Source organism: Petromyzon marinus, chromosome 49 (assembly GCF_048934315.1).
Source record: "Petromyzon marinus isolate PM22_M1 ecotype Great Lakes invasive population chromosome 49, UKy_Petmar_22M1.pri1.0, whole genome shotgun sequence".
NCBI classification, from domain to species: Eukaryota; Metazoa; Chordata; class Hyperoartia; order Petromyzontiformes; family Petromyzontidae; genus Petromyzon; species Petromyzon marinus.
In genome coordinates this window covers 1,768,133-2,027,935 of record NC_133715.1, presented here as the reverse complement: position 1 = coordinate 2,027,935, position 259,803 = coordinate 1,768,133, and the positions used below count along the sequence as shown (strand labels likewise).

Sequence of the window (259,803 nt, the reverse complement as noted above, 5' to 3'; positions counted from 1 at the left end):
CACTATGTGAGTCTATGGGATCTCTATAGTAATGGGTCACTTTGTGAGTCGATGGGGTCTCTATAGTAATGGGTCCCTTTGTGAGTCTATGGGGTCTCTATAGTAATGGGTCACTATGTGAGTCTATGGGGTCTCTATAGTAATGGGTCGCTTTGTGAGTCTATGGAGTCTCTATAGTAATGGGTCACTATGTGAGTCTATAGGGTCTCTATAGTAATGGGTCACTTTGTGAGTCTATGGGGTCTCTATAGTAATGGGTCCCTTTGTGAGTCTATGGGGTCTCTATAGTAATGGGTCACTATGTGAGTCTATGGGGTCTCTATAGTAATGGGTCGCTTTGTGAGTCTATGGGGTCTCTATAGTAATGGGTCACTATGTGAGTCTATAGGGTCTCCATAGTAATGGGTCACTTTGTGAGTCTATTGGGTCTCTATAGTAATGGGTCACTAGGTGAGTCTATGGAGTCTCTATAGTAATGGGTCACTCGGTGAGTCTATGGAGTCTCTATAGTAATGGGTCACTATGTGAGTCTATGGGGTCTCTATGGTAATGGGTCACTATGTGAGTCTATGGGGTCTCTATAGTAATGGGTCACTATGTGAGTCTATGGGGTCTCTATAGTAATGGGTCACTATGTGAGTCTATGGGGACTCTATAGTAATGGGTCACTATGTGAGTCTATGGGGACTCTATGGTAATGGGTCACTATGTGAGTCTATGGGGTCTCTATGGTAATGGGTCACTATGTGAGTCTATGGGATCTCTATAGTAATGGGTCACACTATGTGAGTCTATGGAGTCTCTATAGTAATGGGTCACTATGTGAGTCTATGGAGTGTATTTGTCAGTGATACGTGACCGGGCTGAGACAGTCCACTCGCTCAACTTGAAAAAACAGGTTAAGTTTCATCATCGCCGTGAAGCGTGTTCGATCCACTGCTGGACGTTGGCCTCACCACCTCGTCACAATCTCTCACGGTCGGTTTGCATCGCGACGGATCCATCGAGCAGCATCCCGGAGCTCATCATCGACTCGCCCCACGTCGCCTCCGTGTGAACTCGCACGACCTTAAAGAAGTTCAACGTACGTATGTTGAACTTCTTTCAACGTATGTGTATGTACGTTGAACTTATTTTGCACCGTGCTAGTCGGAGTGTTCGGGCGAAGGACAACAAACTAAACACAGCAAGCAGTTCTGAAGACCTAAAATTGTCACAACTCCCGATGGCTTCCTAACATCGTGAGGGAAGAGAGCGTTCCAGACGGCCGCAGAAGCGCCTCTGAAAGCGCGCGATACGGTGACCGCCGTCTTTGTTCGAGATGTTTGGGAAGAAGTGTCAAGACATGGACGGAGACACGCAGATGGAGGGAAAGCTGACGCAGACAAAAGGGAAAACTCGACGCACGAAATCCGCAGCTGAATGGGAGGGGGTCCACACCCGACTCCCTCCTCCGCCACAACCAGGCGGGGGCTCGGCACCATCCGCTGGCCGACTCTCCATCACTCGCTCGCACCTCCGACGAGCACGGTTGGCTACATACGGCACGAAAGAAGTTCAACATATAAATCCAGTCGCTTGTACGGAACAAACTCTACAGCGTCGCCTTCCACCACCAGGACATCTCTCTCGGCTGGCACGGGCAACCCCCGGATATTAATTCCCCCCTCCCCACCTCAGGGCCGCCCCAGAGGGCGCGACGAATCAGGGCGACCGCCCCGGGCCGGATCTCACGCTCTTGGGGGGCGGCCCACACCGCACCCCCAAGAGACGTCACGGTGTCAGAGGTGACACTTCGCGTTGTGTTTAAAGGCGTCGGCTGTAATTTGCCCCGCACCGCCCGCTGAGGAGGGCCCAGCCCCCACCCTTCGCTCTCCTCCCTCTCACTCGTCCACACCCCAAACGACCCTAACCCACTGCCCTGGACCTGTCACCGGCCAGCGCCCTCCAGCACTGCGCTGACGAATTCGCAACAAGGCCTCCCTTGTGTTTCAACGCGACATTCCAGTCCGGTGTGTCCAGCTCCCCTCCCCCCGTCACTTAATATTGGGCCGAGTGACCCCCTGGGCTTAAGGAACCCGACTCTGACCCCCGATGACCCTGCAAGCTGCAGGCCCATTGCAGACTTATCAACGATCTCCACGCTCTTGGAGCACTTTGCCGGAATCAGATATGAACATCAACTTCTGGCCCCTCCGGTCTGTCCACCGCCCAGCCCACTCTACCAAGACGCCACTCCTTAAGGTCGCTAAGTGCTCAACTCTAGTTGGTCCACTGCAGGCGTCCCTTAGGGATCCATGCTGGGTCCTTTACTTCTGGCGCCACGATGATGAGATGTTGACTACCTCGCCTGGTATACAGGAGGTCGTGGGTTCGATCCCGAACTTGACGCCTGCTGTATATTTGGAGTTTTTGTGTGTTTCTCCCTGTGGACGCGTGGATTTTTCTCCTGGTCCTCCGGGTTTTCCCTCCGCATTTAGAATCAACATCACGCGTTTAGAATATTTGGCCATTTCGTTGAGATATCATTTGTGGCCTAGTCACTTCTGTATAAAGAGCTATATAGCTCAGTGGGCCTTACCTGGAATAATTAAATTGTTTAGTTTCAGTTTAGCTTAAAGGAGAATTGGTCGCCTTAAGTCGCCACTCTGGAGAGCGGCAGATCGTTCATTGATGGGTTGATGATGTCGATGATGACGACGACAACGGCATCGTTCGTGGTTTGTCACTGAACTGAGAGGGCCGCCTGAATGTTCCTGCTGCTGCTGCTGCTGTCACCTTCCAACTTTTGAAGCCATGCGCTAAACCCTCAACAATGCGACCTCAGCCCTGACGATGTCGATGCTTGGAAGCCGAATGGAGTTACGAACACCAAACGCCTCCTCGTGAGAGACAAGGCGACGCAGAAGATCCCTGGCTGAGATCTCTCGCCCTGAAGCTTTTGGACCGCAACGCCTGAATCGCAGTGGTCAAATAAAAATACGGTAGTAAAAAAATGTTCAGTTCGTTTCTCAATCCACATCTCCCCCAACTGGTCACCTCGTCGACAGTCACGGCATTATCTCTCAAACCTACGCCGACGACACTCGCCTCAGGGCCCACTTAACCTTGCCAACTCTACCTCAACTTTTACAGCACTGTTTTTTTATAATCAAACCCTCATACATCCCTGGCCCTGTCCCCGTGACAGCAGCTCACCACGGAGTCGCTCCCTCATACCCTCCTCATCGATCGCCGGCTCCACCATCGGTCTCTCAAATCATCGGAAAATTCCACGGCATCACCTTGGACTCCGCATCATTCTCACTCGACAACCACGTGAACAACACAACAGAGTTATTGCGACCACCATTCCAGCAGGTGACGGAAACGGTGTGTGTGTCTTTTTTTATTGATGAAACCCAACTTAATATATTCTTAGCTCACAGGGTACTTCAAAAGAAACTGAAGTCATGGCTACAGAATCGTGTTTATCAGAATCTTCAGTTAGTCACGTAGATCGGTTCAAATTAATAAAAATAAAAAAAACATTTAATATTAATTTGAACCCATCTACGTGACTTTACCGAAAGACACCAAAGAATAAGTTACTCCAAGTTTACTCGGCACTGTATCTATCTTGGTTTGTTCTGGAAATTAGGTAAATTTCGAAATATCACTGTCTTGGTCGTAAAAGCAAAGTTTGTGGGGAATAATAGGCATGTTCTGTACTTTTGAGGCATAAGTAATTAGTAAATAACAATTACTACCCAGGAACAAAAAAATAATTGTTACACAGTGTTATTATTATTACTTGATTTATCACCACCACCACCATCATCACCACTATCATCATTATCATTGCACCATCATCACCACCATCATCTCAAGATGTCCCAAGGCTCGCTGCTGCTCTCTCTGCTCAGAGCTCCCCGCTACTCGAGCCGCTCCCTCCTCGTCACTGGGGACTCGTCACTGGGGACTCGTCACTGGGGACTCGTCACTGGGGACTCGCTCTGGGGACTCGCTCTGGGGACTCGTCACTGGGGACTCGTCACTGGGGACTCGCTCTGGGGACTCGTCACTGGGGACTCGTCTCTGGGGACTCGTCACTGGGGACTCGCCCTGGGGACTCGTCGCTGGGGACTCGCTCTGGGGACTCGTCACTGGGGACTCGTCACTGGGGACTCGTCACTGGGGACTCGTCACTGGGGACTCGCCCTGGGGACTCGTCACTGGGGACTCGCTCTGGGGACTCGTCACTGGGGACTCGTCACTGGGGACTCGCTCTGGGGACTCGTCACTGGGGACTCGTCACTGGGGACTCGATCTGGGGACTCGTCACTGGGGACTCGTTACTGGGGACTCTCTCTGGGGACTCACCACTGGGGACTCGTCACTGGGGACTCGCTCTGGGGACTCGTCACAGGGGACTCGTCACTGGGGACTCTCTCTGGGGACTCACCACTGGGGACTCGTCACTGGGGACTCGCTCTGGGGACTCGTCACTGGGGACTCTCTCTGGGGACTCGTCACTGGGGACTCGCTCTGGGGACTCGCTCTGGGGACTCGTCACTGGGGACTCTCTCTGGGGACTCGTCACTGGGAACTCGTCACTGGGGACTCGCTCTGGGGACTCGTCACTGGGGACTCGTCACTGGGGACTCGTCACTGGGGACTCGCTCTGGGGACTCGTCTCTGGGGACTCGTCACTGGGGACTCGTCACTGGGGACTCGCTCTGGGGACTCGTCACTGGGGACTCGTCACTGGGGACTCGTCACTGGGGACTCGCTCTGGGGACTCGTCACTGGGGACTCGTCACTGGGGACTCGCTCTGGGGACTCGTCACTGGGGACTCGTCACTGGGGACTCGCTCTGGGGACTCGTCACTGGGGACTCGTTACTGGGGACTCTCTCTGGGGACTCACCACTGGGGACTCGTCACTGGGGACTCGCTCTGGGGACTCGTCACAGGGGACTCGTCACTGGGGACTCTCTCTGGGGACTCACCACTGGGGACTCGTCACTGGGGACTCGCTCTGGGGACTCGTCACTGGGGACTCTCTCTGGGGACTCGTCACTGGGGACTCGCTCTGGGGACTCGCTCTGGGGACTCGTCACTGGGGACTCTCTCTGGGGACTCGTCACTGGGGACTCTCTCTGGGGACTCGTCACTGGGGACTCGTCACTGGGGACTCGTCACTGGGGACTCGCTCTGGGGACTCGCTCTGGGGACTCGTCACTGGGGACTCGCTCTGGGGACTCGCTCTGGGGACTCGTCACTGGGGACTCGCTCTGGGGACTCGTCACTGGGGACTCGTCACTGGGGGCTCTCTCTGGGGACTCACCACTGGGGACTCGTCACTGGGGACTCGCTCTGGGGACTCGCTCTGGGGACTCGTCACTGGGGACTCGCCCTGGGGACTCGTCACTGGGGACTCGCTCTGGGGACTCGCTCTGGGGACTCGTCACTGGGGACTCTCTCTGGGGACTCGTCACTGGGGACTCGTCACTGGGGACTCGCTCTGGGGACTCGTCACTGGGGACTCGCTCTGGGGACTCGTCACTGGGGACTCGTCACTGGGGACTCGTCACTGGGGACTCGCTCTGGGGACTCGCCCTGGGGACTCGTCACTGGGGACTCGTCACTGGGGACTCGCTCTGGGGACTCGTCACTGGGGACTCGCTTTGGGGACTCGCTCTGGGGACTCGTCACTGGGGACTCGTCACTGGGAACTCGTCACTGGGGACTCGCTCTGGGGACTCGTCACTGGGGACTCGTCACTGGGGACTCGCTCTGGGGACTCGCTCTGGGGACTCGCTCTGGGGACTCGTCACTGGGGACTCTCTCTGGGGACTCGTCACTGGGGACTCGTCACTGGGGACTCGCTCTGGGGACTCGTCACTGGGGACTCGTCACTGGGGACTCGCTCTGGGGACTCGCTCTGGGGACTCGCTCTGGGGACTCGTCACTGGGGACTCGTCACTGGGGACTCGCTCTGAGGACTCGTCACTGGGGACTGGTCACTGGGGACTCGCTCTGGGGACTCGTCACTGGGGACTCGCTCTGGGGACTCGTCACTGGGGACTCGTCACTGGGGACTCGTCACTGGGGACTCGCTCTGGGGACTCGTCACTGGGGACTCGCTCTGGGGACTCGTCACTGGGGACTCGTCACTGGGGACTCGCTCTGGGGACTCGTCACTGGGGACTCGTCACTGGGGACTCGTCACTGGGGACTCGCTCTGGGGACTCGCTCTGGGGACTCGTCACTGGGGACTCGCCCTGGGGACTCGTCACTGGGGACTCGCTCTGGGGACTCGCTCTGGGGACTCGTCACTGGGGACTCGCTCTGGGGACTCGTCACTGGGGACTCGCTCTGGGGACTCGTCACTGGGGACTCGCTCTGGGGACTCGTCACTGGGGACTCGTCACTGGGGACTCGTCACTGGGGACTCGCTCTGGGGACTCGCCCTGGGGACTCGTCACTGGGGACTCGTCACTGGGGACTCGCTCTGGGGACTCGTCACTGGGGACTCGCTTTGGGGACTCGCTCTGGGGACTCGTCACTGGGGACTCGTCACTGGGAACTCGTCACTGGGGACTCGCTCTGGGGACTCGTCACTGGGGACTCGTCACTGGGGACTCGCTCTGGGGACTCGCTCTGGGGACTCGCTCTGGGGACTCGTCACTGGGGACTCTCTCTGGGGACTCGTCACTGGGGACTCGTCACTGGGGACTCGCTCTGGGGACTCGTCACTGGGGACTCGTCACTGGGGACTCGCTCTGGGGACTCGCTCTGGGGACTCGCTCTGGGGACTCGCTCTGGGGACTCGTCACTGGGGACTCGTCACTGGGGACTCGCTCTGAGGACTCGTCACTGGGGACTCGTCACTGGGGACTCGCTCTGGGGACTCGTCACTGGGGACTCGCTCTGGGGACTCGTCACTGGGGACTCGTCACTGGGGACTCGTCACTGGGGACTCGCTCTGGGGACTCGTCACTGGGGACTCGCTCTGGGGACTCGTCACTGGGGACTCGTCACTGGGGACTCGCTCTGGGGACTCGTCACTGGGGACTCGTCACTCGGGACTCGTCACTGGGGACTCGCTCTGGGGACTCGTCACTGGGGACTCGTCACTGGGGACTCGTCACTGGGGACTCGTCACTGGGGACTCGCTCTGGACTCGCTTTGGGGACTCGTCACTGGGGACTCGCTCTGGGGACTCGTCACTGGGGACTCGTCACTGGGGACTCGCTCTGGGGACTCGCTCTGGGGACTCGCTCTGGGGACTCGTCACTGGGGACTCTCTCTGGGGACTCGTCACTGGGGACTCGTCACTGGGGACTCGCTCTGGGGACTCGTCACTGGGGACTCGTCACTGGGGACTCGCTCTGGGGACTCGCTCTGGGGACTCGCTCTGGGGACTCGCTCTGGGGACTCGTCACTGGGGACTCGTCACTGGGGACTCGCTCTGAGGACTCGTCACTGGGGACTCGTCACTGGGGACTCGCTCTGGGGACTCGTCACTGGGGACTCGCTCTGGGGACTCGTCACTGGGGACTCGTCACTGGGGACTCGTCACTGGGGACTCGCTCTGGGGACTCGTCACTGGGGACTCGCTCTGGGGACTCGTCACTGGGGACTCGTCACTGGGGACTCGCTCTGGGGACTCGTCACTGGGGACTCGTCACTGGGGACTCGTCACTGGGGACTCGCTCTGGGGACTCGCTCTGGGGACTCGTCACTGGGGACTCGCCCTGGGGACTCGTCACTGGGGACTCGCTCTGGGGACTCGCTCTGGGGACTCGTCACTGGGGACTCGCTCTGGGGACTCGTCACTGGGGACTCGCTCTGGGGACTCGTCACTGGGGACTCGCTCTGGGGACTCGTCACTGGGGACTCGTCACTGGGGACTCGTCACTGGGGACTCGCTCTGGGGACTCGCCCTGGGGACTCGTCACTGGGGACTCGTCACTGGGGACTCGCTCTGGGGACTCGTCACTGGGGACTCGCTTTGGGGACTCGCTCTGGGGACTCGTCACTGGGGACTCGTCACTGGGAACTCGTCACTGGGGACTCGCTCTGGGGACTCGTCACTGGGGACTCGTCACTGGGGACTCGCTCTGGGGACTCGCTCTGGGGACTCGCTCTGGGGACTCGTCACTGGGGACTCTCTCTGGGGACTCGTCACTGGGGACTCGTCACTGGGGACTCGCTCTGGGGACTCGTCACTGGGGACTCGTCACTGGGGACTCGCTCTGGGGACTCGCTCTGGGGACTCGCTCTGGGGACTCGCTCTGGGGACTCGTCACTGGGGACTCGTCACTGGGGACTCGCTCTGAGGACTCGTCACTGGGGACTCGTCACTGGGGACTCGCTCTGGGGACTCGTCACTGGGGACTCGCTCTGGGGACTCGTCACTGGGGACTCGTCACTGGGGACTCGTCACTGGGGACTCGCTCTGGGGACTCGTCACTGGGGACTCGCTCTGGGGACTCGTCACTGGGGACTCGTCACTGGGGACTCGCTCTGGGGACTCGTCACTGGGGACTCGTCACTCGGGACTCGTCACTGGGGACTCGCTCTGGGGACTCGTCACTGGGGACTCGTCACTGGGGACTCGTCACTGGGGACTCGTCACTGGGGACTCGCTCTGGGGACTCGCTTTGGGGACTCGTCACTGGGGACTCGCTCTGCTCTCCCCCGCGAGGGAGCCTCTCGCTTGGAGCCACGTGGGGAGCACTGGGAACCAGGATTATTTGCATTTCCCTGAAACTAGCACACAGACAAGATGACTTCACACGCTGATTTAAAACATCTTTTAGTATAAAAACGCGGTTTGACTCCGAATATTAAAACCGAATTAATTATGATTCCTTCACCCATCGATCTCTCCAAATAAAACCAAATCTGAGTGCAGTAGTGTTTTTTTACGCATCCCATCAGCCACACGGACTTACTTCTGATAGTGCATCTGATCAGCAACATTGGTTAAATACTTAGCAAATTTAGTTTTGACATTCAGTCACTCATCAGCAGGGTCAGGCTGCTTGAATCAACAGCTGGTGAACTTCCAGATGTTGATCGGCACGGATCCTCTCTGTTAGATACGACGCACATCTCGCCTGTACACATCACGAATAATAACTAAACATGAAGGGTGGCCCCAAAAGTCAGGACACATGCAGGGTTTTTCCATATATTTTAACTGGCATTAAAAACATTTACATTGTTTATTTTCTTTAATTCAATATTTTATCTATCACATTTATTAAAATCTAATTTTCTTCTTCCAAATCCATCGCATTACAAAACTCGACCAAGAATCCTCAATGAATGGAGACGACAAAGCATCATTGATCATTAATGTTTAAGGTTGCCACCGTGTCATCTTAACAACCACACTGACGAAACAAACTCCAACATTAATAATTCATGCATCACGCATTAATGTAAATGTAAGTCAGTCTGTTTGATCATTTGTTAAAATAAACTAAATAACCCGATACACAGTATGTGTGAATATTTAAAACAAATATTTAATAACGCTATGCGTCGTGACTTGGGGGCCACGCCGTATAACGATCGCGACTTTGTAACCGACCGTCCCACCCCGTGGACCTTGGTCCCGTTCGCTGTCTGCCTGTGCCAACCAACGTTGGTGACCGAGTGTCGCGTGGATAGACAGGTCGAGTGTCACGTGGGGATAGAGACAGGTAGAGTGTCGCGTGGATAGACAGGTCGAGTGTCACGTGGATAGACAGGTCAAGTGTCACGTGGGGATAGAGACAGGTCGAGTGTCACGTGGATAGACAGGTCGAGTGTCATGTGGATAGACAGGTCGAGTGTCACGTGGGGATAGACAAGTAGAGTGTCACGTGGGGATAGAGACAGGTAGAGTGTCACGTGGATAGACAGATCGAGTGTCACGTGGATAGACAGGTCGAGTGTCACGTGGGGATAGACAGGTAGAGTGTCACGTGGATAGAAAGGTCGAGTGTCACGTGGGGATAGACAGGTCGAGTGTCACGTGGATAGACAGGTAGAGTGTCACGTGGATAGACAGATCGAGTGTCACGTGGATAGACAGGTCGAGTGTCACGTGGGGATAGACAGGTAGAGTGTCACGTGGATAGAAAGGTCGAGTGTCACGTGGGGATAGACAGGTCGAGTGTCACGGGGCCACGGAATGTGGCCCGGGTGGGGTTTGTGGGTGCGGCGGGCAACACCTCTGCGCCAGCGGAGCGCGAGGCTGCTGTTGGTGGACCTTGCATGGATTAAGTCGCCACGGTGGCAAATAAGATGTTAACTACCTCGCCTGGTCTACAGGAGGTCGTGGGTTCGATCCTGAACCTGCCGCCTGCTGCTGTGTATTTTGAGTTTGCGTGCCTCTCTCTCTCCCCGCGTGCTCGCGTGTATTTTTCTCCGGTTTTCCCATTCACATTGAGAATCAACATCACGCGTTTAGAGTATTTGGCTGCGATACATTTCCACACAATGATGAGTTATCATTTGTGGTCAGTTTGTTTCTGAAAAAGAGCTACATAGCTTTTAGTTTGGCAGTGGTAACATGAAAATAGTTACATCGTTACATCCTAAATGTCAGCCGTGCGTTTACACACATGGCCAGGACGGCAAGTGGGTGGGTACTCGCCGCCAACCTGATGGGTCGGAGTGATTTCCTCCTCTCGTGCTGCAGGAGTTCTCCGGGCACTCCGGGTTTCTCACGCATGCGAAAAAACGTCCCAGGCGGGCAGAGGGCTGAGCCAGAGGTGTGTGGAAGGGAGGCAGATTGTCAATGGGAAGGTCACTCGGCCCATCATTATTTCGGGGTCAGTCAACTTAGAACCACTTCTTGGAGGGAATTCAACGCCGTTTTTCCCGTCCGGGAACCGACCGATTGCCGAGCCACGGGAATGTGGAACTTCGAACACTAACGCTCGTTTGGCAGGAACACGCTTGGGAGTGGTGGCGCAGCAGTTCGCGCGCTGCACTCTGAACCCATAACTCCCGAGTTCGATACCGGGGCACGGATAACGTCAGTGGTGAGCGACATCCGACCTGGAGCCGTCACCACCACCCTCGCACTGCACCACGCGCCTGCCGTTGTGCGCACTGCCAAACTAAATGTGTTGGAGAGAAAACTCGGAGGGTAGAGGAGCGACGCTCACATGGAGAGATTGTAAATGTCGTGGATTTGCTCTCCAACACACCGGTGTGCTGTACTAGTAACGAACTGGAATGCTGTTTACTTGACAAACCTTATTGATTGGCTGTGTCGGGTGGTGGCGGGTTTAACGACACCACGTTCATATTTACGCGATCTAACCCAAAACAAGCTCTACTATGGATGATATGGGTCGCAAAAGCCTACTACATATTAAACTGTTGTTATTATTATTACGTCTTAAATTGTATCTCTCACGAGGACCCGGCGGCTGCTATGCTGGGAGCCTTTCTTTTGTGTGTAGGGGGCCCAGTTTGTAACCACTGAGCACATATTGACACGCGACCGCCTCCATTGCAGATGACTCAGAGCTGTAACCCTACACCCTGGGGGGGAGGGGCGGGGCATGGGGGCGGGGGGCAAGGGGAGAGTCGAGGGGGGGGACGCGACTGGGCAGTTGGAGGCAGTCGCCCTCCAGCAACAACGGAGGGCAAGAGGAGCGACGCTCACAACAACGAGCGGAGCCACGGGTTGATAAAATACAGCAATTCGGTACAGTAGGTTGTAACAGCTGGTGGTGCATCTACCGGTCATCTCAGTCAGCCATGACACCTGCTGGGTCTGTCCCGAGACCTCCTGCACCTAGCCTGGCACAGTAGGGGACAGCTGGTGGTCATCTACCGGTCATCTCAGTCAGCCAATGGCACCTGCTGGGTCTGTCCCGTGACCTCCTGCACCTAGCCTGGCACAGTAGGGGTACACAACTAGTGGTGCATCTACCGGTCATCTCAGTCAGCCAATGGCACCTGCTGGGTCTGTCCCGTGACCTCCTGCACCTAGCCTGGCACAGTAGGGGACAGCTGGTGGTGCATCTACCGGTCATCTCAGTCAGCCATGGCACCTGCTGGGTCTGTCCCGTGACCTCCTGCACCTAGCCTGGCACAGTAGGGGACAGCTGGTGGTGCATCTACCGGTCATCTCAGTCAGCCATGGCACCTGCTGGGTCTGTCCCGTGACCTCCTGCACCGAGCCTGGCATAGTAGAGGGTCCAGCTGGTGGTACATCTACCGGTCATCTCAGCCAACCCAAGGCACCTGCTGGGTCTGTCCCGTGACCTCCTGTCAGCAGCGAGCCTTCGACACGCTACGTGGCCTCAAAGTGCACCTGGCCGGGCACAGGCACCGCGGTGACGTCACCGTGGCGAATGGCGGGGGTATTGGGGGGTGGGGACAGGTGCGGGATTCTTCTCGAGGCATCCAAACTCCCCCACCCCCTCCCCCAAGATAAATAAACGGACAAGACGCCTCCCTCCCTCTCATATCGGTCCCTCCGCGTGACAAAAATGAAAAAAAAAATGTGTTTACACATCCCATCAGCGAGTGCGTCCATTCAACAGCGGCATGAATTTTCTACATAAGCGGAAACTCCCGGGGTTGATTCGGCATGCAGTGTCTCATCGGCAGTGCCAGGCTTGCTTGGAACTAATGCTTGAAGGCCGTGGAGCAACGGCTGTATAGACAGCACATTGAGACGGCTGAGCCAGTTGATTGCGTCGTAAGCGAAGTGGTGAATCGTCGCTGTGGTGATGCGCCCTCCTCCGTGTTTGTGAATCGGCCTTTGGGTCGTCACACGCTCCGTGGTTCTGTTCTGGGTTGGCGACCACAGCCTCTGCACACTGGCCGGAGATATTTTAAAATGTCCCATCTGTGCATCATCATCATCATCAGGTGTTCGCATCAGCTGCTGCTGCTGCCATGGTTTGTGTGCGGCAGATGTAGTTTGATGTTGTGGCCCAGAAGCTTCCCCTCTACGCACTCTCCTACCTCGCCCCTCTCACCTCATTCCACTCCCCATTGTGCACTCGGCTCCAGCAACCCAGGCTCTCTTTGGAAACCCCGGCCAAGCTTTGCTCAGTGGAAGGCCGCTCCTTCTCCCTCCGCTGCCTCCAAGGTCTGGAACTCCCTCCCCCAGTGGTCCGTGCCGTTGGCTCCCTGCCCCCGTTCAAGCCCAGGCTCAAGACCTTTCCCGTCTCCGAGACTACGGTGGTCGACTGTACAAAGAAACGAGAGTAGATTGGTCATGGGAATGTGGAGTTTCTCAATGGAGGTGGGTGCAGTCCAACGGCTCGGTCCTGCCCCATCTCGAGGTGCCACACCTGGGCGCAGCGGGGAGCATCCACGTCATCCGTGACAACACCCGTGACAACAACCGTGAAAAGACCCGTGACAACACAGCAAGAAGCGCCTGGGTACCGTTCACGACTTGGGAACTGTTCTGTGTTGTGGTTTGTATGTCACCCTTGCCCGCCCCTGTTCTGTCTTTGTGTGTGTATTTGTGTGTTCTTGTCTGTGTGTGTGTCTTTGTGTGTGTGTGTCTTTGTGTCTGTTAAGGCTATATGGGGGATCTTTGTGGGGAGCGATAGTGTAGCGGTTAGCGCGCTGCGCTATGAACCTGGCGACCCGGGTTCGATTCCCGCTCACGGCCAACACCAGTGACGATTATCTGAACCGGTCCCGGGCCTCCCCTAGGTCGACTCAGCCTCAAATGAGTACCTGGTGCGGTGTGTAAACATTGCCACTAGGGAGACAAAGGCGGTCGGGCGTGGTGCTGGCCACCCACCCCCTCGTGTACCGTTCCGGCCTTCATAGGTGCTCGCTAACAGCACTTGCCCCTACAGTCTGTTAAGGCTATATGGGGGATCTTTGTGAGGATGACCCTGCTGAGGCTGCCTCTAATATTGGAAGAAGTCACCCCCTGTGAGTGGCTGGCTGAAGTGCCATCTGTTGAGAAAGTACTGAAGGCGATCCGGAGTCTGAGACCAGGAAAGGCAGCGGGCAGAGATGATCTCCCAAGCGAAATGCTGAGGGAGGGTGGCGTTTGTGCACAGACTGCTCTATATGACATCATAACAACAGTCTGGACCACTGGACGGGTTCTGCAGGATTGGAAGGATGCCCTGGTGGTCCCCCTCTTTAAGAAGTGGGACCGCACAGACTGTAACAACTACAGGGGCATCTCACTCCTCAGTGTGCCGGGAAAGGTCCTGGCAAGGATTATTCAACATCGCCTTGCCAGGCACGCTGAGGAGAGGCTTGCAGAGCCCCAATGTGGTTTCAGGAAAGGGCGGTCCTGCACAGATGCCATATTTTCTGTCCGTCTGCTACAGCAGAGGTGTAGGGAATTCCAGCAAGACCTACATCTATGATTTATTAACCTGGTCAAGGCCTATGATACCATCAGTAGGAGTGGGCTCTGGGTTGTTCTTCGTGCTTTTGGAGTACCTGACCCTCTGCTCACGATCATTAAGGACCTTCATGATGGTGAGCAGGCCTGGGTAAAACTACGTGGCCGGGAGTCAGAGCCATTCCCTGTACACCTTGGGGTGCGACAAGGATGTCCTCTGGCTCGCACATTATTTGACATCTATTTTGACCACGTAGTTCGTGAAGCCTTCAATAGCTGTACCGGGGGAATCTCAATATGGTACACATATAATGGGAGGCTGATCGATGCCCGGGTGCGGTCAAGGGATGGCTCCCTATTGCTCAACCACATTATGTATGCCGATGATTTGTTAATAGCTGCTCATTCAGAGGAGGAGTTGGAGACGCTGCTGCTGAGACCGAAGCGTGCCACTAAGAGATGGGGCCTTACCATCAGCCCCACCAAAACTAAGCACCTGCCTGGGTATTTTGTACCATCGGACACTCCACCCCCACAACTCCCAATCGGTGATGGGGCAGTTGTGGAGAGAGTGGAGAGTTTCCCATACCTGGGCAGTGTGCTTATGACCGGCTCCAGTTTAACAGCAGAGGTCTCACTCCGAATCAGTCGAGCGGCAACATCTTTTCATCGGTTGCGTAACGCTGTGTGGAAGCTACCTGGTCTGTCGCTCCGCACTAAGCTTCAGGTCTTCTCGGCCACGGTCATTCCCTCCCTTCTCTACGCTTGCGAAACGTGGACCCCCCTAATGGAACATCTTCGCCGGTTAGAAACATTTAGGCTAGCCTGCCTACGATCCATTCTGGGTTTAACCAGGCTGGATTGTGTGAGGAGCTCACAAATATTTGAAAGATCTGGGCAAGGTCCCATCGGTGAGCTCCTCCGGCAGGCAAGGCTGCGTTGGCTGGGTCATGTAGCCCGCATGTCCAGCCACCGCACACCGAAAAAGCTTTTGTTCGGCCGGATCGAGGGGGCTAAACGGGCGCGGCACGGGCTAGAGAAGAGATGGTACAGGAGGATGTGGAGCTGATTCGACTTGCCGATGACTGGTACCAGCGGTGTCAAGATCGGCCTCTGTGGAGGAGGCTCATGAAGGACGCTAATGGGCAGTTGGAGGTAGTCGCCCTCCAACAACAACGGAGGGCGGAGGAGCGACGCTCACAACAACGAGTGGAGAGGTGGCTAAAGCACAGCAGGTTGGCACAGTAGGGGGCACAGGTGGTGCATCAGCCAGTCATCTCAGTAATCTTAGTCAGTCGACCCGTGGCACTTAGGTCTGCCCCGTGACCTCCTGCCCAAGGGCGTTCGACACTTCACGTGGCCTCAAGGTGCACATGGCCTGGCACAAGCGTCGTGGTGACGTCACCGCCACTTAGTGGCGAATGGCAGTTGTTGTTGTGTTCTTGTCTGTGTGTGTCTTTGTGTGTGTGTCTTTGTGTGTGGGTGTCTTTGTGTGTGTGTGTCTTTGTGCGGTTGTATAGCAGTTAGTGTTGTGCTAAGAAACCCGGCAACACAATAATTATCTGAACTGGTCCTGGGCCTCCCCTAGATCGACTCAGCCTCAAATGAGTACCTGGTGTGGTGTGTAAACATCGCCACGACGGAGACAAAGGCGGTCCGGCGTGGTGCTGGCCACCCAGTCGCTCGTATGCCGTTCCGGCCTTCATATGTGCTCGCTAACAGCACTTTCCCCAACAGTCTGTTAAGGCTATGCAGGGGGTTTTTGTCTTTGTTTTTTTGCGTGTGGCAACGTGTCATGTTCGAACGCTCACTGCGGAGAGGCTGCCACTGGATCTTTGCGGTATTCAGGAGGTCCGGTGGACTGGCTCTGGCTACAGTCACCATGAGGGGTGGGACAGTCCTCTACTCGGAGCACGAGACTGCCAAAGAACAGGGAGTGGCTCTTATTATGAAAAACATAATGATGGGGCGTCGGAGCCTGGCGGTGATGTCTGCAAATCTGTAAGCCCGAAGCATGGTGGTGATTGCTTATGCCCCCGGCAAAGATTAACTTCAATGGAGAGGGATGCAGGCAAGCCTGATGAGTCAGGTGCCTTCGATGACCTCCTGTCACAGCTGTTAGCTAAAGTGGCCCCTCTGGATAGAGTTATCCTGTTGGGTGACTTTAATGCCCGAACGGGTCATGACGCTCGCACCTAGGCTACAGTGACTTGAAGGCATGGTCAACTCAATAACAACGGTAGGAGGCTGCTAAATTTCTGTGTAGCCCATGGGCTTGTAATTACCAACACTGTTCTGGCATCGGCACATCCACGCAACATCATGGATGTACGCCGGGTCCAAGCAAGAACATCTGCTGATCTATATAATGATGGAACAGCGGATGCAGGTCCTTGTGCTTGACACAAGGACCTACCGTGGAGCTCATCCGCCCACTGACCATCGGCTTGTTATCTGTAAGATGCCCCTGCCATTCTTTCACTCCAGTGGTGCGTGTCCATCTAGGATTCCATTCAAACCCCATGGTGGCATGGTCTCAACTAGCTGATGAAAGTAGCAAGCGAGAATTTCATCATCGCTTGCAACTGGGGTTGGCATCGTCCCCCACTCCTCCTGATGCCGAGGGGAAATAGGCGAGGTTTAGCACCGTGGCTCATGCAGCTGCAATGGCTGTTTTGGGTACACGGTCCAAACCTCCCCAGAGACCCTGGCTGACGGATGAGGGGTTCCAGCTGGCTGAGAAAAAAAAACAGGCCCACTCTCATCATCTACAGCATCCCACGTCGGAGAATGAGGAGGCTTACCGCAGCCTCGCTCGGAGGTTCAGGGAGCCATGAGGCACTGCAAGGATACGTGGTGGTTGCAGGTTTCTGAGGAGATGGAATCTGCCTCAGTAGCTGGCGATCACAAATCACTCTTTAATTCCATCAAAAAAGTAACCTGCAGCGCCACACTTATCACCATGCTTCGGGGAAAGAAAGGTGATCCGATATCTAGTCCCGAGGAATATATTTGCAGGTTTGCTGAGCACATCTGTGAGGTCTTTGGGGAAGGGAAATCCCTCAGCCCAGAAAAGATAATGGGGCAAAGTGGGGCTGACCTTGCTGATGATGCCGCGTCTCAAATATTGGAAGAAGAAGTCACCCCCTGTGAGTGGCTGGCTGAGGTGCCATCTGTTGAGGAAGCATGGAAGGCGATCCAGAGTCTAAGACGAGGAAAAGCACCAGGCAGAGATCATCTCCCAAGCGAACTACTGAGGGAGGGCGGCGTTTGTGTGCAGTGCCCTATATTACATCATCATTATAACAGTCTGGACCACTTTACGGGTTCCATAGGATTGGAAGGATGCCCTGGTGGTCCCCCTCTTTAAGAAGGGGGACCTCTTTAAGAAGGGGGACCGCACTGATTGCAACAACTACAGGGGCATCTACCTCATCAGTGAACCAGGGAAGGTCCTGGCAAGGATTATTTACATCGCCTTGCCTTGCACGATGAGAAGCTTATGGAGCCCCAATGTGGTTTCAGGCCAGGACAGTCTTGCACAGATGCCATATTCTCTGTCCATCTGCAACAGCAGAGGTGTAGGGAATTCCAAAAAGACCTACATCTCTGCGTTATTTACCTGCTCAACGCCTTTGATGCCATCAAAAGGCCTGGGCTCTGGGTTGTTCTTCATGCTTTCGGAGTCCCTGACTCTCTTCTCCCAATCATTAAGAACCTTCATGATGGTGGGCAGGGCCGAGTAAAGCTATGTGGCTGGAAGTCAGATCCATTCCCTGTTCACCTTGGGGTGCGACAGGGATATCCTCTGGCACCTAGATTATTTAACATATTTTTGGACTATGTAGTTCAAAAAGCCTTCCATAGCTGTACCGGAGTAATCTCCATCTGGTACAGATACAATGGGAGGCTGATCGATGGCTGGGTGCAGTCCTGGGATGGCTCCCAATTGGTCAATCACGTTATGTATGCTGATGATTTAGTGATTACTGCTCACTCAGAGGAGTTGGAGCCACTGCTGCTTGACCTGGAGCGTGCCACCTAAGAGGTGGGGCCTTACTATCAGCCCCTCCAAAACTATGCACCTTCTCTACCACAGTAATGCGCTCCCTTCTCTACGCTTGCGAAACATAAACCCCCCTAATGGAACATCTTCACCAGTTAGAAACATTCAGGCTGGCCTGTCTACGATTCATCATGGGGTTATCCAGGTTGAATTGTGTGAGCTCACAAATCCTTGAAAGATCTGGACACATTCCATTGGTGAGCTCCTTCGGCAGGCAAGGCTGCATTGGCTGGGTAATGTAGCCCGCATGCCCAAGCAGCTTGTTTGGCTCGATAGATGGGGCTAAATGGGCATTGCACGAGCGAGAGAAGAGATACAATTAAGTGGTACGAGAGGATATACAGCTGAATGGACTTGCCAATGACTGGTACCAGCGGTGTCAAGATCAGCCTTTACTGGGCAGTTGGAGGCCCAGTAGAGGCCAATCGTTACTGGGCAGTTGGGAGGCAGTCGCCCTCCAATAACAATGGAGCACAGAGGAGTGACGCTCACAACAACGAGCGGAGCGCCGGGCGACTAAAACACAGCAAGTTGGCACAGTAGGGGGCACAGGTGGTCCATTTGCCAGTCACCTCATTCAGTCAACCCATGGCACCTGGGTATGTCTCGTGACCTCCTGCCAGCAGTGAGCCTTCGACACTTCACTTGGCCTCAACGTGCACCTAGCCTGGCACAAGAGCTGTTGTGGCGACACCGCCACTTCGTGGCGAATGGCGGCTATTGTTGTTGTTGAAGTTTGTATGTTCTTTCTCTGTTCTGCATGGAGTTTATCCGGTTTCATCGCATAGCTCGATCAGAAAAAAACACACACTAATAATAACGCAAGTTAAGGCACGGAGCCAAGTTCAGTGTCACTCCAATCGTGGCCCTTTTAGGTGGCTCTGAATAGTTTGTAACTGTAATGGTATCAGCCAAACTTTATCTTTCTTATTCTTGATTCTTTCGGTAAAGTCACGTAGAAGGGAAACAATACAATTTAAAAAAATGTGTTTTATATTTGTATTATTTTATTGTTTCCCTTCTACGTGACTTTACCGAAAGAACCAAGAATATGAATCCCTGCAGTCATGAAAGCTTTAAATCAAAATTTTATCTTTCTTATTTATGTTTTTTTTCTGGAGAAATCCGATGAGCTGTGAAGCTCTTTATCACAGATGTCCAGTAGGGCCGGGTTAGCAAGTTACACTCTGCAGTGTGCAACTGTGGTCATCCAGAACAGACCGTTCAACGTATAACGACGCAATTCCCCAATGCACAAATACGAAGAAGACATCGCAGCGATAATGCACCACTCCACTGCTCCTGGCGCGGTTGTCTGGGCTTGACCATCTGAACGTGAAATGTTTAGCTGTTGCTCTTCACCTACATCAGCAGCCATACGGAAAAAAAGAAAGAGGAAAGTTACAACAACAAACAATACAAAACAGCGATTGTAGAGTTCAGCAAGTCACTAAAAAATAAATCAATAAAATTAAGTAAACACGTATCGCCATGCTGAAAAATCAGCAGCACGTTACTCAGTCGAGATCACTCACGGCAGCAACACCGGCCCCTCCTGCAACAGACTTGGCAACACCCTCCTCAAAAGGAGGCTTGAGACTCAGGCGAGACTCTCCTCGCAGGGTTATGACGAGCGCAGTTGTAACACGACGTCGTGCCGTGCACGTCAGCAGAGAGGGGACTTCAACGGTGATAGGAAGTCGATCGACGCTTTTGCCAAATCCTGGCCATTGACAGCACGGGGGGACTGGTGGATGGGGCGAGTGTAGTTCGAGACTACTCTGGGGGGGGGCTGTGGGATGGGGCGAGTGTAGTTCGAGACTATTCTGGGGGGGGATGGGCGGGGCGGTTCGAGACTATTCTGGGTGACCAGCTCTCGTGTCGTGAACCCAGGTTACCCGACCTCGCGCAGCTTCAACAACACAAACCAGAGAAATCCAGTTCAGCCAGGTGAATGAATCAGGTGACACGCCTTGACGCCCACGCACACCTGAGTGTTTCCACCTGTCGGGCCGTCATTACCCTGACCCCACCCCACCCGCCCGACACCCCCCGGCCCCCTCCCTCCAACCCCACCCCAAACGCCCCCTCCGCCACCGCACTCTATAAATCTCCCCGGAGCGCGACCTCTGGCAGACTCGGCGACGACGCGTTACCCAGCAGGTGAGTGCCGTTGGGCGGGTGGTGGGGTCCACGCTGGGTGGGTGGTGCCTTTTGAACGCGCGCTGTCACTGCCGTCTGTCTCGTGCAATGCGTGCTCGAAATAACGTGGACGGATATAGCGGGTTTTACATATGACGATGGGGGGGGCATCGCATTATTTTTAAAAGATATAGAATTGCGCTAGCGAAGCTCAAAGACTCCACAGCGCGCAGAGCAATGCCGCCGCTGCTGTTGAAGCTGCGTTCCCACGCTGCTAATGCGGGAGCGACCCGTGCCGTGCAGGCCCGGTTGGGCTCTCCCCTGCACGGCGACCCGGGTAGCGGTAGATCGTGCGGTTTCACAATTGTACCGTGATCTTGGATGGTAGTCATCGGTGTGTGTTTATTTAATCAAATATTTAAATTTGATTGATTCTGATATCTGTATTATATATAAAACCAAGAAGACAAAAATAAGCGTATAACATTACACGTTGTGAACGAGATATTTTTCCTGATGGAAATAGCGGAGTCTTGTTACGACAACGGATATATAATGGGTATTATATATAATTAAATGGATAGGTGTAGATAATACAATGGGTATAAGCATTATATATAATAAAATGGATAGGTGTAGATAATACAATGGGTATAAGCATTATATATAATGAAATGGATAGGTGTAGATAATACAATGGGTATACGCATTATATATAATGAAATGGATAGGTGTAGATAATACAATGGGTATAAGCATTATATAATGCAATGGATAGGTGTAGATAATGCAATGGGTATAAGCATTATTGATAATGCAATGGATAGGTGTAGTAGATAGCGCAATGGGTATAAGCATTATATATAATGCAATGGATAGGTGCATATAATGCAATGGGTATAAGCATTATATATAATGCAATGGATAGGTATATATAATGCAATGGGTATAAGCATTATATAATGCAATGGATAGGTGTAGTAGATAATGCAATGGGTATAAGCATTATATATAATGCAATGGATAGGTGTAGTAGATAATGCAATGGGTATAAGCATTATATATAATGCAATGGATAGGTGTAGTAGATAATGCAATGGGTATAAGCATTATATAATGCAATGGATAGGTGTAGTAGATAATGCAATGGGTAGGCGTATATAATTAAATGTATGTTGAACTTCTATACAATGGGTACGCATTATATGTAACGCAATGGGTAGGCACGACAGTTAATGCAATGGATGGGCAAAGATAATACAATGGGGAGATATAGATATTACAATGGGTATGAATTATAGACAATGCATGGGTAGGCACCATAGATAATACAATGGATAGCAATGATAGATAATACAATGGATAGCAATGATAGATAATACAATGGTATACATTATTGATGATACCGCGGGCAGTATTAATACTCGAGGTAATACTGTGGGGGGTGGCACTGACCGTACGCGCCGTCGGCTTCTCGGTGAACGTTAAAGATCCTGTGACGTCATTCTAAATGTCTCGGCCATTTGTGGGGCCGGTCACTGTTAAAATTTACCGTAAAAAAATGTCTATAAATGACCCGGTTGGAATCACAGCGACGCATTCCTTGCAAAGTATTATCATCATCATCATCATCCTGATTATTATTGTTAAGGCTGAGTCGACCTATGGGAGTGGCTCAAAACCGGTTCATATCGCAATTGCCACTGCGCCCACCACTGCGCCACCGCTCTCCGTAAGATGAAAGAACAGCCGCCATCCACCACTTGTCGAGGCGGTGGTGATGTTGTCACGTGTGCCATGTTCGGTGCACTTGAATGTCGATCGCGTGAGGCATGGAATGCTCGCTGCTGGTAGGAAGTCACGAGTCGGACCCGGGTGTTGTGGCAATATCAAAGCAGATCCCCCCCCCCCCTATAGCCTCAGCAGGCTTGTGGGCCAAGTGCTGTTAGCGAGTAGCACCGATGCAGGCTGGCACGGCACACGAGGGGGTGGGTGTCCAGCTCCACACCCGGCCGCCTTTGTCTCCCCAGTGGCGATGTTTACATACTGGTACTCGCTTAGGGCTGAGTCGACCTGGGGGGGGGGGGGGGGGTAGAACCCAGGACCGGTTCAAATGTTCGCCTCTGATATCGGTCGTGAGCGAGAATCGTAGCACAGTGCGCTAACCACTGCGCCACAGCTCAACACAAAGGCGCATGCAGCTTGTGTCGCAGCATAAAGTGCCAAGTCACGATTGATACCCGAAGCGTTGCCCGTGAAATGTATTATGCATGTCCAGATACACTCTGTGTATGTGCCTATGTATGCATGCAATGTAGTGTACATGCGTGTACGAGTGGGTGTGGCGGTACTGGGCCTTCCCTAGGGCGACTCAGCCTCAAATGAGGACTGTATCTGGTGCGGTGTGTAAACATCGCCGCTGGAGAGACAAAGACGGCCGGGCGTTGTGCTCGTTACCTGCCCCCTCGTGTGCTGTGCCGGCCGTCATAGGTGCTACTCGCTAACAGCACTTGCCCAACACTTTCTTAATGCAATACGGGGGCATCTTTGTCGCAGTATCTCTGATGCATCTGCCAGCCATTTCAGTCGGTCAACCCACGGCCATCTGGGTCTGCCCCGCGACCTCCTGGCAGCGAGCCTTCGACACTTCAACGTGCACGTAGCCTGGCACAAGCGCCGAGGCGTACATCACCGCCAGTGAGTGGCGGCTGCTGTTGTATCTCTGCCGGCGTTCGCGTGTGTTGCCCTATGGGACCAGACTGAGCCCTTCCTGGGAATGTGGAATTTCCACGACTGGCTCGGAGCTACGCAGGGCCGTTTGAGCAGAGATGCACGTTGAACAACTTTTTTTACACGCTTTTATTTAACTCACTCTGTTGTTGTATCCTCAAATCTTGTAACTCAGTTTTAACCCACTTCCCAATGTGGTATCGACTGCAAACTTGGTATACTTATGTCATACTGATGACAATACTATATTCTATCATGAGAAAATAAAAAAATATTTTTAAACAATCTTTTTACACGCTTTATATTAACTCACTGTCTGTTGTTGTCGTATCCTCAAATCTTTTAACTCAATTTTAGCCCACTTTCCCAATGTGATGTCGACTGCAAACTTGGTATACTTATGTGATACTCATAACAATACTACAATCTATAAAAAACAATTTTACCATATTTTTTTTATATATGTTTGGGCTTGGCTCTAATTGTCCACGCTCAACTAACGTTGGCTGTAAAGCACCAGAAGGGCCGTTGCCCTGAGTAAGCTGGGGCTGTATTGCCGTGTATTGGGAATAAAAGTGTTGCCTCCAAGATCAGTCTCCGACGGCTCTAGAACTCACTACACTACACAAGTACAAATTGCAAAAGTGCATCATTGTGTTTAGTTTGGTGTCCTTCCTCCGCACTTCCGATTAGCACGGTTGGCTACGTACGGTGTGATAGAAGTTCAACAAACGTGTCATGCCGATATTTCAACACGAAATGCAAGCTGGGGGAAGGGACCAAAAAACTGTCCCAGACCACACCAAGACAACCCACAGTCGTCCCTCAATAAAACAGCACATTGAAATGGAACTATCGATGACTTGGCAGGGAGGCTCCTCAAGAGGAGTCTTGAGACTCCGTGAGGCTCTCCTGGGTAACCAATCGGAGCACCGTGCTTCACAAAAATACGGGCGATAATAAAAACACCGCACCCATCTCCAAGTCACTTGAAATGCTTAAAATACCAGCAGAGACGCACCCAAGCAGGAATGCGAAGAATTCAGAAAAATCCTCTCCTAAGCAACAAACACCACCGCTACCACCAAAGACAAAGATACCCCCCCCCCCCACCGTATTGCCTTAACAGACTTGGAGCAAGTGATGTGAGCGAGTAGCAACTATGAAGGCCGGAAGGGCCCGCAGGGAGGTGGCTGGCTAGCATCACGCCTGGCCACCTTTGCTTCCCTCATGGCAATGTTTACACACTGCACCAGCTTCTCATTTGCGGCTGAGTTGACTCGGGAGAGGCCCAGGACCGGTTCGGATGATTATCACCGTCGTTGACCGTCAGCGGCTCTACCAACAAATTGCCCGAGCTCTGCAGTCCTCTACATATTAGCCTGGTTTTTGTTGTTGGTGGTGTGAGATGGCAACACTCGATCCCACACAGGCAGGAACCGATGTCTGTGCCGCCGTCTCCTGGCCAAGCCAGGTAATGGCTCCTCCTCGACCCCTACGGGAAGGGAGGTTCCCAACATCCGTGTGTGTCTCTGTGTGATCCACCAACCCTCGCTGCCGACTCCACAGTGCTGTAGCACAGGCGAAACACGTGGTGCACAGCCACCTTGGTTCATTGCCAAGCCTCCAGAAAGCATTAGCGCACCACAATGTTCCAAGCCACGCATCGGCTGGCCTCATCCGTATTTGTTGTGTGGGTTGGGCCACGTGGTAGGCGCGAGCCAAAAAAATGCTGTCATCAACTCCTCCGCCACCCGACAACGATTGTCGCCTTTGCACAGAGGGGAATAATGCGTGACTAATGTAGCGGTCACATTCTGACTGACTAAAGCTCCCACTCCTTTGGACCTTAGTTGCCAGCATACCCTTTCTGGCAACATTGCAGGGGGTGTTAAGATGTTGAAACACCAAATGGACACCTATTACAAGACATCAAGGATGCATTAATCACAACAACCGCCAATCGCCACTAAGTGGCGATGACGTTGCCACGGCGCTTGTGCCAGGATGGGTGCACTTTAAGACCACGTGAAGTGTCGAACGCGCGCCGGCAGGAGGTCACGGGACAGACCCAGGTGCCATGGGTTGACTTACTGAGATGAGTGGCAGATGCACCACCTGTGCCCCCTAATGTGCCAACTAAAACGCATTAACTACCCACACTTGTGGTAAATCATTCCAGCAAATATGCTTTCATAATGTTGGCATAGTCCTTGAAACTGATGGCCTGCACCAGAGCTTATACAGCCTCCTTCATGGTGTCGTCTCACCTGTGCAATAGAGGAAAGAACGCAAAAAGGCGAACAGCACAAGGACAATGCAAACAAATCAGTTTTCGTTGTGTGTGTTTAGTTTGTTGTCTTTCCCAAGCAAACATCTTTGGTTGGATATGACACTCGTGAGACTAGGTCATACAAAAGCGGTCTCTGGTGTAGGCCAATCATTTTAAAAGACAATGCATAGATATTGTCAGAACATATTTGTTTGCATGTACGTGTGGTTAATGCAGACTCGATTCCTTGCAGAAAGGTTTATATTTGGTGTTTGAGCATCTTAACACCTCATATTTTATTGCTAGAAAAGGATAAAACCGATTCCTATTTTCTATACGTTGCTCCTGGCAAAAAAGGATCTCCAGTGACAACGCAGCAGCATCACGGATCTGGGGGGAACCGACTGAACGGGATGATCCGTGTAACAAATACAACAAATACATGAAAACTCAACGCTTCCCCCCCCCCCAGCAACCCACTGCCCTTACCGATCATCGGCTGCCACTTCACCAAGCATTGGCTTCAACTCGAGCGAGCCTCGACTCTGCCGATGAGACACTGAATTGTCGAAACCGCTCCAGAATTGAAGCAATGACGCAGAAATGCTGCGCCTCCCAGAAAGAGGACTGTGTGGCTGATGGGATGTCTAGAAAGGAAATACTGTCGTGGTCTATGTGAGAGGGGGCAGATACTCTGTGCACTGTACGTAACTAACCGTGCTAATCGGAGGTGCGGCGGGGGGGGGGCACACCAAACTAAACACAAAAAGCAGAGCTACAAAGTTACTTATTAATCATAAACGCCGTCGTTATGTTTGTGTTGCCGTTAACTTGGGGGGAGGGGGGGGTTGCAGTAAAGTGAGGTGTGGCAATGACAGTGATGGCGGTGGATGGAGGCTTACGTAGCGCTCGGGAGGCGATAAGGCCATTGGGCACATTCCCACGTTGCATCGCTCAGCAAACGTACGTGGTGGCGAAGCCTCCGCAGAGCAGAGTTCGGAATGTGCCTAACGCGTCATCAATGCCCTCAGCGGCCACATCACAATCACAATATAGCCTTTACCGATGTATACTGGTCAATGATTCACAATCTCAATATAGCCTTAACAGGCAGCACCGAATGAAGTGAAGGCAGGCACGGCACACGAAGGGGTGGCCGACACCACGCCCGGCCGCATTTGTCTTCCCAGTGGTGATGATTACACACTGCACCAGATACTGACTAACCCGTCCGCACCCCCCCACACCCCCGGTGCAGTAATCGATGCACACTAACGCGAGCGTCTTCTCTGTGATTTCTCCCGCAGATTGCCTGAAAAGAGAAATCCCGAGCAGACCTTCAGCCATGGACAAGCATTCGAGTGCGTACCCCCACCCCAGCCGCAGGGCCCTGCTCGGTGGCCTGGCCACGGTCCGTCATCGCGGGGCATAGCAGAAGGGCCTTGGCTGGCTGGCAGGATGCGGTAGTGGTTCTCAAATGTGTTTGACCGCTGTACTCTCCCTCGTTGAATTTTGTTTCAATCGAGTAGTAACCCCCCCCCCCCCCCACTCTTGCCCGACCCAACGTGAGAGAGAGAGAGAAATTAATGTACGAATAATGAACATCAATATTTTAACAAATTGTCCATTTTGTGAGGTCTCCCTAAACTAGCTGGTAACTGATTACTCTTGGAAACCTGCATTGTTTATGATCAACGAGTTTATACAAGTCGTTTTGCATCGGTCTAGGTTACCATATTGGTTCAAATGTTATCGCAGTTATTTATTATTGGCAGATTCGCATAGACGATCGTTCACCAATGACTCTTGCGTATACGACAGACTTTCACACGCGTATAAAATCACCTCACGTTATCACGTTACCCCCCCCACTGCTAGTGTAGAGCGAAGTCCTCGTGGTTATTGTGACGTGGAATCACGCAGACTCACGTGGAGGAGACAACGCCCCGGTCCGGTGTTGCCCCTCCGCCACGACATTTCGTGAGCGTTGCCACAACGCCCGAGTCCCCCAGTTGTGGCAAATGACCGATGGCAAATAAGCAGTGGCATAGTAATTTACATCATCAGTTCTGAGCGGGGGGCTGCGGCAGTCGGTCAGGTGGAGGCCCCACTACTGTGCTTGAGAACATATCTCGTGGTGTGAAAAACGAGAATAGGTTTTATCCTCTTCTGGCGATAAAATAGGTATTACGATGTTCAAACTCCAAATGGATACCGTTTGCAAGGAATAAAGTCCGCGTTAACCACACGTACTTGTGCGAGAAGCGCGGGGCGGGAAGCGTGGGGCAGGAAGTGCAGGAAGCACGGGGCGGGAAGTTTGGGGTGGGAAGTGCGGGGGGAAGGAAGTGCAGGAAGCGTGGGGCAGAAAGTGCTGGAAGCACGGGGCGGGAAGTGAGGGAAGTTTGGGGTGGGAAGTGCGGGGGGAAGGAAGTGCAGGAAGCGTGGGGCAGGAAGTGCTGGAAGCACGGGGCGGGAAGTGAGGGAAGTTTGGTGGGAAGTGCGGGGGGAAGGAAGTGCAGGAAGCACGGGGCGGGAAGTGAGGGAAGTTTGGGGTGGGAAGTGCGGGGGGAAGGAAGTGCAGGAAGCACGGGGCGGGAAGTGCAGGAAGCACGGGGCGGGAAGTGAGGGAAGCACGGGGCGGGAAGTGTGGGAAGTTTGGGACGGGAAGTGCGGGGGGAAGGAAGTGCAGGAAGCACGGGGCAGGAAGTGCGGTGAGTGCGGGAAGCGTGGGGTGGGAAGTGCAGGGGGCGGGAACTGCGGGAAAGGCGGGAAGTGCGGGGGACGAGAAGAGTGGGATGGGAAGCTCGGTGCGGCAAGCGCGGTGGGCTGCAGCGTGCGGTGTGTGTTGTGTGTTGCAGAGTGCGGAGAGAAGGACAAGGACAAGCATTGCAAGGGCAAGAAGAAGGAAGGGGTGAGGCCCAACGCAGCCACAAGCACGCACGAGGGAACTCCACAACAGCGAGAGCCTTCTCGATAGTGACGCGAGTGATAATTACATGAGCTGGGTGAGAGGGGGAGGATGTTCTTATTCAGGTTTTAAAGTTGATTTTGTTTCACCAAGCTGAGAATTCAGGAGACCAGAATAGAGTCCCACTAATGAGAGTGGGTGGGTGGGTTGGTGAGTGAGTGGGTGTGTGAGTGTGTGAGCGAGCGAGTAGGTCATTGGTTGAATGAGATGCCGAGGGAGGGGGTTAAGTCGAGTTGGCTTTGTGTCGCCACGTGAGGATTCAAGAGTCCAGGATAAGGTCTCACTCGCAACAGGCGGCCAGAATGCCAACAAAATTACAAAAAGTCAAAACAAACAAATTGAGCAAATAGAAATTGGTGCAAACTGCCTCGCATGATGATGATGATGAGAAATGAAAGATATCGCACAAACGTAAATCAATGTTCAATAATAAATTGCATGCAGCACAAGTGGACGTTAAGTGGGGCGGTGTGATGTTCAGATGAGGCAGTGTGAGCGATGTTGGGGTGACACGGGCCCGTCTGTGTGTGTCTGTCCGTCTGTTACAGAGCTCCAGCTCGTCATCTGACAGCGACGATGGCAAGGTAACTTCCGATCAGCATCTCCTCGTTCGTTGCTGCCACCCTAGCTTTCAGCACAAAGTGGTGCCGATTTTACTCGACCCCTCCCATGTAGCTGGAGGCGATGGTTGATCGCGATCAATGCTGAGCTTATGTCGGTTAGCACGGTTGACTATGTATGGTGCGAAATTAGTTCAACGTGCATACATGCATATATCTCTCATGAATAATGCTGCTTGATTATAATTCTGCTCGTTTACCCAGGATAGTCTCACCGATTCTCAAGACCTTTTCAGAAGGATGCTGGCCAGGTTTTAACCGTGGAGGGGGGTGGGGGGATGCTGCCGCTGTGTGTGATCCCAATTGAGTAATTTGCAGGTTATTTTTTTTTCAGCATTGGAATGTTTTGCCAGCGCCAATTGTGTTTCTTTATCCATGGGAAGTAAAACCAAGGAAGCCGTGCAGAACAGGGGGAGAACAGACCAACTCCGCAGAGACTGGCACCCGAGTCGGGAATTCGAACCCATGCTTTTCTCGGCTGTGAGGCACGGGTATTACCATTGCTCTGCCATTCCGCCGCCCAACGGTTGATGCTGCTGATGATGAGGATGATCTATCCATCCTGTGGGCAGTGTAATATAGAGGCGTCAGTGACTCAAATTAATGATTCCAGCTCCCAACCAATAACCCCCACTCCTCCGATTAGCATGGTTGGCTATATACGGTGCGAAAGAGGTTCAACTTACATATACACATACAATAGCGGACAGCAGCAGCAATAGCCACTTGACTTGCTGTTCCCGGTGGAACGCACTAACTTCAGGCTCGCGATGCCGTCAAAGTTGAACCCCGATGTCACTAAAATATACCATGAACTACGCAACAACTCGGCCCCCAAGTCACGTCGTCTCGTCATATCGAAGATGCGAAGCAGATATTGAGCCTGGCTATTGCTCGGATGGGTGAACGCGGGGTAACCCCGACCACGAACGTAACCGAGTGTCGTCTGTCCGCGTCGCGTGTGCTCGCAGAAGGGACACAAGGAGCACAAGGAGCACAAAGAACACAAGGACCACAAGGATCACAAGGACCACAAGGACCACAAGGACCACAAGGACAAGAAGTGCAAGGATAAGTGCAAGAACTAGGACCCCCAGCGAGAGGGACCGGCCACGAGAGCCTTACCACGTGGCCCCTCTGCGGAGTGGGCGCCCGGCCCACCACCCCCGCCCCCCCTGCTGGCTGCGCCCCCCCTTGTGTGACGTGGTGACCCTGGGTGATGTCAATGGAATAAATGTCAGTTATTGATACCTGGCTGTGTCTGCGTCATGTTGTTGTTATGATCGCGATTGTTTACCCCGGAGGAAAGCATTGCCGAATCTCAAGGCTCGCTTTCAGAAGGGTCGGGGGAGATGACCTGAACCGTTCTTCCTTCTGATATTATAAAAGCCACTGGAGCTATGACACTTTTACATCATCTAGATTGAAAACGAATTTGTTTAGAACTAGCAGGAAGTACCCGGCATTGCCCGGGTCAAAAAGGCAGACACACACAACGACTTTCATGGTAGCCATCTGGCTACCATGAAAGATTCGTTAATGAGGCTATCCACATAGACAATTTCAACCGAGAAGATGGATTCTGGCTTAGCAACCATTGGAAGGATTTGATAAACCATTTCAGATCTTCTTCTTTGGTTCTTTCGGTAAAGTCACGTAGAATGAGAATAAAATAATAAATTGATAAAATAAAATAACACAATAATATTCTCACGACGTTTCGGCCACAACACAAGTGGCCTTCATCAGGTGAAGGGACGAGACTGTCTGGTAGGACAGCGCTGGAGTGAAAGAGCCACGTTCAGATCACGGCCTTTAAGCTGTGTGAGAGGAACAAAGCGCCTTGACAAAGGTATTAGCATATAATTTAGCATTGAAATGGCTGAATGATTAGCTTGTGACTGGTCACAGAAATAGTTATGTTAAAAGTTAAAGCATACACATCCGCAGAGGCACCCCTTGACAATGGAATTAGCATAGAATTTAGCATTGAAATTGCTAAGTTAAACCATACACATCTGCAGAGGCACCCCTTGACAATGGAATTAGCATAGAATTTAGCATTGAAATAGCTGAGTGATTAGCTTGTAACTGCTCACAGAAATAGCTACGTTAAAGTCAGACCATACACATTCACCGAGGCACTTAGTACAAATCAAACAGGAGAATTTAGCATTGAAATAACTAGGAGAATTTAGCATTGAAATAACTGAGTGATTAGCTTGTGACTGGTCACAGAAATGACTATGTTGAAGTCAAGGCCTACACATCTGAGCTATTCACAGTACTATATAGTGAACCAATAAAAACTAAAATATAAATTACCTTAATGTTATCAATAAACTCTATATTCTCCAATCAGCTAAGCTACCAACAATAAGTCGTTATATATCACAATGCTATATGGCGAAAAAATGGGTGGATTCTTACCCTCAACTTTAGCACCACGGATAGCTACGGGCCCCGTTCAGACGGACGAGTTCGTCCATGGTCGGAACAGAGGAGGGGGAGAGAGACAGCTGCGAGGCCCTAGTACATTAAGCAGACTTGAAACACGGTAGGACGAACTCCTCTGCCGTGGCAGATCACTGTTATAATTCAGTGGGCTCACATGACATTGACTTCTCTAAGACGGATGTTCTTTGCAAACCAACCGGCTACCATGAGAGATTCGTTCATGAGGCCATTCACATATACACGCACAGAGACAATTTCAACCGAGAAGATGGATTCTGGCTTAGTAACCACTGGAAAGATGTTTTAAATCATTTCTGTTCTTAATTAATTGTATTTTTACGATGACCTTCAGACCGCAGCTCTTTCGCCAGCATTGACTCTTAATACCTCTCACACCATGGTTAATGGTATGGTTTTACAACATGGAGTATACTAGGGCCTCGCAGCTGTCTCTCTCCCCCTCCTCTGTTCCGACCATGGACGAACTCGTCCGTCTGAACGGGGCCCGTAGCTATCCGTGGTGCTAAAGTTGAGGGTAAGAATCCACCCATTTTTTCGCCATATAGCATTGTGATATATAACGACTTATTGTTGGTAGCTTAGCTGATTGGAGAATATAGAGTTTATTGATAACATTAAGGTAATTTATATTTTAGTTTTTATTGGTTCACTATATAGTACTGTGAATAGCTCAGATGTGTAGGCCTTGACTTCAACATAGTCATTTCTGTGACCAGTCACTAGCTAATCACTCAGTTATTTCAATGCTAAATTCGCCTAGTTATTTCAATGCTAAATTCTCCTGTTTGATTTGTACTAAGTGCCTCGGTGAATGTGTATGGTCTGACTTTAACGTAGCTATTTCTGTGAGCAGTTACAAGCTAATCACTCAGCTATTTCAATGCTAAATTCTATGCTAATTCCATTGTCAAGGGGTGCCTCTGCGGATGTGTATGGTTTAACTTAGCAATTTCAATGCTAAATTCTATGCTAATTCCATTGTCAAGGGGTGCCTCTGCGGATGTGTATGCTTTAACTTTTAACATAACTATTTCTGTGACCAGTCACAAGCTAATCATTCAGCCATTTCAATGCTAAATTATATGCTAATACCTTTGTCAAGGCGCTTTGTTCCTCTCACACAGCTTAAAGGCCGTGATCTGAACGTGGCTCTTTCACTCCAGCGCTGTCCTACCAGACGGTCTCGTCCCTTCACCTGATGAAGGCCGCTTGTGTTGTGGCCGAAACGTCGTGAGAATATTATTGTGTTATTTTATTTTATCAATTTATTATTTTATTCTCATTCTACGTGACTTTACCGAAAGAACCAAAGAAGATGAATCATTGCAGTCACGAAAGCTTTAAATCGAAACATTTCAGATCTTAATTGATTGTTCACGCTTACGGTGGCTTTCAGACTGCATCCATTATTTTCGTCTCCCCCCTCGTTTTCAAACATAGATGGACTCGTCCATCTGAATAACTGCCAAATCGCTCTCTGTGGTGCTAACGTTAAAAAAACGCCACTTTTTTCTAATTTTCTTGCTGTGGTTTTCACACCTGATGATGATTGCTTGTGTTGCAGTCGAAACGTCGTGAGAATTTTATTGTTTTATATTTTTATTTTATTGTTTCCCTTCAACGTGACTTTACCGAAAGAACCAAGAATAGGAATCCCTGCAGTCACGAAAGCTTTAAATCAAAAGTGTTAACATATTGTTGAAGCACCCTGTATAGGTGAGGGTTTGTGCGATGAAAAAAGGGACACTGCCCGAAACGTCCGTCGCAATGTATGTTTACGTACTGCATCTCTCGCAGGGTGTTAACTTACAAACTAAAACTAAACCATTTTATTTAACAGGTAATGCCCACCCCCCCCCCCCCCCCGAACTATAAGCTATTTTATTTCCAGAGGCGACCTGGCCACACACGGTCACAGCTCATTGAAGTGGCTTATAGCGTCGCACGTCAGAGTTTATAGTCGCAGCCAGATAAGCGAAATGCGTGTGTCGAAATGTGGAGGGGAAAACCGGAGGAGACCCGGAGAAAAATCAGCGTGACCACCAGAACGTTCAAAAACCTCGTGACCACTCCAAATATATACCAGTATATATCGGTAATGAAGATAACGTCTCCTCGTCACCGTGGCGCACCAAAAACCTGTTATGAGATTTCTCAAGTGTATTCGTCCTCACCCTTACTCATGTGCAAAGACAAAGATCCCCCGTATTGAGTTTAACAGACTTTGGGCAAGGGCCGTCAACGAGCACCTATGAAGGACAGAACGGCACACGAGGAGGGGTGGGTGGCCAGCACCACGCCCGGCTGCTTTTGTCTTCCCAGTGGCGTTGTTTTACAAACCGCACTAGGAACTCATTTGAGGCTGAGTCGGCTTAGGGGAGGGCCAGGACCGGTTCAGACATTCGTCACTGGTGTTGACTGTGAGCGGGAATTGAACCCGGGTGGCTGGGTTTGTAGCGCAGCGCGCTAAACGCTACACTACCGCTCCCCATACAAAAACAAAGATCCCCTGTATAGCCTGTAACAGACTGTTGGGACGAGCGCTGTGAGCGAGCACGGCACACACTCACACGCTACTCCACCTGGCCGATACGCACTTCAGTGCTCCACGCAATCATTTACGTGGGACTGCAATAATGAAGACGATAGCCAATGATTCTATGACAACAGAAATTAATGATGGCCAATGATTCAATCATAACAGTAATAAATGATGGCCAATGATTCAATGAAAACAGAAATTAATGATGGCCAATGATTCAATTATAACATAAATTAATGATGGTCAATGATTCAATTATAACAGAAATTAATGATGGCCAATGATTCAATTATTATAGAAATTAATGATAGCCAATGATAAAATTATAACATAAATTAATAATAGCTAATGATTCAATTATAACAGAAATTAATGATAGCCAATGATTCAATTATAACATAAATTAATGATAGCCAATGATCCAATTATAACAGAAATTAATGATAGCTAATTATTCAATTATAACAGAAATTAATGATAGCCAATGATTCAATTATAACATAAATTAATGATAGCCAATGATTCAATTATAATAGAAATTAATGAGAAAGAAAGATTCGATTATAATAGAAATTAATAATAGCCAATGATTCAATTATAATATAAATTAATGAGAGCCAATGATTCAATTATAGAAATTAATGATAGCCAATTATTCAATTATAACAAAAAATAATGATAGCCAATTATTCAATTATAACAGAAATTAATGATAGTCAATGATTCAATTATAATATAAATTAATGATAGCCAATGATTCAAAATGATAGCCAATTATTCAATTATAACAGAAATTAATGATAGCCAATGATTCAATTATAATATAAATTAATGATAGCCAATGATTCAAAATGATAGCCAATTATTCAATTTTAACAGAAAATAATGAGAAAGAAAGATTCGATTATAATAGAAATTAATAATAGCCAATGATTCAATTATAACAGAAATTAATGATAGCCAATGATTCAATTATAATAGAAATTAATGATAGCCAATGATTCAAAATGATAGCCAATTATTCAATTATAACAGAAATTAATGATAGCCAATGATTAAATTATAACAGAAATTAATGATAGCCAATGATTCAACTATAACAGAAATTAATGATAGGCAATGATTCAATTATAACATAAATTAATGATAGCCAATGATTCAATTATAACATAAATTAATGATAGCCAATGATTCAATTATAACAGAATTAATGATAGACAATGATTAAATTATAAAATAAATTAATGATAGCCAATGATTCAATTATAACAGAAATTAATTATATCCAATGATTCAATAATAACATAAATTAATGATAGCCAATGATTCAATTATAAAAGAAATTAATGATAGCCAATGATTCAATTATAACATAAATTATGATAGCCAATGATTCAATTATAACAGAAATTAATGATAGCCAATGATTCAATCATAATATAAATTAATGTGAGTCAATGGTTCAATTATAATATAAATTAATGATAGCCAATTATTCAATTATAACAGAAATTAATGATAGTCAATGATTCAATTATAAAATAAATTAATGATAGCCAATTATTCAATTATAACATAAATTATTGATAGCCAATGATTCAATTATAACAGAAATTAATGATAGCCAATGATTCAATTATAAAATAAATTAATGATAGCCAATGATTCAATTATAACAGAAATTAATTATATCCAATGATTCAATAATAACATCAATTAACGATAGCCAATGATTCAATTATAACAGAAATTAATGATAGCCAATGATTCAATTATAACATAAATTATGATAGCCAATGATTCAATTATAACAGAAATTAATGATAGCCAATGATTCAATTATAATATAAATTAATGTGAGTCAATGATTCAATTAAAATATAAATTAATGATAGCCAATTATTCAATTATAACAGAAATTAATGATAGCCAATGATTCAATTATAACAGTAATTAATGATAGTCAATGATTCAATTATAACAGAAATTAATGATAAAGAAAGATTTGATTATAATAGAAGTTAATAACAGCCAATGATTCAATTATAATAGAAATTAATGATAGCCAATGATTCAATTATGATATAAATTAATGATAGCCAATGATTCAAAATGATAGCCAATGATTCAATTATAACAGAAATTAATAATAGCCAATGATTTAATTATAACAGAAATTAATGATAGCCAATGATTCAACTATAACATAAATTAATGATAGCCAATGATTCAATTATAATAAAAATTAATGTTAGCCAATGATTAAATTATAACAGAAATTAATTATAGCCAATGATTAAATTATAACAGAAATTAATGCTAGCCAATGATTAAATTATAACAGAAACTAATGATAGCCAATGATGCAATGATAATACTTCATGAAAGCCAATGATTCAATAACAATAATTAACGATAGCCAATTATTCATTGACAATACTAATAAGTAATATTTAAAAAAACTTTTTTTCAAACACGCTTTAATGAAATGTACCCTACTAGTAATGGAAGAACTCCACGACTCCAGGAAGTGGTCCCGAAGCTTGCCACAACGTAAAGGGGCCGTGGTGATTTACAGCCAACTTGAGTTGAGCGTGGACAATTATACCCAAGTCGAAACATGACATGTAAAAAAGATTGTTTACATTTGTTTTTTTTTATGAATAGAATATAGTATTGTCATCAGTATGACATAAGTATACCAAGTTTGCATTCGATACCACATTGGGAAGTGGGTTAAAATTGAGTTACAAGATTTGAGGAAACGACAACAGACAGAGTGAGTGAAATAAAAGCGTGTAATAATAATAATAAAAGATATGCTCCAGTCCGAGTTTCAGTGCTGTTGACCAGACTCTCAGTGCTCAATGGGCATTGGGGCAGTGATCATCTCCCGTTTACAGCCCTGAGCGAGTGGTGGAAATTCCACATTTCTAGGCAGGGGAGTAAAGTGTATAACAATCGCACAATCGCTGTTAACATCCGCACAGAATTGAACTCGTTTTATTGGACCCAGGAGGGATGATGGGCTGAGTCAACCCCCCAACATGATTTGAACTAAAAACAAAACACTGAACTATTTTTTTCATTTTTCGAGGTAATTCCGATTGAGTTATGTAGATCTTTTTTTGAGAATCGACCTGGCCATCACAAATGATAGCTCAACGAAGTGGCTTATCACGTGGGAAATTAATGGCAGCCAAATACTCTAAACGCGTGATGTTGATTCTAAATATTGATGGAAAATCCGGAGAAAAATCCACGCGACCACGGGGGAGGGGGAGGGAGATAGAACACGCAAACTCCAAATATACAACAGGCGTCAGGGTCGGTCGGGATCGAACCGACGACCTCCTGCATGCCAGGCGAGGGAGATAACATCTCCTAGCCACCGGGGCGCCCCAACTCTGAACCTTGTGACCGCGAGCCGCGCTCGCTCTACCCGCTGAGCCAGCTGTCCCGGCTCGCGTGCACCTCTCTCTCTCTCTGCTGTGACCACAAGGACCCGCTCCCAGCTGGTATCAACCCTCTCGTTGTGAATCACCAGACGCGACAGGGCCGCCTCACCCACGCGGTGGACCGCTATTGCCCCCACCCCCCATGCCCTCTGGCTTGAGGTGGCACACACACACATCCTCAATGTGGAACTCCATGGCTCGAGAGGTCCCAATTGCCCCCCTCCCTACCTCCTTGACAACCCCCCAGTGAACACCCTTTCATGTGAGAGGTCCCTCCTGACAATTATCCCCACCCGCCAAGTGAAACATGCGTCTCGATTATTTAGATCATTCTGCTGCTATAAATGTCCACAAGACAAGAGACCGTCCATAAATGACGTCACGCACCTAGGGGAGAGGGGAGGGGGGGTCAGACATTTGTGACGATGTGTGACGAGGGGGGGGGGTTGAGAAATGTGACGTCAGATCAAAATGCGCAACTTCAAAGAAATATAGACAACACGTTCTACTTCATTAAATAGACTTTTTAATAAATGTTTCTCCTACAACATCAGGGTGCAGCGCCACATTAAATATGCACTACAATGACAATAGTTTAAAGCGATTTGAAGCATGTTTTATTTAGTTTTGGGGGGGGGGGGCAGAGCTTTGTGACGTCATATTTGAGGGGGGGGGGGGTCTGACTTTTTGTGACGGACTAACGCGTCCGTGGTGCTAACGTTAAGAAAACACCCGCCACTTTTTCTCAAATTTTCTTGTTGTGGTTTACACACCTGATGATGATTGCTTGTGTTGCAATCGAAACGTCGTGATAATTTTATTGTTTTATATTTGTATTATTTAATTGTTTCCCTTCTACGTGACTTTACCGAAAGAACTAAGAATATAAGTAAAAATTTCGATTTAAAGCTTTCGTGACTGCAAGGATTCATCTTCTTTGGTTCTTTCGGTAAAGTCACGTAGAATGAGAATAAAAGAAGGCCGCTTGTGTTGTGGCCGAAACGTCGTGAGAATTTCATTGTTTTATTTTATTATTTTATTCTCATTCTACGTGACTTTACCGAAAGAACCAAAGAAGATAAGTAAAAATTGTTTATTTTTTATATATACAGTATTTTATTTATAAAAGCGATTTGTTTACCCTCCCTATACTTTGCACTCATGTCGTGTTGTTGTGTTGTTTGTTGTTGTCACGTTCTGACCCCCGGTGAACCCTTTACTGGACATCTGTGACAAACGAAGAGCTTTATAGCACTTCGGATTCCTCATGCAGTATCAACGCCGATTCTCATTGGTTGTGGCTCCCCTCCTGACACCCCCCCCCCCCACAAGTAAACCCCCTCCCCTACAGAGGAGATCTCTCATTGGCTGCGCGTGCGCGTGACGTCACTAGACCCCCCGCCCCACAACGGCCCCGCCCCCTCACCGCGCCCATTTCATTATTTATTTCCGTCTTTGGCGTAGCGGGCGAACGCGCGTTGGCAAATTATCGATAACTGTTGCTTATTAATCGACCGCTGCGTTTCGTCGTCAATAATAAATTGTTAACATCCTTTGGAGAGGTCGCGGCTACGAAGGAGCGTGCGGTGAGCCCTTTTACATCGGTCACAGTTGTTTAATTTACGCCTCACACTCTTGTGCCTTTAACCACCACCCGTTCTATTGTTGTTGCTTCACTGTACTGGCCGCGTGTACAGTCCTATTGGCGTTGTGTTGTTGTTGTTGCGGTCATTGTTGTGGTTTAACATCAGCGCCCGGGACATTATGAGGGGAAAGTAGGGACGGGATCGCCACTGGCGTTGTGGAGATGTCTCTGTGTGTGTTTGCGTGTATGGGGAGCGGTGGTGTAGTGGTTAGCGCTACGAACCCCGGCTACCCGAGTTCGATTCCCGCTCACGGCCACCACCAGCAGTGACGATTATCTGACCCCCCCCCCCCCCCGGTCGACTCAGCCTCAAATGAGTACCTGGTGCGGTGTGTAAACATCGTCACTGGGGAGACAAAGGCGGCCGGGGCGTGGTGCTGGCCACCCACCCCCTCGAGTACCGTGCCGGCCTTCATAGGTGCTCGCTGACAGCACTTGCCCCTACGGTCTGTGAAGGCTACACGGGGGATCTTTGTCTCTGTAACGGAGCCGTGAGGAGCCGGCAAGACGATTATCGTCACTCCTATTGTTTACAATCGCTGCCTCTGCTGCCATCGCCGCGTGCCGCTTGTGGTGATTCTATCGCTGGGCGATATTGCACGTATCGATACTGTATAGTATATTTTGTATTGACATTTACAGTCCTACAATCCGCACTGACCAAACGTGGTGAAGTATGGTCGAATGCCACCCCCGATAACACCGTACGGCCTGTGTGGAGGGTTGCCGACATTCCACAGTGCAGTGACCGAGTGCCCTACATTGTAGTTACGTACAAAGCATTGCATTACATCGGGCGCATTGTTAAACAGTTACCTGCAATTGATCGTGATTCGTGGTTAATACTCTTACGGTTTTTCGTCAGTTACATACAACGGTGTGTCCTGTGGCGATAACACCCCCAACCTACATACCTGCCCGCCATGCGAACGTGGAATTTCCATCGTCGGCTGTGGTGATTTGGTGGCGTATAATGAATGTGGAGACTACAGTATATATAAAGGGGGGGGGGGAATGTTAATAGAGTTAATCGATAACTGGTAAGCATTTTCAAAATCTATCACTTGTCGCTTCCGAAAAGTCACTGAACCTCTATCATGATCCACTGCCGCCCCAAGAGAGATGGAGTCGAACCGTTCGGTGCGTTAACCATTACACAAAGATAGAGACATAGATCCCCCGTGTAGCCTTAACAGACTGCTGGGCAAGTGCTGTTAGCGAGTAGCACCTATGAAGGTCAGCATGGCACACGTGGGGGTGGGTGGTCGACACCACGCCCGGCCGCCTTTGTCTCCCTAGTCGTGATGTTTACACACCGCACCAGGTACTAATTTGAGGCTGAGTCGACCTAGGGGAGGCCCAGGGCCGCTTCATATAATCGTCGCTCGTGTTGACCGTGAACGGGAATCGAACTCGGGTCGCCGGGTACGTAGCACAGCGCACAAACAGCTACGCTACCGCTCCCCACTACATGAACCGAACCCTCCGGGTTGCATTAACCATGGCAGAAGGGGCCCTTGGTTTTTCAGTTGGGAAGGTTGCGTTTACTGCTCGACATTATGTGTGGAAAATCCGTAACCTGGAAACAATAATCCGGCTGGAATTTCAACCGTGCCTTGCAGATCGTGTGATGACTCAATATTGTGTTCCAAGATGTAAAAATATGCTGCTATGCAATGTCCAGTATATGGCGAATGCTTAAATTTTTTTTTAAAAGAAAACATTATGTACAGTACTGCATTTCATTGCGTTTTTGCTTACTGGCCTTTCGTCCATAGCACGGGGCGTCTCGTAAACGTCTCACAATCAATGGAGGATTGGCCCAGGATTATTTATACATTAAACTGGCTTCGTCGAGGACTCTTGGCATAGCAGGGAAAATGCTACAGTGAGAATGTAGTCCTTCAGATGGAAAATGTAATCAGGTCCCCCCCATCTCATCTGTTAGAGTGAATGGTCCTGTGGCATTGATGAGTAAGTCAGGGTGTTAACCTCCAATATCCGAGCTAAAAACGCTGCACTTATCAATACAATCTGCTCTCTTCCAATTATTGCTATGCACAGTGCTGTGCTGGAACATCACTTTTATTGAAATCAATGCCTTGGACACTTCAGTGAATGACAAAAAAATGTAGTTCAGATGAACACATAAATTGTCACCTTTCAACCTTTTTTGTGGGGATCTCTCTATTTTAAACTTTAAGTCACACACATGCACACAGTGATGCATCCGAAACTTGTGGGAAAATAATTTCTAAGCTTTTTTCATTTGCCTTTTGTGCTGCCATGGAAAAGCCAGGCATTTTTGTTAGATTGATATACGAGCATGTCATTGGACGCATTGTCTTTTCTTTTGTTGTGTGGGCTGAGAGCGGAGATTGCTGCTCCGCCTGTCATAGAAGAGTCGTTTTTAAATCCCCACGACTGTACGTGCTCCAGCGGCTGCTTTATTTTTCAGTCTGTATTGGCGCTGCAGTTGATTGTCGAATCAAATGAATTCCAAAGTGTTTCTACGCCCAGATTAGCAATGGGGGTGGCATTTATTTTCCATTGGCAGTGCTGAGCCAGTGGTACACATAGCACGTTTCGTTGGTGGGGCCCAGTCGATACAAAGGACAACTGTTGGCTTATCACTGATACTCATTAAAAGCTGAACGCGCTACAGGCTGAGTTGATCCATGACCAGCATCTCATTTGTGAGAATTGAAGTCGTTTGAGGTAAATGTAAGTGATCGCCATCATCAGCAGCCATTAACAATCCACTGCTGGATGAAGGACTTCCCATGCCATCGCCATCCCTCGCGGCCCTGTGATACCCTACGATCCATGCAACTGCTACACGTGAAGCAATCTCCACGGCGATAATCCTCTCAAGAACTTTCTCGCTATGCTTCGTTGAGCACCTTTTAGCTTTATTTCAATTTTGTCAGGGTCCGTGTTTCTGATCTATTGTCATAAAAAAACCCTCAACACATTTGTCTAACAATGTCACCTTATAAAGTAAAATTTATAATAGGTGAACTTTTGTGCAATGGTCTTCATAGCATACATACATAAATATGTCACAGTGGGAAATACACAGTGATAAAACAAAGTTATGATTTAGCCAAATTGGTATGTTTCTTGACATTATCACATTAAGGTTCCCAAGCACACTACATTCTGCTCTTGGTATTGTTATTTCATCATTTTGATCCCGAAGCACCTTCAATATTTGCCCAAGGTACGCTTGGCTGTGTACGGTGCGAAAGAACTTCACGATACATACGTATACTACTGTGTTTTTCACTTGTAAATGTCATACTGTCATGTCTTCACTAACGAGGGCATTGTTCTTCAGGATAAACCCCCATGGTTCTATGTGTGAATGTGAAGATGATAATTTAAATAAGTGACAGTCATTTTAAAAAAATTCACATTTAAACTACCATATTGACAATTGACTGTCAATTCGCATGAAATCATTTAATTTTCTTTTGGAGAGAAATGGGAATGTGGAATTGTAACCACTTGCTTAGGTTGCTGCAGTGGCGAGATGTTATCTCCCTCACCTGCTTTGCAGGAGGGTGTGGGTTCGATCCCGACCCTTGAGGCCTGTATATTTGGAGTTTGCTTGTTCTCCCTGTGGTCACGTGGATTTTTCTCCCGAGTCCTCTGGTTTTCCCCCTCCACATTTAGGATGAATATTACGCGTTTAGAGAATTTGGCTGCTATGAATTGACACACGATGAGCCACTTCGTTGAGCTATCATTTGTCGCCAGGTCGACTCTGAAAAAAGAGCTAGAAAGCGCAGTGGTGCCTTACCTGGTAAAATAAAAATAGTTTATAGTTTAGGGCTGCCAACAGGTTTAAGTGCTGCTGCATTGCGCTGTTGGTTAGACTTGCTTCTGGCTTGGCCTTAAACACTCGGGTTCAGGCTCGAGCCGCCCAGTTGCTTTCAAAAAAAATCATGAGCGGCTTGGTCATGGCTCGGCTCAGTCTCGGCTCCGTGGACATCCTGAGCCTCGCTGGGACCTTGCTCAGAGCTGGCTCAAGCTAAGCACGTGGCATTGAGCCGGCTCACTCGAGACAGAGCCAAGCCTGAGCCAAGCCGTGACGAACATGCTAAATTAATGTAATTGGGCGCTGTGGCGGCGAAATGTTAGCTGCCTCGCTTAGTATGCAGGAGGTCGTGGTTTCGATTCCAACCCTGTATATTTGGATTTTTTTTTATCTGCATGTTCTCCACATTTAGAAAAATTCATTTCTAGTATTTGGCTGCTATAAATTTTCATGCAATAAGCCACTTCGTTCAGCTATCATTTGTGGCCAGGTCGCTTTTGAAAAAGAGCTATCTAGCTCAGCGGGAAATACTTGGTAAAATAAATTATAGTTTAAAACAATTTCGTTTACAAAGCATGGGGCTTAAGACTTGTGTATTGGCACATCAAGAGCTGTAATCACTTTTGAATGGTCACTATAGTCACTTTACAGTATACACTGAAAGAAGTGTGAAACAACACAATACTCTGCATTCGCGTTGGTTCAGTGTGGAAGTTTTTCCTGCTATTGCACAGTCTTGATTCACTACATTCATTATTTGCATGACAAATACTCTTCTGTAATTTGAGATGGAAGACTTGTATTGCACAATCGTTGCAAGTTCGGGTTATTTGTGAATAAAAAAAATGTCTTGTGCCCAATTTTCCTAGAGGCAGTTGTTTTGTGTTTGCTAACTTAATTTTTTTTTGCACATACATCACATTAATTAGGCGTGTTCGTGTTAACTGAAGTAGAATAACCTCATGGGACCTCCTTTGCCAGTACCAAAATATAATAATAGGGTTTTCTCCGTTTTTCTGGAAACAAAACAGGTGTTAAGATGTTAAAAGACCAAACTGAAACCTTTTACACGGAATCATGTCTGCATTAACCACAATGCTTGTGGTCAGAATGCAAACAAAAAACATTTTCTGATAATATATTGGCATTGTCCTTGAAACTGATTGGTCCACACCAAAGACAGCTTTCTTTTGAGCCTCGTCTCAAACGGTGTTAGACCAGAGGACGCCAAATGGCGTACAGCCCAAATGCAAAGGAGGTCCCATGATGTAGATGCCTCACCCCGAGCTCTCATTACTCCAATAGTGCATTGTATTTGGGTTAATTTCTCCAAGGCACTGTCTTTGCCTTGGAGAAATTAACGTGATGCAGTAGGGACATTGAAAAGTCAGCACCAACTTAGATTTCATTACGTTATTAAAAATAACTGTAGAAGTTCAAAGATATGGTGAAATCTGAAATTTAATATTTTAGTCAATTAGCCTATGTGTTTTCCAAACCAGTGATATTTAGTAGTATTTATTTAAACAAGCAAACTCTGGACCAAAAATTTGCCTTCATTGTCCATCAGCATAGCAGGGCTTGTTAAATAATAATGTGTGGGTTGCCAGATGTTAGTGGTACCAGCACTGTCTAAGTTTCAAGTTAAATTAGTTTAACCAGGTAAAAAGAGTGACCTGGGGCATTCATCTGCAAGTAGGGGGGAGGTGATGATTTTCTGTTGCGTGTAAAATCTCAATTGAGTAATGTGCAGGTCATTTTCGAATTGGGCAAACTTGGACCCAGACGCTGGTACAAAATTACCTACCCTTGGCTGATGACGTCGTGATCTTTGACGTCCACTGTGAAGCAGACGGCATACGTACTATGCTTATTACATCCGCGGGAGTAATCTGTTCAACACGTAGTAGGCTTTTTCGACCAATATTATCTCTAATAAAGGTTTTTTTGGGGGGTTAGATTGCGTAAATATAAACGTGTCGCTAAACTGTCCAACATCCGACACAGCTAATTAGTAAGGGTTGTCGCGTAAGTAAAGCATGCCAATTGGTGACTAGTTCAGCACACCGGTGTGTTGGAGAGACAATCCTCGTGGTTGCCTGATGAAGCTGGCTGTAATTGCAGACGAAACTTCACTACTTGAATTGTATATGTTGTCAGTTACTCTCCAACACACTGATGTGCTGAACTAGTAACTAACTGACAAACCTTACTAATTGGCTGCGTTGCGTGGTGCCGGTTTGGGTAAGGTTGAGTAAACATAAATGTGAGTAAACATAAATGTGTTTACACAACCTTACCCAAAAAAAATATCTTATAGGAATAACCTGGTCGGCTACTGCATTCTAACCGTGAACCTCTGCAACAAGCGGCGAATGCACTGCCGTTGGACCCTATAACCGCCCTAACTCACGGAGCCCTCACCAACACACAAACTATTAACACCACTTGCACAATAGATAATAATGGGTAATATATTAAATACAATATGTAAAATAAGTCTGTTATCGTCACTTCCGATGTAATATATCTGCCCAATATACACGTACTAGTTATTACGTCTTGGCAAAAATATGAACTTTAGTTAAATGTTCAGCCTATTTAACCCAATCATTTTAGGATCCACGATAATGTAATCAGAATATTTATTTATTTTGGAGGAATTTGATGAGCTAAAACGCTCCTTTTCACTGGTTATTTAATTTCATCCAGGAAATGCTCAATGACAAACTATTTTTAGACGGGTCCTTTATATTCTTGGTTCTTTCGGTAAAGTCACGTAGAAAGGAAATGATAAAATAATAAAAATATCAAACAATGATGATTGCTTGTGTTGCAGTCGAAACGTCGTGATAATTTGATTGTTTTATATTTTTATTATGTTATTGTTTCCCTTCTACGTGACTTTACGGAAAGAACCAAGAATATGAATCCCTGCAGTCACGAAAGCTTTAAATCAAAATTTAAAGACCTTACCTTTGTTATATGGCCAAAGAGTGTTTTGGATGGGAGAGGAAATCGGATGATCTGGAGAAAACTCATGCATATGACAGGATAACACTAAAAAATCTGTACAGATGTAATCTTAAACTCGCATTAGGGGCCATTACCATATTGAAACGGCCACAGGATAAGTAGATATGTTATTTAATTACACCAGCAAATTCGACGTCACCCTCCCAAGATCGCTCCATGTTGAGCATAAATAGATATTTTCTATTCATGATGTAGATGAGAGCAGGTTTGAGAAGAAGCGAGCGTTTAATCAGTGCGTACTGCTACCTGCTCTGACACACGGTAATTAACGACAGATATAGAAGAAGCCTACGTGCTGAACATAAATAGATCAAAATTGGTTTTAAACGCGATTACTGTTGAATGTTCATGCAGTTAAAATTACTTTTCCTGGCAGGGTGGTACAGTGATAACACTTGTGTCTCACAGAAAGGACAGCCTGGGTTTGATTCCTGACTTGGACTGTGTGGAGTTTGTATGTTCTCCCCCCGTTGTATGTGATTTTCATTTGGGTTTTCATGTTTCCTCCAATAGCTAAAACAAATGTGCAATGTGTAACTCGTATCAGTCAAACATTAGGAAGCCACTGGAGCTGTGCACTTTTAAATATGGATTGAAAACTCATTTATTTCGAACTGCTTTTTGTGTTTAGTTGTCCGTTTAATACGTCGGCTTTCGCGACCAATATCCATAACAGAGGGGTTTTTTTGGGTTAGATCGTGTAAATATATAAATGTGTCGTTAAAACCCGCAACCACCCGACACAGCCAACTAGTAAGGGTTTTAACGTAAACAGAACGTGGCCAATTCGTCACTAATACAGCACACCGTTGTGTTGGAGAGCCAAGCCACAACATTTAAATCTGAGTACGACGTTTCGCCAGTAATTATAACTAGCTTCATCAGGCGACAGCCAGATTTGTAGAGAAGCCTTAATTGTTTCGTTCCTGATATAGAGGCGTAGATGTGGTGGCCACACTTCTGCGCTCTTGCAGCAAAGTGGGGTGGGGGGATTAATGTGTCAACGTACATTATGCATGCGCATGATGTGAGCCCTTTGATCTTGTCCTTTGTCTATTGTGTATTAAAATAGCGTTCCAACGGTAATCCCTATTAAAGTATGGTGCCCTTTATAGGCATGCATTTAAATAATGTATTATTTGATTCACTTCCACGCAGCACTAAGGCAATAGCTATCCGAAAGTTTAAAATAATTTTTATTTCTTTAAATTTCGATAGATTCTCTAATTAGTCTTGGCCATCTTCTTTGGTTCTTTTGGTAAAGTCATGTAGAATGAGAATAAAATAATAAATTTATCAAATAAAATAACACGCTCCAGCGCTGTCCTCCAGACAGTCTCGTCCCTTCACCTGATGAAGGCCGCTTGTGTTGTGGCCGAAACGTCGTGAGAATTTTATTGTGCTATTTTATTTTATCAATTTATTATTTTATTCTCATTTTACGTGACTTTACCGAAAGAATAAAAAAAGATGAAACCTTGCAGTCACGAAAGCTTTAAATAGTCTTGGCCAGTAGTCGTTAGTTTTGCACAGAACTTCAACATTATAAAAATCAATTGAGTGTCCTTGTTGGCACGTGTGTTCTGCTTTCCTTCACCCGCACCTTCGATTAGCATGGTTGGCTACATACGGTGTAAAGAAATTAAAGATATATACAACATCTTGATGCTGAAAAATTACCTACAAACTACCATAGCAGGAGCCTTCTTGAAGAATCGTCTTGAGACACGGTGAGGCTTTCCTTGGTGACCAAGTGTGTGGGCGCCACGGTGGCGAGATATGAACTACCGCCCCTAGTATGCAGGAGGTTGTGGGTTCGATCTTGACCCTGACACCTGTATATTTGGAGTTTACATGTTCTCCCCGTGGTCACGTGGATTTCTCTCCGGTTTTCCATCCACAATTAGAATCAACTTGCATTTAGAGTATTTGGCAGCTTTAAATTTCCACACGATAAGCCAATTTGTTGAGCTATCATATGTGGCCAGGTCGCTTCTAAAAAAATAAGAGCTGTATAGCTCAGTGGGCCTTATGTAATAAGTAAAAAAAAAAATTATCTTCACAATAATTCTCGTTGGGCACAGGTCGTGCGGTGTTCCTGCCGCCCTGGCGTCACGCGCCGCCCCACCTCGGTGCGGACGCTCCTGTCGATGCCGATCTGCTGGCCACGGCGCGATGGAGAGTTGACGTCGCCTGGCCCAGGGGATATCCAGCGAGGGGGAGACGCCCGCCCAACATGGCTCTGCACAAGAGGCAAGGTAGGTGGGGGATAACGAACCGGGAGGCTGATGATGCAGATTACTTTTTGTGAATTTTCATGATTCGTAGTTTCCGGTTCTATTCAAGGATTGATAGTATTTTTCAGGTTTGTGATATATCATTAATACTACAGGCAGACCTCGTTTAGTGCTCTATGTGTTCCTTGAGAAGTGGGCGCTAATTGAATCAGTATTAAATGAGGTCATTATACCATTGTTTGTACGGGGATGCATTCCCGACAGCCTGATTTCATACGTATGAGCAATATGAGGGCTTAATTTGGGTATCGATATCAGCGCAAATATTAATACAGATCGTAAACATTAGCTTAGAATTTCTTTTTTTATAATAACATCAATGAGTATTATGTTCAAAACTCACCAGTGCATTCTACTGTACTCCTACATCTCAGCGGTGTCAGATGAGGTTTGAGGAGCTGCTAAGCTCCCAGTCCGGGTCATTCTCAGAAAGAGCTCCCAAGAACCTCCGTGGTCTTAGCGATGCCCTCGGTCAACATTTCTGTGGTCAGGTTTCTTTGAGGTGGAGTCTGAGACTCCATCCTAGTCTCGTGACTTGTCACCTGGCTAAATGCACTTTAATAACATAGAGAAAATTAATTGATGTAGAAAAAATATGAATGTGACCACGAATTGTGATAATCGAATCGCCGGGTTAGTTGGCTCGGAGCAAACGTTGCTCTCATTGGCTGAATGAATGATGGCCGGCGCTGCTCACGTTCTCACTCGTAAACTCTTTTTAGATTTTTTGATTTTACTATTTTTTCTTTGGTAAACCAATTCTCCAGGACAAAGAACGCTAAAGCAAATCGGCGTTCTTATGGGGTTGCACTCGGCGTAGTCTGTCTCTGTCTTCAATTAAACTTTATTTCACCTTGTCCTGTTCGTCCAATGGCCATCTCATTTGCATAAATTCTTAAGTCTCAAGTTTCATTTATAAGGTATATCCGTACTGTTCGATGCAATTCCAGTGAGGTTAACAATCGGTTTCAAACAGCAATAAATACTTACATGTTGAAGAGGTATTAATCTAGCATTGTTATTAGATTGCATCGTAATCAGAGGATAGTGACTCGCGAGTTAAATTTCCGGTCAGGAGTTGACTCGGCCCTCCATCTCTCTCAAATTCATGCGAAGAGTTCCACTTTAATGGCTGTCCTATATAGTCTGCTGCTCGCATTGGGAATGTAGACTTTCCATGGCTGCCAGTGAAGCCGAGGGCTTCCCGTTGCCTGTTTAATGAGACACTTTGGCTTGACTATTCCGCCCTGGAATGTTTCCTTTCATTTGAAGGACTCAAAATGAAAGGGAAAAATTCCTGTCCTGCTTAATCATGTCTGCATCCACTCCACATTTTTGCAAATCCTGGCTCACCACTTCTAGACCTGTCACTCTCGATCTCCGCCCTGGTGATTCCAGACATCTTCTCAGCTTACCCAAGATGGTACCACTAACCCCTTACCAACATGTCCAAGCTTTACGAGTCGACTTTCTGTCCATCTAAGATGGGGACCATTCTTTACCTCCTTCCTCCTGTTCATTTCTGACCAGATCTTGTCTTACGATCCCCGAAATCCATCTTTTCATACTTATTTCTGTGTTGCACATCTGCTCCTGCCCGAGCTTTTAGAGACACTTTGCCTTGATTGTTGTTTGGTTCTTTCGGTAAAGTCACGTAGAATGAGAATAAAATAATAAAATAACACAATAAAATTCTCACGACGTTTCGGCCACAACACAAGCAGCCTTCTTCAGGTGAAAGAACAGAACTGTCGGGACGACAATTGAAGCTCTATCGTCCCGACAGTTCTGTTCTTTCACCTGAAGAAGGCTACTTGTGTTGTGGCCGAAACGTCGTGAGAATTTTGTGTTATTTTATTATTTTATTCTCATTCTACGTGACTTTACCGAAAAAAACAAAGAAGATGAATCCTTGCCGTCACGAAAGCTTTACTGTAAATCGAAATTTGACTGTTGTTATTATCATTGTAGAGCACAGTAGTGTGGTTAGGAGCGAGCCGTCAGTCACGAGGCGAGCGGAGCGCGTGGGCAGACGCGCGTCACCACCCCCGGTTCACACGGGATCCTCACCAGCCCCACCGCCACCGATCGCTCATTGACAAATAAAGTGGCGTGTGCACACACACCGTGCTGTGACCTTTCCTTCGGGAGCAGTCGCACATCAGTCACCGGTGGGGGGGGGGGGGGTCCTTGCCCAGGCGAGGCCGAGAAGTGGAGATGCAAACATTAATTGGCGCATTGCTTAACAAGATTCCGAGGCTCGTGGTGCATAGAACCATGTACGCTTGCAGCTCTTTTGTCAATCCACTGCTGGATGAGGGCCTACCCCACGCTGTGCGGGTTGTGGGAGGGTTATTTGACCAGACTTCACCATGCCGATCAGTACGGGTTAGGGAAGGTGGGGAAGCATAACCTTACAGTACAACGATGGATTATTTTGCACTGCCCACTGCTACTTACCACGTGACCCCACAGCCTATAACAACCTATCATTTGTGGATCAACCTCTGCTTGACTTCCAAAATCTGACGAGATTTTTTTCACTTTCCGAGTGATTTTTTTTTTCAGGCCTATGACATAGTAGAGCTGTCTACTCTGAAGCAAGGATATTGCCTGACATGTTAACCCATCATGTTTGTCTTGTTATGAGGCATTGTTAATTAGAAATGCCAGTTATGTGTTTTTTATATGTGCTGTTAGATTAAAGAAGTTAATGAAGAAAATGGAACAAGACACTGAAAAGTTAGCAAAAAATCATGGAGAGGTGCATGCTTTGAATTGCACTGAGAGACAGGAAGAGGAACACATTGATTAGAGAACAAACGCAGGTTAAAGGCAACGTATTGGCTTTAGAAAAACGACTGGACCTGCGCAAGACACTTTGACCAACATGATGTAAGCCTGTGTTTGAGACCAGCGATGAAGTGGCAGCCAAAGGAGTGAAACGGGCAATCCAATCACCTCCGGTGCAGGTGTTGTGGGACAAGTTTGTAGAGGCCTTCATGCAACAGTGGATTGGTAACGTGTGACACCGACGTGCGGTGTACGTATATGCGGTTTAGCTTTTAAGCGTGATTGAGCCCCTCACCCCCCCCCCCCCGCTGGCGTTTATCCCTTCCCAGTGTTCCTGTCGCCGGAGGTGGCGCGCTCCGTACTGCGCCGCTACGGCCGCGACAACGCATACCTGGAGGAGATGAAGCAGGGCAACATCGAGCGCGAGTGCGTGGAGGAGCGCTGCAACTACGAGGAGGCGCGCGAGGCCTTCGAGAACGACGAGAAAACCGTACGTGTGTGGGGGGGGGGGGGGCGGTTGTGCCCACTGTGTCGCCGGGGACACGGCGTGCAGGGAGCAAGCGTGGGTGTGCGGTCCGTTCTCCCGGAACGCGTCGTTTTCGTAATGCGAATTGTATGTAATGCGATGAACGTATTAGGGAACACGTCTTTTTTTTTATAACACGGATGCGAATTGGATGTAACGCGATCGAAACTAGGTCGCGCGAGTCTGAATAAGCGGTCATACGGCTGCCTCGGCGTAGCAGGGATGCTGCTGGATGCTTCTAGACGCTACCCACGCGCCTCAGTCTTTGTCCAGCCTGCGTACGCATCTCACGTGTTATCGCAGACTGTGCTTCACGCTGTATTATATATTATAATGCAATTTATCCATAACGCGGCGTTATTCAAGAACTCCACTACTACCGCGTTATAGGAGAACTGACTTTGTCTGGTATGCGCGGCTATCAGTGGGCACAGGTAGTGATCCCAGTCAACGCATCACCTTGGTCTGTCCCGTGACCTGCCAGGGTTGCCTTCCTCAGTTAACGCCTCTTATTCTATCGTACGGTTGGTGTAGATGCAGAGCAGTGACTACAATTTCACATTCAGGTGGTCAAGCTAGACGACCGTGTTAGGGGTAGCGGAGTGTATCGCTGTGACGTCTCTTTTGTATATGTGGATTGGGCATTGTACGGTCTTCTCTGGATGACCACAGTGGCACACCAGAGTTTAAAATTTTACATTTGAGCATCAGGTATCTGTATCTGCTGCCATCGTTTGTGTAGTGTAAATATTCCACAACAACAACAGTGGATGCGATTTAGGGTGGACCATGGGCTTCGTGGAAGATCAAACCCACGGATCTTCTGTATTGGGTCTTGCACAAGGTATTTGTGACTTCTTTCAAACATACTCTTTGGTTATTTCGGTAAAGTCACGTAGGCAAAAATTAAAATAAATTAAATCCCGACGTTTCGGGCGCAACACAAGCGTCCTTCTTCAGGTGGGGACAACTAGCAGGATGCTTGTGTTGCGCCCAAAACGTCGTCATTTAATTTATTTAAATTTTTTATGTGCGTGACTTTACAAAAAAAAAACAAAGAGTGAATCCTTGCAGTCACGAAAACTTCAAATCTAGAATTCGTTCAAACAGTTTAACACGTACTTTCAAACAGTTCACGTGATAGCCTCAAAGTGCAACTAGCTTGAAATGAGCGTGTCATGAGTACGTGAGGGATTGTGGGTGTTTAGAGTGTTTCCATGGAGGGGGTGGGGGAGTGGAAATGTGCAAATGTGTCTGTGTGTGGAGGTGTTTGCTGTGAGCAATGCCATTTGTCGGAAAGGCTGATAATAATCAGCTATCACCCTCATGGCAGCTGTGTTTCAGATCTGCCTTCTGTTCACGAACACGGTCCGAGACATGTCGTTTAGTTTCCCCAATGTACCTGCGGCAGCAGTTACATTGGGGAAACTAAACGACCGTGTTCGTGAACATAAGGCAGATTTGAAACACTGCAGGACCAATACTTCTGCTGTGGCTGATCATTACTTTAATGCGGCTGGCTCACATGAAATTGATTTCTCTAAGATGATGGTACTTTGCAAGCCGACTGGCTATCAACAAAGATTCGTTCACGAAGCCACCCATTTATACAGACACGGACACAATCTCCACTGAGACGATGGTTATGAACTCAGCAATCATTAAAAAGATGTCATCAACCACTTTGGGTCATGACTTGATTTGTGCTGTTTACGCCGCAAGCCTCTTCTCCTCCCAGCTCTTTCCCCCGCCCACTCACTTTGGAAACCCTTCTAAGCAGTTGCATTTGGAGGCTTGCCCCCACTTTTCTTCCCCGCCTGATGAAAACCGCTTGTGTTGCGATCGAAACGTCGTGGGTTTTTTTACTTTTATTATTTAAAATTGATTATTTTTCTTTTCTATCTACGTGACTTTACCGAAATAACCAAGAATATGCTTGTGACTAGTTCCGGTTTGGAAGCAGAGGTCTCCGAATAAGTTCCGCGGCATGTTTTCATCAGCTGTGTAATGCTGTGTGCAAGCTGCCTGATCTGTCACTCCATATGAAGCTTCGGATAATTTCGACTCCAGTTATATCCTCCCTTTACGCTTGCAAAATGTGGACCCCTTTAAAGGAACTTCCGCGCCAGCTCGAAACATTCAGACTGGCCTGCCTACAATCCATCCTGAGTTTAGCCAGGCTGGATTGTGTGAGGAGCTCGCTGATCCTTGAGAAATCTGGATACAGTCCCATCAGTGAGCTTCTATGGCAGGTGAGGCTTCATTGGCTGTGTTATGAAGCCCACATGCCTAAGCAGCTTGTTTGGCTGGATAGAAGGGGCTGGACGGCACAGGAGGACCTCGAGCTGAGTGGAGTTTCTGATGACTGGTAACAGCTGTGTCAAATCGGCCTCCGTGGAGAAGGCTCGTGAAGGACGCTACTTGGCAGTTGGAGACAGCTGCCCTCCAACAACAGCTGAGGGCAGAGAAGCGACACTCACAACAAATAGTGGAGTGCTGGGCGGCTAAAACGCAGCAAGTTCGCACAGTGGGCAGCACAGGTAGTAACATCTGGCAGTCTTCTCAGGATGTCCACCCAAACACCTGGGTCTGTCGCATGACCTCCGGTCAGCGAGCCAAAGTGTACCTCGCCTGGCACAAGCGCTGGGGTGACGTCGCAGCCAATTAGTGGAGAATGGCAGCTGTTGTACGTACAAGTGTGGGGAGCGGTAGTGTAATGGCTCGGCGTTCTGCGCCGTGAACTTGGGCTCCCCAATTTAGATTATCAGTGACTGAACCCATCGTGTACCTCCCGTCGGTCGACATGACCTTAAACGAGTGTGGTTCGGTGTGTCAACATCATTACTGGTGAGACAAAGGCGGCCAGGCGTGGTGAAAGCCACAATTCTCCCTTGCGTGCTGTGTTGCCCTTCATAGGTGCTTGTTAAGAGCACTTTCCCCAACGGTCTTGTTAAAGGCTGCACGGCGGGCGGGCGGGCGGGGTCTTTGTGCGTTGCGAGCAGAGGGAGTTCTGGATCGAGTACACGGCGGAGCACAAGGCGCCGGACTCGGATGGCGCCGTGAGCCTCTTCGTGGTGGTTCCCGTCGCCACCTTCCTGCTGCTGCTGCTCGTGGGACTGCTGTCGCTGTGGCGCTACCGCTCGCGCCGCCTCCCGGAGCAGTCGGAGCACCCCTCCCCGCTCGAGCACCAGCAGCACCGCGCGTACGAGCACGGCGCCGGCCTCGACTACCGCCTCCCGCAGGTGCCAGACCACGACCCGTCGGGGTTGTTGTGTAGGGCGCCACGGTGGCTAGGAGATGTTAACCACCTCGCCTGGTATCCAGGAGGTCGTGGGTTAGATCCCGACCCTGACGCCTGCTGCTGTATATTTGGAGTTTGCGTGTCTCTCTCCCCGTGGTCGCGTGGATTTTTCTCCGGATCTTCCGGTTTTTCCCTCCACATTAGAAACACGCGTTTAGAGTATTTGGCTGCTACTATAAATTTCCACGTGATAAGCCACTTCTTTGTGGCCAGGTCGCTTCTGAAAAAGAGCTGTATAGCTCAGTGGGCCTTACCTGGTAAAATAAAAAAAATGTTTAGTTTACCATTGGGCTGGGCAGATTCCCCCCCCCTCCCCGTACATTTCTTTAAAATTCAGAACCTGCACTTTGCAGAAATATCCGGTGGACGTGTGAAAGACGAAGCTCGGTGATTACAATTTAGTTCTTTGGTTCTTTCGGTAGTCACCTGAAGAAGGCTGCTTGTGTTGTGGCCGAAACGTCGTGAGAATTTTATTGTGTTATTTTATTATTTTATTCTCATTCTACGTGACTTTACCGAAAGAACCAAAGAAGATGAATCCTTGCAGTCACGAAAGCTTTAAATCGAAAAATACAATTTAGTTTCCATAACGATGGATGGCTCCGGCGAGCCATGTCCTGACACTCATCAGCAGTCCAGAGCCAGTGGTGGAAATTGTATATTCCCATGGCAGAGGCTAGTGTCTTCATAGAATGACAGAGTACTCTTAATCACCTTTGATCTGTGTAGGATAGTGTCCTCTCGTATCCGTGGGTTTTCTCTGCGTGCTCCAGTGTTCATCCATACCTATAAACACTCATGCGTCTCCGTGTGGAACATTGTAAGATGCAGTTTGCATGAATCATGCTATAAAAAAACACTTATTATTCAAAGCTCGTACGAACCAACATGGTGAAATATGGTCAAATGACCCCTCTCTTGCATCACTGAATTGATCAACAGGAAATGAGCATGGTCCCACACTCATTCGTGCAGGAACTATTAAAACTAAAAAAAAATGTTTACCATGTAAGGCCTACTGAGATATATAGCGCCTTTTTAGAAGCGACCTGGCCACAAATGATCGCTCAACAAAGTGGCTTATCATGTAGAAATGTATAGCTGCCAAATACTCTAAACGCGTGTTTCTAAATGGTGGAGGGAAAAACCAGAAGACGCGGAGAAAATTCCACACAACCACGAGGAGACCATGCAAAATTCCAAATATACAGGGTTGGGATAAAACCCATGACCTCCTGTATACAAGGCGAGGTAGTTAACATCTCCCAAGTTGTGTAGATAGTTACTGGTGTGGGTACGTCACCGTGATGTTCAAAAGCGTTCCGGCACGGTATGCACTCACCTTAAGCTCCTCTTTCCCATAATTTGACAACTCTCAACGGCTCGCAGGCCACACATTGACAGATGGGCTCCCTTTTGTTAAACGCTGCTTTAAAAAAAAAAAATCTTCCCTCAATACGTCTTTTTGTCGCCATCTGAAGTTTCAAACAGCCAGCGTCGGCGGTGATCACCGGGCACGGCGTCGGCGTTTCGAGGGTGCCACGGGATTCCGGCCACATGGTGTTTCGTGGCTGTTTGTAACCCGAACCCTTCTCCTCGTGAGATCCTTCCCACGAGCGGCCGCTAAAAGGGAGCGGCAATGCAACCCCCCCGTGGTCACCGCGGCGGCGGCCCGCGCGTGCTATGCTAACACGTGCAAAGTGACACGCGGCGGAAGGGAGAGGCGTGGAAAGCGCCTACGCGCGTGCCGGCTCTTGACGCTCCCCCCTGGGGTGGGCTGTGGGGGGGTAGGGCGCCAAGTCGAACTTTAAAATACGGCGCCCCGGCACGGATGGAGACCCTCTCGGGTCTTCCCTGCCGCTTTGGCCACGTTGCCCCCCGTGCTTTAAGGTAGAGAGAGAATCGAGTCGGGGTCGGTAAGTCGCAACCCGTGCATTGGAGGAGTACAGAGGTTAACTTAGTAGGCATTGTACGCATTTGCCAAACATTGCACAGCACTCGCTCATGCAGGCTCATGGTTCCGGGGATGCCTTTGCTGAAAATTATCTTCCAGGGATCATCCAATCTCCAGTCACCTCTCCACCGATGTCATCCCATCGCTCGCCGGCGTCTTACACTTTCCACCCAATCTGTCGCCATCATTCTCTCTCACCATTCCTGCTCATAATCTCTGTTCATTATGCCTTCTTTGCCGTCATGTCCCACGCCTTCGTTTTCCTATTGCCAATTTGTCTCCCGCGCGATCTCTCCACGAGTATCACGCCATCACTGACGTTGCCTCTACTCTCCCATCATCCCTTCTTTCGACTCATCTTTTGTGGTCGTTCGAGACTTCCTCTCATCATCCTTTGTCGTGTCCTTGTCTTCTCTCCACGCATATCGTTCCTTCTCTCATCGCTTCACCGGGTGCCACGTCGTCGCTCGTGTTTCCAGCTCCCTTCTCGTCAGCCTTTCTTTGCGGCCGTCCCCGTGGATACCTTTCTCGAGTCTCGCTAGCGTCGCTCGCGGTGTCGTCCCGCCGCTCTCCTCGGCTCCCTCGCTCCACCAACCTGGCGCCCCCCACGTTGCCCCGCAGGCGCGGGGCTGCCCGGCCGTGCTGCTCGAGGCTCCGTGCGAGGGCCTGCGCGGCCTCGCGGGGGACGGCGCCACGGCGTCGCTCGGCCACCGGCCCAGCTCGGCGTCCGTCGCGTCGCGCGTCTCCAACGTGGAGCCGCCGCCCTCGTACGAGGAGGTGACCGGCCTGGCGGCGGTGCCGGCGGCGGCGGCGGCGGCGGCGGCGGCGGGGCGCGCCGCCAGCCCCACGCCCAGTGGGCCGCCGCCCGCCTACGACGACATCATCGTGGGCGACGTCGCGAGCAGCCCCGTGTCGCCGCTACCGCGCGGCGACGACGGCGACGACGGCGACAAGTGACGCCATTTAGCCCCTCCGGTAGGAGCGCCGTCGCGGTCACGGCAAATCGGACGAGACCGCGCGCTCGTACACGTAGAGACGTCGCGCGCGGTATTACCTTGTAAATATATTGCTTTCGATAAGAGCGTTTAATTGTTATGTCTTGGGTTGTAATTACATACAAACCTAATAAAAAAAAAGGTATTTTTTTTATTTTCATTATTCCAGACGTCTCCCATATCTGAGAAGGTTCTCCCCACAATTAGTCTGGCTTCTAGAGGTTTTAGTGTATTTAATTTTTTTATGCACATTTGTGTGTTTGTGCGAGTTTATTTGTTTTGTGTGCGCACATACTCTTGTGTGTGTATCTGAGGAGGGGGCGGTGGTGCAGCTGTTAGCGCGCTGTGCTTTCAAACCCGGTGACCCGAGTTAGATTCCCACTCGTGGTCAACACTGGTGACCTTTATTTTAATCGGTCATGGGCCTCCCCGAGGTCGACTCAGCCTGAAGTGAGTACCTGCTGTGGTGTGTAAACATCGCCACTGAGGAGACAAAGGCGGCCGGGCGTGGTGCTGGCCACGGACCCCCTCGTGTGCCATTCCAGCCTTTTATAGGTGCTCACTAACAGCAGTTGCCCCAGAAGTCTGTCAATGCTACACGGGGGACCTTTGTCTTGTCCGAGTATATTGGCGTATCTTTTGAGAGTGTTTGTGTATGTGTGCATGCCGTGGTTATTGCGTACGACGCTGCTCTCAAAGGGTACCCATGTGGGGAACCGTTGGACTATTGTGATGCCAGCTCGCACAAATCAGTGGGGCATCGATCAAGTCTGGCATGGGAATGTGGAATTTCTAACCGCTAGAGGCCAGTCTCCACACAATCATTGATTTTTCAAGTGGTACTTATGCCATCGGTGTGATACAGGATGACCAAATAATTCTTTAATGTGGCTTGTCTTGCACAGCATCGTGTAGTCTTCACTGGAGTGTTGTGAGCTAATTACACTGCATGTCTTTTTTTTTTTACTCAGACTGTGCTCTCACATCGTGGACGGTTGGAATTCATCACAACTCTTCTTTGGAAAAGCACAGCGGGCCGTCATTGATGTCCGGCCGTACTCTCTGTGGTCCCTCACCACGCAGTTTGACCGGGCTGTTGAGCGGGAGCCCGGATTGTGAACGGAGGAGCCGGCTCTTGAGAAGCCACCAGCTCACGTCGCTCACCAATCCGGTGTCGGCAACAAATACAAAGCACGTCCAGAATCCTGCTTGTGCGCGGGCGTGTGCGTGCGTGCGTGTGCGTGCGTGCGTGTGCGCCGAACGAGGCGCCCTCGTGCTCAACACCGCCGCTCAAGCGCGAGCAACACCAACCGGTGAAGGAACCGCGCGACACCACGAGAGTACGTCGACGACCGAACCCATGCTGTTAGACTTGCAGAGTGAAGAATTGTGTAGTTTGTCTTTGAGGTTACAGGGACATTGCATGCACGTGGTCTGTGTCCTTACATAGACAGTGTGTTGATTGAAACCCTTTCTCTCCACATAGTCCCCTTCACGTGCAGTGCTCTTGGTTCCTCGGTGTCTCAAGGCTTTAAGCTCTGCCCGGAATTGCTGCTCAACCGACACGTTTGTTGCATGCATTGCTTTCACTATGCCATTGCTTTGTCTCATGTCAAGGCGGTCGTCGCCAGGTCCGGTCAGTTGTGAGTTCTCTATATTGTTACCGATTTTTTTCTTATTTCCATGGATTTTTTCAGATTTTTCTTCTCCCATTTTGAGGTTAACGTGCACATGATATTTTTCCGTGTACCTGCAAAAACGAAATGAAAGTGATACTTGGCAATCCTTTTCGCTGAAGACTCTCACACTCGGTTGTAGCACCACTCCTGTGTCATGCCACAGACGTTTGTCTTTTCCCTCGTAGCTGCTGTATGGACTGAGAGGGAGGCCGGATTATTGATAACTTTGTAAATGCTTGCGAGCAATCCTGAAGCTTCGAAGTCGCACACGTCCAGATGCATTCCCAAATAATGCCTTTCTTGCTTGGATTTTGATTAGTTTAGAGCTGGGACGATTTGTGCTCAATTACTCAGGTTCCTTTACACTAAACTATTTACATTTTTTTTACCATTAATGAGGGGCCCCTTGACAACCTTCATCCTTCCGAAGGTAGGAAACCCCTTGCAAGCGTGACGCGACCGACGATACATATATCACCAAACCCACCCCGTCACCGCCCATCCAGCGGCACAAGGAACAGATTCGAGACTCCCCCCCCCCCCCCAACTATTTTCACGTCCAGTTAAGTAGAGTAGTCGTGTCTCGTAATTTCTTCGATAATCCGACATCCCGGCACCAAAGAGCAAAATCGGTCGCCCGCTCTCGGCCAGGGCTGTCAAACTTTTTTTTCCCCGTGACGTGCGACGGTGGCGACCGCGTCAATAGAAGCCGCAAGGATAGCAAACTCGTCGTCACAACTGAGCTTCCCATGGCCGGCTGTGGGCCAATTACCCATTCGGGCCAGAAAGGGCCCATTGGGGGTGGTGGAGGACCTCAGGAGAGTGTTGAGCCATTCCAGTCCAATGAAGTGTATTGAGCTACCCATAAATGAGGTGATAATACTTTTAAGGAGTAGCTATGGTCACAATATTGTAAAACCAACTCGTCCTAATGCTGTATTTAAGACGAATCTGGTGTGAATATGAAACTCCGAGTTGACCAGATGCATTTCAACGTTTATATTTGACTATTGGTGTTTATGTTATAAATATTATATTGAATTTGGTCACTTTTAAGTACGCAATTGTTTTGCTTGACAGGAGGGGGGTCCCCCTCCATCTGCTGGCTCCGTCGCCTCTTTGTTCAGGGCGACCATTGTGGGTCACGTTATTCTCTCGCACGTTTGCTGGCTTTCGTGTCGCCTCCTGAAGCCGGTGCCGCTCACTGGTGCCGCGTTTTAACCACCGTGGGCAAAAGATGGAGAGCCGCAGATGACGTAATTCAGGAAACCCTAGTTTGATTCTCGACAATGTGAATTTTGAGTGCTTTGTTAAATAACGAAGACGAATTTTTTTTCACGCGGGTCCTACCTTGGCATTCATCGCAATATAATGTATAACCGGTGGGTCGAATGCGATGGGAGGAGCAAACCCCATCACGGACGAGGGGATAACAAAGCACCGAGCGGACAGGTTGGCAAACCCACTTGCTGTACTGCCATCTGGATACACTCCAGCACGGCTGGTTTAGTCGTTTGACAAAGCTGCGTGATCCACTAACGCCCACAATCCATTAATTTCAGGGCGGAGTTGGTGGATCGCACAGAGATGGTGACATGCGAGGAGTTTCAGCATCATTTCCCCGTGTGCTTTGATTAGGCTTTCTTCTCCAGATGCACCGGTTTTGTTACGTGCGATAAAATATAAATGTAACAATCAAACTGGCCACTCATGCCAGTGTGGGAATCTCGACACTGAGGCTTTTTCTTTTCTTAAAAATCGAACAGAAAAATTATTTTATTTCAAACCAGGGGAGAGTAGATTCAGACCCCGCATCTCTTCAAAGGAGGCCTGAATTCAAAGGACGCATGTGAGGTCACGCCCCAACAATTGCTTTCGTGTGTATGTCTAAAAAATATAAGCTACGTGTAAAACGTTCCACGCCCGTTCCTATCGTGCGTTTGACAGTGGCCAGGTCCCCCCATCTCCTGCCGAGGGAACAGGGAAGCCGTGGGTAGAATGTGACTTGATGGGGGTGTGAATGTGTGGTCTCTTTATTCTCTGTCTGTAGATTTAAGACCGAGCAGAAGGATGTGTTCTTGAAGACTGCTTTAGAAAACGTTAAGACTCTGCTACATATAACACGTTAGTGAATGTAAATTAAGTTGCAACACGTGTAAATACGTTTTGTAAATACCTATCCTCGTGCTTGTATCGCACACATACACAGGTTTACATACACTACAATACGAGTTTTCTTTTTTACACTGGGATATTTGTATTTATTGCGGCGCGTCTTCAGGTTACATCATAACCGCCACGCAAAGGGAACAAATCGTGAAAGGTGGCCCGGTTAAAGCTCCCCAGGGGTGGGCTAAGTACCAGGATAAAACGTTGGGTTGCTGTTGGGGGTGAGTGATTCAATTTGGTTCGGGGTAGAGCTTAGATTGTTATTGGTTAGCCGGGCTATGGGTAGTGCTTGTGTTAAGGTCTGTTTTTTTTGTTTGGTCATGGCTGCGGGGGGTGGGTAGAGTCTGGCTTGATAGCTAGTTTGATTCGTGCTAGGGGATATGGCTAGGATTTGGCTGGCTAGTGTGCTTAGGACTAGGGGATGTGGTTATGGTTTAGTTGGCTAGTGTGGTTAGGACTAGGGGATGTGGTTTAGTTGGCTAGTGTGGTTAGGACTAGGGGATGTGGTTTAGTTGGCTAGTGTGGTTAGGACTAGGGGGTAGGGTTGGGTTTAGTTGGCTGGTGTGCCTATGGCTCGGGCGGAAGGGTTATGATTAGTGGGCTGGGGGGTAGGGTTAGTTGGCTAGTGTGGTTAGGGGTGAGTGCCCGTCTCGTGTGCGAAACACTCTTCCCCTCCCGATTACCAAATGCAGTCTTTTAATTTGTTGTCCGTGTTTCACACTTTTGATGTTCGTAGCGCTTGACCGTGAACTCTGGCGTGCGCGGTGTGTCGCCTGTCTTAACGGTCACCGCTGTGAGAAACCAAAGTGCGTGGTTATTTTGACGAGGGGATGGAAGTGGTTAGTCCAGGGCCTCCCGACTCGTGCTCGCTTTACGCGCAAACCCCCAGTCAGTTCCTTCGCATTCGTTTTGCAAAATAAAGATTGTCGCACGTTGAAATTTTGCCGAGTAATGCAACTTGTGATCCGATTTACGAAAGGCGGGTACCGGTAATCCCGTGTAATATTTGCTACATTGTAAGTTGCGGTATTGGATTACCCCCGGTTTATTTGTCTAACATTGGATTATTTTAATGTTAAAGACATTTCCGAGAACAATATAGCTCGAGTGGGGAAGTGATGCCGTTGACGTCTTGGGTTGACTTGAGGACCAGCATTGACCAACGCTCGCAAGCCACGCCGCACAGCCTACGGTCGCAGCGTGATACTGCTATGAAATCTGATGGCGCGACCGGACACACGAGTGTGATATGAGTGACGATAAAACTAATCAATCAGATTATCGAATGCAGGATCACGTTACGGGCGAGCGTCAAGTTCGTAGGCGGACGCCGATTGCATTTGAAATTGCTGCCCTCCACAACCCCCGAGCATTGCTGACAGATTGACACTTGGATTGGTCGAAGTGAAAACCTGGAGCGTGGGTTGGGAAGCAAAGTGCGGAATGGAGTTTTTGGAGGCCCTGGGCTGTGAGCCGGTGCACGCTGAAGAAGAAACGGCCCGAGCTGCGTTGCTTGTGGCATTGCCGCTGTGTGTGGCCGATTGTGCATCGAGTTTGCGTTTCACCGATAACATGTTTTAACACTTCCTAATGTTAATTTTTTTTTGTTACAGCTGAATTGAGTAAAAGGTTTTTACCAAAGTTTTTAAGCCATCACTGTGAAGGCGTGTCCGCCATGCAAGCTTACTACGTAATCACTTCAAGAACAGTCTAATTACGTGCGACAAAACACTGCCATTGCTGGTTTAATGAAGGTCCAACGCTGGTTTAGTCTCACCCTAAGAGTGTTTATAAAATGTAGTTGGTTGCAAATTTGGTCAAGGGTAGGAATCTCCCCGGTTGCATGGGCCACCTTTTACACAGAGCCGACCCGGACATATTTCTCAGTCGACACTAAATCTATCAAACCTGTTCTGTGTACCGTCATAAAGTTCAACGCAATACCAGAACCAGATCTTGGTACAAATCAAATTCCTGCCACCCGAACACATGCCAATTCCCAACTTGTGAGGTTAAACCCAGAACCCAGCAAGGTGGCAACTCTACTCCCTGGCACCGTATTTTCTTGCTCAGTTGAGTGTCGAGTGGAGTGCTCTCTTGGTGGCCCCAAGCTAAAGGTGGTGGTTATTCTCCATTCCTCTTCACATGGGAAAACCTCTGATGATTTCTCATGATGTGCTGCTGATCGAATTGACCCAGGAGGGACTGCTAATGATGTTGGGCTGAGTTGACCCCTGACCAGAATTTGACCTTGTGACTGCCAGTGGGAGGATAACCTCTGTCCAGTGCCACCTGGACAGGATGTAACATGGACTTAGTAGCATCGCTGCATGCATGCTCAGTCACTGCCATAGCAAGCCTCGCACTCAAGGTAACGCACAGTCAGCATTTCACAACGGTTGGTGCCTTTTGTCAATTTGCGTAAATAGCAATGGAAGAAAGTATAACTGCACTAAATACAACAATGAGCTGGACTGCATTTTTATTGATGTTTAGATTCCCGCGTGGAAATGTGACGTGGATCGAGTGTAATTGTTGTATGGGTGGTGGGCACTGACTCACAACGGACACATTTCTGAAACCGAGTGGCATTTCAAACGATGCATTTGTAAATGAAATAAAAACAAATCACTGTGGTTTGGCCAAAAAAATCCAGATAATCGATGATTCCAAGTTTGTTCAGTGTTGAAAGGTGACGTTTGAGTTTTTCCACTCACTGTCTATACCCTACATGCACGCGTGTGTATGTGTGGTATACAGTTCGTATAATTTCGTATAAAATTACAATGCCGTGTGTTGCCTGCTTTACGTGCTTGGATAAGGTAGCAGTTGAGAATAGCGGTTGATTTTTGATTTAAAGCTTTCGTGACTGCAGTAATTCATATTCTTAGTTCTTTCGGTAAAGTCACGTTGAAGGGAAACAACAAAATAATAAAATATATAAAACAATAAAAATTCTCACGACGTTTCGACCATAACACAAACGGTCGTCTTCAGGTGTGTTGGTTTGCATACATTTCTTTTTAAAGGTTTATTTATTTATAAAAAACGTTAGCGCCACGCGCAGCGATTTGGCAGTTTATTTAGGACTAGTCCATCTATATTCTGAAAAGAGGAGGGGGGAGACGAATTTTTTTTTTAATGTATGCTGTCTGAAAGCCACTGTAAGCGTGAACAATCAATTAAGACCTGAAATGGTTTATCAAATCTTTCCAATGATTGCTAAGATAGAATCCATCTTCTCGGTTGAAATTGTCTCTGTGCTTGTATATGTGGATAGCCTCATGAACGAATCTCTCATGGTAGCCAGATGGCTTACAAAGAACCTCTGTCTTGGAAAAGTCAATGTCATGTGAGCCTACTGAATTATAACAATTATCTGCCATGGCCGAGGTGTTGGTCCTACCGTGTTTAAGGTCTGCTTTGTGTTCACGAATGCGGTCCGAGACATGGCGTTTGGTTTCTCCAATGTAACTACTACCACAGTGGCAACTTAGTTTGTAGACACCAGGGTATTGTATGTCCGGAATCACATCTTTTACAGACGGAACCAGATCACGGATTTTATGTAATGTGTTGAAACGGACCTGGATCTTGTGTTTATTCAAGATTTTGGAGATCTTTTTTGTGATCCCCGCAATGTAGGGTAAAGTGATGGTTTTGAAAGGCTCCTCAAGAGGGTCCTTCTTCATGGTTTGAGTGATAGCTTTGCGGATTGTATAGTCGGAGTAACCATTAGCATATCCGACCAGGAACACATAGGCAGTGAACTCAAGCACGTACACCAAGCTCTTAAGGCTAATGGTGAACACAAAGCAGACCTTAAACACGGTAGGACCAACACCTCGGCCTTGGCAGATCATTGTTATAATTCAGTAGGCTCACATGACATTGACTTTTCCAAGACAGAGGTTCTTTGTAAGCCATCTGGCTACCATGAGAGATTCGTTCATGAGGCTATCCACATAGACAATTTTAACCGAGAAGATGGATTCTATCTTAGCAATCATTGGAAAGATTTGATAAACCATTTCAGGTCTTAATTGATTGTTCACGCTTACAGTGGCTTTCAGACAGCATACATAAAAAAAAATCGTCTCCCCCCTCCTCTTTTCAGAATATAGATGGACTAGTCCTAAATAAACTGCCAAATCGCTGCGCGTGGCGCTAACGTTTTATAAATAAATAAATACACCGTTTAAAAATAAATTTATGCAAACCAACACACCTGAAGACGACCGTTTGTGTTATGGTCGAAACGTCGTGAGAATTTGTATTGTTTTATATATTTTAATATTTTGTTGTTTCCCTTCAACGTGACTTTACCGAAAGAACTAAGAATATAATAGCGGTTGATGTTTCTCCCGCTATTGAGATCTTGCTGAGGAGATGAAGGTGGCCAGATGTGTTACTTGCCACCAACCCCCCTTTGTGCGCTGTGTTGGCCTTCATCGGTGCTAACTTGCACCGAAAGCTTCTGTGCACTGGACGAGAGCTATTTTGTCTTTTTGCCTCTTGTCACAATGGCTTTTTCTGAGGAAGGATATTTTCCTTAAGACATTCGGCCAATATTCTTGGTCACAACTCGGGCTCTGGCTCAAGTGAGTCGGCTGAAGGCCATGCGCTTAACACGGAGCCGAGCCTGAGTCAACCCACGGCTGAGCTGCTCGTATGTCGTCTTAGCAACCAAGCAAGTGGCTCAAAGCCTGAGCCGAGTCTGAGTGGTGAGAAGCTGGAACCGTGGCTTAACAATCCGGCCCCAAAATAAATGTACACATTTGTCACGTGGCATTTCTCGTGAAAATGACGGCGACCTGCATTAAACAAACACATGACGTGAGGTATTGGGCGTAGTTTAGCTTTTACTGGTAGGAAACGTAGTGGATTGGAAGCCCAACCGGGATTAATTCTCACAGGAGGCAGGGGATTAATTGTGTATGTCTGTGGATGTCTGTCCACGTGTATCCGGACACCCGGATAAAATGGGAGGGGTGGGGCTGGGTGGGGCTGGATGGGGAGGGTGGGGCTGGATGGGGAGGGTGGGGCTGGGTGGGGCTGGGTGGGGCTGGGTGGGGATGGGTGGGGCTGGGTGGGGATGGGTGGGGCTGGGTGGGGATGGGTGGGGATGGGTGGGGCTGGGTGGGGATGGGTGGGGCTGGGTGGGGATGGGTGGGGCTGGGTGGGGATGGGTGGGGCTGGGTGGGGATGGGTGGGGCTGGGTGGGGATGGGTGGGGCTGGGTGGGGATGGGTGGGGCTGGGTGGGGATGGGTGGGGCTGGGTGGGGATGGGTGGGGATGGGTGGGGCTTGGTGGGGATGGGTGGGGCTTGGTGGGGAGGGGCTGGTCACCCCGTGGTGCCCTTATAAAACTCAACGTTTAATCTACTCACGCCGGCTTGTACCCGCCCTCATAGTCGGGCATATTTGCGGAATACACCACGCCGCCGTTGTTCCTGGCCATTAACAGAGCAACCCAACGTTCCTACCGTTATATTAAACACTCACTCCGTATGTTATGTCACGCGCCATTAAATGAAGGTGCTCTATATAATATACATTAGGTTGGATTTTGTAGGTCAGGGGGACTGCACTCGCTCCCTCTCAACTATCCAGGGCCAGGAGCCAGAACTCGCCATCGTGAGAGGGCATAGGGAGAAAAATTGCGTCCTGACAGACAGCGATGGGTGGCCTCAATGAAACTTGTTTGGCTTCAAGATCCCTTGAAGTGCAATGCAATTGGTCCATCGTTGACGTTCCGAGGCTGCAAACTATACCCTGACGATGTTATCCGTGTGCTGGCGAGCGTCTCGTTCCATCCAAATGTGACAAATCGTCAATGCTGTGTACGTTGTGACCGTTTTGTCAAGATGTGAACGTGGCCCTTAGTCTTGTCAAAGTACTCTGTGACAGCACGCATTCACTTCACTGGCATTGTACGACTGCGTTCCCTACAAGCGAGCTTTCAACTGTGCACGTTACTGAGAGCCACGACTCGTATGGGGCTTTCTTCAGATTTGTGTGGATTTTGTCTTTGACTTTTCTTCATTGTACACTCACTCCATCGATTCGTTACTAGTACAGCACACCGGTGTGCTATACTAGTCACGAATTGGCTGTACTAGTAACAAATTGGCATGTTCTGTTTACGTGACAAACCTTCCTAATTGGCTGTGTCAGGTGGTGGCCAGTTTAACGACGCATTTTTTATGCGATCTCACCCAAAAAAACCTCCATGATGGAAAACCAATTGTCCATAACACGCATCGCTTCCCTGTAGCTCTAAACATTCCTTCTCTGCAAAGTGATTCTCAAAGCGTGGAGATGCACCGGGAGTCATATCAAACACGTCGAGAACATGACTGTTCATCTCACTAATAAATAACACATTCATTAGTGTTGGTACCTGTCTGGGTTTAACCCAGAGAGTGCTGGAATTGGCATCTGTGTCCAGGTGGCAGGGGTTAGTTTGTACCGTGATCTGGTACCAGTCGTGCCGTGAACTTTATTTGCAGTAACATGCAGTTTTGATGTCGACCTATGCCAGACATCGGCAACCAAAATAACAAGATAATTTGTTTTCGAATTCGGTCAAACGCAATATTTCAAGAGCCGCAATGCAATGCTAAAAACGACACGGCGATCCTTAATAAATAACTGCCACTGAGCAATAATTAAAGAGCCGCATGCTGCTCCAGGTTGCCGATTTTTGACGTAGGCTGACTGAGAAGTCTCTCTGGGTTTGGTCGACAGTGGGAAGGTGACCAGCCCTACCACTCGCTCGTTGTTGTGGCTACACTCCTACTGCAGGATACAGGCGTTCCAATCACCCCTCTTGCATCACACCAGAGATGAACGCTCCTTCCAGACACAGGCTCGCTGCCTCATGCCGAGGCAGTTACCTACAGCATCCCCACCCCAATTGAATCAATCGTAACGCAGCATTGTTAACATTCATATGAACACACTTAATATGCGTACATATATAAGAATATGCGTGTGCTCAACCGGTGATTCGTGGTTATAATTTGGCGTCGGAGCACTCCCAGCTTGAGTTTTACAATTGGCAGCGTGGACCACGGGGAACTGCTCGCGTCTACTTGGGCCACCCGCCGTGTTCCAACCCATGCCCGTGTGCACGTGGCACCACTGCGCGTGTGCCGATTATGTTTCACCAAATATGCGTGCCTGCGGCAGTCTTGCGCGATTGAGTGTCGCCGTGTGCCTGTCGCCGGGCGCTCCACCGCTCTGCACGGTTGGTCCATTGAGAGAGATTACGAGTCTCCCTCGGCATTGCCACCGGTGCTGCTCAAAATGTACCCAGCGGTTTTCATGCTGCCGTCCGGTGGCGGACACTCCAGTAGCAGAGTAATTCAAGTCATCGGTCAGCACATGTTGATTCATGGGTGAGGGTGTCAGAGTGGAAACTATTGAACTTTTTTTTACTTACCAGGTAAGGCCCGCTGAGCTATATAGCTCTTTTTCAGAAGCGACCTGGCCACAAATGATAGCTCAACAAAGTGGCTTATGTGGAAATGTATAGCAGCCAAATACTCTCAATGAATAGCATGGGACCTCCTTTGCCAGTACCAAAATATGAGAATAGGTTTTCCCCTTTTTTTCTGGCAACAACGAATGTTTATAAATGTGGAAGGGAAAACCGGAGGACCTGAAGAAAAATCCACGTGACCACGGGGAGGACATGCAAACTCCAAATATACAGGCGTCGGTGTCAGGTCGGGATCGACCTCTTGTATACCTGACGAGGTAGTTAACATCTCGCCACCGTGGCGCAAACACTCGAGCCTCGCCACCAGAAGTTCCTGGATTCAATCCCTGACTCCGGTTCCTTTCCGTGTGGAGTTGCGTGTTCTCCCCCTGTTCTGGATGGATTTCCTCAGGGTTCTCCGGTTTTCCTTCCGTAGCTAAAAATAAGAACCCATACAATGTAAGTGGTGTTGGTTAAACATCCAAAAATGCTGAAAATTTACCAGAAACTAACTCAAGTGGGATCACGCACAGCAGCAATTTGGCCCCCTCTTGTGACAACCTGGGGCTAGACCCTCCTGAAAGAAGTATCGTCACTCTGTTGAGGCTTGCCTCTGTAAACAAGTGGAATAATACGATAACGAATGGGGCTCTAGATGAGATATCACTTATCCGTGCTCCTCTGGTGTATTTTATTTGCTGAAAAAAACATTCTACACACATTCATTAACGTTTATTGACTGCATAAACTAAACGGGTAATTCTCTAACGCCATACCGTTGGTATCTGCTCTGACCCCCGTGGACTGTGACGTGGGATCTGGGGGGGGTCCCCCCACCGAACTTGAGACCCAGGGCGGTGCCGGCGTGGCCGTGGGAGCCGCGGTCGAACGTGGCCAAGCCGACGCTGCCAGGCGGTTTCTGTTGGCACCACCGCGCCTCCATTAAACTAAACAATTTTTCTTATTTTATTTTACCAGGTAAGGCCATAACTGAGCTGTGTAGCTCTTGTTCAGAAGTAACCTGACTATCACGAATGATATAGCTCAACGAAGTCGCTTATCGCATGGAAATGGTATAGCAGCAGCAAACTACTCTGTTGATTCTAAATGTGGAAGGAAAAAAGGAAAACCGGGAGAAAAACCCACGCGACCACGGGGAGAACACGCAAACTCCAAATATACAGCAGCAGGCGTCAGGGTCGGGATCGAACCCACGACCTGCTGTGTACCAGGCGAGGGAGTTAACATCTCGGCACCGTGCCGCCACGTGAAGTGTTTACCCGTCTGCCCTGTGACCTGCTGTGACTTCGCGTCAACGGGAACGCCTTTTGGCTCTTCTCCTCGCCCAGGAATAGAGGGAAAGATCTGTCTTGTTTGTTTTGGGTTTATAAACAAGAATAAAACGTCGGCTTGTAATAATCCCTGCTTAAAATAAGCATTGGGTGGTGTTCATCGCCGATGGTGGAAATTCCAATTCGACGTCAGAGTTTGGTCTCACCACTCGACTTCCCCACAAACTGGTCACTAATTTTATTAATCCCACAGGTGATGATTGATGGTGATGATGATGGGCTGCGTTGACCCGTGACCAAGATTTGAACTCACAGGCTTGAGACCGAGTCAAAAGCGCTTCGACCACGGCACCGGAGACGATCTTAATCCCAGGCGTTATAACGACCACATCCAACCACAATCTCTGCGCGTCGGTGTTAAAACCAAAGTTCAAATCGCAAGAGAAACTCTGAAGCCCGTGGCTTTATAAACACTCCACTGGCGCCCACTCTCCACGGGGGCCAGAGTCCAAATCGCATCTTGGGCAACGCTCGGCTCGCTCACCCATCTCGGGGTAGCCAGGAATATAAACGAATTTATCAGATTGACCGAAGAAAAAAATAATAATCCGTGAACAAAAACACTTCGCGAGCGAAGACGCGAAAAGAAAACGCAAATGTAGTTGCAGGTGCAATTTTACACAACGCTTATATTTCCGAAATAGTTTCGAGTGTGCAACGACAATCGTAAAAAATTAACAGCAAAAAAAACCCCGGATAAGTAGAAGTCCCACACGCGTCAACTGAGTTTGGAGTCGGCGCCGAGTTAACGACAGACTCTGCATCACTCCCGCCAACCGTCAACCACCAACCGCCAACCGGCAACCACCAACAGTCAACCACCAACCGTCAACCACCAACAGTCAACCACCAACCGTCAACCACCAACAGTCAACCACCAACCGGCAACCACCAACCACAAACAGTCAACCACCAACCGTCAACCACCAACCACCAACAGTCAACCACCAACCGGCAACCACCAACAGTCAACCACCAACCGTCAACCACCAACCACGCCTCATGCAACTTCCAATAGCAGTGCACCAAATACTACTCCCAACGGCAACATAACCAAATCTCGCGATGTTTTGTGGCGGGGGGGGGGGGGGTTAGATTACGTAAGTATAAATGCGTCTTTAACCTGCCCCCCCCCCCCGACACACAGCCAACTGGTAAGCTTTGTCATGTAAACAATACCTTGCCAATTAGTTATGACTACAGCCCCGCAAGTATGTTGAGAGTAAATCCACAGCATTTACGATTTAAAAACCCTGACGTTTCGCTGGTGATTGCGTCCAATTTCGTCGCGTGATTTTTGCCACAATTGAGGACAATGCAAATATCAGAGCATGTTTGCATCTTCACCACAAGTTCCGTGTGTGGTAAATGCAGATTTGATTCCTTGCAAAAGGTTTCTATTCGGCGTTTCAAAATCTTAACACCTATTTTATTGCCAGAAAGGGTAAACCCTATTCTTATTTTTCATACATTGATACTGGCAAAAAAGGTCCCATGATATATAGCTGCTGCTCACCCCGAGATAGCCATGCTCCGATCGTGCATTGTCTTTGTACTGTTCGCCTTTAGGCGTTCTCTGGTCTGACACCGGTGAGACTTGGCCACAACGAAGGCTGCTGTCTCTGGTGTAGGCCAATCAGTTTCAAAGACAATGCAGATATTATCAGGGCATGTTTGTTTTCATGTTCACCACAAGGACGCGTGCTTAATGCAGGCTTGATTCCTTGCAAAATGTTTCTATTTGGTGTTTGGACAACTTAACACAACTGTTTTATTGCCAGAAAGGTTAAACCTCTTCTGATTTTTTCATACTTTGATACTGCCAAAAAAAGGTCCCATGTTGTGAAGAGATCTACCTGCTCCGGGTCTTAAATAGAGCAAGGTGACGTCTTCACTGTGAGCCAATCAGGTGCGGAGAGCAGAGGAGGGGTTATTGTAACGAGTTTAACACGTGGCCGTAGGAGTCTTTAGCGACCAAATACCATCCATAACACAGGTTGTTTTGGGTTAGTTCCCGTAAATATAAATGATTCGTAAAACCCCGCCACCACCCGCCACAGCCAACGAGTAAGGTTTGTTTACGTAAACAACACGTGTGTTGGAAAGTAAACCCACAACATTTACAATTCGAGTACGACGTTTCTGTCGCCTGATGCTGTTTGTTGTTGTAATTACCGGTGAAACATCACGTTACTCGAATTGTAAATGTAATGGGTTCACTCTCCAAAACACAACCGGTGTGCTGTACGAGTAACGAATTGGCACGTTTCGTTTACGTGACAAACCTTACTAATTGGCTGTGTCGGGTGGTGGCGGGGTTTAACGACACATTTATAATTACGCGATCTCCCCCAAAAAACCTCTATTTATTGTAATAAAAAAGAGTGGGTTATGTTAATCTGGTGTATTGTTTGTTTTTCTGGCCACGGAGCTGGCCCAATGATTGTTTCCGCTGGAGCAGAAAACAACAACCCCCATTCTCTGTTGCAAGTTCGCACGTCTCGTTACGACTGCGGGTAAAGGAAGGTGGCACCACGATAAAAGACTGCGGACTGATTGACTAACAGGCTCGTGTAACAACGTTTTACCACACGGGGCGGTTGAGCCTAAAGTTACAGGGCCAGTCGCGATTTGTGGTTGTACCCGCGGGCAGGTCCGAATGTGGTCGTCACTGAGCGTTTCATGAATTCCACAGCCTGGCGAATATCTGCGAACTTAAATCTGTTGGAGCCAAGTCAAGTTAGCAGGGGCGCAACTCCCTCTTTCAACCTGGGGGGGGGAGGCTACGCAAGATCCGACTGTGGGCCCCCTCCTCTCTCCCGACTCACTTTTACTGAAATAGCTACTACGGATGTTTTTAACCCCGTGTACAACAATATCCAGGCTATAACTTTATATTATTTTTAGTTGCGCCGTGTGTTGGGTTTAGAGGAAGACAGTCCCACAGTGACAGTGTTGATAACAATATTTAAAGGTACAACACTCATAATCGAGTTCTCGTGCGTCTTGCTTTCATGCCCAAGTCAGTGAGCCAGCGAGTTTGGTAGTGCTCAGTAACAAACACTGGCAGTGGCGCTACGAGATTTTACGCTTTGTGTATCTTTCTAGAATATTTTTTTTAATCATTTGTAACCATGTTTATTTTTTGGCATTCATGGTTAATCGGTGAAATGTTTTTGTTGACTTGTTTATCTCTGTTGTTGATTCGGTGCCTCCCCTTGTGGCCGACTGGACCCCGATGCGTCGCAAAGGGCTGCTGCACCCCCCCCCCCCATCCATAGTTGCGCCCCTGCATGCCACGGACGTTATAAACTTTCATGTCAATATATCGCTTTCGCCAATCCATACCCAGCTTTTCTTTTCACGTCGTAAATTGCTTCACGACTACGAGGTCCGTGAATCACTGAAAGGAAGTTGTCAACAAACGCCATCAGTTTATTTGAATCGACCAAGGGAATGCCCCAAAACGTCTCCCACGCGAGTTTTTGCTCATTCATTCGATGTGTGATTTGCGCCTAAACTGGACTTGTAAATGGCATTCAGAGGCACGGCAGAACAGCGTGAAGGAAGACGAAAAGAAGTCTTCAGACCCTGACCGAAGGTCGGCAGCGACGCCAGTGAACGCAGCAAGCGAGCGCATTGCAGTCAAGACGCCTGCAGCCTGTGACCGAGGCCACGTGCGGCAGATCGGAGGTTGCGATGTGGACCGAACAAATGCGATCGCGGGAGCTGAATACTGCAGTCGACCCCAGTTGACCCCATTTGACCCCAGCGTGTGTGTGCTCTGGAACGAGACGGGGGGTGCGGTTCGTGTAGCGCGCTGCGCTACGAACCCGGCGACCACAGTTCGATTCCCACTCACGGCCAACACCGATGACGATATGAACCGGTCCGGGGCCTCCCCTGGGTCGACTCGGCCTTAAATAAGTACCTGGTGTGGTGTTTTAAACATCGCCACTGGGGAGACAAAGGCGGTCGGGCGTGGTGCTGGCCACCCACCCCCTCGTGTGCCGTGCCGGCCTTGATCGGTGCTCGTGAACAGCACTTGCCCCTACAGTCTGTTCAGGCTACACGGGGGATCTTTGTTCTTTGTCTTTTGCAACGAGAGGACAGGGAACTCGATAGAGCTCTGACGGGGGGTCGCGGCATCAAGTGCCGAGCGCCGTGCGGTGGGCGAGGGAGGCAGTTGTGACTGCCCTGGGGACGCTCCAGACGTTTTGTTGATACGCCGGAGAAGAAATCATAATCTTTCACTAAAAATACTTGGGGGGAGGAGGAATCCGATGAGCTACGTAGCTCTTTTTCACTGATGTCCAGTTGGGGCGCGGGGTCAGAAAGTTACAACTACAAAAACGATTGGAGTGGTCCTGTCCTGAACCGGTCCTGTCCCCCCTCTCTCCCCCTTCCCCTACCCCCACCACCAAAGACAAAGACCCCCCCCCCCCCCCCAGTATAGCCTTAACATACTGTTGGGGCAAGTGCTGTTAGCGACCACCTATGATGCCTGGCAGGGCATACGAGGAGGTGGGTGAGGCCAGTCGAGATGCGATGATGGAGCAGACAGAAATGGTTTTCACGTTCATGAGAGGATAAATAGGTGCAACGCCTGGCGCGATTGTAATTGAGTGTCCGACAAGGGACGGCATATCCAAGTTGAAACTTGGGTTCTGATCTCTGATGCCGAGGTTCCGAGCTATTTCCTATGATCACAGCGCACCTACGATTAGCACGTTTGGCTTCGTATGGTTTAAAAGAAGATCAACATACATACATGGCCTCAGATTTGGACTGAATCGACAACTGGCCATCTTCACAGAACCAGTGCTGGAGAGAGGAGCGCAGTCAGTAAGACCACGACTAACGTACGGCGGAGCTTGAGGGTGAGAGTCGTTGAATGTCGAACGTCATCAGTGTAGATGTGGTAGCCAACGCCGTAACTCTTGACGAGGTGACCAATTGGAGAGATGAAATACTAAAGAAAACCTAAACAATTTTTTTATTTAACCAGGTAAGGCCCGCTGAGCTGTCTAGCTCTTTTTTTCAGAAGCGACCTGGCTATCACAAATGGCAGCTCAAGGAAGTGGCTTATCGTGTGGAAATGTATACCAGCCGAACACTCTAAATGCATGTTTCTAAAGGTGGAAGGAAAAACCGCAGGACCCGGAGAAAAATCCACACGACCACGGAGAGACAGAAAGAGACGCGCAAATATACAGCAGGCGTCAGGATCGGGATCGAACCCACGACCTCCTGTGTATCAGGCGAGGGAGTTAACATCTCCTAGCCACCACGGCAATATTAAAATGAACTAGGGGTCCAAGGACAGAACCTTGGGGAAGCCCCCTGAAGACAATTTACTGGTGGCGACGAGGTCCCCTGGACCTGATGAGAAAAAAATTCAAATCAGTTAAATAGAGGCGCGCAGGTAGTCAAAGGGCCATTCCCGAAGAAAATTAAAAGAGCAGCGGCTGGCCTGGGCCTGCGGCGAGGCGTACGATGCACAACGGCCGTGTCTCGCTGGCACTCATCTTCGGACAGGTGAGAAACGCTGGGAAGGGGGGGGGCGGGAAATTGTCTCGCGATGGACCACAATGACTCTCTGGGGGGGGAGGGGGGGTGCTGACAAGTCTGGAGACGTTCGGCCAGGTGCACCACAAGCAGCGGCGGCAGGCCGCATGCTCGCACCGAAGCACAGCGGCACGTGCCGTGCGTGCGCAACCCCTCGGCTTAGCGACGGAGCTGGCGGGGCGCAGGTTCCCGTCAGTCGCAGCGGCGGTGCGTTCGGCGCAGCACCCGCACTTGGCCGAAGGTTCCTGCAGCGGGTGCAGCGCAGGCTACGTCGGATTTGAGAGGTGCAGCAGGTATGTATGCTAGTCAGGACGGCCGAGCGGTTTAAGGCGCTGAATTCAGGTCGCAATCTCCCATGGAAGCGGAGGTTCGAATGACACTTCTGACAGCACGATACTCTTGGGTGGACGCCACGGTGGCGGGATGGTAACTACCTCGTCAGGTATACAGGTCGTGGGTTCGATCCTCGCTATTCATTTAGAGTATTTGGCTGCTATACATTTCCACAAGATAAGCCACTTCTCGTTGAGCTATTATTTGTGGCCAGGTCACTTCTGAAAACAAGCTAAATAGCTAGTGGACCTTATCTGATAAAAAATGAGAAAAAATAGTTTAGTACGTTGAACTTCTTTCACACTGTACGTAGCCAATTGTGCGAATCGGAGGTGCGAGGAAAGAACAAACGAAACACAAAAAGCAGCTCTAAATAAATTAGTCTTCAATCTAGATGATTTGAAAGTGCGTAGCTCCAGTGGCTTCCAAATATCGGAAGAGTATTCCAGACGGCCGCAAAAGCGCATCTGAAAGCGCCAACGCGATGTGGTGACCGTCTTTTGTTAAATGGCCAGCCAAAAACTGCTGTGAGGATGACCAGAGCTTGTGTGACGATGGTTTATGCTCCTTGAGATCAGCAAGGTATTGTGGTTCATTTTTGGCACGCACTTTTTGCGTGCAATGAGTGCGACCTCACAATGTATTCATTTGGCAGTCCACCCGGACAATGCAGCGGCCTCCGATGTTCTCTGGCTCGTGCGTGGTCTTCCATTACTGTGGTCAACGTTGTCGCGTTGGGAGCAGGGCCTTCCGGCAGCTGAATGTCACGCGTTTTCTAAGCAGAAACTTAAACAAATTTCAGCATCTCAAAAGAATCGTGAGATTTTTTTTTTATGAGCAAAAGCAGTAGCGTTATTTGAGCAAAAATATAGAAGGCATTACTTTTGGGGCATCCCCTCCTTTCAGTTGCAGCGGTGAGTGCACAACTTTACGGCATGCTTCGCAAGTTCTCGCTGTCGTGATGACATTTAAAAAAAAACTGTTTTGCGGAAAAGTGTTTATTTAATGGTGGTTCACTCCGTGACTGGGTCAGCCACTTTGAAAAACGTTCCGACCGGAAACGCGGGTGGATCGTGTACAAATAGGCATCGCTGCGACTAACCCACAGCATTCAACTCGCATATATATAAACACGCTTATAATACACCTACAGTGCACGTTATAGGAGGGTTCCTACGTAGTATTCTACATCGGTGTCATGGTATTTACAGAGGAAATATACAGCCAGAGCAGCTTTGCCTCCAAAGAGACGTGTGCACTTGCCCCTTGCAACCGAAGCCCCCCTTTTTGTTTTAAACGCAAACTCGTGCCACCACCCACCCCCACTCCACTCACATTTTTTTTCATTGCCGGTCGAGGCCGTGCCGCCGTTGCGTGGGGGCCGAGGTGACAGCCGCCGCCACAGTTGGAGGCGCAAGCGACGATCGAAACATCCGTGGCCAGACGAAGGGCGCGAAGGCGTTGACCGCGAACCTCTTGTGTTAGGAACGGCGACTTTTTTATGACCCCACCACCACGTATTAAAATAAACTTTCAGAGGTCATCCGATGAACGATTGTTAAAAGGGAAAACTCACAAAAGTCAAAATGTCTCGGTGTGTCCCAAATGAGCGGCGCCGGCAGCTTGAATTAGAATATAGTTTGGCTTTTGGTGAAAATCAAATCTTTGCTTAATCAAGTCGGCGTAGCCACCGACTCGTGGACCCTGCGTACGTCGTTCTGCAGGCGGATGGCCGGTGTTTGTCTCCACGACAGCATGCATGGTTGCACTACGCGCAGTGCAGAAGTTCAAACGGACACGCACAACCACGGGAGCCAATGTTTCAATTCCCACTTTCTTCTGAGCAAACTCGCGTGTCTCCAACGAGCAATTGGGGCTGGCGCTCCGTTTGTGGCCCTGAGCCAGGCGGTGAAGATTCCACATTCCCATGGCATGAGCCCATCTCTCTAGGTCGACCACTGCCGATTTACCACAAAATGGTGTCTATTTCATTGACCTCTAGAATGATGATTTGCCCATCGAAGCCCGCACCAGGATGTGAACTCACGACTTTCCGATTCTGAATTGAGCTCCGAGCACACCAATCGTTACCAAGGTTCACGGTTTTGGATGAAGTGGAGTACAAAGCCTCGATGCTTCTGTGGGCACGGGAGACCGTTTGACTTTGAGCCCTTCGCAGCAATCCAGCCTGTACCTCCTTGTAAAATAGAAAGCTGGAAAAAGCACTTGGTGCTGATTGCAGCACATAAGTGCAGCACACGGCCCATTTGTGCAGCAGTGCCTATTAAATGTGGCTGCGGCACTGCAGTTACTCGGAGAGGTTGATGGAAAGACGCAACCCAGGAAACAAGCGGCTGGCCTATTTGTACTTGCGGAGCTGAGCTGTGTCCCCCAGGCGAGTTTTACCAACGAGACCTAAATCGTTTATGTCTTGTTAAAATGAAACTTTCAAGAGAGCCACCACGAAGCCACCCGGTGACACCAATTGGGCGTGGCCGCCCTACCCGCGTGTGGTGTCACGACCGTCGAATGTCTACGTAAGCTGGGTAGAGAGACACCACGCGCACCCCCAAATCGTGTTCAGATGCTATTACTGCACCGCAGCAACGGACGACCGTACGAGCAGTCTCAAACACTGACCCACGGCCTCAAACACTGATCCAAGGCCTCAACGCCGACACTCTCGCTGGAGTCCCCTCGCATCCGTCCGGCAAGTAGAAAAAAACGCCCCCCACCCCATAGGCTACTCGGCGACGCGCAGCGCATGCCGGGAGCCACTCGATGTCGACCCTGCGGATCTCGGCGCTTGCCCGGGGATTTAAAACCCCCTCTCGCGGTGGCATTCCCCCCGGGTGGCTGCGCGACACAGTATCACAAGTGAATCGGCTTCTTTATTCGCAGAAGATTTAAAACTTGTTCCAATGCCGCGCGTATTACTCTCGTTGGGATTATGCACGGCAGGGATCATCGCCCCCCAAACGCCCTCCTCCCCCCCCCCCCCTTGAATATTTGAGATGAGACGCTATGTATTGCTGGGGCATGTAGTAAGCAAGCGCCATATGAATGCGAAGAATATCGTTGCAATTACGTCTCGGTATTTTCTGCGACTGAAATGAGAGTCCCCCCAACCCGCTAATTTTTTGGGTTGCGCCTTCCCCTCCCCCGCCCCCGCCCCCCGAGCACGGCTCAGCAGCAGCAGCAGCAGCGGCGCGCCACGACCTGACCCGGCTTCATACCGACAAGCATCGCGCATCGTCGTCGAACCTTAACACGGGTGCAAATTATCTCAAATTAAATTAAAGAGGAGAGGAAACAACGACGCGCCAAAAAATAACCACGTACAATATAACGGCGACGACAGCAACAACGACGACAACAATAGTAGTAGTAGTAGCAGTATTAACAAGCACGACGAGATTACTTTAAAAGGAAACAAAATAAGACGGTGAGGGGAGAGACCTCGGAGGGTTTAAGTCAAGAGACCCTTCTCTGTGCTCTGCGCCCTGCGGAGGCCACATGGAGATGGGAATCCGAGGGCGGACCTGTCGATCGCTACGACGGGGAGGTGGGCTGAAACGGAGAACACGGGTTAGGGGCATGGAGAGGGAGGGGTGGGGGAGGGATGGGGTGGGGGGAGGGCAACACCAACACATTGCTTTTCGTGTGTTCCTTCTCTCGCTTCAGTGTTACGCTCATACGCGTCGTCTTTACGTTCCTGTTCGCCCGCAGGCAAACCTCGTGCGTATTCGCGCGCTAGAGCCGCTCGCGGGCGGGACGACGCACGCGCTGTGAGCGGGAGGGTCCGGCCACGGACGCGCGTGGGCGAATATTTGGCCTGCGGCGACGATGCGAGCGGCAAGGGCACGCGCCCGCTTGCGCCCGCTTGCGCCCGCTTGCGCCCGCTACGCCCACCCGCACAGAGCGTCAAGGCCTGGGCAGCGGTTGTACGTTCAACCAAACGTAGTAACGTTTTCGTAATTTGCAAATACAAAGGGACACGTGACTCGCTGGATATATTTTATATATATATTTTTAACATATATTAGCATTTACTACTGTACAGCAAAAAAATACAAAGGTCGGATTCATCAATGCTTGGTACGCAAATAGAAGAGGTTTGCCTGCGTCTGTGGGTTCTTGGCAACGTTTAAAAGACCGCAAATTGTCAAAACGTCCAGGTTTTAGTAATGCGACCAAAGCAACAAGAATTGCGACCACCAACGCAACTCAACACCTCATTCCAACCTTGCACCGACGCTCTTCTGGCACTGGAATCTACAGGAGTGGGTGGGGGAAACGCTGTAGCTGTCGCGAGGGCCAGAGGATGCACGATGGTCATTTTAGGGCAACTGTCGCCAGGAATTCTCACCAGCAACAGTTTCCTACGCGATGCAATTGCCCGCTTCTGGACAAATCTGATCACTACTTGCTCCCTAGTGTGCACATGGGTGGCAACATCCAATCAGATATCACCAGGTTGTGATATCTGATTGGATGTTGGCAAGTCATTGCTCATCGTAGACTCTGTAAGCAACTGTTTTAATTTGCTAGACCGGCCAGGTGGTTAAGCGGTAGAGTGAGCGGCCCGCAATCAGGAGGTCACGAGTTCAAATCCTGGTTGGGGGATTGACTCGGCCCATCGTCGCTCTGGGTTCCGTAAAACAAGTACCACTTCGTATGGAAGTCAACAGTGGTTGTCCTATGGAGACGCTCGCACCTGCCATAGGAATGAAGTATTTTCACCACTGGTTCAGGGCTGTCGTTTGAGCAGGAGGTCACCGATTGGCTACACCAGGGGTCGGCAACCTGAGGCTCCGGAGCCGCATGCTGCTATTTATAAGGACTGCTTTCGTGACGTTATTTATTGAGGACCACCGTCTCCCGTCTCGTATGAACATTGCATTGCGGCTCTTGAAATATTGAGGGTTTTTTTTACTGAATTCAAAAAGAAAAAGGCTCTTTCCTTGTTATTCTGGTTGCCAACCCCCTGGGCTAGACAAAGCTCCGTAACTTCAACTGAGTCACGAGCGCTGTTCTTGGCAACTGGCTTTGCCGGTGGCGATTGCTGGCGATGATCGCCAAAATAACTAGCCCACGCGCATCATGGCCTTGCCCATAACCGTCACGGTGGTGCGACTTCCCCCTATGGGTGTTGGCGATTTAACCCCACGTGGTCTGGGTGTAAATCTGACATTCTGCGGGGGAGGCGCCCCATCATACCACACATCCAACTTTTTTTTTTCGGATAGATTTTTTTATTTCCACCGCGGCAGTCTCTCTTTGCCTGGGACTGCTGCACTGCGTGGCTGCGAGGTGCCGTGGGTAAAGCAACGGGCCGTGGCGAGTGTCCCAGCCTCCGTGGATAAACGACCGTTTGTTGCATAGCAAGCGCAATATTACAAATTCTCGTACGATTACCACCACACCGGAATCACTCGCATTTTATTTTAAACGGGGGAAAAAACTACAACGCTTTCGAGTCATCGTTAAGACGCTAATATTAAATTATTCGCGAAATGTTTTTTGTCAACTCATGCAGCTATTGTGAAAACCCTAACGGTATTTTCACTCGCAAGTGCGTAACGCAAAATGTACATATACGTCTCTGTACTTTGCTTTTAAATCCTTTAGTAAAATGGGAACAGCGTTTCTCAAACGTCATTCCGTGATCGTCAACAAACGGGTCGTCGTCTACCAGGCTGTCATCCCTCGTCGGTCTGCAGTAACGAAGCGTGGGAATATTTCTGAAGCTTGCTAAACGTCGTTATATTGGTAAATGGCAAAATACCGGACCGTCAGGGAAGTACGGGGTCCGTTTTGAAATAAATATAATTATTTACGACCGAGCCATGAACCAACGAGAGATAACGCTGCCAATGTTTTGTTTTACAATACGGGCCGACCAAACGTACTGCCTCATTTACCCAGAATCCCTTGTTGCGAGTAAACATTTCATATTAGCGAAACAAGGCCCTAACGAGGAATCTGTGGGCAGCCTCAGCGTGCGCACAGAACCTGCTCTCCATGAACTCTCTGGCCTGGCCCTGGCGGTCACGTGCAAATTCATGGCGCGCAAACAAAACCAAAGGTAGGTGGGAGGAGGTGGGGGGGCGGGGCCGCCGCTGAGACCGGACCGGAGACTGGCGCTGCGGTGAGAAGAACCGTCGCTCTGTGAGCACGCAAATGGCCATTCAGCTCAAACGGCGTCAGGTGGCTTACTGCATTCATCCGGCAAAGAGCAGCTACGTAATTTCCAACTCTGCTCCTCTCACTCTCCCCCCCATCACTCTCTTCACTTGTCACTGTTCACATTTGGGTTTCCACCAGAGGGGCTTTCTTCTAAGCGTCAAAATATCTCAAAACTCCCCCTCGTCTGGATTTATTATACACTCTGGACTTTACCAAAGCTTCTGGCCTTTTTAATGCGAGCGCATGCAGAAGACGATGGGAAGTTAGTGGCGGGGGACAGGGTAAGCAAAGTGGCGGTTGGGAAGAGCAGACGGCAGGAAAACGATGTGGATGTAAACAAGGAAGAAGAGAGGAGTTTGTTTGCGATTCGTGGGGGAACGCGTGCGCAGGGTGGCGGAGGGCAGGTGACCAAGGTGGGCAGTGGAGTGGCACGGTGACCACGGGGTAGAGCTCAAGCCAGACGTGGTGGTGGTGGTGGTGACGAGGCTGTGAGAGCGGTCATTGCTGGTCGAGTTTCAACTGTGCAACAGCCGAGGGATCTGGCAGAAGGAAAGACGTGATCATCCTCTTGTTTGTTTAAGCACAGTTGCTGAACACGGGCCCAAAAGGCCCAAACCAACAGCACTGCTCAAGTTATAATGGCTGACGAGTGTAAAGCGTTTCTTGAATTGAGTAAGATGATTACAAGAGCTTGGGAAAAAGTGACGATGGAAGGGAATTTCGTAGTGGAACGGTGTGAGGGATGAAGTAGAAAGGGAAGAGCGGTGAACTGCGGTGTGGCGAGTGAGCGAGAGGATGGTACGTGCGTTGTTGTGATCGGTAGTGTGGAGGTTGAACACAGTGTGGGGGTGAGATCAAAGTCGACGTCTGGAAGACCTCAAGAATAATGGAGGAATCCGTTCATGAAGCCCACGGGAACAATGTCCACGGGAGTAGCGATAGAAGAGAGTGATAAGGAGGTGACTGACCACCGGTGAGCAAGCGATGGGAGTGAATCAGCGAGTCAAGTTTGCTGGAAGAGCGACCGCGGTAGCAGCAGCGATAGAAGAGTGACACCGAGAGAGCTGCACCCGTGACGGTCGTTCCCACCACAGCGCCAGCTGTTTCTCCCGCACCCAACGCTCCCCCCACCCACCCCCCACCCCGCCCCCCCCCCCCCCACTCCGCGCGACGCCGTGATCAGGTAGTGCGGCACTGCACCTGGCTCTCGGAGCCCGAGTCGTCGTCCGAGCCGAGCTCGGAGCCCGTGAGGCCCGTGATGCGGTAGCCCATGTTGAGCAGCATCACCTCCAGGGGGTCGGCGTTCATGCGCCGCTGGTTCGCCAGGCACACGGCGTCCGTGTCGTCCACCACGCGCTCATTCTCAAAGCCGTTCTGCCGCGACACGAGGGGGGGACACGGGGGGACACGTGCGGGGGGGACACGGGGGGAAGACACGGAGACACGCAGGGGCGGAGACGCTCGGGGGTGACGGGTGGGGGGGGACACAGGGAGACGCGCAGGGGCGGAGACGCACGGGGGGGGTGACACGGAGGTGGTGGGGGGACACAGCGGGACATGGGGGGACATGGAGGGGACAACGGGGGGGATACACGGGGGGGACATGGGGGGTATGGGGGGGGCACGGGGGGGGGCACGGGGGGGGGCAACACGGGGGGGAGCAGGGAGTACACGCAGGGGTGACGAGGAGTAACCGGAGGGACACGGGGATGGGGCAGGAGGACACGGTGGGGGGGGGGGGGTACGGGGGGACACGGTGGGGGTGCGGGGGGACACATGGGTAAAAGGAGACATGTTGGGACACAAAGACATGGCTACACGGGAACATGGCAGAATGGGAACACGGGGACACAAGGGCATAGAGATATAGGAGTAAGGGAATACGGGGTGAAAAGGCAAAGATACATGGGGACATGGAGAAATGGAGACAGAGACAAATGGACATGGGAAATTAAAGGAAGACGAGCCACGGAGACACAGGGAGACGGTACAGAGGGATACATAGGGGCACAAGGACACGGGGACACAGACAGAAAAATGTGGACAAAGAGACATGAGACAAGGGCATGGGGAGATAGGGATACGGGGACATAGGGTAAAGAGAATCAATAATGAGGGCTTGTCGACACGTGGCACTGAGGCTTAAAATATCTGATGCAGTCAAACAAGCAATAGGGATGTGTTCATCTCAATTAGCAGCCCTAAGCCAGCGGTGAGAAATCCAGGTTACCAGGACACAGGCCAGTCGGTCTACAAGACGACCGTGTCCACTTTCCAAAGAGGTAGCGATGAAGGGCCGAGTTGACCCACGATCAGGATTTGAACTTGTCACCTTCCGACTGCGAGCCGAGCGCTCTTTGACCGTAGCGCCACCCGGGGCTGATAAGGTGCTGCAATAACAGGCGCTCGATCATCCGGGAAAGCCTCAATCAGTCGAGATTTGTTTTTATATTTCCTGCTTCGAGATGTACGACCAATTACTTCTCCACTCAGTGTTTTACAGTGTGGAAGAGACCCATGCGTACGAGAGGAAAACACTCAAATGCTTTCTCCCACAGTTTCCCTCCGGTATCTCTTCAGTTACCCCCTGATGTCCCTCTGGGTTCCCCATGGTTTCCCCCAAGCATCCCTCCGGTTACCCCCACACTTACCCCCCGGGTTCCACCCTGGTACCCTTCCGTTTTCCCCCACACATGCCCCCTCCCCCCCCCATGTTCGCCCCTGGTATCCTCCCGGGTTCCCCCACACTTCCCCGCCCCCGGGTTTCCCCGCACCTGCGGCCTCGGGGCCCAGAGTCTGACGACGGGGTCGATGCCGCTCGAGGCCAGCAGGCAGGCCGAGGGGTGCGGCTGCAGGCAGTTGACGATGGACTCGTCTCCGCGCAGCACGCGCAGCAGGTTGCACGTCGCCTTGTCCCACAGGAAGAAGGAGCCGTCGTCCGAGCCGGCCACCACGTACTGGCCCGCGCTGACGAGGCGCCACGCGGCAACGCACGGGCACACGCACACAAAACTACAACAGCAGCAGCAGCAGCAGTCGTCATTCGTTACCACGTCACCACGGCGCTTGCACCATGCTAGGTATGGGTGCCATACAGCAACGGACGGGCACACACACACACAAAAAACTACTACAACATCAGCAGCAGCTGCCATTCGTCACCACGTCACCACGGCGCTTGCACCAAGCTAGGTATGGGTGCCATACAGCAACGGACGGGCACACACACACACAAAAAACTACTACAACATCAGCTGCAGCTGCCATTCGTCACCACGTCACCACGGCGCTTGCACCAAGCTAGGTATGGGTGCCATACAGCAACGGACGGGCACACACACACACAAAAAACTACTACAACATCAGCAGCAGCTGCCATTCGTCACCACGGCGCTTGCACCAGGCTAGGTATGGGTGCCATACAGCAACGGACGGGCACACACACAAAACTACTACAACATCAGCAGCAGCTGCCATTCGTCACCACGCAACCACGGCGCTTGTGCCAAGCTAGGTACGCTTTGAGGTCGTCACACGAAAAGTGTGGAAGGATCGCTGCTGGCAGGAAGTCGTGGGACAAAGCCCGGCGTTGTTGGATCGACTCACCTGAGATGATTGACAATAACAAGTCACGGCCTCTATTGCCGACCTTGGCACACGCTCCAGTACTCCTGCTGCTACCCCCTTATGACAACATTCTTACCTTTGCTTACATACCCACGTTTAACTTCAAAAGTCTGTTAAGTTATAAAGCTTTCACTATCATAGGTGAAAGTAGTATGGAGGAGTAGGGTGGTGCTGTATAAACTAAAAGTAAGAGCATTTGATATTGCGCACTCTTATGAGTCCAGTCCATCACGAACGCGCATTGATCACACGTTGAAGTAGGCTCTCTGAAACAACAACAACAACAACACCCTATGGTTCTTTTGCTTTCGGGCACAACACAAGCGTCTGCATCACCTGATGACGGACGCTTGTGTTGCGCCCGAAACGTCGAGATTTATTTTATTTAATACCTATGTGAGTACGGATTCCTGCAGTCACGAAAGCTCAGACTCAGGGACGGATCCCGAACATGAGCTGGTCACGTGTTCCAGCTCATTGGCCGGAGACCCCAAAACTGTGCAGGCTGTATCGCGCGCGAGTTCTACACGCGGAGGGGACAGCAGCAGGTCGCCGCATGCCGCGGATCGTAGTCGGGAGTCCATTTGGGTCTGTTGAAGCTAGTAGAGATTTATACCGAGAGCAAGGTTGGCAGTTACAAATAATAAATGGTACAGTGATACATTACAGCGAAGTTTTGCACACCCCAATGAATTGAACAATAAATTAACTTTGTAATGATGGAGCAAGCAAAGAGAACATTATGTGACATTAACTAACGCCGACTAAACCCACGCTTAACTAAGAGTGACCAAAAACGTTAGACCACTTTAGCTGACCTGTGAGAAGAACGACGGAAGGATATCCACCGTCCAAAACCCCCACGGCTTCTCGCCGGTTCAGACTAAGAAGAAAAACGTTCCGTCCCATGCCACCACCTGCTGCGACAGGGCCCCTACCTGCGAGCGGCGGTGCGGGCGAGACGGGGCCTCACCTGCCGAAGTAGTTGGCCTCCTTGATGTCGGTGGTGGTGTTGCAGTGGCCGCAGTAGCGCAGCTTGTAGTCGTAGCTGTGCTCACGCAGACGAAGCTCCTCCTCGGAAAACCCTCGCACGCGCCCGCCGCCACTCCCTGCTCCGCCGCTACCGCCGCCTCCGCCGCCACCACCAGTCGGGTCGGTCGCCTTCCTCTCGTCGTCTGTGGGGAAACGGGGAAATGGGCGACGGCGGTGGCGGCATGTCGGTCGATGTGTTCGGGGGGGGGGGGGGGGGGGCGCTGGCATTCTCGGCGTAGGATGCCCACCGGTCCGGGTTTGATCCGGACATTCCGTGAATTGGCATCTCTTGTACGGGTAGCTAGGAAATGATTTGTACCGAAATCTGACACCGGTGTTGCTGCGTTGAACTTTATCACAGTGGACTACACAGCGCCGATAATAGACCCAGGCTGACTGAGAAACAAGTCCAGGCTTGCTCTGTGGGAAAGGTTGCGATCTAAGCTGTGTGGCAGAATGCGACGTGGCAACATGTCTCCTTTGGGGGGGGGGGGGGGTCAGCAAGTGATCTGCGTGTACTGCACACGGTACTACACGCATTAGTCGTGTGGGGCACATGTACCGCCCGCGTGGCGTCCACCCCCCGGGTGCCCGCTCACCGCTATCCGTGCGAGAGAAGAGCGCCGCCTTGATGTCCCGGTCGAGCGCGTCGCACGCGCTACTGCGCGCCTGCTCGGGGAAGCGTCCGCGGAAGTCGTCGAGGCAGGCGAGCGCCTCGCCCACGTGCCGCAGCTCGTACAGGCAGCGCGCCAGCCGGAAGTGCGCCTTCAGGTGCCAAGGGTTGAGCGCCACGGCCGCGCGGCAGTCGCGCAGCGCCGCGTACTGGTCGCCATCCCTGCGCCGACACCGTGAGCCGGCGTGAACACGCGACGACCGGCAGTCGTGGTGGGTCGGTACGTGCCGAGGTACACTCGTACGCCGCTATGCGCCGGTACACCGGTGGTACCGGCACGCAGTGGTACGCCGCTATACAGCGGTAAGCTGCTGTACGGTAGTACACAGCGGCACGCCGGTACACAGCGATCCGGTCATACACTGGTAAACGGCGCGGTAGGCTCGTATACTGGTACACAAATGTACGCCGGTAGGTAGACAGCGGTACGCCACACTGGCACTTCTCAAAACACCAAACACGTATAGTACCGCCACCTTTGAGAACGGTTCTTCCGATTGCTCACCAATAGGGTTCCGTAGCAGGAATTCTAATGCTCCATTTCGATCACCGCCTGCGGCCGAGATGACAGTACGTGTGTGTGTATTTAACTCTGATTGTGTTGTTATATAAACTACCAAGAACAGAAAAATGGAACCGGCAAAGGACCAAAAGAGAGATCAGTCAGCGGGACAGTGCAGGGGGGTGCGGGGCAAAAGGGTGCGGGGCAGGAGGGGTGGTGGAGGGGCATGCAGGGCGAAAGGGTGCGGTGTAGGGGGGTGCTGAGAGGCAGAGGGAAGCGGGCAGCAGAGGGGTGCTGAGAAGGACGGTGCGGTGCAGCAGGGGGGTGCGGTGCAGCAGGGCGGTGCGGTGCAGCAGGGGGGTGCGGTGCAGCAGGGCGGTGCGGTGCAGCAGGGGGGTGCGGTGCAGCAGGGGGGTGCGGGGTGCTCACCACTTGCGCTTCATGTAGGCGGCGGCGCGGTTGCCGTAGAGCACGGAGTTGGTGGGGCAAAGCGCGACGGCGCGGTTGTAGAGGCTCACGGCGACGGGCCACTGCTGGCGCCCGAACGCCGCGTTCGCCAGCTGCTTGAGCTTCTCCACGGCCGGCGGCAGCTCGGGGCTGGCGGCGCACGGCACAGCAACGGTAACAAGCGAGAGTTTTAACCGCGCGGCGTGCTGAAAACTGCGACTCAAAACGCCGCCCGCTGAATTTTTAGCGTGCGCAACCGCGGCGGTGGTGGGAGACGCGGAGCCGCCGCGCCAGCTCACCTCGGCGGCGGCTGCTGGGGCTCGTCGGACAGGCGCAGGCCGTTGCTGTGCAGGTGCAGCCCATTGGAGACGCCATTCGCCTGCTTCCCGTTCTGCACGTCGGCTGCGAGTGCGGCAGCGCAGCGCCGATTACGGGCGTGTACGTGCGCGCGGGGCCTTCTGTGTTAAGCCGCTGCTGGGCGAGGGCCTCTACGCCGAGCCGAGATCACGCCGCGGAGATGGAGTGACGAAAATCGGCTCGTGCCCGCAGGTGGTGGGCGCGGATCGTTACACCGCAGGACCGAGCGAGATGGCGGCGGCTTGGGGGAGGCCTTCATCAATGCGGCGGATTGACCATGGCCACCAGTGACGATTGAGATGATGAAATCAATCTTTATTTTCACGTGCCGATACCGCCCTCAATAAAGTAGGCATCCGTGCACATTACGGTACAGGGGGCATTTAGCAATCGGAGTGAAAAAAAATAAACCTGTCACGACCTCAGCGGGTAACACAGGCTGAGAAAAGTAGATTGCACCCGATGATTGAGATGATGATGATTGAGATGATTGAGATGGAGAAAATTATGGTGATGGGAGTTGTTGTCCAGTGCGCTGTCTCACCGCCCGGCGTTGCCCGGCGTCGCGAGGCAGCAGAGAAGCAGTACGGGCGCTGGCGGCTGTGGAGGTCGAACATGTAGACCTGCCGGCCATGCGGAGACACCCGGTGGCATCAGCCCCGCACTTCGACCTTTTGCTCACGAACTAAAACTAAACTATTTTTTATTTTACCAGGGTAAGGCAGCAATGAGCTATGTAGCTCTTTTTTCAGAAGCGACCTGGCCACAAACGAAGGCTCAACAAAGTGGCTTATCATCGTGTGGACATTTATAGCCGCCAAATATACTCTAATTAAAACGCACATCGACTCTAAATGTGGAGGGGATAATCCCGGAGGACCCGGAGAAAAATCCACGTGACCACGGGGAGAAAGACACGCAAACTCCAAATATACAGCAGGCATCAGGGTCAGGATCGAACCCACGGACTCCTGCATAGCAGCCGAGGTAGTTAACATCTTGCCACCGTGGCCGCCCCCATACACTCCACATCAACAATTCCCGCAGCCGAACGTAGCGACGCTGTGCCCGTGGTGAGAGGCACGGGGGCCGACGCGCACACACACCTGCTCCCCGCCCATGTTGACGAGCAGCTCGTTCCCGTCGGGACTGAAAGTGAGGTACGTGACGGCGAGCGTGCGGAACCTGCGCTGGTAGTCCGTCTGCTTTGACGGGAGGTGACCTGGGTGGAAGATGGGGGGGTTGGGGGTCGGCGTTTGGGTTGAGTGTCACGACCGGGGGGGGGACTGGTGGGAGGAGTGACGAGCGGGGGGAGGAGGCGTCGCGGAGGTGGCGGGCCCTGAGGCTCGCCGCTGAGCGTTGCGAGTCCTGTGTGCGGACACTGCGAGCATCGCTCTTTGGGTTTGCCGTACGGACAAGGCAACCCGAGTCGTCGTACCTCCCACCTCCCCCACACCTCTTCATGGCCCAGGCAACCGTTGGGTACATGACGCACCACTAGCAGACCAAGTTCACTCCTGCCTGTGCTGCCAAGTGAAAGGATGATCGTTTACATCACGTGGCGATGCATGCAAATAAATGACTACAAACTAAAACTAAACTATTTACTTTTTTCCAGGTAAGGCCCACTCAGCTATGTAGTGCTTTTTCAGACGCGACCTGGCCACAAATGACAGCACAAACAAGTGGCTTATCATGTGGAAATGTATAGCAGTCAAATACTTAAAACACGTTTCTAATTGTGAAGGGAAAAACTGGAGGATGCGGAGAAAAATCCACGCGACCAAAGGGAGAACATGCAAACTCCAAATATATCGAAGTCGTCAGGGTCGGGATCGAACCCACGACCTCCTGCATACCAGGCGAGGGAGATAACATCTCCTAGCCACCGCGGCACCTCTCGTAGCAAGGCTGGCACGAGCCACGGTGCAAGGAACGAAATGGGGGAAAGGGGGGGGGGGGGCATATCTAATTTTCCCTCTCTTCATTCCTGGGCCTGTAGCCACCCGGGTGCAATTGCACCGCCTGCACACTCGGGTAGCTACGGGCACTGGCAACGGGCTCACCCGCCACGTAGTACTGCACGGCACCGTCGGGAAGCTTGCTGTACTGGGAGTCCAGCTCCACCCCTGTGCCGCTAGGGGCGTTCAGACGGCACGACTTCCTGCAGGAGGGGGGGGGGGCGCGGGTGTTGGGCGGCAAACAGGGGGCCACACAGAGGTCTCACGAGCGGAGCAGAAAGCGATACCAGCAAGTCAAACACAGGGGTCTAACACAACGCGATACCAGCAAGTCAAACACAGGGGTCTAACACAACGCGATACCAGCAAGTCAAACACAGGGGTCTAACACAACGCGATACCAGCAAGTCAAACACAGGGGTCTAACACAACGTGATACCAGCAAGTCAAACACAGGGGTCTAACACAACGTGATACCAGCAAGTCAAACACAGGGGTCTAACACAACGCGATAACAGCAAGTCAAACACAGGGGTCTAACACAACGTGATACCAGCAAGTCAAACACAGGGGTCTAACACAACGTGATACCAGCAAGTCAAACACAGGGGTCTAACACAACGTGATACCAGCAAGTCAAACACAGGGGTCTAACACAACGCGACACCAGCAAGTCAAACACAGGGGTCTAACACAACGCGATACCAGCAAGTCAAACACAGGGGTCTAACACAACGTGATACCAGCAGTCAAAAACAGGGGTCTAACACAACGTGATACCAGCAAGTCTAACACAGAGGTCTAACACAACATAATACCAGCAAGCCAAACACAGGGGTCTCACACAAAGCGATAACAGCAAGTCTAACACAGGGGTCTAACACAACGTGATAACAGCAAGTCTAACACAACGTGATACCATACCAGCAAGTCAAACACAGGGGTCTAACACAACGTGATAACAGCAAGTCAAACACAGGGGTCTAACACAACGTGATAACAGCAAGTCTAACAACACGATACCAGCAAGTCAAACAGAGGTCTAACACAACGTGATACCAGCAAGTCAAACACAGGGGTCAAACACAACGTGATACCAGCAAGCCAAACACAGGGGTCTAACACAACGTGATAACAGCAAGTCTAACACAACGCGATACCAGCAAGTCGAACAGTGGTCTAACACAACGTGATACCAGCAAGTCAAACACAGGGGTCTAACACAACGCGATACCAGCAAGCCAAACACAGGGGTCTAACACAACGCGATAACAGCAAGTCAAACAGAGGTCTAACACAACGTGATACCAGCAAGTCAAACACAGGGGTCTAACACAACGTGATACCAGCAAGTCAAACAGAGGTCTAACACAACGTGATACCAGCAAGTCAAACACAGGGGTCTAACACAACGTGATACCAGCAAGTCAAACACAGGGGTCTAACACAACGCGATACCAGCAAGTCAAACACAGGGGTCTAACACAACATGATAACAGCAAGTCAAACACAGGTGTCTAACACAACGTGATACCAGCAGTCAAACACAGGGGTCTAACACAACGTGATACCAGCAAGTCTAACACAGAGGTCTAACACAACATAATACCAGCAAGCCAAACACAGGGGTCTCACACAAAGCGATAACAGCAAGTCTAACACAGGGGTCTAACACAACGTGATAACAGCAAGTCTAACACAACGTGATACCATACCAGCAAGTCAAACACAGGGGTCTAACACAACGTGATAACAGCAAGTCTAACACAACGCAATACCAGCAAGTCAAACAGAGGTCTAACACAACGTGATACCAGCAAGTCAAACACAGGGGTCAAACACAACGTGATACCAGCAAGCCAAACACAGGGGTCTAACACAACGTGATAACAGCAAGTCTAACACAACGCGATACCAGCAAGTCAAACAGAGGTCTAACACAACGTGATACCAGCAAGTCAAACACAGGGGTCTAACACAACGCGATACCAGCAAGCCAAACACAGGGGTCTCACACAACATGATAACAGCAAGTCAAACAGAGGTCTAACACAACGTGATACCAGCAAGTCAAACACAGGGGTCTAACACAACGTGATACCAGCAAGTCAAACAGAGGTCTAACACAACGTGATACCAGCAAGTCAAACACAGGGGTCTAACACAACGTGATACCAGCAAGTCAAACACAGGGGTCTAACACAACGCGATACCAGCAAGTCAAACACAGGGGTCTAACACAACATGATAACAGCAAGTCAAACACAGGTGTCTAACACAACGCGATACCAGCAAGTCAAACACAGGGGTCTAACACAACGCGATAACAGCAAGTCAAACACAGGGGTCTAACACAACGCGATAACAGCAAGTCAAACACAGGGGTCTAACACAACGCGACACCAGCAAGTCAAACACAGGGGTCTAACACAACGTGATACCAGCAAGTCAAACACAGAGGTCTAACACAACGTGATACCAGCAGTCAAACACAGGGGTCTAACACAACGTGATACCAGCAAGTCAAACAGAGGTCTAACACAACGTGACAACAGCAAGTCAAACACAGAGGTCTAACACAACGTGATACCAGCAGTCAAACACAGGGGTCTAACACAACGTGATACCAGCAAGTCAAACAGGGGTCTAACACAACGCGATAACAGCAAGTCAAACACAAGGGTCTAACACAACGTGATACCAGCAAGTCAAACACAGGGGTCTAACACAATGCGATACCGGCAAGTCAAACACAGGTGTCAAACACAACGCGATACCAGCAAGTCAAACAGAGGTCTAACACAACGTGATATCAGCAAGTCAAACACAGGGGTCTAACACAACGTGATACCAGCAAGTCAAACACAGGGGTCTAACACAACGTGATACCAGCAAGTCAAACACAGGGGTCTAACACAACGTGATAACAGCAAGTCAAACACAGGGGTCTAACACAACGTGATACCAGCAGTCAAACACAGGGGTCTAACACAACGTGATATCAGCAAGTCAAACACAGGTGTCAAACACAACGTGATAACAGCAAGTCAAACACAGGGGTCTAACACAACGTGATACCAGCAAGTCTAACACAACGTGATACCAGCAAGTCAAACACAGGGGTCTAACACAACGTGATACCAGCAAGTCAAACACAACGTGATACCAGCAGTCAAACACAGGGGTCTAACACAACGTGATAACAGCAAGTCTAACACAACGTGATACCAGCAAGTCAAACAGAGGTCTAACACAACGGGATACCAGCAAGTCAAACACAGAGGTCTAACACAACGCGATAACAGCAAGTCAAACACAAGGGTCTAACACAATGCGATACCGGCAAGTCAAACACAGAGGTCTAACACAACGCGATACCGGCAAGTCAAACACAGGTGTCAAACACAACGCGATACCAGCAAGTCTAACACAGAGGTCTAACACAACGTAATACCAGCAAGCCAAAGACAGGGGTCTTACACAAAGCGATAACAGCAAGTCTAACACAGGGGTCTAACACAACGTGATAACAGCAAGTCTAACACAACGTGATACCAGCAAGTCAAACACAGGGGTCTAACACAATGTGATACCAGCAAGTCAAACACAGGTGTCAAACACAACGCGACACCAGCAAGTCCAACACAACGCCGATCCTCACTGGACGGCTGCTTCTTCAGGTTAGCTCAAGGTATTAATGTCGCTTACTCCATGATCTGATGGAACCTGACCTGTGCTGCGTGATCATTCGCATGTCGTAGAGGCGCACGTAGGGGTCGTTGGCGCCCACGGCGAGGCTCGTGTTGTCACTTGGGTTGATGGCGAGGCACTTGGCCTCCACCTGCGAGCTGCAGTACCACGTCAGGTCCACCAGCACCTGCGAGCGGTTGCTGCTCTCGCGGAGGTCAAACTGCCTGCTCCGCCACCACAGAGAGAGTGACGGGGGAGGTTAGGGTTCACGGGGTCGGGGGGAGAGGACGCCACCAACGGGGTCACGCGTGGTTTGGTGGTGGTATTGAACGGAGCACAGAGGCCCCACGAAGATTTAAGATCCATAATAGAGGTTATTGGGTTAGATTGCGTAAATATATAAATGTGTCATTAAAACCCGCGACCACCCGACACAGCCAAATAGTAAGGTTTGTCACGTAAACAGAACGTGCCAATTCGTCACTAGCACAGCACACCGGTGTGTTGGAGAGCCAAGTCACAACATTTACAAACTGAGTACGACGTTTCGCCAGTAATTACAACTAGCTTCATCAGGCGACAGCCAGATTTGTGGAGAAGTCTTACTGTTTCGTTCCTTATATAGAGGCGTAGATGTGTTGACCACCCTTCTGCTTTTAGCAACAACTCACTAGCTAGGCTGTGTCGGGTGGTGGCGGGTTTTCACGACACATTTATATATTTACACAATCTAACCCAAAAACCTCTATTATGGATGATATTGGTCGCGAAAGCCTATCACGTGTTAAACTGAAGACTTAACAGTTTGCGACGAAAGTTGAAAGGGTTTATGTATTAGCTCTGTCTGTTCGTATCACCCTCCCTCCTACCATCTTCCCTTACCTCTCACTCTTCCCTCCTACCACCTCCCCCCTACCTCACACCTACACTTCCACCACTTCCCTCTACAACCCACCCACATTTCCACCACCTCAACCTACCTCGTAGCCACCATCTCCCCCTACCTATCATACCTCCCACCCTCCCTACAACCACCTTCCCCTACATCCCAATGTCTCCCACCTCCCCCCCTCTCCATCCCTCTCCTTCCCAGGGCCATGCCTCGTTGCAGGTGGGGGGGGGGGGGGGGAGGGTACCCACCGGATGGTGCCGTCCTCGCCGGCGCTCCAGAACATGTGCGGCGTGGAGGCGGCCGTGGCGATGCGCTTGACGCGATTAGTGTGCTTGTCGAAGATGTGCAGCGTCTCCTTGCTCACGACGTCGTGCACGTGCACCTTGAAGTCGGCGGCGCCCGTCACCACGAGGCGGTCGCCCGAGTGCGGCAGGAACTGTGCGCACGCACGCCGAGTCGTTTCACTGTTAGCGGGCGCGGCCACTCCCCCGTTGGAAGCGATCGAAACAATCGATGCAATCGACGCAAGCGTAGCAATCGCCGAGCCGCTTGTTCACAAGTCGTCGGAATTGTTTGCCGACGTAATCTCTGGGGCAGCGGTCCAAACGAGACAGATGTAAGAGACGGACGACACGAGCTAGGCAGATAATACAAATTAGACAAATGGGACAGATAATACGAGATGAACAATACGAGTGAGACAGTGGTGCGTGCAGGACAATACAAAACAGTATAAATTAATTAGCGTGGACTTAATCGGGAATCTGGTGTGGTGTGTAAACATCTACATTTGGGAGACAAAAGCACACAAGAGTGGTGCCATCCACAGCATCCCTCATGTGTGCCATGCCATGCTAACTCAACAGGTGCTCGCTAAAAGCCGTTTCCCACACGGTCTATGAGCGTTCGAAGGAGATCTCCCCATGCTGAGTGGGGTAGCACAAAGTAGAAATATTAACTCGTCTTGTATACAGGAGGTCGTGGGTTCGATCACAACCCTGACGCCGATATATTTGGAGTTTGCGTATTCTCCCCGTGGTCGTGTGGAATTTTCTCCGGGTCCTATGGTATTTCCCTCCACATTTAGAAACGTGGCTTTTAAAGCATTTGACTGCTGTAAATTTCCACGAGATAAGCCACTTCGTTGAGCTATCATTTGTGGCCAGGTGGCTTCTGGATAGCATCTACAATGCTCAGTGGGCCTTACCTGGTAAAATAAAACTAGTTAGGTTTAGAGTGAGTGCGGGTTATGCCTTGACAGAGAAGATGTTGGCTGTGTGTCCCGTGTGCATCTGCAGCAGCTTGCGGTGCCTCAGCGGGTCCCACAGGATGATGTGCTGATCGTCCGAGCCCGACGCGAGCATCCTGCACAGGGGAGGAGGGAGGTGGGGGTGGGGGCGATGTGGACGAGGAGGTCAGTTGGGAGAGTGGGGTGCAACGGGAAGGGGGGGGGTGGGCGAGGTAGGAGAATTTAATACGTAGGCTTTCGTGACCAATATCATCCAGAATAGTTTTTTTTTTGGGTTAGATCGCGTAAATATAAATGTCGTTAAACCCGCCACCACCCGACACAGGAAATGAGTCAAGTTTGTCACGTGAACAGAACACGCCAATTGGTTACTAGTACAGTACACCGGTGTATTGTACTAGTAACCTGTATTATGGAGCAGGAGGAGTTGGACGTAGACCGTGCCGTCATCAAAGGCCGGCATTGCGATTGCTCCCTCAATCTATAAACATCTGCCAGTTCACCAGAGAGTTTTGCAAGCAAGCCCGACTGCTGATGAGACGCGGAATGTCAAAACCGGTTCACAGTTTACCTGTGTTGAACCAATGCTGTTGAAATTGCGTACTCCCAGAAGGCCGTGCGGCCAAAGGGATGTGAAAAAAACCCACTTTATTTGCTCATGTGGAGGGACAGATATGGGAAGGATGTGTAGTCTGCCTGTTTACTTTGGTGCCGTTTTCAGTTCACCTCCCAAGACAGTTCTGCAGTGCCACATCGATACAAATTAATTTAATTAAAATGGGTGTATGCGTTCGTTCTGAGCAGTGCAAGGGTGTGTTAGCTGCTCAATACCTGCTTCTGGAGAATGTTGAGTGTGGGAATTTAAAACCGTCATGTCAACTTTGTGAAATATGTCCAGTGCTTTCCAAGCACCGGACTCAAGTATGATCGAAACTTTCATCAGTTTTCCACCCTCTGCTCCGAAGAGCTATTGCCAGCAATGTCAGCCTAATATACACTTGAATTTTAAAAAGGATGCTAATGCAAAACAATACCACCAATGCAATCCTCCAATTGTTATTTGGTCAACATTAGGGACTGCAGTCGATAGCGAGAACATTCGTGAAAACAAGAGATCATGGTCGATATTAGAAAAATAAAAATCGACACTGTGAAGTCGTTACGGCAATCCGTGCTTGCTTCCAAACTTGCACATTGGACACGTCCTCCAAAAGCTACTACTGCTAGTCACAACACTACCAGCACCACCACCACAACCTGGCTTCCGTGCTCAATGTTAACCATGGGAACATCCTTGAAGAACCACTCCGGCAGTTTCATATGCCACTGCGTGGCTTCAGAGGCTCACACACGCCCGTGGCATCGCGCCTGTTCCAGCAGCGGCCGTGAGAGGCTAAATTAAGGCTACTCTGTACTTAGTGTGCCAAGCAACACGGCAGTCAAGGGCTTCACGCTGGGTTAATAAGGCACGTCCCCTCCACAGAATGACAAATTAACATATACGCCACAAAAATGCTGTGCAGTAATTGTAACTTTAAATAACGTGTGATAAACGTCCTCAATTGACGCAGTGGTTTTGCAAAGGCGCTCCGGTGTATTTGTTATACAGTAAAACCTTGGATTGCGAGCATAATTCGTTCCGGAAATGTATTTGTTGCTCGTCTTGCAAAACACTCGCAGACCAAGTTACTCGCAATCCAAGGTTTTACTGTATATGTTTAACCCCTTGCGAACAAGAAGTTCCATCTCAAAGTTGGTTTCCAGGTGAACTATTCCATTTTTAAAAAATCGTAAGCATGCAAGTTTTGACGGGTTGGCAGTTGTCAGCTACTACCGGTTCACGTATGTGTGTGTATGTTGAACTTCTTTTGCACCGTAAGTAGCCAACCGTGCTAATAGGAGGTGCGGGGGAAGGACAACACACATGATCCACTTTCGTGAAAAGGAATTGGCCCAACATCCACAATGACGGTTCCTGAATAAGAAAACCGACGTTCAGACCGGCGTGCGTTTGTGCTGCTGCTGCTGCTGCGTGCGTATGACTCACTCTCCCTTCTCATTCCACTCGAGGCAGTTGACGCAGCCCGTGTGACCCTACGGAGAAACGGACAGAGTGCGAATCAGTGCAGCCGTTCCACGGCTCGCTGCACTCGCATGGGGCCCCTCCCTGCTGTCAACGGCCGTGCCTGCAAAGGGGAACACAGTGATAGAGATCCCCCTATTTAGCCTTGCAAACCGAAAGGCAAGTTGCTACGAGCGAGCGTTTATTAAGGGACGGCATAGCACAAGAAGGGATGGTGTGGTTGCCACCAAGGGCCGGGCCGTCTTGTTTCCCCACACCATTCGCTGAGCCAACCTATGCAAGACCCGGGACAAGGTTAAGATAGCGCTCGCCACTCACGTCACGTACGGCCCGGAATCAAACCCAGCCTGCTGGGATCGTAGCATGACGAATGAACCAATGAGCCCGCTGGTTTAGACCATCAAACAAGTCAGCTGAGAAGCTCGTTTTATTTTCAAGCGACTGACACCTGTTGTCCAACCGAGATGCTCAGTGGTGACAGCTGCGTAGCACTCAGGTGGCCGGTATGAACCCCCTGGGCTCGCCGGCTACCTACACTTGCAGTCTCGTGCGTCTCTGCCGGTAAACGTTCTCAGCCGCCAAAGCTTCATCGCTGATCATCTTCCAATACCGTAATTAAGACTGTGTCATCGGCATTGCGTCGCGAGACAAAGAAAACTGCACTTGGAACTTGCACAGCAAGCAGTGCACCTCCCTGTGTTAGAGATCAGTGCTGGAAGTTGATGCTATAGAACTGCTTCCGAAATTCCCTCAAAGGGCCTCATTACACACGCCAGGGGGAGGGGGGAATTTTTGTTATGCCCTGCAAAACAAGTTAGCCACACGCATCGCAAAAATAATAACATTGAGAGCCGAATCGAGTGGCTTTTTGAGTATTCAGTAGCGACAAGGCGACGGAGATGAGTCGGTGTAATATCTTGAGACCACGGTATAATCGCGAAGTGGCCGACACACCCGGATTCGTCTATCAGTGGCGTCAGCGCCGCTGGCACGCATGGCGTTAGTGCCAAGACAATCTCTTCAGTCTCGCCCGTGACTCTCAACCGCGAAGCGGAGTGACACGGCTGGTGATTGGGCGATCGAGTGGACGAGCGCGGCATCACCTGCAACTCGGCCTCCAGCCCGAGGCGGCGCACCATCGCGTCCGTCACGTGCTGCCTCCGCTGGAAGGAGAGGACCCCGCGTTCCTGCACGCACCGAAACCCCGCACAGCCAAAAGCCGGGTGACACCGCACGCCTTTCCTGCACCGACTCCGCTCAACCACTTCCTCCACGCATGTTTACTACGGCTGCATTTCTCAAATCCAATTTTCAGAAAATATCTTCTGTTGCTGTCCGCAATCTGAGTGGTAGTGCAACTCTGAAATGACTCCTTTGACTTCTGTATTTGATTACTTTCTACATGAAATTGCAGTGTAATTGTTCCATGTTATAATTTACTCATCAAGGCCTTTTTGTTTGTCAGCCTGGATTACTCAATCGGTTTCCACTGGAACCAAATGCATTTTCATCGTCTAAAGGTGTATGAAAAATAATGTTTGTGTACAGATTTTATAGCCCCTTCCAACATGCGTTGCTCCCTGACGGTATTTAAAAGAAATAATGTTACCATCTGAGCTGCACAACGGCATAACGTCACACAGCGTGTCGTTTAACTTCGGGAAATTACATCACGCACACGCCTTGGCCGATAATGCACGTGCATCAAGGCAAATAATTTTAATGCTGGATTGTCTACAGATATAAATACCCTTTGATCAATCTTTCTGGGTTTCTATAGGGCAATTCCTCAATAGAAATACAAATTAATATGAAAGTTTAGTTCATATTGGATCACCTTTAGGGACGTTGTCACCAGTTTCAGAGAGAATCAATGCAAAGTCAAGCATAATCTTTAATGGTTTGTCTTTCATATAATGTGATTGACGGTATATAGTCTTACGGTAAAAAAATCATTGTCTAAATGCAGCTTGTTCACATTGTTGGTCGATATCCAAAATTCAAAACATTCGGTTCTGTGACCTTCGTGAATTATATATGCATGTGATAAGGGGGTAAAGTACATGTACAGCATTTTTGTAAATCCACTGCTGGATAAAAGAGGCTCCCCACACCGTGCGGGAGGTGGCAGTTGTTTGACCATACTTCACCAGGTTGGTGAATGTGGGGGAACATAAAAGTACAGTACAACAATGGATTTTTCTGCATTGTCCCTTCTGTTGCCTACCACACAGATAATAGGGTCAAGGGTCGGTTATACTTCAAATCAGTGTTGTCCCTTCATTAATTGAAGATTAAGGCATTGTTCTATGATTGAAGTAACTAATTTGTGTGTGAACATTTAGTAAATAGGTCCACAAATGTAAGCAGCTGCTCCGACATTGTCAATGAATTCCAGTTATTCCAACTGGTTGTTGATCTTTCCAATTTGACAGTGGGCTTCACCTGGTCAGATACAAATAGTTTTGTTTCATTTGTTTATGTTTCAAAGCATTTTGTTTACTTCTCCTATACGTTGCACTCCTATCGTGTTTTTTTAAATTGTTTGTTGTTGTAGCGTTCTGGCCCCGTGCCCCGACTGGACATCTGTGAAAAAGAGCTTTATAACTCATTGGATTCATCCAGGATAAATAAATATTCTGATATTTTTCACTCCGACAAGGGCAATGGTTATTTTTTTAATTATGACATCTGGACCATCATCCTCATCGGAAAAAAGTGGTATAGGTTTTTTTTTATTCAGAGATCTGCATAAAATTCCTCCACTAGTTTTATGATTGTGTCCCCATCTTGAGTTATGGTTCAATCTTGCTTCCATTTGAGATTCACAACATCACGAACTTTTCTTTTTTATGTTGCAAATGTCACGCGTCATTAGGGACGCTGCTGCCACGGTGTAAAGTGATTAGCACACTGGACTTACAATCCAAGTGTCGTCAGTGTGATTAAATCTCCCGGTACGGCAGTTGAAACAATGGGAAAATAACGACCTTATCAACTCGCCGGGGACTTCATTCTAGGTGGATATGTGAAATGGGCGGTTTTGTGAGCACTTATCAATCAGCCCAAGATAGAAAAAAGGTGCTTACACCTCACACAAATACTGCACTGGGTGCAGACGGTTAAGTGGTCAGGGCGGATATACGATGGCTAGAATTACCAGAAACGAACCACAACACCTTGCAGATCTCGTCAAGGAGCCAAAGCCGTCACGCAAACTCCGGTCATCCTTGCAGCGGCGGCTTTTGGCTAACCATCGAACAAAGACGGTCACTGCAACGCGCTTCCAAATGCGCTTCTGCGACCGACTGGAATGCTCTTCCTTCTGATATTAGGAAGCTATTCTAGCTATAACCGACCTTTTCACAGAAACGCCTATACCTCAGTCCAAAGCGATTTGATATGCAGCAATGTAATTTTCCCATTATCTTTAGTTTGTTCTCCTTCCCGAACACCTCAATTAGCACGGTCAGCTACGCGTGGCGCGAAAGAAGTTTTAACATAACACACACGCATTCTTATGATTGTAAATCCACGGTAAATTGGTGAAAGGAAAGACAGGGAAACCAAAGCGGCGCTTCACCCTGATCTGCCGGTTGATGATGTCCATGGTGACGTTGTAGGGATCCATTGCGGAGCGATTGCTGTGCACCACCTTGCGCTCGTGTAAGACTGGCTCTGGCTGCTGGTCCCTGCGATGGAGGGGGGAGTTGACGCGTGCGGCGAGAGAGCGGGCGCTAGCGGAACGACGGCGGCGAGGGAGGACGAACGGCGGTGGCGGCGTCGGCGTCTCGAGCGACTCTCCACCAACTCGACTCCCGCGGGCGCTGAGAGGACGACTCGCGGGGCTCACCCATGGCGGGGGACGTGGGGGGGGGGGCCAGTGACGGCGCTGAGAAATCATCACAGAGAAAGAGAGTCGATCATGAAGAGTCAGCTGTTACAACGTTCAACTGTTGAGGTTCAACCCTTCATGTGCCTACCAGCTGAGAGTTGTGCAAAGTTACATCGGCTTTTTATAAATCGTTATGCGCGTTATTAATGCCAAATCAGCAGAGAGGTTAAGGAATTTATAACGTCCTGTACATGCTATTTAACCTTCAAACAAACAATAATTCACAAAAAACACATTGGAAGCAACATAGCACCACTTTCGTGTGCACACGGTGAGTGATTACGCCGTGTGATGCGCGCTGTGAACTTTCTCAACTGGAAACTACATTTATATACGAAACAGACCAAAACAATGCATTCTGCAATCACCCAAAAGGGGCTCTAAATGCTGCGTAACAATTTCAAGTTCAGGAGCCCGCAATGCATCGGGTGAAAAGAACTGCTGGAAGTGGCAGTGCTGTTCGCCTGGGACGAGGTTTCCACACCCAAACGCAGTTCACAAGAGCCCGCGGGACAGCAGATCGTATTGCATGCGAGGGTGAGAAGCCGTCCAGAGGTCTGGCGATCTCAAACACCCTCGAAATGTCGTTCGAGGTGTCAAACACATTCCAAACGCTGGTTAGGATATCCAGACACTTCAAAAACGCATATCGAGCTAACAGACACTTCCCAAATGCCAGCTAGGATATCAGACACTTCCCAAATGTCAGTCGAGCTATCAGGCATTTTCCAAAAACAGCACGCGCGAACACACACAGACGTCAACAACAGCATGACGGTTACAAGCGCGAACACACACAGAGACGTCAACAACAGCATGACGGTTACACGCGCGAACACACAGAGACGTCAACAACAGCATGACGGTTACACGCGCGAACACACACAGACGTCAACAACAACATGACGGTTACACGCGCGAACACACAGAGACGTCAACAACAGCATGACGGTTACAAGCGCGAACACACAGAGACGTCAACAACAACATGACGGTTACACGCGCGAACACACAGAGACGTCAACAACAACATGACGGTTACACGCGCGAACACACAGAGACGTCAACAACAGCATGACGGTTACACGCGCGAACACACACAGACGTCAACAACAGCATGACGGTTACAAGCGCGAACACACACAGACGTCAACAACAGCATGACGGTTACAAGCGCGAACACACAGAGACGTCAACAACAGCATGACGGTTACAAGCGCGAACACACACAGACGTCAACAATAGCATGACGGTTACAAGCGATGTTGTTCGTAAAAAAATAAGTGAAGTAACAGGAAAGCGAGGAAGACCTAAGAGAGAATGGCTTGACGACATGAAGAGACCGGTGCCAGAAAGATTGTGCCCACTACTTGGGCGCATATTGGCACTACGGGACACACAGAGCAAGGGGAAAGGGGAAAGTGAGGAAAACTACAAAACTATAAAACTACAAAACTACAAAATGTGCAGCGGACACTCGGACGGCCGCTGCCGCCGCTGCTGCTGCTACCCCGGGGGCGATCTGCCCCATGGATCGTGATGACGACGTTGAGTTTAAACCGGGACAAGCTCGCTAATCGTAAAGCCTTTACGATTAGCCTCGAGTGGAGGTAGGGAGGGAGGCAGCGGCGGTGGTGGCGGTCGGGGTGGGTGGGGGGGCCGAGGCCTCCACTGCGGGCGGAGGGAGGTGGCTGGGGGGGGGGGCTTGGCTAGGCGAGAGGGAGGCGCTCGGAGCGGCCTCGGCAAAGGCGACGACTTCCCGACTCGCAGCCCGCTCCTCCCTCCCTCCCTCGTCCTCCACTCCGGCGCTCACTGCGTCTCCACTGCCGCCGCCGCCGCCACTACCTCGTCGTGGTCGTCGTTGTTAGAGGGCAGTCCCCCTCGTCCACGCGGCGGCCGTGGTGGGGGCCCTGACGGTCACGGATCCCTTCGCGGTTCTCGCTCGGGGGACGGTGGTTGGGGGGGGGGGCACGGGTCTTTGGGGGGGGGGGGTGCTTTACGGCGCGGCTGCCGTAAAGCATCGCCGTCAACATTAAAACAAAATCTTTCAACTTAACAACAAAAACATCTATTTTTGCACGGGTTAAAATTTGCCGACACCAACTTGGCACGAGCCTCTGTCGGATTCAGACGCTAAGAGAATTGTTTGTTGTGATCTTTTTGGGGGGAGAATAAAAAAACCCCATTACGCGGTTCATTCTAAATTTGAAGTTTTCGTGACTGCAAGGATCCATACTCTTTGGTTCTTTCGGTAAATTCACGTAGATTAAAAAATACATAATAACTATAGAATACAAATAAGACATTTAAATAAATTAATCACGACGTTTCGATTGCAAACACAAGCAATCATCAGTAAAAAAAATGTCCTTGCTGTGGTTGTCACACCTGATGATGATTGCTTGTGCTGCAATCGAAACGTCGTGAAGTATTTATTTAAAATGTTTTATTCTATATTTATATATAAAGTCACTTCCGTGACTTTGCCCAAAGAACCAAGAGGATGAACCAGAGGGCTATGACGCGCAATTGGGTGCCAAGTCGTCAGTGTCGTGAAAAGGAGCGCTTTGCGACATCTTGACAAACGAGACCCCCCCCCCACTCCCAGCGACGCGGGGAGGGGTGGCGGAGATTGCGAAATCACCTCCCCTGCCACAAAGACAAAGATCCCCCGTGTAGCCTGTAACAGACTGTTGGGGCAAGTGCTGTTAGCGAGCAGCACCTATCATAAGGTGATCCACTGACACTAACACACACACATACAAAGACAAAGATCCCCCGTATAGCCTGTAACAGACTGTTGGGGCAAGTGCTGTTAGCGAGCAGCACCTATCATAAGTGCTCCACTGACACTAACACACATATATACAACAACAATAACCGCCATTCGCCACTAAGTGGCGGTGACGTCACCACGGCGCCTGTGCCAGGCTATGTGCACGTTGAGGCCACGTGAAGTGTCGAACGCCCGCTGGCAGGAGGTCACGGGGCAGACCCAGGTGCCACGGGTCGACTGACTGAGATGACTGGCTGATGCACCACCTGTGCCCCCAACAACACACACACACTAACAACACACACAATATCACTCACAACAACACAGACACACAACAAAGATGCCCCATATAGCCTTAACAGACTGTTGGGCCAAGTGCTGTTAGCGAGCACCTATGAAGGCTGGCACGGCACACGAGGGGGTGGGTGGCCAGCACCACGCCCGACCGCCTTTGTCTCCCTAGTGGCAATGTTTACACACCGCACCAGGTACTCATTTGAGGCTGAGTCGACCTAGGGGAGCCCAGGACCGGTTCAGATAATCGTCGGGTAGCCAGGTTCATAGCACAGCGCGCTAACCGCTACGCTACCGCTCCCCATACGTAAACATACGAACGTGGCACAGCACACGCGGGTTCGATTCCCGCTCACGGCCAACACCAGTGACGATTATCTGAACCGTTCCTCCACTAGATTGACTCAGCCTCAATTGAGGGAGACAAAGGCGGCCGGGCGTGGAGCTGGCCATCAACCCCCTCGTGGGCCGTGCCGGCCTTCATAGGTGCTCGCTAGCAGCACTTTGCCCCTGCAGTCTGTTGAGGCGATACGGGGGATCTTTGTATTAGCGGCAGTGCCGTTACCACCCGAGAAGCCGTAATGGGCATTGCGCCCTTAGGGATTTTACGAGCAAGTGGCAATGAGGTCTCGAGAGTTCCTTGAATGTTCACCCAAAAGGCCTCTCGTCCGAGCAGCACCTCACAGGAAACGCACGTTGAGGACACCTACCACCCTCCACTTGACCTCGCCACCTTCAGGCCTCACGTCCACCACCACAAGTGACGAGCACTTCGCCAATAACCGTCACAGTTGGTAACGTGATGATCATTCGTGTATGTGTGTAATAAGCCTCCGAGTAAGGAATGGCCATCACCGGCAGAGGTGGTGATGTGGGGGTGACGTCGACAATCACCACACGCAATGGGGCCACTCGAACAATGACAAAGCCGGAGACTCGAGGAATGGTCGTCGGAACGTGACACGTTCCTTGTATACGATCCTAAACAGCTGGGCACATTTCACTCAGCCCGATGGAAAAAGGGCTCTAACCCAGACTTATGGCTTCATCTCAAAGGACAAGAATGGTCAGCTGCCACGAATTGTTACGTGAGCAATTGCCATATGAGCAATTATAGGAAATGTACCAAAGAGCCGGTCACGTTGGGATTTTTGGAAGGCCAAATGGCCGGGCTATGGAAAGGAAAACGAAGCTCGATTGAAAAACCTGGAGCCAGAGCCTAAAAAGTGCAATAATTTCATAAATTTCGGACCAAAAAAAACCCAACATCCCAAAGGGATATCAAAAACCTAAACGCAATGTTGGCCACCAGAACAGAACAATTATTGAAATAGTTAATCAGAACTGGTGAACAAGATGAGGGCACCGCACTGCTGATTTGGACTTCACTCACCCCAGCCGTAAAACTTGACTAAAATTATTTTACCAAGCCCACTGAGCTATATAGTTCTTTTTCAGAAGCGATCTGGCCACAAATGATAGCTCAACGATGTGATGTACCGTGTGTCAATGTATATCAGCCAAACACTCTCAACGCATGATTATAAATGTGGAGGGAAAACCCGGAGGACCTGGAGAACAATATACGCGAGCACGGGGAGAACATGCAAACTCCAAATATTCAGGTGTCAGGGTCGGAATCGAACCCACAACCTCCTGTATACCAGGCGAACTAGTTGACATCTCGCTACCGAAAGCTCGCAACCACAGCGGACGCTGTGACTTCCCACGCGCTGGTTTTCTCATACGCACCAATGGACAAGCTCACGAAACAAATTAACCAGAAGAAAATCACCATCACCTTTCGTTCATTATCACCGGGTTGTTCGACGCATCTGTCGCACGAGCAGACGCACAGAGTGGGTCACTTCGGCTCACGCCACACGGCTCACGCAGGAACCCATTGGTGAGATCGCCCCTCGTTGCGTTTTAACTCGGCATGTAACGAATCATCAGTTAGTCGATATACTATTTGTATGCGTTGAATCGTAAGATTAGGAGGCCACTGGAGCTATGCACTTTTAAATCTAGATCTGTAATTCATTTCTTTAGAATAGCTTTTTGTGCGTAGTTTATTGTCCTTCCCCCACACCTCTGATTAGCACGGTTGGCTACGTACAGTGCGAAAGAAGTCCAACATGCATACATACCATACACTGTTCCTGAAATGTAAATGGCTATCAGGGTCCAAGAAGTCCAACAAGGCACCGGGATATGATGCCCTGTGTGCTGAGGTCCTTTAAGAACCTGGGATTAAATTGACAGCGATGACTTGCAAACATCTTCACATGTCCTATATAGGACGGGCAACATCCCGGAGAGAATGGAAGCCAAAGTCATCACCATTCTGAAACTTAGAATGCCAGAAGACTCGCCCTCCAACTGCAGACCAATATCCCTCTTGTCCTCCAGGTTAATGGAACGTGCCGTGCTCACCGCACTCCCCTCGTTATCGACCCGCAGCTGCCTCCAGAACGAGTCGGGGGATTCCGAACCGACCGTTGCTGCTGCTGCTGCTGCCAACAGATCGTTGCCTCCACGGGCTTCCAGCGTCAACAGAAGACCGGCACAGCAACGATCGACCTCTCTTCTGCTGCTGCTGCCTATGAGACTGGTTTGCATCGTGGCCTGCTGCTGGCGATGGCCAAAATCATCCGGTGCCGTGTTACTCTTCAACGAATGGACGCGATGCTTTTAGGGTGCACCTCGCAGGTAACACACAGCCACAGGGCAATTATGAACAATTACCTCTCTCAAGGCTCGGCACTTGCACCGTCACACTTTAATATACGATATATAAAGTGACTTGCCATATACATCATCCTGCCAGTTCAGATATGCATATGACACAGCTCTTGCTGCGCAAACCTCGAGAATATTGCCTATACTCTAACAGCTGATCTGACTTTGTTGGATGAGTATATCTGTTAATGGACACCCCGAACAAATCCTTCCAACACCACCACCACAAGTGCTTTCCACCTGAACAATCATGTAGCAGATACCACCCTTGATGTAAACTTCTGTGGTAGCCCAGGGGTTATCATGGACAGAATCCTGACCTTAAAGCCTCACATCAAGTAGATCTGTGAAAAGACCAAATTAAGAGTCGCCTTGCTACAGAAGCCCGCAGCAACGAGCTGGGGCGCCTCAGCTGCTGCTGTGCTGCGAACTGCTGCCGCCCTCTCACCGTGCCACTCAGTGGCAGAGTCGGCGTACTCCAGCCTGGTCCGGGAGCTCGCACACAAAACTGCCGGATCCACAGTCAAATAACGCCATGCGCATCGTTACACTGAGACCGGATCCACAGTCAAATAACGCCATGCGCATCGTAACACTGAGACCGGATCCACAGTCAAATAACGCCATGCGCATCGTAACACTGAGACCGGATCCACAGTCAAATAACGCCATGCGCATCGTAACACTGAGACTGGATCCACAGTCAAATAACGCCATGCGCATCGCAACACTGAGACCGGATCCACAGTCAAATAACGCCATGCGCATCGTAACACTGAGACCGGATCCACAGTCAAATAACGCCATGCGCATCGTAACACTGAGACTGGATCCACAGTCAAATAACGCCATACGCATCGCAACACTGAGACCGGATCCACAGTCAAATAACGCCATGCGCATCGTAACACTGAGACCGGATCCACAGTCAAATAACGCCATGCGCATCGTAACGCTGAGACTGGATCCACAGTCAAATAACGCCATACGCATCGCAACACTGAGACCGGATCCACAGTCAAATAACGCCATGCGCATCGTAACACTGAGACCGACACCGATCCCTTGGCTCCCTGTTCTGGTGAACATTCCGCCACCAAAAATCTGCAGAGACGTGAAAACTGCAAGAGCACGTGTTCTTTACACGTGTTCTCTACACGTGTCAACTGTGTGAACTAAAGCCCGTGGTGGTGGTGGTCAGCGGACGGTATCGAATCTGCTGCATCTGACAGAAGGAGGCGGGAGGTGCGCGAGGTAGGTTGCATTTATGGCATTGGCTGAAATAATCCTGGCCTTGACTCGTGATGGCTCGCCAGTGACTCATGCCCAGATACAGGCTGCTGAGAAAATCCCAGAGCATGTTCTGGGTCCTCTTAAGCGGGGGTCATCGGCACGGAAATAGAAGTCTACCGTTTGTCGTGTTTGCTTTCTACGATGATTGTGGTCACAGCTCAGTGAAAAATGCAGAAGTACAAGGCACTTCCTGTCAAACTATCGGGTGACTAACAACAGCTGGGAGATAAAACGCCACACGCAATCTACGTATTGCATGCTCGTGCCTGGGTTTTGCTCATCAATTCGATTTATGAAACGTTCGAATAAGTCAAAAATTATGTTTTTGTACCGACGTGTTTGAGGTTTGAGAGCTCGGGGTGGGGGGTTGATGCTGCATGTCGTGACTCGGGTTGCACTCCGATCAAATGAGATGCCATCGTTTTTTTGTTATTCCCGTCCTCACCCCAAAAGAGGAAGTTTGAATGGCACGGGGAGGGGTGAGGGGGGTGAAAATGAGTCCTTTTGCAGAACCAGTCGTAAAACCAGCTTTAAAAAAACACACAAAACGACACAGACAGACGAACCGCACTCCTCAAGTGCACACGGGCAGAGTGCCGTCTCTCTGCGAGTGTGCTCTCCGGAATCGCACCAAACCAGCGAGAACGACGAGACAATCGAGAGAGCGCGAGAGAGAGCGGTGGCGTTGGGGCGAATTCATCCTCCTGTCAGCGCGCGGAGCGACGTGGCCGCGGCTGAGTGTCACCTCGGAAACATCACAAGACGAGCGAAAAACCACAAGAGACAACATCTGTGCGGCTCGTGGGATAGAACTTCCGAGAGCGAGCAAGCCAGCGGGGCGGGGGGGGGTGTGAAGGTCTTTGGTGAATTCCTCCCTATCCTGCCCTTCAAGCGAAGCGACCGCTGGGGTGGCCGCGGTCGAGCAAGCGAGCGTGCGACGCATCCGTTGGCGTTGACGCGGCCGGCCGCAACGCGGTGGCGGCGCCGGCCGCGATGGAGCCGTGCGGCGTGCGCTACCAGTACAGCGTGATCGTGCTGGGCGACGCCACGGTGGGCAAGACCGCGCTGCTGCGCCGCTTCGTGGAAGGCACGTACGGCGAGGAGAGCGATCCCACGGTCGGCGTCGACTTCTTCATCCGCACGCTGGCGCTGGGGCCGGACGCGGGGCGCAGGGTGAAGGTCCAGCTGTGGGACACGGCCGGCCAGGAGCGCTTCAGGTGCGCGCAGTGATCGGTCAGCTCGTGGTCTCGCGATGCGACGATCCACCCGGCACCGGCACGCGAGCGACCTCGTCGCTCCATCTCCGCGGTGAACGTCCAATCGTGGCGCTTTCCTCCTTTGGCCTCCGCTGAATTGTCCTTTGACCGTCGGCCATAGGCCCTTCTAGACGTTCGTCCTGCCCGAGGCAACTTTCATGAATAGTCAAAGCCACCTCTTTAACTTGCGCGTGTGGTCCTCTTTCATTCTCTTGATGAAATCCCAAACGTGCCGTCTCTCCTTGCTTCCTTGCACACGAGTGAGCTCATACACCCACGTACCAACACACTCACCTACTCACCCAGTACTCAGCCACTCGCTCACTCACTTAGTCACTCACCTTACTACTCACTCACACACACTCACCCACATATACACTGACTCAACCTCTCACCCACTCACCAAACCACTCGCTCACCCACGCACGTACCCACTGTCACAAAAAGACAACGCAAAAATCCCACTTTAAGTCTTAACAGACTGTTGGGGCAAATGCTGTTAGCGAGCACATATGAAGGCCAGCACGGCACACGAGGTGTTGGATGGCCAACACCACGCCCGGCCGCCTTTGTCTTCCCAGTGGCGATGTTTACACACCACATCAGGTACTCATTTGAGGCTGAGTCGACCGAGGGGAGGCCCACTCACCTCACTACAGGTCACAAAAATACACTCAGCCACTCACCCACTCACCTACCCATGCACTCCCTCACTAACTCACCTACCCACTCACTCACCCACCTACTCAGCCACTCACCACACTGCAGGCCGCATCACCTCTCTCTCTTTCTACTTCATCCCTTGCACTGGTCCACCTTGGAATTTCCTCCTCCCATCGTCGTCTCCTTTCCCCCCACCAAGCTCTGAGAACAGTGACCTTGCTCAACTCCATAAACGAATTCACCCTCATCCATTAAGCATTCAACAGCCACTGTTTGCTTGCTGGCTGCTGGGCGTGTTGGGCCTCAGGGCCTGTGCTCAGTAACCGCGATTACATTTGTAAGCTTTACGTTATTTAAAAAAAAAATAGGGATAGGTGTTTTTGTCTCCTAGTGTTTTGTGTTGGTCACTATGTAAACCCGGTGCGCTCTTGTTATAGATCACTGAATACAAGTTTGCCTCTCTCGCTTTGATAACCCAGGTCTCCCTGGATCTCATTTGATCGATATATTGGTTTCCCCCAATTTAATAGCGATTGCAGTGACATCGACACAATTTCCCTATAAACCCCTGCTTAAAAGTAAAACATCAATCAGGATTAGGATTTTGCCCCAGGTCTTTAACGTGTCACCACGACACATGGTAGAAAAAAAAAACCTAAATTACTGCCAATTGTTAAATCACCTCCACCATCATCACCATCGGCCTTGGCCAGTCCACTGCTGGATGACGACCTCTACAAGCTGCGATCACGCAATGCTATATTTTATACACGATCGAGGAAAGCGAATTACTACATGTAAATTGCCCACCTTTCAAATGAGATGGTTTTCAAAGGTCTCCGCGGTGAGTGATCCGTGTGAGCTAAAAGCAAGTCCTCCCTTGACGTGGCTCCTATTTACGTCGTTTCACTGTAACGTCGCCGACGAATTTGAGAACGTGATTACAGTTTGAACGCACTGATTGATTCGCTGCAGCGTTTTATCGAACAATTGAAAGAAAAGACCGCAGTCGCGGTGTGGGCAGCGTTACGCGATGACGCACAACGCCACAGCGACCCCGAACGCGGCCCACGATCCTCAGTGTTGACAACATCACCAACGCACCGTCACTCCTCAACTTCCCCGCACACCCCCAACCCCATACCAGGCCTCGATCTACGAATGGGTCCTCGTGTCAGATGAGTCGAGCCGAGAGTGTCGTCTAAGCGCATCTGGGACAGAGTGCCGGCAACACCATAGCCATTAACTCTGCCTGTTACAGCGTACACAACTTCTTTCGCTGCGAATTCTGCTGGAGTGTATGTATGTATGTAGAACTTATCTCGCTCCGTACGTAGCCAATGGGAGGTGCGGGGGAAGGACAACAAAAAGCTGTTCTCAAGAAACAAATGTAAAATGTAGTATATTGATGTAGTGAGTGTGTAGTAATGTAGTGTATAGTGTATAATGTAGTATATCGGATAGTGTAGTGAATAGTAGTGTATAGTGTATGTATGTTTAACTTCTTTCGCACCGTACGTAGCGATCCATGCCAATCGGAGGTGTTGCGGTAGGAAGGACAAGCGAAACGAAAAAATCAGTTCGAAAGAAATTCGTTTTCAATCCAGATTTAAAAGTGCATAGCTCACAGGGGCTTCCGAATATCAGAAGGAAGAGCGTAAAATCTCGAAACGCAATCTTAGTCACCATAACTGGTGACTATTCTGTCTTTGCGTGTGTTATTTATTTTCAGAATCAGAATATGCATTTATAATGGGGGAACCCGATAAGCTATGAAGCTCTTTTTCACAGACGGCCAATTCCTGGGTGAAACCCGGGCAGGTCGCGACCTTAAATGTACACGCACATCTATGTCCAGTGGTGTCACCAAAGACAAAGATCCTCCGTATATCCTTAACAGACTGTTGGGGCAAGTGCTGTCAGCGAGCACCTATGAAGGCCGGAAGGGCACACAAAGTGGTGGTTGGCCAGCACCACGCCCGGCCGCCTTTGTCTCCCTAGTGGCGATGTTTACACACACCGCACCATGTACTCGTTTGAGGCTGAGTCGACCTAGACGAGGCTCGGGACCGATTGACATCATCGTCGGCGGTGTTGGTGACCGTGAGCGGGAATCGAACTCGGGCCGCCGGGTTCATGGCGCAGCGTCGCGCTAACCGCTGCACCACCGCTCCCCACCACGACCGTCACCGCCGTCGCTTCCGTGGCGATGACGGGTCCCGTTGTGTGCCGCAGGTCCATCACCCGCTCCTACTACCAGGGAGCGGCCGGCGCCCTCCTCGTCTACGACGTCAGCCGGCGCCCGTCCTACTTGCACATCGCCGACTGGCTGGCCGAGGCCCGCATCCACGGGCCACCCAGCGGCATGGCCTTCGTGCTGGTGGGCCACAAGTGTGACCTGCAGGGCCAGGTGAGGGGGGGGGGGGTGTACGGGGCGGGCGCGCCACCGCCGCCTTGCTTACCACAGCAGCACGCTAATGTCACCACCACCACCACCTTCATTGCACAACCAGTTTTCTCACTCCACCGCCACCCGAACTATCACCACCCCTCATCCCACTGCTCCCACTCACACACCAAATACAAAGAGCCCCCGTATAGCCTTTAACAGACTGTTGGGGCAAGTGCTGTAGCGAGCACACCACCACCACCACCACCACACTCATCACCACCACCTTCATCCCACAACCAGTATCCACACTCGACTGCCACCCTTACTATCACCACCCTCATCCCACTTCCTTCAATCTCATCCAACCATCACCACACTCACCCAACCACTACCACCACCGTCACCTCGCTCACCCCGCTACTCCCACTCTCACCCTACCACCACCACCACACTCACGGCACCACAATAGGCAATATCAGTGTCAAGAGGTCATCATAGTCGATGCCAGTGGTTCACAACCGATATTGGCTGCTGTACCCCTTGTTGAATTTAGTTTCAACCGACTATCCACTTGCCTGACCCAACATGGTTCTGAGAACTACATTTATGAATAATGAACATCAATATTTTACCAATTGTCCATTGTGTGAGGTGTCCCTAACTAACTGCAAGCGAATAAAATAAAAATCACCGGTCGCTCTGCGCGCGTCACGTGATGAGTTCGCGCTCGCTGGTTACTCTTGGAAACCCGCATTGTTTACGATAAACGGGTTTATAAAGGTCGTTTTATATCGGTCCAGGTTACCATATCGACTAAAATGTTATCGTAGTTATTTTATATTGGCTGATTGACACATGACTATTCACTAATGACTCTCAACGATATAATGTCACACATTTATAAAATACCTCACGTACCCCCCCCCCCCCTCCCTGGGGCATTGCCACGTGGTACCCCCAGGAGTCCGCGTACCCCCGGTTGAGAACCACTGTTCTATGCCACTGACGTTGCCACAGCTCGCCATCGCTTCCTTCCGTCGGACAGTCTGGCGTCAACTGCCAGCCGTCTCTTTCACTGTCCCTCCCAGCATGCTCTTCTCCACGCTTCTTTGCACACTTTTCACATTGCGTTCAATGTTCCTTGTCAGTGCCCATATTTGAGCTCGATGTGCCAAAGGGAGTAACCCACACTGACGGGACACTGTCCTCTCTAGGCACACCGGTAGTAGGTTATGCTGCTTTTCATTATCCATTTCAATACTGGAATTATGAAACTTTTTGGGAAAAAAAAGTATTTTGATAACTGGAATATCTTTGACTTGACTTCTGTGAAACAGAGCTTTATAGCTCATCGGACTCGTCCAGTATGAATAAATATTCTGATTCTGATTGATTCTGATCTTATTCCTCTTCCTGGCATTTTCCGTACCCGTTCCTCTCGCGGAGCCACGCGTTCACTCCACAGTCCTGAACTTCCTGGTGCACCGCTCTCAACCACCTCCCTCGAGGGCCTCCCCCTCGCCACCCTACCGCTTCCTCCTCCTCTCTGTAAGGGAAGAAACCCGCATCGATGTTCTCCCTCCACGCTCTCTGTAACAAAACCGGCCCGGAGGCTGAGCGCCAGGGCGAGCGACGCACAATCAATCGGATGGTCGCGAGTTTAAATCCTCGTTGGGGGTCAACTCAGCCCAGCATCCTTTCGGGGCCGATAAAATAAGAACCAGCTTGTGGATAAATCAACAGTCATTGTCCTATGGATCAGCACAGAATCAGAATATTTTTTTACCATGGAGAAATCCGATGAGCTATGAAGATCTTTTTCACAGATGTCCAGTCGGGGCGTCTCAGACAGCTGACCGCTGCCACAGGAACGTGAAATTTCCACCACTGGTTGAGGGCTGTCAACGAGAGATGAGGACCACCTCAGCACGATATTCACCGATATTTGCTTTTAGAAGGGCACGGGGTCAATGATGACCCCTAAACAACTCGGAGGGCCCATAGAGTAATGCTGACCAGAGACGCGTGGGTACCAGTCGCACTGGTGCACACACTCGCACTCGCGCGCTGATTCGTACTGGAAATCGCTTTGAATTATTTTGACAACCGGATTATAATCAGGAGTCGAGAGATGCGACGCAAACAAAGTTATGTATTTATTATCATTATAATGTGAGGTTTCTCTGCAGGGTTGCCGGGCTCACCACTCTCCGTGACCGGGTGAGGAGCTCGGTAACCCGGGAGAGCCTCAGAGTCGAGCCGCTGCTCCTCCGGAACGAGAGGAGCCAGTCGAGGTGGTTCGGGCACCCGGTAAGGATGCCCCCCGGTAGACTCCCCCTGGAACTCTACCGGGCAGCAGCAGCAGCAGCAACGTCCCACTGGGCGAAGACCCCGGGGCCGGCCCAGGACACGCTGCTGCTGCTGCTGGCGGGACGACGTCGCTCGGCTGGCCTGGGAACGCGTGGGGATTGCCCAGGAAAAGCTAGAGTCTGTGTATAGTAGTGTATAGTGTAGTAGTGTATAGTGTAGTAGTGTATAATAGTGTAGTGTATAGTGTAGTGTATAGTAGTGTATAGTAGTGTATAGTGTAGTGTATAGTGTAGTGTATAGTAGTGTAAAGTGTATAGTGTAGTGTAGTAGTGTATAGTGTAGTAGTGTATAATAGTGTAGTGTATAGTGTAGTAGTGTATAATAGTGTAGTGTATAGTGTAGTGTATAATAGTGTAGTGTATAGTGTAGTGCATAGTAGAGTTTAGTGTAGTAGTGTATAGTAGTGTAGTAGTGCTGGAGTCCGTTGCCAGGAAATGGGAATGGGAGGTGTGGACCGCCACTACTCAACACGCTGCTGTAGTGTATAGTAGCGTATAGTAGTATATAGTGTAGTGTATAGTGTAGTGGTGCTAGAGTCCGTCGCCAGGGAAAGGGAGGTGTGGACCGCCACTACTCAACACGCTGCTGTAGTGTATAGTAGCGTATAGTAGTATATAGTGTAGTGTATAGTGTAGTGGTGCTAGAGTCCGTCGCCAGGGAAAGGGAGGTGTGGACCGCCACTACTCAACACGCTGCCGCCGCGACCCTCACCAGGACAAGCGGAATGAGAAACGAACGAACGAACGAATGTTATTTATCTTTTTGCGTGTCTCGCCCGCCAGCGTGCCGTGTCCCGCGTGGAGGGCGAGCGCTTCGCGAGCGCCCACGGCATGGCCTACGTGGAGGCGACGGCCCGGCGGGGCGTGGGCGTGGAGGAGGCCTTCGTGGAGCTCGTGACGGCGATTCACGCCCGCACCGTCGCCCTCGAGGCCTCCTCCTCTCCGTCGTCCCTCCCAGCCAAGCTGCCGCCCGGCGTCAGGATCACCGAGCGGCCCGATCGTGCCGGATCAACCCCCGGGCGCTCGTCCCGCCGGGCGGGACTCGGCTGCAGCTGCTGATGGCAGTGCCGGTGGGGGTGGGGGCCTTGGGCACGTGGTGGCCACCGAAAACGCAGCCCGCGCCAGTGGAATAAACTATTAACTTTATTTTTATGTTACCAGGTAAGGCACCACTGAGCTATGTAGCTCTTTTTCAGAAGCGACCTGGCTAGCAAAAATGATAGCTCAACGAAGTGGCTTATCATCATCATCGCGTGGAAATGTATAACAGGGAAATACTCTAAACGCGTGACGTTTATTTGAAATGTGCAGGGAAAAACCGGAGGACCCGGTGAAAAATGCACGCGACCACGAGCAGAGAGAGAGAGAGACACGAAAACTCCAAATATACCACAGGCGTCAGGGTCGGGATCGAACCCGCGAATTCCTGTATACCTGGCGAGGTAGTTAACATCTCGCCGTCGTGGCCGTGGGCCCTGGAGCAGCCGGTGACATGGGGCCCTCTGTCCAATGTGTATCCCGCTGCCACCCTCGCCCTGCCGCAGCCCGGCGGGTGGGCCTGCCCCACCGGCGCGTGGGCCTGCCCCACCGGCGCGTGGGCCTGCCCCACCGGCGAGCCTCAGCGCAGTTGCACTGCCCGCACGCTCCAGAGCTACGCCGCCCTGGCCTTCGCAAAACAAAATAAACCTTGGTCGAGTTCCCAACGTGGAAGCGAGAGGGTCGAGTTCACGTGTTTGGGGAATGGGTCCTCGCGTCAGATGAGTCCAGCCGACAGTTTTGAGTGTCGTCTCTCGGTGGCGCATCTGGGACACGAGTGCCAGCATTGGGGCACACCCTACCCCTGTCCGCAGTGCCACTGCTGCTCAGCGCCTCTGCTCAATATCACTCTGGAGTAGTGGGTTCCATTGACATTAACTCTGCCTGTTACCGCGTATGCAACTTCTATCGCTGTGAATTCTGCTGGATTGTGTGTGTATGTTGAACGTCTTTCGCGCCGTACGTAGCCAACCGCGCTAATCGGAGGTACTGCGGCGGAAAGAACAACGAACCAAGCACAAGACGCAATTATCCTTGTGCTTCGCCAACCTCACGCTCAAATATAAAAAGCCGTCTTGTGGACCCTGTTCATGGCTTACGTTTCATTAAATCATATGGCGTCCATTCTGGAAACTCTCGTCCCGCAGCCGCCCGTGCTGTCTCCGCCTTGTTATTGTTCAAGGCCAAGCTCAAGACATTCCCTTTTATTTCCTCGGCCCTTGACTGCCTGCCTCCCCCCATCAAATGAACACGCGGCGTCTGTACGCGCATTGAGGTGTGGTCGCATTTAGACACTATATTAATTAACATTGTTTCGTGTTAAGAGTTAGAGGGACAGATTTACGTGGTGGGGAATGTCCTTTTGTCAGATATTTGGTGAAAATGTGATCGTTTCCCCGTCACTCAATGAGCTTTTGCCCTGGACGTGATATTCAACTGCATCCGGTGGTGTGCATGGTATCACAGTAAACTGCATCTGGTGGTATAATGTCACCTAAGAACACGCACACTTTGAGAACCCTCCGTCGTACGGAGTGCTGGGTATGTGAGGTAAGGAGGGAATGCAGTTTGGTTCGGGTAAAATTAGCTGTGGACCTGTCCCTTCCCACCAATACCAACACAACCGACATTCGCCACAAAGTGACGGTGACGTCACCACGGCACCTTTGCCAGGCTAGGTGCACTTTGAGGCGACCACGGGAAGCGTAGAAGGCTCGCTGACAGGAGGCCTCGGGAACGACCCGGCAAGTGCCATGGGTTGGCTGACTGAGATGACCGGTAGATGACAGACCCAGCAAGTGCCATGGGTTGGCTGACTGAGATGACCGGTAGATGACAGACCCAGCAAGTGCCATGAATTGGCTGACTGAGATGACCGGTAGATGACAGACCCAGCAAGTGCCATGGGTTGGCTGACTGAGATGACCGCTAGATGACAGACCCAGCAAGTGCCATGGGTTGGCTGACTGAGATGACCGGTAGATGACAGACCCAGCAAGTGCCATGGGTTGGCTGACTGAGATGACCGGTAGATGACAGACCCAGCAAGTGCCATGGGTTGGCTGACTGAGAAGACCGGTAGATGACAGACCCAGCAAGTGCCATGGGTTGGCTGACTGAGATGACCGGTAGATGACAGACCCAGCAAGTGCCATGGGTTGGCTGACTGAGATGACCGGTAGATGACAGACCCAGCAAGTGCCATAGGTTGGCTGACTGAGAAGACCGCTAGATGACAGACCTAGCAAGTGCCATGGGTTGGCTGACTGAGATGACCGCTAGATGACAGACCCAGCAAGTGCCATGGGTTGGCTGACTGAGATGACCGGTAGATGACAGACCCAGCAAGTGCCATGGGTTGGCTGACTGAGAAGATCGCTAGATGCGCCAGCTGCACCCCCGACTGTGCCAACTTGCTACCACCACCACCAACACGTGGCGCGTTCCGGCTCGCTCCGGCCCATTTCTACCCCTGTCGCTAATTAGGCATTTTCAAGAACACGCACACACACAGGTACACACACGTAAACACCCAGACACACACACAAAGACAAATATCCCCCGCCTTTGTCTCTCCAGTGGCGATGTTTACACATCGCACCAGGTACTCATTTGAGGCTGAGTCGACCTAGAGGAGACCCAGGACCGCTTCAGATAATCGTCACTGGTGTTGACCGTGAGCGGGAATGGAACCCGGGTCGCCAGGTTCGTAGCGCAGCGTAGCTCTAACCGCTACACAAAGACACTCACGTAAACACGCACACACATTTCGATTTAAAGCTTTCGTGACTGCAAGGATTCTTTGGTTCTTTCGGTAAAGTCACGTAGAATGAGAATAAAATAATAAAATAATAAAATAAAATAACACAATAAAATTCTCACGACGTTTCGGCCACAACACAAGTGGCCTTCATCAGGTGAAGGGACGAGACTGTCTGGACTTTACCGAAAGAACCAAAGAAGACGCACACACATTTGAAGCTTTCGTGACTGCAGGAATCCATACTCTTTAGTTTTTTCGGTGTTGCGCCCGAAACGTCGTGATTTATTTTATTTTATACCTACGTGACTTTACCGAAATAACCAAATGGTACGCACACACATTACTCTTTGGTTATTTCGCTAAAGTCACAAAGTCACATTATTAGAAAGCGTCACGTGTAATCCATGCGTACGCATGATATTTTCTTCCTCGTCTGTGAACGGTTGTGGGCTTGGGTCAAACTGAATTTGAGCGACGGCACGATGCGAGGGTTACGTCAGCGCTGGACAGACGTGGCATGTCGAGACCGTGGTGGAGACCGTGGTGGAGGCCGAGCGATATTGAACGGTGAATTGACACTGCACCTGTTCCCACGAGACTGGCGATTACAGCTGAGCGATGTTCATCTCGCGATCTGCATAATCCAAACTGTGTAAATGTTGTGGATTTGTTCTCCGACACACCGGTGTGCTGTGCTAGTAACGAATTGGCATGTTCTGTTTACGTGACAACCCTTACTAATTAATTGTCTGTGTCGGATGGTGGCGGGTTTAAGAACACATTTATATTTACGCGACCTTACCCCCAAAAAAACCTGTATTATGGATAATCCAAACTATATAACTTTATCTATATACCAGATAGAGTACCTTCCAAGTTAAAGTTACGTATTTTTTTGTATTCAAAAAATTAAATTCACAGGTAAAGTATTGGGGTTGTTTTTTTGTCTCGAAGGTTAATACCCTGCTATAAGAAGAGTCTATACTGTTTTGCTCTATTTTGTTGAATGATGTGTATTATACATTGTAAATAAAACATATAAGTGAAACTGTTATTACGTAAGTAGTTTATAACGAAGCGTTACATCTCTATTGGGAATCCTGAGCAAGGCTGTTTGCCCACTTTTAGTCAACCGTGGCGATCGTGGTTTCATTGGGATTCATCAGTGACACTATGGGACCAGCTACATCACGCTCGTGTTCATTCTGTTTCGCTTATTCAGGACTCATCAGTTGCACTGCGGCGCTGCTACATTACACTTGTGTTCATACTGATTTCGCTATCATTGGGATTCATCAGCTACACTGTGGCTCTGCTACATCACTCTTGTGTTCGTACTGGTTTCGCTAACATTGATAATCATCAGTTACACCGTGGCTCTGATACATTACACTGGTGTTAATATTGGTGTCACTCTCAATGGGATTCATCAGTTATACTGTGGCCCTGCTACAGCACACTTGTGTTCATACTGGTTTCGCTCCCATCGGAACTCATCAGTTGCACTGTGGCCCTGCTACATTACACGTGTGTTAATACTGGTCTCACTCTGATTTAAAATCATCAGTTGCACTGTGGCCCTGCTACATCAAACTTGTGTTCATACTGGTTTCGCTATCAGTGGGATTCATCAGTTACACCGTGGCTCTGCTACATTGGTTTCGCTTTCATTGCGATTCATCAGTTACAATGTGGACCCTGCAACATTACACTTGTCTTCATACTGGTTTCGCTCCCATCAGAACTCATCAGTTACACCGTGGCTCTGCTACATTACACTTGTGTTAATATTGGTTTCGCTTTCATTGCGATTCATCAGTTACAATGTGGACCCTGCAACATCACACCTGTGTTCATGCTGGTTTCGCTCCCATCAGAACTCATCAGTTACACTGTGGCCCTGATACATGATGCATGTGTTAATATTGGTTTATATATTATTATTGGTTTATATATTATTGGGTTTCATCAGTTACACCCAGGGGCGGAGCCAGGATTTTCAGCCCGGGGTGACATTCAACCAATGTTAATTTCAAGAATGATTAGAGAGTCAGGCTGTTGAACTAGACACACTCTGACACACTCTGACAATGCAGTTGCACGGAGTCCGCCAGACCGAGTGTCGTACACTTATACGCAGAATGTTTCAGATTTTCGATTTTTTTAATTTTTTTTCGGGGGTGACAATTGTCGACCCTGTCACCCCCCTGGCTCCGCCCCTGGTTACACCGTGAGCCCTGCTACACCACACGCGTGTCAATATCGGTCTCGCCCGCATCGGAACTCATCAGTCGCTCCGTGGGCCCCGTGAATCCCGAGTTCTCGCGAGACTTCCCCCCACCCCCGCTACCACCACCCCCACCGCGCTCTCGCGAGACTCGGCCGGCAGACATGGCGGCTCCGAATATGCTGAAGGTAAGCGAGTCGTCGCCTCGGCGGTAGACGGCGAGGGAGGGGGGAAGCTCGCGGCGAACGGATCGCGGCCCCCCCGGCGAACAAAGCCGGGGTGGGGGGGCTGCCCCGAGAGCCCCGTTAGGAACGATTCCCCGAGCGACGCATGGCGGGACGCGGCGGTCAAGCGGAGGGGTTTTGCTCGTTCAAACTAGTCGAGCCCGCGCGCTAGGCCGCCATTGGTCGAACGGTGAAATGTGTTGGTTTCTGTAAATTATCCTGAGGTGTTTGAAAGTTAAACAAAAAAACTCATTTGCGTGATTGCGAGTATCGGCGCTCGCCGTTGGTGTTTGAGAGCGAGCGCGTGCGCGCGGTGCCCGCTGCTTTGAAGAGGAGGCGGAGGTTTCATTTGTTGTTGTTGTCGTGATTTAGTCGTGACGTTCCTTGAGTTGTTTTGCGTAACGATTATACGAATAATAACAACTGAAATAGGTCACACCATGACCCTACTGCATCACACTCGTCTTGCTCTTACCAGGACTCATCAGTCACACCGTGACCCTACTGCATCACACTTGTGTTCACACTCGTCTTGCTCTCATCAGGACTCATCAGTCACACCGTGACCCTACTGCATCACACTTGTGTTCACACTCGTCTTGCTCTTACCAGGACTCATCAGTCACACCGTGACCCTACTGCATCACACTTGTGTTCACACTCGTCTTGCTCTTACCAGGACTCATCAGTAACACCGTGACCCTACTGCATCACACTTGTGTTCACACTCGTCTTGCTCTCATCAGGACTCATCAGTGACACCATGACCCTACTGCATCACACTTGTGTTCACACTCGTCTTGCTCTTACCAGGACTCATCAGTCACACCGTAACCCTACTGCATCACACTTGTGTTCACACTCGTCTTGCTCTCATCAGGACTCATCAGTCACACCGTGACCCTACTGCATCACACTTGTGTTCACACTCGTCTTGCTCTCATCAGGACTCATCAGTGACACCATGACCCTACTGCATCACACTTGTGTTCACACTCGTCTTGCTCTCATCAGGACTCATCAGTCACACCGTGACCCTACTGCATCACACTTGTGTTCACACTCGTCTTGCTCTCATCAGTACTCATCAGTCACACCGTGACCCTACTGCATCACACTTGTGTTCACACTCGTCTTGCTCTCATAAGGACTCATCAGTGACACCGTGACCCTACTGCATCACACTTGTGTTCACACTCGTCTTGCTCTTACCAGGACTCATCAGTCACACCGTGACCCTACTGCATCACACTTGTGTTCACACTCGTCTTGCTCTCATCAGGACTCATCAGTCACACCGTGACCCTACTGCATCACACTTGTGTTCACACTTGTCTTGCTCTCATCAGGACTCATCAGTAACACCGTGACCCTACTGCATCACACTTGTGTTCACACTCGTCTTGCTCTTACCAGGACTCATCAGTCACACCGTGACCCTACTGCATCACACTTGTGTTCACACTCGTCTTGCTGTCATCAGGACTCATCAGTGACACCGTGACCCTACTGCATCACACTTGTGTTCACACTCGTCTTGCTCTTACCAGGACTCATCAGTCACACCGTGACCCTACTGCATCACACTTGTGTTCACACTCGTCTTGCTCTTATCAGGACTCATCAGTCACACCGTGACCCTACTGCATCACACTTGTGTTCACACTCGTCTTGCTCTCATCAGGACTCATCAGTCACACCGTGACCCTACTGCATCACACTTGTGTTCACACTCGTCTTGCTCTTACCAGGACTCATCAGTCACACCGTGACCCTACTGCATCACACTTGTGTTCACACTCGTCTTGCTCTCATCAGGACTCATCAGTAACACCGTGACCCTACTGCATCACACTTGTGTTCACACTCGTCTTGCTGTCATCAGGACTCATCAGTAACACCGTGACCCTACTGCATCACACTTGTGTTCACACTCGTCTTGCTCTTACCAGGACTCATCAGTGATACCGTGACCCTACTGCATCACACTTGTGTTCACACTCGTCTTGCTCTCATCAGGACTCATCAGTGACACTGTGACCCTACTGCGTCACACTTGTGTTCACACTCGTCTTGCTCTCATCAGGACTCATCAGTCACACCGTGACCCTACTGCATCACACTTGTGTTCACACTCGTCTTGCTCTTACCAGGACTCATCAGTGACACCGTGACCCTACTGCATCACACTTGTGTTCAAACTCGTCTTGCTCTCATCAGGACTCATCAGTAACACCGTGACCCTACTGCATCACACTTGTGTTCACACTCGTCTTGCTCTTACCAGGACTCATCAGTGACACCGTGACCCTACTGCATCACACTTGTGTTCACACTCGTCTTGCTCTTACCAGGACTCATCAGTCACACCGTGACCCTACTGCATCACACTTGTGTTCACACTCGTCTTGCTCTCATCAGGACTCATCAGTAACACCGTGACCCTACTGCATCACACTTGTGTTCACACTCGTCTTGCTCTCATCAGGACTCATCAGTGACACTGTGACCCTACTGCGTCACACTTGTGTTCACACTCGTCTTGCTCTCATCAGGACTCATTGACACCGTGACCCTACTGCGTCACACTTGTGTTCACACTCGTCTTGCTGTCATCAGGACTCATCAGTCACACCGTGACCCTACTGCATCACACTTGTGTTCACACTCGTCTTGCTGTCATCAGGACTCATCAGTAACACCATGACCCTACTGCATCACACTTGCAGGACAGCCTCACTGAGCCTCGAGGCTCTCTTTATGGGAGTCGATTCCTGCGGTCCTTTACATTAAACAGCTCGAGGCAGCGTTGTCCAACCTGCAGCTCTTGCGACTACACTCAGACGCCTTTCCCCCTGTTTTTCTGGCCTCCCTTTGCAAACACATCGTGAGGGCACACGCCGCACGCGCCTGCTGATGGACGCGATGATCGAAGGGTGTGGGGGGTCATGCGCTCTGCGTTCGAGAGACGCGAGGTCTCGGTTTGGCAGTTACCGCGCACGTGCACCGTCTCCAGCTGTTACTTGTCGTCACGCGTATTCTTGCTATCGACCTCAACAATGAGTCTCACCTAGATTTTGAAGAACGCTGGCGATACCGAGTGGTGCAACACGGGACGTCCATAATAATAATAAACACCTCAATCGAGACCCAAACATCGCTGGCTTTGACATTCGTCGAAGACACTGGTGTGACCATTAAACGCATCAGAACATCAACTAGCCAATGCACACAACTTCGTAATTGGGAAATTAAAGACAAAAGCCATCATAGTGCGACTGTGGCCATGCAACACAAACTATGGACCATACAGTAAACCACCGTAGTCTGCGCTCCTTCGATGGAGGAACAGCAAAACGACACTTAACTCTCTCCTGGCGAGCAGACCTCGACATTGGCGTTTAGCTCCTGAACATGTTATAATACTGCCTTCATTTTATAAAGCATCATTCATACTGATAGCATCCCACAACGCATGTTGCCATGCACAAGAATAGAATATCATTTGGATTTGGACTGAAATTGGTGGATGCGGAGATTCGTAGCATTGTGGGTCGCGAGTAGCAGAGTGCGTGGAACTCAGCTTCAAGGGAATTTACTTTTGTAATTTGAAGCAGGAATCGCAAGAGGAGGGAATCGCGTAATGGTTTTTATTTTAATGCAACTGGCACATACACATTGCAAGTTTTGACCAATTAATTTTTAATGAGCGATTTTCATGCATCAGGAAATCAGAATGCTCAGAGGAAATGCACACTCGTTCAATCGAATAATGCTCAAATATTCTCCCGCTCTTGGGTACACAAAGCCACTTGCTGTGCTGTCACCTCCTGGCTGCTGAACAGTTTTGAGAGGGATTGAGAGTTTAAATAAATCTCACATTGACACACAAACCTTTGCCTTCGAAGTGCTGAGTTGTAGGTGGTGGGTGTAATTTGTCTGTTTATGCTCATACGACAACTATTTGTATTTGGCCAGATAAGGCCCACTGAGCTATATATCTCTTTTTTTTTGGAAGATACCAGGCCACAATGATAGCTCAACGAAGTGGCTTATGGGGAAATTTATAGCAGACAAATACTCTAAACGCATGATGTTGATTCTAAATGTGGAGGGGAAAACCGGAGAACCCGGATAAAAATCCACGCAACCACGGGGAGAGAGACACGCAAACTCCAAATATACAGCAGGTGTCAGGGTCGGGATCGAACCCACAACCTGCATACCAGGCGAGGGAGTTAACGTGTCGCCACAAACCGGGACCCAATGGTAGCCCAGAGCCGATTGATTGGAATTCCACATCCTTGTGGTGGAGTCAGATTCTCAACAGAATTATCACTCAAGGCGTTCTGTACATTCCTGACTTTATTAACCCTAGCCCGGTGGCACTGTGATCGATGCTTGAATTAATGTTGTGAGATCACACCTCAGGTGGGGTTGACTCAACTAATCATTATCCCACTGAGTTCAGTGTTGATCATCCTATAAACACACTTGGATCGTGACAAGAGCGTGGAATTACCACCACTTAGTGCCACCAGTGGAAAGCACAGCTCCATATAGACACATTGACACATGTAAAAGTGTCATGGTAATAAAATTAGCCTAATTTGATCTATTGATTATTTTATGCCAGGAATGTACATGCCCAAACAGTTGTTGGGCGATCCTCTTATAAATTGGTGGCCCGAGCTAGCGTTGTCATATTCCGCATTCCCATAAAGGGAGCCTGTCGCATCCATGGGACAACTACTGCAGACTTCCAATGAAGTTGTACTCATTTGAGACCCTATTGAGACCCTATTATCCGAGCACTCTAACCAAAGTGCCACGCGGACTTCCTGCCAAGTTATAATCATCCTCAGCCCTGATCAATCTACTACTGGATGAAGGCATTCCCAAGCTTTTGCAATCTCACAGAGCTGCATACCTGTCAACCCCTTTTCAGTGCCTACCTTATTACAGACCAATTCAGACCTTATTGAGGTCGGCAACCTGCTGACCTCAATGCTGCTCTTTAAGGACTGCTTCTAAACGTTATTTGCATGCATTGTAGCTTTTGATTTGTTGATGTTTTTTTTTTATACAGAATTTGATAAAATGTGTATTTTTGTTTATTTGGTTGCCGACCCACAATCTATAGCACCTACACCTGAGCTGATTTTTTGTCACTGCATCCATGCAGTGGACATCTTTATCGTGCACGTTCCCTCCCTTGGCTGCTGCTCTGACGTTAAGTTCTGATCTCTGGCCATCGTACCTTGCAAGGACACGTTTTGTCCAAGCCCACTTTTCCTAACATTCAATATGACATCTCTCTCATTTGTGTATGTTCTGTAATCCACGCGTTACTTTTTTTTACATCAGTGCAATGCAGATGCGGTATGCGCCTCTGCGTGCTTCTTTGTGCACTTACACAAGCTAAAAGTAAACTAAACTGTTTTTATTTTATCAGGTTAGACCCACTGAGCTATGTAGCTCTTTTTCAGAAGCAACCTGGCCGCAAATGGTAGCTCAACGAAGTTACTTATCACGTGGACATTAATAACCGCCAATACTCAAAACTGTTGTTGCATTGGCTGTTATATGATTCGTGGGTGTGTTTTTTTTGTGTGTGGGGCAGGACAAGGGCTCCTTGCAGTTCGAGGACAAATGGGACGTGATGCGTCCTATCGTGCTGCGGCTGCTGCGGCAGGAGGCTGTGACGCGGCAGCAGTGGCAGGACCTCTTCATGTGAGTGGCGTCGCTGTGAGCACGAACACTGGGCCAGGGAACCAATAAGTGAAAGGGGCCTTGGTGAAGGGCCGGAGGTTGGGTTCCCTTGAGTTAGTTTGGTTATCCTTCCCCTGCACCTCCGATTAGCACGGTTGGCTACGTACGGTGGCGAAAGACGTTCAACATTCATACTCGTTCATTTCGCATCCATCATATCAACTTAGATCAATGACGATTTGTCGGTGGCGGGGGGGCGGGGGGCAGAGGCCCACCGCACATGGTCAGGATTGGTGCTTAACTCATCAGCCGAGAGTGGAATCGTCTGCCTTTCGCCGCAGACGCAGCTCATGCTCTGGGCCTCCATGAGATGCTTTGCAGCGGTTGACACCTGTGCGGGGGCGGTCGAGGCATCGCCGTTGGTTGTTTTGTATCGCACACAATAATAATTGCTAGGCTCATTGTGTGTGTGTGCATGCGTGTTTGCTTGTATATGTGTGTGTTTGTGGGGAGCGGTAGTGTAGCGGTTAGCGCGCTGCGCTACGAACCTAGCGACCCCAGTTCGATTACCGCTCACAACACCAGTGACGATTATCTGAACCGGTCCTGGGCCTCCCCTAGGTCGACTTAGCCTCAAATGAGTACCCGGTGAGGTGTGTAAACATTGCCACTAGGGAAACAAAAGCGGCCGGGCGTGGTGCTGATCACCCACCCCCCACGTGCTGTTCCGGCCTTGAGAAGTGCTCGCTAACAACCCTTGCCCCAACAGTCTGTTCAGGCTATATGGGAGATTTTTGTCTCTGTGGCTGTTCTGTGTGTATGTATGCACATGTGTGTGAACTCATGCTCTGTGTGTACATGTTTGGTTGTATGTATGTGTGTGACTGTGCTGTGTGCATGTATGTACATATGTGTGAACCCATGCTGTGTGTACATGTTTGGTTGTATGTATGTATGAGTGTGGCTGTGCTGTGTGCATGTATGTACATGTGTGTGAACCCATGCTCTGTGTACATGTTTGGTTGTATATGTGTGTGGCTGTGCTGTGTGCATGTACAGTGAGGGAAAAAAGTATTTGATCCCCTGCTGATTTTGTACGTTTGCCCACTGACAAAGAAATGATCAGTCTATAATTTTAATGGTAGGTTTATTTGAACAGTGAGAGACAGGATAACAACAAAAAATCCAGAAAAACGCACGTCAAAAATATAAAAATTGATTTGCATTTTAATGAGGGAAATAAGTATTTGACCCCTCTGCAAAACATGACTTAATACTTGGTGGCAAAACCCTTGTTGGCAATCACAGAGGTAAGACGTTTCTTGTAGTTGGGCACCAGGTTTGCACACATCTCAGGAGGGATTTTGTCCCACTCCTCTTTGCGGATCTTCTCCAAGTCATTAAGGTTTCGAGGCTGACGTTTGGCAACTCGAACCTTCAGCTCCCTCCACAGATTTTCTATGGGATTAAGGTCTGGAGACTGGCTAGGCCACTCCAGGACCTTAATGTGCTTCTTCTTGAGCCACTCTTTTGTTGCCTTGGCCGTGTGTTTTGGGTCATTGTCATGCTGGAATACCCATCCACGACCCATTTTCAATGCCCTGGCTGAGGGAAGGAGGTTCTCACCCAAGATTTGACGGTACATGGCCCTGTCCATCGTCCCTTTGATGCGGTGAAGTTGTCCTGTCCCCTTAGCAGAAAAACACCCCCAAAGCATAATGTTTCCACCTCCATGTTTGACGGTGGGGATGGTGTTCTTGGGGTCATAGGCAGCATTCCTCCTCCTCCAAACACGGCGAGTTGAGTTGATGCCAAAGAGCTCCATTTTGGTCTCATCTGACCACAACACTTTCACCCAGTTGTCCTCTGAATCATTCAGATGTTCATTGGCAAATTTCAGACGGGCATGTATATGTGTTTTCTTGAGCAGGGGGGACCTTGCGGGCGCTGCAGGATTTCAGTCCTTCACGGCGTAGTGTGTTACCAATTGTTTTCTTGGTGACTATGATCCCAGCTGCCTTGAGATCATTGACAAGATCCTCCTATGTAGTTCTGGGCTGATTCCTCACCGTTCTCATGATCATTGCAACTCCACGAGGTGAGATCTTGCATGGAGCCCCAGGCCGAGGGAGATTGACAGTTCTTTTGTGTTTCTTCCATTTGCGAATAATCGCACCAACTGTTGTCACCTTCTCACCAAGCTGCTTGGCAATGGTTTTGTAGCCCATTCCAGCCTTGTGTAGGTCTACAATCTTGTCCCTGACATCCTTGGAGAGCTCTTTGGTCTTGGCCATGGTGGAGAGTTTGGAATCTGATTGATTGATTGATTGCTTCTGTGGACAGGTGTCTTTTATACAGGTAACAAGCTGAGATTAGGAGCACTCCCTTTAAGAGTGTGCTCCTAATCTCGGCCCGTTGATTGAGAGGGGGTCAAATACTTATTTCCCTCATTAAAATGTAAATCAATCTCGGCTCGTTACCTGTATAAAAGACACCTGGGAGCCAGAAATCTTTCCGATTGAGAGGGGGTCAAATACTTATTTCCCTCATTAAAACATGCGTTTTTCTGGATTTTTTTGTTGTTATTGTCTCTCACTGTTCAAATAAACCTATTAAAATTATAGACTGATCATATCTTTGTCAGTGTGCAAACGTACAAAATCAGCAGGGGATCAAATACTTTTTTCCCTCACTGTATGTACTTTGTGTGTGAACCCATACTTTGTGTGTGTGGCTGTATACGTGTGTGTGGCCGTGCTGTGTCCTCACAGGGACGTGCACGCTGTATGTCTGTGGGACGACAAGGGCCCCTCCAAGGTCTACCAAGCGCTGAAGGAGGACATACTGGACTTCATCCGGCAAGCTCAGGCCGTAAGTGCTAAGCGTTAGTGTCGGCAGCACGGCTCCCAGGTCTCCCACGCGAGGAATGACACATCTGACATCATCGTTATCGTTGTCTCCAGCGTGAGCATTATTACCATCGGCAGCAGCAGCGGTATTATTGTCATCAGCATAAGAAATGTTATCACAGTCGTATCAGCATCACCATCAGTATATGCAGCAGTAGCAGAATCATCATCAGCAGCAGCATCAACAACATCACCATATACCTCAGCATCAATATCATCAGCAGTAGCATCAGCATCCCTCTGGGGTTTACAGAATTCAATGATCAATTCCGTGAGTCATGGAATCGACCTTCGAATCCAGATACATTTTAGCAACGGCCGCACCGATCGGCTCGCGCGAACGTTCCTCACGCACAGGGCACGCTCCAGCGTGAACCATCAACAGCAGCCACCTTTGGGCATCAGCGGCAGACATCATGGGACGTGCGGACCAACTCGCACACACAAGGCTGGATTTAATTTGACGGTCAGAGATTTAGATGCCTGTGGCAAACCAAGATTCACACTTTTTATTTTTTTTCAATCGTTTTGTTTCCCACGCGATTATTATCGATAACGCCAAAAAAAAAAAACCCGCGACAGGATGAGCAACACCTAGTGTGAGGTCCACGCTTGCTGCCGTTGTCTGGGCAAGGAAAACCGGGTCCCCCTGTCCGCTTTAACACCGCCGTGGCGTTTCCACCACTCGGCGGCGTCGCTGACCGTCGCTCGACCCACGCGCGGAGGTGCCGGTCAAGCGACTTAGTGTGTGTGGTGGGCCATCTTTCCGAAGACGGTACTGGCCAGCGTGGAAGAGCAGACCGAATACCCGCTGCAGGAGCTCTCTTAAGAACGGCCTCTAGTGGAGGCCCTTATTGCCAGCAGTGGCGTTAGCAACAAATTGCAGGGCTGCACCTTTATTTTTGCGAGAACGTCGATGACTGCATCAGTTTCTTATGCAATTTGAACTTATTTACTTACATTACTTTTACTGACTTGCTTACCTTTCCTATACTTTACATTCTTCCATAGTTATTTGCATTGTTGTTGTCACTTTCTGACCCCTGCCTACTGGAAATCTGCGAGAAAGAGCTTCATAGCTCATCGGATTTCTCCAGACGAAACGAAGATTTTAATTCTGGGTGACGCTCGTTGCTCTCCGCCCACAGCGTGTGCTCAGCCACCAGGATGACTCAGCACTGCTCAAGGCCTACATTGGGGAGTGGCGCAAGTTCTTCACGCAGTGCGACATCCTGCCCAAGCCCTTCTGCCAGCTGGAGGCGGCGCTGCTGGGCAAGCAGAGCACGGCTCGCAAGGCGAGCACCGAGGATAGCCTCGTGCGCAAGGTGCGTGCCCCCCGCCAACCCCCTCCCCCGCTACCCCCCTGCGGGGGCCTTCCCCTTCTGCCCCCCCCTCGCCCCGCCCCCCTTCCTCGCCCCCGCATCGCGATTGGTGGACGCTCTTGCTTGCTCGAGTTGTTTCGTGGCGGTGTGGTTTTTCGTTAATTTAAAATCGGCTCTTGAATCGCCGATGTGTGTGTGGTGGTTCGTGAGTCTTGAGTGTTGATTGGGTTGGATTTGTCATTGTAAGACGTAGGCCTTCTCGATTTGTGGTAACAATATGATAATGGTTTACTTTTGCCTGTGAACTAAGCACATGGAGTGTAACCGATTTATTTCGATATTTATAGATAGGAAGGATTTATCCTGGATAGTGCTTGGATGGGTGATCACCGTTCACAACACGGGTATTATAGGTTGCTCGGGGATAAGTTTTCAGCAGAGGGCAGTGCAGCAAAATCTATTATACTGTACTATGCGCAACTATCTGCCCCCCACCTTTACCAAACAGCACTGACCAGTGCTAGGGAGGACCTCATCCAGCAGTAAATTTACAAAGAGTTGTGTAAGTATATGTTTACTCTCAGCTGTTGGTCAAAACAAGCAAGACGGACCAAACTTATTTAATCACTAACGGCTGAAATCCAGAACCAATCTTGAGGTTTTAGCATTGCTAGCACAGTGCGTGTCAGACCCGGCATTTGTGAAACCCATTGGAGGTATTCACCCAGGTCAGGATTAGAACCTAAGTTTTCGACAACAGTTTCGCTTGATGCTGCGTGAAGATCGGTTTTGCCATGGGTCTAGTCGTAACCGACTCACGTTGCATCTCCTCGCCGTCTCCCCCCCCCCCCCCCCCACGCTCTGCTGCACAGCTAATGCTGGATACGTGGAATGAATCCATCTTCTCCAACATCAAGGGGCGCCTCCAGGACAGCGCCATGAAACTCGTGCACTCGGAGCGCCTGGGCGAAGCCTTCGACTCGCAGCTCGTCATCGGCGTGCGCGAGTCCTACGGTGCGAGGAGGGAGAGCTGGGGTGTGGGTTACAGGAGCGTGGGTGGGAGAGAAAAAGATGGGGCGTGGGTTACAGGAGAGTGGGTGAGAGAGGGAGAGATGGGGAGTGTGTTACAGGAGACTGGTTGGGAGAGATGGGGAGTGTGTTACAGGAGAGTGGGTGGAAGAGATGGGGCATGCTTACAGGAGAGTGGGTTACAGGAGAGTGGGTGAGAGAGGGAGAGATGATAGTGTGTTACAGGAGAGTGGTTGGGAGAGTTGGGGAGTGTGTTACAGGAGAGTGGTTGGGAGAGATGGGGAGTGTGTTACAGGAGACTGGTTGGGAGAGATGGGGAGTGTGTTACAGGAGAGTGGTTGTGAGAGATGGGGAGTGTGTTACAGGAGAGTGGTTGTGAGAGATGGGGCATGCTTACAGGAGAGTGGGTTACAGGAGAGTGGGTTACAGGAGAGTGGGTGAGAGAGGGAGAGATGGGGAGTGTGTTACAGGAGAGTGGTTGTGAAAGATGGGGAGTGGGTTACAGGAAAGTGGTTGGGAGAGATGGGGAGTGTGTTACAGGAGAGTGGGTTACAGGAAGTAAGTTACGGGAGAGTGGGTGGGAGAGGGAGAGATGGGGCATGCTTACAGGAGAGTGGGTTACAGGAGAGGGTTACAGGAGTGTGGGTGAGAGAGGGAGAGATGGGGAGTGTGTTACAGGAGAGTGGTTGTGAGAGATGGGTAGTGGGTTACAGGAGAGTGGGTGAGAGGGAGAGCTGGAAAAAAGAGGTGTTGTGATGTTTTGGCAAAAAAGTGGGAAGTGGATTATTTGGTGAGGGGGAGAGCAAGTGAATGGTTGGGGAGTCGCATGGTCAGGGGATGGGACAGTGGGAGAATGTGGGCGAGTAAGAGTGGGCAGATGAGCGGCCTGGTGCTCGAGTGAGCCAGAGAACAAGTGAGCCACGTGGCCCAGTACAGGCAGCACGGTGACCTCACTGCTGCTTGGTGGCACATGTTGCGTGTGTGTGTGTGTGTATGCAGTCAACCTGTGTTCAAACGCCGAGGACCGGCTGCAGATTTACAGGGAGAACTTTGAGAAGGCGTACCTGGATGCCACCGACACGTTCTACCGCACCCAGGCGCCGGCGTACCTGCAGCAGAACGGCGTGCAGAACTTCATGAAATACGTGCGTCGTAATGCCGTGGGGGTTCCCCCGGTCACGCGGAGGGGATGGGGGGGGGGGAGTTGGGTGCAGGACGAGCTAGACTGTTTATGCTGGCTGCCAGTCGAGTTCCGAACGTATTTCAAAATCGTATTGGCAGCAGGGTGGTGCAGTGCTGACTCCACATTTTAAATCAACATACGTTTAGAATATTTGGCTGATATAATAAGCCACTTCATTGAGCTATAATTTATGGCCAGGTCACGTCTGACAAAAAGCCTGTATAGCTCAGTGGGCCTTACCTGGTAACAGAAAAATAGTTTAGATACAGTACAACAATGGATTTCGCTGCACTTGTTACTTTTGTCAGCTCGAGCCCCACAGCCTGATGGCAACTTATTTGTGTGTGGTGGTCGCCCATCCAAGCACTAGCCAACGGGCTTTCTCGCCTGCTTATAAACAGAGATCACAAATGTATGTATGTTGAACTTCTTTCGCACCATACGTAGCCAACCGTGCTAATCGGAGATGTTGGGGAAGGACAACTAACTTAACACAAAAGGCAGTTCTAAAAATATTGTTTTCAACATAAGATTTAAAAGTGCATATCTCCAGTAGCTTCGTAATATTGTAAGGAAGAGCGGTCTAGACGGCCGCAGAAGTGCATCCGAATGAAGTGCCCTATACTGTCTGCTACTCCTTGTGACGTGTCTTCTAACGTGTGCTGCCCCCTTGTGTGTGTGCATGCGTGCGCGCAACCTCAGGCTGATGCCAAACTGAAAGAGGAGGAGCAGAGAGCGCTGCGATACCTGGAGACGCGGAAAGATTGCAACTCCGTGCAGGCGGTGAGTTCTGCGAGTGTCAGTTCATGGCAGCGAGGGTGGCGGTGCAGAGGTGTTGGTGCAGAGGTGTTGGTGCAGAGGGTGGCGGTGCAGAGGTGGCGGTGCAGAGGCCGCACTCATGCCTTAGCCAGAAGTTCCGAGGGTTGATTTCAAACTCGGGCACCTTTATGTGTGGAGTTTGTATGTTCTCCCCATGTTCAGCATGGGTTTCCTCCGAGTTCTCTGTTTTTTTTTCTTTTTCCATAGCTGAAAAAACACATGCAATGCAACTGCTATTGCGTGTGTGTGGCAGCTGCGCTACTAACCCGGTGACCCGAGTTCGATTCCCGCTCACGGCCAAAACCAGTGACGATTATCTGAACCCAGTCCTGGGCCAAGGTTGACTCGGTCTCAAATTAGTACCTAGTGCGGTGTGTCGTAAATGTCACCACTAGGGAGACAAAGGCAGCCACGGGGCGTGGTCATGCCAACTTACCCCCTCGTGTGCCATGCCGGCCTTTATAGGTGCTACTCGCTAACAGCACTTTCCCTAACAGTATGTTCAGGCTTAACGGGGGATCTTTGTATTTGTTGTCAGCTGGTGGATTGCTGTGTCAACGCACTCGTCACGTCCTTCAAGGAGACCATCCTGGCTGAGTGCTCGGGCATGATCAAAGCCAACGAGACAGAGAGTGAGTGCCAGACACACGTACACACACACGCATACGGATGCACTGCGCTACCAACCCGGCGACCTGAGTTAAATTCCCAAACGCAGCTAATATCAGTGACGAAAGAACTGGTTCTGGGCCTCCCCTGCATCGACTCAGGCTTAAACGAGTTCCTAGTTTTCCGTGTAAACATCAGCATTGGGGACACAAAGGTGGCCGGACGTGGTGCGCTTATTAACCCTTAACCCATTCCAAGACGTCTGCAGGTTGCAGGGTGGTGGGTGTCCCGTTCACCGATGAATCTCGGAATGCACAAGCGGTTCAGCGTTAATTTTATTTAGAGATGTGTAGCGTAGTTTTTAAAGAAATTGTACTCACCGCAGAGAACCGTAGCGACACTAATGCACTCTACGATAGCCGGTGCCAAACTGCCACACGTCATCCTGCATGGCCTTATGGGAGTCTCGATACATCTTCCGATCTGAAGATGTTTTTCTTCCGAATCGGAATAAAAATTGATGACGTACATGTACATCATCGGAATGGGAAAGGGTTAATACTGAACGTATTGCCCCACTAGTCTGTTCTCCCCTCGCACGTATAGGTCTTCTCCAGGTGATCTTGCTTCCTCCCACATGTATACACACTCACTAATTGGCTAAAAAACATCTTTAATACATACGACCTACATGTGTTGAGGATTGTACAGCATTGTGAGATGCAGTTTACACAAACCACTGATCATTACGTTTAACGGCTGCATTGGGGATCGTTGTTTTTGTTTTACAAGCACTATAATATAATATAGAGATGATATAAAGACAAAGATCCCCGTATAGTCTTGGGGCAAGTGCTGTAGAGAGCACCTATGAAGGTCGGCACAGCACACGTGGGGGTGGGTGGCCAGCACCACGCCCGACTGCCTTTGTCACCCTCGTGGCAATGTTCATCACATTACACCAGGTACTCATTTGAGGCTGAGTTTACGTGAGGTAGGCCCAGGACCGGTTCAGATATTCGTCACTGGTGTTGGAAATGAGCGGGACTTTAACTACCGCTCCCCACTGACCACCAGCCTGCGCTGATCAGCAGTTCATCAACCACTACACAATCTCTATGGGACCATAAATAATGCTGTCTCTGGTGCAGGCCAATCAGTTTTAAAGGCATTGCATATATTATCAGAGCATATTTGTTTGCACGTTTTGTCACATGAATGTGTGGTTATTGCAGACTTGATGCCTTGCAATAGGTGACTATTTGGAATTTAAACATCTTAGCACCTCCTGCGCTTTTGCCAGAAAGGGTAAAGCCTGTTCTTATTTCACTACACAATCGCTCCCCCGACTCACACTCACACATCCATCCGTCCCTCCCCCATCCCCCTCTCCGCTCCCCCACTCCCCACAGAACTTCAACTCATGTTCCAGCTGATGGACCGAGTTCCCGCGGGGATCGAACCCATGCTCAAGGATCTGGAGGAGCACATTGTGAGCGCCGGCCTGGCAGACATGGTCGCCACGGCCGAGTCCATCACCACGGTGAGCACCGGGTCCCTTCCTCGCCATCCGCTCGTGGCTCGGGCCTTGTCCCCCAGGCTCCTCCTCCTCCCGCGCGAGCTCGCGAGGTAGCTGTGTCTGCGACACCAGCGATGCGCGATGCCGTTCAGCCGCAGCTCGCTCGTCTCCAGCGTAGATACCCCACCTGGCGGATGCTCAGCGAGCAGGAGAATGAGCGGCTTGTCCCAACAGTCTGTTAAGGCTACACGGGGTAATCTTTGTCTTTGCTTTTTGCAGGACTCTGAGAAGTACGTGGAGCAGCTGTTGATGCTTTTCCACCGCTTCAGCCGCCTGGTGAAGGACGCGTTCCGGGACGACCCGCGCTTCCTTACAGCCCGGGACAAGGTCAGTCATTCATTGACTCCCAAGTCATTAATTTAAATCTCGCTATAATTATAGACACTCCTCGTATCAACGGGCTCTGACTTTGTTGTCAAATGATTTCATGGTGATGCATGTGTATCCAGGTAAACCTCACTGAGTCTCACGACTCTTTTTTTGCAGGAGGGTCCTGCCAAGTTTGGACTGTGAGTTGATCGATACGTCGTCTATGACCAAACGACCTCGAATGCACCCGATCTCGTTACATCTCGGAAGCTAAGCAGGTGTTGTGCCTGGATAGTGCCTGGTGGGGTGACCACCATGCATAACACGTGCTATATGGCTACGTGGTGGCCACCAGACGGGCAGTGCAGCAAATCCATTATTGTGCTGTATACTTCTGCGCTTCCACGTCCATCCTCTGTGCCTTAAACCCGCACCGACCGACGTGGTGAAGCCCTCGGGCAGCAGTGAATTGACAGTAGGGCTGGACATCTTTACATCGACATCTCTCTACGGTGGCTGTCAGTCATTGGTTTATTTATTCTCAGAGAGTCTCGCGTCTCCCGTTAGCTGCAGTCCCCCGAGAGCACTTCTTCGCTCTCTCTCTCTCTTCCTCCCTCTCGCTCTGCCCCTGCAGGCCTACAAGGCGGTGGTGAACGACGCCACCATCTTCAAGCTGGAGCTGCCCAGCAAACAGAAAGGGTGAGGGAGCCGCAGGCAGCCTCAGTGTGTCCTCTGGGACTTATGGAGAACAACTACAGCAAAAGCTCTACTATCCGGCATTCGGTTATCAGAGAGTTATACTCATGGTTCACCACATTTTCTAAGCACCTAAAACTTTTCCAGAAGGAAACTGAGCCTGCATTTAAACTATGATATAAGAAATAATATGGTGACACCAAGGTGGTGATGTGTTAACTACCTCACCTGGTATACAGGAGGTCGTGGGTTTGATCCCGACCTTGACGCCTGCTATATATCTCCACGTGGTGGTCACATGGATTTTTCTCCAGGTCCTCCGGTTTTTCCTTCCACATTTTAAAACATGCGTTGAGAGTATTTGGCTGCTATAAATTAATAAAAATAGTTTAGTTCACTATAGGCTCGTCTATTGCTGTCTGGAGGAGATTTGGGGGTGGTTTAGGTGATTCTCAGTGGCCACGTCCAACCATTGAGCCAGAACCTTTGAGTTCCTGCGTTTGAATGCACTGAGTGTATCTCTCAGCAGATCCATAAAGGCTGTGTCGAAGCCTATGGGATGGCATCTCTTGAGATATCTTGTTCAGGTCTAGGTGTGTGTCTCATTGGTGGGTTCATAATGATCATGGTAGGGCTGCTGAGCCAGCACCACTGAGATTCTGCAGTCCCAGCCGTGGCTCTGCACGTCTCTCTCCATTGTATCAATTGACTGCTGGATGATGGCCTGAAAGAAAAACACTCCTTCATAATGAATTGGCCGAACGTTCTAATGCAGGACCCATCTGAAGAGAGTCTTGATACTCAGCGAGGCTTTCCCAGATATAATAAATAAACAAGGTTTACAAGTACAGCCCTTCTGTCACTCCACTGCTGGATGAGGACCTCTTGACGCCGTGGGGGTTATTTGACCTCACTTATTGCAGTTCAGTTGTGGATTGGTGAAGGCTTTTGGGGGTTCACAATGGCCGTGTCGGCACCGGTGCCGAGAGCGCGGCTCCCCGCTGCCCTTGAACGCAGTCCCCCAGGGACTTGCGGACTTGAGGACTCTGGTATTCGTGGGACTCGTGTGGTATTCGTGGGACTCGTGTAACGCCACACGCGTGGCCGGTGCCCCAGGCTCAGCTCCAAGACGCAGCCCGAGAGCAAGTGCCCCGAGCTGCTGGCGAACTACTGCGACATGCTGCTGCGCAAGACTCCGCTCAGCAAGAAGCTCACGTCCGAGGAGATCGACGCCAAGCTCAGAGAAGTGGTGAGGAGCGTGGCGGCGGTGGGGACCGGGCAGGGGTTGGGCTGGGGCCAGGGCGGGGGTCATGCAGGGGCAATGTGGGGGTCAGGTGGGTGCCGGGTGGGGGCTGGGTGGGGGCCGGGCGGGGGGGCTAAGTGGGGGTCAGGTGGGGGCCGGGGGCCAGGCAGGAGGGGGCCGGGCGGCCTGTCTCTGACGTAAAACTATTAAACTATTTTTTTATTTTACCAGCTAAGGCCCACTTAACAATGTGTCTCTTTTTCAGAAGCCACCTGGCCACAAATGTGATAGCTAAATGAAGTGGCCTATGATGTGGAACTCTATAGCAGCCATATAAACGTAAACCCTCACACGTTCAAATGCCCTCTACACTCTCCTCTTGCGCTAATTCACTCTCCGCCCTCTCTCTCTCTGACTCATCCCTCTCCTCTCTCACACCCCGCTTCCTTCGACTCGCTCTCCTCTCCATGTTCAGGCTCAACATTGTTTCACCTATAAGATCTGATGCTCAAGATGTATTTGGGCCGATTTAGCCACAGACACCACCTACACCCATGTCTACAAAACGAAAGCGTGTGGTGTTTGCCGGTTGCATGTTCTTGTTATTTCAGCTGTAGTTAAACCTGTAGGCAGCCGCATGCTACGCGGACACAAGGATGAGTGGGGTGCGAGCGTGGAGATGCAGGGATGGGCGTGGCGGGGCTGGCGTTTCGGTAATGGGCTGTCCCCTCTTGCCTCTTCCCACAGCTGCTGGTGCTGAAGTACGTGCAGAACAAGGACGTGTTCATGCGCTACCATAAGGCACATCTGACGCGACGGCTCATCCTCGACATTTCGGCTGACAGCGAGACCGAGGAGAACATGGTGGAGTGGCTGAGGGTGAGCACTTGTCCACCCGCTTACTCACCCGCCCGCTCGCATTCCCGCCCACCTGCTCTCCTCCCCATGGCGATGAGAGAGCTGTCGTTAAGAGATAGATAAGGGAGAGAGAGGTGAGAAAGCTGTATATAGAGTTACAGTTGAGTGGCCACGTGTACAGCTGGTGCATTGAGAGGTTTGGTCAGTTTATGTCTGAGGAGTGTTTTGCTTTCTATAAAAGACACCAGAGTGCCCGGAGAGAACACAAACATATGAGGGGATAACGTACAAAAGCTCTGCATATCCGGGATCACGAACTAACTTGCTGTACTGCCATCTACAGTCCACCCCACATCCCAGCGGGTTTGAGAATTTCGCACTCTCCATGACCCACAAATCCTTGCTTCCCCGAGGCCTGTGTGCCATGGGGCTGGAGTCAGACACCCACAGCCCACGACTTCACACGGCTTCGTGTCTCGCTTCAAAGCGGCCCGCAAACGATATTTATATCCGTCACAGCAAGCACCTTGGCCGCGCACCAATCCGGTGCCAGAAGGGAATACTTTCAACTCCTGTTTACTTATTTAAGGGGTACCATGGTGGCGAGATGGTACCTTCCTCGCCTGGTATGCAGAGGGTCGGTGGTTCGATCCTGACACTGCTGTATATCTGTACTGTTCTCCCCGTGGTCACGTGGATTTTTTCTCCGTGTCCTCCGCTTTTTCCCTCCACATTTAGAAACGTGCGTCTATGTTATTTCGATTGTGATATCTTTACCTTTCCTATACTTTGCAAGCCTATCATGTTATTGTATTGTTTATTGTTATTACGTCCTGACCTCCCCCTACTTGACATCTTTATAGCTCATCGAATTCCTCCAGTCTAAATAAACATTCCGATTCTGAAATAATTCTGACTTGTGTCACTGGCAAGAGACCCCTGCGTTTGCAGAAGCGACTTAAGCCGAAGGGTGCTTTAGAGGTCACGTGTGGCCCTCGGCAAAGGAGGAGGAGGGGCCGCCCGACTGCAGGTGCTGTCCCCCCGAGCGGGCCCAGTAACCGACCCTCCCCCGCGTCTCTGCCACTCGCAGGAGGTGGGGATGCCCGCCGACTACGTGAACAAGCTGGCGCGCATGTTCCAGGACATCAAGGTGTCGGAGGACCTCAACCAGGCTTTCAAGGAGATGCACAAGAACAACAAGCTGGCCATGGCCGGTACGCCGCTCTGTCTGGGGAGGGGAGGGAGGGGGGCGCTGGGAAGACGAAGGCAGAGAGGCCGAGTGGGGATCTGTGCGCCACGTGGCGATCAGTGAACGCAGTAGTAAATATATAATAATGAGCGTGCTGTAAACGTGAGAGTACGTTATGTGTAATGCGTAGTACATGTTTTATTGTGTGCAATGTATGAAATATGTAGTTATAGAAGGTGATAGGGGAGGGGGTGATAGGGGAGGGGTGGTGGGGAAGCCGAGGTTTTTTCCTCCGAGCTGTGGCGTCTGAGCCAAGAGCAAGTGGGCGAATGATCGAGCGAGCAAACGAGGTGGCAGAGTAACGGCGCACCGATTAAATCCATTCCCCAAAGCGTCAATGGCCCCAATTGAGTGAATGAGTAAAAAGGACATGCGAATGATCGAACGAGCACACGAGCGAGCGAGCAGGTGAATGCAGCGTGTTGCTCTCCTCCACAGACTCGGTGAACATCAAGATCCTGAACGCGGGCGCGTGGTCGCGCAGCTCGGAGAAGATGTTCGTGTCGCTGCCCACGGAGCTGGAGGACTTGATCCCTGAGGTGGAGGAGTTCTACAAGAAGAGCCACAGCGGCCGAAAGCTGCACTGGCACCACCTCATGTCCAACGGCATCGTGAGTCCCGCTCGCACGTGCGTACACGACAAAGAACCCCCCCCGTATAACCTGAACAGACTGTTGGGGCAAGGTCTGTTAGCGAGCACCGTGCCCGGCCGCCTTTTTCTCCCTAGTGGCGATGTTTACACACCTCACCAGGTACTCATTTGAGGCTGAGTCGAACTAGGGGAGGCCCAGAACGGGTTCAGATAATCGTCACTGGTGTTGACCTTGAGCGGAAATCGAACTTGGGTCCCCGAGTTCGTAGCGCAGGACGCTAACCTCTGAACACACAACAACAACCGCCATTCGCCACTAAGTGGCGGTGACGTCACCACACGCACACACACACACAAACGCACGTGCATACACGCGTGGCCCGCCCTGCACAGGTCCCACCACATGACAACCGCAGAGCGGCTTCTTCCTCAAACGACCACGGGGCGGTGCTCCATCCTCTTGCCGCCGCAAGGCTGAGGCCAGCCTCTCTGCAATTCCACATTCCCGTGCCGGTTGAGCTTCCCTGCCCTGCCCGGCACTGGCCCCCACTCCGCAGCCACTGAACGATCCCTTAACATCAGGGCGCCCAGTGCAGTGGAAATCGATGCTGTGGCTCAATGTAGACTCTTTAGAAGGGTGAAGCTCACCACCTCAAGCCAAGTGGGGGAGGCTGATTAATTACACACAGCAGAGGCACAGAGCGGTGGGCGAACAGCGGCCTGTACATTGCGTGTACGCTCCACTGTGGCTGTTTATTCATTCAGCCATTCAGTTATATTATTATACAGCCGATTGTCAATTCACTGGTGGATGAAGGCCTCTTCCACGCAGCCGCTCAGTCATGGGGGTTATTGGACCCCGTTTCACCACGCCGGTCCGTACCGGGTTGGTGAAGCGAGGGTCCCAGCAAAGGTTCGGACATCCCTCGCCACTGACGTTAGCCGCTTCACCATGTTTGCCCCACTGAGTTCCGCTTGCTTGTCGACTCAGATCACGTTCAAGAACGAGGTTGGGCAATACGACCTGGAGGTGACAACGTTCCAGCTTGCCATCCTCTTCGCGTGGAACCAGCGGCAGCGCGACCGCATCAGCTTTGAGAACCTGCGCCTCGCCACCGAGCTGCCCGACGCCGAACTCCGGCGCACGCTCTGGGTAAGCGCCCTCACCTGCCGGGTCGTCCACTCGCTCATCCGCTAAATTGTCCACTCGCTCGTCCACTCGCCCGCTCCCTCGTCCGCTCGCTCGCCTGCGTTCACTCGCTCGTCCGCTTGTCCACCCGCTTGTCCACCCGCTTGTCCACCCGCTTGTCCACCTGCTTGTCCACCCGCTTGTCCACCCGCTTGTCTATCGACTTAACTCGTACGCAGCCACTCATTCCATCTTTATCAATCAGCCATTATTTATAATAATAATAAGTAAGGAGATGATACACCTCCTTCCCACGTCTTTCTCCAAGTAAAACGCTTCGACATTCAGTGTCTCCAAAACAAATATGGATCACTCACTGTCTCATCAGCAGAGCCAGGATGTTGAAATCAGTGCAGAGATTAGAAAACCGTGTGTCTGATGGGATGTGCAAAAAACACGTGGTGCGACAGATATGGGAGGAGGCATGTGGGCTGATTATATTATTTAGTTACTTATATTCTCCACAACGACACTCATGATAATATAATACTAATTTAATACTTGCTTCATTCTTATAGTGCAGGGTTATCATCACAAAGGCGCTGCTGGGTTTCACAGATGCAGTCTGCAGTAGTTTCGCAGTAAGGCGGCGATGTTGCTGAGTGTGATCCCAATTGAGTGATTTGCAGGTCATTTTTCAAATTTAGCAACTTTAAACAATTTAGCAACTTGAGACGTCGAAGCGCGGGGCTCCCCCCCCCCCCCCAAAAGTGCGGGGCCCGGGGCAGTTGCCCAGATTCTCCGTACACTCCGGGACATCTGTGCCTGGCTGTGCTCTTCCCCACCCCCCAGTCTCTGGTGGCGTTCCCCAAGCTGAAGCGGCAGCCGCTGCTGTACGAGCCTACGGCCGTGTCGCCCAAGGACTTCACGGAGGGAACCATCTTCTGGGTCAACCAAGAGTTTGCGCTCATGTGCGTACGAGTGAGGCACACCCAGCGCGATGCACCCTGTGGAATACACCCAGTGCGATACACCCAGCACGATGCAACCTGCAGAATTCACCCTGCAGAACACACCCAGTGCGATGCACCCTGCAGAACACACCCAGTGCGATGCACCAGGTTTATACACCCAGTGCGATACACCCAGCACGATGCACCCTGCAGAACACACCCTGTGCAATGCACCCAGCGCGATGCACCCTGCAGAACACACCCAGCGCGATACACGACACATGATACATGATGCACAATATTTCTAAGCTTCCACATTACAACGGCATCCTACAGTCTCTGCCTTATACGGCACCCTTCAAGATAGCATCGCCTCAGAGCGCTTTGCGTAAACATGTAAATAATAAAAATAATGAAACATTGTGACTGCAGTAAAAACCCTGGATAGCTTGATTTTACATTGTGCCCACACCAGGTCGGCTAAATAAGCACAAACTAAAATGTAAATGAGATGCAAAGATTTAAAGTACATGCTATATACTTGTATATTATGTGTGATGTGTACAATTGTAAAATGTATAGTTTAAGCAGACTACGTACTTAAAGCAATACATTAGTGGTGGGGTATGGGGGAGGGGTAGTGGGGGATGGGTGGTAGGGGATGAGGGAGATGAGATGGGGGGACCACTTGCTCGTCCCTTCCCTGCTCTCACGTGACCCCACTTGCCCTCTGTAACGGGCACTCATTCCTCAGTCCTTGTGTGTCCTTGCCATCTAAATCGCTCGATTTTTAAACTCTGTTATAGAGCGCCTTGAGCTAGTGCCCTGAGTTAGCGCGCTCTATAAAAATAAAACAAGATAGCATGCTCTAAGTATTTTTTTTGTCTGTACAATATCACACACGCACTAATATACTGATGTAACTAAGAATGGTGGTGGTTGTTTTTCTTACACTAATGTTAACGAGGTTTTGCAGCTAGCCGGACCTGTGCATAACGGCGTGTGTGTGTGTGTGTGCGTAACGGCGTGTGTGTGTGTGTGTGCGTAACGGTGTGTGTGTGTGTGCGTAACGGTGTGTGTGTGTGCGTAACGGCGTGTGTGTGCGCGCGTTACGGCGTGTGTGTGTGTGTGTGCGCGTAACGGTGTGTGTGTGTGTGTGTGCGTAACGGCGTGTGTGTGTGTGTGCGTAACGATGTGTGTGTGCGCGTAACGGCGTGTGTGTGTGTGCGTGTAATGGGGTGTGTGCGTAACGGGGTGTGTGTGTGTGCATAACGGCGTGTGTGCTTTGCGGCGTGTGTGTGTAACGGCGTGCGTGTGTGTAACGGTGTGTGTGTGTAACGGTGTGTGTAACGGCGTGTGTGTGTAACGGTGTGTGTGTGTAACGATGTGTGTAACGGTGTGTGTTTGTAACGCCGTGTGTGTGTAACGGCGTGTGTGTGTAACGGCATGTGTGTGTAACGGCGTGTGTGTGTAACGGCGTGTGTGTGTAACGGCGTGTGTGTGTAACGGCGTGTGTGTGTAACGGCATGTGTAACGCCGTGTGTAACGGCGTGTGTGTGTAACGGTGTGTGTGTGTAACGGTGTGTGTGTAACGATGTGTGTGCGTTACGTTGTGTGTGTGTAACGGCGTGTTTGCGTTACGGCGTGTGTGTGTAACGGCGTGTGTGTGTAACGGCGTGTGTGTGTAACAGCGTGTGTGTGTAACGGCGTGTGTTTGCGTTACGGCGTGTGTGTGTAACGGCGTGTGTGTGTAACGGCGTGTGTGTGTAACGGCGTGTGTGTGTAACGGCGTGTGTGTGTGTAACGGTGTGTGTGTGTGTGTAACGGCGTGTGTGTGTAACGGCGTGTGTGTGTAACGGCGTGTGTGTGTAACGGCGTGTGTGTGTGTAACGGCGTGTGTGTGTAACGGCGTGTGTGTGTAACGGCGTGTGTGTGTAACGGCGTGTGTGTGTAACGGCATGTGTAACGCCGTGTGTAACGGCGTGTGTGTGTAATGGTGTGTGTGTGTAACGGTGTGTGTGTAACGATGTGTGTGCGTTACGTTGTGTGTGTGTAACGGCGTGTTTGCGTTACGGCGTGTGTGTGTAACGGCGTGTGTGTGTAACGGCGTGTGTGTGTGTAACGGCGTGTGTGTGTAACGGTGTGTGTGTGTGTGTAACGGCGTGTGTGTGTAACGGCGTGTGTGTGTTACGGCGTGTGTGTGTTACCGCGTGTGTGTGTGTGTGTAACGGTGTGTGTGTGTGTGTAACGGCGTGTGTGTGTGTAACGGCGTTTGTGTGTAACGGTGTGTGTGTAACGGGAAAGGGCGGTCCTGCACAGATGCCATATTTTCTGTCCGTCTGCTACAGCAGAGGTGTAGGGAATTCCAACAAGACCTACATCTCTGCTTTATTGACCTGGTCAAGGCCTATGATACCATCAGTAGGCCTGGGCTCTGGGTCGTTCTTCGTGCTTTTGGAGTACCTGACCCTCTGCTCACGATCATTAAGGACCTTCATGATGGTGAGCGGGCCCGGGTAAAACTACGTGGCCGGGAGTCAGAGCCATTCCCTGTACACCTTGGGGTGCGACAGGGATGTCCTCTGGCTCCCACATTATTTAACATCTATTTTGACCACGCGGTTCGTGAAGCCTTCAATAGCTGTACCGGGGGAATCTCCATATGGTACAGATATAATGGGAGGCTAATCGATGCCCTGGTGCGGTCAAGGGATGGCTCCCTATTGCTCAACCACGTTATGTATGCTGATGATTTGGTAATAGCTGCTCAGTCAGAGGAGGAGTTGGAGACGCTGCTGCTGAGACTGGAGCGTGCCACTAAGAGGTGGGGCCTTACCATCAGCCCCACCAAAACTAAGCACCTGCCTGGGTATTTTGTACCATCGGACACTCCACCGCCACATCTCCCAATTGGTGATGGGGCAGTTGTGGAGAGAGTGGAGAGTTTCCCATACCTGGGCAGTGTGCTTATGACTGGCTCCAGTTTAACAGCAGAGGTCTCACTCCGAATCAGTCGAGCGGCAATATCTTTTCATCGGTTGCGTAACGCTGTGTGGAAGCTACCTGGTCTGTCGCTCCGCACTAAGCTTCAGGTCTTCTCGGCCACGGTCATTCCCTCCCTTCTCTACGCTTGCGAAACGTGGACCCCCCTAATGGAACATCTTCGCCGGTTAGAAACATTTAGGCTGGCCTGCCTACGATCCATCCTGGGTTTAACCAGGAAGGATTGTGTGAGGAGCTCACAAATCCTTGAAAGATCTGGGCAGGGTCCCATCGGTGAGCTCCCCCGCCAGGCAAGGCTGCGATGGCTGGGTCATGTAGCCCGGATGCCCAGCCACCGCATGCCGAAACAGCTTTTGTTTGGCCGGATTGAGGGGGCTAAGCGGGCGCGGCACGGGCTAGAGAAGAGATGGAGTGATGTGGTACAGGAGGATGTGGAGCTGAGTGGACTTGCCGATGACTGGTACCAGCGGTGTCAAGATCGGCCTCTGTGGAGGAGGCTCGTGAAGGATGCTACTGGGCAGTTGGAGGCAGTCGCCCTCCAACAACAACGGAGGGCGGAGGAGCGACGCTCACAACAACGAGCGGAGCGCCGGGTGGCTAAAGCACAGCAGGTTGGCACAGTAGGGGGCACAGGTGGTGCATCAGCCAGTCATCTCAGTCAGTCGACCCGTGGCACCTGGGTCTGCCCAGTGACCTCCTGCCAGCGGGCGTTCGACACTTCACGTGGCCTCACGGTGCACATAGCCTGGCACAAGCGTCGTGGTGACGTCACCGCCACTTAGTGGCGAATGGCGGTTGTTGTTGTTGTGTGTGTTACCGCGTGTGTGTGTGTGTAACGGTGTGTGTGTGTGTGTAACGGCATGTGTGTGTGTAACGGCGTTTGTGTGTAACGGTGTGTGTAACGGCGTGTGTGTGTAACGGTGTGTGTAACAGCGTGTGTGTGTAACGGCGTGTGTGTGTGTAACGGCGTTTGTGTGTAACGGCGTGTGTGTGTGCGTGTCGCTCGTCGATCCCGCTGCAGCAAGAACGGGAAGGTCCAGAAGCGCGGCAAAATAAACCTGATTGGGCGTCTGCAGCTGACGACGGAGCGCAGCCGCGACGAGGAGAACGAGGGCATCGTGCAGCTGAGGATCCTGCGCACGCAGGTGTGCGCACACAAAGACAAAGGTCCCCCGTGTAGCCTCCACGAGCTGTTGGGGCAAGGTGCTGTTCGTGAGCACCGATGAAGGCCGGCACGGCCCACAGCGGGGTGGGTGGGCGACAACCCACGCCCGGCCGCCTTTGTCTCTCCAGTTTTACACACCCCACCAGGTACCAATATAAGGCTGTGTCGACCTAGGGGAGGCCCAGAACAGATTCATATATTGGTCACCGATGTCGGCTTTGAGTGGGATTCAAACGCAGGTCAAAAGGGGTTTGTAGCGCAGTGTGCGAACTAGAGGCCGACTGAAACTGAATTTCTGGTTGCGGCCAAAACCGAAACCAGAAACCAAAAGTTAAAAACTGACTTTCGGCCGAAACCGAAAGTTTAACTTCACTTTCGGCCGAGACCGAAACAGAAAGGTATATGACCGAAGTTACCGAACACAAGATTTATGAAATACGTCATGATGCAATGCTACTTGAATTAAAAATAAATCTAGGACTATTCATTCAGAGCCTGCGGTAAGAGTCGGTAAATATCAAATCTTTAGGTGTTACTTACTTAGTAATTATATCCAAACAGACGAATGTTGTAGTGAAGAATGACCAGTGTTTCCGCATTCTCGCCCAGCAGGTGCTGCGCCTTGCTTTTGTAATCAGAATCGACTTTCGTGAAGTAATCCCACACCGCATGTTTCAATATTCTTCACGGTGTAATCTAGATTTGAAGTTTTCGTGACTACAGGGATCCATACTCTTAGGTTCTTTCAGTAAAGTCACGTAGGTATAAAAAATAAAAGATATTTAATCACGACGTTTTGCGTGCAACACAAGCGTCCGTCATCAGGTGGGACACCCACACAGTGGCCCACTTCAGCAAATTGTCTTCTTGCTGTGAGTGTCCCACCTTATGGCAGACGCTTGTGTTGTGCTCGAAACATTTTATTTTTTATACCTACGTAACTGCTCCGTTTATTAACTTTAATTTTCTACTTCACTCAGATTCGTAATTTCGTTATCACTAATTCGCTGCGGAACTATTAACTAACTGAATATCAATATTGTCAGACTTCGAATCTCGGTATCAACACGCGTGTACGAACGCAACACATAAGCCAAGGCGGGCAGGCGGCTGGGAACAGACAACAGAGCCACTTTGTTGTCGTCCCGCCAAAGAGACTCCACCCACGGATGCAGATGCAGGCTGCCGTCTGTTGACAGGCGACCATCGTTGCGGCTGTAACCTCGCTCCAAAGCTGCTGCTGCTGCTGCTGACGTGTGTGTGTGTATTTGCAGCCTATCGCATGGGATTGCCTAGCCCGATAGGCAGTGATAGACGTAGCACTAGTGTTATATTCTAAAAATAGATCTTCGGTTGACGAGCGAAAGTCAAATAGCAGTTTCGGCCGAAACCAGACCGAAAGTAAAAAATTGACTTTCGGCCGAAACCAAAATTATGCCGAAAGTGGCCATTTGCCAACTTTGGGCGCCGAAACCGAATTTCGGTCGGCCTCTAGCGCATGCCACTGCACCACCACTCCACGTACACAAAGACAAAGATCCCCTTATAGTCTTCACAGACTGTAGGGGCAAGTGCTGTTAGCGAGCACCGATGAAGGCCGGCACAGTACACGAGGGGGTGGGTGGCCAGCACCCCACTCGACCGCCTTTGTCTCCCCAGTGGCGATGTTTACTGGGGTTGTTGGCCGTGAGCGGGAACCGCTAACCGCTCGGCCGCCGCTTCCCCCCACACACGTTCACCTACACACCTGTGTGCGCGCGTGTTTGCGTGTCGCCCCCTCGGCGCGCAGGAGGCCATCATACAGATCATGAAGATGCGCAAGAAGATCTCGAACGCGCAGCTGCAGACGGAGCTGGTGGAGATCCTCAAGAACATGTTCTTCCCGCAGAAGAAGATGATCAAGGAGCAGATCGAGTGGCTCATCGACCACAAGTACATTCGCCGCGACGAGGACAGCATCAACACGTTCATGTACGTGGCGTGAGCGTGCCGCCACGCCCGCGCTCTCGGTGCCTCCGTGCCCCCTCGTGGCGCCGGCGCTTGCTGTAACTCTGGAACACACGGGGAAGGTTCACGCCGTGGCGGGGGGGCGGGGGGGGATTGGCGCCGAGCCGGCGAGCGGGGAGGAGGCGCGTCGTTGTGTTTTTCGTTTCACCGCGGTGCTTTGGGCTGGCCGGCGAGAATTACGAGAGGGGAAAAAAAGGTAAATTTTGTCGTGAGCGCCGGATGCTGTTGGCGAGAGGCTCACCGGGCCTAAGAATTGTTGACTGAAGGACCGCTGCCAGCTTTTGTGTATGTGTGTGTGCACGTTGTTTTGTTTCGTTTGCAAATGCGAATTCTCAGAAAAATGACAAACTCGTGGGGGTGGCTGATAGAAGTGGTTGGTTTTCGCCGGGCTGCAGGATGCTAGCGAGCAAAAACCGCGGCGCGTTCTTGCTTGTTTGCAGCGCGCAGGGCGGAGAGGTTGTCAGGGCTGCAGAGACTCCGGCACGGTTCGTTTTGGGTTAAGGAGACAAGAGGAGTCACCCGTGGGCAGCAGGACAGGCAATCGGTCTCTGCAGTGGGTTTTTGTTATTTTTTTTTTTTTTAATAAAAGTCTGGGTGCACGTGGCTTTACATTTGGTGAGCCGTCCAGTATCGCTGATATAAATCCACACAGGCTGCTAACGACCCCCAGAAGGGACTCGGCGGTGCAGCGACAGCCTGCCGCTCGCCGTCTGCCACGTCGTGCCCTGGAGAAAAAACACGCAAAGTGTACATTGGCAATACAGATGGGTGGAGTATTTAAGACGTCGATGCGACAAGGCCCTGGTGGTGGCGTGGTTTTGAGCGAGCGAGGCCGATAGCCCGCTCCGTGGGCACCGGCTTCTCAGTCTGGCCCGTCGTGTGGCTGCGAGGAGGAAAGTCTCTGACCGGCTCTTGCACAACTGCAGTTATATAGGTACTTTTTTTTTTCTGGCTGAGTCGACCTTAGGGATGCTTCTTGTCAAATGCAGAGGAATACTCGAGAGAGTTGTCATTTTTCGCGATGTTTATGTCGTTTATTTATCTGGGGGAACGCCTCGCCGAGCCTCAAGACACTTCCTGGGAAGGTTCTGCATCAGAATGCTTGGAGCACTTGCTTAATGCGTGGGCTCGCATGTTGGGGGTTAATCCGAGTACCTGGAGAAATTCCACCGTACATTCAAGCAGAAAACTCTGCGCAGACATATCTAGAACCAACACGCTGTACACTAATACCATCTGCTGGACATCTGGCAGCCTGTGATAGGAACGGTGCACTGAACACAGGCTCCGTGATTTGCGGCTTGCGTCTGCGCGAATGTGGGGCGTTGGGTGATTGTGGGGGTTTCCTTTGCTCAGCCGACTGATTTCCCATCGACTGCCCGCTCCACTTTGCCCGGGACACAAATGTCAAACTCGCGATTGTTGGCTCCACGGGGCTTAGTGGATGACCGTCCCAAGTCAAAACGTGTTCGAGTGGAGACGTAAAAAGGAATTGCCTGAGAGTGGGCACTGTTTTTTTTTATAGATATACTGGGCACGTAACATTTCACCCGCCACAATCGATTCGTATGCTCATGGTACATGCATCGAATCGTGCGCGTTAGGAATGCGTTACATGTGTTTATTTCCACTGTCGATTCGGTGTGTTCGAGGGCAAATATAATCCGTCTTGGGAATTAAATCTTTACCCTCCCCCCCCCCCCCCCCCCGATTCGTGACAATTTGTAGAATCGTGGAAGGGGGTGAATCGCTGCATCCGTGTTCGGTGTTGTGTCCACGTACGCACTGCTCAGCACTTGGGTGAATGCTCGTTGTTTTGCAATGCATGCTCTTTCAAGGTTTAAGCAATTCTGGATTGGTTTTTGTTTCGTTATGCTCTCCACCGTGACTGGTTTGGAGGCTGGTGCAATGCGTGGCACCGTGGCGACCACCTTTACATTTGGTACGGGTTGTCGCGACGCACTCTGGGGGTTGACAGGTCACGTTGAGACGTCTTCAAGTCTCCGTGCTCTCCCCCTTTTCTCCCGCTCCGCCAAGCCCATGGTCAGGGCTTCACCCTTTTCCAGTATTTCTCATTTTGCGTAAAATAGACGTTTGTGTTCATCCTATGCCGATGGGCGATTGGTAAACGTGTGAAGCCGAGCTCGCACACTGGTTGTTTCACGATTGCAATTCCACCGAGAGGTAGTTTAATTTGTGCGCCGATGTGAAACGATTTCCGCCAGGGAAACTCGTGATGAGCCAGGGGCAGCGCTGCGGTCAGAGCACTCAAGTAACGAGGTTTGCCAAGTCAACTCACGGTTGTGGATTTATGCGACGCGTCGTTCCTCCGCGTCGATATAACGAGGTAGAAATCAACAGTGGTCGTAATAAAGAGGCTGGCACCCGCCACGGGAATGTGGAATGCCCATCACTGGCTCGGGGCTAATGCTGTTATCAGCTGTTTCTGCGGCGCTTTCATGTACAAAGTGCTTGGGAATTTTTGATCGAGTTTAAAATCCAAACAAAATGGGGGATGGGCGAGACTCCGCAGTGAGCGAGGCGACATTCGCTAGGAGAGCGCCTCCCACAGCCCACCGGCGGCGGCGCAGCGCACGCGGAGTCGCGCCGCGCGGAATTCACGCCCCCCCAGTCGCCCCCCCAGTCGCCCCCCTCACGAAACAACTCGGTCATGGTGGCCAGCAGCAACGGACGGCCCTTTTGTGGGCCAGTGTTCACTTTTGATTCGTTCGCGAAAGCGTCAGTTTTTCATTTGGCAGTGACGAATTGCCGACGTGCGACTTGCCAACGGAGTGTTAAATTATCGTCGCGTGCATGCGCAGATATATACCCTCTTTGTTGTTCTGATTACGAATGAGGTTATGGTTGCTCGAAGTAACTTTTTTTCCCCGCCTACCTAAAATGACACGCTCAAAAAAGTCTCCCCGGGCATCAAGACGGCGAGTGTCCACTTTGTGGCGGCACATTTATATTTGCGCGATCTAACTAAAGAAATCTATATTATGGATTGATATTGAAAGCTCACAAGGAGGTAGGCGTCAGGCCCGGCTCCTCACAGATGGGAGGCCAGTAGAGCCGTTTTGTTGGACCACCTTCACAGTGACCCACCGCGCATAAGCGTGAACTTGGGTGATGCCAAAGGGACATTTGGAGGAGCAGGGCGCACCACACCACTACCCTGAAGCACCAATCCTGGCTCGTGCATTCCCTGCTGCTACGTTCACGCGCGCGCACGCACGCTGCCGGAAGGGTGTGTTCTCGTGCAGGCAATGCCTCGTTGCCACAACAGCAGCAGCACCAGGGCCTGTGTCCCATGCCCCCATGAGGGTCTGTCGGCTCAGCACCCCCCCCACCCATGCCCTGCCTATCCCCCCTCCTCTTTTGGCTGTTGGACGCTGGGGTCAGAAAGTGATCTAAATACAGCAATGTTCTTTTGTTAAGCATGTTGTTGGTGCGGTCGGGTTTATATTTATTCTGTTGAGAACCTCATGATGGCCCAGCAACGTAGTTCTGCACCTGATGGCCAGAGCTCGCTGCCATGGAAACGCAGGCCTGGCTCTAGCACAGGGAGCGCAGCTCACATTGGTCGTGGGGGATGCACCGTGTGGGGTCCACTACCTCGTAACTGCTCTGTGCCGCTGCTGCTTTTAATTGGAATTGTCAAATCGCCAGAGTACATTAGAAGGCCAGTCTCACCCTGCTCACATTAACACCTGTTTGCCCAGGACAGAGTAACAGAAAATGCTGCCCTCTGTATATCTGTCTTTGAATGCCTAATACAACTGGTAGCCACGTGAAATAAAACAATAAAAAATATTCTGCAAGTGTTAAGCAGCGAGTAAATTATACACGGCCAAAGTGTCTCCCTGGTCAAACAATGAAGCGGTGCTCATCTTGGTGGCTCTGGAAGTGGTGAAATTCCACATTCTCCTGGCAGAGGCAGGTCTTGCCATAGCACAACCACAGTTTACTGTCCAACAAAGTGGTGCCCTTTTTCATCCACCCTGGAGAGATTAATGGCAATGGTGATGATGATGATGGCCTTCTGAATGTGATCCAAGCGCTCTTCCACTGAGTGACACCGCCAGATCTAATATTATCCCAGTTTGTGAGTTATTAGCATAGGCTCGTGCAAGGGAAACACGACTTTGTTGATAGCTTCGCCGTGCATTAACTGTCCATGATGCAGTAACTCCCCACCATGCGTTTGTGTTAATGCATTGGTGGCATGCACTTAAAATAAGATGACCCTTCTAGAAACACAAACGGTTCGTGTGTGGTCGTGTGTGTCCCCCGTCACCGAAGCTCGTCAATGAGAAAAAAAAAGACTTTCAATTTACGCAAAAGGTGCGTTGCATCACGGCTCTCAAACGATGTCACAGTGAGGTGGCTACTGTCCGTAATCGACACGTCAATGCGGCGAATTCGCAGAGCTACAACGAAGCACGTGACCGCGTGGGATTGCGTTAACGGAGCTTCAGGCTCGTGTCGAACACGAACGCCCGGTCGTGTTGCGACGAGAGCGGTTTGTCTGTAGTGTTCTTGATTTTGGACTTCTCCCACCCAGCAGAACGGGGAATTCATTGGCCTGGCCCTCGTGACCACAACTGGAGGGGGTGCCCGCTAACTCTAATGCACGCCGTGGGTATGCGAGCGCATGTGGACCGACGGGATTTATCGTCGTAACTCTGCGGGTGTTGGGTGCGCAACAGAAGAAGGCTGCGAGGTTGGAATTCATTGGAGCTTGTTGCCTTAGGTAGAGCCATTTGGGCTTGAGCAATGTGAAGGATCCTTCCGACATCAACATTCTAAACATCTAACACAGGTTTACCATTTTTTCCCAAATCGCCTCTCCAGCGCAAAAGAAAAGTTCACGAATGCCGACGCTGTGGCAATAAGCTTGGGCCTACGTTGTAGTCGTTATTAAGAAAAAAACATTCATCCTGTATCCAGGCCACGTCGCACTCCCTGGCAGTGCGGCGCCTGTGGAAGAAGTTGATACTTCTGAATGTGACCCCTGACAAAACGTGAACACAAACTGATCACCCTTCATGACCTTTCCCTTATAACCGGTTCCCCTGTGCACCAGACGTCTTCCCATGTTGGGGCACACAGTGAACGCTGCATAATGATAACAATAAACTATATATAGTCGGGAGGGGTGTGGTTTGTTTGTTTTGGGGGGGGGGGGGCATGGTTTGGGGTGGGGAAAAATGGGGGAATATGCAATGCTGTAAATAGAGTTTTACTGTGATAGATATAGGAAACAGAGTGATATGGACAACTGCTCGAATCCGAAGAGGAATATTCGGAACTGTGGAATTGAGTGTGTAAGTTATTTTTTCCTTCCAATTAAAGAGAACACTCAAGTTTAAACGACACGTTTTCTAAGTGTGGCTCTTGTACCGTACTCCACGTGAGGTGTGGCTGTGTTGGTGAGAGGCCTGCTGTACATCACACCCGCTGACTGATGGTGAGAGAGGCCTGCTGTACATCACACCTGCTGTGTTGGTGAGAGAGGCCTGCTGTACATCACACCTGCTGACTGATGGTGAGAGAGGCCTGCTGTACATCACACCTGGCTGTGATGGTGAGAGAGGCCTGCTGTACATCACACCTGCTGACTGATGTTGAGAGAGGTCTGCTGTACATCACACCTGCTGACTGATGGTGAGAGAGGCCTGCTGTACATCACACCTGCTGACTGATGGTGAGAGAGGCCTGCTGTACATCACACCTGCTGACTGATGTTGAGAGAGGCCTGCTGTACATCACACCTGCTGACTGATGGTGAGAGGTCTGTGCATCACACCTGCTGACTGATGGTGAGAGAGGTCTGCTGTACATCACACCTGCTGACTGATGGTGAGAGAGGTCTGCTGTGCATCACACCCGCTGACTGATGGTGAGAGAGGCCTGCTGTACATCACACCTGCTGATTGTGAGAGAGGCCTGCTGTACATCACACCTGCTGACTGATGGTGAGAGAGGCCTGCTGTACATCACACCTGACTGATGGTGAGAGGTCTGCTGTACATCACACCTGCTGACTGATGTTGAGAGAGGTCTGCTGTACATCACACCTGCTGACTGATGGTGAGAGAGGCCTGCTGTACATCACACCTGCTGACTGATGGTGAGAGAGGCCTGCTGTACATCACACCTGCTGACTGATGTTGAGAGAGGCCTGCTGTACATCACACCTGCTGACTGATGGTGAGAGGTCTGTGCATCACACCTGCTGACTGATGGTGAGAGAGGTCTGCTGTACATCACACCTGCTGACTGATGGTGAGAGAGGTCTGCTGTGCATCACACCTGCTGACTGATGGTGAGAGAGGCCTGCTGTACATCACACCTGCTGATTGTGAGAGAGGCCTGCTGTACATCACACCTGCTGACTGATGATGATAGAGGCCTGCTGTACATCACACCTGACTGATGGTGAGAGGTCTGCTGTGCATCACACCTGCTGACTGATGGTGAGAGAGGCCTGCTGTACATCACACCTGCTGACTGATGGTGAGAGAGGTCTGCTGTACATCAAACCTGCTGACTGATGGTGAGAGAGGTCTGCTGTACATCACACCTGTGATGATGAGAGGCCTGCTCTACATTGCACCTGCTGACTGATGATGACAGAGGCCTGCTGTACATCGCACCTGCTGTCATGGTGAGAGGCCTGCTGTACATCGCACCTGCTGTGATGATGAGAGGCCTGCTGTGATGGTGAGAGGCCTGCTGTACATCACACCTGCTGTGATGGTGAGAGGCCTGCTGTACATCGCACCTGCTAACTCTGATGGTGAGGCCTGCTGTACATCGCACCTGCTGTGATGGTGAGAGAGGCCTGCTGTACATCGCACCTGCTGTGATGGTGAAAGGTCAGTCACACGGGGAAGGGCCTCATTTGCAGGTGTTGCAGACGAGGCCGACTCAACACTTCACGGCCTTGGCTCGAGTCACCTCAAAGGTGGCTCCGGCTGCCTCATCGCTGCTCTGGCCGCCTATGCAAGTGACTCGGCATACTTCTATCGCGGCTTGGCCACCCTGATGGCTTCAGCTGCCTGCACAGCGGCCCCGGCTGCCTCGACTGCTAATCCGGCCGCTTCCACCGCAGCCCGACCGCCTATACCGCGGCTGAGCCGATTTACCGCTGGGTAGAGGAGCAATTTTAAATATCCGAGGTGATCTTCCCACTTATTTTGGGTTGACGATCCCATGGATGAACTTTCCACCGGTCTATCAGGTCCATGGGCTGAACCCCATCTGTTTGTGGTGCAACTCATGATCACAGCCATAAACTTGACAATCTTAGTTTCCCCCCGCCCCCCACCATGAACTCATCACAGGGTGATTCAGGGTGTCCTTCGAGGCACTCATAGCCCTCAAATGGTGGATTAAAACTTCATTAGATCCAGTCCAAGAGGCTAATGGCATTTCCTTTGTTCGAAATACCCGGAAGGACTCATTTATCCTCATTCCCGTGTAGTGATGCTGCACTTAATCGATTATTGGCAAGTGCCCCTTGGTATTCCGTTAAGCTCCGCTTGCAGAAGCAGGAACCACGGAAGAACATTGTTGGCGTAGATTTCACCATGATGCCAACTGGGTAGTCCGGGTAGTCTGACAAATGGGAGTATATGAAAGCGGGCTTCCTGGGAAAAACATTTTGTTGCCAGGAAGATCGACTTGGCAAGGAACCACCCTGCTCAGCCCTTCAGGATGGTTGACAGTCTGCTCCATCCCGATTGCTCCACCACCAGAATTATACATTCTGAGGAGCAATGTAGAGTATTCCACTAATAATATTTCTCACCCGGAGTGCGATCTACCCCGCAGTCCCACTGGTCACTTCCCAGAGTTCTCTTGTTTTGGATGGTCGCCCCAATTTCTCCCCAGCACTCGTATAACTTGCTTCCGGGATAAATTGGGACCACCTGCAATTCAGATCATTTCCCCTTCCTGGCTCCTAAAGGAGTCATTGGAGATAGTGGTCCCCAATGTTTGCAGGTCGTGCGTTCAATTCCGACCCGAAATGCCTATCTTTTTGGAATTTGCATGTCTCTCCTCGTGGTCGTGTGGATTTTATTCCGGGTACTCCAGTTTTTCTCTAACACATTGAGAATCAAAATGCATTTAAGAGTATTTGGCTGCAATAATTTTCCACATAAGCCACTTCTCGTTGAGCTATCATTTGTAGCCAGTTCGCTACTGAAAAAGAGCTCTCTAGCTCAGTGGGCCTTACCTGGTAAAATAAGCTGGCTATTTTGGCCTATAAAGCAGCTGCACGGTCCTGGACCTACATTCGTGTGGGACCGTTTGGTCCCTTGTGCGACTTGGGCCCTATGTGCCACGATCGTCAGAGAAGGGCCGACTCACCGAGCTGTGGATTTTGTAGCCCGACACTGGGTGGCGGTGGGGGCTTCAAGCGCCGCTTCGAGAACCTGGAGCGCCTTGCCGGCCGCGCTCCGGAGATTCCACTCCCTCATTGCTTTCCCCGCAAATGCAACTCATCGTTGTGTATTTTTTTTACCAGATTTTATCTTTCAATCTGTTTGTACAATACTCTTTGGTTCTTTCGGTAAAGTCACGTAGGTATAAAATATTTTTTTATTTTATAAAAATAAAATGTTTTATTTTATACCTACGTGACTTTATCGAAAGAACCAAAGAGTATGGATTCCTGCAGTCACGAAAGCTTCAAATCATGTTTGTACAATGTTGATATCCCCTCGGGTGGGGGGGGTGATATTACATTTGAAATAAAACCTTGAAACCTGTCGAACTATACTGGCTGGAGGCACTCACTTGATTTGCTGCAAGAGGGGACACGGCACTGACCAGTGCAGGGAAGGAAGGTCAAATTTCCACCGATTGGCCAACTTAAGCCACGGACATAACAATCGCTTAACTCTCAGGCGGCTTGTTGAGCCACGGGGCAAAGCACAAACGTGCCACGGTTGCCATATACATGGGCAGCTTCTAACGATGACCTTCATGATGGCACTCGCCTCTCTTGGTGGTCCTGTGCCAGCGGTGGAAATTCCATATTTCCTATGGCAAGGGCTCGTCAAACACGATGAACCACTGTCGACTTCGCACAATGTGGTACTCGTGTTCTCGACTCGAGGGATGGTGGACTGAATCGCCCCCGAATGGGATGTGAACAAACAGTTTATGGGGGAGTTGGGCACTCTCCCCACAGCGAAATCCAGCAGGGTGCGACACAAACGTGAACCGTTGGCAGCAGGAAACGTTTTGGTCATGACCCAAACAAGACATCGAATCTCGGCAAAAACTTCCCCAAGCGACCATCGGCACACCGTGGTCGTGGAGCCAGGGCAGACGTGGAGACATGGAGGGGTCACCAAGTGCTCGACACCGAACCGTGTAACCTCCCACGAACCACACACCCTCATCTGTAACACTTTCCGTACACTTTATTCACATGTTCTATGTACATTAACGCTATATATTAACCCCTGTTCAAGCAAAGTCAAATAAATAAGAGTTGGTGCAACCTATTTGACCGAACCATGCACATAGAATGAGGATAAAATGTAGCACTTCTCAAACCGTGAGAAAAAAATGTAAATCCACCTTTTATTTGGTTGGGTTTACGATGTTTTGGGAGGTTTTGGTCAAGATAGCGGCACTAGTTGAGTTCATTTGAATTCCCTTCAAAGGGCTTCCGTTGTAAATTCGGTATTTAAAACATAATATATGGATTATATTGACTTTTGTTTACTGTTGGAATGCTCAGTCAACATTGAATATTTTACATGTGAAAGGCTTAACCTTTCTCCGTGCTGTAAACTCTCTACCCAAAACGAGCAATAACACTCTCACCCTCTGCAGCAGCTTAACTCGGCCAAATGTCTAAATTCCACGTTCCCATGCTGGGGGGCACAATCTCCACATAGAGCTACTGCACAATACATTTAATCAATCCTGGAGGGGTAGTGATCATGATGATGATGCCCGATGATGGGCTAAATTGACCCCAAGCTGGGATTCGTACTCTCAACCTTTTAAACTGCAAATCAAACGCCCGAACGACATCATCGGTTCTCGACCGACCACTCGAAACGTGATATTAACAAGTTGTGAAAAAAGAGCGACGGTCCGAGTTATTGTCCCAGCTCCTACGCGCGATATCTAAAGTGGCACGGGGTGGCTGGTACACCGGCAGACCGGTGGGCAAGCCCAGAACCAAAAAGGGTTCTCCACAGCCTCCTCGTGACCGTTTACAATGACGACGTCAACTCAGAGTCTTAACGAGTCGTTAAGCAGATCCACTTTGGTAGGTGCACTCGGAGCGACTTATTTCCCTGCAGTCCCCTCACACAAACACAACTGGCTGCTGCATGGGAGGCTGCATTGGGGTTAGTTCACAGCCATTGTTATTTAACACTGCACAGGAAGACCCACATCCAAGCAGTCTAGTGAGAGAGGGCCGTTACGTGTAGAAAACGGGGCAACAACCCAGCTGCGTTTAAAAAAGACGCAACCTCAACACAAAAATCGAACGGGGCTTTTCTTCTAGCATCCACGCGCCAATCATTGGCGGACCCTAGGGACGCTGTTCCAACTGAAACTTTGTCAGTAACAACGATAAATAAAAAAATTATCACAAATCACTTTCACCACAGTCAGGGATAGACAGCGAGGACTCGGGAGGCACTTCGTCGCGATGCAGGCACGTCGCGATGCAGGCACGTCGCGATGCAGGCACGTCGCGATGCAGGCACGTCGCAGTCCAACCTCTCCACGGAGACCCTTGGGGGTGGCGCGGAAAATCTGCAGCGCCGCCAACGCTTGTGCCACCAAAAATTTAATAAACTGACGTGGAAGTGTCTTAGAGGGCAAGGGCTACTCCACGTAGTGCAGCTTGGCGAGGAACTGCTCAACGTCGACGCCAGGAGGGAAGTAGTCGAGCCTCTGTTTCTTCCGTTTCTGGAGGGAGACAGCAAGTGGTGAACAAGTCGCCAAGGTTAAGCGATAACGAACGCGTAAGAACCGCGGGGATTTCCGGCTACGGGGGACGCAGGGGCCGCGCGAGGGTTTAAATAAATAATGGAGGTGTGGCGCTGGGTGTGGTGGGACGCACGCCTTGCGATGCAGTGCTTTTCGCGGAGGACTGTGAAACTCGCACCTCTGCTCTCAAAACAGATTAATCGGTGAAGCTGCGTGGGGCAGTGGCGCACGAGCACCACAAACCACTCGACATACTCGCCAATAACACCGCGACAGACAACGGAAAAAAACATTAATGGGCGAAGTTTCTGGCAAGGACCCGAGTTTGATCTGAATAAAGTACTTTGCTGGAAATGTCACCATTATTAATTATATATTGTATATGGAGGCAACGGTGTTATGGGCTGATGTGTCGCGTTTTTACCTTTTCAGAACAAGATTATTACAGCGAGCCTTCTGTTTGTAGAGCCAATCGAGATAAATAAATATTTATACTGACAACGAAACGCATGCATGTTGAACTTCTTTCGCACCGCACGTAGTCAACCGTGCTAATCGGAGGTGAGCGGGAAGGACAACGAAACACAAAAAGCAGATTTTAAATAAATTAGTTTTGTCGCCCTGCGAGGAGATCCAGACCCAAGAAAGCCCCATTAAGAGTCTCAACACTCTTTATGGAGGGTCCTATGACAGGATGTTCGGGCCAACGCCAATGTTAAAGAGCGCCCAGAGAAACACTGTGCATCGCACACAGAGTGGGATGACACAAGACGGTTCTCACACACATGGGTTCATAAACTCACTGGCTGCACTCCTTGCAACCGCAGATCCCCTGCGCAAAATCCTCATCATCCACCAGCCCCTTGCATGCACAAAAGGGCCCCCATGTTAGCGAGGACCGATAAAAGGCCAACGCAGCGCAAGAGGGGGCGGTGTGCCCAACACTACGCCCGGCTGCATTTGTCTCCCCAGTATTCTTGTTTACACACCGCACCAGGTACTCATGTACGCCAGATTCAACCTAGGGAAGGGCCCAGGACTGGTTCAGGCATTCGCGCTGGCGAGGAATAGAACTCGGTTCACTGGGTTCATCGTGCAGTGGGCTAATTGCTGCGCCACCGCCTCCACACGTCCCTCCTGCTCACCCCACTCACTCCTCCCGCTCACCCCTCCCACTCACGTTCTTGGCGCTGCCCCCGCGCCTCCTCACGGGCGAGGGGCTCTTGAACGCGTTCGAGTCCTGGGCGGCTTTGCCCGCTGCTGCCGCCGCCGCTGCCTCCTCTGCCGCCGCCCCCCCCTCATCCCCCCTCGCCTTCCTCTTCGTGCCCCTCCTCGTCTCGCCCGCCGGCGCCCTGGCCTGCGCCTCTTCCCCCCCAACCTTCCCCGGCGACGTCCCCGGGCGGGACCCCGGCGACTCGGCGAGGAGGTGGCGCGCCGACCTCCGCGGGGACACGGGCGTGCTGTCCGTTTTGGGCCGCTGCTGCTTCTGCGCCGCCTGCCTGTGCGCCGGCGGCGGCATCGTCACCGCGGCAGAGCCGCCGGCGTCGCGCTCCGCCGGGGAACCCTCGGGCGGCCGGCGAGGCGGAGTGGCGGAGGCGCCACGCGACGTGGCCGCCTGGGAGAGGAAGACGAGCGTCTGGGCGGCCATGCTGACGCTGCTCTCGCTGCCGGCCTCGCTGGCGGGGCTGCGGGCGCACGGGTCCGGCGAGAGCGGGCACAACGCCGCCGGCGTCGCCGGCGCCGCCACGTTCGCCTTCGCAGCGTTCGCCTTCGTGGACGCGGCAGCTGCCGCTGCGGTCGCCTCCTTCCCGACCCCACGGCCCGCCCTCCGCGTCGCCGCTCTCGACGCCACCGCCGCCGCCAGCGCCGCCGGGGCCTCGGCCCCCGCGCTCGCGTCAGACAGCGGTACGGGTCTCTTGATGACAGGCATGACGAGCCGCGGGAACTCCTTGTCGCGCCGCTGCCCCTTGCGGCTGCGCTGAGCCGGTGCGGCGGCGGCGGCGGCGGCGTCCCCCTTGCGGCCGGGCTCCGCGCGAGGGCTGCCCTTGCCCCCCGCTCTGCCCGCTTTCCTGCCGGCCGCCGAGTCCGGGGGACTCTTGGACTTGCTCCTGTCGGCCTTGCCATCGGGCCTGGCCCTGGCGGCGGAGCCTCCCTTGGCGGGGCTCCTGCCGGCGTCGCGTTTGGCCGCCGCCGTCCTCCTCTCTGGAGCGGACGCGGCAACCGCCCCCGCGGCCCTCTCCCCCTTCCCCCTCTTGCCGGGCGCGTGCTTGGCGTCGCCCGTCGCCGCCTTCCTGGCCGGCCGTGCAGGAGACTTGGGCGAGCGTCGCGAGGAGGCGGCGGCGGGCCCAGCGTCGTCCGCCGTTCTCCGGGAGCCGCCCGGCGCCCGCGCGAGGGAAACACCGTCGAAGGTGAGAACGCGCCGGTGAGGGGCGGGTGGCGCCGGGGCGGCGTCCGCGGGGCTCACGCTGCTCCCGCCCTCCCTTTTGGCGTCACGCGGCTCGGGGAGTTTGTGCGCCGACGCCAAAACCTCGACCGGCACGAGGGAATCCTTCTCCTTGCAGCGCTCGAGCCTGCACGCACGGGACGGACGGAGCGGTTGGCGAGCGCCTATCAGCGCCAGCAAGGCGCACGAGGGGTTGGTGGTGCAAGCACTATACCTGGTCACCCCCCACGTTGACGTTTAAAGACTGCATCAGATACAAATTTTTGACCGACTTGGCCCAAGTACTTGGGCCCAAGTACTTGCCAATGATGTTGACCACAGCCAGCAACTGAACGCAGGTGGCTGGGATCATCGTGCGGTGCACAAAAACAACCGTCACAATCTCTTGTGCAACACTGACACGCAGGGCACAGTTGGGCAACGCTCAGCGATACCGTGGCAGGGTACTGACCCAAACAGGACGATACCTTGCGATACGGCCAACAGCACAACATCGCCTCTACTGCGTAGTACACGTTGCGATACGGGCAACAGAACGTCTTCGTCGATTATTATTCACAACCGTGAATTACTGAGGCGCCTCAAAAGACACAACGCAAGGAACTAGCCGCTCATCTCTCATATCAGCGACGACTTTGCCTCACACCCCAGAGTCTGCTTTCTCGACAAACCTCCCTCCAAACTCGTTGCATGTAAATCCCCGGACACACACACACACACACGGCTGGCCGCTCTCTCCGGCCACGAGCAACAGGGTTCACACAACCCCACGTGGGCTCACCGGTCGGCCAGGTTGCAGATGCGACTCATCCCCGACACCAGCGAGGAGCCTGCTGGTGACAAAGAGACCGGCCGGGTGGCTCACGTCATTTCACCTGCGGTGCCGTGCGGCGCTAACGACTAAAACTGCTCTCGCCTCCATTCGGAATAAAATAATATATTTGCGGTCAAATCATCAGGCGAGTAAAACTAATGCAGCGTGGTACGGCCTCCCCTCCCCCCCCACAAACCCGATGCAACTTTCGTAGAACGAACGTTGCCGATTTACTGCTACTACTACTTCTTTCTGAGGAGTGGCTGGAGGGTGGCCTTTTTTTTACCTGACACGATGAGGGGCTGCGAGGTGGGCGAGGAGATGACCGTGATGGTGGTGGTGGCGGTGGAGGTGCTGGGGGCCGGGGAGAGCAGCACGTGGCTCACGCCGGGCGAGATGGCGATGGGTTTGGACGGGGTTGACGCGGCGAAGCGGGACTTCCTCGTGTGCGCAGCGCCGGCAGCAGCAGCAGCAGCAGCAGCCACGGGCTGTCGAGGCGGCGACAGCTGCACGATCTGCGAATTCACACGGAGGGCGGTTCAACCGGCGGGGGCAGGGGGGCGGGTGGGGCGGTGAGGAGAGACGGCAACGCGTTCTCAAAATGGCGGGCTACTATGGTGGAGTTTTATCGGCTCGAGGGCCAGGGCGCTGCCACGCGCTGTCGCCGCCTCACCTGGTGAGGCAGCAGCGACAAAGTCCGCGGAGGAGAACCCAGCATGGAGAGCACCCCCACCACGCCCTGCAGCACGGGGCGCACCAAGAACGCAGGGCCCGTATCTAGACACGCGGGCAGAGGCACGGACACGCAACCCACATCGAGACACGCGGGCAGAGGCACGGACACGCAACCCACATCGAGACACGCGGGCAGAGGCACGGACACGCAACCCACATCGAGACACGCGGGCAGAGGCACGGACACGCAACCCACATCGAGACACGCGGGCAGAGGCACGGACACGCAACCCACATCGAGACACGTGGGCAGAGGCACGGACACGCAACCCGCATCTAGACACGTGGGCAGAGACACAGCAAACGTGACTGGACAGACACACTGCTCAATGGGCAACGTCCCTCCTCCGGTGCAGGAATTCCTGTCCACCGATTCCCATGAGCTCGGTGTCTCTCGGTGTCATTATGAATACTCCAAGAGACACTCAGCCCCGGGGTTTTGGACTGTCTCAGCAGTTCTATCTGAGTATCGGGCAAAGCAATGAAACCATAACTAAACTATTTATTTATTTTACTAGGTAAGGCCCACTGAGCTCTTTTTCAGAAGCGACCTGGCCACAAATGATAGCTCAACAAAGCAGCCAAATAGTCGAAACGCACATCTCCTCTAAATTTGGAGTGAAAAAAACAGAGGCCTCGGAGAAAAATTCACGCGACCACGGGGAGAGAGACATGCAAACTCCAAATATACAAACATCAGGGTCGGAATCGAAACTACAACTTTCCTGTATACCAGGCGAGGTAATTAACATCTATGCATCCCTATAGAGAGAACAACACCCAGACCCAGGCATTGAAGCCAACATCTCAGCAAGGATCCCTGAGCCTCTCACACCACCGTTACAAACCACCTGCGGGCAAGAGGAAAGGCTTCAAGACAGAAGGGCTCAAAAACCTAGGAGGCCGGAGGTGACGGCATTGTCTTCATTACGGCCAGTAGCGGCCCGGCCGGTGCCAACGTGCCACCTACCCGGCGACGTGATGATCCCTGGCGGTATCACCGTCCCGCGCATGGTGAAGTTCTTCGGCGGCGATGTCGTTAGGAAATGGGTGGCGGTCGACACGGTGACCGTTGCCGCGGGAACGGCGATGTTGCCCATGGCGAGTGGCGGGGGATGCGGCGGTGTGCTCGGCACCAGGGTCCCCCAGAATCCGTCCGTCGCGATGGCGCAGAGTGACGCGTCAGCGTTCCTGGAGATGGTGACTCCGCAGACCGCAGTGGTGGCTAACGGGGTAGAGACTACTGGACAGGTAGACACAGAGACATGCGACGTAGAGACATGTAGACCACGCTGGGCAGTTCGGGTCGGTAAAGGGGAGTGTGACCTGGACCGGTTAAGACATCACTCGCCACCGATGTTAGCAGCCACGGCTGTGATCCAAACTCGGGTGGATGGATTCATAGCACGGCGCGCGAACCACTGCACCACCACTCGCCCCCCTCTACGAATTCTCCAAAAACCTTTAAGGCCTCATACTCTTTGGTTCTATTGGGTAAAGTCACGTAGGTAAAAAATAAAATAACAAAAATCACGACGTTTCGGCCACAACACAAGCGGCCTTCATCAGGTGAAGGGACGAGACTGTCTGGAGGACAGCGCTGGAGCGAACACAGCCAAGCTCAGACCGCGGCCTTTAAGCTGTGTGAGAAGAAAACAAAGCGCCTTGACAAAGGAATTAGCATATAATTTAGCATTGAAATGGCTCATTGAAATAGCTAAGTTAAAGTATACACATCCGCAGAGGCACCCCTTGACAAAGGAATTAGCGTAGAATTTAGCATTGAAATAGCTGAGTGATTAGCTTGTAACTGGTCACAGAAATATCTATGTTAAAGTCAGAGCATATACATTCACCGAGGCACCTAGTACAAATCAAACAGGAGAATTTAGCGAAACACAACCACGCTCAGACCGCAGACCTTTAAACTGTGTGCGAGCAAACAAGGTATCCTGACAAAGAAATTAGCATAAAAATTAGCATATGATTGGCCGATTTTAGAAAAGAGGTGGTGTACGTGCCGGTGGACTTGCCGTTTGGCGCGGGGGGGGGGGGGGGGAGTTTACCTATTGATGGTGTGAAAAGGGAATTTATAAGAGCTGCGAAAGTTTGGGGTACCACTACTTGAAAAATATACTGTACCATTGAAATTACTTTAAGGCCTCCACGAACTCTGTGCCTGTGAGTTGCATTCGCTGCCTGCACCCGCTCGCTGCCTGCTCGTACTCACTGCCTGTGCCCACTTGCTGGCTGTGCGTACTCCCTGGCTGTGCCCACTTGCTGGCTGTGCGTACTCCCTGGCTGTGCCCACTCGCTGGCTGTGCGTACTCCCTGGCTGTGCGTACTCGCTGGCTGTGCCCACTTGCTGGCTGTGCGTACTCCCTGGCTGTGCCCACTCGCTGCCTGTGCGTACTCCCTGGCTGTGTGTACTCGCTGGCTGTGCGTACTCCCTGGCTGTGCCCACTTGCTGGCTGTGCGTACTCCCTGGCTGTGCGTACTCGCTGGCTGTGCGTACTCCCTGGCTGTACCCACTTGCTGGCTGTGCGTACTCCCTGGCTGTGCCCACTCGCTGGCTGTGCGTACTCCCTGGCTGTGCGTACTCGCTGGCTGTGCCCACTCGCTGGCTGTGCGTACTCCCTGGCTGTGCCCACTCGCTGGCTGTGCGTACTCGCTGGCTGTGCGTTCTCGCTGGCTGACCTCTGCATCTGTGCGAACTCACCAGGCGGTGGCGCGGCGGCCAGCACGTGCAACTGCTCTGGAGTGGATGGGTGCCGCTGACGCTCGCCACCCCGTGGTTGCTGGGGGCAGCGTCTGTCGGCGGGAGGCAGCGCTGCCCTGATCGCTGGCGCCCCCAACGGTGACGCCGTGACCACGTGTCGCTCCAGCCTACGCCGGGGAGCGGCACGCGGCGGCGGGTGAGGTTCATCAATTAGCATGGTTGGCGTTGTATAGTTCGTAAAAAGTTCAACGTACATACGTAGACTCTTCAGTGCAGCCACAGATATATTCACAAATATGTACACCTCCGCGATGAAAGGCAGCAGCCCTTTTGTCCATCCACTGCTGGCTGAAGGCCTCCCCATGCTATGTGGAACATGCTATCGAGTTTGATATGTATAGAGCACCTTAGCTCAAGGTGCTCTAGAACAGAGTTTAAAAGCGGTACCAAAAATCTAGCGATTTAGATGGCAGGGACGTGCAAGGGGTGAGAAATTAGTGTCCATAACAGAGAGCACCGTGGGGTCACGAAAAGATAGGAGAGGGACGGGAAGGAATGGAGGGGTGAGGGGAGGAAAAAGGAAGAGAATAGGCGATAAAGAGGAGGCGAGGCTTTAAGAGAGGGACAGAATGAGGTTAAGGAGCAGGACTCTTTAACGTACAGGGGCAATGTTGAGTCTATGGGCAATGTTGAGTCTATGGGCAATGTTGAGTCTATGGGCAATGTTGAGTCTATGGGCAATGTTGAGTCTATGGGCAGTCTTCTTGGTTCTTTTGGTAAAGTCAAGTAGAAGGGAAATAATCAAATAAAATGTGAGAATTTTATTTTATTATGTTTTATTTCATTATTTCCCTTCTACGTGACTTTACCAAAAGAACCAAGAAGATGAATCCCTGCAGTCACGAAAGCTTTAAATCGAAATCTATGGGCAGTGTTGAGTCTATGGGCAGTGTTAGTCTATGGGCAGTGTTGTCTATGGGCAGTGTTGTCTATGGGCAGTGCTATTTAATGTACAGGGGAAGTTGATGCCAGTGGTAGGGAGCAAGGAGGGAGAAAGAAAAAAAAAACGAGATTGGGCACAGGGAGGTAATTTGACCATACTTCACCACACTGGTCAGTGCGGGTTGGTTATCTTATTTAACTGTCTACTTCCTCGCCGTGCCCTTGCGAGGGACCTCACCTGCACTGCTGGGGGGTGAGGGGCCTCCCTGGACTGCCGGGGTAGGGGTACCCACCACCCGCATCCGAGGTCGCCGCACTCTCGCCCGTGATGGACGACACGGCGCTCCGGAGCTCCACATCGCTGGCCCACGCGCCGCCCGCCACCTCCCTGCCCGCCGAGTCCGGCGCAGCCGCCGGTGCCGCCGGGCGGCGAGCAGCCTCCACGGACGCCGGCGTTCCCTCAGAAGCCCCCGGCTGGGAGGGCCCCGCGGGAGTCACGGCGGAGGCGGGGGCGGCTGCCGCGGTCGCTTCGGCGCCCGCCAATTTCTTCCCCTTCGCACTTTTGCGTGGGTGCTTCTTCTTCGCCGGTGTCCCCGTGGCGCCGTCGGGGGCGCCATCCGCCGCACCTCCGCTGCCCCCCATGACCGACTCGACGTTGGCACCGTCTCCTTGCCCGACGGGCGCCGCCGCTTTAACCCCCACGGCCGGATCGACTACGGCGCCCTGACTTCCTGTGGCGTCTTTGCCGGCCCCGTGCTTTTTGGGGGAGATTTTGGGGGAATTTTTTACACTCGATTTCGTGGAGGATCGGGGCCTGCCCAGCCGCTTGCCGGGGAGCGCAACTCTGGTGGGCGGCTTTGCCCGCTTGGATTTTGCCGCCCTGCCGTCGACCGGTTTATCCCGCACTTGCGTGCGAATGGCCGTGGCGAGGGTTTCATGGGCGAGGTGGGCGGGAGGCATCGGGACACCGCACGACTTGTCTGTGGGCAACCAAACAAACGTTACAACCACAAAGCGCGATTACTCAATGGCATTTTGTGACATTGTCAAATGTCACACCGTCTCAACGTTTTATTTTGTAGTGTTGTACGTCAACATATTTTCATTTTATCTTCAAAAACATTTTTTTATTTCTAGTAGCCCAGATGAAGTAGCATAAGGCGATGCGGTTGTGCATTGTTAACACTTGTGCCTCACAGCAGAAAGGACCTGAGTTCGATTCATTTTTATGGTGTGTCTGCACTCCTATTCTGAATGGGTTTCCGACAGGTTTTCAGTTTCCTCCCACAGATAAAAGCATACAATGCCAGAATCGGACTGGAGGAATCCAATTAGCTATGAAACTAATTTTCACAGATGTCCAGTAAGTAAACAGATAAGGAATTATTATTCGTAGTAGTATGTACAATTGGGTGACAGCTCCTCCAGTGATACCCTAGTTGCCTGAAACTCCCTCTCACTATGCGTCTAGTGTATGCATGTGAAGTTGACGTTCCGGGCGGTATTTCCAGGGGGCATCGCGGGTATCGTGCTGCATTCTTCTTCCTGGTCTCCGAGCTTAGAGCTCAGATGCTCCAGCGCTAGGATTGGGTCGAATTAATTCAGCCATTGCTTACGGAGGGCGAATTTCGTGATTCTTCCACGTACTCAATAAGGTTTTCCTGGTCACTATATTGAAATACCTTAAGAAAGTGTTCTGTTCTCGAGTCAGCCCCACTTCTCTTAGGCCCCAAGGGTAGTTTCCACACTGATATGGACAGATGCATTGTCAATCTGATAAAAAAAAAACCCATTGCATGTTGACAGAGCTCAGCATTAGCCAGACATGACCAGAAACGTATGTATGTTGAACTTCTTTCGCATAGTACGTAGCCGAATATGCTAATCAAAGGTGCGGGAGGGAGACACCAAACTAAACACACTAAAAGAAACCCCTCCTACTCGGAGCGTGCCCGTCGATGCTCGTGACCTTATCCCCGCACTCACCTTGCGCCTCCCCCGCCCGCCCTTCATAAATAAAATCTCACTTCTTCTGCAAATTCTCAAAATGTATTTCTCCCTCGCTGTAGAGCGCGTGAAAGCAAGCTAAAACACAGCGACGCAAGTGAAGGCGGTGGCGTCAAGCACGAATATAATCCCGAGGGGCATATAGTCTGGCTCTATGAGCCTCAACTAGGAACACCGAACCCCATTAATAGAGGGTGCCTTGGGCACAAGGCTTCGTTGGGGGTACATATTTGTGAGCTATATGGTGGACATCAGAGGGCAATAGTTGGTTGTAATGTGTATCTTGGGACTGTTCTTTCTGTTGTTTTGCTGCCTTGCCCAAGCCTGGGAATTTGTGTACTTATGCAAGTTTAACTTAAACTTCATCTATTTTTACGTATTTATATTTAGCGATTTGCCTACCTTACCTATACTTTGCACTCCCATCGATTTTTGTATTGTTGTTGTAACTTTATGACCCCTTGTTCCTTCTGGATATCTGTGAAAAAGTGCTTCATAGGCTTATCTAATTTCTCCAGATAAATATTTTTATTCTACGCTGCCACGTCCATGCTCCCAACCTTCACCGCACTGTTCAAGCGTGGTCAAGTATCCTCAATTAACTCCCACAACCCGCACGGGAAGGAAAGCCCTCATCCAACGGTGGACTAAGGAAAGAGGATTTACAAGAATCGGTCAGGTAACCACCGTCCCTTTCCACTGCTGCCTTGTACCACTACCAGCAGGAAATACATTTTTCACCCCCTTCAGCATCCTTTGAGAGGTCAGTTGGACCCACAAAGGTTCATAATGCCACTACGGTGTAAATCAGAATCTATCCCTTGTTTGCACCTCCAGTTAGCACGGATGGCTACGTACGGTGCGAAAGTAGTTCAACATACGTACATAAATACACGGCAGTGCCGCAGCAGCAGCCTGCCCCCAGCACCGGTGGAGACTGCCGTGCGGCGCCGCCTGCATGGGCGAGGACTCACCGTGCGACTCGTCCCCGAGGCACACCTCGCCGCCCACGTCCTGGTAGTCGTGCGTGCACTGGCCCTGCTCCCTCACGTCGTCTCCCTCCCCTCCATCCCCTCCCTCCCCACTCTTCCCAACCTCCCCTCCGTCCCCGGCGTGTCGTTCTGTCTCCTCCTCGCCCATCTCCGTCACCTCCTCGCCCATCTCCGTCACCTCCTCACGTTGTCGACCCTGGTCAGGGTTTGCGTCGTCGTCGTCGTCGTCGTCGTCGTCGCCGTGGCCTTCGTCGTCCGGCCGCCGGGGGTCAGCGCCACCCAATATCTCCTCCTCCCCTACCTCCCCGTCGGCCGCCCCCTCTTCGGCCTCATCCATCTCCTCGTTGCTTTCGTCTTCACCTCCCGACGAGCCGCCCGGCGTTCCTGCGCAACCAACCGCACAGCGACCCGACTGCGGTGAACCACGCACCCTCGTTGGGAAGTCAACAGTGGTTGTCCTCGATGGAGATGCTTGCGCCTGCCAAGGGAATTTCTGCCACTGTGGCTCAGGACTGTAAAGGGCACGAGAGAACCGCCTCCATGCTCATTCGAGCAGGAGATCACCTTCCCCGGATACAAACGCAGTTTTCGTCGCTGGTAATGACGGGTTCAAGGCCAGGAGTTAAACCCAAGGTTTGTGCCAATATCGCGCACCTCATTTTTTCGGTTTCACATCTGCACAGACTACCCGTGCTGACATGATTTGTTCATTATCAAAGTAAAATTGCAGGTTTTTTTCTACTTGAATAGCAAGTCATCAAATACGTGATAGAGAGTGAACGTGCTTCTTTAATTGAGAAAAGGTGCAACAACTTGGGAAAAAGAGGCGACTGATAGTGCTGTTTGTTGCTGGCCTCTGGGCCTGTGCTCAGCAACTGCGTTTGAACACAAAATCCCCATGGCCAGGTGGCCCCCCACCCACCCAAGTCGAAGAGCTGGAAGAGAGAGTGGAAGGCGGGGTCGGACTGCGTGAGCGTCACGATGTCTCGGATCGACTCCTGGCTCATGTTACACTCGCCCTGCACACGAGGGGGGCGGGGGCACGGAGCATGGGCGTGAAACAACAACAATAGCGGCAGCCGCCTTTCGCCACTAAGTGGCGTTGACCCCAGCACAGCGCTTGTGCCAGGCGAGGTGCGCTTTGAAGTTGTCGCGTGAAGTGCTGGCAGGAGGTCAAGGGGCAGACCTAGGTGCCATGGGTTGACTGCCTGAGATGACTGCATCATCATCAGAATATGTATTTATACTGGAAGAATCCAATGAGCTATAAAGCTCTTTTTCACAGATGTCCAGTAGAAGATCTGACTGGCAGATGCACCCACCTGTGTTGCCCATGGTGACAACTCGCTGTGGTCTAGCCGCCCAGTGCTCTGCTCATTGTTGGGCGTAAAATAAAGACAAAGATCCCTCGTAGAGCCCTAACAAACTGTTGGGGAAAGTGCTGTAAGCGTGCACCTACCAAGGCCGGAACGCCACACGAGAGGGTTGGTGGCCAGCACCACGCGCAGCCGCCTTTCATCTCTCCAGTGGTGATGTTTACACACCTCAACAGGTACCTAAGGGAGGCCCAGGACCTGTTTAGATAATCACTAGTGTTGGCCGTAAGCGGGAATCAACCTTGGGTCGCCGGGTTCGTAGCGCAGCATGCTAACGGCTAAGCCAGTGCTCCCCACGCGCATGCACACACACGCGTGCAGGCCTTGCCTTCACGACCATAGCTTCCCAACTTCCACCTCTGGCACCAAATGGCAGCGGGAGGATAGGAAATGTGGAGAGAGCGGGAGGCTCACTGCAGATTGAGCGTGGGGCCTCTGCTCCTAGGCTGTTCCTGGACTGGCAGGACGCAGCTCCAAGTGGTCATGGAAGCAAGGCATCAGTTGCGGTTCCCCTCCACACGTGCCGGTTTGACCATTTCATATGGTCGATTGAAGAGCGTAGAGCGTCTATTAAGAGATTCGGTTCCAAGTGATTTAGCCACTCAATTTCTTTGAGAGTTGGCGAAATGCAGACACACCGCCTTCAAATGTATGTTTGCGGAACTGTGAAGTTACACGGTGGTCCACGGTTTGGAGCATGTGTAGTGACTGTGAATGTTACTGTGTGGCGCCGGCCTTGCGAGGCCACGGCGGATAATGTTGTCATTATGTGCAACCCGGTTACTGGGCGTAGTACCAGCCCTAGCGGGGCTTGAGCGAGCACTGGTTAGCGCAGAGGCACCACGTACAGTGTGCGGTGCGGGCTCCCAGTGAGGGAGCGAGAGAGAGTGTCAGCCAGCCAGAGTTACGTTGGGGCATGATACGCTGGTTGACCTGCCGACACGTGACCGGATGATATTGGTGGGGGGCCACCGGTGGACGGGGGCCGCTGGGCGGTCACGTGGTATAGAGGAGCTCTCGGGAGCCTTCGGGAAGGAGCTCGAGAGATCTAGAAGGTGGGCGGGGCAAGAGGCGGAGCCAGCCCCAGCCCAGGCCGATATAACGGGGGCACCGTGTGGGCCTCGGGGTTCTTGATTTTTGGCGAATGAAGATCCACGTCGGGTTGAAGAAGCCTCTAGCCACGTGGTCCGGGACCCAGCTCGTGGTCCGGACCGGGATAGCAGGACCGTGTCTAGTTCTGTCGTAGCGTGGTTATATGGGCGTGTAGGTTACGTTATGTTGAGTTGATGTAATAAATAGTGTTGCTCCCAAGACAACGTCTGCGACTCAGTTGGACTCACTGCACATGTATCCAGTCGCCTACAGGAGAGAGATTATTTTATTCTCCCACTTGTGCATTAGGTGGCCACATCTTCCGTGGTTTGTGCGGATCCGGTTAAACGCCACCCATGGAAGATGGGAGTCGGGCGGTGTGATGCTGGGGTCGTTGATCAGGTGTTGGTTGGGCACGTCATTTGTTTAAATTCATTCTGTTTAAACTAAACTATTGTACAGTGAGGGAAAAAAGTATTTGATCCCCTGCTGATTTTGTACGTTTGCCCACTGACAAAGAAATGATCAGTCTATAATTTAATGGTACGTTTATTTGAACAGTGAGAGACAGAATAACAACAAAAAAATCCAGAAAAACGCATGTAAAAAATGTTATAAATTGATTTGCATTTTAATGAGGGAAATAAGTATTTGACCCCTCTGCAAAACATGAGTTAGTACTTGGTGGCAAAACCCTTGTTGGCAATCACAGAGGTCAGATGTTTCTTGTAGTTGGCCACCAGGTTTGCACACATCTCAGGAGGGATTTTGTCCCACTCCTCTTTGCAGATCTTCTCCAAGTCATTAAGGTTTCGAGGCTGACGTTTGGCAACTCGAACCTTCAGCTCCCTCCACAGATTTTCTATGGGATTAAGGTCTGGAGACTGGCTAGGCCACTGCAGGACCTTAATGTGCTTCTTCTTGAGTCACTCCTTTGTTGCCTTGGCCGTGTGTTTTGGGTCATTGTCATGCTGGAATACCCATCCATGACCCATTTTCAATGCCCTGGCTGAGGGAAGGAGGTTCTCACCCAAGATTTGACGGTACATGGCCCCGTCCATCGTCCCTTTGATGCGGTGAAGTTGTCCTGTCCCCTTAGCAGAAAAACACCCCCAAAGCATAATGTTTCCACCTCCATGTTTGACGGTGGGGATGGTGTTCTTGGGGTCATAGGCAGCATTCCTCCTCCTCCAAACACGGCGAGTTGAGTTGATGCCAAAGAGCTCCATTTTGGTCTCATCTGACCACAACACTTTCACCCAGTTGTCCTCTGAATCATTCAGATGTTCATTGGCAAACTTCAGACGGGCATGTATATGTGCTTTCTTGAGCAGGGGGACCTTGCGGGCGCTGCAGGATTTCAGTCCTTCACGGCGTAGTGTTACCAATTGTTTTCTTGGTGACTATGATCCCAGCTGCCATGAGATCATTGACATGGAGCCCCAGGCCGAGGGAGATTGACAGTTCTTTTGTGTTTCTTCCATTTGCGAATAATCGCACCAACTGTTGTCACCTTCTCACCAAGCTGCTTGGAAATGGTCTTGTAGCCCATTCCAGTCTTGTGTAGGTCTACAATCTTGTCCCTGACATCCTTGGAGAGCTCTTTGGTCTTGGCCATGGTGGAGAGTTTGGAATCTGATTGATTGATTGATTGCTTCTGTGGACAGGTGTCTTTTATACAGGTAACAAGCTGAGATTAGGAGCACTCCCTTTAAGAGTGTGCTCCTAATCTCAGCTCATTACCTGTATAAAAGACACCTGGGAGCCAAAAATCTTTCTGATTGAGAGGGGGTCAAATACTTATTTCCCTCATTAAAATGCAAATCAATTTATAACATTTTTGACGTGCGTTTTTCTGGATTTTTTTATTCTGTCTCTCACTTTTAAAATAAACCTACCATTAAAATTAAAGACTGATCATTTCTTTGTCAGTAGGCAAACGTACAAAATCAGCAGGAGATCAAATACTTTTTTCCCCTCACTGTATTATCTCAGGTAAAGCCCGCTGGCCAGGAGATCCAGCCACACAGGACAGCTCATCAAAGTGGCTGGTACGATCGTGTGGGAATTTATAGTCGCCAAATAATCTAAACCCGTGTTTCTAAACGTGGAGGGAAAAACTGGGGAGAACTTGCGAAGTCCATATATAGACAGGCATTGTCAGGGTCGAAATCAAACCCACGGTCACGGTGGCGAGACGCTATCTTCCTCGCCTGGCATGCAGAGGATCGGGGATTCAATGCCAACCCTGATACCTCTATACTTGGAGTTTGCATGTTCTCCCCATGGTCGTGTAGATTTTTTCCGGGCCCTCTGTTTTTCCCCCCCACATTAGAAACATGCATTAGGATTATTTAGATTATTTTGCTCCAATACCTTTCAACATAATAAGCCACTTTGTTGTGAAGAAGGCTTGCGAGGACTTTGTTGTGGCTTATCATGGTCGCTTCTGAAAAATAAGTAAATACCTCAGTGGGCTTTACCTCATAAGATAAAAAGTTTAGTTTTATTTTTTTTGAGCAATTTGTTTACCTTTCCTATACTTTGCACTCCTATCGTGTTTTTGCATTGTTTGTTGTAACGTTCTGACCCCGTGCCCCAACTGGACATCTGTGAAAAAGAGCCTCATAGCTCATTGGATTCCTCCAGTGTAAATAATTATTCTGATTCTGAAAAAGAGATATGTAGCTCAGTGAACCTTACCTGGTCAAATATAAATAATTGTTTAGTTTTTATAATATCTCGCCAGGTGGGGAATTTAATCCCTTCACGCGTGTCGCCAAGAAATGTAATCGGCCGCACTTGGGAGAAGGCTTGCGAGGACGCATGGGCCAGTAGACGTGTTCTTCTCGCTGCCCATGCCACAAACTCACCTGCAGGTTGAGGAAGTCTTCAATGGACTGCGGGTCACCGTTGTCCGCGGAAGGTGCCGACGAAGTAGCCACCGCGTCCGTCACCGTCATCACAGTCTCACTGTGAACATCGAACAAAACTCAAGCAATATGAAATATACACTGCACAGCCCGTGTGCGATACTTTTGTCAGTCTACTGCTGGATGAGGGTCTCCCCCACACCGTACGGGTCCTAGGGGGGTTATTTGGCCATACGTCACCACATTGGTTATTGCAGGGTGTGAATTCTGGGTTTCCATACCTTCTTGGGGTCTCTACGCGAGTCTATGCAGGTCGATAGGTCTCTATCCGGGTCTACGAGTCTTTATGTGAACCTAAGATAATAATGACAATTTACTGTCCTCTATCATCCACTACCAAATGAAGGCCTCGGTATCCTAATATGTATGGATGCTGAACTTCTTCCGCACCGCACGCAGGCAACCGTGCTAATGGTAGGTGCAGGGAAGAACGACAAACTAAAAGCATAGCTCCAGTGGCTTCACGTCAGAAGAGCGTTCCAGACGGTTGCAGAAAATGGGGTTATTAGACCATGCTGGTCAGTGCCGGTTGAAGGTGGGGAGCATAGATTTGGGGATAGTACAACAATGGATTTTCCCGGACTGCCATCTGGCACAAGCAAAGAAGTTCCACATCCGCACAGCCGTGCACAACAACCCGTTGCGTGCGTGGTGGGCACCCATTCCACTAGCGCGATAGGGAATTTATTATTTAACATCGATCTATGTGTGTGCGACATATTCGATTTCACACGAAAGGCGGTTGTTTTTGCGCTGCTTTCTATCCGCTTCGTTGCTCTAGTTTTGTTACATACGGGTGTCTTGAGTTCTCACCACCAAGTTAAACAAAATAAGCCTTAAACTTTATCGTCCAAGAACTATTCAGGTTCAATCCTGCTTAGCCTCTGGGATCCGATGAGATCAAGTACATCGGTTGGCTACGCATGATGTTAAAGAAGTTCAACATACATAAGCTTTTTTTTGGTTTAGGTCACGTAAATAAATGTGTCGTTAAATCCGCCACCACCCAACACAACCAATTAGTAGGTTTGCCACGTAAACAGAACGTGCCAATTCGTTACTAGTACAGCACTAACCGGTGTGTTGGAGAGTAAACCCACTACAACATTTACAATTCGTGTACCGTGACGTTAGGCGATCTAACCCAAAAAAACTATTTTATGGATATTGGTCATGCAAGCCTACGTGTTAAACATACACACATACATTGCAGCAAATATGCGCAAACATTTTTTTAAATCAAATACAGTGGTACCTCGGTATACGTCGTTAATTCGTTCCAGAAGGTAGGACTTATACCGAAAATGACATATACCAAACGAATTTTTCCCATAAGAAATAAAGGCAAAGGAAATAATCCATTCCAGAGTATAAGAAATTATATTTTATATGGCATATTATACATTAATGGGGTTGTATACAATAATTTAGACACTACTTATTACTAAAATGCATACATACGTTAAAAGAAACGCATAAATTAAAATAAATTAATCTCTTTTTTCACATCAATCGTGATCCTAACCATTCTCTTTGTAGCTTGGCTTTTCTCACTGACCTTCTTAGGACCAATCTTGAATGAATTCGCAAAAAAATTAACGTTAAAATTACAAAAAACACGTGAAAATTCACAGAGTTATAGCAAGGGTTGTGCACTGAACGAGATCTACAGGCAGACTGAGGAGCGGCGCTTTGTCTCAGTCGTGAACGGGGTCTACGCGGGCACGCGGCGACTCATCCAGACCCATACAAGTTCTAGCAAGCGCGTCGTATTCCAAGAAAGACGTCGTATCCCAAGACATCTTTTTCTCGTCAAAACACGACGTATACCAAATTCGACGTATTCCAAAGCGGTCGTATACCGAGGTATGACTGTATTCAATACTGTGGATTTAAACAATACTGTGGGATGGGGGAGCGTGTGCTTGTGGGGTGGCTGGGGGAGGGGGGTAGGTTGCATAATGATCCAACCCAATGTGCTCTTCAGACCCTCCACCACCCAACACCGCCAAACAAATGAAACTCTCTCACATACAAGCGTTTAATGACGTGCCACGTTTTATAATGTATTTGCTAGGGAAAGGCACAGGAGGGGGAGGACTTGAAGCTGCACTTGGGCAGCGTGAATAATTACAAAGGAGTTCCAGACGACAGGGGCAGAAGAGGGGCAGTGAACTCGCGCTGAGCGGAGAGCGACTCAGGGTTATGGCAGTAGGCACTGGCTGCTCGTGTGGAAAGTATAATTAGAGGGGCAGAGACAGATGACATGCACGCATTGAAAATGATCGTGTCCTGGCCGTGAGATTCACGAGCATGTATCATTGGCGTAAGAATAAATTCTAATCGGTGAACTGTTAGATGCCTGCAATGTTCTGAAGCGTAATTTAGTGGGGGGTATATGGTGGAGAGATAGAATGACAAAGTTCTGGAGCAGGTTCAGGAGGAGATAAGTTTAAGAGAACAACCCAGGAAAGGCAAACGACGTGGATTGGGGGGCACGTTCTGAGAGATGAGAGTTTAATGAGGGAAGTTCTGCAAACATGTTAGGAAATAGGTCAAGAGGCGAAGAAAGATGCTACTGGATGACTTGAAAGGAAGGGGGGATGGACAGTGAAATGAAAGACCTGCCACTGAGCAGAAGACTAAGAAGAGAGGAGTTGAGAGAGAAGGCTATCTATGTTAGCCGATGCCACGACCTCATCACACCTATAGAAGACTTGGTTGATGTTCTCAGCCAGTTTCTCCTGGAGCCTTGAGTCGCCCAGCAGCGTCTCCAAGGCTGTCTCCAACACTTGGTGCTGCACGCCCACACACACACACACCAATACCCGCCATTCGCCACTAACTGACGGTGACGTCACCACGGCGCCTGTACCAAGCTAGGTGTAATTTGAGGCAACGTTAAGTGTAAAAGGCTTGCTGACAGGTTACGGGTCAGACCCAGGTGCCAAGGGTTGACCAAATGAGATTACTGGCAGATGCACCAACTGTGCCCAATACGCCCATTACTAGCCGCTCGAACCCTGTGTTGTGTGCTTAATCTTGACACCACTGGAGACTTGTAGATCCACACGGAGACGGAGCTTCATGTAAGGGCTTGCGCCAGTTGTTTATTTAACATCTTCTCACACACTGATTACACCCTGTGTACTGCACACTCACTGCCTACACTCCACACCCGACGCCTGCACCCGTTATGGTGCGCGTCAGAACTCTGGCCTGCACGTGGAACTGTCTCCCATTATTCTACGCCCAGGCACGGCATCCCCTCGTCTGCCCCGGGCGGGGGCACGCCATCACCACCCGGCGACGAGGTGGGGCTTCTAACCCTCTAGCCTTCCCTCGGCGGCGGCTGGGCTGTTCCCACTGCAGGCACGCATTCCCATCTCCACTCACACTCCACAACCCAGGGGAAAGGTACTGGGGATTCCCAAGCACACCCGCAGGCTACCCTAGCCTGGTGCTAATTTCCCCCTACCCTGGGTCCCATCGCTCCCCCAGGTGAAGGGTACTGGGGAGGTCCCTAGCACACCCAAAGACTACCTTAGCCTGGTGCTAATTTCCCCCTACCCTGGGTCCTAACTTCTAACTTCACACGTTCCTGGCTCCTCGCGACGACCCCGCTTATGTCCCGGGCCCCAACCTAAATACCCAAGGGGGACATGACGTCACCGTCCCGCCTGCCGTGCATGACGTCACTCTCTGACGTCACTGCACCGGAGAGTGAGCATGACGTAACGTCATTAATTACTACTCTAAACCTGTAAGAGACCCTCCCCCACCTGTTGCCACTGCCCCCCTCCCCGCACCCACCCCCACCGTGACGGACTGAGGACACATCATACAAAGGCTTAAGTTCTCACCAAATATTTCCCGGGTCCTGGGAAATCCGGGGTAGGTATGTGACTAGTAGCCACTGTCATCACATAAAGGTATACCGAAATTAAGCAATTATAGCTTGGCACCTCACCGACAGACTCTCTGCGGTCATTTCCAGAGCGGCTCCGTCTCCACCCCGGTCTTGAACTGAGAGTGAAATCGATAGTTTATGCGCGGAGCTGCTGCTGCTGCTGCTGCTGGGACTGGTGGTGGTGCTGCTGGTGGTGCTGCTGCTGCTGCCGCCACTGCTGCTACTGCTGGCAGAAGACGCCAAGATGCCAGGCGCCTGGCTCACCGGGTCAACAATCTGTCTCACCAGAACCCTGGTTGGGGTTTTGGCGACATCATGGGCAGGACAGACGAGTTATTCAGAACAGCGCGCGGAGTTTTAAAGATACGGCACCAAAAACAACTACCCCATCTTATCTATGGGACCTTTTTGGCAGTATCCCTTTCTGGCAATAAAACTTGAAGTGTTAAGATGTTCAAACACAAAATAGATACATATGCAAGGCATCAAGTATGCATGAAATAAACGTATTTGTGGTGAAACATGCAAACAAACGTGCTCTGATAATGTACGCATTGTGTTGAAACTGATTGGCCTACACCAGAGGCCACCTTGTTTATGGCTTTGTCTCACCAGTGTCAGACCAGAGAATGCCAAAAGGCAAACAGTACAAAGGCAATGTAAGTATCAAAGTATTAATAGCTCGGATTGAGCAGTTTTATCTGTGGAACCTTTTTGCCAGCATCAGAGCATGTTTGTTTGCAGGTTTTGCCACAAGTATATGTGGTTAATGCAGACTTGACGTCAACATTTTAACACCTGTTTAACACATGCTTTCACGACCATAATTATCTTAACACCTCCTGTTTAATTGCCAGAAAGGGTAGTGCCTATATTTTTTTGAAATCTGATATTATTTTGTAGATATGGGCACGTGAGGCCACCCTACGCGAGCCACATGCTTTCCGGTTGAGTGTGACAGCCACAGATTTTAATACGAGGCAAGGACTTGGCACTGTAAGCCATATCAATGCGTGGCGAATGCAGGGAGTTGTTGTAGCATTCGAGGAATTGTAAGAAACCCAACAACATTTACAATTAAGAGTATGACATTTCACTGTGTAATTACAAGCAGCTCAAGAGTGAAACATGAGGAATTCCCCCGCAATTCTGGCTATCGCCTGATGAAGCTGGTCGTACTTGAATTGTATATGTTGTGGGTTTACTCTCCAACACACCGGTGTGCTGAACTAGTAACTAATTGTCATGTTTTATTTACGTGACAAACTTTACTTATTGGCTGTGTCGGATGCTGGCGAGTTAACGGCGCATTTATATTTATGAGATCCAACCCAAAAATACTTATTTTATAGATAATTGTAACAAATTAAAAACTCCTCGTACTACGTAGCCTTAGCTTGGCAGACCTTCCAGAAGAGACCTTGGAGACACAGCCAGTAAGTCACGTGTTAAGGTTCTTAATCTGTGAATTATCTTCCAGTTGCATCACACTCTCCACACAACGAGCACCACGTGACTCCACGGAAAACCTACCCGGATCGCAGCACAGTGCTGGACACCACGCGTCCTCCACTCTCCCTGCTCGAGAGGCTGCTCCCGAACCCTGCGCACGTCAGCAAACAGTGTACGGAGGAAGCGCAGCGAGTACAACGGTATGTGAGCTCATGCAGTGGTAATGGTCGTGGCCCCATAGCGACAATTTGCTGGGTTCGATTCGAGACTCGGGCGCCGTTCTCCGCGACGTTTGTACGTTCTCTCCCCTCTCGGTCGGTCAATCGGTCTTTATTTAACACGCTACTATCGCCCTTATTAGAGTAGGAATCAGTGCACATTACAGCACAATGGGAACGATACAGGGGGCACAGAGCAAAAGGAATGCAAATAAAACCTGTCACGATCTCAACAATAATTTACAATAAACATTGTAAAATTTACAATAAACATTGTAAATTATTGTAGTGGCTTAATGGCCATCCATTATGGATGTGAAGCTCCATCGATTAATACATTATGCCGACCGCAAGAGGATCAAATTGAGTTATGAAAGAACCGAATATTTGTTTATCTTGCACAAAAAACACACAAATGTTCCTTGGAGGCTAATTGAATGAACAAGACGAACCAAAACAGAAGTTAATGGGACATACGACAGGGAACGAGACAAAAAATAATTTATTACCGAGCCGAGCCATGATAAGTTTGTGGATGAAGAGTCACGAATTATGAATACTACGGACATGATGGCATAAACAAACAATACAAGACAAAGATCCCCCGTATAGCCTTAACAGACTTGGGGAAAGTGCTGTTAGCGAGCACCAGTACAGAACACTGCAGACATCACAAACAAGATAAAAAAATCTAACGATTTTCTGCCCAAATCATGAGTCATGACAATTCATCGAATCGCCAAGGGAGAAGTGGCGCATTCCATGCCCAATCACAACTCCCAAGATGCACTGGGTTTTGGGAGCTCAGGAGTTCGTCCTCTCAACCTGCTCGAGACGCTATGGAACACCCGTGGAAAACAGCAGGTCACTGAATAGTAATAATGACTTTTTATTTATTTAGCATCGTTATTCATGCAAATTGCATCTCAAAGCGCCGCGGAATTTGTAACGTGTTCAGTTTTTTGCACCGGGGCGTTGCAAAGGCAGCCAGAACGGGCTGCCTTCCGACAGGCCTTGTGGTTCTCTATTTGGAAGTCCGGCCAACGCCATGCACGAGTGTTTCTACGTGTATTAGGAAGGCGGGGAAGCCTGGATGACGAGTTGTCGACGAAGCTCGTGCCATTGGCAAGTGTGAGCGCTTCTGCCGGCGCATTCGCGGGTTGCAATACAGCCCCATATCGGGCAGCCTTCCACAGCTGTGCTAAGCACCCAAGCACTGTCCAGACTCTAGCAGCTTAGCACAGATTGGGCACTTTATGAATGCTTTGGTCAAAGCGACACAAACAAAAGTACAAACGTTTATTGCTTTAATAAATTATCATCGTAAATAAGCAGATCTTTTGTGCATAGTTCAATGCGTTCATCGTAAAAAGTAAACCACTTCAACCGATCCAACTACACGCGCGCCCATCGGGTGAGCTCGCCTCACCGGCCAGTATCTTCGTGGCGGGCCCAGCCTCGGATGGGTCAGCGGAGCTGCCCAGCAGCGAGCAGACGTCCGCCGAAGGCGTAAGCGTCACGGTGGGTCTGGGCCGGAGGGCCGAGCCGAGCGACGACAGCAAGGCCTGCCCCGGCATCGAGGTCCCCGGCGCCGGCGGTTGCACGGGGCACGCGGACGGTGGGGTCAGCATGTACGTGACGGCCGTGCAGTCGGAGGGCGGCCTGGCGAGCACGAGTGGCAGCTGGACGCCGGCCATCGCGGAGGGGTTCGGCTCCAACGGTGGGGGCGACGACGACGACGACGCGGATAAAACCGTGGACGACGACAACGGAGAAATCAGCAGCAGCGGCGAGGAGGAGGACGTGGGCATCAAGAGCGCGGCCGACACGATGGCGGCGGGGGAGGAAGACGCAGGGGTGAGGTTGGAGGTCGAGGTGTGCGGAGCCCGGGGAGGCGGTGTGCGGGTGTCGACGGTACTCGCCGTGACCGGGCTCTGCGTGGACGCCGTTGAGCTGCCCTTCGCGACGGACTTCGCCACCGATGCTGGGCGCACAAACAGGGGAGGGACACGGTTGACCTCGACTACGGGCCCCCTGGGCCTCCAGGCACTAGTCCCGAGAGCCAGCGCTGACGTTAAGCCAACAAGACATGTGGCCAAACTTAAATCTTAACTTCTACTCGGCCACTGCTGATTTAAGTGGGGCGCCGTGATGGCGAGATGCTAACTACCTCGCCCGGTTGTGCAGGAGGACGTGGGTTCAATCCCGACCCTGACGCCTGCTATATTTGGAGTTTGCATGTTTCTCTCCCTGTGATTGAGTGGATTTTTCTCCGGGTCCTCCAGTTTTTCCCTCCACATTTAGAATCAACATGCATGTAGAGTATTAAGCTGCTATAAATTTCCACGTGATAAGTGACTTCGTTGATCTATCATTTGTGACCAGGTCACTTAAAAGAGCTATGCAGCTCAGTGGGCCTTACCTGGTCAAATTTAAACAAGTCTAAAAAATATAAAAATGTTAAGTGGCCCAACTCCATAGCCGGTGTAGGGGGAAATGCTTGGTCCAACCTAGGATAAGGAGCAACACTCTATCGTGAAATACAAGGCATATTCAATTGGTATTACATTTAACGTTTATATTCATTTAGCGTGCAAATAGGAAAGCCTCAAGATGAATTTTCTACATTGGCCAATTCCTTCTGAATTAGGGTTTTTTACATGTGGTAGGAAATAATATTCACATAAGTCTGTGCAGTCATGTCAGGAACCTACTTACTGTACTTACTTGTTGTACGACCTCCGATTAGCACGGTTGGCTACACACAGTGCAAAAGAAGTTCAACATACATACTATGAAGTGTGCCTGATGTTCCCGCATTTCACTGGCACCAAGTCTGTACAAAACTCTTTTGAATGATACGGGGAAGTGACTTCCGCCAGAATGTGGGTAATAAAAACACCCATTCTCGCAACAACAGCACTAAAAATACATCGCCATTATTTTTAACGTACCCGTTATTTATTGTCAAGGTTCATTTGATGCAGAAACGTTCGATACCTGGCTCAGGGAGGCGACTGGAATGTGTGGCGAGACGCACGGAGGAGCCGCCATGCTCGCCTGGTGAAGCCTGCGACCCAGACGCATTCTGGTATTGTCTACGCGGCAGACGACAACACGGCATTGGTGAGCAACGGCAGACGTCTGTCGACTTCACAGCCACGCGCAGAACGACAACGCAACGTGGCTTTAGAGAGCAATCTGAATGTACGGAACAGTGTATGGTGATGCTGTGTTGGCACTGGTGCGCAAACACAAATAATTAAGAACTACACATTCGTCGTGAAGAATGGGGCCGTAAGTGAAAAAAAAGATGTCATAGGCGATGTTGCTGACAATGGCGCTTGATGTGCTATGATTAAGTTAATTGAATAAAATGTCGCCTTCTATATTGTTTTTCCCTTTAAGGCAGTGTTATTGATTTGTGCTGATTTTGTTTGAATGTAGCAGTTCAACATTGGTTTAAGCAAGCCTGACTGCTGATGAGACACTGAATGTTGAAACTGGTCCAGTTTGCTTACAGTGAACCAATGCTGGTGTCACTGTGGTTATAGTAAAAAAATAAAATCCGGTCTCGAACCTGCTTATCTTTCGAGGTCTGATGGGATTGGATGCATTCTCGGCACTTTGGTCAAAGGTTTCTTTTTTACATCAGTACAATAACACCCCAGTTTATGTCACAGATGCGTTCCTGAAATGTACGATTATGAATATCGAAACGCAGTAAATGAAAGCGATTCACGGGGTAGTAGTAGCTGATGGTAAAGGCGAAGGCTGAGAGGCGACAGAAAACGACAAGAGACGGACGATGCTCTCAGCGACGTAAGTGTGGGGTTGAGGCGACGTTAATCGGGTGGCGGTGTTAATAATGAAGTGACGACGTTTTTGCGAAATCACGAAAAAAGGGGAAGATGTAAAAACGGCGGTGTGCCCGTATATTTTCACGGACTGTGACCGTTTTGATAAATAAAATGGTACGGTTGCACAGTTGTCGCTTTCCAACAAGTGAAAGACACACACCTGATCTGTGTGAGCAGTTGCTCCAGCCTCTTCCATAGCACACACAGGACCCCCGCCGGATTGCTCGACACATCTGTCGCACGGGCAGACGCGCAGAGAGGCGGTCACTTCGGCTCGTGCCAGACGGCTCAGGCAGGGACTTATGACTACGATTAGACTAATTTTATTTTACCAGGTAAGGCCCACTAAGCTATATTGCTCTTTTTCAGAAGCGACTTGGCCACAAATGACAGCTCAACGAATTGGCTCATCATGTGGAAATTTATTTCAGCTAAATACTCTAAACGCATGTTTATATGAAGGGAAAAAAAGAGGACCCGGAGAAAAATCCACGCGGCTACGTGGGGAACATGCAAACTCCAAATATAGAGGCTTCAGTCAGGATCGAACCCACGGCCTCCTGCATACCGGGTGAGGTTAACATCTCGCCATCGTGGCGCCTTGATGAGGTCGCCCTTCGTTGGGTTTTAACTAGGCATGTAACGAGTACCGTATTTTCCCGCATATAACCCGCGGGGTATACCACTTTTTACAAACAAAACAAGACCCTGCGGAATATATGGAAGTGCGGGCTATTCCAAAAATATTTTACACGTGTGACATGTCATAACGCTATCCACTGTGGAACACTTACATTTGACTAAAGCACTGCTGAATAAACCACTCGCACTAAAATTGCACATGTTATCACGTTTTAAATAATTCGAATTGTTTGTACAATGAAATGACAAAGTTTGAAGTGGGCGCACTTTGTTTACCGGCGACGGAAGAGCTGGGGGGAGAGAGAGGTAGGGGGGGGGCGGGGCAACGGCGTTACCGTAGTGCCGCTATTGTCTGCGCAGGGCGCTATCTACCAGTGCTAAAACTGTACTTGCTTATCTACCAGTTATGTGTTACTTATTTATTGGATATTTACTTTTGTTACTTATTTACTGTTTTAAGTTCACTCGTTTCCGGTTAGTTTGTTTTCTTTGTGCACATTATGATTTTAATGTTAACAATTCATAGTGAATGTATTACAAATGTAAACTTCGTATTAATATGATGGAATGAAGCTGTGGTAACGACGTTAAAGATATGAATGCATGCAGGGTATATGGAGGTGCGGGCTATCTGAAATTTGTTTTACACAAAACGCTATTTTTGCGGGGTATATGCGTCTGCGGATCATATGCGTATGCGGGCTATATGCGGGAAAATGCGGTAATCAATTTAGGTGTATGCATTGCAAATGTTACGTTTATGCTAACAAAACTAATATAACAGAATGGGGCAGACAATACCACACTAGACAGTCCAATAATACACAGAAAGTAATAATTTCTTCAATTAAATTTTTATCCCAAATGGATACATTTGAATCGACTCAAGGACTGAGAGGGTGAATTGTTGTTTGCCGAGTTTTAACCGAACCGATTCAGTGCAATGAGAAGAATTCAAGCCATTTCAAAAGTAAGGTCATTATCATCGTCACGCTCATTCAAGAAGCTGGGCAAACCACTGAATTCAGGAGCTTCTTGTTTGGGAGTCTGGAGAGTCAATTATTCTCTCCTGGATAAATAAATAAAAATTGTCTCCTGCAAAATGAGCCCAAGGTGGCACTCACCTCCATTTATGGTCGTGAGCCATTGGTGTAATTTGCATATTCTTATGCTGGGGTTATGGATATTGTTAAATATGTTCATGATGCCACCAAGTAAATGTAATCCTTGGATCGTGAGGCGGTGACTCATTCATGGGACAGTCATTGCAACATTAAAAGTATTTGTGTGCTTTAATCAAAGGAATGGCTGGATGGACAAGCAAAAAATACAGCCCTCTATTGAAAAGCAATACACGGCAGCAATGAGCCGCAGCAGAAGTTGCAGTGATGAAGAGTTTCCCGTATTGTCTAATCAGTCACTCATTTTATGATGGACACCAGCATAAGCAATACATTCTTGCAGTGAGCAATTGCATCATCATGAACAAGCACATTATCTATGGTTAATGTAGTTGTACCCATTGAGACAAAAATATTTTCTGGCATGACTGGGCTTGCAAAGTCATCAAAATCAATCCATAGCTGGATGAAGGCCTGCCCAAGCTGTTATGTCTCACGATGCTGAGATGTTTTACGCCACCTTGCCACTCAACACGAGATGATTTCATCACTCCATTTCCCGATCAATATTGTTATTGGGTTAAGCCACGTGGCAGTTTTACACCAAAATTATTGTCAGTAACATTGTTCCAAATGACAAGATTGTCACGTTAACAAAGATTATTTGCCCACGCCAATGTATTGATCAAATTTTGACAAATAAAGTTTAGCTGGTGGCTTAAGACTTTTCATGACTGAACTCAACATCAACATTCATCTTTTCGCTGCTTTGTGCTTCATCAGGCCGTGAGCTCAGATATCAAATGCTCCACTTTATCTTAATTTGTGCTTAAGGTATCCACCGTGACATCAGCCACTGCCAAAACATGGGTCACTTCCATTTAATCGTCATTGCTCCATCTCCCTTGCAAGGTAATGGTACAAATAATAATCATGGTATGGAAACTAATAAAAAATATGGAACAGTGTGCCTTATCCTCCACTCAACTCCCAGCAAATCAGCGGTACCACGGCCATGAGCACATCCCTTCTCCTCCTGAGTGTGGCCGCCTCTTGAGGCACAGGTGACGTACCTTTAGATTTGATAGCGACGTACTCCTCAAGAATGGACGTCAGGCTGCGTCCAAACAGCGACTACATAACAAACCACACAGCCACGTCGCAACAGCATTTACTCAGACACTCTGACGCCATGCCTCTAGGCAAACGTCAAAACTAAACTATTTTTAATTTACCAGGTAAATCCCACTGAACTGCTGTATAGCTCTTTTTCAGAAACGACCTGGCCACAAATGATAACTAAATGAAGTGGCTTGTGATGTGGAAATTTATACCGAAAGACCCAAATAATATAAAAAAATTCATAGCAGCCAAATATTCTAAACTTGGGGTTGTTCAGGGGCACCTGTGGCACCCCTCACAACCATTTACGGCCTTCGGCCAGGATAGTCACAAAAACATTTTTCACACAAACGACGCATTCACGTAAGCACCCGATGCTCCGTTTTGAAGTTTTAAAATGAAACATCTTTGAATTGTATTGTTTTAAATGAGATAATTGCTTTTCTTCACTAAAAGCTTATAACATTTTACATCTGGAAGACTTAATTGAAAAGGACATTTCGTGTTAATTTTCTCTCGTCATTAAGTAGATGGCCTTGCTGGGGGTTCGGTTCGATGCGGACTTTCACCTGTTTGGGATTGCGGGATCGAGATAAGGCGACATAGAGCTGGCCGTACGAGAAGACCGCCGTCTGCAGATCGATTCCAACGTGATCAAACGTCTATCCCTGAGCCTCCGTCGTTCATGCAGGGGGCGCGTATGTTTGCAGCGCCCCCTGCATGAAAACGACTGAAAGTGCAGCGTTCATCACAGATAGATAAAGTTGTGCGCTTATATAAGAGCATGCATGTTGATTATAAATATGGAGGGAAAAACCAGAGGACCTGGAGAAAAATCCACGTGACCACGGGGAGAACATGCAAACTTCAAATATATAGGTATCAGTGTCTGGATCGAACCCACGACGTGCTGTATACCACTCGGTGAGGTAGTTAACATCTCACCACTGCGGTGACCTGAACACTTTCACTATCTGCACAAAGATAGTGGTGGAAACGCCACACTTCCATTGAGGGGCCAGTCTCGGCATAGGACAACAATGGTTGACTTCCCACACAGGAGTACCTATTTTATCAGCCCGAGGGTAATGATCGGCGAAGTCAAACTCCCTGGTCAGAATTTTAACTCACGAGCTTTCTCTGTTGGCAGCCAAACCAGCGGCGGATGTTCCACACTGCTGTAGTGTAGGCCAGCCAATTTAGTTTACTTACGTAAATGGTACTAATTTTAATGACCGCAAATGGATAATGGGCATAGTGAACTAATGACTGGGATTCGGAATTATAACCTTACAATTCTGAGTCAAGCTCTATAACGTCAGTGACACCATAAAAATAGTACTAAAAGTACTAAGAATCTCAACAGTGATAGAATTTACAATGTTATATTGTTCCAATATGGGCTAACATTTTAAGGTCACAGGTCATAGCACCCTTGCTGAATGAGCCAATACCACCTATCCAGACAAAGTGTGGGGGATCACGGATTGGGGGCGGGGGGGGGGATGTGCACGGGGAACGTGCAGGGCACTCACTAGCACACACACGGGGCTCACGACGTCCCCGGCAGAGTGGAGCGCATACTCGCGCAGGTGAGGGCTCTCCTGCACGAACACGCGACACGACTCCGTGAGCTGCTCCTGCTGCAGGTAACCTGTGGGCACAACGGGTTCCGCTCGCTCACTCGCTCGGGTCGGCCAAGCGTTTCGCCGTCATCGCCGCTACGCTCCTATCAAGCTGGCACGAGCGGTTTTTAACATTCTCCAACTTAGGTTGAAAGTGTTCATGCATGAGCCCTGTTCCGTCGCTCACAGAAGGTAAGAACGAACTGCTAGGGGGTGACTGACCCACTAATGGAATGTCTGTACATTCTGCGTGCGGGATTGTGGGTTCCAGGATCGGACTCCAAAGTTATTTCCGGATCCTTATGTAAATCTGAAGTATGGATCATCCTCGAAACAAGGGATCGCTGACGACGGGACCGTACTTCGCCACGCCGGGCAGTGCAGATTTACGAAGGTGGAAAAACACAGACGCGGGAGCATATAAGTACTGTACAGTACAGCTAATATTGCTGCACTGCCCTCTACTTCCCAACTCGGACCCTCTCAGCCTATACCAGCAAAGCACAATGTGCGTATACTTTTGACTAATTATTATAATTCTACACCAACTTATAAAGCGTTGCACATGGTTGCTTTTGCTGTAGACCAATACATCAATGTGAAATATGGGCTGAATGCGTTAAGTGTGCGGCGTGCTCTCATGCGACGTGACATTAGCAGCAATTGTTCCAGCACACAACCCAAGCGCATTCTCAAGTTGCAAGGCGCAGTCATCACGGGCTTGACCAAAGGCAAGCGTGAGATTGAGTCGCGGCGGTGTGAGCCCGGAACGGTAATCAATAGCTGCGCCTCATCCCATCACACCTCGGAAGCCAAGCAGTGCTGAGCCTGCACAGTACTTGGATGGGCGCTCGCAATGCACATTTAGTATAGGCGTTGTGGGCAGAGGCAACCTACATTTTTTGATACTCATTCCCACTTAAACAAGCACTGACCAGCGTGGTGAAGTATGGTCAAATATCCATGCCTGACTACAACGGTGCAGAGAGGCCCTCATCCAGCAGCGCATTGGCCCCAAGTGCTGAACACATGTCCACACAGTTCAACTCCGTGTACACGGTGACGATTCCCACCCCCGTGAATCGAATCCACACTGCCATGAACACAAATCTCTCCCCACTGGATATCAGGCGAGACCAGCAGTGGGCTATCTTCATCCGAAAGCACCTCTTCAGCAAATCCGACAGTTACCCAAAGTTCCACTTAGGTCATCTAACTCCCTCTGGCAGCCTCAAAAAGCGCCTTCCTATTTCTCCGAGAATTCCGCTTTCCTAAACTTTGCTGGGTTAAAGTCTCTCCGCGCTGCTGCTGCTGCTGCTCCACGTTTCTGGAACACCAACAACCTTCCTTTATGCTTCATCTCCCAGCTTGGTTCCCCACCCTTCACTCGCCCCACTCATTCGGTTCCTCCCCACGCGACCAAAACGCAGCGCCTACTTTGCACCCTGCACCACAACTTTGATCGCGCTTCTCGCGCTCACCTTTGCAGCTTTGCATTCTCCCCGTTTCAATAACACCTCGTGTTTACGATTGTATGTTTTGTCTTTACTTTGTTGTTGCCGTACCTACGCACAACGGATCTCCCTCGCAAAGAGCCTTGAAACTCGCTCAACTGGATCATCCGTGTAACAAATTAAAAGAACTTTAACAACAAAAAACTCAAAAACACTGCGGCCCACGCGAAACAGAACTGCCCACCGGGGATGGGACCACCTCGCCCGGCACCCGAATCAGGCAAACGGCCAGGCCTGGGAATAACAGCCCTGCGGTGTTTCACGAAGGTCGGGGCACCACGGCTGGCGGCGATGGCGAACGTCGCGACGGAGAGAGGCGCTGAGGCCGCGATCCGAGCTCACCCAGCACGAGTCTGGCTATGTCCGACGGTAGAAGCATGACCCCGCTGCGGCGTTTTTAGACGGCGGCCGTCGCAACCCCGCGACTGCTGGGCCCGAGGGGGTGGGGCGGGAGTAGGGGCGGGGCCTCGCGTGGAGGCGCGGGAACCGTGGGGGCGACCGCGGCGCCTGAGCGAAAAGCCGCTCGGTGCCTGCGCCAATTATATATAATTAAAATATATTGTATCGTATAAACCAATTATACAGTACTTCATATTCTTAGTTTTTTCGGTAAAGTCACGTTGAAGAGAAACAACAAAATAACAAAATATATATAAAACAATAAAAAATTCTCACGACGTTTCGACCATAACTCAAACGGTCATCATCACCTGGTCATCATCACCTGATGATGACCGTTTGAGTTATGGTCGAAACGTCGTGAGAATTTTTTATTGTTTTATATATATTTTGTTATTTTGTTGTTTCTCTTCAACGTGACTTTACCGAAAAAACTAAGAATATGAATTACTGCAGTCACGAAAGCTTTAAATCAAAATTTATACAGTACTTGTTGCGCGATGCGGCTACGTTAACGGTGGCGTTACAAGCACAGATAAAATAAATTAACACGTTTCCGTGTTAATACACAAATGTGTGGCCTGAGGAGAAGGATATACAATAGCGACGTTTCGGGCAATGGTCCTTTTTTATCGTGCGCACACACGCAGAGGCCAGAACTTTAAGTTTATTTGATCTATTACACAAATATTGCAGAGAACGGGTACAGGGTCTCCAAGGAATCTTTCACAACGAACAAACGAGGATTTAACTGTCAACAAAACACACTCGAGTCACAAACATGGCAAGCTCCATAGTTTAATCCAGGGGTCACCAAACTTTTTTCACAGTGGGCCGGATAACTGAAAGAATGACGAGCGCGGGCCGCATAATAAATAAATATTTCATATTCTTAGCTCTTTCGGTAAAGTCACGTTGAAGGGAAACAATAAAATAATAAAATATATATAAAACAATAAAAATTATCATATTCTTAGCTCTTTCGGTAAAGTCACGTTGAAGGGAAACAATAAAATAATAAAATATATATGAAACAATAATGAAATATATATGAAACAATAAAAATTCTCACGACGTTTCGACCATAACCTGATGACGACCGTTGGTGTTATGGTCGAAACGTCGTGAGAATTTTGATTGTTTTATATATTTTATTATTTTATTGCTTCCCTTCAACGTGACTTTACCGAAAGAGCTAAGCATATGAATTACTGCAGTCACGAAAGCTTTAAATCAAAATAAATATTTCTGGAGCGTCGGACCTGTGTTGACAGCTGGAAAATCTTGGGGGCGGGAAAGATGCGTGTTTGTGTGTGTCGCCATGGAAACCATAGTAATGTGTTGCCATGACGTTACCATGGAAACCATAGTAGCGTGTTGCCACGACGTTGCCATGGAAACCATGGTTACATGTTGCCATGACGTTGCCATGGAAACCATGGTAACGTCAGAGCGTAGGCGGAGCTACCACGAGCCGGGGAAGCACTTGGGATGGCGCGAAATAAGCAAACATTACAATAAACAAGAACATCTAGATACAATAATTTAAAATTTTAAATAGTAAATTTAAGGAACATAGCAGTCAGGAGGTCTCCGCACGCGTGAAGATCTCCTGGTATTCTAAACATAATATTTAAACTTAAATTGTATCACAACGTCTCGTGGTTCCATACGTTTTATCAACCAAATTCAAGTACCGTCGGCGGGCCTGATGGACTGGCGCCGCGGGCCGGATGCGGCCCGCGGGCCGTAGTTTGGTGACCCCTGGTTTAATCTAACAAAGACAAAGATCCCCCGAATAGCCTGTACCAGACTGTTGGTGCAAGTGCCGTTAGCGAGCACCTATGAAGGCTACCGGCACTGTGGCACACGCCGGGCCGCCTTTGTCTCCCTCGTGGCGATGTTTACTCCCGGGTACTCCTTTGAGGCTGAGTCGACCTAGTGGGGGGGGAGGAGGACTGGATCAAGACACTCCTCACTGTCTAACTGTGGCATAGACGCGAGAGAGTTGGAAAAAAAGACAGCGCAGAGGCCAGGAAAGGTTTGGCACAGGTGGCTATGAGATGTTAACTGCCTGGTCTAAGGAGGTCGTGGGTTCCATCTCGACCCTGACGATGCCTGCTGCTGCTGTATTTTTGGAGTTTGCGTGTCTCTATCTCATCATCATCACGGTGGCTAGGAGATGTTAACTACCTCGTCTGGTATACAGGAGGTCGTGGGTTCCATCTCGACCCTGACGACGCCTGTTGTTGCTGTATATTTAGAGTTTGCAATGTCTCTCTCTCATCATCATCACGGTGGCTAGGAGATGTTAACTACCTCGCCTGGTCTACAGGAGGTCGTGGGTTCCATCTCGACCCTGACGATGCCTGCTGCTGTATATTTGGAGTTTGCGATGTCTCTCTCTCATCATCATCACGGTGGCTAGGAGATGTTAACTACTTCGCCTGGTCTAAGGAGGTCGTGGGTTCCATCTCGACCCTGACGATGCCTGCTGCTGCTGTATATTTGGAGTTTGCGTGTCTCTCTCTCATCATCACGGTGGCTAGGAGATGTTAACTACCTCGCCTGGTCTAAGGAGGTCGTGGGTTTGATCTCGACCCTGACGATGCCTGCTGCTGTATATTTGGAGTTTGTGTGTCTCTCTCTCTCATCATCATCACGGTGGCTAGGAGATGTTGACTACCTTGCCTGGTCTACAGGAGGTCGTGGGTTTGATCTCGACCCTGACGATGCCTGCTGCTGCTGTATATTTGGAGTTTGTGTGTGTCTCTCTTATCACGGTGGCTAGGAGATGTTAACTACCTCGCCCGGTATACAGGAGGTCGTGGGTTTGATCTCGACCCTGACGCCTGCTGCTGCTGTATATTTGGAGTTTGTGTGTCTCTCTGTCTCTCTCCGTTGTCGCGTGGATTTTTCACCGGGTTCCTGCGGTTTTTCCCTCCACATTTAGAATCAACATCACGCGTTTAGACTATTTGGCTGCTATACATGTCCACAGGTAAGCCCTACTGAGCTATGTAGCTCATTTTCAAATATACAGCAGCAGGCGTCAGGGTCGGGATCGAGCCCACAACCTCCTGCAGACCAGGCGTGGGGGTTAACATCTCACCACCATGGTGCCCTTAGTCGTGCGCACATTAGATTCATAACAATGCATGAAAAGTAACATTTCATACCTCAGATAACTAACAAGGGAAATGTATAACTGGTAATAATATTAATTAATAGTGTAGTTATTTTGATTTAAAGCTTTCGTGACTGCAGTAATTCATATTCTTAGCTCTTTCGGTAAAGTCACGTTGAAGGGAAACAATAAAATAATAAAATATATATAAAACAATAAAAATTCTCACGACGTTTCGACCATAACACAAACGGTCGTCATCAGGTGTGTTTGTGTTATGGTGGAAACGTCGTGAGAATTTTTATTGTTTTATATATATTTTATTGTTTCCCTTCAACGTGACTTTACCGAAAGAGCTAAGAATATAGTGTAGTTATTCATGTTTAAAATGTGTACCTGTAATTTCGATTCCATAAATAGAATCGATTATGAAATATTATGTAATCGGTATGGATTCGTCTGGGATGGTCTCCCCTGGGTCAGCTCTAGCTAGATCTGATTTATTGGGAACATGTAGATAACATGACAGCCTCTTCAGTCGCCTCAATGTCAGCTAAATGCAAAGATAACCTGATTTCCAAGTTCAACCTCCTTTCCAAGAAGAAGCCAGATGCACATGTTCAAAAGTTAGACGTTGACAAGACTTATCAATCAGAGTAACAGTTCAATTTCCAACAGCCTAAAATCGGTTCTAGCTAAAGGGTTTAATTTCGCAGTCACCCCTAAACACATCGATGTGGATGATATCATTGCCCAGGTCGATGTAGCCCTTAAGGGTTTGGGAGACATTGCTGCAGACGTGGCAAGATCAGAAATCGCTGCAATCCTCAAAAACGCTAACACACCTATTAGCGACATCAGCAAGGATGAGCGCTTTGAGCTTTCTTAATTAAAAAAAGAGAGATGACATCGTCATCCTCTCAGCCGACAAGGGCAATGCCACAGTCATCATGGACAAAACCACATACAATAACAAAATGAAGGACCTACTTGATGATGGTAGCTATACAAAAACTTAAAAGAGATCCCACCAACAGCCTCGTTATGAAAACCAACAATATCATCACCGATTCTAAACCTTTAATCGAACCAACCAAGCGGTTTTCCTTAAAACCCTCTGCTGCTAGACCACCCAGATTGGATGGCTTACCAAAAATCCATAAAGAAGGGACACCCCTTCGTCCTATCGTCTCCACCATTGACTCACCCACCTACACCTGGCCAGATTTCTGTCTGAGACCTTAAGACCATTCACTGGTAAGATCGCATCAGCTGTACTTAACTCAGCTCACTTGGTATAATTAATTAAGGACATCTCACTATCTCCAGTTTCGATGTAATCTCTTTGTTTACCAAAGTTCCTACGCCTGACACCATTACAATCATTGAAGATTTTGTTCAACAAGGACTGAATGCTGATGTACTAGTCCTGGTGAGACACTGCCTCACCAAAACTTACTTCACCTGGAATGGAACATTCTACAAACAAGTTGAAGGTACCCCAATGGGTTCTCCCTTATCTCCAGTTGTAGCCAATGTTTTCATGGAACATTTTGAGATGGATGCCATCCAGGCATCCACTCTACGTTCGTTCTTGTGGAAGAGATACGTAGATGACACGTTCATCATCTGGCCGCATAGCCGACCAGCTCTGAACCAATTTCTCAACCACATTAACTCCATACACCAAGCCATCAAATTCACCATGGAGGTGGGAAAGGATGGCAAGTTACCATTCTTGGATGTTTTAATCTAAAAGAAACCAGATGGCTCAATGGGACACTGTCTACAGGAAAGCCACCCATACAGATGCCTATCTAAAACCTGACTCCCACCACCATCCATCCCAGATGAATTCCCTCATCAAAACTCTACACCATAGAGCTCGATGTATTACCGACCATCATCACCTAGCCAATGAACTGGAACACGTACACCAAGCTCTCAAGATGAATGGATATTCAGACTACACAATCCGTAAAGCTATCACCCCAACCCTTGGGAAATCACCATCTGAGGACCCAATCAAAACCATCACCTTGCCATACATAGCAGGGGTCACCAAAATGTTTTCCAAAATCATGAGCAAACACAAGATCCAGGTTCGATTTAACACAGTTCATACATCTTCTTTGGTTCTTTCGGTAAAGTCACGTAGAATGATAATAAAATAATAAATTGATAAAATAAAATAACACAATAATTTTATCAATTTATTATTTTATTATCATTCTACGTGACTTTACCGAAAGAACCAAAGAAGATGAATCATTGCAGTCACGAAAGCTTTAAATCGAAACAGTACATACAATTCGTGATCTGATCCCATCTGTGAAGGATGTGATCCCTGACATGCAATATCCCGGCATCTACAAACTAATCTGTGTCTGCGGCAGTAGTTACATTGGGGGAACTAAGTGACATGTCTCGGACCGTGTTCGTGAACATAAGGCAGATTTGTAACATGGTAGGATCAATACCTCGGCCGTGGCTGATCATTGCTTTAATGCGGTGGGCTCACACGAAATTGATTTCTCTAAGACGAAGGTACTTTGCAAACCCACTGGCTATCAACAAAGATTCGTTCATGAAGCCATCCATATATACAGACACAGACACAATTTCAACCGAGAAAATGGGTGCAAACTTAGCAACCAGTTTAAGTCATAACTGGCTGTGATGTTCCCATCCTGCCACCTTCCGATGTTAGTTGTTATTTTCGGCTCTCTGATTCTACATTAACAGGTTAAATTTCTCACATTAACATAGCCACCTCAGCGCGCTCGCCGTGGAGGCCGCTCACTGATCTTACATTAACATCTTAATTTTTATCTGGCAGCCCTTTAATTGGTGGAAACGCACCACCATCGCGGTCGCCTTCCATTACTTACATTAACATTAGCTGCCCCGCCCATGCTGCTGACATTAGGGCTACGTCCATTTTAAACCTTTATAGACAGTTTGCCTTTAGAAACTAACCCCCCTTCCCTGCTGACGGCCGCTTGTGTTGCGATCGAAACATCGTAGTTTTTGTTTATTTTCTTTGAACCTATCTACGTAACTTTAAGTGCCGTTTTGTTGCTGGCCGCTGGGCGATTTGATCTTTGCAGCCCGTGCTCAGCAAGCATGCCATTTTTTTCATGAATACATGTAATCAATTTCTGTACTGCCATCTCCTGATCAGTCTTTGAAAATGAGACTCTATCCTGGTTTCTTGATTACTCACCTGGTTAGACACAACATAACACTTACAGACTTACTCTTTGGTTCTATTCGGTAAAGTCACGTAGGTAAAAAATAAAACAACAAAAATCACGACGTTTCGGCCACAACACAAGCGGCCTTCATCAGGTGAAGGGATCAGGCTGTCTCGAGGACAGCGCTGGTGTGAAACACAGCCACGCTCAGACCGCGGACCTTTAAGCTGTGTGCGAGCAAACAAGGTGTCCTGACAAAGGAATTAGCATAAAAAATAGCATTTGATTGGCCGATTTTAGAAAAGAGGTGGTGTACGTGCCGGTGGACTTGCCGTTTGGCACGGGGGGGGGGGGGGGGGGGGGAGTTTACCTATTGATGGTGTGAAAAGGGAATTTATAAGAGCTGCGAAAGTTTGGGGTACCACTACTTGAAAAATATACTGTACCATTGAAATTAGTTTAAAGGAATGGTTACTCTGACCGTACCATCCGCCAAGCTGTTTCTCCCTCCATACAGAAACAACCACTTGATACTCCGGTCAAAACCATCACACTACCATATATAGCAGGCATTACTAAAAAGATTTCCAAAATTCTAAACAAACACAAGATCCAGGTCCGGTTCAATACAGTACACAAAATTCGTGATCTGATCCCATCCGTGAAGGATGTCATTCCTGACTTACAGTACCGAGGGGTTTACAAATTGAGTTGTACCTGCGGTGATTGCTATATCGGGGAGACAAAGCGACATGTCTCTAACCGAATTCGCGAGCACAAATCAGATTTGAAACACGGCAAAACGAATTCTTCTGCCGTGGCTGATCACTGTTACAACGCTGTGGGTGATCACGATATAATTTTCTCCGATACCAAGGTTCTTTGCAAACCCACGGGTTTTTATTAGAGATTTGTTCACGAGGCAATTCAGATCTACAAACACAGACACAATTTAAACTGAGAAGATGGTTTCAAATTAAGCAACCATTGGAAAGATGTTCTAAATCGAACGAAACATTAAACTAATTTCAATGGTACAGTATATTTTTCAAGTAGTGGTACCCCAAACTTTCGCAGCTCTTATAAATTCCCTTTTCACACCATCAATAGGTAAACTCCCCCCCCCCCCGCGCCAAACGGCAAGTCCACCGGCACGTACACCACCTCTTTTCTAAAATCGGCCAATCAAATGCTAATTTTTATGCTAATTCCTTTGTCAGCACACCTTGTTTGCTCGCACACAGCTTAAAGGTCCGCGGTCTGAGCGTGGCTGTGTTTCACTCCAGCGCTGTCCTCGAGACAGCCTGATCCCTTCACCTGATGAAGGCCGCTTGTGTTGTGGCCGAAACGTCGTGATTTTTGTTGTTTTATTTTTTACCTACGTGACTTTACCGAATAGAACCAAAGAGTATGGATCCTTGCAGTCACGAAAGCTTTAAATCTAGAACTTACAGACTTGTGTGAAAAAGTGAGCACAGTAATGAATGACGGTGCAGTGGCGTATTCACGTCCTTTATTAAAGAAAGGGGACAGACACCGGCATGTGAACAATATCCTCGCAGCAGCGGCTTTTGGCTGGCCATCGAACAAAAGGCGGCCACTGAATTGCGCACTTTCAGATGAGCTTCTGCGGCCGTCTGGAACGCTCTTCCTTCCGATATTATGAAGCCACTGGAGCGATGCACTTTTAAATGATCTACATTAAAAGCGTATTTATTTAGGATGGCTTTTTGTGTTTAGTTTGTTGTCCTTTCCCTGCACCTCCGAATAGCACGGTTGGCTACGTATAGTGCGAAAAAAAGTTCAACATACATACGCGCATACCATCCCACCGAGATCCGTCACGCTTGGATCACATCCTTTAGCCCACTGCGAGTCCTTACACTCAGTTTGCTCTCATTTAACCAAATTCTGTGATTCATCAACAGAGACGGTGAGTTGAGAGTGGTTTCTACCATAGTCCAACAACGAGGTGTGACATGGATTGCGCGGCAGTACTATCAGCCAAGGAAGGAAACACGACAACGGGTTGTTGGCTGGTCATTGCGGGAGGCTGATAACATGGAGCCAGCACCACCGACCGACAGCCTGGGTTGAAGATCAGGCTCCAGCCACCAGTGATAACGCCAAGTTCTTGAGCGCCACGAGTCCATGGTGCCAGCCCACTCGCAACGACCTTACACAAGAGTACAGTTACACGTTAAATTAACACAAATAATCATGAGCGCCGTCGAAAATATAAGTAGCAACATAAATAAGCAGATAAGACGCCTGTTGTCCATGCCTGTCCCTCCACTGAAAACAAAACGTGTATTTTTTTGTGCACATCCAACTGGCCACTAGGAGGGTACAATTTCGGCAGCATTAGTTTAACACAGGACTGTCAAACACATGGCCCCCCAAGCCCCCCATGCCCCTGACTCTGGCCCGCCACGTGTTTAAATTTCACAACTTATTTCTCTCTCTATATTTTTTTTAAGCTTCTACCTAAATCTAACCTGAATTTAAACTGGACATTCAAACGGGGGATTTGGCGCATAAAAATAAATCAACTCTTTTCCCGTGCTTTCGGATTTTTGAATCGGTAAATTAATACCATATTATTATGAGGTTGCATTTGAATCCAAACCGGCACCGCTGAATGAGTTTCACACCCCCTGGTTTAAACACAATCAAACTGTGGACTCGTTTTGACACTCAGTGTCTCATTGGCAGTCAGGGTTGCTTGAAGCAACGCTGGCAAAGTTATGCACTCCCGGAAGGCTGATTGAATGTGTACAAATAATACTTTTAACAAAAAATGTTTATGTGAAGGGACAGATAAGGAGGCGTTTTGTAACGTTAAATTGGTTTTGCTGCTTTGCTTCTTCTAGCTGTGAGGACGAAGCAGTATGTGCCACCTAGCGTGGATAACCGGCAAAGAAAGTGATTTCATAAAACATCTGTAGAGGGGGCCTGGGGTGGCTCAGGTCAGAGCACTGAGCTGGCACCAATAAGATCCTGGGTTCGAATCCACCTTTTCAGCAATTGCCTGTGACTTAATGAGGGTTCTTAAGTCCTGTGGTTGATGGACTCAATCGCGTTAGATTTGGGTTCTGTGATTGATTTGGCGAAATTGCAGCTCTTGAGAATTGACATATAACTTTGACTGTCGTGCAACGAACATTGCCCTCGGTAGGAAAATGCTGCCCCCTACTGCGTCGACCAGAGGTCACTTTAAAAGTGCTCTCAGAGGTAGCTCCTTGATATCCTCTTCTGCGGGACGTTCCCCAATACAAAAGGGTCGCAACTACCCTGCCAGAGACCCAAGTGGATTCAACGCATCGCAGCATGATAACAACAACCAAACAAGAATAACAACAAAAGTACAGTTCTGTGATCTCATCTTCTCCGGGGGGGGGGGGGGGGGGAATGGGGGGTCTCTGACAGATGGTGGTGGGTGATGTTACAGCGCCAGGCTGTGAGAGCTCCCAACAGGGAATTCATTCGTCTCTGGACGCCGATCCGGCAAGAGAGCACCGGCAGTGGCACGGTGATCGCGGCAGGGGCAGAACTCCGACGGCGGCGTCATTTTTGGCAGCACTTCCTGCGGCGGGCGCCCCCGTTCCTCGTGGTCAGCTTAACGCTGTCCGTGTCCTCGCAGCGCCGGCAGCCCTGCGCTGAGGACACGTCGTTTGCCAGGATGCGCTGGACCAGCAGCTGCGCGGCCGCCTCCACGTTGATGTTCTCCTGCGGTGGGGGGGAGGGGGGGACGGTGGCATGCCGTTACGCGTGGCTCGTGCGCTCATGGACAGGGTCTCCCATGCGTCCGTCCGTACGCACAAGCACGCCCGTGGACAGTTTCCTCGGATTTTAGGGGCAGGTTAACCCGTTGCCATTCCGATGACGTACGTGTCTGCAGGGGCGCTACTATGGGCGGGGATGCATGGCAGCGTTATGTGACGCATTGGAGCCCAGTCAGCCGCAAGGGGGCCCTGAATCAACATAATCAAGTAATGTTACAACAATTAACCATAAATGCCAAAAGCCATTGTTACAAACGAAAACATAATATTTACGAAAAATACACAAAGCGTAAAATCTCGTAGCGCAACTGCCGGTGTTTGTTACTGAGCACCACCAGGCTCGTTGGCTCACTGACTTGGGCATGAAAACAAGACGCACGATAACTTAATTGTGAGTATTGTAACCATAAATATATATTTTTTATCAATACTCTCACTGAGAGACTGTCTTCCTCTAAACCCAATACACGCTGCAACTAAAATGTTATATATATATATATAGTTACAGCCTGCATATTATTGTATACAGGGTTAAAAACATCCGTAGTAGCTATTTCAGTGAAAGTGAGTCGGGAGAATGGAGGAGGCCCACAGTCGGATCTTGCGTAGCCCCCCCCCCCCTCTTGAAATAGGGAATTGCACCCATGCGTGTACGTCATCGGTTTTTACTCCGCTTCCGTTCCCATGATGTATGTGGCCATGCGGGAAGGGCCATGTGGCACAGTTTGGCGGTTGTGTCGCTACAGTCCCCTTCGGTGAGTACAACATCTTTAAAGACAACGGCATGACTACGCCTCTCTGAATAAAATTAATGCCGAGCCACTCGCGCGTCCCTAGATTCAGCGGCGAATGGGACACCCACCCTGCAATTTGCATATGTCTCGGAATAGGAAAGGATTAATATCAATAATCCTGATGCAATCATCTGGATCAACCGCCTCAAGATACAATGACAGCTATTAAACTAAACTCTTAAAACTAAGATAATAGGTTTTCCCCTTTTTCTGGCAACAAAACAGGTGTAAAAATGTAAAAACACCAAACTGAAACCGTTAACATCTTAACACCTGTTTTGTTGCCAGAAAAAAAGGGGAAAAAATCTATGATCATATTTTGGTGCTGGCAAAGGAGCTCCCATGATGTATATGCTCACCCCGAGCTCTCATTACTCTGATAGTGGCATTGTCTTTGAGCTGTACGCCTTTTGGCATCCTCTGATCTAACACCGTTTGAGACGAGGCTCAAAAGAAAGCTGTCTCTGGTGTGGACCAATCAGTTTCAAGGACAATGCATATATTATACTGGTAGGAACGAAGTTGTAAACTGAGTGTACCAGCCTGCAATAGATTAATGTGTCCGTCCGTCCGTCCCCTTTCAATACTTTAACGAAGTGAAAAATCCCAATGTTCCTACCAGCCCACCCTGCAGGGACCTGTTCAGAATGTTTTTTTTTTGCATTCTGACCACAAGCATTGTGGTTAATGCAGACATGATTCCTTGGTAAAAGGTTTCAGTTTGGTGTTTTAACATCTTAACACCTGTTTTGTTGCCAGAAAAAAGGGGAAAAACCTATTATCATATTTTGGTACTGGCAAATGAGGTCCCATAAGGTTAAAACTAAAGTAATTTTACCGGATAAGGCCCACTGAGCTATATTTCTCTTTTTCATAAGTGACCTAGATATCACAAATTATAGCTCATTGAAGAGGCTTATAATAATGTGGAAATTTATAGCAGCCAAATACTCTAAACGTGTGACAATTTTAAATTTCGAGGGAAAAACAAGAGGACCCGGAGAAAAATCTACGTGACCACGGCGAGAGAGACACACCGCAAACTCCAAATATACAGCAGGCGTCAGGGATGTGATCAAACCCACGATCTCCTGTATACCGGGCAAAGTAGTTAACATCTCCCCACCGCGGCGCCCCAAGCTGTTGATCTAGAGCAGTGGTTCTCAGAGCGCGGTCCCTGCACCACCACCAGTGAGTGGTCTGCAACGTTCCCCCAGCCGGTCTGCGGGGGCTGTGATGCAAACGCAGCTTGATCCGGACAATAGCGACAATGTTTATTATACCTTTTGTTTCGAACATTAATTTATATTTTACTTGTATTTAATAAAAAAGTAAGTGAGGTAAATTACCGCAATTAAACTACCCCCACCCTAAGATCTAAATGCCCCCCCCCACCCCGTATATATAAAAAAAACCCTGATATTTAGAGAAAAGTAAATACGTTTTGTCACCAGGGGTAGTGGGGGCGCTGGGTAGCCCATGGAAATGTTCGCATCAGCAAAGCGGTCCGTGGGCGAAACAAATTTGAAAAACGTTGCCCTACATCATCAACATCGTCTGTACGGAGACGGCTGCACGTTGCACCGCCGTAGGTAAGAGGTCAAGCGCTGGTCGAGAACCACGTCTGGGCTCGCTCTGCGGAAAGGGCGGCGGGCGGCGGTGATGCCGTGCGCGAAAGACGGCCCGCGACGCACCTTGGCGGACGTCTCAAACCACCCTACGAAGCCTTCGTCGCGGCAGTAGCGGTCGAGCTGAGCGGTGTCGCTCCACTCGCCCCTGGCGTCCCCTCCGTCTCCATCGCACTTGTTGGCCAGCAGCACGGTGGGGATGGGCTTGCCGCTCGGCAGGGTCACCTGCACGCACAGGATGCGCACCATGCGACGCGTTGCTCAGGAACCACCGCGCATGGTCACCGTATCGCGCGCTTTCAAATGTGCTTCTGCGGCCGTCATGATTGCAACTCACTGCTCTACGGGACGTCTGGCAAAAAAAAACATTACATGTACAAAACCCTGTGGCACGTGTCGTGGCGGGTACTGCAAGATCTGAACGTGTCCGTCCAGTGCTCGCTGAGCTGCATTGGTTTCCGAATGCCAAACGAATTAATTTTAACATCGCACTCATTACACACAAAGTGTTTGCCACAAATGAACCACAATACTTGCTGATCTCGTCAAGGAGCTTAAACCATCACACGAACTCCGGTCACCTTCGTAGCAACCTTTGGCTAGCTATCGAACAAAGACGGTCACTGCATAGCCAACCGTGCTAATCGGAGGTGCGGGAGAAGGACAACAAATTAAACACAAAAAGCAGTTCTAAAGAAATTAGTTTTCAATCTAGATTTAAAAGTACAAAGCTCCAGTGGCTTCCTAATATCGGAAGGAAGAGCGTTCCAGACGGCCGCAGAAGCGCATCTGAAAGCTCGTGATGATGCGGCGACCCTCTTTGTTCGACGGCCAGCCAAAAGCTGCCGCCGCCGCTGCTGCTGCGAGGATGGCCAGTCTCGCGCGACGATGGTTTACGCTCTCCTTTGATGAGATCAGCGAGGTGTTGTGTGGCTTACTTGTGGCGGCGAGCGCTTTGTGTGTGTGCGTGCGTGTGACGAGTGGCGGCAGGGGCCGAGCGGGGACCTTGGAGTCGAGGTCGTGCTTCCACTTGGACACGGCCTCGAAGGTAGTTGCCCGGGTCACGTCGAACACCACCATGGCGCCCACCGCCTCCTTGTAGTAGACACGCGTCATGTTCCCGAAGCGCTCCTGCCCTGCGAGCGTGCGCCCACGGACAGGCTAGCGTGACCACCGCGCGTCCCTCCCACAACGGTCCCTCCACACAAATACGTATGACGATCGCAATTGTTACAGCTTGTGCATAGCGGCGTCTTTTCATCATCACCATGTTGATCTTATCAAGGGAGCATGAAGCATCGTGAGTGAAATCTGGTCATCCTCGCAGCAGCGGCTTTTGGCTGCCCATTGAACAAAGACGGGTCATCGCATTTACACTCACATCTGCTGCTGTCACTTCTCCTAATGCTAAACGGATCTTGTTTAAAGCCGATTTGAACTTGATAATTTAGACAAGACTCTCGTACAATCACACCTAATATTAACAGATAAAATGTCCACTTCTGATTGGGACCATGTAGATAACATGACAGTCTCCTCTGCTAATTCAATGTCAACCAAATGTAAAGTTAACTTGATGGCTAAATTCAACCTCCTGTCCCACCTGATGACGGATGCTTGTGTTGCGCCCGAAACGTCGTGATTTAATTTATTTTATTTTATACCTACGTGACTTTATCGAAAGAACCAAAGAGTATGGATCCCTGCAGTCACGAAAACTTCAAATCTAGAAAGATGGGTCACCGCATCTCACACTTTCAGATGCGCTTATGCGGCCGTCTGGAACGCTCTTCCTTCTGGCGTTAGGAAGCCACTGGAGTTATGCAATTTTAAACCTCGATTGAAAACGAATTTCTTTAGAACTGATATTTGTGCTTAGTTTGTTCTTCCCCTGAAACTCCGATTGGCTACACACGGTGCCAAATAAGTTCTACATACATACATAGATAACATCCCAATGGCGCTTTGCGTCAATGAAAATGGTGGGGGGAATGGATTGGAAGTGGCTGAGTTAAAATAGTAAATGCCAAAAGATAAATGTTTTAGGAGGGACTTGAAGATCCCAATCGAACCGGACTCCCTGGCAGAGACTTCAACAGTCCGGGTACCATGGAAGCAAATGTCCAGAGATTGCTGCCCAAGGACTGGAGATCCAGAGGAGATCCAAGTCTGCCGACCTCAGAGGTCTCGTTGTTGGAACGCTGAGGGGTTAGCAGCAGCAACTCCCGAATGTATGGAGGTACGAGATCATTGAGGCTGATTCGACCTAGCGGAGGCCCAGGACCGGTTCAGCTCATCGCTACTGGCATTGGTGGCCTTGAGAGGGAAACGGACTCGGGTCGCCGGGTCCGTAGCGCACCGCACTAACCACTACACTGTCCCTCTGACGACACACTGATTAATAATAATCACAGGCAGGGATTATTGTGTGACAGTTATAACTGGACCGCGGACACTGTTAATTAAACCTGAATGATAAAAATGCTGTAATCCGTCAGTCCTGTTGCTAGAGCCACAGTGGCGAGATGTTAACTACTTCGCCTGGAATGCAGAAGGTCGTGGGTTTCATCCTGAGCCTGAGGCCGACTGTATATTTGGAGTTTGCATGTTCTCCCCGTTTGAAGAATGCTGATGATTAACAGTGAGCTGATACCGCTGGATGGCTCAGAAGCAACGCCGAGAACCTGGGTTCGATTCCAGTTCTCAGCCACCCGGGTTCTCATGTGCAGTGAGTCAGTGGTCTCAACCAGGTAATAAATGACTGTACACAATAAAAAACCTCCTGTCGTAGTTAATTTGCCACTTCATTGATTTGACTCATTCTAAACAATTATTTTTATTTTACCAGGTAAGGCCCACTGAGCTATTTAGCTCTTTTTTCAGAAGCTTTCACAAATGAGAGCTCGATGAAGTGGCTGATCGTCATTCATCATCATCGTGTGGAAATTTATAACCGCGACCAAACGCTCTAAACATGTGTTTTATTCCAGCTGCGAGACCCAGTGCCCAGCCTGCGCCGAGCCACAGACGCGTCGAGACCGGCACTTTTTGCAGTCAGTTCCGTTTAAAGGACAATGCGTATAGTCGGTACATTTTTTGTCTGCATGTTCACCACAAGTACTGTGTGTGGTTGATTCAGACTTTATTTCTTGTGTAGAGACGTAAATAGTGTCTCAACGGTGTATATGGTGACTACAAGGAGGGTGCACGTACCTCTCGAGGGAGCCGACGGAGACATGGCGGAGAAGCAGGCCCTACAGCGCAGGGTCCCGTCGCAGAGAGAGAGGGGATGTGCCAACTCAGGAGAGTGAAGGGGACCCGGAAACGTGGGCCTGGAGGACATGTGACGCTGGCTCCGGTTCCGTCTCGAGAGACCAAGGAAGGGGCGTGGCCGGAGGCGGAGCGAGGCGACGCTCGGGAGGATAAGAGGGACGAGGGCGGAGCGATCGTGGTTGCGTGGCAGAAAGAGCTCACCGTGCGGCGTTGCTTCGGCGGTCTTGGAGCGTCGGTCGTCGGGGACTCAGTTTACATAGAAACCCATTTGGGGGTCTAGAGTAATAACGAGTATTGTTAACCCGTAGCCCTGTTCGGTTGTGAATAAATCTTGGTGCCTCACGAATTCGTTGTGTGCATCGTGAGACATACACTACATCTGGTGCCAGAAGTGAAAATACTTAATAGCTAGATGATAGCGTAGGCTTAAAATGTACACGAGAAGAAGACAACCTACCAGGGCTCCTTCGGAGGAGGAAGACAAATTTCCGTCCGGTCGATGTCCCATGCTTTGCGGCCAACGGCAGCTCATTGGGCATTATGGGGCAAATACCGTGGCCATTGGCAATATTCAAATAACTGGCCCGGTATTAGTTTCCAAATCGTTAGCCGTGCCCTGCCTATTGGGAACGAATTTTCTGGGGAAAATGGCCATTAAATTCCTAGTTGACCAGGGGTGCCTGGAGTTGCCGTCGGGCCGTAGAATGGCCTTTATACCCTCCCCGACTCGGCTGTGTAAAGCGAATGCCGTGATCCAGGCTCTCGCGTGGGAAACGGTTAAAATTCCCCCTGGAGCACAAATACTGGTGCCTTTGCGCCTCAGGAAACAGCTCGATCGGAATGCCACTGAGGGAGGTGTTCTTCTAATACCATCCAACAAAGTCAGCCATGGCCTTATGTTGGTAGGGGCCCAAACTATTATCAGGAATGATCAGCAGCCTTTTATTCAAATTTTAAACGCTGGTCTTGGGCCCACGGTCATACAGGCAAGCACGGTCCTAGCTCACGCATCGCCAGCAGACGGCGATGTGGTAGGGACGGACCCCATCAAGATGGTCGCGGCTGCAGAGCGAGGGGAAAGTTGCGATGACGCGTGGTTGAACGCACTCTGCGCCGAGAGCCGTGACTTGTCCGAGGTGCAGAGGTCCGCATTGCGTGCACTTATTCAGGAATTTTCTGACGTTTTCAGCAAATCCAAATACGACATTGGCCGCACGTCATCGGTACACCATCATTTCGACACGGGCGATGCGGCCCTCATTCGGCAGAACCCGTACAGGCTGAGCCCGACTTGGAAGGAGCATGTCCGCCATGCAGTCAGGGAGATGCTAGCCGTGGATATTATCGCCCCTTCCACCAGCTCGTGGGGGGCGCCAATTGTCCTTGTAAAAAAGCAGGATGGCTCCTTGGGGTGTTGTGTGTATTTCCGAAAGTTAAACAAAGTATCTGTTGCTGACGCGTACCCACTTCCACGGATGGATGATTCCCTGGATGCCCTGTTAGGGGCGCAGTTCTTTTCAACCCTTGACTTGCTTTCTGGCTTTTAGCAGTTACCTCTAAGCCCAAAACGGCATTTCGTACTCCCCAGGGCTTGTTTGAGTTTAATCGGTCTCCCATGGGACTCCATTCCAGCTCAGCCACATTCCAACGGCTCATGGAATTGGTTTTAGCAGGGCTCCAGTGGAACTCGTGCCTCATCTATCTCGATGACATAATTGTCTTTGCATGTACATTCAAGGAACACCTACAACGGTTGCGAGCCGTCTTTCTCAAAATGCGGGCAGCAAATTTTAAATTCAAGCCGCAAAAATGACATTTTCTATAGTAGTCGGTCCAATATCTCGGACAAATTGTGAGTGAATCCGGAATAGCGACGGACCCCGACAAAGTGACGGACCCCGACAAAACGGCATGTGTGTGTACATGGCCGACCCCCAAGACGGGTAAAGTGCAAAGTTTCGTCGGGTTTGCCTCCTATTACCGTCGATTTGTGCCCAGCTTTGCGACTATTGCAAAACCCCTGCATATCCTTACTGCCAAGGGCCGGAAATTTCATTGGGGTATGGCAGAGGAGGCAGCTTTTGTCGCACTGTGGGAGGGTTTGGTCAAGGCACCTCCTCTTCGCTATCCTGACTTCTCCTGACCCTTTCTCCTCGACATGGACGCCAGCGACACTGGAATTGGCGCCGTGCTTATGGGAGTCGGGTGTTGTCCCCTGCGGAACAGCGGTACTGTGTGACGTGACGAGAATTGTTGACCATCGTCTATTTCATCCAATTGTATTGTCCATAACTCTATGGGAGGGCGTTTGAGCTGCGGTCGGATCACGCGGCCCTTCAGTACGTGCTGCGCGTGGAACAACCGTCCGGGCAGCTCTCGCGGTGGCTAGAGGTCCTTTAGGACTATACCTTTAAAGTCTCGTACAGGAAAGGCGTTCGAGACTGCCACCTCGAGACTCGTGTGCATGCCTCTCGGGGGCGGGACGCTGCAAACCCCATGCTGGGGAGTTGCCTCAGGCTATGGCGGCGTCCGCGGATGCTTTTCCTCTGGACACAGGTCACATGCGTGATAAGACGCTCGGCCTCACGCATGATGAATGGGGCGACTCCAGGTGGAGGTTGCCTCCCCGCTCAAGCTGCGGTGCCGTATCGGTAAGGCAGGGGGTCAGGGTAAGAGACGAGGAGTTGCATTGGTCATCCTAGATGGTGGCTTGCTGATAAAATGGAATGAGAAATCCCATCGATACGCCATGGTGGAGCCATCTGTTCTGCGGGGGAAGGTTATATGGGCGGAGCACGAGTGGCTAATGCACCTTTGTGTAAAAAAAACTTTGGCTATTCAAAAAATGATTTTTTTCTGACCGGGCATGGCCGACGACGTTTATAATGTGCTGCAAGGTTGCACGGAATGCGCTCGCCGCAAACCTCTGCTGAGAGCAGATCACCCACCGCTAAAATCCATTTGCGTTTCTCGGGTGAACGAACTTTTCGCGCTTGATGTTCTTGGTCCATTCCCCACCACTCCCCGGGAGAATAAATACTTATTGGTGGGGGTGGAGTATTTGTCGCGTTGGCCAATGGCCTGGCCGTTACCAAACCAGTCAGCTGAGACCATCACAGACGCGTTCCTTCATGGCTACATATTAGATAAAGGCGCTCCTGAACGTCTCTTGACAGACCAAGGCAAAAAAATATACGTCCAAGCTGTTGAAGGAGGTTTGCGAGCAATTGGGTACCAAAAAGGTGCGCACGTTGCCTTATCACCCCCAGACAGACGGTATGGTGGAGAGGTTACACAGAACCCTGACTTCGATGTTGTGCCAACGTGTCGATGAAGCCAAGTCTGACATATTACAGGCGTGCTCGAAGCATACAGTTCCACCCCGCACGCTTATACCGGGTTTTCCCCATTCTTTTTAATGTATGAAAGGGAGCATGACCCACCAATTGATGTGCAGCTCAAACCACTGGAGAATTGTACGAGGATATCGAACCCCATGTGGCTTACCCTACAGCGATTGGCAGAAGCTAGGGAGGCGTCTCGGGGGAACTCTGCCTTTTGGCAGGCGGCCAACGAACGGCTCGTCAAACCTCGCCAGTCCACTACTGTATGAACGCCAGGGGACAAGGCGTGGCTCCACTGCCCCCTTGTCCCTGAAATTACATAAACCATGGCAGGGGCCGGTCGAAGTAGTGGTGGAGGTGAGGAGTCCACAGTGCATGTGGATTCAGTGTGGTCGCCGCCGCTGGTTTGTGTACCCGTCGCGGTTAAAACTTTTTTTCCTCCTGCCGTTAGTCTTTCATCTCCACTTCCCGAGAGCCAGGTGTCTGGTCAGCCCGATGAGTGGGGGCACGTGTCGGCTGACGTCCTTCCTCAGGACAGTTCTATCATTCTGCCCGCAGGGTCCAAGCGCCTAACGGGACCAACGTCACCGGTCCTACCGGCCCGGGGGTTCTTTGGCTCTGGAGGTGCCGTGCTCGTCGAGCCATCTTCCGGCTGCCCCCGAAGCCTCCAGGGGACCTGCGCCCTTCTCGCCTGATGGCCCGGCTTCAAGGACTCGGGCAAAGACCACTCGATTTAAATTACCATCCTCCGGTGTCAAAGTGCACCGACACCCGTGGTCCGCGGCCGCCACTCGAGCCAGATGGATCAATGACTGACCCGGGCTCATCTTGTGCTTGAGTGCGGTGTTGCATGTGCGAGGTATAGTTGTGGCCTGGCCGGGGGGTGGCTCGTCCATTGTAAATAGTTGCAACTAAGTTTTTTTTTCTCTTCTCTCTCGTTCAGGATTATTTATTGTTGCTGTTGTTCTCTCGTTACGTTCTAAATTGGAGGCCCACACGTTGCGTTGGTTATATGTCGGTCATCCGAGACGGCTGAGTTTCATAAAGAGGGGGGTGATGTAGAGACGTAAATAGCGTATCTATGGCGTATATTCCGACTACAACTACAATTGGTAAAGGAGGGTGCACGTACCTCTCGAGGGAGCTGACAGAGATGTGGCGGAGAAGCAGGCCCTACAGCGCAGGGTCCCGTCGCATAGAGAGAGGGGACGTGCCAACTCAGGGGAGTGAAGGGGACCTGGAAACGTGGGCCCGGAGGACATGTGACGCTGGCTCCGGTTCCGTCTCGAGAGACCGAGGAAGGGGCGTGGCCGGAGGCGGAGCGAGGCGACGCTCGGGAGGATAAGAGGGACGAGGGCGGAGCGATCGTGGTTGCGTGGCGGAAAGAGCTCACCGTGCGGCGTTTCTTCGGGGGTCTTGGAGCGTCGGTCGTCGGGGACTCAGTTTACATAGAGACCCCTTTGGGAGTCTAGAGTAAACCCGAGTATTGTTAACCCGTAGCCCTGTTCGGTTGTGTATAAATCGTCCCTCCCGAATTATGTGTGTGCCTCGTGAGACACACACTACACTGACAAAAGGTTTATATTTGGTGTTTGAACATCTTAACACCTCATGTTGCATTGTCAGAAAAGGTAAAAACCTATTCTTATTTTTCATACTTTGATACTGGAAAAAAAAGGTCCCATATAGCTGCTGCTCACCCTGAGCTACAAATGCTCTGATAGGTCCTTGTCTTTGTACTGTTTGCCTTTTGGCGTTCTCTGGTCTGACACTGGAAGTAGTGAGACTAGGCCTTAAAAAGGATGCTGTCTCTGGTGTAGGCCAATCAGTTTCAGATTTGGCACGGTGCATAAAATACAGAATTTAATATCTGATACAAAAGAAGTATTACTGAACCTATCAACAGAAGGTGTGTACAGGATTAACTGCACGTGTGGCCAATGTTATGTTGGGCAAACAGGACGAATGATCAGCACGAGACTAAAGAACATCAGAGAAAGGGGCCGTCCATACATAACGTCACGCACCTGGGGTGGGGAAGGGGTCAGACATTTGTGACGATGTGTGACGAGGAGGGGGGGGGGGTTGAGAAATGTGACGTAACATCAAAATGCGCAAGTTTAAATAAATATAAACACGTTCTACTTAATTAAATAGACGTTTAAATAAATGTTTTCTCATACAACATCACAGTGCAGCGCCACATTAAATACGCACTACAATGACAATAGTTTAAAGCGATTTGAAGCATGTTTTATAGTTTTTTGGGAGGGGGGCAGAGCTTTGTGACGTCATATTTGAGGGGATGTCTGACTTTGTGTGACGCCGTGTGACGAAGGGGGGGGGGGCGATCAAAAATAGTCCAAAATCGCGTGACGTCATTTGTAGATGGCCCCAAATATTAAAATCTCCCAAATGCAACTGTCAGCAGTAGCAGAACACGCGTGCCAACAAGGACACTCAATTGATTTTGATAATGGTGAAGTTTTGTGCAAAACTAGCTACTACTGGCCAAGACTAATTAGAAAATGTATCGAAATTGAAAGAAATCAAAATCACTTTAACCATTCGGATAGCTACCGTCTTAGTGCTGCGTGGAAGCGAATAATCAAGTAATACATGATTTAAATGCATGCCTACAAAGGGCAGCATACTTCAAGAGTGATTACCGTTGGTAGGGCTATTATAACAAATTGCACAAGAGCGCAGAAGGGTGGTAAACACATCTACGCCTCTATATAAGGAACGAAACAGTAAGACTTCTCCACAAATCTGGCTGTCGCCTGATGAAGCTAGTTGTAATTACTGGCGAAACGTCGTACTCAGTTTGTAAATGTTGTGGCTTGGCTCTCCAACACACCGGTGTGCTGTACTAGTGACAAATTGGCCACGTTCTGTTTACGTGACAACCCTTACTAGTTGGCTGTGTCGGGTGGTGGCGGGTTTTAACGACACATTTATATATTTACGTGATCTAACCCAAAAAAAACCTCTATTATGGACAATACATTCCTAATTATCAGAGCATGTTTGTTTGCATGCTCACCACAAGTACGCGTGGTTAATGCAGACATTATCACTTGCAAAAGGTTTCTATTTGTTATTTGAACCTGTTTTATTGCCAGAAAGGGTAAAACATATTTTGAATTTTAATTCAGTTCAGTTTATTTTGAAGTACCCTGTGAGTCAAGAAGTTCTTAAATCGGTGTTTCATCAACAAAAAACAATACCGCCACTTCATTGACAAACTCAAACAAGTCACGGGTAAACTAAATCAATAAACAAATAAAAGATAAAATAAAAAAAATAGCGAGCAAATCATAATGGCAATAAAAATATTTTTTTGTAAAGGAAAATTAAGTTAAATATAGATTAGCACCAAATGCCACGCTGTATCTCTAAAAAAAGACTAATTTTAATCTGACAGTCGCTCAGAACTCCTCCTGACACAACAGGCGGTGCACGCCGAACGGGCACAAATCAAAGTGCTCGCAGAGCTGCATTTACTTCCCGTTGCCAAACGAACACATTATGAGGTCACGCTCATTAGGGGCCGTCCATAAATGACGTCACGAACTTGGGGTGGTAGGGGGGGGGTCAGACATTTGTGACGATGTGTGACGAGAGGGGGCGGGTGTTGAGAAATGTGACGTCACATCAAAATGCGCAACTTTAAATAAATAAACGTTTTAATAAATGTTTTCTCCTACAACATCAGAGTGAAGCGCCACATTAAATACGCTCTACAATGACAATAGTTTAAAGCGATTTGAAGCATGGTTTTTTTTGGGGGGGGGGGCAGAGCTTTGTGACGTCATATTTGAGGGGGGGTCTGACTTTTTGTGACGCCGTGTGACGATTGGGGGGGGGGGGTCAAAAATTGTCCAAAATCGCGTGAGGTCAAATGAACTCCAACACGGTCGGGCGAGCTCCGGACATCCTCGCGGCAGCGGCTTTTGGCTGCGAGCCATCGAACAAAGACGGCGGTCACCCCATCGCGTGGCACTTCCAGACGCGCTTCTGCGGCCGTCTGGAACGCTCTTCCTTCCGACATTAGGAAGCCACTGGGACCTCCGCACTTTAAAATCTAGGTTGAAAACTATTTTTTTTAGAATTGCGTTTTGTATTTAGTTTCTTGTCCTTCCCCCGCACCTCCGATTAGCGTGGCTGGCTACGTACGATGCAAAAGAAATTCAATATACGGTCCATACAATACCAATACCTGCCATTCACCACTAAGTGACGATGACGTCAACACAGCACCTGTGCCAGGCCAAGTGCACTTTGAAGCCACGTGTAGTGTCGAAGGCTCGCTGACACGAGGTCACGGGACAGACCCAGGTTCTATGGGTTGTCAGATGCACCAGCCGTTGGGGCAAGTGCTGTCAGCGAGCACATATGAATGCCGGCATGGCACTCAAGGAGGTGGATGGCCAGTAACCACACCCGACCGCCTCTGTTTCCCCAGTGGCGATGTTTACACACCGCACCAGGTACTCATTTGAGGCTGAGTCAACCTATGGGAGGCCCAGGAGCGATTCAGATAATCGTCACTGGTGTTAGCCGTGCGGGGGAACCGAACTCGAGTCGCCGCTTTTTGTGGTGCAGCACGGTAACCGCTACGCTACCGCGCCCCACTTTCACACACACACACTCAGACACACACACACTCAGTCACAACAACAACAACAACCGCCATTCGCCACTAAGTGGCGGTGACGTCACCACGACGCTTGTGCCAGGCTATGTGCACCCTGAGGCCACGTGAAGTGTCGAACGCCCGCTGGCAGGAGGTCACGGGGCAGACCCAGGTGCCACGGGTCGACTGACTGAGATGACTGGCTGATGCACCACCTGTGCCCCCTACTGTGCCAACCTGCTGTGCTTTAGCCACCCGGCGCTCCGCTCGCTGTTGTGAGCGTCGCTCCTCCGCCCTCCTTTGTTGTTGGAGGGCGACTGCCTCCAACTGCCCAGTAGCATCCTTCACGAGCCTCCTCCACAGAGGCCGATCTTGACACCGCTGGTACCAGTCATCGGCAAGTCCACTCAGCTCCACGTCCTCCTGTACCACATCACTCCATCTCTTCTCTAGCCCGTGCCGCGCCCGCTTAGCCCCCTCAATCCGGCAGAACAAAATATGTTTCGGCATGCGGTGGCTGGGCACATACTACAGACAAAACACACACACTCAGTCACACACACACTCAGTCACACACACACACACTCAGTCAGAGGCCGACTCGTTACATCTTGCGGAGGATCGCTCCTCTCAACAAAATATTTCCACGGTTCAGTTTGCAAGTGTGAGTTTTAAGTCAATCCTATTTTTTGTTATATTTCATCGAAGCTGGTTCGTAAGTCGGGCGTTCGTAAGTCGGGCGTTCATAAGTCGGGCGTTCGTCAGTCGAGGGGTGCCTGTACATACAACATACATACAACATACGTAACATACCTGCGATGTCCCAGAGCTGCAGGCGCACCGTGGTGTCGGCGTCCCAGCCCAGCACCTTGAGCGCAAAGTCGACGCCGATGGTGGCGCGGTAGCCGTGCGAGAAGACGTGGTGCACATAGCGCTTGATGATGCTCGTCTTGCCCACGCCGAGCTCCCCGATGACGAGGACCTTGAAGAGGAACTCCTTCTTCTTCTGCTGTTCCACCGCCATCCTCGGGGCCATCGCGTGGGCGTCTCGCCGAGCAGTGCGCGAAGCCGGCCAGCACCCTGCACCACTCCCTCGCTGGCTCGTGCCACTGACCCAGCGCGTTCGCCCGCCAGCCCGCCCGCCAGTGTTGTGCAATTCACACGGCGGTGACAGCAGCAGTGTGCGTCCAAAAGTTCACGGGGTCACCGCCACCACCATCCATCCACCACTTCTGCCACCACCGCCAATGCCACCACCACCATCCACTATTGACATCGCCACCACGATCCACCACCGCCACCACCACCGCTAACACCGACCCACCACCACTGCCAACTCCCCTCGCTCAGCTCAGCCCGTTCGCTGTAACCCACCGCGCGGTAGAGTGCGCGGATTGCTAACAGCGACCCGCGCCTCTCTCCGCACGGCTTCACCACCAACCCGAATTGACCGGCGTGGTGAAGAATGGTCAAACAACCCCCAGAGCACAAGGAGGCCTTCATACAGCAGTGGACTGACACAGGGGCCGCAAGTGAACATCATGTGGCTCAAGACAGCCTGCAGACACGCGCACCGTTCAACGCGTCGTACAGAAGCCCGCTACCCTCCACGTTCATACAAACGGTGCACAAGCAAACACAAAAACAATGAAAACTAAAACTCAACACGTTCCTTAAAAAAACTCGTGGCCTTGAAAGGAAACAACAATAGTATAGGCGACATTTCGGGCAAGGTTCCTTCTGTGCTACAAGGACCATCGTACTGTGGGCAGTAGCTGACGTTTCGCACGTGGGTAGTATTTTACCAGGTAAAGCCCACTGAGCTAAATATCTCAATTTCAGAATCGATCTGGCTATCACAAATGATAGCTCAACCAAGTGGGTTATCACGTGGACATTTATAGCAGAAAATACTCGAAACGCGAGACGTTGATTCTAAATGTGGAGGAGAAAGCCGGAGGACCCGGAAAAAATTCGATGCCACCACGGGAAAGAGAGACGCAAACTCCAACTATACCGCAGGCGTCAGGGTCGGGATCGAACCCACGACCTCCTGTATACCATGCAAGGTAGTTAACATCTCCTAGCCACCGCCCCTAAGACCCAGCCAGCGTTGAGGAACGCGTTACATGTATGTTGAAGTTTTTTCACACCACACGTGCTAATCGGATGTTTGCGTTCAAACACCAAGCGTGGCGTGTGGGCCTCCTGGGCTGGGCCATGCGAGCCGAGCACTGCTCCGGGCCACGCGCCCTGCGGAGCCGCGGCGACACCTCCAGGGGGGTTGGGGGTCAGAGACGGCCATGGCCATGGGGAGCGCGAATGCTCCACGAGGATTACAGGAGCTTGAAACGGCGACGCGCCCGGGGTATGTCTGTATGTATGTTGAACTCCTTCGCACAGTACGTAGCTAACTGTGCTAATCGGAGGTGCGGGGGAAGAACAAAACTAAACGCAAAAATCAGTTTAAAAAAAATGAGTTTTCAATCTAGACGAAAGAGAGTTCCAGACAGCCGCAGAAGCGCATCTGAAAGCGCGCGATGATGCGGTGACCGTCTTTGTTTGGTCGCTGAGCTAAAAGCCGCTGCTGCGAGGATGACCGGAGATCGCGTGATGATTGCTTATACTCCTTGACGAGATCAGCAAGGTATTGTGCTTCATTTGTAGAAAGCAGTTTGTAATGAGTACAATGGCGATCCTGCCATGCGGTAGCTTGAGGCAACGGCTCTATTTAATATTACAAGTGGGAGGGTGTATATAGATACGCACAGCAAACACGTGGTGACACATTTATACCCAAACATGTGCATGTAATGACAGGGCGACGCCTGCTGATCGGGAGAGGGAATCACGGGTACGGGCACGGTTAAAGTAACAACCAATCAGAGAAGGAGGTGTGTCTGGGGTAAAGGTGACAGGTGCGGCTAGCCGAGATACTCCGGGAACCTGCTCGAAGGTCCCACGAGAGGGCGTGGCCGGAGGCGGGGCCTAGCCACGCCTGGGGGGATATAAGGGGGAGCAGACCCGGGGCTAGGGCCTCGTGTGTGGAGTCTTTGGTCCAGGCTGCGTCGCTGCTCGCCGACATCTCTCTCCGTCGTCCGGCCACGTGGAAGATCTCCTGCGTGGCTTCCATCGCCGTCATCGCCACGCCGCCAGCCAGCGGCGTGGCCGCGTGAGGGCGGTGGGACCACGCCGAGTGATCGGCTGCGTGTAGCCAGTAGAGACGTTAATATCTAAGTGTTGTACTCAGATTGAGGAAGAATAGGGTTGGCCTGTGTTGTGCCCAGTGTGAGGAATAAAGAAGAAGTAACCTCTACACGACATGTCACGGAAGTCGCTTATTACACATACTACAGACAAAACAAAGATTATCCGTGTAGCCTTAGTAGACTGTTGGGGGAACTGCTGTTCGTGAGCACTTATGAAGGTCGGCACGGCACACGAGGGAGTGGTTGGCCAAAACCACGCCCGGCCGCATTTGTCCCTCTTGTGGGGATGTTTACACACCATACCAGGTACTCATTTGAGGCTGAGTACGTCGGGTTCGTTGCGCAGCGCGGTAATCACTAGACCACAGCTATCCACGCTTGTACACACATACATAGAAAACAAGTAATGACACGTTAACACACACTTAAAACCCATAAATAGCAAGTCACACCGTCCCATTACCGTAACATTTATTATTGACAGCATTACGCAGTGTACAACATCGCTGTTACAGAGCAGGAATGCGCGGCCGTAGGAACAGTCGAGGCACAGGCCTGTGTCAAAGAAGTGGATTCACACAGCCAAATAAAAATCACACGGGCTGGCGCGCGGGTGGTGCAGGGAGCTGGTGCAGCGTGTGCACTTACTGCCCTCTCTATCGATCCACTGCTGGATAAGGGCCTCACCACGCCACATGGGTCATGGGGGTTATTAGAACACACTTCACCACGCTGGTCTTTGTGGGTTGGTGGAGGAGGGGAGCACAGATGTTGGAGCATAGTACAGCACAACAATGGATTTTGCTGCGCTGCACTCTGCCGATGACTTGGCCCCGCAGTCACCTATAGCACCTGAATCTGCTGATGAGACACTGAATGTTGAAACCGGTCCACAGTTTGCTCGTGTCAAACCAATGCTGCGGATAATGATGCGCTCCCAGAAGGAGGGACGTCTATTTTGTGGTGGGCGACCATCCGCGCATTATCCGGGCTCAACCCCGCTTAGCTCCCGAGATCTGACGAGTGTGGGCGCATTCCGGGCAACTTGGTCATCGGAAAATGCTGAATGTCGGTGTTTAAGCGCCGTGTGTTCGTGACTGCGAGTGTGAGTGTGTGTGTGTGCACGACGAAGATGCCCATTGTGAATGCTCACTCCCTGCTGCAGAGCAGCTTCCACCCAGCGGCTTTTTGGCCAGCCATCAAACACCGCATCGCACGCTTTCAGATGCGCCTCTGCGGCCGTCTGGAATGCTCTTCCTTCCGATAATAGGAAGCCACTGGAGCTGTGCACTGTTAAATCAACTAAATTGAAAACGCATTTCTGCTTTTTGTGTTTAGTTTGTTGTCCTTCCACCGCAGCTCCGATTAGCGCGGTTGGCTACGAACGGTGTGATAGAAGTTCAACATACAAAAGTACATCTGGCGCGGCGCGATGCAGGCTGCATGCATAGTGTGGCGTCGCCCTGGCGAGAGCGCTCCGTTCATGCTGAGCGAGCAGCACCACCCCAGCCCATGATGTCCATGGGGGTCAATAAAACTAGGACCGGCTTTGATGGAGTCGCCAGCGGTTGTCCACTGCACAGATTAACCCCCCCGACACGCGAGTGACAAATTTCCACCACTGCTTCGGGGCTGCCGACAGTATCGAGCATCGGCCAACGCTCATTTGCGAGGACGGACACGCACGCGCGCCCCCCGACCCCGCGGAATATAAACGCGAAGATGTTTTTAACATCACGGGGCACGTGGCGCGGCCGCCACCAATCACCGCTTGTCCGGTGATTTTGATTGCCAGGCGCCGAGGAAGCCATCCTTTGGCCCGTGACCCTTAGTCCCGTGACCCTTGGCGCCGTGCCACTCACACCCATTGGGGTCGTCCCCTTGCCATCGCCACGCTTCTCTCCGCGCTCCGCTCCGCCCGCCTCCGTCCCGTCCGGTGTCGCCCGCACTCCCGCCCCTCGCCTCCCCGTCCTGCCCCCAGTTGCCCGCGCGCGGCCCGCCTGGCCCCCGCCGCACCCCGGCATCCGACCCGGGTCTGAAAGCTCTCTGGTTGTCGAAGGGCCGGCCGTTCTGGCCGTGCTGGCCGTGCTGGCCGTGCTGGCCGTGCTGGCCTCGCTGAGCATATTGGCCGTGCTGGTGGCCGTGGCGGCCAGCGGCGAAGTCCGCTTCGGGCGCGCTCTTGAGCTTGCGCCGCGGCACGAAGCGCAGCGCGTCGTTCCAGTCGCCCGTGTCCTTGACGCGGTCGAGGATCTTCACCACCTGGTCGAGGGTCAGGTTCTTCCCGCCCAGGCCCCAGCTCAGGTACTTCTCGAGCGGCAGCCGCGCCGTCGCCAGGCCCTGGCGCTTGGCACGGCCCAGCGACACGCCGGTCTCGATGGCCAGGTCGACGAAGCCGCCCACCACGTAGACGGCCGAGGAGTCGAACTCGCGCAGCACGTTGGGCGAGTCGGCCGTCAGGTAGACGAGCCGCTCATGGGGGAACAGCTCCAGGTAGGAGCGCTCCGTCTCGGTGACGAGGATCCGGCGCAACGCGTCGGCGCCGTAGAGCCGGGCCAACGCGGCGCTGGCCGTCCGGCCGCTTGCGTCACCCGGTGCGTAGCCGCACAGGTGCAGGTGGAAGGGATCGAGCGCGCGCCGGTTGCTGGACATGAGCTCGATGATCTGCTCGGCGCAGCTGCGCGACGCGCGCGAGTTCATCATGTGGTCGTAGCTCATGTCGATGACGAGCGGCTGGCCGTGCTGCATGGCCTGCGCTAGGCGCCAGTCAAAGGCGCGCTCCTCCGAGCAGGTCCAGAACGTCAACAGGAAGCTGTTCCTGGAGACAGGGGAGAAAATTGCAGCACGTGGTCAGGTTCGGCGAGGCGAGACCAAGACATGGTCATGGCCATTTCCGGTGTCACTACCATTTTTTATTTTATTTTACCGGGTAAGGCCCACTGAGCTATGTAGCTCCTCTTCAGAAGCGACCTGGCCACAAAATGATAGCTCAACGAAGTGGCTTATCATCATCGTATGGAAATGTATAGCAGCCAAATACTCTAAACGCACAATGTTGATTCTAAATGTGAAGGGAAAAACCGGAGGACCCGGAGGAGAAACCACACGACCACAGGGAGAGAGACACGCAAACTCCAAATATACAGCAGGCGTCACGGTCAGGATCGAACCCACGACTTCCTGTATACCAGGCGAGGTAATTAACATCTCGCAACCGTGGCAGTACGCCTCGCCATCGCTTCCTTTCTGATGCTAGATCTCACAAGTGATGGCCAGTGGAGGCCTGAACCAACGAGGACACCAGTGCAGGTGATCATCTGTGAAAAAAATATTACAGAAGTCCCCCCCACCCACACTCTCCCCTGGAGTCACGACCTCTGGGTGCCACCCTAATGCCACGGTGTGCGTGAACATTGCGCGCGTGTAAACCACGTGCATTCTACGACATTCTGGGCCAGTCTATCCACAACAGAATCAGAATATTTAACTATACTAGAGGATCCGATGTGCTATAAAGCTCTTTCCCACAAATGTCCAACACAACCAACCGTCAACTTCCTACAAAGCAGTCCATATTTTATGAACCCAGAAGGCATGATGGGCTTGGGACTTGGAAGTCTTGTGGTGTTCTTGTCACTGCGCCACAATGACAAGCCACATTGTGAGCAACAAGCTGCGAGGAATTACACCGAGTGCAACACGTAGATTAGAGAACATAGGCCGGTTAACGGTGTGATGCGACCTTGAGGAAGAGTGGGCTTGGGCAACAGGAGGAACGATAGCCGATGTCTGAGATGAACAACGGAGCGGCAGCCAACGGATGGAGCTCGCCAAGACAGCACGTTTACGGCGGAGACGGAGCAACGGAATCGGCTCGTGGGTAGGTGCCGGAGGGAACGCTGCGTTGCCGCACGGCCAACTGAGATGGCCACGGCTCGGGGAGAGACCTTCATCCAACAGCGGATTGACGACGACGACGATGATGATGATGATGGCGGCGAAAGTAAAACTGGCCACGTCGTCTGAATGGCGACCCGCAGGGGTGCGTCCTTCATACGCGGCGCCGTGACGCCCCCCCCCACGGTGCCGGGTGGTAAGCTGCGAGAAGAGCAGTGTGGTGCTAGGGTGCCAAATGAGTTGACGGGCGAGCGCCAAGGCACCGAAATAACTTTGGAATCCTCGGGAAAAACAAAACACGCAGAGGCTAAACTGCCACCAAGGCGTGCAGTGAGGTACACAAAGACAAAGAACCCCCGTATAGCCTTAAACAGACTGTTAGGGCAAGTGCTGTTAGCGAGCACCCTATGAAGGCCAGCACGTCACACAAATGGGGTGGGTGGCCAGCAGTTGTCTCCCCAGTGATGATGTTTACACACCGCACCAGGTACTCATTTGAGGCTGAGTCGACCTAGGGGAGGCCCAGGACCGGTTCAGATAATCGTGCTGGCTGTGAGTGGGAACCGAACTCGGGTCGCCGGGTTCGTAGCGCAGCGCGCTAACCGCTACGCTACCGATCACCACCACCACCACCACCACGGATGAACAAACACACACACAGTGGAGTGTCTCATGCATTCCGTGGTATCAAGGTTACAAGAAGAGATCATGTGCGATTGACGACAGAACGGCGCCCTTACCCGATGGGTCTCAGGAGCTAAGCAGGCTTGAGCCCGTACTGTGCTTGGACGGGGCGTAAACCAGGGGCTGGAGAACACCACCGCTGTTGTGAGGCCGCCTTGCCAGCAGCGGCGGGCAGTGCAGCGATATAATTAAGATATTTTTTTAATCGTAATTCAACAAGAGTCCGGGATTAAGGGCATAAACCGCGACGTAGGAAAGGGGGTGTCACAGAAAAAAGAGTCCCGGAGACTCCAATACTCCTGGGCGTAGGGGAAGGAGGGAAACAACATCGGGGCTCCCTGCCCCACCAAGGTGCGGGACGACGAGCAGGAGCGTGGATTTTTCTATGGGGAGAGGAAGGTTGAGGAGAGACGAACAAAACTAAGGGGGTAGAAGGGACGGGGGCAAGAGGCGAAGGGGAGGTTGAGATTTTTAGTGTGTGTATGTGCGCCACTTTGTGTTTGCTGCGGGCCAATCGATGACCCTGGACACCGATGCAAATGACATTTCCCATCTCAAGGGGTTTTTTTTCCAGGTGGAAAACGTTGATAAATAAATCCTTTATTTACCAGATGCGGGCCCCATCTCGTGCCCGTCCCCTCCTAATGACATTAACCCTTCCCCGTTTCAAAGGCGTCTGCAAGTTTCAGGGTGGGGTGTCCCGTTCACCGCTGAATCTCAGAACGCGCAAGCAGCTCAGCGTTACATTATTTAAAGACATTGTTACTCGCCGCAGAGAACCGTAGGGGAACGATAGCTGGCGCCACACTGTGCCACGCGCCCTCTCGAATGGCATTGTGGGAACGTCGGTTTAATTCCGATTCTGATGACGTACATCACGTATGTCATTGGAATGTGAAAGGGCTAACTGCACACGTCATCTTGCGATGTCACAAGCCAGGTGCCGTTATCTCCCGTGGTATCGACCGTGTCATTATCATCACTAATTAATAAACTTACCACGATTGTTTATTCCTCGACTGTTCACCCTGACCCGCCACCCCCCGCCCCCCCCCAAAGTACCTGAGCGGCGCCTCGGGGGCCTTTTCCTTTGGCGCCAGTAGTTTACGCTCCTCCCTCTTCGCCTCCCGCTTCTGCCTCCTCGCATCCTTCATGCACTCGCGCTTGTGCAGGAAGCGGAGGAACCGCTGGCGCATCGACTTGCTCGTCATCTCCAGGTACTCCTGGATCTGCGCGTCGGTCATGACGCTCGGCACGGATTTGCCCGCCTCGCGCCACAGCCCGACGAGCTGCAGCGTTGCCTCCGCCGTGTCCGCTCCAGCTAGCTCGACCGCCGCGCTCAGACCGCTGTGCCCATCCGCCAGCTCCGGCGCCCACTCCGAAGCGGCGGGCTCGCCAACGGAATTCGCTCGCTCGTCGGTGCTCGGAGCGCCGGGCTCGCGAGCGGCTTCCTCTCGCTCGTCAGTGCTCAGAGCGCCGGGCTCGCGAGGGGCTTCTGCTCGCTCGGCGGTGCTCGGAGCCCCGGGCTCGCGAGGGGCTTCCACTGGATTGCCGGCGCTAGCAGCGACGCCGCGCGTAGCCGCGTCGTCCGCCGACGCTTCCCGCGGGATGCTTTTGCTTGCGATGCTCTTCCACAAATCCAGATCGACGACACGTTCCTTGCCATTGATGTCCTCTCTCCGGTTGCCGCTGTCCTTCAGCGGATCTTTGGTCCTGGCGTCGGAGACGGTGTTGCCCCTGGCGTCACGCGGATCTTTGTTCCCGGCGTCAGAGTTGGTGAAGTATTGGCGGAAGGCGACCACGGAGGGCCCGCCGCGAAGGGGCGCACGCGCCACCCAGTGGTGCCACACCGCGCGCCGAGCCACGCGGAGCAGAGCTGGGCCCAGCATCATCGCCGTGTCTCCTGGATGCGGCCTCTGCAACTGATACGGCGCACGGAGACCTACGAATAAATCACTCGCACCGCGCCCCACCTCGTCACAAATACACGAAGGCGTGAGTATTATGTTGAACTTCTTTCGCACCGTATGTAACCAACCATGCTAATTGAAGGTGCGGGGGAAGGACAACAAACTAAAGACTAAAATCAGTTTAAAAAAATGAGTTTTCAATCTAGATTTAAAAGTGCATAGCTCCAGTGGCTTCCTAATATCGGAAGGAAGAGCGTTCCAGACGGCCGCAGCGTGCGATGTGGCGACCGTATTTGTTCGATGGCCAGCCAAAAGCCGCTGCGAGGATGACCGGAGTTCGCGTGATGATGGTTTATGTTCCTTGACGAGAGTGAGTTGTTACTATCATTTGCTTCCAGCTTGCACTCACCTTTCTGTCTGATGAGTCTCTTATGATTTACAGGAGAAAGTAGTTTGAATAAGCTGTCGCCCTTAGCCTGTGCCCTCTGTGATCAGGTATGGCCGGCTCACAGGAAGCAGCCCCTGAGACCTAAGGCAGCAGCAGCAGTAGGCAATGCAGGCTATGCTGTACTAATTAAACTAAACTATTTTAAATTTCACCAGGAGGTAAGGCCCACTGAGCGATATAGAATTATTCTTCAGAAGCGACCTGGCCACAAATGATAGCTCAACCAAGTGGCTCGTCACGCGGAACTCTATAGCAGCCAAAGACTCTAAACGCATGACGTTGAATCTAAATGTGGAGGGAAAAACCGGAGGACCCATGGAAAAATCCACGAGACCACGGGGAGAGAGAGAAACACGGAAACTCCAAACATACAGCGGGCATCAAGGTCGAACCCACGACCTCGTGTATGCCAGGCGAGGTAGTAAACATCTCCTAGTCAAAGACGAAACCGGCCTAGTGGCAGTGGTCTCATTGTTTGCCACTTTCCAGGGTTATGTGGCCGCAGTTTCGATTCTCTGGAGCTGTGCTCCAATACGTGGCGATGTGTGCATCACAGTGCCGGGGATGACGGGAGGACCGTCCTGGTGTGGTGGCAGTCGACCCTTCTGCTGTCTACAAATTAACGTCGTTCAGAGAGTCCCGCACGCATTCACGGTTTCGTATCATTTACAGGAACGAGTTAGGAGCCGTGAATGCAAGTTTGAGTCTGGTTAGTGTAGAGATGGGAGACTCCCTGGCAAGATCTGGTCCTGGAGGCTTGGACTGAGAGGCAGGTTAAAGAGATGGCAGTACGGTGCAGCTACGGAGCGTTAAGTACAAACGCCTCATATCCGGGTGTTTCCCCGGGTACCCACCCCCTCGTGTGCCTTGCCGTCCTTCATAGGTGCTACTCGCTAACAGCACTTGCCCCAACAGTCTGTTACAGCCTATACGAGCGATCTTTGTCTTTGTCTGTGAGAGTCTCACCGTCTCTGTGAGTCTGTGAGTGTCTGTGTGAGTACAGTGAGGGGAAAAAGTATCTGATCCCCTGCTGATTTTGTACGTTTGCCTACTGACAAATAAATTATCAGCCTATAATTTTAATGGTAGGTTTATTTGAACAGTGAGAGAAATAATAACAACAAAATCCAGAAAAACGCATGTCAAAAATGTTATAAATTGATTTGCATTTTAATGAGGGAAATAAGTATTTGACCCCCTCTCAATCAGAAAGATTTCTGGCTCCCAGGTGTCTTTTATACAGGTAACGAGCTGAGATTAGGAGCAGACTCTTAAAGCTTGTTACCTGTATAAAAGACACCTGTCCACAGAAGCAATCAATCAATCAATCAGATTCCAAACTCTCCACCATGGCCAAGAGCAAAGAGCTCCCAAGGATGTCAGGGACAAGACTGTAGACCTACACAAGGCTGGAATGGGCTACAAGACCATTGCCAAGCAGCTTGGTGAGGTGACAACAATTAGGTGCGATTATTCGCAAATGGAAGAAACACAAAAGAACTGTCAATCTCCCTCGGCCTGGGGCTCCATGCAAGATCTCACCTCGTGGAGTTGCAAAGTTCATGAGAACAGTGAAGAATCAGCCCAGAACTACACGGGAGGATATTGTCAATGATCTCAAGGCAGCTGGGACCACAGTCACCAAGAAAACAATTGGTAACACACTACGCCGTGAAGGACTGAAATCCTGCAGCGCCCGCAAGGTCTCCCTGCTCAAGAAAGCGCATATACATGCCCGTCTGAAGTTTGCCAATGAACATCTGAATGATTCAGAGGACAACTGGGTGAAAGTGTTGTGGTCAGATGAGACCAAAATGGAGCTCTTTGGCATCAACTCAACTCGCCGTGTTTGGAGGAGGAGGAATGCTGCCTATGACCCCAAGAACACCATCCCCACCGTCAAACATGGAGGTGGAAACATTATGCTTTGGGGATGTTTTTCTGCAAAGGGAACAGGACAACTTCACCGCATCAAAGGGACGATGGACCGGGCCATGTACCGTCAAATCTTTGGTGAGAACCTCCTTCCCTCAGCCAGGGCATTGAAAATGGGTCGTGGATGGGTATTCCAGCATGACAATGACCCAAAACACACGGCCAAGGCAACAAAGGAGTGGCTCAAGAAGAAGCACATTAAGGTCCTGCAGTGGCCTAGCCAGTCTCCAGACCTTAATCCCATAGAAAATCTGTGGAGGGAGCTGAAGGTTCGAGTTGCCAAATGTCAGCCTCGAAACCTTAATGACTTGGAGAAGATCTGCAAAGAGGAATGGGACAAAATCCCTCCTGAGATGTGTGCAAACCTGGTGGCCAACTACAAGAAAGTCTGACCTCTGTGATTGCCAACAAGGGTTTTCCCACCAAGTACTAAGTCATGTTTTGCAGAGGAGTCAAATACTTATTTCCCTCATTAAAATGCAAATCAATTTATAACATTTTTGACATGCGTTTTTCTGGATTTTGTTGTTGTTATTCTGTCTCTCACTGTTCAATTAAACCTACCATTAAAATTATAGACTTATCATTTCTTTGTCAGTGGGCAAACGTACAAAATCAGCAGGGGATCAAATACTTTTTCCCTCACTGTATTACCGTCTCTGCGAGTGTCTCTGTGAGTCTCCCTCTGAGTGTCTGTGTGAGTGTCTATGTCAGTATCCTTGTGAGTATCTCACTGTCTCTGTGAGTCTCCCTCTGAGTGTCTGCGTGAGTGTCTATGGCAGTGTCCCTGTGAGTGTCTCTGTGATTATGTCTCTGTGAGTGTCTCTGTGATTATGTCTCTGTGAGTGTCTCACCGTCTGTGAGTGTCTCTCTGTGCGTGCCTCTCTGTGCGGCTCTCTGCGAGTGTCTCTGTGAGTCTGACCGTTTCTGCGAGTCTGTGAGTGTATCTCTGTGAGTGTCCCGTGATTCTCTCTGTGATTGTCTGTAAGAGTCTCTTTGCGTTTCTGTGAGCGTCGCTCTGTAAGCGTCTCTCTGTGAGTGTCTCTCTGTGAGCGTCTCTCTGTGAATGTCTCTGTGAGTGTTTCTGTGTCTCTCTGTGAGCGTCTCTCTGTGAATGTCTCTGTGAGTGTTTCTGTGTCTCTCTGTGAGCGCCTCCCTGTGAGAGTCTCCCTGTGAATGTCTCTGTGAGTTTTTCTGTGTCTCTCTCTGAGCGTCTCTCTGTGAGCGTCTCTCTGTGAGCGTTTCCCTGTGAGCGTCTCTCTGGGAATGTCTCTGTGTCTGTGAGCGTCTCTCTGTGAGTGTCTCTCTGTGAGCGTCTCTCTGTGAGCGTCTCCCTGTGAGAGTATCTCTGTGAAAGTCTCTGTGAGTGTTTCTGTCTCTCTGTGAGCGTCTCTCTGTGAGCGTCTCTCTGTGAGTGTTTCTGTGTCTCTCTGTGAGCGTCTCTCTGTGAATGTCTCTGTGGGTGTCTCTGTGAGTGTTTCTGTGTCTCTCTGTGAGCGTCTCTCTGTGAATGTCTGTCTGTGAGTGTCTCTGTGATTGTCTCTGTGTCTCCCTGTGAGCGTCTCTCTGTGAATGTCTCTGTGTGAGCGTCTCTCACCGTCTCCCTCGCTGCCCTCTGCGCCTCCCACGTGTTCAACACGTGGGAGGGGACTCAGCCGGGTTCACAGTGCAGGGGTCGCGACCTCTGGCGCCCGAGCACCACGTGGTGCACCAACGCGAACCGGGGGAGGACAAGCGACGTCATCACGCCGAGCGCCAAGACGTCATCACGTCAGGTCAGGGTTACGTTCTCATGTCAGGCGGGGGATACGTTCTCACGTCAGGCCAGGGATTACGTCATCACGTCAGGCCGGGGTTACGTTCACACGTCAGGCCAGAGTTACGTCATCACGTCAGGCCGGGGTTACGTCATCACGTCAGAGCTGGGTTACGTCATCACGTCAGGCCAGGGTCACGTTCTCACGTCAGCCCGGGGTTACGTCATCACGTCAGGCCGGGGTTACATCAACACGTCAGATTAGAGTAACGTCACCACGTCAGGCCAGGGTTACGTCATCACGTCAGGCCGGGGTTACGTCATCACGTCAGGGCTGGGTTACGTCATTACGTCAGGCCAGGGTTCCGTTCTCACGTCAGGCCGGGGTCACGTCATCACGTCAGATTAGGGTTACGTCACCACGTCAGGCCCGGGTTACGTCATCACGTCAGGCCAGGGTCACGTTCTCACGTCAGGCCGGGTTTACGTCATCACGTCAGGCCGGGTTTACGTCATCACGCACGGCTTCTCGCGCTGGTCCACCATGAGCTACATGCTGCCGCACCTGGGCAGCAAGGCGGAGGTGGACGCGGCCATCCGGAACGTGGCGGACCGGGTGCTGGTGTTGCGCTTCGGTAGGAGCGAGGAGCCGAGCTGCCGGCACCTGGACGAGACGGTGAGGGCGAGGAGAGCGGCCGGGCGATGAGGATGAGTGAGGCGAGGCTCATCTTCACTCAAAACTGCTCTAGAGGAGTTGTACACCCCTAGCTGCCACTGCTATTCAGTGGCCTAAGATAAAATAAAATGTTTCGCTCCGGATGACCGCTGCAAAGTATTATCTGTATTTAGAGTTAGTGTGCTGATCTTAAAGGTGCATTGAAAAATGTGATACTCCGACTGATGCCCCCGTTGTTGTGGAGTGACTCATGCAGCCAGCTATGGCTCTAGGGTTTGGTGTTACAATTATCATTTATATAGTTTATTGTGAAAATTCGGTCACAGTTCCTATGATCACTGTTACATTGCTTTTATGGCTTTATTTTGGTGATGTCGAAAAGTTTTTTGGTTTGGCCATGTTTGTTTGTTGTAGTTTGGAGTTAGACTGATGGCCTTAATCTTAGTTGTCTTGTGGTTGTTGTTGTTGCTTGACTTGCATCCCACTGGGATTTTTGCACACAGCGTTGGCGTACGGTGCTTTTTTCAGGAATATTTTGATGTTTTTTTCCTGGATTTTTTGTTTGCACAGTCACTTAGTCACTTTAAGATGTTTTTCTTGTTCATGTTTTTTTGTTTGTTGCGGTTGCACCCGATTCAAGAGCCGAATGGCTCACAGGGCTATACCAAATAAATGAAAACTGAAAACTGTCGTGACCCACACAGACGAAGGTCCCCCGTGTTGGCCACACGGGCCTGTAGCGAGTAGCAGCACCTGTGAAGGCCGACTCGGCACGCGAGGTGGGAACGGGGGGGGGGGGGGTGCTGCAACCACGCCCGGCCGCCTTTATTTCCCCAGTGTTTATGTTTAACAGTGGGGAGGCAAAGGCGTTTTTATTTTACCACTGAGCTATGTAGCTCCTTGCCAGAAGCGACCTGCCGAGCACAAGCGACAGCTCAACCAAGCGGATTATTGTGTGGACATTTATCGCAGCAGCCAACGACTCTAAACGCGTGGTGATGTTGAGTCTAAATGTGGAGGGGAAAAGCCGAAGGACCCGGAGAAAAATACACGCGGCCACAGGGAGAGAAAGAGACACGCAAACTCCAAATATACAGCAGCAAGCGTCAGGGTCGAGATCGAACTCACGACCTCCTGTAGGTCAGGCGAGGTAGTAAACATCTCCTAGCCACCGTGATGATGATGATAGAGAGACACGCAAACTCCAAATACACAGCAGCAGGCGTCTGGGTCGAGATCGGAAGCACGACTTCCTGTATAGCAGGCGAGGTAGTAAACATCTCCTAGCCACCGTGATGATGATAGAGAGACACGCAAACTCCAAATATACTGCCGCAGGCGTCTGGGTCGAGATCGGAAGCACGACTTCCTGTATAGCAGGCGAGGTAGTAAACATCTCCTAGCCACTGCAGAGTCCCTGTGCGTGTTCCTACAGAGATACTCTCGCTCTGCCTTTAAAATGTCGAGCCGCACTCTCTCCCACAGGATGACAATGCCCGTGCATGAACGCAGTGGCCATCCCGGGAAGTTTGGTGGGCCGAGTGGAACCCAAGAAGAGTGAAGAGCGATGGAGGGGGACATTTATACAAACCCATCCCTGTTAACCCATACGGTTTACCACGTATTCTTGTACAGGATGAACGTTGAGAGTTATAATGGCATGGGGGTGACCAGTAAGGTCTGAATTGGTCTGTAATAAGGTAGGGCACTGCTAAGGGGTTGACAGGCGTGCAAAGAAGCAGAACTTGTACAACACATCGCAATTCTATTTCACAGTCCCTTTACTCCAGTGGTTCTTAACTTTTACTGCAGCCTTACACCTCTTTGGTTCTTAATCGTAAAAACGTGTATTATATTCTTAGTTTTTTCGGTAAAGTCACGTTGAAGGGAAACAACAAAATAATAAAATATATATAAAACAATAAAAAAAATTCTCACGACGTTTCGACCATAACTCAAACGGTCGTCTTCACTCTGCGCCCAACCTTATGGAAGAGGTACGTGGATGACACTTTTGTCATCTGGCCACATGGCCGGCCTGCTCTAGACCAATTCTTCGACCACATCAATTCCATACACCCAGCCATCAGATTTACCATGGAAGTCGAAATAGATGGCAAGATACCTTTTTTGGATGTCCTAATTAAAAAGAGACCTGATGGTTCAATGAGCCACTCTGTCTACAGGAAAGCTACCCATACGGATGCTTATCTGAAACCGGATTCCCACCACCATCCATCACAGAAGAATTCTCTCATCAAGACTCTGTATCATAGAGCCCAATGCATATCTGACCAGGAACACATAAGCAGTGAACTCAAGCACGTACACCAAGCTCTTAGGGCTAATGGTTACTCCGACTATACAATCCGCAAAGCTATCACTCAAACCATGAAGAAGAACCCTCTTGAGCCTTTCAAAACCATCACTTTACCCTACATTGCGGGGATCACAAAAAAGATCTCCAAAATCTTGAATAAACACAAGATCCAGGTCCGTTTCAACACATTACATAAAATCCGTGATCAGGTTCCGTCTGTAATAGATGTGATTCCGGACATACAATACCCTGGGTGTCTACAAACTAAGTTGCCTCTGTGGTAGTAGTTACATTGGAGAAACCAAACGCCATGTCTCGGACCGCATTCATGAACACAAAGCAGACCTTAAACACGGTAGGACCAACACCTCGGCCGTGGCAGAGCATTGTTCTAATTCAGTAGGCTCACATGCCATTGACTTTTCCAAGACAGAGGTTCTTTGTAAGCCATCTGGCTACCATGAGAGATTCGTTCATGAGGCTATCCACATATACAAGCACAGAGACAATTTCAACCGAGAAGATGGATTCTATCTTAGCAATCATTGGAAAGATTTGATAAACCATTTCAGGTCTTAATTGATTGTTCACGCTTACAGTGGCTTTCAGACAGCATACATTATAAAAAATTTCGTCTCCCCCCTCCTCTTTTCAGAATATAGATGGACTAGTCCTAAATAAACTGCCAAATCGTTGCGCGTGGCGCTAACGTTTTTTTATAAATAAATAAATGCGCCGTTTAAAAATACATTTATGCAAACCAACACACCTGAAGACGACCGTTTGAGTTATGGTCGAAACGTCGTGAGAATTTTTTATTGTTTTATATATATTTTATTATTTTGTTGTTTCCCTTCAACGTGACTTTACCGAAAAAACTAAGAATATGAATTACTGCAGTCACGAAAGCTTTAAATCAAAACGTGTATTATGTTAATAAATACAGATTTTATTTTATACCTACGTGGCTTTACCGACAGAACAAAAGAGTATGGATTCCTGCAGTCACGAAAGCTTCAAATCAAGATTAAATACACAGGGTTTGATGAAACAAAGTAGTTGTACTTTCGTGCCCCTGCTTAATTTGTGTTTTCGATTATTTACCTTTGAACAAAAATCTGACCATGTCTTGCACCCCCGAAAGGGCATCTCGCACCACCAGGGGGTGCACGCACCACCAGGTTAAGAAGAACCACTGCTTTAGTCCATCCTCTGCGATATCTTCTTGTTGTTCTTCTTTCGTATGGCCGATTTAGATGCAGAGCACCAACTACTAATGTCACATTGAGGTGGCCAAGCCAGACAACCACGTCAGGAGCAGCGGAGTGTATTGCTGTGATGTCTCCTTCGTATTTGTGGATACCTGTCAACCCCTTATCAGTGCCTACCTTATTACAGACCAATTCAGACGTTATTGGTCACCCCGTGCCCTTATAAATCTCAACGTTCATCCTACAAAGTCCCATCACAAGGGAGAAACACAAACAAATAGACACCCATTTTTTGTTGCCCGTATTGAAACGGCTGTATGCCGTATGGACTTAAAAACTCAATTTCCCTGTACAAGATTATGGGTCAACCGTATGAGTTGACAGGTATGGTATTTGTGGATAGGGCATTGCATCGTGATGTCGTCGTACTGTCTGGCAGCCTTCACGCGACGAATTCCAGCAACACGCCGACCGAACATCGATCATTGATCTCCCTGTCTCCAGAGCAACAACAACACTGTGCTGGGTGAAGGCCTCTCTCTCTCTCTCTCCACGCAGTCCCTGCCGTGAGGAATTGTTAGGCCATTACTTTTGCTGCAGTACCACCCTGCGAATGTGGAGGGAGTCTTGAGACCTGTCCGTGAGTCACCAACCACTGATGTTAGCCATGGCCGGGAAACCGCAAACTCAAGTGTCGCACTCATTGCACACATTGCTTTCCAACACCTGAACCAGATTACCTTGCTGATCACATCGAAGAGCATAAAACACCAAGCGAATTCCGGTCATCCTCGCAGCAGCGGCTTTTGGATGGCCATCGAACAAAGATGGTCACCACATCGCGCGCTTTCAGATGCGCTTCTACGCCCATCTGGAACGCTCTTCCATCCGATATTAGGAAGCCACTGGAGCCATGTACTTTTAAATATAGATTGAAAACATTTCTTCAAAACAGTTTTTTTGTGTTTAGTTTGTTGTCTTTTCCCCACACCTCCATTTAGCCCGGTTGGCTACGTACGGTGCGAAGGAAGTTCAACATACGTACGTCTGGCTTTGTATTGCAATTAGCGCCACTTTGCCATGGCCTCGAAACGTTGTTTAAAAGGCGTATAGAGCCTGCAGTGTTATTCGGTGTCACACTTGCTCAGAGTGGCCAGAGGATGGCGTCACATGGACTGGCAGCGCTGAGACCAATGCAACTTAAATGCAACAACTTTGATCATGATGATAACGCTTGGAAAGCTGAATGGGAGTTGACAAGGAGTCACAAACACCTCCTCGTGACTGACCCGATGACACACAAGATCCCTGGCTTCGATCACTCGTGAAGCTTCCTTGGGCCACAACCCTGAACCGCATCTGCACACAAACCATGGCAGCAGCAGATGCGGACACTCGATGATGGTGATGATGATCCGCAAATGGAAAATTAAATGTGCAGAGTCTGTGGTTACCCAGAACAGAATCGTAGAACATTTAATGACTCATGAAGGAGGCATCATCAGAGTGATGGTGCACCACTCCGCTACTCCTCACGCAATCATCAGACTCAACCGCATCAATGTTAACTTACAGCTGTTGCTCCACTACAACATCAGCCTTACGAAGAATGCAGAGACCCACAGCCTCACACATAGACCAGTAGACCCACCCACGACAGAACCATGGAACATATCACGACGCAATTCACAAATACGAAGGAGGCATCACAGCGATACACCTGACACAATCGTCTGGTTCGTCCACCTCAATATTTCATCACAGCTGTTGCTCTCCATCAACATCAGCCGTACAGAGAAGAAGCACGGGACCACGTGGTGGTGGAGATCAAAATCGTCTCCGTCTATACCTAAGAAATTCTTTAAACTATTTGAAATGAATCCAGGTAAGGCCCACTGAGCTATATAGCTCTTTTTCAGAAGCAGGTGGTTTGGCCGGAACCAAACACTCGCACATAAGGGAACGAGACCCGAAGCCACCAGGGTACACTGCTGGAGGTACACCCTGCTAAACTTATCACTGCATTACGCCATGAGATACGTTAAGAAACACGCGTTTTAGAGTTTTTGACTTCTATAAATTTCCACATGATAAGCCACTTCGTTGAACTATCATTTGTGGCATATCGCTTCTGAAAGCTATATAGCTTGGTGGGACTCACCTGGTAAAATAAAAATAGTTCAGAGTTTATGTATGTGCATCTGTGTGTGTGTGTGCGCGCGCGTGTGTGCACAGTGCAGCTATGGAAGACGAGCCATGATCTGAGCAAAATGGCCGAGATCTACCTGGTGGATGTGGGCGCTGTGCCCGTGTACACACACTACTTTGACATCACCGTCACCCCCTCCACCATCTTCTTCTTCAACGGGCAGCACATGAAGGTGGACTACGGGTAGGGCCTCGGCATGATTCAGCAGCACATGCCGCACACAGCTGCTCTTCCTACCCAGGGCTGCGGAGCCTGTTGTATATTTGGAGTTTGCGGTGTCTTTCCCCGTGGTCACGTGGATTTTTCTTTGGGTCCTCCGGTTTTTCCCTACATATTTAGAATCAATATGCATCATAGAGTATTTGGCTGCTATAAATTTCCACGTGACAAGCCACTTCTTTGAGCTATTAATTGTGGCCAGGTCACTCCAAAAAAGAGCTATATAGCTCAGTGGACCTTACCCGGTAAAATAAAAATAGTTTAATAAGATTGATACGGCCATGGGCCAGACATGGCCTGCAACGTCGTTTCGCAGGTCCTGCAACCACACGAGCCCGATGGCTTCACAGCGGCCTGCTGTCCCTATGCAAACCGGGTGACCTATATTAAAATAAATAAAACTATTATCTTCTAATTGGTTATCATGTCCACTGGACTTAACAAAATGTCAGGCATAAGCCACCTATGCAGGAGCGAGATGGATAACAGTGGCACTGGATCATGAGAAATAATTACTGAAAAATTGTAAATGTAATTATAAAAATGAATTCATATAAAAAAAGTTAATTGTTCGGTTGGGCACCTCCACACCTTATTTCCGTGATCCTGTCCATTAACGTATTGAACTATTGTTTGTTTTAGTTGTACCTTGGTCGTGAATTATTTGTTACAGCAAAAAATAATCTCGCGCCAAAAACGATAGCCTCACTCTCATGGGATAAGGCACCGAGCCAGCGACGGCTAAGACGTCGGGTTTGAATGTGGGCTTCGGATGAACGTGGTTCAACTGGGTTGTCAATTGTAGTGAGTCGATGGTCTTAGCCCAGGCCAGCTTTTGAGATATTTGGAAGCCACTGGGAGCAATGCACTTTTAAATAATCTGGATTGCAAACTTATTTCTTCAGAACTAAATTTCTGTTTAGTTTGCTGTCCTTTCCTGCCGCACGTCCAATAAGCACGGTTGGCTACGTATGGTGTGAAATAAGTTCAACATACACACACACAGTACATGGAAAACAAGCCGTAATTTTATTTGTGTTTTCACTTTATTTGGCCAAAAAACGGCTCTCGACATTAAACATGTTCCTGCAATTTCACCGACATCACTTTCGCACGGCGGCTGAGAGATTGCAATGCCACGGAATGTGGTTAAGAGGTCACTGGAATGGATTTCAGAAATGTTTTTTGCGACATCTCCGTCCAGGGCCTTAGGCCAATGACATCCACTACGGTGGAGAGCATTGTGAATAATTGTACAACGAACAACTTGATTTTTGTTCAACGCGTAGATTTATTTTTACCTGAACCTTAGTTTTTTATAGACAAATATGGAAATGAGGCATCTTGTCCGTTTCATGAAAAAAAGGATTTGTAAATAATTGATGTGAGAATATATGTGGTCCCTACATAAATGGAGTTAAACTAATCTAACCCTATCTGGCTACAGAACTTGCCTCCTCGGAAGCCCAGAGATCGTATCATTTTGGCAGGAATCACAAGTGAAAGTCTGGCATGTTTACAAAAGGTTGAGGAAGATTTATGCGTTTGAAAATGCATAACCGGCTATCATCCCTCTTGGGTGAATACACTGATTACTGCTTTATGGGAAAGTTAAGTGGTTGTTCTATGGATAAACTCGTGCCCGCCATATTGATGTGAATTTTCCACCACTTGCTGAGAGCTGAAGACAAATGAGCACTGCCTGAAAAGCACCACGTGGGTTCGATCTCAACCCTGATGCCTGTATATTTGGAGTTTGCATGTTCTCCCCGTGGTCACATGAATTTTTCTCTGGATGTTGTCAGTTTTTCCCTCGATATTTATAAACATGGGTTTAGAATATTTGCCTGCTATAAATTTCCACATTTTGATAAGCCACATTGAGCTATCATTTGTGTCCAGGTCATTTCTGAAAGAGCTATTATAGGTCAGTGCGCCTTACCTGGAAGATTTAAAATAGTTTAGTTTACAATAGTGTAAATTGTTTGATCAGGAGATGACTGACGGTTTTTGTTGTTGATCACCAACCTCTGACGTTTCATGGTCTCGTCCCTGGCTCACAGCTCGCCCGACCACACGAAGTTTGTGGGCAGCTTCAAGAGCAAGCAGGACTTCATCGACCTGGTGGAGGTGATTTACCGTGGGGCCATGCGGGGCAAGCTGATGGTGCGCAGTCCGATCGACCCGCAGAACATCGCACAATACGACCTCCTCTACCAGGGCATCTGAGGAGGCCACGTGGCCTGACACGCAAACCTCACCATGGGTGACCGTCTCTCGCGCCAGACGCGGTGGCCGTGTGGGTAGAGCGGTGCTCGGTTCTCCTCTGCGAGGAGTCTCTCGCCGTCTCTTTGTCAGAATATGACCGAGTTTGAATCGTAGGCCTGCGTTTCGGCTCTCGGCATCATCATGAGACGAGCCATTTCAATATTCTTGGTTCTTTCGGTGAAGTCACGGAGATAGAAGACAAAAAATCGCGTGCTGCTTACCCAGCTCTCGTCCCCGCCCATTCACTTGGGAACCCTCATAAGCAGCTACATTTGGAGGCTTGCCCCCTCTTTTCTCTCCGCCTGATGAAGGCCGCTTTTATTGCGATCGAAACGTCCTGAGTTTTTTTGCTTTTGTTATTTTCAATTTAGTGTTTGTATTTTTAAATGATTTTAATTTTATTATTTATCTATATTTTTCATATCTATGTGACTTTACCAAGAGAACCAAGAATATGAATTCCTGCAGTCACGAAAGTTTTAAGTCAAAATGAAAGCCATTTCCATCAGGGAAATGCAGCGAGCAGTGTGACATTGTCAGAGAATGGCCCCGCAAGTTTGTCATGGAACTACTTCTGAAATCCCTTCAGAAGTCTGTTATCCATACCCCAGGTGGCTGCCTCTGCTGTGTCCTTCAATCAATTGTCGTCGTTTGGAAATCATCCCCAAATGTTTTGTTGTCGGAGCTGGAAAGTGGACAATTGAGTTATGATCCAAATTTTATAGCAATGGTGTTTCTGTGCAGTTATTGGTAGCCAGGCTCAGACAATCATCTTGCCACCCTGGCGGCTTAAACCTGAGTTCAAGCCCAGGTTCTCGCGATGTTACTGGCTCAGTGTCTCTGGCATGGCCACCGTGAACCCCTGAAACACCTGGCAACTGTGAAGGAAAGCTTTAAAAAGCTGAACGTTTCGTGAGAGCGAGATGCTCGTTTGTTGGATCGGATCTCCTGCCAGTGGAAATTTACGCTCCAGGCAACAATTAAAAAGCAAGCCGTGCACTAAGGAAATGAGAAGTGCTTCCACCAGTAATGCGATTGCTCTGCATCTGTTGCGGTTTGTTGTTTTATTACGCTCGCCTAGATGTATCCGTAGATGTTCCAACAGGGTTATTTATCAACCCAAAATAAAGTGACATTTATTCTATCGTCCGTATTGCTGCCTCTGTTCTTACTAAACACAGCAGTTGCTCAGCACTGGCCCAAAATATCAAGTGGCCAGCAACAAACAAACATCACGTTGGTAATTACCAATGCAATTATTATAATAGGAGTTAAGACGTTTATTGAATTGAGCCTGGAAAGAGAAATTACGGGGAATTCCAAAGTGGAGCAGTGGGAGCGAAGAAGCAGAAATAGAAATGTGGTGAACTGGCAGAGTGAGCAAGCGAGGGAGCGGGTGAGTGGGCGTGCGAGTTGTAACCTGCAAGTGCGGTGGTTGAACACCGTGTAGACGAGACGAAACGGTGTCTGGTAGACCGAGTCCTCAAAATGGGGTGGTGGAGGAATCGGTAAATGAAGTTCACCAGAGCAGTAACCGTAGTGAGTAGTGAGGAGTAGTAGCGATAGAAGAGTGGCAAGGAGGGGACTGACCGCCGGTGAGCGAGCGAGTGACCGATCACCCTGGCTGCTGCTTCAATCTGACCTCTACAATTCTGGAGATGTAGCCAAGTAGCGTTTGTTCACGTCGGGCAAACCCTGCTCTGGATAGACTCGATCACAACACTAGAGACCTGTCTGGAACCCGGACTCTTTAAACTCAGGATTATTTTCATGGCAGCATTTGTGTGTCGTCGAAGAAATGTGTTACTCGCGTGGAATTATTTTCGACATTTTAATTTAAATTAAAAGAATCGAAAAATTATTTTTAGATACTGGCCTGTGTCGTGTAAAGGGTCAGTGGGTGGCCTCGCAGCAAGAAGTTCCTGAGTTTGATGCCTGACAAGGGGTCCTTTCTATGTGGAGTTTGTAAACTCTCCCCCTGTTCTGCACGGATTTCCTCTGGGTTATGGTTTCCTCCCATAGCTACACAAACAAACAAATAACCGGTATTGGCCAAACATCCCAATTCTAAAAAAAAACAACCTAACTACTCAATGGGGGTTTACACACACACACAAGCAACATCACTCACTTATGGGAAAACCTACCCAGGCTTTCCTGGGGTAAACCAGCATACACATCATCGTATGCGGGTAGGAAGTTGGAGCACCCATAGACGATCCACGCATCGGAGGGGGTTTGTGGGTAAAGTTCCGGACAGACGCGTCCCTTGACCTCAGTCGCCGCAACTGCCACCTGCAGGCTACTGGGTCTTCCCGCAGGGTCAAAGATTATAACCTCGCCAGCGTTAAAAGGAGGGGCCGCAGATCGCAGTCCATTCGCTGGCACTGCCTCTTAATACCTTTCACACGACGGTCAATGCTACGGTTTATAGCATGTGGTATAATAATAAAGGGTATAACATTGTAATGTTTAACATAATTCATAAGGCAATATATAGTATCATAATTGTATAGTGAATATACAGCAGTGTGGTATACAGTAGGGTTGATAGAATAAGACTGTAATATTACAAGTCTAATATTTTATAGTCTAAATTATAGGGTAGTGTATAGTAACGCATTGTATAATTCAGAGGTGGAATTTGTCTATGGATATGATATTATACCATGTAGTTTAGATTGGAAGGTATAATATTGTATTGTATAGTAGTCCAGTTTATAGCATAGTTATAACGCAACACAGGACAGAGCAGCGCATCTTGGCTGTTCTTCATTCTTTTTCTGTGTGGCCAGCCGCCCCCCACTCATCCGATCCGGAGGTGGTGCTGGGTAACATGCTTATTCATATGTTAACTCCGCCCACACAGCTTAAAAGACGCGGTCCATGCTTGGCAGTGTTCACTCAAGCGCTGTCTTCTGGACAGTCCTGTTTCTTCACCTGAAGAAGGATACTTGTGTTGTGGCCGAAACGTCGTGAGAATTTTGTTTTATTATGTTTTATTTTTATTATTTTATTTCCATTCTACGTGGTGACTTTACCGAAAGAACCAAGAAGATTGTCCAGTCCATCACGAAATCCGCATTGATCATTGTGGTGCCATCCTCTGGCCGCTCTGAGCTACAGCGTGACACCGAGTAACCGCTGCGACCGCTAAAACGCCTTTTAAAATAACGTCTTTAAAATCTTCGTCTTTTAAAACTTTTTAGCAGACGGACCGTGGCACAGTGGCTCTCATTGCACCGCGAACCCAAGATGCACGTGCATGTGGTACCATGCGTTGAACTTCTTTCGCACCGTACGTAGCCAACCATGCTCATCAGGAGGTGAGCACGGTCGACAAACGAAGACTCGCACAAAAAGCGGTTCTAAAGAAACGAGTTTACGTTGGAGGCCTCCAAAGAGCACCGTGGGGTCAACTTTAACGCACTACGACAAAGTCGTCCACTGTACATTTGTTTTTATCGTTACGCTGTTCTGAACTGTGGCCAATAAGACGTGAAACGGGCGAGGATCTTTGAGTAAAAATATTTTAGTTTCTCGTTTTGACGTTGTTTGTCTATCGGCCCACGGGCTTCGTGGAGCAGAGTGGCTGTGGAGACCCGCACTCTGACCAATCCGCAACGCTCACCACTCTGTGTGCGCATGGCAGTGGCGTGGCATGGTCCATGGGTCTCTATGTACTGAGGGAAAAAAAGTATTTGATCCCCCGCTGATTTTGTACGTTTGCCCACTGACAAAGAAATGATCAGTCTATAATTTTAATGGTAGGTTTATTTGAACAGTGAGAGACAGAATAACAACAACAAAATCCAGAAGAACGCATGTCAAAAATGTTATAAATTGATTTGCATTTTAATGAGGGAAATAAGTATAGTGACCCCTCTACAAAACAGACGATTCTTGTAGTTGGCCACCAGGTTTGCACACATCTCAGGAGGGATTTTGTCCCACTCCTCTTTGCAGATCTTCTCCAAGTCATTAAGCTTTCGAGGCTGACGTTTGGCAACTCGAACCTTCAGCTCCCTCCACAGATTGTCTATGGGATTAAGGTCTGGAGACTGGCTAGGCCACTCCAGGACCTTAATGTGCGTCTTCTTGAGCCACTCCTTTGTTGCCTTGGCCGTGTGTTTTGGGTCATGCTGGAATACCCATCCACGACCCATTTTCAATTCCATGGCTGAGGGAAGGAGGTTCTCACCCAAGATTTGACGGTACATGGCCCCGTCCATCGTCCCTTTGATGCGGTGAAGTTGTCCTGTCCCTTTAGCAGAAAAACACCCCCAAAGCATAATGTTTCCACCTCCATGTTTGACGGTGGGGATGGTGTTCTTGGGGTCATAGGCAGCATTCCTCCTCCTCCAAACACGGCGAGTTGAGTTGATGCCATAGAGCTCCATTTTGGTCTCATCTGACCACAACACTTACACCCAGTTGTCCTCTGAATCATTCAGATGTTCATTGGCAAACTTCAGACGGGCATGTATATGTGCTTTCTTGAGCAGGGGGACCTTGCGGGCGCTGCAGGATTTCAGTCCTTCACAGCGTAGTGTGTTACCAATTGTTTTCTTGGTGACTATTGTCCCAGCTGCCTTGAGATCATTGACAAGATCCTCCTGTGTAGTTCTGGGCTGATTCCTCACCGTTCTCATGATCATTGCAACTCCACGGCATGAGATCTTGCATGGAGCCCCAGGCCGAGGGAGATTGACAGTTCTTTTGTGTTTCTTCCATTTGCGAATAATCGCACCAACTGTTGTCACCTTCTCACCAAGCTGCTTGGCAATGGTCTTGTAGCCCATTCCAGCCTTGTGTAGGTCTACAATCTTGTCCCTAACATCCTTGGAGAGCTCTTTGTTCTTGGCCATGGTGGAGAGTTTGGAATCTGATTGATTGATTGCTTCTGTGGACAGGTGTCTTTTATAGAGGTAACAAGCTGAGATTAGGAGCACTCCCTTTAAGATTGTGCTCCTAATCTCAGCTCGTTACCTTATAAAAGACATCTGGGAGCCAGAAATGTTTCTGATTGAGAGGGGGTCAAATACTTGTTTCCCTCATTAAAATGCAAATCAATTTATAACATTTCTGACATGCGTTTTTCTGGATTTTGTTGTTGTTATTCTGTTTCTCACTGTTCAAATAAACCTACCATTAAAATTATAGACTGATCATTTCTTTGTCAGTGGGCAAACGTACAGAATCAGCAGGGGATCAAATCCTTTTTCCTTCACTGTAAGTCAAATGGGTATCTATGTAAGTCAGTGGATCTTTATGTAAGTCAATGGGTGTCTGTAAATCTATGGCTCTCTGTGGAAGTCTATTAGTATCTCTGTAAGTATATAGGTCTCTATGTTAGTATATAGGTCCCTTAAGTATATGGGTCTCTTAATTCTATTGGTCTTTATGTACGTTGGTGCCGAAATAGCGTGACCTATGTGTCTCTACGTCCATGGGTTTCTATGTAAGTCACTGGCATAGTGTGGGTCTATGTATGTCTCGCGTAGCAGCGTAGTGTTTAGGGCTCTGTAAGTCTATGGGTCTCTGTTAAGTCTATTTCTCTGTGGACGTCTATGGGTCTCTGTGTAAGTATGCGGGTCTCTATCTAAGTCTATGGGTCTCTAAGTTAAGTCACTGGTCTCATCTGTATATCAGCGGCATAGTGTGGTCTATGGGTATGTACTGTACATAGCTAACCGTGATAATCGATGGTGCGGGGGGAGTCTGTGCCTACTAACCTTTGTGCCGTAACGACGTGGTCTATGGTCTTTATGCAAGTCTGTGGTTCTCTTGTGTGTAAGTCACTGGCATAGTGTGGACTACGGGGTCTCTATGTATGTACGTACGTCAGTGGGTAATCGCGTGATCTATGGGTCTCGTAGCCAGGCAGTGGTGACTACGCGTGGCTCTAATCCAGCACTGTGGAGTCGGCAAAGGGTTGGTGGATCACACGCGTGTACTCAAACGCCCTTCCCTTGGGCATCGAGTTGCCATACTGTGGCTTGCCAGGAGACGGCATCTGTTTCCATCTGTGTGGGCGTAAAGTGGTGCCCCCAAGTGCCCATGGGTTTTCTCCGGTGCCCCGGTGTTCCTGCCACTTGTATAAACGTCTCGTCATTAATTGGATGAAAACATCTTGAAGTAAAAGCCCCAATGCAGGGCGCTCCTGACAGAGAGTCCTGCGGCTCGGCGTTGCTCTCCTAAACAAATAACTTATCGCAGTACTCTACGGGGACTCCTCTACTTACGAACATTCGACTTACGAACTTTCAGAGATACGAACAAACCTGGTCCGTACGTCCAGTTGCCTATTCGGAGCGAGAGTTCATAAGTTCAACCTCCGCGCAATAGATGGTGTGGTGGTTGTTCAGTGTCATTACCCAGCATTCCCATTTATTACCCAGCATTCCCAGCATTTCTGCCTGGGCCGCCACCATTGTCTGTTGTTGTGTTGTCGCTGTGCCGTTCACTTTTCTCTGCTTTTCACGAACAATTATCAACCACCGTGTCTGAGAAGCATCAGAGTGGTGAAAGTGTTGAGGGTGGTAGTAAGAAGAGGCGCAGTATTATGATGGCAACTGAAGTGGACATTATTAAAGCGTTGTGAACCAGTGGAGGAGATTATACAACTTAAAAAAAACATTCCCGGTGTTTAGCGCACACGCCGTACGACATGCTTGGAATCGCAGGAGCAAGGTTGGACTTACGAGCAAATTGACTTCTGAACAGGTCTCTGGAACCTAACTCGTTCGTATGTAGAGCAGTCCCTGTTTTATGAATATTGTACTATCTAAGTCTATGGGTCTCTATGTAAGGCACTGGCATAGCATCGTCTATGGGACTCTGTGTAAGTGTATGGGTTTCTAAGGAAGTCACTGGCATAGCGTGGTCTTTGGGTCTGTGTACGTGTGGTGTAGTAGTGTTGTCTATGTAAGTCTATGGGTCTCTATGCACGTCACTGGCATAGCGTGGTCTGTGGGTCTCTGTGTAAGTGTTTGGTTCTCTAGATCAATGGCATAGTTGCTTGGCATGGGTTCCGGTGCAAGGAATGAAGTGGGGTCGCTGTTCAATTCCCGCCCCTCCCCACCCTGCGTCTTCGCAGCCGCATGCCTCTACCCATGCGGCCAATGCACTGCCTACACACTCGATAGGAGCGGGAGAGAGGGCAGGTGAGAGAAGGTGAGCGAGAGAGCGGGGAAGAGAGGGGGTGAGAGGAGGGGGTGTAAGGGAGAGGGTGAGAGAGGTTAAAACTACTAACTTTTTTTGTTTCATCAGGTAAAGCCCACTGAGCTATATAGCTCTTTTTCAGAAGCCACACGGTCACAAATGATCTGTGGCCAAAGTGGTTTATCATCATGTGGAAATGTATAGCAGCCACATTCTCAAAGCTTCTAAATGTGGTGGGAAAAAACAGAGGACCTTTAGAAAAATCCACCCTACCACGGGGGAGAGAGACACGCAAACTCCAAATATACAGCAGGCGTCAGGGTCGGGATGGAACCCACGACCTCCTGCATACCAGGCGAGGTAGTAAACATCTCACCACCGGCGGTGCACCCAGCAGGAGAGATGGGGGGTGAGAGTACGAGGGAGGGGGAAGAGAGGGGGTGAGCGAGAGAGAGCAGGGGGGGGGGGGTGAGCGAGAGAGGGAGTGTGCACTTGAGTTCCCGCCCCCCTCCCTCCACTAGCCAAGCAGCGTGGTGAGCGTTGGGGATTGGGGACCCGTTAGCTCCTGGCCAGGGCAGCTGTGTAAACAGGGTGCGCTCACCGCTCACCGGCGGCGGCGGCGGCTGTGGCCGGCCTGCCAGCGCAAACACGGTGAATGCTCGGCATTGCTGGCAAACACACGACATTCCTGGGGAGCATTCCTCTTGTGGGGCTGCCTTGCCTCCTCCGACTCCCCTCCGATACCACCTGGCCCATCGGTGGTGGCGGCGGGGACAGCGGTCGAGCCGTTGCCACCCGCCGCCGCTTGGCATCGTCTCGGGCGTTGCTGACGTGATGAGGAAACGGCGGTCGTGGTGACGGCGGTGGTGTCCGTCAGGTTGGCACCCGTCCGGTGTTGATCCGGACAGTTCTGGGTCTCTTGGCATCTGTGTCCGGGTAGCCGGAATGGATTTGCACGGGGATCTGCTCTTGCTGCGTAGGGCTTGATGACAGTTTGCCGCACTGCGTCGAGAGACCTCGGCTCATCTTGGTGGCGGGCGTGAGCCCGCCTGCCTCGTGTCTTCACTCGTCGTAAACGCCCGCTTGCCAAATGCCCGCTAATGGGAACGGCGCTCAGTTGGCCGTGACGGCACGCGGGTGTGTGCTACAATTGTCCGTGACCCTCGAGAAGAAAACATTTTGATAATCGCCAGTGTCACTCATCGTGGAATTCCCAACACTGGTTTAACACAATCGGCCATTCATTTTGCAATCCAGCTGCTAAAGAACCCGCAGTCCCAAGGGGCACGGCGGAGTTTGCTGCCTGTAATCAAACCGGTTGCAATTATTTGTAAACCAGACTGCAATCCGCCTTGCAATCGTCTGATATCCATCCTGCAGCCACAATGGTGGTCCTGTGGTTGGACCGCCACACACTCCCCCCCCGCCCCCCCCCCCCCCGAGTCAAAAGTGTACAGGTTCGAATACCGGTCGGGGGATCCTTGCAGCTTCTCCTCCTTCCGCCTTTGACCAAATCAACCCGATTGCAGCTAAGCTAATTTGAGCCTGGAGAGTGCTTGGATGGGTGACCACCATGCATGTTAGAGTGTCACAGGTGGCTGCAGGGCTACGTTGTGAGCAGCAGAGTCCAACGCGGCAAAATCCATTGATGTACCGCACATCAGTGTTCCACCGTCTATGCGCCCCTGCCTTCATAAACCCACGCTGACTAGCATGGTGAACTATGGTGACATAACCCCTACAAACCGCACGGTGTGGGGAGGGCCTCATCCGGGCAATGGATTGACAAAAGGGTCTTGTTGGGAGCAGTCGCGAGCAGTTGCCCAGTCGGTTGCTTCCAGCGAAGAGGGGCTCTGTCAAGTGACCCGCCCGCTCAGCGATTGGTAGCGACGTCGATTGATAGCGACGGCGTTTCGTCGCGCGTTGCACATTTGAACTGTGGCCATTACGAACCCGGATCCGCTGTTTAGCCCCTTGTCGTGAAGAGGTGGCACATTCACCCGAATCTGAGCAGGAGCAACGAGAGAGAGAGCCCATTGGGGATTCGAGTGCATTTTTCGACCAACGGCAGTGAATTCACAGCGCCACGAGAGTCGTTTCGCTGCGATGAACCTGGAAAAAAAACAAACTCGCTTCTAAACGCACAGACCTCATTTGCTCAACCAAACGTGGAAACCGCTCGCTCCGATGTGGACAAAGCGGTCGCAGGCGATCGAGTCGTGCCATTTCATTCCGGTTGCGTGGAATGGGCGTTAGGCCTGAGTGACTTGGTGGAGCCAAGACGCTGGACGAAGCTACACGTGGCACCTGAGTCGCCCCTTCACCTCGACATCTTCAAGCCTCCACGCCGTGCGTCCAAAGTCCCGACACCCAGTGTCGGCACTGCCGCAGCCCGAAGACTCCGAGTACTGTGTGCGGGATACTCGCTCTGTCTGGGGCGAGGAATGGGGAGTGGACCACATCGGTGTTTCGTCTGTCCCGATGCCTGGCTTCGGCCCCCCCCCAAGGCGCCAGCGGATTCGGTTGAACCGCTCCCGGCGTGACCAGGGTGTGCGTGCTGCTTCCGAACATCGATGGGGCGTAGGACTACGTGACAGCTCCGCCGTGTGAATGCGGCGAGCAGGAGACCGTGTCCATCAGGGCGTGCCGGGCGGGACTGGTGGTTGTTGCCCTGCACGCGCTGGAGGAGGAGAGCAGGCGACTGTCGCTTGGCTCTGTGCCTGCGTGGGCTGACGTCCACTTGTAGAACGTCGACAAGTATACGTGTTCGTTTAATTATTATTTTCTTGCGTATGTGCTGCGCTGCAACAGCGACGCGTGAAAGCATTCGCTGAATAAAACTGCAGAGCCAAATACACCGATATGTAAATAATAATAAAAAAAACCCATCGTATTAGGAAACTTGTGCAGGCAATAAAACCACGAGTTTCAAGTTGCAGGCAAAAGTCGTCCACCCAGAACTCAGCGTCTCCCAAATGAGCAATGGGGTGGCGGTCCATGATTTGTTTCCTTAAGCAAGTGGTGGAAATTCCACATTCCCGTTAGTGGGAGCAGCCCATCCACAGGACGATCACTGTTGACATCCAAAAGAGCAGTGCCTATTTTTATCAACCCATGGAAGCCGGATGATGATGATGAAGAAGGTTTGAGTCCCGTTTCCCCAGCTGGGATTAGGATTTGCCCCCCCCACTCCGATTGCGAGTCGAGCACCTCGTGAACGCGGCGGAGTGAATTAACCCACATATACTGTGACGCTAGAATCACAAACAAAAGGGGCTAAGCCGAAAACATTCACTGCGAAGCGACGCCCATAAACTAAGAAAATAACCCTTCTTAAAATAAATACGTCTTCGGGACCGGCGCGCCAGACGCGTTACTTCACTCAAAAATAACTTTGAGAGAAAAATGCGGGGGGCCCCTGGCTCACCGGGCCCAGGGCCGCGTTTTGCTCTCCGCTCCATGCCGGGCCGTGGCAAACAAAGCACTTGGAGAGAGGGGGGCACTTCACGAGCCGCGTCGCCAGCGTCGTCGGAGAAAACGGGAGCGACGCCCGTTCCAAACGCGACCTGGCCCTGAGATGACGACCCCGAGCCCGCAGAGCGCCTCAAAGGGCCATGTGAGCGAGCGGCGCGCTTGGCGCGTCGCCCTTTCCGCCTGGAGTGGCACACCTCTCATCATCTCGCGTCTCAACGGGCTTGTTTGTTGGACAATAACAAGCGCCGGTGGTGTTGCGGCTCCTCTGGCCGCGGTGCGCCGCTTGCTTCTGCTGGCGAGGCCCGCCGCCGCATTCCTGCCCGTGGCGCAAGCGAAGGGAGGAGGGGGGGGGTCGGTTGGGCAACGAGCGGGGCACACACGCCGACTGTGTCCGCGAATACAGGCGAAACGTGTGCATTGTGATAGGCCGGTCCATTTCTTTTTTCTCTAACGTGACACATTAGAAGCGTGTGCGTTGCGCGTTCATTACGGCCCACGCCTCTGTAATTATAACCCGCCGTCGGCGCGTAAAGAGGCTTTTGTGAATGTACTTGTAATGTAAACATAATTTTATATATCGCGTAACTCTTAAACCGTGCTGCGGAAGTCGGAGCGAATACAATCCCCTCGTTTATGGGCGGACGCGCGCGTGCGCTCGTGTCAGACAGGAGGCGCTAAACTCACGAGGTGGAAGGTTGAGAGTTCAAATTCCGTGCGAGGGTCTAATTAGTCCATCATCAACTACGTGATCGATTAAACGAGCGCTGCTCTGCGGGAGGTCAATGTTGGTCGTCTTGTTAGGCAAACTGGACTCTGCCATGGAAAGGTGGAATGCCCACCGCTGGCTCAGGCCTTGTATTTGGAGATGAGCTGAATCCCCATTGCTCAGTTGAGAGGCGAGCCGCTGTGACGAAGAGTGAGCAGTGAGCCACAGTGATGAAGAGTGAGCAGAGAGTCACTGTGACAACGAGTGATCTGCACCGATGACTGTTCACGACGGCTCTTGCCACCGTCTATGGGCAGCTGCGAGCCCGGAGAGACTGGCGGAGCGTGTGATAAGGGGCAGGGGGCGGGGAGGGGAGCCAAGGGCAGCACCGGAAGGGCAGCACCAGCAGGGCAGCCCAGGCCCGCTCTCGGCACAGGGATTGGCAGTGTCGAAGTGAAGGGAAGGAACTTCACGTTCCGCACGCGCACAGCCTCGAACGTTGGCGGCAGTCACACCGTGTTCACTCAGAGCTGCGAGTGCACGTTAGCGTGTGTGTGTTGAACTTTTTTCGCACCGGACGTAGCCAACCGTGCCAATCGGAGGTGCGGGGAACGGGCAACAAACTAAACACAAAAAGCACTGAGAAATAATTTCTCACTCGAGATGATTTGAAAGTGTCATAGCTCTCCAGCGGTTTGCTAATGCGTGTCGATGATTATCAACGGTGGGATGCGCGACAAAGCGTCTCAGATATGGAACATGTCCTGGGCCTCTCCTAGGTTGACTCAGCCTTAATTGGCGCTGTGTGTACATCGCCATTGGGGATACAAAGGCGGCACGGGGTGGTTCTCCACGTGACCCCACGGGACTCCAAGCGACTCCACGTGACCCCACGTGACTCCACGTGATCCCACGTGACCCCACGGGACTCCAAGTGACTCCACGTGACCCCACGGGACTCCACGTAACCCCACGGAACTCCAAGTGACTCCACGTGACCCCAGGGGACTCCACGCGACTCCACGTGACCCCAGGGGGCGAAAGTGGCATCGCGATAATCGTTAACGTCACTTCACGTTTTCAGATCGGTCCGGAACATAAAATTTTGATCAGTCCGAAATTTGATTTCTAGGCTGGAATTTTGAACTTCAGAATTTTGGGGACGAATGCCAAAGTCGGTAGCGCACCCCTCCTGTGTGTCTGTGTGCGGGATCATGGTCTTTGTGTCTGTGTGTGTGTATGCGTGTGTACGTTTGAGTGTTTGGGGAGCGGTAGTGCAGCGGTTTGCGCGCTGCACTACGAACCCGGCGACCCGAGTTCAATTCCCGCCCACAGCCAATATTAGTAACGATGATCTGAACTGGTACTGGGCTTCCCCTAGGTCGCCTCAGCCTCAAATGAGTACCTGGTGCGGTGTGTAAACATCGCTATTAGAGGACAAAGTCGGCCGGGCGTGGTGCTGGCCACCCACTCCTTCGTGTGTGCCGTGCCGGCCTTCATAGGTGCTACTCACGAACAGCATTTGCGCCAACAGTCTGATGAAGGCTATACGGGGGATCGTTTGTATATGTCTACGAATCTGCACGAGTTGGGAGGTAAGTACAGGCGTGCAAGGTGTGTGAATGACGTGGAAACTCTGGCTTTTCAGTGAAAGAGGCATACAATTGATTCAATGGAGTCGGCCCAAACATCACGATATAGAGGACCAACAGAGCCTGGACAATGATTGGGTAGCGCCGGTTCTGGCTCTGCCTTTCCCGCTTGTCTGTGGTTTCCCGCGCCTCCGTGCGAGATCTGTGCTCGTTGACGTGAACGATGTTGAACGTATTTATGTATATGTATTCATGCACATGCTCAATCACGAGCACCACGCACACATAGTTTGTTGTGTGTGTCCCATTGGGCTGTGTGGCTGCGGCAGCAGACGGACAGCGTGGGAAAATGAGAATGGAATATGTATTTATGCATAGCAGGAGGAATCCGATGAGCTATGAAGCTCTTTCTCACAGATCTCCAGTAGGGGCACGGGGTAAGAACGTTACAACAACAAACAATACACAAACATGCCGGTAGTGCACGGTACAAGCAAGGTAAACAAATCACCCAAACACAAACAAATACAACTAAACCATCCCCCATCCTACCAGGCAAAGACCACTGAGGTATTGATTACTTTTTCAGAAGTGACCTGGCCACCAATGATAGCTAAAAAAAATGGTTCATCATTCGCGCTGTTCTATGATCCCACATCTATGCTCCCTGCCTTTACCAACCCTCACTTCTAGCAAATAACCCCCACGAGCTGTCGGGCATAGAGAGGCATCTCATCCAGCAGTGGATTGACAAAAGGGCCATGTGCGTGTACGATGAGCGTCGCTATCGGGGCGGGCCGTGCAGAGGGAGGCCCGCGGGCACCAGCGTGGTGAGACGTTCCGGGCCGGGTGGCTAGGAGATGTTGACTACCTCGCCTGGTATACAGGAGGTCGTGGGTTCGATCCCGACCCGGTCGCCTGCTGCTGTATATTTGGAGTTTGTGGTGTCTCTCTCTCTCTCTCCCGGTGGTCGTGTGGATTATTCTCCGGGTCCCCCGGTTTTTCCCTCCACAATTAGAATCTCCGTGCGTTTCGAGTATTTGGCTGCTGCTATTAATGTCCACGTGACGAGCCACGTGGTTGTGCTGTCATTTGTGGCCAGGTCGCTTCTGAAAAAGAGCTACATAGCTCAGTGGGCCTTACCTGGTAAAATACAAAAAAAAGAATTGAATACGTTGGCTTTCGCGACCAATATTATTCACAATAAAGGTTGTTGGGTTAGATCGCGAAAGTATAAATGTGTCGTAACCCTCCACCACCCGACACATCCAATAAGGTTCGTCAAGTAAACAAAACGCACCAATTAGTTACGACTTCAGCCCACCGGTGTGTTGGAGAGTAAATCCACAACATTTAAATGTTTTGTTTCCGTGACAAACCTTACTGGCTGTGTCGGCTGGTGGAGGGTTACGACACATTCGCACTTACGCGATCTAACCCGAAAAACCTTTATTATGCAAAAAGTAAAAAAAAAAGTTTCTAGTTTCTCGTTGAGCTCCGTGCTCCGCGGAGTCTTCGCGCATTCCTGCCACGGGTTACACGGAGGGCAGCGCGGGGCAGCGCGCGGGCAAACAGCACCGAATAAAGACCGCGTCCCACCCCTCCTGATCCTCCTCGATCCCACACGCCCGCACGCGCCCCCCCCCCCCCCCTACCCCCTGCAAGGAATGTCAGCGTCTCCTCCCAAGACAATCCCCTGCTCACTTAGTGCCTCTGTGTCAATACCCCAGTGGGGTGGGGTGCCCCCCAACAAGCCCTCCCTATCCCACACAGGGCCCTTTTTACATCTATGTGAAACATTCCTTGCCCCCCACCCCCGGGTGCTCCGGGTCTCGCTCGAGGTGACTCATCAGTTAGCCCCGCCGCGCCCACCGGTGGGACCCTCCCGCCGCTTGGGCCTCTGCCACCCCGCGCCTGCGCCACCACCCACGCGCCCACCACCCACAGCAAAATCATATTTGCGACAATTTTCTCGACACGGTAAAATTGTACTTTGACGAGGTGTGAGGGTGAAGGCTGCGGGAGGTGCCACCACGGCGGCGAGGCGAAGACTGACGGGCCACAGGGACGCGGTGACGGTGACTGCTCTGGGAATTGTTTTTAAACGTTTTAAAATCTTGACGCCTGGGAATCCCCTTGGGATGGGAAGGTTCATTTGCAAGGGTGTCCATTGATACATGTTTTGCAAGCACGTGGTGACACACACACACACAGACAAAGTTCCCCCGTATAGCCTGAACAAACTGTTGGGGCAAGTGCTGTTAGCGAGCACCTATGAAGGCCGGCACGGCACACGAGGGGGGGGGGGTGTGGGTGGCCTGCACCACGCCCGGCCACCTTTGTCTCCCCAGTGGCGTTGTTTTCACACCGCACCAGGTACTTATTTGAGGCTGAGTCGACCTAGGCGAGGCACAAGACCGGTTCAGATAATCCTCACTGGTATTGGCCGTGAGCGGGAATCGAACTCGGGTCGCTGGGTACGTAGCGCAACACGCTAACTGCTACGCTTTCGCTCCCTACTATATACACAGACATACACGCACATACACATCCATATGCACACATGTGTAACAATCACGTAATCACACGCGTACACACATTTAACATCTATACAGTTCACAGCGTGCCATTTATACGGTTTAATATCGCACTCGGTCAAAAGCGCACAAAGGCACGAGCAACGAAATGGTGCACACAGAGGCCGATTCCCGTGGACTGCGCTCTGACGGTGAGTGAGCGACTTGCGATGGGAGCAGTGAACGCGTTGAGAGACCGGCGGCTGCGTGTGGAGGTCGCTCCACGCGCGCCCCCCAAGCGCCTCCGCGCTGTCAGACGGCCGCGACGTGGGGACGGTGCCACGGAGTGGCCACCGGGGAGGCCCCTCTGGGCTCCTTCGCCGGGTTCTGAGCCGCATGAATCTATAAACTATAAAAACATTTGTTTTTATTTTACCAGGTAAGACACCACCGAGTTATTTAGCTCTTTTTCAGAAGTGACCTGGTCATCACACATGCTAGCTCAACGAAGTGGCTTATCATCGTCACGTGGAAATTTATAGCAGCCAAAATATTCTAAACGCGTGATGTTGATTCTAAGTGTGGAGGGAAAAACCGAAGGACCCGGAAATAAAATCCACGCGACCGCAGGGAGAGAAACACCGCAAACTCCAAATATACAAGAGGCGTCAGGGTCGGGTTCGAACCCAAGTCCTCTTGTATACCAGGCGAGGGAGGTAACATCTCGCCAATCTGGTCTAAGCCGTCTGAATCTGGGTTTAGGCCACGTGAATCTGGATTTAAGCCACGTGAATCTGGATTTAAGCCACCTATATACTCTGAACGCGTGAGGTTGATTCTAAACACGGAGGAGGAAAAATGGAGGACCCGAAGAAAAATCCACACGACCACGGGGAGAGAGACACCGAAAACTCCACATACAGCAAGCGTCAGGGTCGGGATCGAACCCACGACCTCCTGTATACCAGGCGAGGTAGTTAACATCTCCTAGCCACCGTGATAATGATGATGATGATGGGAGAGACGCAAACTCCAAATATACCGCAGGCGTTAGGGTCGGAATCGAGTCCACGACCTCCTGCATACCAGGCGAGGTAGTTAACATCTCCTAGCCAACGCGGCGTTCTCTGTTGGGCGTGTTAGTTGGCTCGAAGCGTCCCTCGCCCGTCCCCTCTCTTTGCCTGCTTCACGGTGCGGGCGCTGTGGCCGTGTCTCTCGCGTCGCGCGCCCCCCTCGAGCGCTCAAACCTCGAAGCCAAAGTGCCCCGAGAAGGTCAGGCGAGCCGTGAGCCAGCGGTGGAAATTCCTTCGTTTCTACGTTGGGCACCAGCCTCTCCATGGGTAGAGCGACGATTGCCCTGTGTACAATCCCAAATTGATGAGCCATTCGCGGTGTCATTCTCGAGCTTGGCAAATGTTGGATCTTTTCTCTTGCGGATGACGTCGCGAGGAGGGGGCGGGGGGGTCTTTAACGTCCGCCGTGAGCGGAGAAGACGGCGCGATCACGGCGACCGCACACGACCTGCACCACCGCACCAACCGCCACAACCTTCCCGCTCGGGTGCCCGTAACTGCTTTGCACAGCCGAGTGTGCAGGCGCTGCGATCGCCCCGTGAGATCCTCGGTGATTGGAGAGGCCCCGGCATGAAAACGGTGGAAACAGGGCGGGGGGGGGGGGGGGGGGGGGGGGGAGTGCGTTCAGTGTTTTTTTTTTTTTTGCACGAGGGCCTTCACTTCATTAGGGCGGCCGCCTGGATTGGAACCGCGAACCTCCGTGGCAGCAAGCGGCAGGGGCGTGCGGCGGCCGAAACGCCGCGTCACCGGCTCCTCGCATAGCGTGTGGCGCACGTGAACGCGCGCTTGTGGCGCACGTGAACGCGCGCGTGTGGTGCACGTGAACGCGCGCGTGTGGCGCACGTGAACGCGCGCGTGTGGCGCACGTGAACGCGCGCGTGTGGCGCACGTGAACGCGCGCGTGTGGCGCACGTGAACGCGCGCGTGTGGCGCACGTGAACGCGCGCGTGTGGCGCACGTGAACGCGCGCGTGTGGCGCACGTAAACGCGCGTGTGAAGGTGCATGGCGCACGTGAACGCGCATGTGAACGCGCGCGTGTACGCGCGTGTGTGTGGCGCGCGTGCATTCACGACAATGCGGCCGTGTGGACCCGGCCGTATCGGCGGACGCGGGGAAAGAGAAACGGAAAGAAGCGTGGCCAAGTAAAGAACAAATAATGACAACGCAAGCAAGAGTTGGGTGTTGAGCAGCAAATGTGATGATCCACACACACGTGGACCACCACGTCCACTCCAACCACCACCACAACCACCTTAACCATCATAACCACCTCCAACGCTACCAAACAATACCAACACAGCCGCCATTCGCCACTAAGTGACGGTGACGTCAGCACGGCGCCTGTACCAGGCTAGGTGCACTTTGAGGCTACCACGTGAAGTGTCGAAGGCTCGCTGACAGGACACTACCATAACCACCACCGTAACTACCACTACAACCACAACCACCATTACCACCATAACCACCACTACCACCACAACCATAACCACCACAACCACCTCCCGCACTACCACGACAACCACCATCACCAACAATACCACCACAACCACCTCCCGCACTACCACCACAACCACCACCATCACCACCAATACCACCACCTCGACCTATACCACCGCTCGGGTGCTCGTAGCTGCGCGCCATCTCCGAGTGTGCAGGCGGTGACGCTGCCCCTGAGATCCGCGCTGATTGTCGATGCCACTTTGTAATCTCCTCCCAGCGCCGTCTCTACCCCCCCCCCCTCCCCCAAGCGAGACAGAACCTCGCTCCATTCCAGAGGCGCGTTACGCTCTCTCGTCTCTTTTTTGCGACGTTTAGGATGGCAGTGCTGTTTGTTGCCGGCCTCTCGGCGCTTTCGGAGCCCCCTCCTACACTCGGCAAGAGGCAGTTCCACGTGAATGTGCCGTTGCGTTGAGCCACTGCTGCTGTGTGGTGGTGTCTCGGTGTGGTCTGGGACTGGTTCGTCGTTGTTTTAGCCGCTTTGCCCAATCCTGATAAATGCGACAAATAGAATTAGTGTATTATTTATTCGTATTTAGCGACTTGCTTACCATTCTCTCTATGCTGCACTCCTATCGTCATTGGTATCGTTTGTTGTTGTAATTTGCTGACCCCCCACCCACCCCGTGACCATACTGGACATCTGTTTAAAAAAGAGCTTCGTAGCTCATCGTATTCCTCCTTCCTGCAGTCTAAATCAACATTTCTGATTCTGCAATTTGTGTTTCAAGAAAGCAATGGCGATGCGGCTTTGTTGCTTTCATAAAGACAAAAACGAACACGCCTGCAACGCG

The 259,803-nt window shown here is 50.4% G+C and overlaps 9 protein-coding genes across 17 annotated transcripts; 5 read left to right on the top strand and 4 right to left on the bottom strand.

The window, feature by feature from the left end:
- Positions 1-20,339: 20,339 nt before the first annotated feature.
- LOC116952988 (uncharacterized) lies at positions 20,340-30,382 on the top strand. Of its 2 annotated transcripts, none has more exons than XM_032972774.2 (5): positions 20,340-20,563; positions 26,852-26,905; positions 28,403-28,455; positions 29,061-29,096; positions 30,104-30,382. In XM_032972774.2, exons 1-4 carry the CDS (start codon positions 20,355-20,357, stop codon positions 29,078-29,080), a joined length of 336 nt encoding a protein of 111 aa, XP_032828665.1. In that variant the 5' UTR covers positions 20,340-20,354; the 3' UTR covers positions 29,081-29,096; positions 30,104-30,382. The 2 variants fall into 2 exon arrangements, 1 of the variants encoding a protein (XP_032828665.1); XR_004404520.2 differs by lacking the exon at positions 20,340-20,563 and adding an exon at positions 23,157-23,239.
- An 8,683-nt stretch (positions 30,383-39,065) lies between these two features.
- On the top strand, positions 39,066-59,087 carry LOC116953034 (transmembrane gamma-carboxyglutamic acid protein 1-like). The gene is made up of 6 exons (XM_032972859.2): positions 39,066-39,196; positions 48,199-48,372; positions 51,534-51,694; positions 54,733-54,972; positions 57,607-57,960; positions 58,952-59,087. Exons 2-5 carry the CDS (start codon positions 48,351-48,353, stop codon positions 57,940-57,942), a joined length of 759 nt encoding a protein of 252 aa, XP_032828750.2. The 5' UTR covers positions 39,066-39,196; positions 48,199-48,350; the 3' UTR covers positions 57,943-57,960; positions 58,952-59,087.
- An 18,461-nt stretch (positions 59,088-77,548) lies between these two features.
- Positions 77,549-105,140, bottom strand: WDTC1 (WD and tetratricopeptide repeats 1). 2 transcript variants are annotated; one of them, XM_032972899.2, is made up of 17 exons: positions 105,009-105,140; positions 102,852-103,160; positions 100,372-100,455; positions 99,233-99,279; positions 97,190-97,301; positions 96,185-96,372; positions 95,086-95,268; positions 91,460-91,557; positions 90,500-90,615; positions 89,938-90,016; positions 89,336-89,438; positions 89,019-89,186; positions 88,014-88,249; positions 87,356-87,557; positions 85,530-85,722; positions 83,956-84,129; positions 77,549-80,136 (listed from the first exon to the last, which is right to left on the bottom strand). In XM_032972899.2, the coding sequence occupies exons 2-17, from the start codon at positions 102,897-102,899 to the stop codon at positions 80,119-80,121; spliced, it is 2,049 nt and encodes a 682-aa protein (XP_032828790.1). In that variant the 5' UTR covers positions 102,900-103,160; positions 105,009-105,140; the 3' UTR covers positions 77,549-80,118. The 2 variants fall into 2 exon arrangements, with proteins under 2 accessions (XP_032828790.1, XP_032828787.1); XM_032972896.2 differs by lacking the exon at positions 77,549-80,136 and having other exon boundaries at positions 80,579-84,129.
- A 1,649-nt stretch (positions 105,141-106,789) lies between these two features.
- LOC116953039 (ras-related protein Rab-39B-like) lies at positions 106,790-121,795 on the top strand. Its single transcript, XM_032972875.2, has 3 exons — positions 106,790-111,485; positions 114,423-114,597; positions 117,732-121,795. The coding sequence occupies exons 1-3, from the start codon at positions 111,262-111,264 to the stop codon at positions 118,005-118,007; spliced, it is 675 nt and encodes a 224-aa protein (XP_032828766.1). The 5' UTR covers positions 106,790-111,261; the 3' UTR covers positions 118,008-121,795.
- Positions 121,796-123,052: 1,257 nt separating this feature from the next.
- On the top strand, positions 123,053-156,943 carry CUL5 (cullin 5). Its single transcript, XM_032972846.2, has 19 exons — positions 123,053-123,162; positions 128,822-128,931; positions 131,682-131,781; positions 132,968-133,144; positions 134,014-134,155; positions 135,170-135,315; positions 136,056-136,136; positions 136,711-136,804; positions 138,194-138,324; positions 138,580-138,687; positions 139,304-139,368; positions 140,482-140,614; positions 141,356-141,487; positions 142,557-142,680; positions 143,154-143,326; positions 144,299-144,460; positions 145,289-145,407; positions 149,414-149,537; positions 151,347-156,943. Exons 1-19 carry the CDS (start codon positions 123,139-123,141, stop codon positions 151,539-151,541), a joined length of 2,340 nt encoding a protein of 779 aa, XP_032828737.1. The 5' UTR covers positions 123,053-123,138; the 3' UTR covers positions 151,542-156,943.
- Positions 156,944-160,989: 4,046 nt separating this feature from the next.
- Positions 160,990-194,537, bottom strand: LOC116952888 (uncharacterized). 4 transcript variants are annotated; one of them, XM_032972559.2, is made up of 20 exons: positions 194,404-194,537; positions 192,458-192,576; positions 190,874-190,934; positions 188,198-188,270; positions 187,178-187,275; positions 185,607-186,161; positions 184,041-184,110; positions 182,568-182,799; positions 181,304-181,395; positions 178,538-178,637; positions 174,119-174,215; positions 173,179-173,580; positions 170,436-171,177; positions 169,256-169,422; positions 167,507-167,776; positions 166,475-166,578; positions 166,088-166,316; positions 165,769-165,820; positions 163,725-165,114; positions 160,990-162,523 (listed from the first exon to the last, which is right to left on the bottom strand). In XM_032972559.2, exons 1-20 carry the CDS (start codon positions 194,438-194,440, stop codon positions 162,440-162,442), a joined length of 4,974 nt encoding a protein of 1,657 aa, XP_032828450.2. In that variant the 5' UTR covers positions 194,441-194,537; the 3' UTR covers positions 160,990-162,439. The 4 variants fall into 4 exon arrangements, with proteins under 4 accessions (XP_032828450.2, XP_032828449.2, XP_032828451.2 ...); XM_032972558.2 differs by having other exon boundaries at positions 167,507-167,779; positions 194,404-194,536; XM_032972560.2 differs by having other exon boundaries at positions 165,769-165,817; positions 167,507-167,779; positions 194,404-194,536.
- A 9,640-nt stretch (positions 194,538-204,177) lies between these two features.
- Positions 204,178-219,494, bottom strand: LOC116953011 (ras-related protein Rab-38-like). The gene is made up of 4 exons (XM_032972820.2): positions 219,061-219,494; positions 207,997-208,127; positions 207,058-207,216; positions 204,178-204,513 (listed from the first exon to the last, which is right to left on the bottom strand). Exons 1-4 carry the CDS (start codon positions 219,281-219,283, stop codon positions 204,352-204,354), a joined length of 675 nt encoding a protein of 224 aa, XP_032828711.1. The 5' UTR covers positions 219,284-219,494; the 3' UTR covers positions 204,178-204,351.
- Positions 219,495-221,910: 2,416 nt separating this feature from the next.
- On the bottom strand, positions 221,911-232,062 carry LOC116952892 (uncharacterized). Of its 3 annotated transcripts, none has more exons than XM_032972566.2 (3): positions 231,925-232,062; positions 227,097-227,956; positions 221,911-224,271 (listed from the first exon to the last, which is right to left on the bottom strand). In XM_032972566.2, the coding sequence occupies exons 2-3, from the start codon at positions 227,924-227,926 to the stop codon at positions 223,221-223,223; spliced, it is 1,881 nt and encodes a 626-aa protein (XP_032828457.2). In that variant the 5' UTR covers positions 227,927-227,956; positions 231,925-232,062; the 3' UTR covers positions 221,911-223,220. The 3 variants fall into 3 exon arrangements, with proteins under 3 accessions (XP_032828457.2, XP_032828459.2, XP_032828458.2); XM_032972568.2 differs by having other exon boundaries at positions 227,097-227,950; positions 231,925-232,046; XM_032972567.2 differs by having other exon boundaries at positions 227,097-227,976; positions 231,925-232,045.
- A 492-nt stretch (positions 232,063-232,554) lies between these two features.
- On the top strand, positions 232,555-242,130 carry TXNL4B (thioredoxin like 4B). 2 transcript variants are annotated; one of them, XM_032972569.2, is made up of 3 exons: positions 232,555-232,759; positions 238,531-238,682; positions 240,782-242,130. In XM_032972569.2, the coding sequence occupies exons 1-3, from the start codon at positions 232,628-232,630 to the stop codon at positions 240,945-240,947; spliced, it is 450 nt and encodes a 149-aa protein (XP_032828460.1). In that variant the 5' UTR covers positions 232,555-232,627; the 3' UTR covers positions 240,948-242,130. The 2 variants fall into 2 exon arrangements, with proteins under 2 accessions (XP_032828460.1, XP_032828462.1); XM_032972571.2 differs by having other exon boundaries at positions 232,623-232,759; positions 238,526-238,682.
- Positions 242,131-259,803: the final 17,673 nt, after the last annotated feature.

Coding starts and splice junctions, on each gene's coding strand:
- WDTC1 (XM_032972896.2), bottom strand. CDS start 102,899: ATGGATCCCTACAACGTCACCATGGACATCATCAACCGGCAGATCAGG. Junction 95,269..96,184: donor GGCGAGGACGGCACCATCCG/GTGGGTACCCTC, acceptor GTGGCGGAGCAG/GCAGTTTGACCTCCGCGAGA. Junction 90,017..90,499: donor TCAACATGGGCGGGGAGCAG/GTGTGTGTGCGC, acceptor CATGGCCGGCAG/GTCTACATGTTCGACCTCCA.
- LOC116952888 (XM_032972558.2), bottom strand. CDS start 194,440: ATGCTTCTACCGTCGGACATAGCCAGACTCGTGCTGG. Junction 187,276..188,197: donor CAACTGCTCACACAGATCAG/GTGTGTGTCTTT, acceptor TCTGCCGCGTAG/ACAATACCAGAATGCGTCTG. Junction 173,581..174,118: donor CTTCCAGCTCTTCGACTTGG/GTGGGTGGGGGG, acceptor TTGGTTGCGCAG/GAACGCCGGGCGGCTCGTCG.
- LOC116952892 (XM_032972566.2), bottom strand. CDS start 227,926: ATGATGCTGGGCCCAGCTCTGCTCCGCGTGGCTCGGCGCGCGGTGTGG. Junction 224,272..227,096: donor GCCCCCGAGGCGCCGCTCAG/GTACTTTGGGGG, acceptor CCCTGTCTCCAG/GAACAGCTTCCTGTTGACGT.
- LOC116953011 (XM_032972820.2), bottom strand. CDS start 219,283: ATGGCCCCGAGGATGGCGGTGGAACAGCAGAAGAAGAAGGAGTTCCTC. Junction 207,217..207,996: donor AGCACGACCTCGACTCCAAG/GTCCCCGCTCGG, acceptor CTGTGCGTGCAG/GTGACCCTGCCGAGCGGCAA. Junction 204,514..207,057: donor GGTTTGAGACGTCCGCCAAG/GTGCGTCGCGGG, acceptor CCCCCACCGCAG/GAGAACATCAACGTGGAGGC.
- LOC116953039 (XM_032972875.2), top strand. CDS start 111,262: ATGGAGCCGTGCGGCGTGCGCTACCAGTACAGCGTGATCGTGCTGGGC. Junction 111,486..114,422: donor GCCGGCCAGGAGCGCTTCAG/GTGCGCGCAGTG, acceptor TGTGTGCCGCAG/GTCCATCACCCGCTCCTACT. Junction 114,598..117,731: donor AGTGTGACCTGCAGGGCCAG/GTGAGGGGGGGG, acceptor CTCGCCCGCCAG/CGTGCCGTGTCCCGCGTGGA.
- CUL5 (XM_032972846.2), top strand. CDS start 123,139: ATGGCGGCTCCGAATATGCTGAAG. Junction 131,782..132,967: donor TCATCCGGCAAGCTCAGGCC/GTAAGTGCTAAG, acceptor CTCCGCCCACAG/CGTGTGCTCAGCCACCAGGA. Junction 134,156..135,169: donor CGGCGTGCGCGAGTCCTACG/GTGCGAGGAGGG, acceptor GTGTGTATGCAG/TCAACCTGTGTTCAAACGCC.
- LOC116952988 (XM_032972774.2), top strand. CDS start 20,355: ATGAATCAGGTGACACGCCTTGACGCCCACGCACACCTGAGTGTTTCC. Junction 20,564..26,851: donor GACGACGCGTTACCCAGCAG/GTGAGTGCCGTT, acceptor TTTCTCCCGCAG/ATTGCCTGAAAAGAGAAATC. Junction 26,906..28,402: donor AGCCATGGACAAGCATTCGA/GTGCGTACCCCC, acceptor TGTGTGTTGCAG/AGTGCGGAGAGAAGGACAAG.
- LOC116953034 (XM_032972859.2), top strand. CDS start 48,351: ATGGCTCTGCACAAGAGGCAAG. Junction 48,373..51,533: donor GGCTCTGCACAAGAGGCAAG/GTAGGTGGGGGA, acceptor ATCCCTTCCCAG/TGTTCCTGTCGCCGGAGGTG. Junction 54,973..57,606: donor TCGACTACCGCCTCCCGCAG/GTGCCAGACCAC, acceptor GTTGCCCCGCAG/GCGCGGGGCTGCCCGGCCGT.
- TXNL4B (XM_032972569.2), top strand. CDS start 232,628: ATGAGCTACATGCTGCCGCACCTGGGCAGCAAGGCGGAGGTGGACGCG. Junction 232,760..238,530: donor GCCGGCACCTGGACGAGACG/GTGAGGGCGAGG, acceptor TGCACAGTGCAG/CTATGGAAGACGAGCCATGA. Junction 238,683..240,781: donor CACATGAAGGTGGACTACGG/GTAGGGCCTCGG, acceptor CCTGGCTCACAG/CTCGCCCGACCACACGAAGT.